The sequence below is a fragment of the Asterias amurensis genome, chromosome 14 (genome assembly GCF_032118995.1).
Source record: "Asterias amurensis chromosome 14, ASM3211899v1".
Taxonomy (NCBI): domain Eukaryota; kingdom Metazoa; phylum Echinodermata; class Asteroidea; order Forcipulatida; family Asteriidae; genus Asterias; species Asterias amurensis.
In genome coordinates, this window is record NC_092661.1 from 10,653,345 (window position 1) to 10,941,702 (window position 288,358).

Below are 288,358 nucleotides of genomic sequence, written 5' to 3' on the forward strand. Positions count from 1 at the left end.
TACAAGAAATTCTTTTGATGTAACAAAAGATCAGGTGCAGTCAATGATCATTGCTGTCAAATAACAAAACATTTGCTTGCTGAAATGGCACCCATTCCAACACTAAACATGTAGATAGTTCCCACATGATGTAAATTTGCCACCTTTATTGACAATTTGGAACAGACAGCCTTGCGTTTTGTGCGAGAAAGGCGTGCAGCACAAGCAGATTTCAGAAAACTCGTTGCCTGATTGGTTAGTAAACAGCGTGGTATAGCGCTTGCTGCGCCTGCAAGCCAAAATGCAACTTGCCCACAAAGATGGCGTCTATAATTGCAACTTATCTATAGACGAGAGCTCCATGCCAATCTAGTGTTCCTTCAGTGCTCAGTCACAGGTTTGACATGGAAGTCAACAAATAAATCAAACACTCAACACACTTTATTCTGTTTAACTTGACAAAGTTTAAGTTTAATGCATTCACATCTCATGTGATTATGATAGTCTTGGGGTATGAAGCCAATCTGGGTTTGTCTCCCAAAGACATTTATTTCAACTTAGGGGCTCTAATTTGACACGAAGCGAAGGCCTGAGGCAAGTGATTTTAGCGTTGGGCCAGTAAACTCAGGACCGAAAAAAAGTCTGATGGTCTTGAGTTTTTTGTTTTGAATAATAAAACCTCACTGTCGATGAGCTTCCCTGTGTCAACCCCGCAATGCTCTCTCAGGTGAGCCCCTGCTAATTATAAAGCGCCAGCAAATTACTATTTACTGTTCTGTGGCGAACTTCAATTATTCAACGTCAAGTTCAAGTTCAAGCTCTCCCGATTAACTTACTACTACTCCGCACGTACGTGAGGAAGAAGGACCCAAACCCAACCAAGAATATTACATGTGTAAAGCACAGAGGGAACCAGTGACACTATAGCAAAACAGAGAAGGCAATTGGGTGTTGAATACCGCGGTACTGATGGTTGTTTAAAGGCACTGGGCACTTGGTACATGTAATTGTCAAAGAGTATTCTTTGTAATCCCAACATTATGCATAAAATAACAAATCTGTGAAAAATTTGACTCAACTGGTCATTGAAGCTGCAAGAGAATAATGAAAGAAAAAAAAACAACCTTGTTGTACAAATTTGTTTGCTTTCAGATGCCTAATGAATGACTTAAGGCCTGAAGTTTTTTTATATTTGAGAGAGAAATTATCTCTTTCTCAAAAACTATGGCACTTCAGAGGGAGCCGTTTCTCACAATGTTTTGTAAAATCAACAGCTCTCCATTGATCTTACCAAGTAAGTTTTTATGCTAACAATTATTCTGAGTAATTACCAACACATTGTAGTGTCCAGTGCCTTTACATGGTTTCATTACCAGACAGGTATAACAATAGCTAAGGGTTGATAAGTGAAAGCTTAAGCTGATTTCAGGATGAGGCCTACAGTCTTTAAGACCTACAGTCTTTGAGACCTACAGTCTTTGCGAGCTACAGTCTTTGAGACCTACATGTAGTCTTTGAGGACTACAGTCTTTGAGACCTACATTCTTTGAGGACTAGTCTTTGAAACCTACAGTCTTTGAGGCCTACAGTCTTTGAGGACTACAGTCTTTGAGGACTACAGTCTTTGAGACCTACAGTCTTTGAGGACTACAGTCTTTGAGGCCTACAGTCTTTGAGGACTACAGTCTTTGAGGCCTACAGTCTTTAAGACCTACAGTCTTTGAGGACCACAGTCTTTGAGACCTACAGTCTTTGAGGACACAGTCTTTGAGACCTACAGTCTTTGAGACCTACAGTCTTTGAGACCTACAGTCTTTGAGGACTACAGTCTTTGACGACTACAGTCTTTGAGACCTACAGTCTTTGACGACTACAGTCTTTGACGACTGCAGTCTTTGAGACCTCTGTCTTTGAGACCTACAGTCTTTGAGGACTACAGTCTTTGAGGCCTACAGTCTTTGAGGACTACAGTCTTTGAGACCTACAGTCTTTGAGGACTACAGTCTTTGAGGACTACAGTCTTTGAGGCCTACAGTCTTTCAGGACTACAGTCTTTGACGACTACAGTCTTTGTTGAATCATGTTAGCAAGTTCTGGATCAGTATCGGCTAAGGTTGCTACATCTACCGTTGCTAGGTTCTGGCGAGAGCTCTGTTGTATCACTCCTTGAACTAGAGCTAGACTTGATTGAAGAAACTCAAAGTTGACGATCTAAATAAAGAAAAGAAAGCATGTCAGTAGAATAAGTTGGTTTCATAAACATCTACAATGGGAGCCTTTTGAGATGTTGGTGGCAGTAGACATAATGCCGCACATGCTCTGTATTGCGCGCGTAAGGCTCTGTATTGCGTGCGTAACGCTCTGTATTGCGCGCGTAAGGCTCTGTGTTGCGCAGTAGGTCTGAGCACGAGCACTACTGGCGAGAACTGTGAAAAAGGACCGTCTAAAAGTCTCCCATTAAAGTTAACCATCTAGAATAGAAGTGCAGGTCTTTTTAGTATAGGTCTCAACCACACAGTACCAAAAGTTTTCCAAACAATAAAACTGGAGAAACTTTTTAAACATAAAATTCTTACTTTTACATTTTCTGCACATGAAATTAAAGAGTTTTTTAAAACTGTTTTGGAACATGTTACAGCTATAGACTGAGAGTACATGCAGGCCACGAAGGACATGGCGTCCGTTGCCCCATGTCTTAGCCTTGGTGCCCCTTCAAAAGTTTCCTATTGATTTTCCAATGAAGTGCCCTTTTCAAATTGAAATCGGCCTTGCCCTTCCAGCTACAGATTGGAAGCACATGCAGGCCACGAAGGACATGGCGTCCGTTGCCCCATGTCTTAGCCTTGGTGCCCCTTCAAAAGTTTCCTATTGATTTTCCAATGAAGTGCCCTTTTCAAATTGAAATCGGCCTTGCCCTTCCAGCTATAGACTGGAAGCACATGCAGGCCACGAAGGACATGACCTCCGTTGCCCCATGTCTTGGCCTTGGTGCCCCTTCAAAAGTTTCCTATTGATTTTCCAATGGAGTACGCACCCTTTTCAAAATGAAGTCTGCCTTGCCCTTTCAAAGATGAAACTCCAGGCCTGTCATGGCTTAAAATGCCTGCTATTTATTCTTGAGCAATGCTAGGGCTAATTATCTATACTATTAAAAGCGTAACCTGCGCCATCTTGGATTGAAAATTAGAAGGTCCAGTGGTATGGCATCCTTGTGGAATCCAACACGGTTGTTTGTGTGGAATTCAATACGTTTGTGTGGTTTCAGACGTCGGGTTGCAAGTCTGCAAAACCCGGATCCAAACTCGCACTTACAAGTCATGTGATTGGAGGAAGTTTGGGCGGCGACCGTGCGTCAACCACTGGTCGATGTTGTTACCAGACTTCCTAGAAATCTTTCTGACAGGTGACTCATTGGACAGTGTTTCGCAGATGGTGCTCCGGATTGGTTCATTCATTGCCCCTTGTCCGCCCACCCGCCATTCGATCCGCCCTTTTTGGTCAGGTTACTTTCGTGTTGTACTAAGCATGGTTCTCCGGATTGGTTCATTCATTGTCGCGCAGGGTCGAAAGGGTCGAAGAGGCTGGGTGCCAGGACAAACCCGAAACAATCTCACGAATTTGACCGAATTTGCATTGAATGGATGAAGTATCGTAGATTGATGTTTCGCAGGCGACCATGTGTCAACCACTGGTCGACGTTGTTATCAGACTTCCTAGAAATCCTTCTGCGGGTGACTCATTTGTTGAAAAGATTAAATGGATAATATTTATAAAAAAGCATTCACTTCCAAACGGCGTGAGAATTATCATGATGAACAAGGTTGGGATCAAACGGAAGCTTAATAATTTGGAAACATGGGGTAGGGCCGGCTATAGGTTGGAAGGTGTCTAAGGGAACTTTACAATTAATAACATTTTGGGGTTGGAGGGGGGCCTTACACAAAGAGCCATTCTGGTCAGTGTATTGTGAGTGGTGTGTTGTCTGGTTTGAGACAGGCCACCTGTTGCTTGGTGAACAAGGTCGCCGTGGGACCACTTTAGGTTGACAGTGGGTGGCGACCTTGGACCTTTTGCCAGTAAACTCAAATGGGTACATGAATACCGTTTTAGAATACGGTCTGTTAATGGAGGTATAATGTTGCAGTTTCAGAGTTTAACCATAGAGGTAGAATTGTGAAACCATTCCTTACTCTATGGTGAAACTTATACACGTACGTCAAAGGCATGTTTTGAAGCTGTAAAAAAAGAACTTTGCTTTGCATTTGGTCAAAGTTGTTAAGCAAAACGACATTAAGTTTCCTTTTGGATAAGTCCATTCACAAAATTGGTTAGAGCAGTGTGTCGGTCAGGTCTCAGAATGTACATTTTGCCAAATCCATTTTGAAGCCTAATTTAGCCATCGGCCCGTCGGGTTGGTTACTCATGGAGATAATATTAACAAAAGAGACCTCGTGCGGCTGAATGGGGTACATTTTTAGGAGTTTGTCTATTGACCCAAACTGGACGTAACAAACCTTAAACATGACTTGACATGCTTTCTGAAAGTGAAATAAGTTAGAGAAAATGGAGTGGGGACGAGTTTATCGTTTTTATTTAGTTTGTACGATATAGGGTTCCAGAGATATGGGATGTATGGAGGTTTGTTCCTAGAGCAGCGTGAACATGAACGCGGTCAGAAATTGTGTCGTTTGTCGTTCAAATTTCGCGAGATACAATAAGCCCAAAGTGACAAAAAAAACAAAAAAAAAACAGACCTCCCAAGTCTCACGCATTAGGAGTGAGACTCACGCATTTGGGCTCTGCCTCACGCTCACACGCACATCAACCATTATTGGGGCGAGATCGGGGAAAAATAAATTAACGACATTTTTTGTACAAAATTTGTACAAACAGAGCGCAAATTTGCAGATTGCGCACGCTTTTGCTCATCCAGTAGGTTCAGCTACAATTCGGCAGAGCGCAAAACGCTTATTGCGCACAAGTTTGTTCCGATTCTTTTAGCAAATTCGTTGAAATGCGCTCCCCTAGCGAAGACACAACAGGCAGAAGAAGTGAGCGATTGATTTTGGACATCATTTTTAGTCTATTTTTTTCAAGTTTGGAAGGATATAATCTGACACAATCGAACCTCCACATTAACCATCAACATCTCCTGTGTACCTCAAGTGAGTTTTAATTATTCTGAGGAGGTTTTTGATGCATTTTGAAACACTTTTTGTCCACATTCACATTGTTTTATTTATTGATAAAAAAAAAAGTTGGGCGGCGATTTAAAAAGGCCTTCTTAAACTGGCAATTTTTTTTTTCCGGGGGGATGGGGGTTGAGCTTTGAAAAATCTCACACATAGCTGGCCTCTGGACTTGGCATCTCTGCCTGCAAAACACTTTTTTGACGTTCACGTTAAGTGCTCCCGTTATACATGCAGCCTATTGACCAGAAAGTTTACAAGACCAATTCAGATGAAAATAAACTAAAAAGAGGCATACGCTCTTACCGCCCCCGCCCCCCCCCCGAAAAAAAACGAGAAAAAAAACAGTAGATAAATTAGATTTGTGGCACACAGCATGTTCCAAAAACTCGCTTTACTTATAGTGCTGTAGCAACGCTATGTATCGTGGGACGTAAAAATGTCATTTTTGACGAAGTTTTTTAAAAAGGAAATCAAGCATTATGAATGTATATTGAGTGTGTGGAGAAAGTTTTGGTGGTGTAGTACAAAAGAAACTTTAGTTATTGCTGGCTAACGGTCAGTTTCACCTATCAACGCTGATTTGAAAAACGTGTAACGTTAGGGAGGCCCAACATATTAGACCCCTATAAGGCTCACGGGGGAGCCTTATAGTTTCTAGATGCATAAGGCACGTCGTCTAACCCAAAACAAGGTGGGCGCAGCCACTGCAAGTAGTGGTGGACGTGCGAAATAGTTTCATTTTGGGTTAGAATTATGACGCCATGCATAAATATTGAGAGAGGCGTATAACACCCTCACCTACATTTCGAAATATTTGTGTACAGGATTTTTATATCCTAGCGGGGTGCCGCGCGAAGCGCGGCATCCCGCTAGTTGTAAATTATGCACATACCTGTTCATCACCTGACGTTAAGTCCAAACGCTGATCTGTTATTGGCTGATGACAGTGAAGCGTCATTAACGATGCGTACATGTGTAATAACACGATCAGTAACTGCGGGTCTGTACGTGCTTGCCGTAACACACGCTGACATTCCCTCTGCAGTAGAATTCTATTGATAAAGGAAACAATATGAGTTAACACAATGTGAATCGATTAATTTGTCGTAGTTTATTTACTTCTAGCATCAGATGACAGTGAAGTGGTTAATGCTTTTTCAGCCCCAGGAGTAAGTGGAAACATGCCTCCCGTGGTCCCCCGTGGTGGCAGTTGATCTGGGCCCAAATTCATAGAGCTGCTAAGCACAAAAATTTGCTAAGCATGAAATTTCTTCCTTGATAAAAACAGGATAACCAGCCAGATTTCCACGTGATTTTCAGGTTAAGCAAACAACAGCTGAATACCAGTAACAAGCAATATGCAACAAATGGAAATTTAGTCGATAATCCTGTTTTTATGAAGGAAGAAAATTTCATGCTAAGCAAATTATGGTGCTTAGCAGCTCTATGAAATTGGGCCCTGGTCGATAGCCAAATCAGCCAAGTGTAGACCTCACCTTGGAATGGCCATCTGTGGTCTTGTGTTGTAGACAATCTTCCTTTTTTATTTAGCAAGAGTTTACCAGTAGTGAATATATATTGGTTTGCGGTAACACCATGTGTGTATCTAATTGCCAGGTAGATTATGTGCTTTTGAAAACTATTCTTGCTTTATATCCTACTACCTCGGAGTAGATTTTCGAAAGTCAGGAGACTTCTTAGTTCTGAAAAAGAACTAGTCCTGCTTTTTAACTAGTCTAGTCAGAGGGTAAAAATTCAGCAGGAACTACTACTGAAGCTTTAGTGGATTTAGGGGACTTCTCGTTATTAGCTTCACTATGGCGGAGTGTTTCTAATTGGTCTCAAGGCTTCGACTAACTTGCTCCAGATTTGTACACTTGCCCCTGAGTTTTGGGGGAATAAACCCACAAGCATATTACTCGAGTGGGATTCAAACCATCGACCTTTGCAATTCTAGAGCAGTAGAATTGCAAAGGTTGTGGGTTTGAATCACATCCAAGATATGCCTGTGATTTTCGTTCACAGAACTCTGAAAAGTACCGAGTATACAATCCTAAAACACATCAGTGTTTATGGGAACATCGTCAGGACGTCTATTATCCACACAACAAAAACGATTAGTGAATACTAGTTGTAATTAGCAATTACCTGAAACAGATGACTGGATAGAGCCTGGTGACTACGCTGGGTAGGATGTCTCTCTCCAACACAGAGTCACCTGCTGAGATTCCAAACAAGACATTGTGTTAAGAGATGCTAACTATTGCATCGAGGGTAAAGAACATCAATTGTTTTTGGTAAGACATCTGTATTATTTTTGGTTTTTACCCATACACCGATGTGTGTTAGCACTGTATACTCGGTACTTTCCCGGGCTCTATGAGAAAAAAAAAATCACAGGCTGATTACCCGCATTCGAACCCACGACCTTTGCAATTCTAGAGCAGTGTCTAAACAACTAGACCACCGAGATTGCCCGGTAGATAGAGGCAGTTCGAATCCTATGTTTTAGCAGCGGGTACTGCAAAGATTTAATAGATGTTAATCAGGGATACTAAATATTCGTTTTGTTTTTTTACCCATATAAACCGATGTGTGTTAGCACTGTATACTCAGTACTTTCCCAAGTTCTGTGAAAAAAAAATCACAGGCATATTACTCTGGAGGTTTTCGAACCCACGACCTTAGCACTTCTAGAGCAGTGTCATACCAACTAGACCAACCCGAATTCCAACTTGCAACGGTAGCTAAGTGTAGAGTCAAAAAGGTCTGACATACCTGTGCATGTCTTGAGACAGCTGGGGGTTTTACTGAGCAGCGATGACGCTACCTTCAAACAATCTTCAATCTCTGTAGAATCTTCAGCATTTGATAATAACAGCCATGCAGCCTTCGCAACGTGATACTCAAACAGACATTGCCGTATCTCAGCCTAAGTAGAAGAAAACATGGCAGTGAATAAGGGAAACAATGTGTAGTGAAGAGGTTTTCAATTAGTGGTTTAAACCCGCGCCGAGGCCTGGACTTGATAATTTTACTGAGACGAAGTCGAGGTAAATTATCAAGAACCAGGCCTAGGCGGGTTTAAACCACTAGTTGAAAACCGATTCAACACACTTTGATTCCCATTCATAAATACCTTTTCGGTCAAAAAACATCAACACTCTTTGGTCAAAAGGTAAAATAAATGCACAATTATAATTGTTCAATGATTTCTCTCAACACAACACCCCTCCAGCTTTGAAATGGTAAGGCCCTCGAGTAAACAACTCCTTATAAGGGAATGCTGTGCGCGTCGCGCATATCGCGTGATGTTGCACAACTGTTTCAGCCATTGCTCTCGACCAATAGGAATGAAGAAAATGTCTTATACGCACAGGTGCAAGCTCGCGTGTCACGCCCATGTTTCAACACTTTTTACTGGTGTTATATCATCCGATCAAACAACCCCTCGTGATGCCCTCTCGACCAATCAGAATGGATAAACTGTCTTAGGTATTTATGAATACACAATCTATGCAATGTAGAATTATCTGAGTAGGAGGGGGGGGGGGGAGTTATGTGGTAACTGCTTTTAAAACGACGAAACAAACATAAGAAATCTGGGTCATGAGGCCGGCCCTGCCTAATATAGCCATGCAGCCTCGATCATGATACTCAAACAGACATTGCCGTATCTCAGCCTAAGTATAAGAAACCATACACTAATAATAAATAACAATAATAATAATATTTGGTTTTAATATAGCGCCTTATACACCATGTCTCAAAGCGCTTCCAACATTATTACCCTGATCACTGGGCTATTTCAGTCCTTAAACCGTCTCAGCTCCCTGTGGAGTATACATTCTGTGCCGCCAAATATGTAGCGCACTAAGCTAAACCAACCACAAGAACCAGAATAATAAAGAGTTTTTATAAAGCGCTTTTCACACCCGAAGGGCTTCTCAAAGCGCTTCCAACATTATTACCCCTGATCACTGGGCCTTAGTTCATTCCTAAAGCTCATCTCAGCTCCCTGGGGAGTATACAGCCTGTGCAACATTAATATGCACTACTCGGCTAAACCAATCACAAAGACCATCTCTGCCTTCACAGGTACCCATTAATAGACCGATCCATTAAGCTCTGCTCCATTGCGTACAGACCAATCACAACCCATTGCGCAACAATGTCTTGAGACAGCTGGGGGTTTTACTGAGCAGCGATGACGCTACCTTCAAACAATCTTCAATCTCTGTAGAATCTTCAGCATTTGATAATAACAGCCATGCAGCCTTCGCAACGTGATACTCAAACAGACATTGCCGTATCTCAGCCTAAGTAGAAGAAAACATGGCAGTGAATAAGGGAAACAATGTGTAGTGAAGAGGTTTTCAATTAGTGGTTTAAACCCGCGCCGAGGCCTGGACTTGATAATTTTACTGAGACGAAGTCGAGGTAAATTATCAAGAACCAGGCCTAGGCGGGTTTAAACCACTAGTTGAAAACCGATTCAACACACTTTGATTCCCATTCATAAATACCTTTTCGGTCAAAAAACATCAACACTCTTTGGTCAAAAGGTAAAATAAATGCACAATTATAATTGTTCAATGATTTCTCTCAACACAACACCCCTCCAGCTTTGAAATGGTAAGGCCCTCGAGTAAACAACTCCTTATAAGGGAATGCTGTGCGCGTCGCGCATATCGCGTGATGTTGCACAACTGTTTCAGCCATTGCTCTCGACCAATAGGAATGAAGAAAATGTCTTATACGCACAGGTGCAAGCTCGCGTGTCACGCCCATGTTTCAACACTTTTTACTGGTGTTATATCATCCGATCAAACAACCCCTCGTGATGCCCTCTCGACCAATCAGAATGGATAAACTGTCTTAGGTATTTATGAATACACAATCTATGCAATGTAGAATTATCTGAGTAGGAGGGGGGGGGGGAGTTATATGGTAACTGCTTTTAAAACGACGAAACAAACATAAGAAATCTGGGTCATGAGGCCGGCCCTGCCTAATATAGCCATGCAGCCTCGATCATGATACTCAAACAGACATTGCCGTATCTCAGCCTAAGTATAAGAAACCATACACTAATAATAAATAACAATAATAATAATATTTGGTTTTAATATAGCGCCTTATACACCATGTCTCAAAGCGCTTCCAACATTATTACCCTGATCACTGGGCCATTTCAGTCCTTAAACCATCTCAGCTCCCTGGGGAGTATACAGCCTGTGCCGCCAAATATGTAGCGCACTAAGCTAAACCAACCACAAGAACCAGAATAATAAAGAGTTTTTATAAAGCGCTTTTCACACCCGAAGGGCTTCTCAAAGCGCTTCCAACATTATTACCCCTGATCACTGGGCCTTAATTCATTCCTAAAGCTCATCTCAGCTCCCTGGGGAGTATACAGCCTGTGCAACATTAATATGCACTACTTGGCTAAACCAATCACAAAGACCATCTCTGCCTTCACAGGTACCCATTAATAGACCGATCCATTAAGCTCTGCTCCATTGCGTACAGACCAATCACAACCCATTGCGCAACAAAAAGTCCAACAAATAAAGTCCGACATACGTGCGTGTATGCTTGGCGCGCACGGCAGAAATGTGCAGAATGGCATTGGAGAGGCTCACGTGTTCTTGCTCACACGTGCGCAGTGGGCGGAGCCTTAAGAATCGGTCTATTACCAATGGGGGGAGAGAAGCAATTATAGTTAAGTGTCTTGCTCAGGGACACAAGTGTCACGACTGGGGGTTTGAACCCACACTCTGCTGAACAAAAGCACCAGAGCTTGAGTTCGGTGCTCTTATCCGCTCGACCACGACACCCAAAAGAGTCCAGAGAACTAAACCGTTCCGCCTTGACACTCAACAAAGACCAATGAATTAAATCGCAATCTCTCGTGGTTTGAAATATTTAAAATGTCGAGCTGTTTACCTCCAGGAAGAATTCTTTGAGTTTACAGATGAGATTTTCCTGCAAGCTGCTCAGGTGATCCGCATTGCGTCCTCTACACTGAAGCAGCTTCATGGAACTGATGATCAAAATCCAAGTGTCTGGCGCAGCTAAAATAAAATAAAAAGACAAACCAATGACTTTTTTTTGAACTGGTTAGTTTAAAGCACTGCCCAATTTCATGGCTCTGCTTACCGCTTGGCGCATACAGTAGGATCAACCATTCTCTGCTTACAGTGCAAGCGCAAAGTTTCTGATTTGCACAACTGCTCATCTGCTTATTCCTAGTCCGTCATGATAATGTTTGAAGATGACAACAGAACTTCGAGAAGAGGAATAATAATGTTACCATGATATAACAAAACAATTGTTGCACGCTGTGACCGGGTCCATGGGTTTTGTACACCCTCGGGGGAAAATAAATGACACCCTCGGCGTCGCCTCGGGTGCAATTTGCACCCTTTTGGTGTACAAAACACCATAGATCCTGTCACAGCGTGTAACAATTGTAGGCACATGCAAGGCACTACAAGGTTTAGCTCCACAAAATCTGTTGACGCCCCAAACAACAAGACAATGCCTGAGATCTATCAGCAGTACACTTCATGTTCCTCGAACTCGCCTGGCCAGTTACGGGGACAGGGCCTTTTCCAACATAGCACCAAGGCTCTGGAATTCACTTTCGGCAGACCTCAGACAAATGCACATTCTCTTCCAACAGAAACTTTAAACACACTTTCTCATTCTTGCTTTCCCAACGAGTTGACAATACTTTATCTTTGTCTTAGACTTCTTCCAGACCGGCACTTTTGAATGTTGTCGGTAAAATGCGCCTTGTAAAATGCTGTAGTTTTATTATACTGAAACCTACCCTGATGTAGAGCGCCATCATCAGCTTGGGGACAGCTCGTCTGTGTCTCACCACCCCATACTTTATGGATGATTGTGTTCAGCTGATTCAGAATCAAGAATGGGTTCGTTTGATGACTCAGTACATCCCAATGACTCTGTCATAAAAAAAAAATTATGGGAAAGTTCCATTAAAGGCATTGGACACTGTTGATAATTACTCTAAATAACTGTTATCATAAAATGACTTGGTAACAAGCAATGGAGAGCTGTTATTATCATTTTATTATTATTATCAAGTATTATTTATACAGGGTAGCCCCTTCAGTGTAAAAACACTGTTCACCCTGGGGGCCCTGTAGAAAAAGCAAAACACGTCCAGAACAAGAGATAAACAAATACACATGTATAAAGAACAACCCCCACAAAAGCAACAACAGCACTTTATACCACCAGGAACAAAATCCAGAGAAAAAAGCCAATTATGCAAAAATAAATCAATGACTCCGTAAACCCCAGTACCTAGAAGTGAATGAAGTCAAGGCTGGCTCATTATGCAATCTCTCAGGCAAACCGTTCCAGCTGTAATGCAGTTTTTGAGAAAGAGGTAATTTATCACTCAAATATCAGAAGACTTCATTAGGCATTTGAAAGCACACACATTTGAGCAGTAACATCCAGCAAACAAAGATACAAATTTTACTTACGAGAAAAGAGACAGTAAACAGCGGGCACTCGACAAGTAAACCCTCTATTGCAGACACCACTTCATTAACTCTACCATCGGATGCACCACTGCGTTGGGCTTGGGTGTAAAGCTGCATTGCACCCTGAAAAAAAATTACATACATGAAACAGCAGTTGTTAACAAACAGCCAGGGGCCAATTTCATAGAGCTGCTTAAGCATATAAAATTGTTTAGCACAATAATGCGATATAGAAAGGTTTGCGGCAACACCATGTAAACTCATTCCAAAAACACACTCATGCAGTCAGAATTACTGTGAACAAGTTCATACCTGAAAAATAACTGTAACCACCTCGAATGGGAAAGAGCAGAAGCCATCTTGTACATATTCCTTCTACAAAAAGAGAATGAACAACAGATTGTTATTTTCCCCTCTGTATTTAATTCAAAATGACGTTTATTCCATACTCGTTTTGGAAAATAGTTCAACATGAGAATTTATCAGTACATAGAAAATGACAAAATCAAACAGTATAAACAATTAATATATTGTTAAAGCAAATAATAAATAAAACTAGGAATTAACTACATGTATGTACAAGAGAGGAGCGAGAGCATGAGGCTGACAGACACACAGACAAACAGACAAACAGACCAACCGACCAACAGACCAACAGACAAACAGACAAACAGACAAACAGACAAACAGACAAACAGACAAACAGACAAACAGACATACAGACCAACAGACCAACAGACCAACAAACCAACAGACCAACAGACAAACAGACAAACAGACAAACAGACACACAGACAACCAGACAAACAGACAAACAGACAAAAAGACAAACAGACAAACAAACAAACAAACAAACAGCGAATCACGAAACAAGAACAAGACAGACCAGATGAAAAATGACATTACCAAATGCCGACGACAATATACAAAGAATTAAAGTAGCAGGCTAACTGAAGACAACTACAAAGTAAACAGATAAGTAGTGAAAGAGAGAAAACACCTAAATCGATAATACCAGATGTGTGTTGATGTAGGAGGTTAGATGTTTGATCGCAGACTGGGATGGAATCTGCCAGAGACAGTCCACAAAGAGAAGATGTGGCTGCAGACTCTGCATCACCCTGTAGGTTAAAAACATCCATGACCAAACATTAGTACTAACAGGGTGAGTCAAAAACGAAGACCGAGATTTATTATATTATTATATAAAAAAATAATAATAATAAACTTAGAAATAAATGATGCTTATTAGAAAAAAAATTAAGAAATTGATCTTTCTTTAGAGGAGTTTAGTCTTCTAAGTAAGCGGAGAATGGTGATCGTAAGCGCATAATTCAGCCGTAAGCAGAGCAATGAAATTGGGTCCAGAAGGTGTCATAGTAGCTGATTACAACGTTTGTTCAGCTTAAAATGTCTTAAAGGAACACGTTGCCTTGGATCGGACGAGTTGGTCAAAACAAAAGCGTTTGTAACCGTCTTTTATAAAATGCATGTGGTTCGAAAGATGTTTTAAAAGTAGAATACAATGATCCACACAAGTTTGCCTCGAAATTGCGTGGTTGTCCTTCTACTGTGCGAACTAACATGGTCGGCCATTTATGGGAGTCAAAATTTTGACCCCCATAAATGGCCGACGTGTTAGTCGACGAGGTAAAAGGAAAACCACGCAATTTCGAGGCATGTTTGTGTGGATCATTGTATTCTACTTTTACAACATCTTTCTACCCATATGCATTTTATAAAAAACGGTTACAAACGCTTTTCAAAGACCAACTCGACCGATCCAAGACAACGTGTTCCTTTAACAAAAACAGGTGAAAAACAGATAGGCTTACATCATTTGGTTAGAAACTTCCAACGCCATCGCTAGGCCAGTCCCCTGACCACTCAGGTTCTTTAGTCTGGTTTCCCACTCTCCGAGTAGCCACGAACAACCTCCATCCTCGCTTGGTGAAGCTGTCCCCTCCTGGAGGATTGTGGACCAGACTAAAAGAAGTTCCTATGAGCAAGAAAACAGCATAATGGAATGGATACAATTTGTTACAAATTAGTTGAATGAAAGCCAGACGTATCATGGTCATATATGTTCAGGCCCGTAGGAAGTTCAAATACATTGGTCAAGCGTATTTGAGTAGCGGAGTAAGGAGTCAGTGCGAGTGCGAAGCCATTACGGCGTGGCGTCTCAGGCCCACTTAAGGGCCCTGTGGAATTCAAATTTGATATCGGGCAAACAAAATAATGCAACAGCTGAGTGAAAAAACCCATAAACATAATGTACCAACATTGATTACTTTGCAAAATACCTGCAAGATTTGTATAAGATCCCTGCCCAGTCCACAACCCATTCTTCCTGACTCTCCGCCGGGCTGGCCTTGTCTGACCCCATGGGGGCACGGTTGTACACTCCTACCGGACGGCTCGCTGTGGTTGTCTAGTACAGCATGCAGGATCTTTGCGCAGGCCGTTCTATAAGCACTGGAGGGATTCTGGCCTTCCGAGGACTGTATGAGTTGAGGGAGGTGGCAGTGATACAACATCCAGTGATGGTAATTCTTCCTGTTGTAGATTGAAGTTTAGATTAAAGGCACTGCCGTCGATGTCACAAAGAGTTAGGACTCGTCTTATCTCGAGTTAGGACGAGTAACTCATCCTAACTTAGGATTAATCTTAAAGGCAGTGGACATTATTGGTAATTACTCAAAACAATTATAAGCATACAACCTTTCTTGGTGACAAGTAATGGGGAGAGGTTGGTGGTATAAAACATTGTGAGAAACGGCTCCCTCTGAAGTGCCATAGTTTTGGAGAAAGAAGTAATTTTCCACGAATTTGATTTAGAGACCTCAAGTTTAGAACTTGAGGTCTCGAAATCAACCATCTAAACGCACACAACTTCGTGTGACAAGGGTGTTTTCTTCTTTCATTATTATCTCGCAACTTTGATGACAGATTGAGCTCAAATTTTCACAGGTTTGTTATTTTATGCATATGTTGAGATACACCAACTGTGAAGGCTAGTCTTTGACAATTACCAATAGTGTCCACTGCCTTTAAGGTCTGCATGCTACAGTGCAGGGTTGGGACTCGTCCTAAGTCATAAGATTAATCCTAAGTTAGGAAGAGTTTTGTGAAATACGACTGGACACTATTGGTAAATACTCAAAACAAAAAAATTTTAGCATAAAAACTTACTTGGTAACGAGCAATGGAGAGCTGTTGATAGTATAAAACATTGTGAGAAACCACTCTCTCTGAAGTAACATAGTTTTGAGAAAGAGGTTATTTCTCACTCCAATAATAAAAGACTTCAGCTGAAGCCTTTTATTAGGCAACTGAAAGCAAACAACTTGTGCAATAATTAATGGACACTATTGGTAATTACACAAAATAATTTTAGCATAAAAACTTACTTGGTTACAAGTAATGGAGAGCTGTTCATAGTATAAAATATTGTGAGAAACTGCTCCCTCTGAAGTTACGTAGTTTTCGAGAAAGAAGTAATTTTCCACAAATTTGATTTTGAGACCTAAGATTTAGAATTTGAGGTCTCAAAATCAAGCATCTGAAAGCACACGAATTTGTGTAACGAGGGTGTTTTTTCTTTCATCATTGTCTCTTAACTTCGATAACCAATTGAGTTTAAATTTTCACAGGTTTGTTATTTTATGCATATGTTGAGATACACCAAGTGAGAAGACTGGTCTTTGAAAATTATCAAAGGTGTCCAGTGTCTTTAAGCAGCTTGGGGTTATAAAGACCTTTATCACGGTGTGGCCATCTTGATTTTACTCCATTCCAACTCATTGTAACTGAACTGAGGCTGGACGAAATAATAGTCTGGTGCCATGCACAAGGAATATTAGCATTCGTTACTGTTATTGGAAACAGGAAACATGACCAAGATGGTGACAGCGTGATAAAGGTGTGTACCCTCCAGGAAAGTGAGAAAGTTAGAGGAACAGTCTAAAGTGTGCCTTGATCTAGCTACTAGGATGTGTGTGCTTCATAAGAACCAGTTATTGTTACTTATTTCTACTTCAAGGCAGTGGACACTATTGATAATTACTCAAAATAATTATTAGCATAAAACCTTATTTGGTAACGAGTAATGGGGAGAGGTTTGGTAGTATAAAACATTGTGAGAAACGGCTCCCTCTGAAGTGGAGTAGTTTTCGAGAAAGAAGTAAGTGACTGGCTTTACCGTTGAGATTCAGTGAGACAATCTTGACAGGAATGAACTCTCAGCTCTACCTTTAGCCACTCATCCAAGTCAAGCTGCAAGAAATCAGAGATTTGATCAATGAAGACACTCACCACTAACAGATCAGTGATAAATTAACTTCAAAGGGTTTTGATACCTTTTGTAGATCAATTTTTTGGCCATAGCATGAATCATTACTCACTGTGAATGAAGATGTATGTAATATAACTTACCTGCAGATTTTTTTGAGAGAAAAAAGGAACAATCACATGGCAATGTTTTCAGAAGGGTCCGGTAAAATACCAGTACTGGTAAATACGTTAAAATACATACTAAAATAACTGTTCGTCTCCAGAGACAAAAATATTTTAAGGGAAGCTTTTGACCATCATTATCTTCAAACTGTGTAAGTTTAAAGGCACTGTACATGTTTGGTAATTGTCAAAGACCAGTGTTCTGACTTTGTGTATCCCATCATAAGGATAAAATAGTTGCAAAAAAATTATGAAAGAAAAAAACACCCTTGTTGCCAAGTTTGTGTGCTTCCAGAAAGGAATAAAAGACTTCTAGCTAGAGCTCTTTTATTATTTTAGTGAGAAATTACCTCTTTCTCAAGAACTACCGTTACTTCAGAGGGAGTCGTTTCCCACAATGTTTTATACTATCAACAGCTCTCCAATGCTCGTTAACAAGTCAGTTTTTAAGTTAATATTTGTTTTTAGTAATTACCAAACATGTACCTTTCCCTTTAATGTAAATCTGTGAAAATTTTATTTTGTGTCCTTCAAAAAGTACCCAGACCCTCTAAGCAGCTCTATGATAATTATTGGAGCGGTACAAACCTGTTGTTTTCTTGGCACACAATCTTTGAAGCCAAATGAACTCCAGCTCTCCGACTGTGAGGAAGACGTCCCGGCATTTTCAGCCATGTTTGTAGGCAAGCTGCCTCTTTGAGGCCCTAACGCCGAGATAAACTCAGTCCGAGTCTCAGGATGAAGCCGAGGCTGCAAGTAACAAAACTGCCCCGAGAAACAGAAAAGGAAAATGTATAGAATGTGACAAATTGCTTACCAAACCAACCAAATTGAACTACTGTCTATAAAAAAAAAGAATCTGACATTTTGGCCACAGCAGAGCCTTTTCTCGGGGGCTAAATTATAATTATTCTTCTTCAAGGAAAGTAGTTAGTTTTGCTGTTTATTGGAAGTGTCGTGGCCGAGCGGTTAAGAGCACCGAATTCAAACTCTGGTGTTTCTGATCAGCAGAGTGTGGGTTCGAATCCCTAGCCATGACACTTGTGTCCTTAAGCAAGACACTTAACCATTGCTTCGTCCTTCGGATGGTATGTAAAGCCTTTGGTCCCATGTGTTGTGTAATGCATGTAAAAGAACCCAGTGCATTTATCGAAAAGAGAAGGGGTTCGCCTCGGTGTTCCTGGCTCTGGCTGCTGTATGCGCCGTAGCATCTTGTAAACCCTTTATAAGGTGCTAAATAACTCGGTCTCAGAATGCATCACTGCAATAACCCATCTTTCTGAAAGTGTGTATATACTCAGTGCCTTGAGTACCTTGTTTGGTAGATACGTGCGCTATATAAGACTTTGATAAGACTTCGATATTATTGTTTGTGATACAACCTTTTTATATTACCTATTCTCACAAATCTTTTAAAACTAGTGTATTTTAAGAGAAATTACCTTTTGCTTCAGAGACAAAGGGACAATGTCATCTCTTTTTGCTTTGAGGTCACCAGGAAAGCTCTCCAATACCGCTGTACAGAACCTAGAGAAATAAGATAATAAAAGCAATAATAGTTTTATTAAAAGACATTTGTAAAGTGCCTAATACAAAAGCATTTAAGCGCTTAAAGAGAACAAACAAATATACAATTGAGTGAACGATACAAATTACAAATAAGCAGATTACAAATAAGCAGCTTCAAACAAATGAGGTTTTAAAAGAGACTTAAAACACTGTAAAGAACTAGGCCCAGGTGCATATGCACAGGAACAGTATTCCACAGAAATGGAGCAGCGTAAGAAAATGAGCTTTGACCATAAAAACGAAAGAAGCTCTTGTAGTCATGGTAAGCAAAGACTGTTGTAGTTATCGTAAAGTTATCGTAAATAGTGACATTCACTATTACTCACATTCGCACCGGCTCTGAGCCACTCAATGTTTGTATAATATTGGTTGTATCAAAATAGAAGCTACACCATGTTAACATGCGTAGAAACATAGCAATAATAATAACCCGTTTTTATACAGCGCTTTTCACACCCGGAGGGCATCCCAAAGCGCTTCACATTATTACCCCTGGTCACTGGGCCTTAAATCACTCCTTAAACCATCTCAGCTCCCTGGTGGGGAGTATACAGTCTTGTGCAACATTAATATGCGCTACTCGGCTAAATCAACACAAGAACCATACCTTCCCTCACAGGGACCCATTTACCCCTGGGTGGAGAGAAGCAATTATAGTTAAGTGTCTTGCTCAGAGACACAAGTGTCACGACCGGGATTCGAACCCACACTCTGCTGAACAGAAGCATCAGAGCTTGAATTCGGTGCTCTTATCCGCTCGGCCACAACACCCCTGACACCCAATGACACCCATTAAAGGCAAAGTTTTAATCCAATTTAAATGTGGATACATACATACAATAACTTTCATTTCAAAAGGTGGTGGCATTTTTGAGATGTCGCCAAAAAATCAGAGCGGTTATGTTTGAACTGGAAGAATAATCTGTATTTGGAAATTTTTATTTTATTGATTATTTTATTTTATTTAAAACTTTTCACAGTTGTTACCTCAAAGTTAACTCCATTGCAGGACCACTGCGGTGCTGCAACTCTCTGGTAATGAGGTTGAGCAGGGTAAAATGGTCTGGTTCCTCTCCCTCCTTAAGCTTGCTATGATGAGTCTGAAGCTTGACATGGGGTAACATCTTGCCCAGGGCACTCATATGTACCAGGAGACTGGCGAGACTTCTGACGTGGCCCTCGGACAAACTATCTCCCTAAGACGGAAACATCATTTGAACAGTTTGAGAATTACAAACGTCTCTCCTCCGTTTAATACAGAATGTCTTGATAATCTCCATTCTCTTAAAGACACTGGACACTATTGGTAATTGTCAAAGACCAGTCTTCTCACTTGAAAGCACACAACTTGTGCAACAAGGGTGCTTTTACTTCCATTATTCTCTCGGGAATTTCGACGACCAATTGAGTTCAAACTTTCACAGGTTTGTTATTTTATGCATACATGTATGTTGAGATACACCAAGTGAGAAGACTGGTCTTTGACAATTACCAAACGTGTCCAGTGCCTTTAACTATGCTTTTGTGTGTGTGCATTTGATAGGAACGTTACAGAATTGGTAAGAAACAAAAATCGTGAAGATCACAGATTTATATAAAACTTACACTGTCTAATGATGTTCATAGTAGAAAACATCCCTTGAAATAATTCTGTCTGAAATTTCGTATTTGATGAGAAATAAATAATATAATTTCGCGTTTTGAGTTTATCGCTCAGTGAGCGTTTTATTCATTTTTGTTTTAGCATCGATGCAATGCAAAATTTGTAATCGGTTTTTCACTATTTTCTCGTGACACAGATGGCCGATTCTGTAATGTTCCTTTAAATGATTTTGGGGGTTGAATAAAGAAAAATTGACTAGAGTGGGATTCAAACCAACGACCACCGGATTAACGTGCCGGCGCTCTACCAACTGAGCTATCTAGCCCTATGTTAGCTCTCCCTATTTTGTCAATATCCTTGTTCGGGGGTGCCAGTCAGAAGCCATACAACCATTAACTGCCGTGTAGCCAGGGATCACACCCAAATTACGATACAACCTGGGAAGCAGCCTTTATTATTGATTAATATTTTCTTGAATGGTGTCAACCTTTTGGTTACTTTTTGATTAATTAATTGACAACGCACCTGGTGACAAATGAGGGTGAACAACCGGTGATACAAGGGGTGATGGAGGCTCCCCTGGGTTGCCAGCAAGGAGCTGAATTGTTCTGTCAGTGCGGTATAGGGACGTTGAGATGAGACCAGCAGTGTGTACGTCTTGCAGTAACAACCGAGTAGCAGATCTGTGACCTGTTAAAGACAGTGGACACTATTGGTAATTGTCAAAGACTAGTCTTCACAGTTGGTGTTTCTCAACATATGCATAAAATAACAAACCTGTGAATATTTGAGCTCAATCGATCGTCGAAGTTACGAGATAATAATGAAAGAAAAACCTACCCTTGTCACACGCAGTTGTGTGCTTTCAGATGCTTGATTTTGAGACCTCAATTTCTAAATCCGAGGTCTCGAAATCAAATCCGTGGAAAATTACTTCTTTCTCAAAAACTACATTATGTTTTTCACAATATTTTATACTATCAACTTCTCCCCATTACTCGTAATCAAGAAAGGTTTTATGATGATAATTATTTTGAGTAAGTACCAATAGTGTCCACTGCCTTTAACAGAAAGGAAAGGACCACCATCAAATGCAGCATTCTTAAAGGCACGGGTCACTATTGGTAATTGTAAACAACCAGTATTCTGACTTGGTGTATCCAAACATATGCATAAAATAACAAACCTGTGGAAATTTTGACTCAATTGGTCATCGAAGTTGCAAGAGAATAAAGCAGGAAAGCTTCCAAGTGTGATTGCTTGTGAGAGCCAAGCCTACTTTATATGTACATACATTTATCTTTGGTTTTAAAAAAACCCTAATCTGCGATCTGGGCGTTCTGTTCGGTTTTGATGAATCTGATTTTAATTCTAGTTTTTGTTTGTTTTGGGTGGGGGAAGGGATAGAACAAAAAAAAGGGTTTCCTGGTTTAAAATGAAGAAATCACATCCCTGCTCAGTGAGTAGCCACCAGTTTTGATTATGGCCTTACCTTCATTAGAATCGGCATTATGGAGTTCATTTCAAGGATGTCTATCACAATGAAGTCCATGCTAGGATTCTGACTGTCTCTAGGTGCTAGGTCCTCCAATACAGCGCTAACCTTTCCTGGTATTAGGGATAATTTCTCTACTATTTCTGCAATAGAACAAACAGAGGAAATTAATGTCAACTTGCTGTGTATTGTAAATATATATTTGGTTTGCAACAACACCATGTGTGTGTCTACTTGCTCTTTAGAGAACTGTCTTGCTAGATTTTCCGTCAAGCTCTGATGTTTGATCAGCAGAGGGTGACTTTGAGTCACTTTATGACACTTCTGTCCTTAAGCAAGACACTTAACCATTGCTTCAACACAGTTGGGGAGGTAATGCTTTCTGCGCAGTCTACCAGCCAGGCTTCTGATGGATGATACCCAAGCCTACATGTACATCCAAATGGACTGTAAAGGGGGTAACCCTGTTTCAGCCCTAGGAGTAGGTGTGGTAACGGCCCCTGTAAAAATAGTTGATTGTAGCCCACACCTTGAAGTGGACATCAGGCCTCGCGTGTCTGGCAACTTGCACAAATTATTATTTTTTTTAATCTACCTGCATAATTACTGGCTTCCGTTACGTCTACTGCCATAAGTTGCTGCGGTAACGCGTCCAAACATTCCGTCAGACGATCCATGGGGTCAAAGGTCATATCATCCATATCCTCAGTTGACACACCTAGATATTGAACAAGTTCACATCACAAACTCAGATGGAGTAAAGACTGGGGCCGATTTCACACAAATCACACAGAAAACGCATGGGATACAAGGTGATGGGGCAGGGGTGGAGGGAAATTATCAGGTCATTATGACCCTGCCTTTTAGAACAATATTCTGGAGAATAAAATCAAAGACCATATATTCTTTATATCTGAAGAAATGCGAAAAGTCTAAATATCTTGGGATACAATGTATTTGTATAAATCAACCAATGGAGAACATTTATTGGGGAGGGAGGGGGGGGGCATTCAATCAAGATTGGTCAAGAAAGACACTGATCCCTGTGCCAAATTTCATAGAGCTGCTTAAGCACAACAAGCTATAAGCATAACAAAATAATGCTTACTAGAATAAGGTTACCAGCAAAACTACCATTTCACAAGTACAATTTGTGACTGGTATCCTGCTCATTTCTGCTTAGCAGAAAACAGTTAAACAATATTTTCTGATTACGCAGCTGGGCCCGATTTCATAGCGCTGCTTAACGATAAGCAAATTTGCGTGCTTACTGTAGCAGAAAAATTTGCTTAAGCCTTAGCGTATTTCACAGGTTAGCAGAAAAATTGCATTGTGACGTCATTTATTTTCGTGTGGTAAGCACCGGAAGCTAAGCATGCCTTTTCGTGTGCTTACGGTTCCAGCGCTATGAAATAAAAATTGCACAGTAAGCACAACATCGGCCGCTAAGCAGCACTATGAAATCGGGCCCTGGTGGTTACTCACCTTCAAGAAGCATATTGAGTTCCTGCTTGCAAGCATCTGTGTACTTCTGGTACATAGGCAAAGGAATTTTACCAGCGCTAAAAAAAAAAGAAACCACTGGAGATAATTTTTTACTTTGAAATTTTAAATGTTCTAAAGCTGTTTTATGGACTTACATGTAGCTTACCGTTTTCTAGAGGTTTCATTAAAAATTGTAATAATGAAAGGTTCTTATATAGCGTACTGAACCAAGGAGGTTAACACAATACTTGTCGTTTCCCTTAAGTACAGTTTTGCCCGGACAGAAAACAATGAACAGTGTACCTTTTCAACGCGTCTATGAGATTCATCTTGCTGTCGGGTATTTCCGGTAGCTGGGGGGGAAAAAAAGACGTGAAGTCACGGTTTCATTAAAGGAACACGTTGCCTTGGATCGGAAGAGTTGGTCTATAAAAAGCGTTTGTAACCGTTTGTTATAAGATGCATATGGATAGAAAGATCTTATAAAAGTAGAATACAATGATCCACACAAATTTGCCTCGAAATTGTGTGGTTTTCCTTTTACTTTGCGAACTAACACGGTCGGCTATTTATGGGAGTCATACATGGCCGACCGTATTGGTCGGCGAGGTAAAAGGAAAACCGTGCAATTTTGAGGCATGTTTGTGTGGATCATTGTATTCTACCTTTTACAACATCTTTCTAATCATATGCATTTTATACCAAACGGTTACAAACGCTTTTCAAAGACCAACTCGACCGATCCAAGGCAACGTGCTCCTTTAACTCCATATAAGGGATTGTAAAGTATTCCTACATTATATGAATCATTATGTTAATGGCAAGTATTATCACCTCATGCTTCGTTATTCAACTGTTATAGACCTTTACATCATGCTGCCTCCATCTTGGTCATGTTCCTCGTATCGAATAGCGATAAAAAATGCTAATAACCATTTTGCAATTAGGAACCAGACTATTTTGTTCTTCCAGCCTCGGTTTGATAACATTGATATCAATGGGAGAAATTCAAGATGGCTGCACCGTGATAAAGGTCTATTAATGTCCAGAACTTTACAGGGACCAAACTCAATAACTACCTCTGATAAAATCTTTCAATCTGGACTCAGAACTGAACCCTCTGTTTATATGATGAGCTTGCCAGCCAGCTGACTTCGAGGTCTGGTCGTATGTGAGTGCCACATGCTGAGAAAAACCAATACTCACACTCCTTTATCCTTCGTGCAATAACACAATCTCACTTTTAAACTTCCAAGTATAAATTGTATTGCCAAGTCACCAGCTGTTCTCTTTTCATAGATACTTATCGCTTTTTTGTGGTTTTTCTTGTACTTGTATATAGCCCTAGAATTGTCTTTAATGCTTTATTTTTTTCAACGCTTTGACTGTGTGTTTTTACTAAGTATTTGGATTACCTTTTATGGGATCTAATCAAAACGAATTGAATATTTACCATTCTTGTAGACAAGAGTGTAGGTAGGAACTGCCTCATGTAATATGGATGTCTAAAGGTTCTGTAATACAACATAGAACCAAGTTTTTACTGACCTCTCACACTAAAACTTCTCCTCCAAAAAAGGGTTACAAACATCAAGCTGGCAGCAGCTAATCTCTCTCATACAAACATTGGTTTAATGTCTATGATTATGAGTTGCAGAAATCAATTGTACCTTGAGCGCTTAGAGACTTTCTTTTGGAGGTGTTATAGGTGCTATCGAAATACAGTTATTATTATTATTACTAATAGATGACAACAGTTTAGCAACTAGATGACAACACTTCGGCCCGGTTCAGTCTTCCTGCGAATCCGATGCAAATTTGTCGTCACAACTCTGTTTGAAAAACCCGTTTGTTTTGTCAGTCTGGTTACAGCGCTTAGAAACATATGTATTAAAGGCTCTATAAATGTTGTAAGTATTATTATCATGACCGAAAAATTTAACATCTATTAAAATCGCTGCAGTACTTCGCTACTAAAACATAGGATTCTACTGTAGCTATCTGGCAATCTCAGTGGTCTAGTTGGTATGACACTGCGCTAGAATTGCAAAGGTCGTGGGTTCGAATCCCACCCGAGTAATATGCCTGTGATTTTGTTTTCACAGAACTCGAGGAAGTACCGAGTATTCAGTGCTAACACACATCGGTGTACATGGGTCAAACCAAAATTAATATTCTTTATCCCCGATGAAAATTTAACATCTATATAGCAGACCGATCCACTAAGCTCCGCCCCATTGCGTATTGACCAATCACAACGCAACGCAGGTCCGACAAATAAGGTCCGACATGCGTGCGCGTATCTTGGCACGCGCGACAGAGTTGTGCAGAAAGGCATCAGAGAGACCCACAATTCCTGCCATTTCTCATGTTTGTGGACCAGTTTTACCTTAGCTGCAGGACCTTCTGAGGTATGAGGCCAGTCTTCTCAAATGCTGTTACCGATCTTTCAACATCCTCGGCTGCCTCCTGATTCTCCGTCTGAAACAAAAATGTGGAGTACAATAAAACTTTTAATGCTTAAAGGAACCTTACAGAATTGGTTTTTGCTATTGAACCAGTTGCTGGCAGTTTAGGCACTTTAAAATCTTTAACAAACATTTAAATACAGGTTTCACAAAGCAATAAGGGGTTAAACGTCTTGCTCATGAGCACAAGTGTCATGACCGGGATTCAAACCAACACTCTGCTGCTGACAACACTCAGAGCCCAATTTCATAGAGCTGCTCAAGCACAAAATTTGCTTTTTAAGCTAAAAAAAATCCTTCCTTAGTAAAATCAGTTTACCGGCCAAGACTCCACTCAATTGTTATGCTAAGTAAACAGCAGCTAAATGCGTCACAAGCAATGTAGATATCCTAAAATTTTGGCCAGTAACATGTATAAAATACGCAAACTATTTGCCTGCTTAAAGGGAAGGTACATAGTTGGTTATTACTCGAAACAAATATTAACTTAAAAACTGACTTGGTAACGAGCAATGGAGAGCTGTTGATAGTATAAAACATTGTGAGAAACGGCTCCCTCTGAAGTAGCATAGATTTTGAAATAGACGTAATTTCTCACTAAACTAATAAAAGACTTTTAGCCAGAAAGCACACATAGTCGTCCAACAAGGGTGTTTTTTTCATTCATCATTTTCTTCAAACTCCGATGACCAATAGAGCTCAAATTTTCACAGGTTTGTTATTTTATGCATATGTTGAGATACACCAAGTGAGAAGACTGGTCTTTGAACTAGGTCCACCAGGACAAACCACCACATAGTACTTGATGACAATCCTCCGATCAAATGACAAGAATGTACTTGGGCGTTATACAAAAACAAACAATTTTGTTGTGTATGCATCAGGATATTAATATTAATTTTCCCCCTTCACATTTCATCCACTGGTAGAGCAGAAGGCACCACCTTCCAAACTTTTTATGAAGCAATATTATGGTTAAACGCCAGGTACACAACACACGGGACCAACAGCTTTACGGCCAAGCCGAAGGATGAAGCAATGGTTAAGTGTCTTGTTTAAGGACACAAGTGTCACGACCGGGACTCGAACCCACACTCTGCTGATCAGAAACACCAACAGCTTTACAGCCAAGCCGAAGGATGAAGCAATGGTTAAGTGTCTTGCTTAAGGACACAAGTGTCACGACCGGGACTCGAACCCACACTCTGCTGATCAGAAACACCACAGTTTGAATTCAGTGCTCATAACCGCTCGGCCACGACACTTCAACGAAGCAAAGACTTAGCTGTGAGACTCTAGGTTTTTCACATTTCACTTTTTCAGAGAAATCACTTCTGGACAGAAAATGGCTAAAACAACAGCAGAAAGTGTTCATACCCCAGCAGAATGGCCTGGCCATATTGGAATGGCCGAAGGCATCATTGGAATAGTTCTTAACACTCTAGCTTGGCTGGTCATCCTCCGCACCAAAAACCTCCACAATATGACAAACTACCTGCTGGCATATCTTGCTGTGATCGATAGCCTGACTTGCTTTTGTCTATTCTTTTATTTTGCAACAACAACCATGATCCCGAACAGTGAAATTGGAAGAGTTATTTATTGCCGTCTTATTAAAACTCAGTTTTTACAGGTAATTACAATTCACACATCAAGTTTCGGTCTGTGTGTGGTAACCTACGAAAGGTACATCGGAATAGTGCATTCTCTGCATTACCCAAGACTTCTGTCCACCAAAAAAGTCTCGGTGATCATTTTTATCACATGGATGGTTGCGTGTCTACTTTCAATCCCTGTCCTTTTCAGGACAGTTGAAAGCAAAGATGCGCAACAAGCATGCACACACCTGTGGCCTGCACTGACGATCGTGGGACAAATCTTTGCGATGCTATTCGCCTACTTGTCGCCCATAACTTTTATGAGTTGGGCCTACTACAAGATCCAAGCCACACTTAAGATAAACGCACGACAACTCCGACAACAAAATGTACAAGCTGCAGCCTATGAGCTTCTACAGGCTCGACAGAAAGTGGTCAACATGCTCATGATTGTCATGGGTGCGTTGTTTGTTCTGTGGACACCACATCTTATCGTGAATGTCTTCATTATTGCACTCAAGGAATCTAAAGATGCTCTCATGATATGGAATGACACCACTAAAATGATCTATTACACAAACTCTGTGATCAATCCCATCATTTACGTCTTCAAATATAAGAAGTTTCGTAGAGGACTTCAAGATATGATTTGCTGCTGCATGCGTCGACCTGTGAGACCTAACGAGATCGCTATGGAATGAGAAAATAGAACAAGCTGTTGCGAACACATTACCAACCTAATGGACCGATGGTATAAATGCAAAAAAATAGTTAACGGCCTGACGTTTCCATCCTAGCAGGGTCTTTCTCGAAGGCTAAATGACAACACAACAAACATGAACAGGGGTCGATTTCACAAAGAGTTAGGACTATAGTCCTAACTTAGGACTAGTCCTAGGAGATATACAAATTGCATGGATAGTCCTAAGTTAGGACGAGTAACTGGTCCTAACTCGAAATAAGACGAGTCCTAACTCTTTGTGAAATCCACCCCAGGTAACTAAGTGTAACATAAGCAGTGAAGTGGAAATACATGAATAGAGAGAGAAAGAGTCAGAAGACTCACACATAAAAAAAGCAAGAGGAATGGAATGAAGTTCATCTGAAACGAGTCTGGCGTAAACAGAGAAAACAAAACTCAACAAACACTTTACGGGTTTGATTATTTGTTTCATACAACGTCCCAAGTAGATTTTTGTCATTAGGAGGAAAAAACGATCAACTAAAAATGTACAAGATTACGTTGTTAACAAAGGACGGTTTGTACTGTGTTTAACGCAAGCACGGATGTGGTGTGGTCTAACAGGCAATACCCCTCCCCCCAAAAAATAAAAATAATAATAATAATAATAATAATGAAACCGATTGACCAACAATCCTCTAATCAAATGATAGGGATTTACTTGGGTGTAAAACTCAAATAATGTTATGGAATTTGAGTAGTTGCACGGTGAGGTATTAATGTAAATTTGGTTTGAGGTAACACCATGTGTATATCTACAGGTAGGTAGACTATGTACTTTAGAGAACTGTCTTGCTCTATATTTCTGAGTTCGAGACTTTTCTAATAACGCAGGGCAGACTTTTGAAATTTAGTAGACTTCTCAGCTCTGAAAAGAACTGCCCTGCTTATTAAGAAATCATTTTGTGTTTGAGTGTTAGAAATCTTAAAGTGTAATTTGTTATGCAGAATGACTAAGCCAATATTCTGGTCTCCTATACTTGGAAATTATGTAAATATAAAAAGGCAATGGGAAACTTTAGACTATCTGCCATTCACCAAGAGAGGGCGCTCTTCACCAGGTAATGTCAACAACTTAGGAATACGAGAAGCATGAGTGACGGTCACTGACAGCAAATACCTTGTGTTTTGCGTGTTTTTGATTTTGTATTTAGATTTAGCAAAACTGTATTTTGTTTTTAATAACACAATGCCAGCATAAACCGCACTGTTCTGGAACAGGACGTACTGGACACGAGTTCCCCAAGGATAAAAGGCTGTATTCATGAGTTTTTGGGAGTGTTTCTTTTAGGGTAATTAGCAAAAATTCCAAAATGCTGACCTACCAAAAACTGAGAAGAAATCTGAAGTTTAGTTGTATGACAATGTATCTGATTTAATTTTCAAGAGGCTGAGAGACTTCTAAATATTTTTTGAGTATTTTTGAATTTTTAGCATTTAACATTGTTTGTTATAGGAGTTGTGCACCCTTACCTGGTAGGTCTGCTGCCCTCTAGTGGCAGAGCTTTCAAAAAGTCTCCCATGTGGTCCACATGATTTGCCCACTGCTTCCGTAGCTGTCATTATCAATTATTGCAACTAAAGCTTAAATAACATATCACTTTGATGAGATTTGAGGTTGAGATACACCAAGTGAGAAGACTGGTCTTTGAACTAGGTCCGCCAGGACACACCACCACATAGTACCTGATGACAATCCTCCGATCAAATGACAAGAATGTACTTGGGCGTTATACAAAAACAAACAATTTTGTTGTATATGCATCAGGATATTAATATTAATTTTCCCCCTTCACATTTCGTAAGGATAGGCAAGGGCATCATCCACTGGTAGAGCAGAAGGCACCACCTTCCAAACTTTCTATGAAGCAATATTATGGTTAAACGCCAAGGGTAAAACACAAATTAAATAAACAATTTTGTACTTGGAGTAATAAATGTCTTTAAATTATTATTTATGCAGAAACTTTCATGATAATAAACACTGTGATCGCATGAAATAATAATCAACCATTTGACACACAATATTCCTTAGTCTAAGGTCCTGGTCAGTAATTTGTGACGAACCAGACAGTGAATTAGACAAAATACAGATTGATAGGGTTAGCTATTTACCGAGCTAAAAGCAATTTAGTCCATTACACTAGAAACTAATATCTATCATCTTGCTCCATTGTACACATTGAACAAGCCTATTAAGTCTGCACACATGTAATTTCCCGCTCCTTCCATAGCTATCAATTTCAATTACTGCAACGATAGCTTTAATGGCCCACTTTTGATGAGTTTTTGAGGCAAGCACTGTAGCAAAGGATTCATAGACCGGTTATATTAGAGCAACTGCAAGGTTTCGAGCCACAACATTGTGTAGTCAACGTTTCACTGTACTAAACACTGCAAATTGCTTACTTTTCACCATTGAAGACTTAAGGAAACAATTGATTACTATGCATGCAGTAAAGAGCAGCAACTAAAGATCATCGAATAAACTCAACGAGTTTACATTTTTGGTTGTAATTGATCGATAGTGTAGGATTTGAAACTTTGCATCGTGGAAATACGATATGGGAAGGTTTGCGGTAACACCATGTAATGACTATCTCTAAATGAGTTTGGGTGGTTAAGAAAAGAACAGTTGGTTTCAAGTTGACGTTTCGATTAGTTTGCTGAAAATTGATACCGGTGGCTTCATATAAAGAGTACATATCCATCACTCAAGGTGCTTTAAAAATACAGCCTTTTCTTCAAACCAGGAACACCGGGGCGAACCTCTTCTCTTTTTGATAAGAGCACTGGGTTCTTTTGCGTGCGTTTTCGGTACACAGCACACGGGACCAACGGCTTTACGTCCAAGCCAAAGGATGAAGCAATGGTTAAGTGTCTTGCTTAATGACACAAGTGTCACACCTTGGACCCGAACCCACACTCTGCTGATCAGAAACACCACAGTTTGAATTCAGTGCTCGTAACCGCTCGGCCACGACACTTCCACAAAGCAAAGAATTAACTGTGAGACTCTAGGTTTTTTAACATTTCACTTTTTCGGAGAAATCACTTCTGGACAGAAAATGGCTAATACAACAGCAGAAAGTGTTCATACCCCAGCAGAATGGACTGTGCTTATTGGAATGACCGAAGGCATCATTGGAATGGTTCTTAACACTCTAGCTTGGCTGGTCATCCTCCGCACCAAAAACCTCCACAACATGACAAACTACCTGCTGGCATATCTTGCTGTGATCGATAGCCTGACTTGCTTTTGTCTATGCTTTAATTTTGCAACAACAACCATGATTCCGGACAGTGAAATTGGAAGAGTTATTTATTGCCGTCTAATTAAAGCTCAGTTTGTACAGGTAATTGCAATTTATACATCAAGTTTTGGTCTGTGCGTGGTGACCTATGAAAGGTACATCGGAATAGTGCATTCTCTGCATTATCCAAGACTTCTTTCCACCAAAAAAGTCTCGGTGATAATTTTTATCACATGGATGGTTGCGTGTTTACTTTCAATCCCTGCCCTTTTCACGCACGTTGCAAGCAAAGATGCGCAACAAGCATGCACGCACCTGTGGCCTGCACTGACGATCGTGGGACAAATCCTTGCGATGCTATTCATGTACTTGTTGCCCATAACTTTTATGAGTTGGGCCTACTACAAGATCCAAGCCACACTTAAAATAAACGCACGACAACTCCGACAACAAAATGTACAAGCTGCAGCCTATGAGCTTCTACAGGCACGACAGAAAGTGGTCCACATGCTCATGATTGTCATGGGTGCGTTGTTTGTTCTGTGGACACCACATCTTATCGTGAATGTCTTCATTATTGCACTCAAGGAATCTAAAGATGCACTCATGATATGGAGCGACACCACACAAATGATCTTTTATACAAACTCTGTGATCAATCCCATCATTTACGTCTTCAAATATAAGAAGTTTCGTAGAGGTTTTCAAGACATGCTGTGCTGCTGCACGGGTCGACCTGTGAGACCCAACCAGATCGCTATGGAATGAGAAAGTAGAACAAGCTGTTGCGAACACATTACCAACCAAATGGACCGATGGTATAAATGAAAAAAATAGTTAATCATGGCCTGACGTTTCTACCCAAGCAGGGTCTTTCTGAAAGGCTAAATGACAACACAACAAACATGAACAGGGGTGGATTTCACAAAGAGTTAGGACTCGTCTTATCTCAAATTAGGACCAGTTACTCGTCCTAACTTAGGACTAGTCCTAGGAGATATACAAATTGCATGGATAATCCTAAGTTAGAACGAGTAACTGGTCCTAACTCGAGATAAGACTAGTCCTAACTCATTGTGAAATCCACCCCAAGTAACTTAAGTGTAACATAAGCAGTGAAGTGGAAATGCATGAATAGAGAGAGAAAGTAGTAGGAGAACCTCGGTAGTCTAGTTGGTAAGACACTGCTCTAGAATTGCAAGGGTCGTGGGTTCGAATCCCACCCGAGTAACATGCCTGTGATGTTTTTTCACAGGACTCGGGAAAGTACTGAGTATACAGTGCTAACACACATCGGTGTATGGGTAAAAACCAAAAATTAATAAAGTATAATTTGTTATGCAGAATGACTAAGCCAAAAGTAATATCTGGTCCCCTATAATTGGAAATTATGTAAATATAAAAAGGCAATTAGGTCCACATAATTTGCCCACTGCTTCCGTAGCTGTCATTATCAATTATTGCAACTAAAGCTTAGATAACATATCACTTTGATGAGATTTGATGCAAAGCACTGCAACAAGTTTAGGTTTCAAGCTTCATCAACGTGTAGTCAATGTTATTCAGTGTCTGATAAAAACCACCAGGCAAACTGTTTATATTTTCACCATTAGAGACAGAATTTCTGCTAGAAGAATGACTACTACATGTAAGCAGTAGTCATTCAAGATACTATCCACTGACTCGACTAGTCTATGGGATTTCAGGCATTGCATGGTGAGATATGAATATAATTTGGTTTGCGGTAACACCATGTGTATCTACTTGCCAGGTAGATGATGTTCTGTAGAGAACTGTCTTGCTTCATAGTCTACTACCACGGAGTAGATTTTCAGGAGTTCGGGAGACTTCTCATTTCTGAAAAGAACTGTCCTGCTTTTTAACTACTACTGGATGAAAGGTAGGAAATCGGGACTACTACTTTAGCTAAAGAGGATCGTTCTTAATTGGTCTCAAGGTTTGACTAGCTTGCTCTAAGTTGGTTTGAGGTAACACCATGTGCGAATCTACTTGCCAGGTAGCGTTTGTTCTTTAGCGAACTGTTTTGCTATATATTCTACTACCGCCGAGTAGATTTTTTGGATTTTCGGGAGACTTCTCTGTTGTGAACAGAACTGTCCTGCTTTTATAACTACTACCTGGGCGGAAGGTAGACAATTTTGAGACTTCATGTACAACTTAAGCTTATAGAGGATCGTTATCAACTTCACTACCACGGGGAGACTTGCCCTAGCTTGCTCTAGTCATCGTCATAGTCTACCTTCATAAATAGTTGTAAGATTCGGCAAAATTGAACATATTGCGAGACTCTAGGCGTTTATGATTCCCTTTTGAGACATCACTTTCACGTGGACAATGGCCAATACAACAGCAGCAAATGATAGCACTCATTACAAGGAACAATGGATTGTAATGACAGAAGGCATCATTGGAATGGTTCTAAACACTCTCGCTTGGCTGGTCATCCTCTGCACCAAAAACCTCCACAATATGACAAACTACCTGCTGGCATATCTTGCTGTGATCGACAGCCTGACTTGCTTTTGTCTATTCCTTTTTTATGCCATGCTGGGCTTTGCTCCTGAAAATTTCATTGCGAGATATATTTACTGTTGGCTAATCTACAGTTTATTTCTACAGCACATCACAATTTACACCTCAAGTTTCGGTCTGTGTGTGGTAACCTACGAAAGGTACATCGGAATAGTGCATTCTCTGCATTATCCAAGACTTCTGTCCGCCAAAAAAGTCTTGGTGATCATTTTCATCACATGGATGATTGCGTGTCTACTCGCTTGTCCGTTGCTTTTCACAAAAGTCGCCAGCAACGATGCACAACAAGCATGCACAGAAACCTCATCGTCACAACTACTGACAACCACAGTATACAGTTTTGCGATTATATTCACCTACTTTTTGCCCGTAACTTTTATGAGTTGGGCCTACTACAAGATCCAAGCCACACTTAAGATCAGCGCACGACAACTCCGACAACAAAATGTACAAGCTGCGGCAAATGAGCTTCTACAGGCACGACAGAAAGTGGTCAACATGCTCATGATTGTCATGGGTGCGTTGTTTGTTCTGTGGACACCACATATTATCCTGATTATCTTCTCCGTGGCTAAAGGACAAAAAGAAATCTACGAATCTCCAGTTGCTCTTACAGTGTATCGGATCACCGAAGGGATATATTACATTAACTCTGTGATCAATCCCATCATTTACGTCTTCAAATCCAAGGCGTTTCGGAAAGGTCTTACAGATATGGTGTGTTGCTGCATCAGTCGATCTACACAACCAAACCAGATTGATTTAGAGTGAAACTTCAGAAAGGTCGTTTCGGAAAGGTCTTAAGGATATGGTGTGTTGCTGCATCAGTCGACCTGCACGACCAAACCACATTGAATACAATGAAATGCTCGACTTTGTAGAAATACAAAATATTTTTAAAACAAATTAAGGGGGAATTGAACCCCTCATCAGATTCAGCACAACAGACAGATTGATCTTTATTTGGCATGATGTGATAAAATGGAATCATATTAAACTATTAATTTGACACAGGACCCAGATAGCCGATCGATCTCAAAATTCTACAGATTCGTCAGTTTATATATCTGGTGGATTACATAAATTGCTTACACTGCCAACTGTTTTGTTAGCAAAAACAAATTCTGTAATGTTCCTTGAAATCTTTACTAAGCTAAGTAATTTCCAGTCCCTTACACTGGAAAATGTAAGGTTTGTCATCTCGCTCCAATGTAACTATCAAAAAAGGCAATTTAAGTATACCTAAGTTCCCGCTCTTTTCGTAGCTGTCAATTTCAATTATTGCAAATAAAGCTTAAATAACATGACTTTGATGAGATTTTGTGCCAAGCACTGCAGCATAGGAGTACACAGGGCTCATGACAAGGTTTTGTATAAACTTCTAAGCACCGACACCTGATGCATTTGTGGAGAACTTAAATTTATGCTGAAGGGGGATAAAAAATAAAAAGCAGAAAAGTTTGAAAAGCAAATACGCCATGATAGCCAAAATACTAGGATGTATTCATTACACATGACTGGTTCGCAACTAAAATCCCTTTTTTAATTGACAATTCAAGAGTTAGGCCGTGTTCGACATTGACGGCTACGACTGTTGCTAGGGGTGTTGCTATGGGCAACCAAGCTCAATGAGGAGAAGACCGAGTTCCTTGTGGTAATCTCTGATCACCTTAAGCACCTGCTGCCTGCAGTGACTCTCCGTATCGGTACCAAGATCATCCAGCCCTCTGAGAGTGTGCGCAATCTCGGTATTGTGTTTGACACTTCCTTGAGTATGAATGCTCAAGTAACATCCCTGTGCAAAGGTCTCAACTACCAGATGCCCAATATCTCTAGAATCAGAAGATTCCTCGATAAGGACACTTGCCATCTTGTTATCCGTGCTCTGATTCTTACTAGGCTTGACTATGGTAATGCCTTGCTGTTTGGCTCCAACTCAACAGACATACAACGACTACAACGGCTACAAAACTGGGCTGCCAAACTTGTCTGTCATGCCCAAAAGCATGACCACGCCACACCTTATTTACAAGATCTTCACTGGCTGCCGATTAGGGAGAGGATAACCTTCAAGATCTTGGTTTATGTGTATAAATGCCTCAACAACACAGCACCTGGCTATTTATCCTCTTGCCTGTCCCTCCATCGGCCTGGCCGCTCAAGTCTACGCTCAGCATCCGACACTACTCGCCTCATGGAACCTAACTGAATCAAGCTTCTAAAGTCAGCTTCAAGTCGCACATTCTCTCATTTTGCTCCACACACCTGGAATGCACTCTCCATCTCAATCAGGAAATCCAACTCTCTTCCAACATTTAAGAAGTGTATCAAACATTATCTGTATCCTATCTAAAGCACTGCCTTCTTGACGTAGTGGCGCTATACAAATGCCCTATATGTACATTGTACAATGTATGTATGTATGTATGTTTGCTTCAATGCATGTTTCGTTTGTGCTCATGTAATCGGGTCAGTACCATTGAGTTATATATATATAAGAAATACACTCTGCTGCTGACAACACCCGGGGCCCAATTTCATAGAGCTGCTCAAGCACAAAATTTGCTTTTTTAGTTTTCCTTCCTTAGTAAAATCAGATTACCGGCCAAGACTCCACTCAATTGTTATGCTAAGTAAACAGCAGCTAAATACCAGTCACAAGCAATGTAGATGTCCTAAAATTTTGGCCAGTAACATGTATAAAATAAGCAAACTATTTTCATGCTTAAAGGGAAGGTTCATAGTTGGTAATTACTCGAAACAAATATTAACTTAAAAACTGACTTGGTAATGAGCAATGGAGAGCTGTTGATAGTATAAATCATTGTGAGAAACGGCTCCCTCTGAAGTAGCATAGATTTTGAAATAGAGGTAATTTCTCACTAAAATAATAAAAGACTTTTAGCCAGAAAGCACACATAGTCGTCCAACAAGGGTGTTTTTTTCATTCATCATTTTCTTCAAACTCCGATGACCAATAGAGCTAAAATTTTCACAGGTTTGTTATTTTATGCATATGTTGAGATACACCAAGTGAGAAGACTGGTCTTTGAACTAGGTCCACCAGGACAAACCACCACATAGTACTTGATGACAATCCTCCGATCAAATGACAAGAATCAACTTGGGCGTTATACAAAAACAAACAATTTTGTTGTGTATGCATCAGGATATTAATATTAATTTTCCCCCTTCACATTTCATCCACTGGTAGAGCAGAAGGCACCACCTTCCAAACTTTTTATGAAGCAATATTATGGTTAAACGCCAAGGGTAAAACTCAAATTAAATAAACAATTTTGTACTTGGAGTAATAAATGTCTTTGAATTATTATTTATGCAGAAACTTTCATGATAATAAACACTGTGATCACATGAAATAATAATCAACCATTTGATACACAATGCTCCTTAGTCTAAGGTCCTGGTCAGTAATTTGTGACAAACCAGACAGTGACTTAGACAAAATACAGATTGATAGGGTTAGCTATTTACCGAGCTAAAAGCAATTTAGTCCATTACACTAGAAACTAATATCTATCATCTTGCTCCATTGTACACATTGAACAAGCCTATTAAGTCTGCATACATGTAATTTCCCGCTCCTTCCATAGCTATCAATTTCAATTACTGCAACGATAGCTTTAATGGCCCACTTTTGATGAGTTTTTGTGGCAAGCACTGTAGCAAAGGATTCATAGACCAGTTATATTAGAGCAACTGCAAGGTTTCGAGCCACAACATTGTGTAGACAACGTTTCACTGTACTAATAACTGCAAATTGCTTACTTTTCACCATGGGAGACTTAAGGAAACAAATGATTACTATGCATGCAGTAAAGAGCAGCAACTAAAGATCAACGAGTTTACATTTTTGGTTGCAATTGATCGATAGTGTAGGATTTGAAACTTTGCATCGTGGAAATACGATATGGGAAGGTTTGCGGTAACACCATGTAATGACTATCTCTAAATGAGTTTGGGTGGTTAAGAAAAGAACAGTTGGTTTCAAGTTGACGTTTCGATTAGTTTGCTGATAATTGATACCGGTGGCTTCATATAAAGAGTACATATCCATCACTCAAGGTGCTTTAAAAATACAGCCTTTTCTTCAAACCAGGAACACCGGGGCGAACCTCTTCTCTTTTTGATAAGAGCACTGGGTTCTTTTGCGTGCGTTTTCGGTACACAGCACACGGGACCAACGGCTTTACGTCCAAGCCAAAGGATGAAGCAATGGTTAAGTGTCTTGCTTAATGACACAAGTGTCACACCTTGGACCCGAACCCACACTCTGCTGATCAGAAACACCAGAGTTTAAATTCAGTGCTCGTGATCGCTCGGCCACGACACTTCCACAAAGCAAAGAATTAACTGTGAGACTCTAGGTTTTTTAACATTTCACTTTTTCGGAGAAATCACTTCTGGACAGAAAATGGCTAATACAACAGCAGAAAGTGTTCATACCCCAGCAGAATGGACTGTCCATATTGGAATGGCCGAAGGCATCATTGGAATGGTTCTAAACACTCTCGCTTGGCTGGTCATCCTCCGCACCAAAAACCTCCACAATATGACAAACTACCTGCTGGCATATCTTGCTGTGATCGATAGCCTGACTTGCTTTTGTCTATTCTTTAATTTTGCAACAACAACCATGATTCCGGACAGTGAAATTGGAAGAGTTATTTATTGCCGTCTAATTAAAGCTCAGTTTGTACAGGTAATTGCAATTTATACATCAAGTTTTGGTCTGTGCGTGGTGACCTACGAAAGGTACATCGGAATAGTGCATTCTCTGCATTATCCAAGACTTCTGTCCGCCAAAAAAGTTTCGGTGATAATTTTTATCACATGGATGGTTGCGTGTTTACTTTCAATCCCTGCCCTTTTCACGCACGTTGCAAGCAAAGATGCGCAACAAGCATGCACGCACCTGTGGCCTGCACTGACGATCGTGGGACAAATCCTTGCGATGCTATTTATGTACTTGTCGCCCATAACTTTTATGAGTTGGGCCTACTACAAGATCCAAGCCACACTTAAAATAAACGCACGACAACTCCGACAAAAAAATGTACAAGCTGCAGCCTATGAGCTTCTACAGGCTCGACAGAAAGTGGTCCACATGCTCATGATTGTCATGGGTGCGTTGTTTGTTCTGTGGACACCACATCTTATCGTGAATGTCTTCATTATTGCACTCAAGGAATCTAAAGATGCACTCATGATATGGAGCGACACCACACAAATGATCTTTTATACAAACTCTGTGATCAATCCCATCATTTACGTCTTCAAATATAAGAAGTTTCGTAGAGGTTTTCAAGACATGCTGTGCTGCTGCACGGGTCGACCTGTGAGACCCAACCAGATCGCTATGGAATGAGAAAGTAGAACAAGCTGTTGCGAACACATTACCAACCAAATGGACCGATGGTATAAATGAAAAAAATAGTTAATCATGGCCTGACGTTTCTACCCAAGCAGGGTCTTTCTGAAAGGCTAAATGACAACACAACAAACATGAACAGGGGTGGATTTCACAAAGAGTTAGGACTCGTCTTATCTCAAATTAGGACCAGTTACTCGTCCTAACTTAGGACTAGTCCTAGGAGATATACAAATTGCATGGATAATCCTAAGTTAGAACGAGTAACTGGTCCTAACTCGAGATAAGACTAGTCCTAACTCATTGTGAAATCCACCCCAAGTAACTAAGTGTAACCTAAGCAGTGAAGTGGAAATGCATGAATAGAGAGAGAAAGTAGTAGGAGAACCTCGGTAGTCTAGTTGGTAAGACATTGCTCTAGAATTGCAAGGGTCGTGGGTTCGAATCCCACCCGAGTAACATGCCTGTGATATTTTTTCACAGGACTCGGGAAAGTACTGAGTATACAGTGCTAACACACATCGGTGTATGGGTAAAAACCAAAAATTAATAAAGTATAATTTGTTATGCAGAATGACTAAGCCAAAAGTAATATCTGGTCCCCTATACTTGGAAATTATGTAAATATAAAAAGGCAATTAGGTCCACATAATTTGCCCACTGCTTCCGTAGCTGTCATTATCAATTATTGCAACTAAAGCTTAAATAACATCACTTTGATGAGATTTGATGCGAAGCACTGCAACAAATTTAGGTTTCAAGCTTCAACAACGTGAAGTCAATGTTATTCACTGTCTGATAAAAACCACCAGGCAAACTGTTTATAATTTCACCATTAGAGACAGAATTTCTGCTAGGAGACTGACTACTACATGTAAGCAGTAGTCATTCAAGATACTATCCACTGACTCGACTAGTCTATGGGATTTCAGGCATTGCATGGTGAGATATGAATATAATTTGGTTTGCGGTAACACCATGTGTATCTACTTGCCAGGTAGATGATGTTCTGTAGAGAACTGTCTTGCTTCATAGTCTACTACCAAGGAGTAGATTTTCAGGAGTTCGGGAGACTTCTCATTTCTGAAAAGAACTGTCCCGCTTTTTAACTACTACCCGGGCGGATGGTATAAAAAATAGACTGGACTACTACTTTAGCTTATTGGATCGTGATTAACTGTACTACCGCGGAGTCAGTTCTTAATTGGTCTCAACATTTCATTTAATTGGTCTACTCGCTTGTCCGTTGCTTTTCACAAAAGTCGCCAGCAACGATGCACAACAAGCATGCACAGAAACCTCATCGTCACAACTACTGACAACCACAGGATACAGTTTTGCGATTATATTCACCTACTTTTTGCCCGTAACTTTTATGAGTTGGGCCTACTACAAGATCCAAGCCACACTTCAGATTAGCGCACGACAACTCCGTCAACAAAATGTACAAGCTGCGGCATACGAGCTTCTACAGGCTCGACAGAAAGTGGTGCACATGCTCATGATTGTCATGGGTGCGTTGTTTGTTCTGTGGACACCACAGTTTATCGTGATTATCTTCTCCTTGGCTAAAGGACAAAAAGAAATCTACGAATCTCCAGTTGCTCTTACAGTGTATCGGATCACCGAAGGGATATATTACATTAACTCTGTGATCAATCCCATCATATACGTCCTTAAATCCAAGGCGTTTCGGAAAGGTCTTACAGATATGGTGTGTTGCTGCATCAGTCAATCTGCACGACCAAACCTGATTGATTTAGAGTGAAACTTCAGAAAGGTCGTTTGGAAAGGTTCTTAAGGATATGGTGTATTGCTGCATCAGATGACCTGCACGACCAAACAAGATTGATAGAGTAAAAATTCAGAAAGGTCGTTTCAGAAAGGTCTTAAGGATATGGTGTGTTGCTGCATCAGACGACCTGCACGACCAAACCACATTGAATACAATGAAATGCTCAACTTTGTAGAAATACAAAATATTTTTTGGACAAATTAAGGGGGAATTGAACCCCTCATCAGATTCAGCACAACAGACAGATTGATCTTTATTTGGCATGATGTGATAAAATGGAATCATATTAAACTATTTATTTGACACATCAACACTCTTTATAGTCATGTTCTTGAGCAGTAATTTTGTGGGGAAAAAAAAACAAATCAATGGGTGCGTTTGATTAGCTTCCCCGGGTCGACCCTGATCTGCCCTTGGTACGTTCGAATAGCTTTGACCTCATTCCAGGGGCTCACTGATTCATTCTTAACAGGCTTGACTATGGTAATGCCTTGTTGTTTGGGTCCAACTCAACAGACACACAACGACTACAACGGCTACAAAACTGGGCTGCTAAACTTGTCTGTCGTGCCCAAAAGCATGACCACGCCACACCATATTTACAAGATCTTCACTGGCTGCAGATTAGGGAGAGGATAACCTTCAAGATCTTGGTTTATGTGTATAAATGCCTCAACAACACAGCACCTGGCTATTTATCCTCTTGCCTGTCCCTCCATCGGCCTGGCTGCTCAAGTCTACGCTCAGCATCCGACACTACTCGCCTCATGGAACCTAACTCAATCAAGCTTCTTAAGTCAGCTTCAAGTCGCACATTCTCTCATTTTGCTCCACACACCTGGAATGCACTCTCCACCTCAATCAGGAAATCCGACTCTCTTTGAACATTTAAGAAGTGTATAAAACATTATCTCTATTCTATCTAAAGCGCTGCTTTCTTGACGTAGTGGCGCTATACAAATGCCCTATATGTATGTATGTATGTATGTATGCTTCAATGCATGTTTCGTTTGTGCTCATGTAATCGGGTCAGTACCATTGAGTTATATATATATAAGAAATACACTCTGCTGCTGACAACACCCGGGGCCCAATTTCATAGAGCTGCTCAAGCACAAAATTTGCTTTTTAAGCTAAAAAAAATCCTTCCTTATTAGTAAAATCAGATTACCGGCCAAGACTCCACTCAATTGTTATGCTAAGTAAACAGCAGCTAAATACCAGTCACAAGCAATGTAGATGTCCTAAAATTTTGGCCAGTAACATGTATAAAATAAGCAAACTGTTTGCCTGCTTAAAGGGAAGGTTCATAGTTGGTAATTACTCAATACAAATATTAACTTAAAAACTGACTTGGTAACGAGCAATGGAGAGCTGTTGATAGTATAAAACATTGTGAGAAACAGCTCCCTCTGTAGTAGCATAGATTTTGAAATAGAGGTAATTTCTCACTAAAATAATAAAAGACTTTTAGCCAGAAAGCACACATAGTCGTCCAACAAGGGTGTTTTTTCTTTCATCATTTTCTTCCAACTCCGATGACCAGTAGAGCTCAAATTTTCACAGGTTTATTTTATGCATATGTTGAGATACACCAAGTGAGAACACTTGTCTTTGAACTAGGTCCGCCAGGCAAACCACCACATAGTACCTGATGACATTATGGGCGTTATACAAAAACAAACAATTTTGTTGTGTATGCATCAGGATATTAATATTAATTTTCCCCCTTCACATTTCATCCACTGCTAGAGCAGAAGACACCACCTTCCAAACTTTCTATGAAGCAATATTATGGTTAAATGCCAAGGGTAAAACCCAAATTAAATAAACATTCATAAATACCTCAGACAGTTTGGCTATTCCTATTGGTGGAGAGCGCGTCACATGGGTGTGTATAAACCTTTGTTTATGACCAGAAAAAAAGTGTTGAAACATGGGCGTGACACGCGAGCTTGCACCTGTTCTTATAAGACAGTTTCTTCATTCCTATTGGTCGAGAGCAATGGCTGAAACAGTTGTGCCACATCACGCACTACGCGCGACGCGCACAGCATTCCCTTGTTTACCCGAGGGCGGTGGAGGGCCTTACCATTTTATAGCTGGAGGGGTGTTGTGTTGAAAGAAATCATTGAACAATTATAATTTTTGCATTTATTTTACTTTTTGACCAAAAAGTGTAATGTTTTTGACCGAAAAGGTATTTATGAATGGGAATCAAAGTGTGTTGAATCGGTTTTCAACTAGTGGTTTAAACCCGCCGAGGCCTGGTTCTTGATAATTTACCTCAACTTCGTCTTGGTAAAATTATCAAGAACCAGGCCTCGTTGGGATTAAACCACTAGTTGAAAACCTCTTCACCACACATTGATTTCCTTAATTTTGTACTTTAAATTATTATTTATGCAGAAACTTGCGTGATAATAAATACTGTGATCACATGAAATAATAATCAACCATTTGACACACAATGCTCCTTATTCTAAGGTCTTGGACAGTAATTTGTGACCAACCAGACAGTGAATTAGACAAAATACAGATTGATAGGGTTAGCTATTTACCAAGCTAAAGACCAAGCTAAAGACTAGAAATTTCTAGTCCATTACACTGGAAACTAATATCTATCATCTTGCTCCAATGTACATATTGAACAAGCCTATTAAGTCTGCATACATGAAATTGCCCGCTCCTTCCATAGCTATCGATTTCAATTACTGCAACAATAGCTTTAATGGCCCAATTTTGATGAGTTTTTGTGGCAAGCACTGTAGCAAAATATTCAATGGTTATTAGAGCAACTGCAAGGTTTCGAGCCAAAACATTGTGTAGTCAACGTTTCACTGTACTAAACACTGCAAATTGCTTACTTTTCACCATGGGAGACTTAAGGAAACAAATGATTACTATGCATGCAGTAAAGAGCAGCAACTAAAGATCATCGAATAACTCAACGAGTTTACATTTTTGGTTGCAATTGATCGATAATGTAGGATTTGAAACTTTGCATTGTTGAAATACGATATGGGAAGGTTTGCGGTAACACCATGTAATGACTATCTCTAAATGAGTTGGGGTGGTTCAGAAAAGAACCGTTGGTTTCAACTCGACGTTTCGATTAGTTTGCTGATAACTGATACCGGTGGCTTCATATAAAGAGTACATATCCATCACTCAACGTGCTTTAAAAATACAGCCTTTTCTTCAAACCAGGAACATCGGGGCGAATCCCTTCTATTTTTGATAAGTGCACTGGGTTCTTTTTCGTGTGTTACCGGTACACAACACACGGGACCAACAGCTTTACGGCCAAGCCGAAGGATGAAGCAATGGTTAAGTGTCTTGCTTAAGGACACAAGTGTCACGACCGCGACTCGAACCCACACTCTGCTGATCAGAAACACCAACAGCTTTACGGCCAAGCCGAAGGATGAATCAATGGTTAAGTGTCTTGCTTAAGGACACAAGTGTCACGACCGGGACTCGAACCCACACTCTGCTGATCAGAAACACCACAGTTTGAATTCAGTGCTCGTAACCGCTCGGCCACGACACTTCAATGAAGCAAAGACTTAGCTGTGAGACTCTAGGTTTTTCACATTTCACTTTTTCAGAGAAATCACATCTGGACAGAAAATGGCTAATACAACAGCAGGAAGTGGTGATATCCCTGCAGAATGGATTGGCCAGATTGGAATGGCCGAAGGCATCATTGGAATAGTTCTTAACACTCTAGCTTGGCTGGTCATCCTCCGCACAAAAAACCTCCACAATATGACAAACTACCTGCTGGCATATCTTGCTGTGATCGATAGCCTGACTTGCTTTTGTCTATTCTTTTATTTTGCAACAGCAACCATGATCCCGAACAGTGAAATTGGAAGAGTTATTTATTGCCATCTAATTAAAACTCAGTTTTTACAGGCAATTACAATTTACACATCAAGTTTTGGTCTGTGCATATTAACCTACGAAAGGTACATTGGGATAGTGCATTCTCTACATTACCCAAGACTTCTGTCGCCCAAAAAGGTCTTGATGATCATTTTTATCACATGGATGATTGCGTGTGTACTTTCAAGCCCTTTCCTTTTCACACAAGTTGCAAGCAAAGATGCGCAACAAGCATGCCAACACCTGTGGCCTGCACTGATGATCATGGGACAAATCCTTGCGATGCTATTCATGTACTTGTTGCCCGTAACTTTTATGAGTTGGGCCTACTACAAGATCCAAGCCACACTTAAAATAAACGCACGACAACTCCGACAACAAAATGTACAAGCTGCAGCCTATGAGCTTCTACAGGCACGACAGAAAGTGGTCCACATGCTCATGATTGTCATGGGTGCGTTGTTTGTTCTGTGGACACCACTTGTTATCGTGAATGTCTTCGTTATTGCACTCAAGGGATCTAAAGATGCACTCATGATATGGTATGACACCACTCAAATTATGTATTACACAAACTTTGTGATCAATCCCATCATTTACGTCTTCAAATATAAGAAGTTTCGTAGAGGTTTTCAAGACATGCTGTGCTGCTGCACGGGTCGACCTGTGAGACCCAACCAGATCGCTATGGAATGAGAAAATAGAATTACATGTAGCTGTTGCAGACAACTTACCAACCTAATGGACCGATGGTATAAATGCAAAAAATAGTTAACGGCCTGACGTTTCTGTTGTGATATGGGACTACTTTATCCTGCTCATGTGTATTGTGCCCAACTGTGTTATCATGCTTCTTATAAAGTGGTATGACAGAATAAAGACCTTGGTCAGGAGCTAGGAAAGCAACCATCGTATATCGCCTCAATTACTTCCTAGACTCATATCACTTCATGGTGGCAGCGGTGAAAAGATCTATAGCATCACTTGCTTTAGCATTGGCCTCGTTACTCACTGTTACGACAGATATTTCAAGCATTGAAATTTCCGAGAGGAACACTGACCACGGCGGTCCGACTGAGAGACTTGTTGCTGCACGTACGTAAATCAGCCAGCATCGTTGCATGCTGCATGTGTACCGCAAACGCTTGTGTACAGTACAGTGGAACGTGACAGTCACCGGCGGTATTTCTCGTCGCCTGTCGGACATAAAACATACCGAAACCCATACCAACGTTGCCAAGACCCGTCCTCTGAATGCATCAGGGACTATCCACCACGGTAGGATCGTGAATTTGCCTTTACATATTTGATTCTTTGTACACTTGGTGTAAAACTAACGAACTACTTTGTTTAGTGTAGTCGTGCAATATCAAAAGCACAGGCACACGCACCATCATATCGATTCAGTGTACATGAGAGTAAACTAGTTCCGACAACGCAAATACATGCTCCACGAAGGCAACCCCTACCGAGTCTACAAGATTGATTGACCTTTGACCGTGTTCATCCGCATCATTGGACTAACGAATTGTTTGGTCTAGCCAAATAACATCAGGATATAGTACTCCGCTCCTATGTTGCAGCCGGAACTATTCAGCACCGTTTTTATGAATGGGAAGAGTGAGCAAGTGTATTTACGTGACTTGTAGCCCAATACCCGGACAGCTACAACCGACGCAACTACCCATCCACACTAGGATCTACCAACGGCGGAGTGGGCGTATCACAGATCACCAACACCGGAGACTGGAATTTCATGCCATTGAACAGTGACCTTGATTCATTGTAGTATCCTGATTATCTGCATTCCAGAACTTTTGTTGATTCGTACCAACTGAACTGTACACACGAACTGGACATTTAATTGACTCTTAGGATTGAAACATTGCCAACATTGTAGAGTTTACTGTACTAATTTCACTGCTATCATAGAATTTTGTGATATTTTACTTCTTTACAATTTTTATGTGTATTTTCCATGGTAACACCCAATCAAACAATGGCCAAATACCCAGAAATGAACTGGGGTGCTACTGATATTTCAGAAGAGTTTGTTCTTTTCCGCCAGCGCATGAACCTTTGTTTACTAGATAATGAGGTAACAGACCCTCGTAAAATTTCTGTGAAATTAAATATCGCGCTGGGCAATCAAGGGTTCAAAAGGCTAAATGCATCAAGCTTAACCGATGAGGACCAACTTGACCCCCCAAAAATTTGGGCATTGTTTGATGATCAGTTACAGGTTAAAGCTAACTTTCGTGTCCATCGCTTAGAATTACTGCGTTATAGGCAGAAGGATGGGGAAAGTATTGACGGTTTTGTGACCAGGTGTTGTGAGAAAGCGAAACATTGCGATTTTGAGACAGCCGAACTGGACGAACACAAAAAAAACACAAATCAATAGGTGCGTTTGATTAGCTTCCCCGGGTTGACCCTGATCTGCACTTGGTACGTTCGAATAGCTTTGACGTCATTCGAGGGGCTCACTGATTCTTACCAGGCTTGACTATGGTAATGCCTTGTTGTTTGGGTCCAACTCAACAGACACACAACGACTACAACGGCTACAAAACTGGGCTGCTAAACTTGTCTGTCGTGCCCAAAAGCATGACCATGCCACACCATTACAAGATCTTCACTGGCTGCAGATTAGGGAGAGGATAACCTTCAAGATCTTGGTTTATGTGTATAAATGCCTCAACAACACAGCACCTGGCTATTTATCCTCTTGCCTGTCCCTCCATCGGCCTGGCCGCTCAAGTCTACGCTCGGCATCCGACACTACTCGCCTCATGGAACCTAACTCAATCAAGCTTCTTAAGTCAGCTTCAAGTCGCACATTCTCTCATTTTGCTCCACACACCTGGAATGCACTCTCCACCTCAATCAGGAAGTCGGACTCTCTCCGAACATTAAGAAGTGTATCAAACATTATCTGTATCCTATCTAAAGCGCTGCTTTCTCGACGTAGTGGCGCTATACAAATGCCCTATATGTATGTATGTATGTATGTATGTATGTATGTATGCTTCAATGCATGTTTCGTTTGTGCTCATGTAATCGGGTCAGTACCATTGAGTTATATATATAAGAAATACACTCTGCTGCTGACAACACCCGGGGCCCAATTTCATAAAGCTGCTCAAGCACAAAATTTGCTTTTTAAGCTAAAAAAAATCCTTCCTTAGAAAAATCAGATTACCGGCCAAGACTCCATTCAATTGTTATGCTAAGTAAACAGCAGCTAAATACCAGTCACAAGCAATGTAGATGTCCTAAAATTTTGGCCAGTAACATGTATAAAATACGCAAACTATTTTCATGCTTAAAGGGAAGGTACATAGTTGGTTATTACTCGAAACAAATATTAACTTAAAAACTGACTTGGTAACGAGCAATGGAGAGCTGTTGATAGTATAAAACATTGTGAGAAACGGCTCCCTCTGAAGTAGCATAGATTTTGAAATAGAGGTAATTTCTCACTAAAATAATAAAAGACTTTTAGCCAGAAAGCACACATAGTCGTCCAACAAGGGTGTTTTTTCTTTCATCATTTTCTTCCAACTCCGATGACCAGTAGAGCTCAAATTTTCACAGGTTTGTTATTTTATGCATATGTTGAGATACACCAAGTGAGAAGACTGGTCTTTGAACTAGGTCCACCAGGCAAACCACCACATAGTACTTGATGACAATCCTCCGATCAAATGACAAGAATGTACTTGGGCGTTATACAAAAACAAACAATTTTGTTGTGTATGCATCAGGATATTAATATTAATTTCCCCCCTTAACATTTCATCCACTGGTAGAGCAGAAGGCACCACCTTCCAAACTTTTTATGAAGCAATATTATGGTTAAATGCCAAGGGTAAAACCCAAATTAAATAAACATTCATAAATACCTCAGACAGTTTGGCTATTCCTATTGGTGGAGAGCGCGTCACATGGGTGTGTATAAACCTTTGTTTATGACCAGTAAAAAGTGTTGAAACATGGGCGTGACACGCGAGCTTGCACCTGTTCTTATAAGACAGTTTCTTCATTCCTATTGGTTGAGAGCAATGGCTGAAACAGTTGTGCCACATCACGCACTACGCGCGACGCGCACAGCATTCCCTTATAAGGAGTCGTTTACCCGAGGGCGGTGGAGGGCCTTACCATTTCATAGCTGGAGGGATGTTGTGTTGAAAGAAATCATTGAACAATTATAATTTTTGCATTTATTTTACTTTTTGACCAAAAAGTGTAATGTTTTTGACCGAAAAGGTATTTATGAATGGGAATCAAAGTGTGTTGAATCGGTTTTCAACTAGTGGTTTAAACCCACCGAGGCCTGGTTCTTGATAGTTTACCTCAACTTCGTCTTGGTAAAATTATCAAGAACCAGGCCTCGTTGGGATTAAACCACTAGTTGAAAACCTCTTCACCACACATTGATTTCCTTAATTTTGTACTTTAAATTATTATTTATGCAGAAACTTGCGTGATAATAAATACTGTGATCACATGAAATAATAATCAACCATTTGACACACAATGCTCCTTAGTCTAAGGTCTTGGACAGTAATTTGTGACCAACCAGACAGTGAATTAGACAAAATACAGATTGATAGGGTTAGCTATTTACCAAGCTAAAGACCAAGCTAAAGACTAGAAATTTCTAGTCCATTACACTGGAAACTAATATCTATCATCTTGCTCCAATGTACATATTGAACAAGCCTATTAAGTCTGCATAATTGCCCGCTCCTTCCATAGCTATCGATTTCAATTACTGCAACAATAGCTTTAATGGCCCAATTTTGATGAGTTTTTGTGGCAAGCACTGTAGCAAAATATTCGATGGTTATTAGAGCAACTGCAAGGTTTTGAGCCAAAACATTGTGTAGTCAACGTTTCACCATGGGAGACTTAAGGAAACAAATGATTACTATGCATGCAGTAAAGAGCAGCAACTAAAGATCATCAGTTTACATTTTTGGTTGCAATTGATCGATAATGTAGGATTTGAAACTCTGCATCGTTGAAATACGATATGGGAAGGTTTGCGGTAACACCATGTAATGACTATCTCTAAATGCGTTGGGGTGGTTCAGAAAAGAACCGTTAGTTTCAACTCGACGTTTCGATCAGTATGCTGATAACTGATACCGGTGGCTTCATATAAAGAGTGCATATCCATCACTCAACGTGCTTTAAAAATACAGCCTTTTCTTCAAACCAGGAACACCGGGGCGATTTCCTTCTATTTTTGATAAGTGCACTGGGTTCTTTTTCGTGTGTTACCGGTACACAGCACACGGGACCAACAGCTTTATGGCCAAGCCGAAGGATGAAGCAATGGTTAAGTGTCTTGCTTAAGGACACAAGTGTCACGACCGCGACTCGAACCCACACTCTGCTGATCAGAAACACCAACAGCTTTACGGCCAAGCCGAAGGATGAAGCAATGGTTAAGTGTCTTGCTTAAGGACAAAAGTGTCACGACCGGGACTCCAACCCACACTCTGCTGATCAGAAACACCACAGTTTGAATTCAGTGCTCGTAACCGCTCGGCCACGACACTTCAACGAAGCAAAGACTTAGCTGTGAGACTCTAGGTTTTTCACATTTCACTTTTTCAGAGAAATCACATCTGGACAGAAAATGGCTAATACAACAGCAGAAAGTGGTGATATCCCTGCAGAATGGATTGGCCAGATTGGAATGGCCGAAGGCATCATTGGAATAGTTCTTAACACTCTAGCTTGGCTGGTCATCCTCCGCACCAAAAACCTCCACAATGTGACAAACTACCTGCTGGCATATCTTGCTGTGATCGATAGCCTGACTTGCTTTTGTCTATTTATTTATTTTGCAACAGCAACGATGATCCCGAACAGTGAAATTGGAAGAGTTATTTATTGCCGTCTAATTAAAACTCAGTTTTTACAGGCAATTACAATTTACACATCAAGTTTTGGTCTGTGCATATTAACCTACCAAAGGTACATTGGGATAGTGCATTCTCTACATTACCCAAGACTTCTGTCGCCCAAAAAGGTCTTGGTGATCATTTTTATCACATGGATGATTGCGTGTGTACTTTCAAGCCCTTTCCTTTTCACACAAGTTGCAAGCAAAGATGCGCAACAAGCATGCCCACACCTGTGGCCTGCACTGATGATCGTGGGACAAATCTTTGGGATGCTATTCGCCTACTTGTCACCCATAACTTTTATGAGTTGGGCCTACTACAAGATCCAAGCCACACTTAAAATAAACGCACGACAACTCCGACAACAAAATGTACAAGCTGCAGCCTATGAGCTTCTACATGCACGACAGAAAGTGGTCCACATGCTCATGATTGTCATGGGTGCGTTGTTTGTTCTGTGGACACCACATCTTATCGTGAATGTCTTCATTATTGCACTCAAGGGATCTAAAGATGCACTCATGATATGGTATGACACCACTAAAATGATCTATTACACAAACTCTGTGATCAATCCCATCATTTACGTCTTCAAATATAAGAAGTTTCGTAGAGGTTTTCAAGACATGCTGTGCTGCTGCACGGGTCGACCTGTGAGACCCAACCAGATCGCTATGGAATGAGAAAATAGAATTAGCTGTTGCAGACAACTTACCAACCTAATGGACCGATGGTATAAATGCAAAAAAATAGTTAACGGCCTGACGTTTCCACCCAAGCAGGGTCTTTCTCGAAGGCTAAATGACAACACAACAAACATCAATAGGGGTGGATTTCACAAAGAGTTAGGACTCGTCTTATCTCAAATTAGGACCAGTTACTCGTCCTAACTTAGGACTAGTCCTAGGAGATATACAAATTGCAAGGATAGTCCTAAGTTAGGACGAGTAACTGGTCCTAATTTGACATAAGACGAGCTCTAACTCTTTGTGAAATCCACCCCAGGTAACTAAGTGTAACATAAGCAGTGAAGTGGAAATACATGAATTTAGAGAGAGAGAGAGAGTCAGAAAGCTCACACATAAAAAAAGCAAGGGGAATGGAATGAAAGTAGATATTTTGGAATTTGGGAGACTTCATTACTACCGCAAAAAAAATAGGGAGTCCTTCTCAGTTCTAAAAAGAACCGTCCTGCTCATTATTAAACAAATTTGTTTTTGAGTGTTAGACATCTTTCATTTGTTTTAATGCAGAAGCTTGCCTTGTGAACCATTTGGCAAAAATAATTAGTCTGAGGTCTTGGGCAGTAATTCTGCATCCTTACAAAAGAGTAATCAGAAAAAAACAACCAGAAAGACTGAATAAATTATTTTCCTAGCCAAAAGTAATTTCTGGTCCCCTATACTTGGAAATTATGTAAATATAAAAAGGCAATTAGGTCCACATAATTTGCCCACTGCTTCCGTAGCTGTCATTATCAATTATTGCAACCAAAGCTTAAATAACATGCCTTTGATGAGATTTTGTGTCAAGCATTGCAGCAAAGGTTTCAAGCTTCAACAACGTGTAGTCAAGGTTATTCAGTGTCTGATAAAAACCACCAGGCAAACTGTTTATATTTTCACCATTAGAGACAGAATTTCTGCTAGTAGACTGACTACTACATGTAAGCAGTAGTCATTCAAGATACTATCCACTGACTCGACTAGTCTACAGGATTTCAGGCATTGCATGATGAGGTATGAATATATATTTAGTTTGCGGTAACACATTATGTGTATATATATATATCTACTTGCCAGATGTTCTTTAGAGTACTGTCTTGCTACTACCACGGAATAGATTTTCAAAAATTCGGGAGACTTCTCATTTCTGAAAGAACTGTTCTGCTTTTTAACTACTACTGGGTGATAGGTAGGAAATCGAGACTACTACTTTAGCTTAAGTGGATCGTTATTAACTTCACTATCGCGTAGTGAGTTGTTATTGGTCTCAAGTTTCAACTAGCTTGCTCTAAGTTTGAGGTAACACCATGTGTGAATCTACTTGCCAGGTAGCGTTTGTTCTTTAGTGAACTGTCTTGCTATAAATTCTACTACCGCGGAGTATTTTTTTTTTGATTTTCGGGAGACTTCTCTGTTGTGAACAGAACTGTCCTGCTTTTATAACTACTACCTGGGCAGAAGGTAGACAATTTTGAGACTTCATGTACAACTTAAGCTTATAGAGGATCGTTATCAACTTCACTACCACGGGGAGACTTGCCCTAGCTTGCTCTAGTCATCGTCATAGTCTACCTTCATAAATATTTGTAAGATTCGGCAAAATTGAACATATTGCGAGATTCTAGGCGTTTATGATTCCCTTTTGAGACATCACTTTCACGTTGCATTGGCCAATACAACAGCAGCAAATGACAGCACTCATTACAAGGAACAATGGATTGTAATGACAGAAGGCATCATTGGAATGGTTCTAAACACTCTCGCTTGGCTGGTCATCCTCCGCACCAAAAACCTCCACAATATGACAAACTACCTGCTGGCATATCTTGCTGTGATCGACAGCCTGACTTGCTTTTGTCTATTCCTTTTTTATGCCATGCTGGGCTTTGCTCCTGAAAATTTCATTGCGAGATATATTTACTGTTGGCTAATCTACAGTTTATTTCTACAGCACATCACAATTTACACCTCAAGTTTCGGTCTGTGTGTGGTAACCTACGAAAGGTACATTGGGATAGTGCATCCTCTGCATTATCCAAGACTTCTGTCTGCCAAAAAGGTCTCGGTGATCATTTTCATCACATGGATGATTGCGTGTCTACTCGCTTGTCCGTTGCTTTTCACAAAAGTCGCCAGCAACGATGCACAACAAGCATGCACAGAAACCTCATCGTCACAACTATTGACAACCACAGGATACAGTTTTGCAATTATATTCACCTACTTTTTGCCTGTAACTTTTATGAGTTGGGCCTACTACAAGATCCAAGCCACACTTCAGATTAGCGCATGACAACTCCGTCAACAAAATGTACAAGCTGCGGCAAATGAGCTTCTACAGGCTCGACAGAAAGTGGTGCACATGCTCATGATTGTCATGGGTGCGTTGTTTGTTCTGTGGACACCACATATTATCCTGATTATCTTCTCCGTGGCTAAAGGACAAAAAGATATCTACGAATCTCCAGTAGCTCTTACAGTGTATCGGATCACCGAAGAGATATATTACATTAACTCTGTGATCAATCCCATCATTTACGTCTTCAAATCCAAGGCGTTTCGGAAAGGTCTTACAGATATGGTGTGTTGCTGCATCAGTCGATCTACACGACCAAACCACATTGATTTAGAGTGAAACTTCAGAAAGGTCGTTTCAGAAAGGTCATAAAGATATGGTGTGTTGCTGCATCAGTCGATCTGCACGAACAAACCAGATTGATTTAGAGTAAAACTTCAGAAAGGTCATTTGGAAAGGTTCTTAAGGATATGGTGTGTTGCTGCATCAGACGACCTACACGACCAAACCAGATTGATTTAGAGTGAAACTTCAGAAAGGTCGTTTCAGAAAGGTCTTAAAGATATGGTGTGTTGCTGCATCAGACGACCTACACGACCAAACCAGATTGATTTAGAGTGAAACTTCAGAAAGGTCGTTTCAGAAAGGTCTTAAAGATATGGTGTGTTGCTGCATCAGACGACCTACACAACCAAACAAAATTGATTTAGAGTGAAACTTCAGAAAGGTCAGTTCGGAAAGGTCTTAAAGATATGGTGTGTTGCTGCATCAGACGACCTACACGACCAAACCAGATTGATTTAGAGTGAAACTTCAGAAAGGTTGTTTTGGAAAGGTCTTAAGGATATGGTGTTGCTGCATCAGTTGACCTACACGACCAAACCACATTGATTTAGAGTAAAACTTCAGAAAGGTTGTTTCGGAAAGGTCTTAAAGATATGGTGTGTTGCTGCATCAGTCAATCTGCACGACCAAACCAGATTGATTTAGAGTGAAACTTCAGAACGGTCGTTTCGGAAAGGTTCTTAAGGATATGGTGTGTCAGACGACCTGCACGACCAAACCAGATTGATTTAGAGTAAAAATTCAGAAAGGTCGTTTCGGAAAGGTCATAAAGATATGGTGTGTTGCTGCATCAGTCGACCTGCACGACCAAACCACATTGAATACAATGAAATGCTCGACTTTGTAGAAATACAAAATATTTTTAAAACAAAATAAGGGGGAATTGAACCCCTCATCAGATTCAGCACAACAGACAGATTGATCTTTATTTGGCATGATATGATAAAATGGAATCATATTAAACTATTTATTTGACACATCAACACTCTTTATAGTTATGCTCTTGAGCAGTAATTTTGTGGGAAAAAAAACAAATCAATGGGTGCGTTTGATTAGCTTCCCCGGTCGACCCTGATCTGCCCTCGGTACCTCCGAATAGCTTTGACGTCATTCCAGGGGCTCACTGATTCTTACCAGGCTTGACTATGGTAATGCCTTGTTGTTTGGGTCCAACTCAACAGACATACAACGACTACAACGGCTACAAAACTGGGCTGCTAAACTTGTCTGTCATGCCCATAAGCATGACCACGCCACACCTTATTTACAAGATCTTCACTGGCTGCCGATTAGGGAGAGGATAACCTTCAAGATCTTGGTTTATGTGTATAAATTCCTCAACAACACAGCACCTGGCTATTTATCCTCTTGCCTGTCCCTCCATCGGCCTGGCTGCTCAAGTCTACGCTCAGCATCCGACACTACTCGCCTCATGGAACCTAACTCAATCAAGCTTCTTAAGTCAGCTTCAAGTCGCACATTCTCTCATTTTGCTCCACACACCTGGAATGCACTCTCCACCTCAATCAGGAAATCCGACTCTCTCCGAACATTAAGAAGTGTATCAAACATTATCTGTATCCTATCTAAAGCGCTGCTTTCTCGACGTAGTGGCGCTATACAAATGCCCTATATGTATGTATGTATGTATGTATGCTTCAATGCATGTTTCGTTTGTGCTCATGTAATCGGGTCAGTACCATTGAGTTATATATATAAGAAATACACTCTGCTGCTGACAACACCCGGGGCCCAATTTCATAGAGCTGCTCAAGCACAAAATTTGCTTTTTAAGCTAAAAAAGATCCTTCCTTTGTAAAATCAGATTACCGGCCAAGACTCCATTCAATTGTTATGCTAAGTAAACAGCAGCAAAATACCAGTCACAAGCAAAGTAGATGTCCTAAAATTTTGGCCAGTAACATGTATAAAATAAGCAAACTATTTGCCTGCTTAAAGGGAAGGTACATGTAACTTAAAAACTGACTTGGTAACGAGCAATGGAGAGCTGTTGATAGTATAAAACACTGTGAGAAACGGCTCCCTCTGAAGTAGCATAGATTTTGAAATAGAGGTAATTTCTCACTAAAATAATAAAAGACTTTTAGCCAGAAAGCACACATAGTCGTCCAACAAGGGTGTTTTTTCTTTCATCATTTTCTTCCAACTCCGATGACCAGTAGAGCTCAAATTTTCACAAGTTTGTTATTTTATGCATATGTTGAGAAACACCAAGTGAGAAGACTGGTCTTTGAACTAGGTCCGCCAGGCAAACCACCACATAGTACTTGATGACAATCCTCCGATCAAATGACAAGAATGTACTTGGGCGTTATACAAAAATAAACAATTTTGTTGTGTATGCATCAGGTACCACCTTCCAAACTTTTTATGAAGCAATATTATGGTTAAATGCCAAGGGTAAAACCCAAATTAAATAAACATTCATAAATACCTCAGACAGTTTGGCTATTCCTATTGGTGGAGAGCGCGTCACATGGGTGTGTATAAACCTTTGTTTATGACCAGTAAAAAGTGTTGAAACATGGGCGTGACACGCGAGCTTGCACCTGTTCTTATAAGACAGTTTCTTCATTCCTATTGGTCGAGAGCAATGGCTGAAACAGTTGTGCCACATCACGCACTACGCGCGACGCGCACAGCATTCCCTTATAAGGAGTTGTTTACCCGAGGGCGGTGGAGGGCCTTACCATTTTATAGCTGGAGGGGTGTTGTGTTGAAAGAAATCATTGAACAATTATAATTTTTGCATTTATTTTACTTTTTGACCAAAAAGTGTAATGTTTTTGACCGAAAAGGTATTTATGAATGGGAATCAAAGTGTGTTGAATCGGTTTTCAACTAGTGGTTTAAACCCGCCGAGGCCTGGTTCTTGATAATTTACCTCAACTTCGTCTTGGTAAAATTATCAAGAACCAGGCCTCGTTGGGATTAAACCACTAGTTGAAAACCTCTTCACCACACATTGATTTCCTTAATTTTGTACTTTAAACAATTATTTATGCAGAAACTTGCGTGATAATAAATACTGTGATCACATGAAATAATAATCAACCATTTGACACACAATGCTCCTTAGTCTAAGGTCTTGGACAGTAATTTGTGACCAACCGGACAGTGAATTAGACAAAATACAGATTGATAGGGTTAGCTATTTACCAAGCTAAAGACCAAGCTAAAGACAAGAAATTTCTAGTCCATTACACTGGAAACTAATATCTATCTTCTTGCTCCAATGTACATATTGAACAAGCCTATTAAGTCTGCATAATTGCCCGCTCCTTCCATAGCTATCAATTACAATTACTGCAACAATAGCTTTAATGACCCAATTTTGATGAGTTTTTGTGGCAAGCACTGTAGCAAAAGATTCAATGGTTATTAGAGCAACTGCAAGGTTTCGAGCCAAAACATTGTGTAGTCAACGTTTCACTGTACTAAAAACTGCAAATTGCTTACTTTTCACCATGGGAGACTTAAGGAAACAAATGATTACTATGCATGCAGTAAAGAGCAGCAACTAAAGATCATCTAATAACTCAACGAGTTTACATTTTTGGTTGCAATTGATCGATAATGTAGGATTTGAAACTTTGCATCGTTGAAATACGATATGGGAAGGTTTGCGGTAACACCATGTAATGACTATCTCTAAATGAGTTGGGGTGGTTCAGAAAAGAACCGTTGGTTTCAACTCGACGTTTCGATTAGTTTGCTGATAATTGATACCGGTGGCTTCATATAAAGAGTGCATATCCATCACTCAGTGACACTCAACGTGCTTTAAAAATACAGCCTTTTCTTCAAACCAGGAACATCGGGGCGAATCCCTTCTATTTTTGATAAGTGCACTGGGTTCTTTTTCGTGTGTTACCGGTACACAACACACGGGACCAACAGCTTTACGGCCAAGCCGAAGGATGAAGCAATGGTTAAGTGTCTTGTTTAAGGACACAAGCGTCACGACCGGGACTCGAACCCACACTCTGCTAATCAGAAACACCAACAGCTTTACGGCCAAGCCGAAGGATGAAGCAATGGTTAAGTGTCTTGCTTAAGGACACAAGTGTCATGACCGGGACTCGAACCCACACTCTGCTGATCAGAAACACCACAGTTTAAATTCAGTGCTCATAACCGCTCGGCCACGACACTTCAACGAAGCAAAGACTTAGCTGTGAGACTCTAGGTTTTCACATTTCACTTTTTCAGAGAAATCACTTCTGGACAGAAAATGGCTAATACAACAGCAGAAAGTGTTCATACCCCAGCAGAATGGCCTGGCCATATTGGAATGGCCGAAGGCATCATTGGAATAGTTCTTAACACTCTAGCTTGGCTGGTCATCCTCCGCACCAAAAACCTCCACAATATGACAAACTACCTGCTGGCATATCTTGCTGTGATCGATAGCCTGACTTGCTTTTGTCTATTCTTTTATTTTGCAACAAAAACCATGATCCCGAACAGTGAAATTGGAAGAGTTATTTATTGCCGTCTAATTAAAACTCAGTTTTTACAGGCAATTACAATTTACACATCAAGTTTCGGTCTGTGTGTGGTAACCTACGAAAGGTACATCGGAATAGTGCATTCTCTGCATTACCCAAGACTTCTGTCCACCAAAAAAGTCTCGGTGATCATTTTTATCACATGGATGGTTGCGTGTCTACTTTCAATCCCTGTCCTTTTCAGGACAGTTGAAAGCAAAGATGCGCAACAAGCATGCACACACCTGTGGCCTGCACTGACGATCGTGGGACAAATCTTTGCGATGCTATTCGCCTACTTGTCGCCCATAACTTTTATGAGTTGGGCCTACTACAAGATCCAAGCCACACTTAAGATAAACGCTCGACAACTCCGACAACAAAATGTACAAGCTGCAGCATACGAGCTTCTACAGGCACGACAGAAAGTGGTCAACATGCTCATGATTGTCATGGGTGCGTTGTTTGTTCTGTGGACACCATATCTTATCGTGAATGTCTTCATTATTGCACTCAAGGAATCTAAAGATGCTGTCATGATATGGAATGACACCACTAAAATGATCTATTACACAAACTCTGTGATCAATCCCATCATTTACGTCTTCAAATATAAGAAGTTTCGTAGAGGACTTCAAGATATGATTTGCTGCTGCATGAGTCGACCTGTGAGACCTAACCAGATCGCTATGGAATGAGAAAATAGAATAAGCTTTTGCGAACAATTACCAACCTAATGGACCGATGGTATAAATGCAAAAAATAGTTAATGGCCTGACGTTTCCACCCTAGCAGGGTCTTTCTCGAAGGCTAAATGACAACACAACAAACATGAACAGGGGTCGATATCACAAAGAGTTAGGACTATAGTCCTAACTTAGGACTAGTCCTAGGAGATATACAAATTGCATGGATAGTCCTAAGTTAGGACGAGTAACTGGTCCTAACTCGAGATAAGACGAGTCCTAACTCTTTGTGAAATCCACCCCAGGTAACTAAGTGTTACATAAGCAGTGAAGTGGAAATACATGAATAGAGAGAGAAAGAGTCAGAAGACTCACACATAAAAAAAGCAAGAGGAATGGAATGAAGTTCATCTGAAACGAGTCTGGCGTAAAGAGAGAAAACAAAACTCAACAAACTCTTTACGGGCTTGATTATTTGTTTCATACAACGTCCCAAGTAGATCTTTGTCATTAGGAGGAAAAAACGATCAACTAAAAATGTCGTGATTACGTTGTTAACAAAGGACGGTTCGTACTGTGTTTAACGCAAGCACGGATGTGGTGTGGTCTAACAGGCAATACCCCTCCCCCCAAAAAATAAAAATAATAATAATAATAATGAAACCGATTGACCAACAATCCTCTAATCAAATGATAGGGATTTACTTGGGTGTAAAACTCAAATAATGTTATGGAATTTGAGTAGTTGCACGGTGAGGTATTAATGTAAATTTGGTTTGAGGTAACACCATGTGTATATCTACAGGTAGGCAGACTATGTACTTTAGAGAACTGTCTTGCTCTATATTTCTGAGTTCGAGACTTTTCTAATAACGCAGGGCAGACTTTTGAAATTTAGTAGACTTCTCAGCTCTGAAAAGAACTGCCCTGCTTATTAAGAAATCATTTTGTGTTTGAGTGTTAGAAATCTTAAAGTGTAATTTGTTATGCAGAATGACTAAGCCAATATTCTGGTCTCCTATACTTGGAAATTATGTAAATATAAAAAGGCAATGGGAAACTTTAGACTATCTGCCATTCACCAAGAGAGGGCGCTCTTCACCAGGTAATGTCAACAACTTAGGAATACGAGAAGCATGAGTGACGGTCACTGACAGCAAATACCTTGTGTTTTGCGTGTTTTTGATTTTGTATTTAGATTTAGGAAAACTGTATTTTGTTTTTAATAACACAATGCCAGCATAAACCGCACTGTTCTGGAACAGGACGTACTGGACACGAGTTCCCCAAGGATAAAAGGCTGTATTCATGAGTTTTTGGGAGTGTTTCTTTTAGGGTAATTAGCAAAAATTCCAAAATGCTGACCTACCAAAAACTGAGAAGAAATCTGAAGTTTAGTTGTATGACAATGTATCTGATTTAATTTTCAAGAGGCTGAGAGACTTCTAAATATTTTTTGAGTATTTTTGAATTTTTAGCATTTAACATTATTTGCCATAGGAGTTGTGCACCCTTACCTGGTAGGTCTGCTGCCCTCTAGTGGCAGAGCTTTCAAAAAGTCTCCCATGTGGTCCACATGATTTGCCCACTGCTTCCGTAGCTGTCATTATCAATTATTGCAAGTAAAGCTTAAATAACATATCACTTTGATGAGATTTGATGTTGAGATACACCAAGTGAGAAGACTGGTCTTTGAACTAGGTCCACCAGGACACACCACCACATAGTACCTGATGACAATCCTCCGATCAAATGACAAGAATGTACTTGGGCGTTATACAAAAACAAACAATTTTGTTGTGTATGCATCAGGATATTAATATTAATTTTCCCCCTTTACATTTCGTAAGGATAGGCAAGGGCATCATCCACTGGTAGAGCAGAAGGCACCACCTTCCAAACTTTCTATGAAGCAATATTATGGTTAAACGCCAAGGGTAAAACACAAATTAAATAAACAATTTTGTACTTGGAGTAATAAATGTCTTTGAATTATTATTTATGCAGAAACTTTCATGATAATAAACACTGTGATCGCATGAAATAATAATCAACCATTTGACACACAATGCTCCTTAGTCTAAGGTCCTGGTCAGTAATTTGTGACGAACCAGACAGTGAATTAGACAAAATACAGATTGATAGGGTTAGCTATTTACCGAGCTAAAAGCAATTTAGTCCATTACACTAGAAACTAATATCTATCATCTTGCTCCATTGTACACATTGAACAAGCCTATTAAGTCTGCATACATGTAATTTCCCGCTCCTTCCATAGCTATCAATTTCAATTACTGCAACGATAGCTTTAATGGCCCACTTTTGATGAGTTTTTGTGGCAAGCACTGTAGCAAAGGATTCATAAACCGGTTATATCAGAGCAACTGCAAGGTTTCGAGCCAAAACATTGTGTAGACAACGTTTCACTGTACTAAACACTGCAAATTGCTTACTTTTCACCATTGAAGACTTAAGGAAACAAATGATTACTATGCATGCAGTAAAGAGCAGCAACTAAAGATCATCTAATAACTCAACGAGTTTACATTTTTGGTTGCAGTTGATCGATAATGTAGGATTTGAAACTTTGCATCGTTGAAATACGATATGGGAAGGTTTGCGGTAACACCATGTAATGACTATCTCTAAATGAGTTGGGGTGGTTCAGAAAAGAACCGTTGGTTTCAACTCGACGTTTCGATTAGTTTGCTGATAACTGATACCGGTGGCTTCATATAAAGAGTGCATATCCATCACTCAACGTGCTTTAAAAATACAGCCTTTTCTTCAAACCAGGAACATCGGGGCGAATCCCTTCTATTTTTGATAAGTGCACTGGGTTCTTTTTCGTGTGTTACCGGTACACAACACACGGGACCAACAGCTTTACGGCCAAGCCGAAGGATGAAGCAATGGTTAAGTGTCTTGCTTAAGGACACAAGTGTAACGACCGGGACTCGAACCCACACTCTGCTGATCAGAAACACCACAGTTTGAATTCAGTGCTCGTAACCGCTCGGCCACGACACTTCAACGAAGCAAAGACTTAGCTGTGAGACTCTAGGTTTTTCACATTTCACTTTTTCAGAGAAATCACATCTGGACAGAAAATGGCTAATACAACAGCAGAAAGTGTTCATACCCCAGCAGAATGGACTGTCCATATTGGAATGGCCGAAGGCATCATTGGAATGGTTCTAAACACTCTCGCTTGGCTGGTCATCCTCCGCACCAAAAACCTCCAAAATATGACAAACTACCTGCTAGCATATCTTGCTGTGATCGATAGCCTGACTTGCTTTTGTCTATTCTTTAATTTTGCAACAACAACCATGATTCCGGACAGTGAAATTGGAAGAGTTATTTATTGCCGTCTAATTAAAGCTCAGTTTGTACAGGTAATTGCAATTTATACATCAAGTTTTGGTCTGTGCGTGGTGACCTACGAAAGGTACATCGGAATAGTGCATTCTCTGCATTATCCAAGACTTCTGTCCGCCAAAAAAGTCTCGGTGATAATTTTTATCACATGGATGGTTGCGTGTCTACTTTCAATCCCTGCCCTTTTCACGCACAATGCAAGCAAAGATGCGCAACAAGCATGCACACACCTGTGGCCTGCACTGATGATCGTGGGACAAATCCTTGCGATGCTATTCATGTACTTGTTGCCCGTAACTTTTATGAGTTGGGCCTACTACAAGATCCAAGCCACACTTAAAATAAACGCACGACAACTCCGACAACAAAATGTACAAGCTGCGGCCTATGAGCTTCTACAGGCACGACAGAAAGTGGTCCACATGCTCATGATTGTCATGGGTGCGTTGTTTGTTCTGTGGACACCACATCTTATCGTGAATGTCTTCATTATTGCACTCAAGGAATCTAAAGATGCACTCATGATATGGAGCGACACCACACAAATGATCTTTTATACAAACTCTGTGATCAATCCCATCATTTACGTCTTCAAATATAAGAAGTTTCGTAGAGGTTTTCAAGACATGCTGTGCTGCTGCACGGGTCGACCTGTGAGACCCAACCAGATCGCTATGGAATGAGAAAGTAGAACAAGCTGTTGCGAACACATTACCAACCAAATGGACCGATGGTATAAATGCAAAAAATAGTTAATCATGGCCTGACGTTTCTACCCAAGCAGGGTCTTTCTGAAAGGCTAAATGACAACACAACAAACATGAACAGGGGTGGATTTCACAAAGAGTTAGGACTCGTCTTATCTCAAATTAGGACCAGTTACTCGTCCTAACTTAGGACTAGTCCTAGGAGATATACAAATTGCATGGATAATCCTAAGTTAGAACGAGTAACTGGTCCTAACTCGAGATAAGACTAGTCCTAACTCGTTGTGAAACCCACCCCAAGTAACTAAGTGTAACATAAGCAGTGAAGTGGAAATGCATGAATAGAGAGAGAAAGAGTCAGACGACTCACACATAAAAAAAGCAAAAGGAATGGAATGAAGTTCATCTGAAACGAGTCTGGCGTACAGAGAGAAAACAAAACTCAACAAACTCTTTACGGGCTTGATTATTTGTTTCATACAACGTCCCAAGTAGAACTTTGTCATTAGGAGGAAGAAACGATCAACTAAAAACGTACAAGATTACGTCGTTAACAAAGGACGGTTTGTACTGATGTGTTTAACGCAAGCAAGGATGTGATGTGGTGTAACAGGCAATACCTCCCCCCCTCCAAAAAAAAATAATAATAATAATAATAATGAAACCGGTTGACCAACAATCCTCTAATCAAATGATAGGGATTTACTTGGGTGTAAAACTCAAATAATGTTATGGAATTTGAGTAGTTGCACGGTGAGGTATAAATGTAAATTTGAGGTAACACCATGGGTATATCTACAGGTAGGTAGACTACATGTATATACTTTAGAGAACTGTCTTGCTCTATATTTCTGAGTTCGAGACTTTTCTAATAACGCAGGGCAGACTTTTGAAATTTAGTAGACTACTCAGCTCTGAAAAGAACTGCCCTGCTTATTAAGAAATCATTTTGTGTTTGAGTGTTAGAAATCTTAAAGTGTAATTTGTTATGCAGAATGACTAAGCCAATATTCTGGTCTCCTATACTTGGAAATTATGTAAATATAAAAAGGCAATGGGAAACTTTAGACTATCTGCCATTCACCAAGAGAGGGCGCTCTTCACCAGGTAATGTCAACAACTTAGGAATACGAGAAGCATGAGTGACGGTCACTGACAGCAAATACCTTGTGTTTTGCGTGTTTTTGATTTTGTATTTAGATTCAGGAAAACTGTATTTTGTTTTTAATAACACAATGCCAGCATAAACCGCACTGTTCTGGAACAGGACGTACTGGACACGAGTTCCCCAAGGATAAAAGGCTGTATTCATGAGTTTTTGGGAGTGTTTCTTTTAGGGTAATTAGCAAAAATTCCAAAATGCTGACCTACCAAAAACTGAGAAGAAATCTGAAGTTTAGTTGTATGACAATGTATCTGATTTAATTTTCAAGAGGCTGAGAGACTTCTAAATATTTTTTGAGTATTTTTGAATTTTTAGCATTTAACATTATTTGCCATAGGAGTTGTGCACCCTTACCTGGTAGGTCTGCTGCCCTCTAGTGGCAGAGCTTTCAAAAAGTCTCCCATGTGGTCCACATGATTTGCCCACTGCTTCCGTAGCTGTCATTATCAATTATTGCAAGTAAAGCTTAAATAACATATCACTTTGATGAGATTTGATGTTGAGATACACCAAGTGAGAAGACTGGTCTTTGAACTAGGTCCACCAGGACACACCACCACATAGTACCTGATGACAATCCTCCGATCAAATGACAAGAATGTACTTGGGCGTTATACAAAAACAAACAATTTTGTTGTGTATGCATCAGGATATTAATATTAATTTCCCCCCCTTCACATTTCGTAAGGATAGGCAAGGGCATCATCCACTGGTAGAGCAGAAGGCACCACCTCCCAAACTTTCTATGAAGCAATATTATGGTTAAACGCCAAGGGTAAAACACAAATTAAATAAACAATTTTGTACTTGGAGTAATAAATGTCTTTGAATTATTATTTATGCAGAAACTTTCATGATAATAAACACTGTGATCGCATGAAATAATAATCAACCATTTGACACACAATATTCCTTAGTCTAAGGTCCTGGTCAGTAATTTGTGACGAACCAGACAGTGAACTAGACAAAATACAGATTGATAGGGTTAGCTATTTACCGAGCTAAAAGCAATTTAGTCCATTACACTAGAAACTAATATCTATCATCTTGCTCCATTGTACACATTGAACAAGCCTATTAAGTCTGCACACATGTAATTTCCCGCTCCTTCCATAGCTATCAATTTCAATTACTGCAACGATAGCTTTAATGGCCCACTTTTGATGAGTTTTTGAGGCAAGCACTGTAGCAAAGGATTCATAGACCGGTTATATTAGAGCAACTGCAAGGTTTCGAGCCACAACATTGTGTAGTCAACGTTTCACTGTACTAAACACTGCAAATTGCTTACTTTTCACCATTGAAGACTTAAGGAAACAATTGATTACTATGCATGCAGTAAAGAGCAGCAACTAAAGATCATCGAATAAACTCAACGAGTTTACATTTTTGGTTGTAATTGATCGATAGTGTAGGATTTGAAACTTTGCATCGTGGAAATACGATATGGGAAGGTTTGCGGTAACACCATGTAATGACTATCTCTAAATGAGTTTGGGTGGTTAAGAAAAGAACAGTTGGTTTCAAGTTGACGTTTCGATTAGTTTGCTGAAAATTGATACCGGTGGCTTCATATAAAGAGTACATATCCATCACTCAAGGTGCTTTAAAAATACAGCCTTTTCTTCAAACCAGGAACACCGGGGCGAACCTCTTCTCTTTTTGATAAGAGCACTGGGTTCTTTTGCGTGCGTTTTCGGTACACAGCACACGGGACCAATGGCTTTACGTCCAAGCCAAAGGATGAAGCAATGGTTAAGTGTCTTGCTTAATGACACAAGTGTCACACCTTGGACCCGAACCCACACTCTGCTGATCAGAAACACCAGAGTTTAAATTCAGTGCTCGTAACCGCTCGGCCACGACACTTCCACAAAGCAAAGAATTAACTGTGAGACTCTAGGTTTTTTAACATTTCACTTTTTCGGAGAAATCACTTCTGGACAGAAAATGGCTAATACAACAGCAGAAAGTGTTCATACCCCAGCAGAATGGACTGTGCTTATTGGAATGACCGAAGGCATCATTGGAATGGTTCTTAACACTCTAGCTTGGCTGGTCATCCTCCGCACCAAAAACCTCCACAACATGACAAACTACCTGCTGGCATATCTTGCTGTGATCGATAGCCTGACTTGCTTTTGTCTATTCTTTAATTTTGCAACAACAACCATGATTCCGGACAGTGAAATTGGAAGAGTTATTTATTGCCGTCTAATTAAAGCTCAGTTTGTACAGGTAATTGCAATTTATACATCAAGTTTTGGTCTGTGCGTGGTGACCTACGAAAGGTACATCGGAATAGTGCATTCTCTGCATTATCCAAGACTTCTGTCCGCCAAAAAAGTTTCGGTGATAATTTTTATCACATGGATGGTTGCGTGTTTACTTTCAATCCCTGCCCTTTTCACGCACGTTGCAAGCAAAGATGCGCAACAAGCATGCACACACCTGTGGCCTGCACTGACGATCGTGGGACAAATCCTTGCGATGCTATTCATGTACTTGTTGCCCATAACTTTTATGAGTTGGGCCTACTACAAGATCCAAGCCACACTTAAAATAAACGCACGACAACTCCGACAACAAAATGTACAAGCTGCAGCCTATGAGCTTCTACAGGCACGACAGAAAGTGGTCCACATGCTCATGATTGTCATGGGTGCGTTGTTTGTTCTGTGGACACCACATCTTATCGTGAATGTCTTCATTATTGCACTCAAGGAATCTAAAGATGCACTCATGATATGGAGCGACACCACACAAATGATCTTTTATACAAACTCTGTGATCAATCCCATCATTTACGTCTTCAAATATAAGAAGTTTCGTAGAGGTTTTCAAGACATGCTGTGCTGCTGCACGGGTCGACCTGTGAGACCCAACCAGATCGCTATGGAATGAGAAAGTAGAACAAGCTGTTGCGAACACATTACCAACCAAATGGACCGATGGTATAAATGAAAAAAATAGTTAATCATGGCCTGACGTTTCTACCCAAGCAGGGTCTTTCTGAAAGGCTAAATGACAACACAACAAACATGAACAGGGGTGGATTTCACAAAGAGTTAGGACTCGTCTTATCTCAAATTAGGACCAGTTACTCGTCCTAACTTAGGACTAGTCCTAGGAGATATACAAATTGCATGGATAATCCTAAGTTAGAACGAGTAACTGGTCCTAACTCGAGATAAGACTAGTCCCACCCCAAGTAACTTAAGTGTAACAAAAGCAGTGAAGTGGAAATGCATGAATAGAGAGAGAAAGTAGTAGGAGAACCTCGGTAGTCTAGTTGGTAAGACACTGCTCTAGAATTGCAAGGGTCGTGGGTTCGAATCCCACCCGAGTAACATGCCTGTGATGTTTTTTCACAGGACTCGGGAAAGTACTGAGTATACAGTGCTAACACACATCGGTGTATGGGTAAAAACCAAAATTAATAAAGTATAATTTGCTATGCAGAATGACTAAGCCAAAAGTAATATCTGGTCCCCTATAATTGGAAATTATGTAAATATAAAAAGGCAATTAGGTCCACATAATTTGCCCACTGCTTCCGTAGCTGTCATTATCAATTATTGCAACCAAAGCTTAAATAACATGACTTTGATGAGATTTTGTGTCAAGCATTGCAGCAAAGGTTTCAAGCTTCAACAACGTGAAGTCTATGTTATTCACTGTCTGATAAAAACCACCAGGCAAACTGTTTATATTTTCACCATTAGAGACAGAATTTCTACATGTAGACTGACTACTACATGTAAGCAGTAGTCATTCAAGATACTATCCACTGACTCGACTAGTCTATGGGATTTCAGGCATTGCATGGTGAGATATGAATATAATTTGGTTTGCGGTAACACCATGTGTATCTACTTGCCAGGTAGATGATGTTCTGTAGAGAACTGTCTTGCTTTATAGTCTACTACCACGGAGTAGATTTTCAGGAGTTCGGGAGACTTCTCATTTCTGAAAAGAACTGTCCTGCTTTTTAACTACTACTGGATGAAAGGTAGGAAATCGGGACTACTACTTTAGCTAAAGAGGAACGTTCTTAATTGGTCTCAAGGTTTGACTAGCTTGCTCTAAGTTGGTTTGAGGTAACACCATGTGCGAATCTACTTGCCAGGTAGCGTTTGTTCTTTAGCGAACTGTTTTGCTATATATTCTACTACCGCCGAGTAGATTTTTTGGATTTTCGGGAGACTTCTCTGTTGTGAACAGAACTGTCCTGCTTTTATAACTACTACCTGGGCGGAAGGTAGACAATTTTGAGACTTCATGTACAACTTAAGCTTATAGAGGATCGTTATCAACTTCACTACCACGGGGAGACTTGCCCTAGCTTGCTCTAGTCATCGTCATAGTCTACCTTCATAAATATTTGTTAGATTTGGCTAAATTGAACATATTGCGAGATTCTAGGCGTTTATGATTCCCTTTTGAGACATCACTTTCACGTTGACAATGGCCAATACAACAGCAGCAAATGACAGCACTCATTACAAGGAACAATGGATTGTAATGACAGAAGGCATCATTGGAATGGTTCTAAACACTCTCGCTTGGCTGGTCATCCCCCGCACCAAAAACCTCCACAATATGACAAACTACCTGCTGGCATATCTTGCTGTGATCGATAGCCTGACTTGCTTTCGTCTATTCCTTTTTTATGCCATGCTGGGCTTTGCTCCTGAAAATTTCATTGCGGGATATATTTACTGTTGGCTAATCTACAGTTTATTTCTACAGCACATCACAATTTACACCTCAAGTTTCGGTCTGTGTATGGTAACCTACGAAAGTTACATCGGAATAGTGCATCCTCTGCATTATCCAAGACTTCTGTCCGCCAAAAAGGTCTTGGTGATCATTTTCATCACATGGATGATTGCGTGTCTACTCGCTTGTCCGTTGCTTTTCACAAAAGTCACCAGCAACGATGCACAACAAGCATGCACAGAAACCTCATCGTCACAACTATTGACAACCACAGGATACAGTTTTGCAATTATATTCACCTACTTTTTGCCTGTAACTTTTATGAGTTGGGCCTACTACAAGATCCAAGCCACACTTCAGATTAGCGCACGACAACTCCGTCAACAAAATGTACAAGCTGCGGCAAATGAGCTTCTACAGGCTCGACAGAAAGTGGTGCACATGCTCATGATTGTCATGGGTGCGTTGTTTGTTCTGTGGACACCACATATTATCCTGATTATCTTCTCCGTGGCTAAAGGACAAAAAGAAATCTACGAATCTCCAGTTGCTCTTACAGTGTATCGGATCACCGAAGGGATATATTACATTAACTCTGTGATCAATCCCATCATTTACGTCTTCAAATCCAAGGCGTTTCGGAAAGGTCTTACAGATATGGTGTGTTGCTGCATCAGTCGATCTACACGACCAAACCAGATTGATTTAGAGTGAAACTTCAGAAAGGTCGTTTCGGAAAGGTCATAAAGATATGGTGTGTTGCTGCATCAGTCGATCTGCACGAACAAACCAGATTGATTTAGAGTAAAACTTCAGAAAGGTCATTTGGAAAGGTTCTTAAGGATATGGTGTGTTGCTGCATCAGACGACCTACACGACCAAACCAGATTGATTTAGAGTGAAACTTCAGAAAGGTCGTTTCAGAAAGGTCTTAAAGATATGGTGTGTTGCTGCATCAGACGACCTACACGACCAAACCAGATTGATTTAGAGTGAAACTTCAGAAAGGTCGTTTCAGAAAGGTCTTAAAGATATGGTGTGTTGCTGCATCAGACGACCTACACGACCAAACCAAATTGATTTAGAGTGAAACTTCAGAAAGGTCAGTTCGGAAAGGTCTTAAAGATATGGTGTGTTGCTGCATCAGACGACCTACACGACCAAACCAGATTGATTTAGAGTGAAACTTCAGAAAGGTTGTTTTGGAAAGGTCTTAAGGATATGGTGTTGCTGCATCAGTTGACCTACACGACCAAACCACATTGATTTAGAGTAAAACTTCAGAAAGGTTGTTTCGGAAAGGTCTTAAAGATATGGTGTGTTGCTGCATCAGTCAATCTGCACGACCAAACCAGATTGATTTAGAGTGAAACTTCAGAACGGTCGTTTCGGAAAGGTTCTTAAGGATATGGTGTGTCAGACGACCTGCACGACCAAACCAGATTGATTTAGAGTAAAAATTCAGAAAGGTCGTTTCGGAAAGGTCATAAAGATATGGTGTGTTGCTGCATCAGTCGACCTGCACGACCAAACCACATTGAATACAATGAAATGCTCGACTTTGTAGAAATACAAAATATTTTTAAAACAAAATAAGGGGGAATTGAACCCCTCATCAGATTCAGCACAACAGACAGATTGATCTTTATTTGGCATGATGTGATAAAATGGAATCATATTAAACTATTTATTTGACACATCAACACTCTTTATAGTCATGCTCTTGAGCAGTAATTTTGTGGGAAAAAAACAAATCAATGGGTGCGTTTGATTAGCTTCCCCAGTCGACCCTGATCTGCCCTCGGTACCTCCGAATAGCTTTGACGTCATTCCAGGGGCTCACTGATTCTTACCAGGCTTGACTATGGTAATGCCTTGTTGTTTGGGTCCAACTCAACAGACATACAACGACTACAACGGCTACAAAACTGGGCTGCTAAACTTGTCTGTCATGCCCAAAAGCATGACCACGCCACACCTTATTTACAAGATCTTCACTGGCTGCCGATTAGGGAGAGGATAACCTTCAAGATCTTGGTTTATGTGTATAAATGCCTCAACAACACAGCACCTGGCTATTTATCCTCTTGCCTGTCCCTCCATCGGCCTGGCCGCTCAAGTCTACGCTCAGCATCCGACACTACTCGCCTCATGGAACCTAACTCAATCCAGCTTCTTAAGTCAGCTTCAAGTCGCACATTCTCTCATTTTGCTCCACACACCTGGAATGCACTCTCCACCTCAATCAGGAAATCCGACTCTCTCCGAACATTTAAGAAGTGTATCAAACATTATCTGTATCCTATCTAAAGCGCTGCTTTCTTGACGTAATGGCGCTATACAAATGCCCTATATGTATGTATGTATGTATGTATGCTTCAATGCATGTTTCGTTTGTGCTCATGTAATCGGGTCAGTACCATTGAGTTATATATATAAGAAATACACTCTGCTGCTGACAACACCCGGGGCCCAATTTCATAGAGCTGCTCAAGCACAAAATTTGCTTTTTAAGCTAAAAAAAATCCTTCCTTATTAGTAAAATCAGATTACCGGCCAAGACTCCACTCAATTGTTATGCTAAGTAAACAGCAGCTAAATACCAGTCACAAGCAATGTAGATGTCCTAAAATTTTGGCCAGTAACATGTATAAAATAAGCAAACTATTTGCCTGCTTAAGAGAAGGTACATGTACATAGTTGGTTATTACTCGAAACAAATATTAACTTAAAAACTGACTTGGTAACGAGCAATGGAGAGCTGTGGATAGTATAAATCATTGTGAGAAACGGCTCCCTCTGAAGTAGCATAGATTTTGAAATAGAGGTAATTTCTCACTAAAATAATAAAAGACTTTTAGCCAGAAAGCACACATAGTCGTCCAACAAGGGTGTTTTTTTCATTCATCATTTTCTTCAAACTCCGATGACCAATAGAGCTCAAATTTTCACAGGTTTGTTATTTTATGCATATGTTGAGATACACCAAGTGAGAAGACTGGTCTTTGAACTAGGTCCACCAGGCAAACCACCACATAGTACTTGATGACAATCCTCCGATCAAATGACAAGAATGTACTTGGGCGTTATACAAAAACAAACAATTTTGTTGTGTATGCATCAGGATATTAATATTAATTTCCCCCCTTAACATTTCATCCACTGGTAGAGCAGAAGGCACCACCTTCCAAACTTTTTATGAAGCAATATTATGGTTAAATGCCAAGGGTAAAACCCAAATTAAATAAACATTCATAAATACCTCAGACAGTTTGGCTAATCCTATTGGTGGAGAGCGCGTCACATGGGTGTGTATAAACCTTTGTTTATGACCAGTAAAAAGTGTTGAAACATGGGCGTGACACGCGAGCTTGCACCTGTTCTTATAAGACAGTTTCTTCATTCCTATTGGTCGAGAGCAATGGCTGAAACAGTTGTGCCACATCACGTACTACGCGCGACGTGCACAGCATTCCCTTATAAGGAGTTGTTTACCCGAGGGCGATGGAGGCCCTTACCATTTCATAGCTGGAGGGGTGTTGTGTTGAAAGAAATCATTGAACAATTATAATTTTTGCATTTATTTTACTTTTTGACCAAAAAGTGTAATGTTTTTGACCGAAAAGGTATTTATGAATGGGAATCAAAGTGTGTTGAATCGGTTTTCAACAAGTGGTTTAAACCCGCCGAGGCCTGGTTCTTGATGATTTACCTCAACTTCGTCTTGGTAAAATTATCAAGAACCAGGCCTCGTTGGGATTAAACCACTAGTTGAAAACCTCTTCACCACAAATTGATTTCCTTAATTTTGTACTTTAAATTATTATTTATGCAGAAACTTGCCTGATAATAAATATTGTGATCATATGAAATAATAATCAACCATTTGACACACAATGCTCCTCAGTCTAAGGCCTTGGACAGTAATTTGTGACCAACCAGACAGTGAATTAGACAAAATACAGATCCATAGGATTAGATATTTACCAAGCTAAAAGCAACTTCTAGTCCATTAATACACTGGAAACTATAAAATATCTATCATCTTGCTCCAATGTACATATTGAACAAGCCTATTAAAGGAACACGTTGCCTTGGATCGGACGAGTTGGTCAAAACAAAAGCGTTTGTAACCGTTTTTTATAAAATGCATATGGTTGGAAAGATGTTTTAAAAGTAGAATACAATGATCCACACAAGTTTGTCTCGAAATTGCGTGGTTTTCCTTCTACTGTGCGAACTAACATGGTCGGCCATTTATGGGAGTCAAAATTTTGACCCCCATAAATGGCCGACGTGTTAGTCGACGAGGTAAAAGGAAAACCACTCAATTTCGAGGCATGTTTGTGTGGATCATTGTATTCTACTTTTACAACATCTTTCTACCCATATGCATTTTATGAAAAACGGTTACAAACGCTTTTCAAAGACCAACTCGACCGATCCAAGGCAACGTGTTCCTTTAAGTCTGCATAATTGCCCGCTCCTTCCATATTTTAATTACTGCAACGATAGCTTTAAAGGCAGTGGACACTATTGGTAATTACTCAAAATAATTATTAGCATTAAACCTCACTTGGTAAAGAGTAATGGGGAGAGGTTGATGGTATAAAACATTGTGAGAAACGGCTCCCTCTGAAGTGGAGTAGTTTTCGAGAACAAAGTAATTTTCCACGAATTTGATTTTGAGACCTCAAGTTTAGAACTTGAGGTCTCGAAATCAACCATCTTAACGCACACAACTTCGTGTGACAAGGGTGTTTTCTTCTTTCATTATTATCTCGCAACTTCGATGACCGATTGAGCTCAAATTTTCACAGGTTAGTTATTTTATGCATATGTTGAGATAAACCAACTGTGAAGGCTATTCTTTGACAATTACCAATAGTGTCCACTGCCTTTAATGGCCCAATTTTGATGAGTTTTTGTGTCAAGCACTGCAGCAAAGGATTCATAAAATGGTTACCAGAGCAACTGCAAGGTTTCGAGCCAAAACATCGTGTAGTCAACGTTTCACTGTACTAAAAACTGCAAATTGCTTACTTTTCACCATGGGAGACTTAAGGAAACAAATGATTACTATGCATGCAGTAAAGAGCAGCAACTAAAGATCATCGAATAACTCAACGAGTTTACATTTTTGGTTGCAGTTGATCGATAATGGAGGATTTGAAACTTTGCATGGTGAAAATACAATATGGGAAGGTTTGCGGTAACACCATGTAATGACTATCTCTAAATGAGTTGGGGTGGTTCTGCAAAGAACCGTTGGTTTCAACACGGCGTTTAGATCAGTATGCTAATAATTGATACCGGTGGCTTTATATAAAGTGTGCATATCGATCACTCAGTGACACTCAAGGTTGCTTTAGAAATACAGTATTTTCTTCAAACCAGGAACACCGGGGCGGACCCCTTCTCTTTTTGATAAGTGCACTGGGTTCTTTTTTATGCATTACCGGTACACAACACACGGGACCAACGCCTTTACGTCCAAGCCGAAGGATGAAGCAATGGTTAAGTGTCTTGCTTTAAAAGGACACAAGTGTCACGACTGGGACTCGAACCCACACTCTGCTGATCAGAAACACCACAGTTTGAATTCAGTGCTCGTAACCGCTCGGCCAAGACACTTCAACGAAGCAAAGAATTCACTGTGAGACTGTAGGTTTTTCACATTTCACTTTTTCAGAGAAATCACTTCTGGACAGAAAATGGCTAATACAACAGCAGAAAGTGTTCATACCCCAGCTAAATGGACTGTCCATATTGGAATGGCCGAAGGCATCATTGGAATGGTTCTTAACACTCTAGCTTGGCTGGTCATCCTTCGCACCAAAAACCTCCACAATATGACAAACTACCTGCTGGCATATCTTGCTGTGATCGATAGCCTGACTTGCTTTTGTCTATTCTTTTACTTTGCAACAACAACCATGATTCCGGACAGTGAAATTGGAAGAGTTATTTATTGCCGTCTAATTAAAACTAAGTTTGTACAGGTAATTACAATTTACACCTCAAGTTTTGGTCTGTGTGTGGTAACCTACGAAAGGTACATCGGAATAGTGCATTCTCTACATTACCCAAGACTTCTGTCCACCAAAAAAGTCTCGGTGATCATTTTTATCACATGGATGGTTGCGTGTCTACTTTCAATCCCTGTCCTTTTCACGCAAGTTGCAAGCAAAGATGCGCAACAAGCATGTACACACCTGTGGCCTGCACTGATGATCGTGGGACAAATCTTTGCGATGCTATTCGCCTACTTGTCACCCATAACTTTTATGAGCTGGGCCTACTACAAGATCCAAGCCACACTTAAAATAAACGCACGACAACTCCGACAACAAAATGTACAAGCTGCAGCCTATGAGCTTCTACAGGCTCGACAGAAAGTGGTCCACATGCTCATGATTGTCATGGGTGCGTTGTTTGTTCTGTGGACACCACATGTTATCGTGCATGTCTTCATTATTGCACTCAAGGGATCTAAAGATGCACTCATGATATGGTATGACACCACTCAAATTATGTATTACACAAACTCTGTGATCAATCCCATCATTTATGTCTTCAAATTTAAGAAGTTTCGTAGAGGTTTTCAAGACATGCTGTGCTGCTGCACGGGTCGACCTGTGAGACCCAACCAGATCGCTATGGAATGAGAATATAGAATTAGCTGTTGCAGACAACTTACCAACCTAATGGACCGATGGTATAAATGCAAAAAATAGTTAACGGCCTGACGTTTCCACCCAAGCAGGGTCTTTCTCGAAGGCTAAATGACAACACAACAAACATCAATAGGGGTGGATTTCACAAAGAGTTAGGACTCGTCTTATCTCAAATTAGGACCAGTTACTCGTCCTAACTTAGGACTAGTCCTAGGAGATATACAAATTGCAAAGATAGTCCTAAGTTAGGACGAGTAACTGGTCCTAATTTGACATAAGACGAGCCCTAACTCTTTGTGAAATCCACCCCAGGTAACTAAGTGTAACATAAGCAGTGAAGTGGAAATACATGAATTTAGAGAGAGAGAGAGAGTCAGAAAGCTCACACATAAAAAAAGCAAGGGGAATGGAATGAAAGTAGATATTTTGGAATTCGGGAGACTTCATTACTACCGCAAAAAAAATTGGGAGTCCTTCTCAGTTCTAAAAAGAACCGTCCTGCTCATTATTAAACAAATTTGTGTTTGAGTGTTAGACATCTTTCATTTGTTTTAATGCAGAAGCTTGCCTTGTGAACCATTTGACAAAAATAATTAGTCTGAGGTCTTGGGCAGTGATTCTGCATCCTTACAAAAGAGGAATCAGAAAAAACAACCAGAAAGACTGAATAAATTATTTTCCTGGCCAAAAGTAATTTCTGGTCCCCTATATTTGGAAATTATGTAAATATAAAAAGGCAATTAGGTCCACATAATTTGCCCACTGCTTCCGTAGCTGTCATTATCAATTATTGCAACCAAAGCTTAGATAACATGACTTTGATGAAATTTTGTGTCAAGCATTGCAGCAAAGGTTTCAAGCTTCAACAACGTGTAGTCAAGGTTATTCAGTGTCTGATAAAAACCACCAGGCAAACTGTTTATATTTTCACCATTAGAGACAGAATTTCTGCTAGTAGACTGACTACTACATGTAAGCAGTAGTCATTCAAGATACTATCCACTGACTCGACTAGTCAACAGGATTTCAGGCATTGCATGATGAGGTATGAATATATATTTAGTTTGCGGTAACACATTATGTGTATATATATATATACTCGCCAGATGTTCTTTAGAGTACTGTCTTGCTACTACCACGGAATAGATTTTCAGAAGTTCGGGAGACTTCTCATTTCTGAAAGAACTGTCCTGCTTTTTAACTACTACTGGGTGATAGGTAGGAAATCGAGACTACTACTTTAGCTTAAGTGGATCGTTATTAACTTCACTTTCGCGTAGTGAGTTGTTATTGGTCTCAAGTTTCAACTAACTTGCTCTAAGTTTGAGGTAACACCATGTGTGAATCTACTTGCCAGGTAGCGTTTGTTCTTTGGTGAACTGTCTTGCTATAAATTCTACTACCGCCGAGTAGATTTTTTGGATTTTCGGGAGACTTCTCTGTTGTGAACAGAACTGTCCTGCTTTTATAACTACTACCTGGGCGGAAGGTAGACAATTTTGAGACTTCATGCACAACTTAAGCTTATAGAGGATCGTTATCAACTTCACTACCACGGGGAGACTTGCCCTAGCTTGCTCTAGTCATCGTCATAGTCTACCTTCATAAATATTTGTTAGATTTGGCTAAATTGAACATATTGCGAGATTCTAGGCGTTTATGATTCCCTTTTGAGACATCACTTTCACGTTGACAATGGCCAATACAACAGCAGCAAATGACAGCACTCATTACAAGGAACAATGGATTGTAATGACAGAAGGCATCATTGGAATGGTTCTAAACACTCTCGCTTGGCTGGTCATCCTCCGCACCAAAAACCTCCACAATATGACAAACTACCTGCTGGCATATCTTGCTGTGATCGACAGCCTGACTTGCTTTTGTCTATTCCTTTTTTATGCCATGCTGGGCTTTGCTCCTGAACATTTCATTGCGAGATATATTTACTGTTGGCTAATCTACAGTTTATTTCTACAGCACATCACAATTTACACCTCAAGTTTCGGTCTGTGTATGGTAACCTACGAAAGGTACATTGGGATAGTGCATCCTCTACATTAACCAAGACTTCTGTCGGCCAAAAAAGTCTTGGTGATCATTTTCATCACATGGATGATTGCGTGTCTACTCGCTTGTCCGTTGCTTTTCACAAAAGTCGCCAGAAACGATGCACAACAAGCATGCACAGAAACCTCATCGTCACAACTACTGACAACCACAGGATACAGTTTTGCGATTATATTCACCTACTTTTTGCCCGTAACTTTTATGAGTTGGGCCTACTACAAGATCCAAGCCACACTTAAGATCAGCGCACGACAACTCCGACAACAACATGTACAAGCTGCGGCAAATGAGCTTCTACAGGCTCGACAGAAAGTGGTCAACATGCTCATGATTGTCATGGGTGCGTTGTTTGTTCTGTGGACACCACATATTATCGTGATTATCTTCTCCGTGGCTAAAGGACAAAAAGATATCTACGAATCTCCAGTTGCTCTTACAGTGTATCGGATCACCGAAGGGATATATTACATTAAATCTGTGATCAATCCCATCATTTACGTCTTCAAATCCAAGGCGTTTCGGAAAGGTCTTACAGATATGGTGTGTTGCTGCATCAGTCGATCTACACAACCAAACCAGATTGATTTAGAGTGAAACTTCAGAAAGGTCGTTTTGGAAAGGTCTTAAAGATATGGTGTGTTGCTGCACTGTTGATCTGCACGACCAAACCACATTGATTTAGAGTGAAACTTCAGAAAGGTCGTTTCGGAAAGGTCATAAAGATATGGTGTGTTGCTGCATCAGACGACCTACGAGACCAAACCAGATTGATTTAGAGTGAACCTTCAGAAAGGTCGTTTCGGAAAGGTCTTAAGGATATGGTGTGTTGCTGCATCAGTCGACCTGCACGACCAAACCAGATTGATTTAGAGTGAAACTTCAGAAAGGTCGTTTCAGAAAGGTCTTAAGGATATGGTGTGTTGCTGCATCGGTCGACCTACACGACCAAACCACATTGATTTAGAGTGAAACTTCAGAAAGGTCAGTTCGGAAAGGTCTTAAAGATATGGTGTGTTGCTGCATCAGACGACCTACACGACCAAACCAGATTGATTTAGAGTGAAACTTCAGAAAGGTTGTTTCGGAAAGGTCTTAAGGATATGGTGTTGCTGCATCGGTCGACCTACGCGACCAAACCACATTGATTTAGAGTAAAACTTCAGAAAGGTTGTTTCGGAAAGGTCTTAAAGATATGGTGTGTTGCTGCATCAGTCAATCTGCACGACCAAATCAGATTGATTTAGAGTGAAACTTCAGAAAGGTCGTTTGGAAAGGTTCTTAAGGATATGGTGTATTGCTGCATCAGACGACCTGCACGACCAAATCAGATTGATAGAGTAAAAATTCAGAAAGGTCGTTTCAGAAAGGTCTTAAGGATATGGTGTGTTGCTGCATCAGTCGACCTGCACGACCAAACCACATTGAATACAATGAAATGCTCGACTTTGTAGAAATACAACATATTTTTTAGACAAATTAAGGGGGAATTGAACCCCTCATCAGATTCAGCACAACAGACAGATTGATCTTTATTTGGCATGATGTGATAAAATGGAATCATATTAAACTATTTATTTGACACATCAACACTCTTTATAGTCATGCTCTTGATCTTGAGCAGTAATTTTGTGGGGAAAAAAACCCAAATCAATAGGTGCGTTTGATTAGCTTCCCCGGGTCGACCCTGATCTGCCCTTGGTACGTTCGAATAGCTTTGACGTCATTCCAGGGGCTCACTGATTCTTACCAGGCTTGACTATGGTAATGCCTTGTTGCTTGGGTCCAACTCAACAGACACACAACGACTACAACAGCTACAAAACTGAGCTGCTAAACTTGTCTGTCGTGCCCAAAAGCATGACCACGCCACACCATATTTACAAGATCTTCACTGGCTGCAGATTAGGGAGAGGATAACCTTCAAGATCTTGGTTTATGTGTATAAATTCCTCAACAACACAGCACCTGGCTATTTATCCTCTTGCCTGTCCCTCCATCGGCATGGCTGCTCAAGTCTACGCTCAGCATCCGACACTACTCGCCTCATGGAACCTAACTCAATCAAGCTTCTTAAGTCAGCTTCAAGTCGCACATTCTCTCATTTTGCTCCACACACCTGGAATGCACTCTCCACCTCAATCAGGAAATCCGACTCTCTCTGAACATTTAAGAAGTGTATCAAACATTATCTGTATCCTATCTAAAGCGCTGCTTTCTTGACGTAGTGGCGCTATACAAATGCCCTATATGTACATTGTACAATGTATGTATGTATGTATGTTTGCTTCAATGCATGTTTCGTTTGTGCTCATGTAATCGGGTCAGTACCATTGAGTTATGTATATATAAGAAATACACTCTGCTGCTGACAACACCCGGGGCCCAATTTCATAGAGCTGCTCAAGCACAAAATTTGCTTTTTTAGTTTTCCTTCCTTAGTAAAATCAGATTACCGGCCAAGACTCCACTCAATTGTTATGCTAAGTAAACAGCAGCTAAATACCAGTCACAAGCAATGTAGATGTCCTAAAATTTTGGCCAGTAACATGTATAAAATAAGCAAACTATTTGCCTGCTTAAAGGGAAGGTACATGTACATAGTTGGTTATTACTCAAAACAAATATTAACTTAAAAACTGACTTGGTAACGAGCAATGGAGAGCTGTTGATAGTATAAAACACTGTGAGAAACGGCTCCCTCTGAAGTAGCATAGATTTTGAAATAGAGGTAATTTCTCACTAAAATAATAAAAGACTTTTAGCCAGAAAGCACACATAGTCGTCCAACAAGGGTGTTTTTTCTTTCATCATTTTCTTCCAACTCCGATGACCAGTAGAGCTCAAATTTTCACAGGTTTGTTATTTTATGCATATGTTGAGAAACACCAAGTGAGAAGACTGGTCTTTGAACTAGGTCCGCCAGGCAAACCACCACATAGTACTTGATGACAATCCTCCGATCAAATGACAAGAATGTACTTGGGCGTTATACAAAAATAAACAATTTTGTTGTGTATGCATCAGGTACCACCTTCCAAACTTTTTATGAAGCAATATTATGGTTAAATGCCAAGGGTAAAACCCAAATTAAATAAACATTCATAAATACCTCAGACAGTTTGGCTATTCCTATTGGTGGAGAGCGCGTCACATGGGTGTGTATAAACCTTTGTTTATGACCAGTAAAAAGTGTTGAAACATGGGCGTGACACGCGAGCTTGCACCTGTTCTTATAAGACAGTTTCTTCATTCCTATTGGTCGAGAGCAATGGCTGAAACAGTTGTGCCACATCACGCACTACGCGCGACGCGCACAGCATTCCCTTATAAGGAGTTGTTTACCCGAGGGCGGTGGAGGGCCTTACCATTTTATAGCTGGAGGGGTGTTGTGTTGAAAGAAATCATTGAACAATTATAATTTTTGCATTTATTTTACTTTTTGACCAAAAAGTGTAATGTTTTTGACCGAAAAGGTATTTATGAATGGGAATCAAAGTGTGTTGAATCGGTTTTCAACTAGTGGTTTAAACCCGCCGAGGCCTGGTTCTTGATAATTTACCTCAACTTCGTCTTGGTAAAATTATCAAGAACCAGGCCTCGTTGGGATTAAACCACTAGTTGAAAACCTCTTCACCACACATTGATTTCCTTAATTTTGTACTTTAAATTATTATTTATGCAGAAACTTGCGTGATAATAAATACTGTGATCACATGAAATAATAATCAACCTTTTGACACACAATGCTCCTTAGTCTAAGGTCTTGGACAGTAATTTGTGACCAACCGGACAGTGAATTAGACTAAATACAGATTGATAGGGTTAGCTATTTACCAAGCTAAAGACCAAGCTAAAGACTAGAAATTTCTAGTCCATTACACTGGAAACTAATATCTATCATCTTGCTCCAATGTACATATTGAACAAGCCTATTAAGTCTGCATAATTGCCCGCTCCTTCCATAGCTACATTGTACCAATTTCAATTACTGCAACAATAGCTTTAATGGCCCAATTTTGATGAGTTTTTGTGGCAAGCACTGTAGCAAAATATTCAATGGTTATTAGAGCAACTGCAAGGTTTCGAGCCAAAACATTGTGTAGTCAACGTTTCACTGTACTAATAACTGCAAATTGCTTACTTTTCACCATGGGAGACTTAAGGAAACAAATGATTACTATGCATGCAATTGATCTAATGTAGGATTTGAAACTTTGCATCGTTGAAATACGATATGGGAAGGTTTGCGGTAACACCATGTAATGACTATCTCTAAATGAGTTGGGGTGGTTCTGAAAAGAACCGTTAGTTTCAACTCGACGTTTCGATTAGTTTGCTGATAACTGATACCGGTGGCTTCATATCAAGAGTACATATCCATCACTCAACGTGCTTTAAAAATACAGCCTTTTCTTCAAACCAGGAACATCGGGGCGAATCCCTTCTATTTTTGATAAGTGCACTGGGTTCTTTTTCGTGTGTTACCGGTACACAACACACGGGACCAACAGCTTTACGGCCAAGCTGAAGGATAAAGCAATGGTTAAGTGTCTTACTTAAGGACACAAGTGTCACGACCGGGACTCAAACCCACACTCTGCTGATCAGAAACACCAACAGCTTTACGGCCAAGCCAAAGAATGAAGCAATGGTTAAGTGTCTTGCTTAAGGACAAAAGTGTCACGACCGGGACTCCAACCCACACTCTGCTGATCAGAAACACCACAGTTTGAATTCAGTGCTCGTAACCGCTCGGCCACGACACTTCAACGAAGCAAAGACTTAGCTGTGAGACTCTAGGTTTTTCACATTTCACTTTTTCAGAGAAATCACATCTGGACAGAAAATGGCTAATACAACAGCAGAAAGTGTTCATACCCCAGCAGAATGGACTGGCCATATTGGAATGGCCGAAGGCGTCATTGGAATAGTTCTTAACACTTTAGCTTGGCTGGTTATCCTCCGCACCAAAAACCTCCACAATATGACAAACTACCTGCTGGCATATCTTGCTGTGATCGATAGCCTGACTTGCTTTTGTCTATTCTTTTATTTTGCAACAACAACAACCATGATCCCGAACAGTGACATTGAAAGAGTTATTTATTGCCGTCTAATTAAAACTCAGTTTTTACAGTTAATTACAACTTACACATCATGTTTCGGTCTGTGTGTGGTAACCTACGAAAGGTACATTGGGATAGTGCATTCTCTACATTACCCAAGACTTCTGTCCACCAAAAAGGTCTTGGTGATCATTTTTATCACATGGATGGTTGCGTGTCTACTTTCAAGCCCTGTCTTTTTCACGCAAGTTGAAAGCAAAGGTGCGCAACAAGCATGTACACACCTGTGGCCTGCACTGACGATCGTGGGAAACATCTTTGCGATGCTATTCGCCTACTTGTCGCCCATAACTTTTATAAGTTGGGCCTACTACAAGATCCAAGCCACACTTAAAATAAACGCACGGCAACTCCGACAACAAAATGTACAAGCTGCAGCCTATGAGCTTCTACAGGCTCGACAGAAAGTGGTCCACATGCTCATGATTGTCATGGGTGCGTTGTTTGTTCTGTGGACACCATATCTTATCGTGAATGTCTTCATTATTGCACTCAAGGAATCTAAAGATGCTCTCATGATATGGAACGACACCACACAAATGATCTATTATACAAACTCTGTGATTAATCCAATCATTTACGTCTTCAAATATAAGAAGTTTCGTAGAGGACTTCAAGATATGATTTGCTGCTGCATGAGTCGACCTGTGAGACCTAACCAGATCGCTATGGAATGAGAAAATAGGATAAGCTTTTTCGAACAAATTACCAACCTAATGGACCGATGGCATAAATGCAAAAAATAGTTAACGGCCTGACGTTTCCACCCTAGCAGGGTCTTTCTCGAAGGCTAAATGACAACACAACAAACATGAACAGGGGTCGATTTCACAAAGAGTTAGGACTATAGTCCTAACTTAGGACTAGTCCTAGGAGATAAACAAATTGCATGGATAGTCCTAAGTTAGGACGAGTAACTGGTCCTAACTCGAAATAAGACGAGTCCTAACTTTTTGTGAAATCCACCCCAGGTAACTAAGTGTAACATAAGCAGTGAAGTGGAAATACATGAATAGAGAGAGAAAGAGTCAGACGACTCACACATAAAAAAAGCAAGAGGAATGGAATGAAGTTCATCTGAAACGAGTCTGGCATAAAGAGAGAAAACAAAACTCAACAAACTCTTTACGGGCTTAATTATTTGTTTCATACAACGTCCCAAGTAGATCTTTGTCATTAGGAGGAAAAAACGATCAACTAAAAATGTACAAGATTACGTTGTTAACAAAGGACGGTTTGTACTGTGTTTAACGCAAGCACGGATGTGGTGTGGTCTAACAGGCAATACCCCTCCCCCCCTCCAAACAAAAATTACCAATAATAATAATGAAACCGATTGACCAACAATCCTCTAATCAAATGATAGGGATTTACTTGGGTTTAAAACTCAAATAATGTTATGGAATTTGAGTAGTTGCACAGTGAGGTATTAATGTAAATTTGGTTTGAGGTAACACCATGTGTATATCTACAGGTAGGTAGACTATATACTTTAGAGAACTGTCTTGCTCTATATTTCTGAGTTCGGGAGACTTTTCTAATAACGCAGGGCAGACTTTTGAAATTTAGGAGACTTCTCAGTTCTGAAAAGAACTGCCCTGCTTATTAAGAAATCATTTTGTGTTTGAGTGTTAGAAATCTTAAAGTATAATTTGTTATGCAGAATGACTAAGCCAATAAATCCGACTCTCTTCGAACATTTAAGAAGTGTATCAAACATTATCTGTATCCTATCTAAAGCGCTGCTTTCTTGACGTAGTGGCGCTATACAAATACCCTATCTGTATGTATGTATGTATGTATGTATGCTTCAATGCATGTTTCGTTTGTGCTCATGTAATCGGGTTAGTAATATTGAGTTATATTTATAAGAAATACATGAAGAGGGCGTACCAGTTGGTGATGCTGTGTTCATGAACGCGAAGGGGCCACAAGGAGACACGCGCATTATTTTGTAAGATGAACGTTGTACGTTGAATAACGAAGTACACATCAGTGTGTGTGTGTTATAAATGATTTTTTTTGAGAAAGACTTGTTTATTTTGTCTAATACAGAATCTTGAAAAAGCTCAAAAATCTGTTCTCTGCTTGTTGGTTACTTCTTAAAAAATTATTGTTCTGGCGTTGTACTGTTTTCATGAAGTACAGTATGTGAAAATAAATATGAGTTTGAATTGAATCAGATTTTTTTTACAATAAAATAGAAGATGAATTTAGAAATGGCCTGAGCCAATAAAACCAACCTGAGAAGTCTGCCCCATGCTTGGTCCTCCGCAACTGCCAGCCTGAGGAATGTCCTACAAGGAAAACCAATGTCTATCATTAGCCGTTAGTCAGATGGCAGGCTGAAATTCAGGTTTCCGGTATATTTCCATACCAGGCAGTATTATACATAGGTGGTACAATATAAGGAAAAACTACTTATCAGAACTTAATAATATAGGTTTTCTCGGTCAAATTCGGCAAATGAGCAGTCAATTTAATTTTCATGCGTTCGAATTAAAGCTGTTTTGCTTTTCCGGTTGTTACTGCGTTTCAAATTCAGAATTCGGCCATTCAATTTCGTTTTGGGTCGAGTCAACCTCCTTAAGCACTCTGTTCAATTTAGCGTAGCGTCATTCTTTTTCGTGACACACACGCCTCAAGAAGCGTCCTGCGAATTTGAGTGCTGCTTTGATGAATTGAATGATTATTTTGTTAATTCGAATGACGCAACATTACATTTGACTAATCCCAAAACGAAATCGAATGACCCTTTGTAGTAGTATTCGATTTTGCGCAAAATAGAATAGCTTGGTGGTTAAATTGGCTGCTCTTTTTCCGAAATTGACCGAGAAAACCTATAGTATGGGAGAGGTCAGACAAGTAGTCAAGCTTGTACAAGGTCTGGCCTCTTAAAAAAAAAATACATATAAATATAAAGTTACAATCATGAAATAGAACCAAGTAAAGAAATTAAACTTCATCACCACCATCTTGAGCCCAAATTTTCACAGATGTGCACATTTTTTGCATATGTTGGGATAATCATAACCCAATTTTATATAGCGCTTTTCACACCCGGAGGGCGTCCCAAAGCGCTTCACATTATTACCCCTGGTCACTGGGCCTTAATTCACTCCTTAAACCATCTCAGCTCCCTGGTGGGGAGTATACAGCCTTGTGCAACATTAATATGCGCTACTCGGCTAAATCAATCACAAGAACCATCTCTGCCCTCGCAGGTACCCATTTACCCCTGGGTGGAGAGAAGCAGTTATAGTTAAGTGTCTTGCTCAGGGACGCAAGTTTCACGACCGGGATTCAAACCCACACTCTGCTGAACAGAAGCACCAGAGCTTGAGTTCGGTGTTCTTATCCACTCGGCCACGACACCCACGATACACAAAGTGAGAATACTGGTCTTTGAAAGTTATTACCAATTGTGCCCAGTGCCTTCAATTAAGTCATTGAGACACCATGCTGTAAACAGACAAGAAAACAATTATCTTGTCAGACAAAAATCAAAAAGTGACCCCACGGCATGAGCCGTGCATTGTTCTAAAGGAAAACTTTTCGGGGGAATTTTAAAATAGACTAAAGCCCTGTTCGCACTGGACTTAACTTGGGTACACTAACCGAGCCAGTGGGTAACTTACCCATTTTAAATCCAGTGCGAACAGCCCAGGTAACTTTCCTCACAGGTAACTTAACCATGCCTCGAAAAAGGTGTTCAAGAAGATTGACCATGTCAGTTTAGCCGAGCCAGAAAATCCAGTGACCTTTCACCGGCCTAGACTATGTGCGTAAAACTGGCATCTTATGTACACGGTTTAGTGCCTTGGTACATCCACCCGCGTCAATTAAATCCAGATGCAGACGGTGCGAAGATTAACCATCAGAAAGTTACCCGGCTTCATGGTAAAGTTACCCAAAATGTTGATCCAGTGCAAAAACACGGCTTAAGAAGTGAATTGTGCTCTAAATCAGCGAAACATTACGTACCCCGAAGTCTGCAATGCGAGTCCTGGCAAGAGCTACGTAGTCCGTGATAAGTTCTTGACATTTTGGAGGAACAGACGGGCGATGTTGATAATGTGTCTGTCAGTGGGAAATCAATTCGATTAAAATCAAATCAGTTATATTTATTACAGGCCTGATACTTCACAGAGGCAACGAAGGCCTCCATGCCTCCATGCCCTCAGGCCTTGTTGCCCTTGAAATGCTCCTGTAGAAATTTACAATTTCCTCGTATAGGGTGCCCCTTTATCAAGGAGAAAATTCCTTGGTGCCCTTGCCCTTTAAAATATAAAGCGTACAGGCCTGTATTTATCATGTGAAAACACATGACTGGGCTAAACTGGACCTTAAAAAAGGTGGATTAGTTGCCTATTTCTCGTGTTATAATAACCGTTTCTGTAAATGTATAGTTTTTGCAATTTTGTTGTTGGAACTCAAACATCCATCGAGTAAATGTACAGAATAACTTATATCAAAAATTAAATAATTAAAAGAATTATATGTACCTTCAAGTAATGCACAGGCTCATGTGGTACCAGACTATTTAAAAAGTCCATGAAGAAAGTAACCGTTTTGGTTGAAACGAGGTAGGGACTTGACCCTGTAGCAAACTGGTTCTAAAGGTGCAGTAATAAAAGAAATGCAATTTAGAAAATTGAAGACATTTGACACTATTGGTAATTGTCAAAGACCAATCTTCTCACTTGGTGTATCTCAACATACATGTATGCACAAAATAACAAGCCTGTGAAAATATGAACTCAATTGGTCGTCAAAGTTGCCAGATAATAATGGAAGAAAAAACACGTTTGTCACACGAAGTTGTGTGCTTTCAGATGCTTGAGGTCTCAAAATCAAATTCAAAGCACAGTCTTTAATTCTTAGTTAAGAATGAAAAGTTATGATATATTTACCAGATGATGTTTTGTCTTTGTACCCATATATATTGTGATAGTCTGTGTTTGTTTGTTTGTTCGTTTTTTGTCTGTCCGTAGGTACGGGAACAAAAGCCTTGCTTCACCCTATGCCTAGATGTTGTCCTGTTTGTGATTATTTACTCAACTTCCGTGTAGATTGTTATTGTCTTGACTACACCTGTGGTTTGCCATTATTTATTCATTATCATGTATATTAACTTTAATGATGTACACAAATGTAACTTTATGGCAACATTGAAATAAATGTATTGAAATCAAATCAAAATCAACAAGTAAATTTTTATGCAAACAATTATTTTTAGTAAAGAGCACTGAACTATTTAAACATTAGAGTGAAAACCTCCATAATATTCCAAAGAGTCTTGTAGTAGTAGACATATGCCTGGTTTATATTTCCTGCGATTCCAAATGCGGCGCAACTTTTGACTTCACAAATTTGCAACTTCATTCGCAGCGAAAACAGAGCTGTGACGACAAACTCACTTCGTACGAAGCATTCACAAGACCTATATGAACCAGACTTCATAGTCTCATTTATTGTGAAACTTGTTTTTATTGTAAGCTTAATGGTTCAAGTCACCTTCAGTAACCCTCGCTTGTCTATTATCGCTTAGGTTTTCATGAGGTTGATTATCAAAGGTTTAAAAATCTTCTTCTTTTTCATTTTTAAGGTTTTTGCCATTTCTCTGTAAGGACCCCAATGGAATTAAGTCTAAGTTATTGGCTTGTTTTGGGCTATCCTTGGATAATCTTTGTGGCAGTTTTGTCTCTCTTGTTTTCTATTTTGGTTTATTTTATTTCTTTGTATCACCTCCTGTTGGCACTCTTGCTGTACTTTATCAGAATGAATTAAAATCAAACTAAATCAAATGTCACTGACCTTAAACCACTGATTGTATGATGGAAAATCACATGACCTCTCAGCCGAGGCTTGTCTAGCCAATAGGAATGCAGTATAGAGATAAGAAACCCGACAGCTCTCAAACGACTCGCTGAGTAGAGACGAAACCAGACCTGTGAAATTCAAAGAGAAATTGAGTATGTTACCCGGGCCCTTTTCGGAACAACGGCTTAGCAAGTTTTTGTGCCTACAGGCTTTACGAAAGTGGGCCGGTGTCTCTGATCAGCAGAGTGTGGGTTCAGCTTCTCAACCATAAATGGACCCACTGTCTTAATGGAGACAGTATTACTCAACAACCACAGTTAGCCAATGAGGACAAACTATACCTTTGGCTAGGCGGGGATTTCCAACCCCCCCCCCCCCCCACCCCCCACCTTCCCCAAGTCCCCAAGTCCCCAACAATTCTCACCATTGATTAATGAAGATCCTTCCTTACAACACAAGCAGAAAACAGACACAAGAACTAGAGTGTGGTGCCAGTTGACCTGAATGAGAGAAGAGAAACAGAATTTGAAACTTTGCATGGTGGAAGTATAATCAGGGGAGGTTAAAGGCAGTGGACACTATTGGTAATTACTCAAAATAACTATTAGCATGAAAACTTACTTGGTGACGAGTAATGGGGAGAGGTTGATAGTATAAAACATTGTAAGATAGGGGTCCTCTGAAGTGACGTAGTTTTCAAAAAAAGAAGTATTTTTCTGCGAATTTGATTAGAGACCTCAGATTTAAAAATTGAGGTCTCAAAATCAAGCATCTGAAAGCACACAACTTCGTGTGACAGGGTGTTTTATTCTTTCATTATTATCTTGCAACTTCAACGACCAATTTACCCCAATTTTTACAGGTTTGTTATTTTATGCATATGTTGAGATACACCAAGTAAGAAGCCTGGTCTTGGACAATTACCAATAGTGTCCACTGTCTTCAAGAGGTAACGCCATGTGTTGGTTCTGAAAAGAACCAGTAGTGACAACCGATGCTTATTTTAGAACCACACTACTCAAAAGCCATGTCTTAAAGGAACACGTTGCCTTGAATCGGACGAGTTGGTCTATAAAAGTCGTTTGTAACCGTTTGTTATAAAATTCATATGGTTAGAAAGATGTTGTAAAAGTAGAATAAAATGATCTACACAAATATGCCTCGAAATTGCGTGGTTTTCCTTTTACCTCGTCGACTAACACGGTCGGCCATTTAATTTTTGACTCCCATAAATGGCCGACCATGTTTCTTCGCGACGTAAAAGGGAAACCGTGAAATTCCGAGGCATGTTTGTGTGGATCATTATATTTTACTTTTAAGTTATCTTTCTAACCATATGCATTTTGTAACAAACGGTTTCAAGCACTTTTCAAAGCTCAACTCGACCGATCCAAGGCAACGTGTTCCTTTAACCTCTTTTGATGAGTGTTGGTTAAAAACAAAACAACAAAGAACACAACAACATAACTCAAATGAGATTTATACGGGGTGCTATGGCAAACCTCACCTGAGAACCAGAACTGTTATATATGATTTGAGGCATGATTTGAGGCATATATATTTGGTTCGCGGTAACACCATGTGTGTATCTACTTGCCAGGTAGAGTTTGTTCTTTAGAGAACTGTCTTTCTTTATTCTACTACCGCAGAGTGGATTTATCGGATGTTCGGGAGACTTCTCAGTTCTGCAAAGAACTGTCCTGCTTTTTAAACTACAACCCGTGCGGAAGGTATAGAATTGTTATCTTCAGTACCCCGTTTTATCATTGTTATTATTTTTTTACTTATCAATACAAAAAACCTCAAGGGAAACTGACTGGGTAAATTTTGAAACGATTTTTGGGGTTGAACAAAGAATTGACTAGAGTGGGATTCGAACCAACGACCTCCGGATTAACGTGCTGGCGCTCTACCAACTGAGCTATCTAGCCCTATATTGGCGGTGTCCCTATTTTGTCAATATCCTTGTTCGGGGGTGCCAGTCAGAAGCCATACAACCGTTAACTGCCGTGTAGCCAGGGATCACACCCAAATTAAGATACAACCTGGGAAGCGGCAGCTAGGGGATCACCCTAAGGGGATGCGACTTTTTGTTTCAGATATCAATATAAACCACAAGGGAAACTGACTGGGTAAATTTGTAAATGATTTTTAGGGTTGAACAAAAGATTGACTAGAGTGGGACTCAAACCAACGACCTCCGGATTAACGTGCCGGCGCCCTTCATAAAAAGTATAATTCAAATTTACCTTTGCCGCATCATCTTGTAGTGCTTGTTGGAGCACAGTATATATCTGTTTATCTGTATTGGCCAGCAGTAACTGGGTAAACATGCTTGTCATGCTTTGTGGTGCCTTGCTGTATGTCCACTCACCATGTTGCTTAGCAATGGCTTCTGTCACTGTAAGGTTGGAAGTTTAAAAAAAAAAAATTATGAGGAAAAGAGTTTTTTGGTAAAGATTTAAAGCCATTGGACCCTTTCGGTAAACAGTTTTGTCCAAGGCCCACACTTCATGTATCACAATTTCTATATCAAATAACAAACCTGTGAAAATTTAGGCTCAATCGGTCATCAGAGTCGGGAGAAAATAACGAGAAAACCCACCCTTGTATCCGCGCGTTTCGCCGTGTCATGACAAGTGTTTAAAATAAATCCGTAATTCTCGCTATCGAGAATTGATAGTGTTTTACTGTTTTCTCAAAAAGTGAAGCATTTCATGGAATAATATTTCAAGAGAAGTCTTTCACGACTACCTCCTGTAAACCCTGTAAGCTATTTGTAAATCTGTGAACTTTTATTATTTTCTTCTGTACCGAAAGGGTCCAATGGCTTTAAAAAGATCACTTGATAAAAAAAAAAAGGCTAATCTTTTTCAAAAAGGATTGTTTCTTGTCGATATTGCTTTTTGTACTATGGTCCTAGTTTGAATCCAACCATGCACCAAAGTATTGTATGTCCATTTAGTGTTCAGTCCCTACCTGGGCCCAATTTCATAGAGCTGCTAAGCACAAAAGTTTGCTTAGCATGAAATGTATTCCTTGATAAAAACAGGATTACCAACATTTCCATTTGTTGCATATTGCTTGTTACTGGTATTCAGCTGATGTTTGCTCATCCTGAAAATCATGTGGAAATTTTGTTGGTAATCCTGTTTTTATCGAGGGAGAAATTTCATGCTAAGCAAGTTTTGGTGCTAAGCAGCTCTATGAAATTGGGCCCTGATTGCAAGGGTTTTCTCCGTTGGGGGATTTCCTCCCAAAACTGAACATTACTTCTTGTTTCCTAATCCTCCTGTCATTTGCGCTAATTGTGCTGATGGGTGTGTAATCAAGTATTTACGACTTATTTATTATTATTATTATTATTTATTCAGCCAAGATTTCAACAAACAGTACAAGATACAATATTACCACACTAAAGAAATATAACAGTATAAGAAACAATGAGTGTAAACTTATGACACCTAGAAGAATTGTAAACCAATGATTGAATGAGACAGAGCACTGGCAATCAAGCAAGACAATAATAAAAACAGACAGGACAAGCCCATTCTAAGATGGCCAGGATTAATAAAAGTGAACCTACCCACAGTGACTCGAAACTTCTTGTAATGATGTCACAAAAGGAAACAATGGTCTTCCATTTCTCTGAGTCAAAATGCGCAAGTCTTGCGTGTAAACAATGGAACATGGTGATCGCAAGAACAGAGTTTCGCATTAAGCAGAGCCATGAGATTGCGACAAGGGGTGCTTATTTGCAGCTGTAACTAATAACTGTTGATGGCCAGAGATTTACCAATTGCCAATTCAACCAAAACAGTTACACTTGGTCATGACCGCAAAAACGCACCCCATGTAAATTGGGACAACAACCAACCGTCAGGAAAAAAAAATCTGCTCAGGGCAGCAAAAAGTCAGCAAATCATCTCACCCTGAAACTCCTCAGGGTGACTGCAGAGTATATTCCTGAGCTGCCTCAGGGTGAATCTTGAGATGATGTCCTTGTCCAGGAAAGGATGGCATCTGACTGCCTGACACAGCTCTGCTACAGGATGAGCGATGGGCGATTGCTCATCATCTCTCTTGGTAATGCACTGCTTTTGCAACTTCAACAAATCTGTAAGAGAAAAAAATAACATTGTGGACGTGTCCTGGCTGAGCGGTTAAGAGCACCAAATTCAAACTCTGGTGTGTCTTATCAGCAGAGTGTGGGTTCGAATCCCAGTTGTGACACTTTAGTCCTTAAGCAAGACACTTCAGAGTTGAAACCAACGGTTCTTTTCAGAACCACCCCAACTCATTAGAGATAGTCATTACATGGTGTTACCGCAAACCTTTCTATATCGTATTTCCACCATGCAAAGTTTCAAATCCTACTTAAGACACTTCTTCGGTCATGTCGCTTGCCTAGCTGACAACATCCCAGCTAAAAAAGGCTCTAAGCATCGCCATCAACTCCAGGGCAGGTCTAGCACCAGCTCCTGGCTGGAAGAGACCTAGAGGCCGCCCTCCATCATCCTGGGCCCAACAACTTAGCCGGCCTAGCTAAATGGACCACATGTGGCGTGAGGCTGTAAGACGTGGACACAGGAGATCGGCGCGACGGAACCTTGCTGTCTCTGCGGTTGATTGATTGAGTGAAGACACTTACCCATTGCTTTGCCTTCGGATGGGACATAAACCCGCTGGTTCTGTGTGTTGTGTAACGCATGTAAAAGAGCCCAGTGCACTTTTGGAAAAGAAAAGGGTTTCGCCCCGTTGTTCCTGGTTTGATTGGCAGCTTATTGCGCCACAGCACCTTGTAAACCATTACATGGTGCTATTTAAAAGGAGTAGATCTCATAATTCAAGCGTAGTCCCACATACCTTATGAAAGTAAAATACTGAATGTTAAGCGCCTTCAGTGTCACTGAGTGACGGATATGCGCGCTATATAAGAAGCCACTATTATTACTATTTTTATTATTGTTGTGTTGCCCGACAGAGGGACAAAATAAAAGTGTACACAGTAGTCACTGTACAAAGCAGCAAACTTGGGCCATATATATAAAATAGCGGCTACAGCTACGGCTACGACTGTTTCTAAGAGTATTGCTAAGGACATCCTATACTACAACGCATGATGTAGCAACGATCCAGCTGTAGCTGCAACCACCAATTCAGACACTGCTTTATACTGTTGAATTGGACTGAAAATACATGTCTTCGAACTTGGGGTCTTGTCCAACAAACATCTACCCAGCTTATAATAAATAAAACGGACATTTATATTGCGCAGTTACCTATATAAATTTACTCTACTGCGCATAAAAGGTATACAAAAAATGAAGAGAAAAAAAAGAATTAAAAAAATATAAAAATATACATATATATTGAAAGTGGAGCACTGAGGGAGCTGCATCCATGTGCTCACTCCACTATATCCCTAGCTTAAAGACAGTGGACACTATTGTCAAAGACTAGCCTTCACAGTTTTGAGCTCAATTGGTCGTCGAAGTTGCGAGATAATAATGAATAAAAAAAACACCCTTGTCATACGAAGTTGTGTGCTTTCTGATATTTGATTTTGAGACCTCAAATTCTAAACTTGAGGTCTCGAAATCAAATTCGCGGAACATAACTTCTTTCTTGAAAACTACATCACTTCAGAGGGAGCTGTTTCTCACAATGTTTTATACCATCAGCCTCTCCCCATTACTCGTCACCAAGAAAGGTTTTACGCTAATAATAATTTTGAGTAATTACCAATAGTGGGCACTGCCTTTAACTACTTTTATAATTAGGACCTTTGAAGCCATGGCTATCAAAAGCGAATGTTTTTGAAATAACTGTTAGGGTTGCACAATTACTTCTTTCTCGAAAACTACGTCACTTCAGAGGGAGCTGTTTCTCACAATGTTTTATACTATCAACCTCTCCCCATTACTTGTAATCAAGAAAGGTTTTATTGTGATAATTATTTTGAGTGATACCAATAGTGTCCACTGCCTTCAATGACTCTGTCAATTGCTGCTGTGATTGGTCAATGCAGAGTGGGATGGATCTTCATGGGTAGCTGCTATGTTGTGATTGGTCAATTTACCAGAAAGTCTAATGGATCAGTCCATTAATGACAAAGGGAAAACACAAAGAAAACAAAATAATAGGAAAACAGGAGTTTCACAGCTTACCCAACACTGTGTCGTCTAGAATCATCTGTGATGCCTGCGAAGGAAATAAAATGTTTCTATATTAGAAATACATTAATTACAAAGTGGACTGCCACATGAACAACAAAATAACTAAAAGGAAAATGTGTAGTGGATGAGTTTTTCAGCCCAAAGTTTTGACTTGATGACAAAATCATCTAAACTATTGGCTGATATTGAGTGGTCAAAGAGTAGGAGGGTTAACTGTGTACTGTGCCGAAGAATTACCCACATGATATCATTATGCAGGTTGGTATAGTTTATTATAGTCATGTACATGTAAATCAATTGACTGATATTGAGTGGTCAAACAGTGGGAGGGTTGACTGTGTACTGTGCCGATGAATTCCTTCCCCACATGATATGATATACCCACATAATAGTTTATTAGTCATTTAAAACCTTTGGATGATATTGAAAGGTCAAATAGTAGGAGGGTTGACTGTGTACTACCTCGGCCAGTCGCTGATTCAGTTCCAGTGTGTTGACAGGTCTGGAATATCCACACCTCACCAAGACTTCAAGGACATCTGTAGATAAAACAAAAACTCAATGAGGCAAAAATTCAGTTTAGTTACTTTAAGATTACGATTTGTTTAAAGGCAACACACAGAACCAACGGCTTTACGTCCCATCCGAAGGACGAAGCATCATGGTTTACCATCTTGCTTAAGGATGCAAGTGTCATGAGTCTTGAACCCACACCCTGCTGATCGGGACATTAGAGTTTGAATCCGGTGCTCTTAATCACTAGGCGATGACACGCCATGAAAAATGCAATTTTCTTGATGACGACATAAATATACCATCCTATCATGTAACAACATGGATTACTTCCCAAATACACTTTAATGCTCGTTTATCAATATCTTTATTTTAAAAAGGCACAACAAAACGTATTGACAGAAAAACACAGCTTTATAGAACACATTTTAAAAGATTGAAACATATATCGTCATTCCATAAAGAACAAGGCAACATTTAATCATACCCCTTTTAATCGTTTTTCTTTCGTTATGTCCTTCATCGGGTCTTGAACAGATTTCTGAAAAGTTCTTGGCGAACTTCTTCAACACCATCGGACGATCCAAGATGCATTCAATGTACTGATCCAATCGGATCGCAGAACAGGCGTGCAGCTGCCATAGCAACTCCAATGGTAAATCTTGCACCTACATGTAGAGTTTCAAAACATATCGGGTTCAGGATTTATCTCCTAGCCGAACATATGCATATTCTAAAATAATACAAGTAATTGTTATAATGATGGTAGCCTGTTTCTGCTAAGCGAAACTATTCTCTGCTTAGCAAGTTGTTGTGCTTGGTCCGACTTTCATAAGTCTGTCAAGCAGACAATTTCATAAAGCTGTTAAGCAGACAATAACAGAAAATACTGCTCAAACAATTTCTTGGCTAAGCAGAAATTGAGTTGGGCACCAGCCAAAACAATGCAAACTTAATGTAAATTTGGATGGTAACCTGTTTCTGCTAAGCAAAACTATACTGTGCTCAGCAAGTGTTTGTGCTTACAGGCTTTATGAAATTAGGCCCTTGTGGTTTCCGAGCCCTGGCCTCAGCAGGACCCAATTTCAGAGTGCTGCTTAAGGGTAAGCACATTTTCGTGCTTACTGTAGCAGAAAAATTTGCTAAGGTGTAAGCGTATTTCACAGGTTAGCAAGAAAATTAGTCGGCCATCTTGCACGTTCACCATGGATTTGCATTGTGACATCGTTCATTTTCATGCAGTAAGCACCAAACGGCTAGCATGCCTTTTCGTGTGCTTACAGTTTAGCATCGCTATGAAATGGAAATTGCACAGTAAGCACAAAATCAGCCGTTAAGCAGCTCTATGAAATTGGCTCCAGATGTATAATTACCTTAGAGCTGAGTTGTTCTATGAAGTACGTCCTACTGAGAGTCTGCTCTGAGACCAACTTGTTTAAGAGCAGGACCAGGAACGCAAACCTCTTCTGGACAAAATGAAGAGTAAACTCAATATCAGTATAGAAAGGTCGCCCAGTCATAAATGTTGGGGTTGAACAAAGAATTGACTAGAGTGGGATTCGAACCAACGACCTCCGGATTAACGTGCCGGCGCCCTAACCAACTGAGCTATCTAGCCCTATGTTGGCGGTGTCCCTATTTTGTCAATATCTTTGTTCAGGGTGCCAGTCAGAAGCCATACAACCATTAACTGCCGTGTAGCCAGGGATCACAACCAAATCACGATACAACCTGGGAAGCGGCAGCTAGGGGATCACCTTAAGGGGATGCAACTTTTTGTTTCAGATATCAGTATAAACCACAAGGGAAACTGACTGGGTAAATTTTGAAATGATTTTAGGGGTTGAACAAAGAATTCAAGAATTGACTAGAGTGGGATTTGGACCAACGACCTCCGGATTAATGTGCCGGCACTCAGATACCAACTGAACTATCAGAGATTTCAGACCTGTATGCTTTGTTTTTGAAAAAGCAAGGGGACCAAGGCATTTTCTTCTTGGTGAAGAGCACCCTATGAGGGAGCATTTCAAGGGCACCAAGGCAATAACCAGGGGGCATGGAGGCAATCGCCTCTGTTGCCTCCATGAAGTATCAGGCCTGAGATTTATTTTGGCACTGTAATTCACTCCTCTCCAACATTCCAGCATGTCAAGACTTCACAAACTGTAATATTTTTCGGTTAAGACCATTCTCTTCAGAAAACGGTTACAGCACACTGACCGAAATGTTGAGCAGTACAAACCGGCTCTTCTAAGGGCCACCAACACTCACAAAGAGATCTACACGGTGTCACCGCAACTTACTTTCTAAAAGGCTTCTAAGAAATTACCAACTTTCTATGATGACCACATGAATTGCACTGGCTCCCCGTTCAACAGCGAATCAAATTCAAAAATCCTTCTGATCATCTGGAAATCATTCAACTCCAGCGAAGTGCCTCTGATATTGAACCCACCAACTGGAACGTTCTACCCTAAAACATTTGGGCCTCTACCTCAGCTGCTACATTCAAGAAATTGCTCAAAACAGAACTCCAGCCTATCGATTCTGTCTCAAGTTTCATCTTCAAAGCGCCTCCGATCTAGCACCTAGGATTTGTGCCCTATAGGGCCTATAAGAACCTATTACTATTATTTATAATTTTATACGCCCTATAAGTACCTGTTGCTCATTGTCATTTCTTTGGTGATCTTGTAATAAATGGCTCAACTCTTTCACACACTCATTTGCAGCAACCGTTGACATCGGCAATCCAGTGATGTGGGACTGGGCTTGGATACATGATAGGCAAGCTTCAACTGAAAAGATCAATAACGCAATGAAGTAAAGCAGTAGGCTAATCATAAGAGTATCTTCAAGTTTTGCAATATCTTGAAAAAGAGATTTTTTCCATATTGAATGACAGAAAATTTGTGACAAAAAAATTTGAAGATAATGATCGTAGAAAACTGGAAATACGATGTACATGCTAGAAAAGATTGTATTTCAGGAGACAAAAAATATTTTTGTGACATTGTTTTAATCATTTCTCAAAAACTACAGCATCTCCGCAAATAATATTTTTTAGTGGGAAACTTTCTACTATCATTATCTTAAAACCATGTAAGTTTAAAGTAAATCTGTGGACATTGTGTTTTGTGCCCTACAAAAAGTACCCTAACCCTAGTTTAAACAATGAGGTAAAATTACTTGATAAATGCTGCAAACTTGTCTGGGTTGTCACTGGAGATGAAGGATGCGTTGAGTGCGGTATGAGCTGGTTGTCTGCGATGCTGCCATTATCAAAATCAACTCCTTCAGTGGCCTTGAGTTAATACAAGGACAAGCAAAAAATGTTTAACAATTAAACAAAGGTGTAATAATAATATCAAAGTCTTATATAGCGCACGTATCTAACATGGTACTCAAGGTGCTGAGGTTTTTTTTTATACAAACTTTCAGAAAGATAGGTTTTCAGGCGTCTGGGAACACACTCTTGTGGTTCCCAGACGCGTGTCCATATGTTTTGTACACAAAGCACAGATCGGATATTTTTTCTTTCCAGGACGAACGTGTGCAGATAATTCGCAACGTTTGACCTGGGAAAAGATAAGCGCGCGGTCGGGGACAGTCGGCATTTTAGTGAAGTGTAGTGGTAAAACAATGGAGGAAGAAATAAAACGGAGTAGTTGGGGACTGAATTACGGTAAGAATTTATCATTTTAAACAATTTTTGAGATTGCGGAGCAGATTTTCTGTCGCCCCCAGGGCCAATGAGAGTTCAAAGGACACATAGAGCCTAATTTTGGCAAGGTAAAAAAACAACAGAGATTTGCGTTGCCAAAATTAAAACTTTATAAAAGAACCAGAGAAAACAGACTCGTTATTGTCGTGAGAGATGTATGTCTACACACTTTATATGAGGTTAGTACCAGTGTAGATGTAGACATGGTAGATGTAGAAAGAACACAATCTCTTATCAATCAAGTTCAAGTTATCATAATTTTTTCATACTACATCAATATCATTATCATCATTCATAAGGTTTATCGCGAATAGCAAAATATCAAGAGAGGGCGCTGTTGAACCCACACAAAGGTATAGGCGTTGCGTTCGCGAGTTGTACAAACTGCATAGTAACCGCCCCATATTCCTTCCCACAATGCAGTGCGTTTCTGAATCGCAATAAACCTTATACATTTACATGCCATAGAATATAGATCATTCATTAGCATACACTTATAAATACAGCTAACTAAATACAAATCAAACGTTGTTCTTAATCTTATTTAAAAAAATTACCTCTCTCAAAAGTTCTTCGAAATTCTGATTTCGATCGATGAGGTTGAAGACTGCCTGCTCCATCATGATCTTCAAAACACCAAGCGAGTTGACGGCAAGTTGACGGACCGGTTTTTATAAAAAAACACATGTTCTTATTTATTTCCTGGTTACAGAAATAGCGCCCCCAATTGTTTGAAGGAACAAAATAATGCAAAGGGTGAGCCCCAACCCTAAACTAGCCCCCAGTCTTTATCCGTCATATGTTCATGGTACCACCACGCACCGCCACCCCCCACCCCCCACCCATTATGCTCACATAAAGAGTAAACATTGTAACATCTCCTCCACATTTTTCCTGCGTGAAAAAGCAAGTTTAGCCCTTTAAAACTACGGTGTGATTAAGACCATTGCTCCATGGCTAGACGAGGCAGTTAGTTTTCTGTGACCTCACGACAGGTGTTTCCTTATGTGACGTCATAAATTGTTTCAACAAGGTCACATTCAGTATGGTACCAGACCATACTGCGTGTGTAAAGTAACAACACTTGAAAAGGATACAAGAGCAGCTGATCATTTAGCAAAAAGTGGCGGATCACTGAACATGAACTATTCTATTGTTCCGCTAAATCCGTAAAGAGCTTCCTCTTTTTTAATTCTTGGAAAAATTTAAGGAATCAGGCAGTTTTTGGTATTCGTATGGTATTTTCGGCATTAAAAATTATTCATTATTCGATCTCAACTGCAGTTTAGGGTTTATTTTTTATAAGTGGATTGTAACTTTGAAGTATAGGGTTGTGATTGGATTTTGCCGGTGTCAATCGTGTGTGCAATGGGAGTGTACGCCTGAGCTGAGCTGCACAATTTCACGCAAAATTATTCGATATTTTATAAAGTTTTAGTTGACAGACATCGACGCGTTCTGGAGGCATAATAAAGGTATGATGTTATATTTTGGATATGGTTTAGTTATGAATAGTAGATTTGTTTTGTTGTATTTTGGCTCGGTGTGTCACGTAACTTGTGTCACATCTTTCTGAATTCAGCAGATACGGACATTCATTTACTTCACTTCAGTCACCAGCAAACAGCAGTCCCATCATTATTTCTCACACAAAAGTAATAGGCATATGGATGCCTAACAAATGAGTGTTTGTGGCGTGGGAGTGATACAAAAACCTTTCCGTGAAGTGCACAAATCAATAAAATTTCACTCAGGTTAATTTGCCTACCGTGTGTGTGTGTTTGTATTGTTTTTTGTACAGTTGTGAACTTACAAACTGACACAGCCAGGGCTCAAATTTGTATCTATTTATTTATTTATGTATTTACTTTAAATTGTTTATCCATTTATTTCTATTTATTTTATTTGGGGGGATCAACGAGACCTAAGTATTGTTGTAAATGACATAAAATGTTTTTATTTGTTTTTTTGTGGGAGCAAATCAATCAAGAAGAGGGGATAGTCACTTTGCGATCCTACTACTTGCCGTCAACTCGCCGACTTGCCGTCAACTCATTTTCGTGCCGTCAACTCATTAAATTTACATGAACAATTTATAAATGGGGCACGGAAGTGTTAAGTCTGGGCTAAACTACATATTTCTCATGGTTTTTGGTAAAAATTCATTCACAAAATTGACTTTGAGTTGATAAAAAAAAGTACCAATCATTGACATCTTGGGCCAAGACTAATCCATGTGAAAAAGCAAGATGATTTTTTCACGAGAAAAAAACTAAATTTTTATTCCGAAATATGACCTAAAATACCCTCACTTTGCCCCCTTTGGTCCGCTTACCAAATTCTGGTTAAAACACCTGAGTGCAAGTTAAAATTCTTTCCAAGTGATCAATATAGAGAACAATCTTAACCCTCAAATCTTCCAAAGTAGATACAGCCACAACTAAAAAAACATCAACAGTGCAAAAGCGAATAAAACAACGCTCTAGTGACCTCCTTGTCAAGTCCCCCCGCAGAAGTTTCAGGAGGATAACTACCAAGTACCAGGAACCAAGTAAAACAACGGATAACTTTCCGCATGGTGCCACCACTTTTTCACTCATTTTTACAAAAAGGGGTATCTCATTGAGGTAAATTAGATACTATTATTTCATATTGCCTGAAAAAGTGGTGGCGCCATACGGAAATTTTTCCAAAACAACAAGCTACAGACATGTGTCCTGCTCATAAAGAAATAGAACCCCGAAAACGCTGAGCTCGGCCACCCTCTGTGTCGTCTGTGGACGCGGCGTATTAATACCGCGCGATACGCCCGATGTCAAAATGATCATCGCGTGACACACGTGTATGGCAAAATGAGCATCACGTGACACGCGAAAATGGCAAGATGTCAGCGCACATAGACCGTTTCTTGTGTGTTCATTGGTCAATGATGACGTCACTGTATGGCAAAATATTTTGGCATACCTGTGTAAAAAATGGCGTACGCGCATCCATGAAAATGGTCTCACAATGAAACCGCATGCACAATTAGACACTCGGCGTTCTCTGGGTTCTACTTCTATGGTCCTGCTGGATAGTTACCCCCCCCCCCCAAAAAAAGGGCAAACTCTGCTTTTACTTCTAGGGACTTGGGCTAGACTTGGTCTTTTCCTCTTTCTTCTTGTTTGGATTGGGGGGGAGGTGAGTTCTCTGAAGTTTCTCTTCTTGGTATTCCCACTGCCTGTGGATCCAAGGGCTTATTATTTTGACACCCAGTAATCCCGTTATTCTCGGGGCCCACTTGTCCGACGATTCATAAGTCTGATACACGTACATGGCTTGTTAGCTCCAGCTTGATTTTCCGCCGTCAGACTAATAATATGCCATCGAATTACCAAGCAAAAAGGAATAACATTAGGGTGTTTGAGCATGAAACCAGACTTTCTGCTTTATACACTCTTGATTTATATTCTGGTTGATTTATTTACCGCACTGGCGGCCAAGCAGGCCGAAAAAAGTACATTTACAAGTAAAAATAGTTCATGTTGAGATTTGTTGAGATCTGTAGAACAAAGAGTCATTCCAACACTCGGCTTTATTTCACATATTGCATCTCTTTTGAACTCCTTGCCTGGTGGATGTTTCACCCCATCCTACACAATCCGGACTGTTTTAAGAGGAATATCAATTTCTGCCTCACGCTCTCCCGAGTTATTTTCATGTTTAATCATTTTCTTCTTACCTAGGGTGGCTTTTAGCCTTGTTTGGGGGAACTTGCATATTTTTTTTTTAAATAAAACACAGTAAACTGTTAATTTCAATGGGTCTTTAGTTTGACAGCCCATGATCGACTAATTACATGTATAGTTGGTTTAACAGATTTGAATATAATTTTGTTCTCCTTTCAGATTAGTCTGGCGCCTTGTTTGGCAAGGCTAACATAACATAATCAGTCATGTTTGACGAGAACAAGAAGGTGTGGGTGCCAGATATAGCTGAGGGATTCCAGCTTGGGCGCATCGAGGATATTGGTGCCGAGTCCATCACAGTAGCACCCCTACACAAACCTGGAAAGGTAAAATAATAATCCTTTAAAGAATTACTGTGACAAAACTTCTGACACGCAGGCAACCACTTTGATTGGCAAAAACATATTAATGTTACAGTTACATATACTTTCATTTGCTACTTCTATTGCAACAAAGCATGACGCAGAAAGCCAGCAATGAGTTTGGGACACTATGCAGCATAGGGAAAACAATAAACTAATTGCCTGCAAAAGATCGCAAAGCAGAGTTTGCGACACTATGCAGTAGATGCACTTAGGGAAAACAACAAATTAATTGCTTGCAAAAGAACGCAATGCCCAGTGGATAGCCCTGAACATGCTGTGTACAATGTAATGTTACGCTGAGTATCGGACCTTTCATCCTTATGGTGGTACAAGGAATTGGATAATGTTCATAGTTCAACCAAGCAACTGTCGTGTCGTGTCGTGTCGTGTCGTGTCCAGTTCGCCGAGCCCAAGTTTGGTCCGGTCAGCAGCGAAGTATGCATTTGAGTCATGGTCATGACACTTGTGCGCTTTAACCATAATTGCTTCATAAAAAGTTGGGAAGGTAGTGCATTCTGCTCTAACAGCCAGGTTTCTAGAGGATGATACCCATGCCTACCTCCATGACATCCTTACGGACCCTATTTCAGCCCCAAGAGAAGGTGGTAACATTCCTCCCATTGGCAGTTGATTTGGGTCGACAGCCAAAATCAGTCGTGTGTAGCCCTCACCTTGAAGTGGTCATCCATCAACATGATGCCCCAGTTATTAGAAAAAAATAGAGCATTCAATTTTTAATTTGTTTCCTTCTAAAAACATTTCAAAAGGAAGGGAGAATCAATTGCTCTTGACCTAAATTGTTTAAAATTGTACAAACTTTGTACTGTATCTTCTCTATAGACAGATTCAGGCCTGGGATTTCGTCTTTGAGCCTCTTTAATTTTGCACCTTAGGGCCTTTCCATTGGAAAAGTCTACAAGAAACTTTTGAAGGGCACCAGGGCCAACACCATGGGGCAACAGAGGCCATAAAAGGGACACATTGCCTTGGATCGGTCGAGTTGGTCTTTGAAAAGCGTTTGTAACCGTTTTTCATAAAATGCATATGGGTAGAAAGATGTTGTAAAAGTAGAATACAATGATCCACACAAACATGCCTCGAAATTGCGTGGTTTTCCTTTTACCTCGTCGACTAACACGTTGGCAATTTATGGGGGTCAAAATTATGACTCCCATAAATGGCTGACCGTGTTAGTTCGCACAGTAGAAGAAAAACCACGCAATTTCGAGGCAAACTTGTGTGGATCATTGTATTCTACTTTTAAAACATCTTTCCAACCATATGCATTATATAAAAAACGGTTACAAACGCTTTTGTTTTGACCAACTCGTCCGTTCCAAGGCAATGTGTTCCTTTAAGCTCCGCCCCATTGCGTATTGACCAATCACAACCCTGATTGCGCAACCAAAAGTCCAACAAAAGTCTGACATGCGTGCACGTAGGCTTGGGGCTCGCGACAGACTTGTGCAGAATGGCATCACGTGTTCTTGCTCACGCGTGTGCCGTGGGCGGAGCCTAATGGATCGGTCTTTTCCATGAGGCCTGTCCTCATATTTTGTTTGCATTTTCAAAGTTGCCTGCATAGTGATTGACTGATGGAGTGATTGGTTTATTGATTGAATTATTGACTTGATTGATTGATTGATATATTGATTAGTTGAATGATTGATTGATTTGTTTGACTTTGATTTGTCAGCCTGTGATTGCTCCTTATGATCGAGTCTTTCCAGCGGAGGAAGATGAGGAGAAGACGGTGGAGGACAACTGTAAGTACATCCAAGGTTTAAGCCAAGATTTGTTAAAAGGGTGTCCAAAATAATCCTGGGTGACTTTTGAAATTTACTGCGCAACTAGTCGCGCCTCAAATAGTTGCGACTTTGACACTAGTTGCGACTAATTTTTAACTCCCAAGATGCATTGTGTGATGTCTGATTGTGTTTCGTAAATAAATTCTGTTGTTGTGAATAGTTGTTAGCAACATAATTGGTACACCAAGCAGGAAGTTGTGACTATTTTTGTCGTAGTCATGGCGCACGATTAATCGAGTAGATGAATTCAACAGAAATCAAAATACTGGATTCAAATAATGACTAAAATAAAATCGAGAACAAACAAATACAAAATTTTGCAAACTAGAAATCCTTTAAAGTTTGGCAATAAAGTCCATCATCACTGATTGATTTCAAGCAGTGGTTGGCATCATCACTGAGCGGTAGACTCTTGGTCAGCTTCCCTTAAAGGAACACGTTGCCTTGGATCGGTCGAGTTGGTCTTTGAAAAGCGTTTGTAACCGTTTTTTATAAAATGCATATGGGTAGAAAGATGTTGTAAAAGTAGAATACAATGATCCACACAAACATACCTCGAAATTGCGTGGTTTTCCTTTTACCTCGTCGACTAATACGTCGGCCATTTATGGGGGTCAAAATTTTGACTCCCATAATTGGCCGACCATGTTAGTTCGCACAGTAGAAGGAAAACCACGCAATTTGGAGGCAAACTTGTGTGGATCATTGTATTCTACTTTTAAAACATCTTTCCAACCATATGCATTTTATAAAAAAACGGTTACAAACGCTTTTGTTTTGACCAACTCGTCCGATCCAAGGCAACGTGTTCCTTTAAAGGAACGTTACAGAATTGGTAAGAAACAAAAATCGTGACGATCACAGATTTACATAAAACTTACACAGTCAAATGATGATGATAGTTTAAAACATCCCTTGAAATATTCTGTCTGAAATTTCATATTTGATGTGAAACAAATAGTCTAATTACGCGTTTGGAGTTTATCGCTCAGGGAGCGTTTTGTTCATTTTTGTTTTGGCATTGATACAATGCAAAATTTGTAATCGTTTTTTCACTATTCTCTCGTGACCCAGATGGTCGATCAATCTCAAACTTCTACAGGTTTTTCAGTTTATAATGGTGGATAATACATAAAGTACTTACACTGCCAGCAATATGTTTGCAAGCAAAACCAATTCTGTAATGTTCCTTTAATATGCTAAGCTATGCAAGGCACTGGGATCCAAACGACAGTGCCATGAACTGTGCTGGTATCCAGCCATCTAAGCACAAATTATATAGAATCTGGGAACCGTACCCGCGCTCACTCAATGTCGGTTTCAATGCGTCACAATGGCAACTAAACGAGGGTAGTTGTGTCATATTTTCTTTTCTTTTTTTGTATCTTGAGTTAACACCGTTGTTATCACCAAACGGTTACAAAAATAAAACAGTAGGGCCCTAAATGGAATTTTTCAATTGAAGAAACACATTGATAAGGAATTTACTTGGAACGCTGACTAAAAAAAGCCAAGCGTTAATGAGTTATAATATCCTGGACACAATTGGGGCTGTCCATCATGATATTAGACAAGAACATCTGGTTTCTAATATAGTCGGGAAGTGCAGCATTAATCATTTATAATGTGTAGCTAAATATAGTGCACAGCCAAATATGTAGGCTCGCATGTTTTTTTATCATTAATATTTTTTTCACAGTGCACAAAGTTGAGGTTGAATATAAATGCAACTGTACTATGTAAATATGCATACAATTCAAGAAATGTGATATTTTTTCACAAACATTATAGGCCTACATGAACAGTGGTTTTAGTTAACTTTTATTTTTGTAGACACAATGTATTTTGACACTGTTTAGTGTACAATTCCTGTTTTTCAATTGAAGTTGGTTGGGTGTTCTTCTTCGTAAACCAAATCATCCAGGGACTATTTTTCATGCAAAATTTGGTGAATATAAACTATTTATCTTGAGTAATGTAGTATGTATTGCAAAATCTTGTAAAATTATTTTGTTAACATTTATTTTAAAAATGAAAATGGCTCTACAGTTGACCCATGTTGCAACAAGATCGCTGGGACTACTTAAAATTACCCCTGAAGATGTCAGCGAAGCAAAGAAACGTACACAGTAAAATGAGATTCTGCAAGTCAAAATGTACTCAATACAAGCAGAACCTCAGTTTTAAAATAACTAGCGTTGAGTGTATGATACATTGCACAACATACAAAAACAATCAAGCATAAACAACTCCTGTGTCTTCCTGAATCCTAATTAAGCTCTATTCCCAAGATACAGTCTTCATCAGGGACTCGATCTTCCTCTGACTCAGCAATTTGAAGAAAACACTCTGCACTAAGGAGAAAATGCAATTTACATCAAACTCACCGGTTACCATAGTGACGAGATCCTTTTGCTAAATGGAATAGATTGTAATCTGTTTTTGCTGATTGCCTCTGACTGCGAAAGGAAGAGTTTTAACAAAAACATAGGGGGGAGGGATGTAAGTTGAATCATAACATAGGGGGGAGGGATGTAAGTTGAATCATAACATAGGGGGGGAGGGATGTAAGTTGAATCATAACATAGGGGGGAGGGGTGTAAATTGAATCATAACATAGGGGGGAGGGGTGTAAATTGAATCATAACATAGGGGGGACGGGTGTAAATTGAATCATAACATAGGGGGGAGGGATGTAAGTTGAATCATAACATAGGGGGGAGGGATGTAAGTTGAATCATAACATAGGGGGGAGGGATGTAAATTGAATCATAACATAGGGGGGAGGGATGTAAGTTGAATCATAACATAGGGGGAAGGGATGTAAGTTGAATCATAACATAGGGGGGAGGGATGTAAGTTGAATCATAACATAGGGGGGAGGGGTGTAAATTGAATCATAACATAGGGGGGAGGGGTGTAAATTGAATCATAACATAGGGGGGAGGGATGTAAGTTGAATCATAACATAGGGGGGAGGGATGTAAGTTGAATCATAACATAGGGGGGAGGGATGTAAGTTGAATCATAACATAGGGGGGAGGGATGTAAGTTGAATCATAACAGGGGGGAGGGATGTAAGTTGAATCATAACATAGGGGGGAGGGGTGTAAATTGAATCATAACATAGGGGGGAGGGGTGTAAATTGAATCATAACATAGGGGGGAGGGATGTAAATTGAATCATCCAAGGAAACCTGCTATTTATTCATTTATTTCCAAGCAAACAGTCACAAAGAAATAACACTATAAATAACACTACGGCTGCAAATAACCCACAAAAAAACCTACAAAGGCACTATACAAGTGCAGGAGAAAACAAGTCATAAAAAGTTAAAAATTACATAGAAAATATAAGTTACAACTATAAAATCTTTAGAAAATACATTTAAATGCACAAATTTAAGAATATTGCACCTGATATCATGGTACTGTCATGTATGAAAAGCAGCACATTGTGAAACTTAGCCCTTTCACACATACAATCACATTGTCAAATTAATCAATAACAGACACAGTCTGTAATAAATGGGACAATTATTTCCAAACCACGCCTCCCCTTGTAGACTACATGTATACAGTATCTGGGATTTTATTGTCTGCTTCTTTTAAATGGAAGGTATACGTAAAATGAAGTACATGTGTGTAGGCCTACAGCGGGTTTCGATAAAAGCATTTTGAGAATGCATGATCTAAAATGAAAATGATGGATATCATATAAATTAAACCTGAAGTCTAAGTAAACAAGTGTGTATTTAGTTACCTCTTGAAGTTGTAGAGTGATGTTACAATTATGCAAAATGTGACGGGGAGGCTTTTCCCACGGGGAAGGGGCAGCCTTGGTCTTGCAGTAATAACACTTAAGCCCGGTTCATACTTTCTGCGAATGCGATACGAATGTTGAAGTCACAAATTCAAAACAAATAATTCTGCCAAAAACATAGGATTCGAACTGCCTCTAGCTGCCGGGCAACCTCGGTGGTCTAGTTGGTAAGACACTGCTCTAGAATTGCAAGGGTCTTGGGTTCGAATCCCACCCGAGTAACATGCTTGTGATATTTTTTTCACAGGACTCGGGGAAAGTACTGAGTATACAGTGCTATAACACACATCGGTGTATGGGTAAAAACCAAAATTAATATTTTGAGAATCGTTTCTCTTTTAACATGTTCAAAGTTATTTTATGGAAACATCAAATTTTATTCGCATATTGTGTATACATTCCATATACAAATTATTCTTCCTGCGTGAACAAAATTGCTCGACTGACTTTCAACGATATCTCTAAAACGCGACCACCTTCTGAAATGAAACTTTGACAGGATGATTCTATTGTACATGTATACTTACTGAAAGATTAAAACAATGGAAAGATTTTGAAAACTAAAAGTATGTTCCCTTTGAACTTTAGGCCCTCTTATTTCAGGTTGCCACTTTTGGTACTCAATGACCAGTCAGTATTTCATTAGTCTTGGTTCAAGACTCTCCTGGATTTGTCACAAGAGGTCGCGCTATCACACCCAGCCCCCAACCACGAACCGCTATCACCCGAGAACCGCTATCACAGGAGAGTCTTGGCACATTCGTTAAATCTCCCCCCAAAATCGGGGGGGAAACATAATGCGCATGCGTACGTTTTCCGCAGAGCCCGCCCCTTCATTTGGGGGGGAGATTTAACGAATGTGCCAAGACTCTCCTGTGATAGCGGTTCTCGGGTGATAGCGGTGCGTGGTTGATAGCGCATTGGAGGTGATAGCGTGCCCTTTTGTGACAAATCCAGGAGAGTCTTGCAAACCAAGACTAGTATTTCATCCACATGTACAATACAGATGTAAAATATAATTTGTATGTGTGTATACAATATTGCATGATGACTAGTAATGTGTGATGCATTAAATTTACACTGTCATGCTTGTTTACCTACATGTAGCAGTGATGACTGTTGACATCTCCATTGCCAGATTTGATTGATTTTCTGTTCTTGTAGATTTATAAGTGAGGGATTGCATTTCCTGAACCGATTTTGACCTTGAGTTTCTCTAGGGACGATTTCAATTGTACATGAACCAGTGTAGTCCATGTAGATTTTAATTTTTGTTTAGCCTTCGAGAAAGACTCGAAACCAACGACCAACGATTTTTTTTGTATTTGATATGTAGGTTGGTCAGTAGGTTGGTTTATTATACTATTAATAGGTTTTATATGACTAGAAACAAATGTAATGCATTTTTGTGGGTGACGCCTTGTTTTTGTTTTAGCACATGAAAGAATTCAACAATTTTCTCTGAAGGGCCTTTATTGAAACTTCCATAAGGCATGTTGAATAATAAAAGATACAAAAGCCATATTGCATGCTGTGTGTAAGCCTTGAAATATTGTGCAATCTTACAATCTTGATAACATGCATAAAATGTGAACATGCAGCAAAAACATGATCTGTAGGCCTAACATGCAGGATTTAAAAGTTTGCATGGAAATATACATACATTAACTTTAATAATATGGATTTATTATGCGCACTTCTCCAGAAAACCGATCAAAAAGAAAACAAGATCTAAAATGAAAATGATGGATATCATATAAATTAAACCTGAAGTCTAAATAAACAAGTGTGTATTTAGTTACCTCTTGAAGTTGTAGAGTGATGTTACAATTATGCAAAATGTGACAGGGAGGCTTTTCCCACGGGGAAGGGGCAGCTTTGGTCTCGCAGTAATAACACTTAAGCCCGGTTCATACTTTCTGCGAATGCGATACGAATGTTGAAGTCACAAATTCGAAACAAATAATTCGCAGCTTTTGAGTTGTGCCAAACTCTCTTGAGAATATCGCAGCGTAAACAGAGTTGTGACGTCAAATTCACGTCAAATAAGCTTGGGCAATACAACGATATTATGGAATATCGCGATACTAATTTGGAAACGATTTTGATATCAGATCGATTTAGTTTTAATCGAAATATATATCGCGGGGTATATCGCGATGTATCGCTATATCGATTAATATTGCAATATCGCGATGTATTTCCTAGCTGAGACATCTTGCACCCCATAGGTTTGGAGTAAAACCAGAAGAATAGGTCATTAGAACACCTCTCTTATGCTATGACTGTCTCTTCTACAACTTTCACTTGGAGTTTGAAGACTGACGATGTCAAATTTAATTAATCACGTTTATATCGAATATCGCGATTAGTGTCTGCTATATATCGTGAAAAAAAAAAATCGATATCGCCCAAGCTTAATGTGAAATTCTCATCGCATTCGCATTCGCAGGAGGTATGAGCCGTGCTGTACAGTTTGTACAATATGTTTGTAGATGTTGTATATTTGGCTTGACTTCTTCTTTACGTTTCAAGGCCATTGTTCTTGTGTATCCTGCAGGTGCTTTGATGTATCTGAATGAGGCTACATTGCTGAATAACCTGAGGTTGAGCTACAAGAAAGGAAAGATTTATGTAAGTCCATTCTTCACAGTCATTAATAAACAAAAACCTTCCCACAGGCCTAGATTCTGAGGGTCAAGATGCACTTATCAACCCCTTTCACAATGCACAGCCCAATACACGCACACCTATCTTATCTCCCATTTCGGGAAACGTTAAAAAATGTCCATTAAAGCCATTGGAAAAAAAAGTTCACAGATTTACAAATAACCTACATGGTTTACAGAAGGTAATGGTGAAAGACTTCTCTTGAAATATTGTTCCATGAAATGCTTTACTTTTTGAGAAAACATTAAACCAAAATCAATTCTCGATAGCGAGAATTACGGATTAATTATAAACACATGTCATGACACGGCGAAACGCGCAAAAAAAGGAGTGGGTTTTCCCGTTATTTTCTCCCGACTCCGATGACTGATTGAGCCTAAAATTTCACAGATTTGTTATTTTATATAATTTGTGATACACGAAGTGCGGGCCTTTGGAAAATACTGTTTACCGAAAGTGTCCAATGGCTTTAAGGAACTGACTCCCAAAATGGTGGAACTGTCAACATTTTCTGAAAAAGAAATTCAAACCAAGATGTCGAACTTGTGGACTTCAAATAAAAGATGGTTCAAAAATTGAGAGAAGGTTAAAATACCAAGGAGGAGAAATGTTGGGTTTGTCTGCCTGGTAAAAAAAACTACCGATGTATGTTATAATTTTATAACTTAACATAAATGAAAAAATCCTACTTTTTGATCTTCATGTACTTCTCTATCCTCTACAAATGGTCTTGGCCTTGGTGCCCCATCATTGGTGCCCTAAAATTACCTGAGAATTCAACTTAGAAGTGCCCTTTGCTACACATATGCTTTTCATTATGTACATGTACATATGTAATATGGCATTGTCCTCTTAAAGATAGAATTCCTGGCCTGACAAATCTGATTTCTTAATGGGTTTTTTTTGTAGGCATGCCATGTTGACATGTCATGAACATCATTCATTTAAAGGCAGTGGACACTATTGGTAATTATCAAAGACTAGCCTTCACAGTTGGTGTATTTTAACATACACGTATGCATAGAATAACAAACCTGTGAAAATATGAGCTCCATCGGTCATCGAACTTGCAAGATAATAATGAAAGAAAAAACACCCTTTTCACACGAAGTTGTGTGCATTTAGATGGTTGATTTTGAGACCTCAAGTTCTAAATCTGAGGTCTCAAAATCAAATTCGCGGAAAATTACTTCTTTCTCAAAAACTATGGCACTTCAGAGGGAGCCGTTTCTCACAATGTTTTATACCATCAACCTCTCCCCATTACTCGTCACCAAGAAAGGTTTTATGGTAATAATTATTTTGAGTAATTACCATTAGTGTCCACTGCCTTTAAAGATAGAATTCCTGGCCTGACAAATCTGATTTCTGAATGGTTTTTTTTGTAGGCATGCCATGTTGACATGTCATGAACATCATTAAGCGAGATTCATAAAACATTAAGTACATAAAGTAACTGTGAATTACCAAAAGGCAAACACATTGTTTGCACAGCAATAGCAACATTCTTATTCTTATTCTTTATTTGGCCAATAAACAAATACAAATACAAGCAGACAATATGTCAAATAGATAATTATAAGTACATGTTCAAAAGTAAATACAAAGCAAGAAAAACAATAAGGGCACAGGAAATTAACATGCCAAACAACGTACAGGGCTATTTTCCTTTTGTAAATACTAGCTGTTCTAGTGTTGGTTTCATATTATCAGTTGAAATAAGAATGCGCCAGCAATGTTGGAACAGTCAATCAATGTTTACATAGCCCACATTCAGGGCTATAAATGCAATATCTCTCTCAAGCTTATGTCTGCAAACCCTTTTAAGATAAGGCAATGTAATAATATTGGCAATGTTTGCAAAACTTCTTTTGTGGTTGTGTTAAGACCCTCTCTCTCTCTGGAGCTAGTGGGTGCATTCGTTTAGCTTCCCCAGGTTGACCCCTCTGTGTGGCAGGGTTTTTTTTCCAGGACGAATGTGGGTAATTATCTGCACACGCTCGTCCTGGGAAAAAAAAAACGCCACACACCGGGGTCGACCCGGGGAAGATTATCGAACGCACCCAGTCAAGGCCAATCTGGACAACATTTCCTTAAAGCAATTGGAGCCATTCGGTACAGAAAAAGAAAAAAAAAAGCTCACAGATTTAGAAATACTTTACAGGGTTTACAGAAGGTATTGGTGAAAGACCTCCCTTGAAATATTATTCCATGAAATGCTTTACTTTTTGAGAAAACCGTTAAACAATATCAATTCTTGTTAGCGAGAATTACGGATTTATTTTAAACACATGTCATGACACGGCGAAACGCGCGGATACACGGGTGGGTTTTCACGTTATTTTCTCCAGACTCCGATGACCGATTGAGCCTAAATTTTCACAGGTTTGTTATTTGATATAGAAATTGTGATACACGAAGTGTGGGCCTTGGACAATAGTGTTTACCGAAAGGGTCCAATGGCTTTAATCCAAATTATAATTTGAATTTTGTACAAATACATTCGGGTACAATTTTTACTTTGGGGAGCATTATTGGCATATTTCTAAATGATTTCTTTCATTATAAGAATGTGTGCCGAGAGGCAGGAGTGAAGCCAACAATATATTGTTTTTGTCGTTTTCTAATAACAAAGCACTTTCTCAGTGCACCAGCAATTTTCTTATTTTTTTGCCATAGAAAACTGAAAAACACTACAAATACATGTAGTTGTATGCAAGTTTTGCCTCTTTTTTCCCCTTATTAATAAGGTCAGCCCTTGTTCTCAATCAAATGTTTCTACTTTTTTCCCCAAGTGCAATATCATGCTTGATTATTTGAATGATGGCAAAACAAGGTGTTGTACCATAAAAAAAAAGGTCCATTTTGTAATTTTCTTCATTACAGGAAGATGCCACAAAGTGTCAGAAACTACAATTGTACAATATAGTACTGAGGTCTCAATGTATGTGTTTTTTGTCAATCTTGTACCACAAAGTTGCCCGAAAACAAATTGTGTTACTTTTGGAGCCTTGGTTTGTTTTGTTCTGTTCTGTTTTGTGTATGGGCCTTGTCACAGCCAATTTCCACAAAACTTTACGCAACTGCGTAAGTGAAAGATTTCTTGTGTTTGTTGTGCACAACGTTTGAGCCCTTTTCACACTATGATCGCAGTGTGAAAAGGGCTGTATGCAGTATACAGCAGGCAATTTCTACAGTCAACTTAGCAGCAGCCAGCCTCACTCCCTGGTGGAATGCTTCAGTAGCACAAGAGACATTTTTCCCAACCAGTGTCTTTCCATCAATAAGACTGTTGAACTGTGGAGCTGCTCTTTCAGCTTATGGAGAATGCCTGGAACTAGTCGACTCTAAATTTACCTGGTGTGACATGGCCCTTTAAAAACTAACAACATTTTCTTCTGCACGAAGAGTTTCATTTTGAGTTTTGTGAGCTAACCGCGCTTGAAATTTGATTGAAAAGTTCTTGTTTACATGTATGTTAATCCTTAACACTGAGGCAGTTTGTACATGTATATATACATGTTTGATACTTTAAATGGGCTTCAAAGACATCCATGCCCATAGACCTTTTGGCAAATACTCGGGCGCACGTGTAAAGCTAGGAATTAGGTGCATTGTGGTCTAGCTGGTGATCAAATTTGATCCATAGCTATCCCACTATGCACCCCATTCAACAGTTCGCGCTTGCGCAATGGTATTTGCGAAAAGGTCTATGGTCACTGTAAATTTCAGTTCTTGCGGTAATCTAAACTAAAAGAGAAAACAACTGAAACAAAGACTGTGTATCTTCACACCAGACTTTGTGCGACCATTTACGCAGATTTAATGTTAATACGCACATCATTTAGGCAAAACTATTTCTTTTTGTGTTTACAAGTTACTGGAAGCAGAGGTCAAGTGTCATTCTCAAGTTTTAGTTGTTGATTTGTTACATTTGTTTTACTTTTACATATTCCTCCCCCCCCCCCTCTTTAATTAATAACAGACTGACCCAAACAAAGCATGTACAATATTGACTGGCAAGCTAAAAATATATATTGTATCATATCATTTTAAACCATTTATAAACATGTCATTTAATTTATTAGTGGAGATTTGCATCAGGGCTAAAGAATATTTATTTTGGTTTTTACCCATTACACCGATGTGTGTCAGCACTGTATACTCAGTACTTTCACGAGTTCTGTGAAAAAAATGTATTACTCAGATAAGACACTGCTAAAAATCTGCTACGGTCGTGGGTTCGAATCCAATCTGAATTATATGCCTATGATTTTTTTCAAAGAGCTCTGGAAAGTACCGAGTATACAGTGCTAACACACGTCGGTGTATATGGGTGAAACCAAAATTAATGTCATAATATTTTGTAAACATAAATATTGGGCGTACATACACAGCCTGTATGATGTGTTATTGTTTTGGAGTTAAATATTGTTCACCAATGTTATTTATTATAATTTTTTGTTATCAGAGCTATGTTGCCAATATTCTGATTGCGGTAAACCCATACAAAGAGATGACTAATTTGTACACAAAGGATGTCATCAAACGCTACAATGGGAAGTCACTCGGTGTGCTACCGCCCCATGTGTTTGCTATCGGTAAGTTTACTAGTTGCCAATTCGATCTACATGTATGTACTTGGCTACATTTTCTGAGCCATGAAATGCAGAAAGTAAAGCCCGGTTCACACTTTATGCAAATGCAAATGCGAAGCGAATTAGACGTGAATTTGAAGTCACAACTCTTGTTTTTGCAGCGAATGTTTCGCAAGAGTTGAGCACAGCTCATCTGCTGCGAATAATTTGTTGTGTGAATTTGTGGCGTCTGCATTCGCTTTGCATTCGCAGGAAGTATGAAGTGGACTTAACACAGTAAGAAGAAGACAAAAATATGGCTTTTGACCCCTTGCATGACATGCAGCCCACTTTCACACACCTATCCTGTACACCAAATGTTGAGACACACCAAGTGAGAAGACTGATCTTTGACAATTACCAAAGGTGCCCAGTGTCTTTTAAACTTACTGTTTTTTTTATTTTAGCAAGCACTAATACATACACTATATGAGAAAATATCTCTTTTTGTCTTTATAAATAGAATTGAAAAACACAAGACTGCTGGTTCAGCCCGAAACCCAAATCACTGACCTCGGTCAAGTGTTAAAATCAAGCCCCTGTTTTCAATAATGTGATGGTGTTTGCATTGTTTCTTTCAGCTGACAAGTCATTCCGTGATATGAGAGTGACCAAACAGAGCCAGGCAATCATCGTGAGTGGGGAATCGGGAGCAGGAAAGACGGAGTCCACCAAGTATATCTTAAGGTAAGTGCTCACTGCTAGATTGGTGCAGCAGGTAGAGATAGATAGATATACTGACTGACTGATTGAAAGAGACCACTATAACAGTAATATTTGTAGTGGTGGCTTCTTATATAGCGCTCATATCTGCCCCTCAGTGGCGCTCAAGGTGCTCCAGCACTCGGGTAATTGTCCCAGTCTTCTCACTTGGTGTATCTCAACATATGCACAAAATAACAAACCTGTGAAAATTTGAACTCAATTGGTCATCAAAGTTGCAAGATAATCATGGAAGAAAAAAACACCCTTACAAGTCACACAAAGTTGTGTGGTTCCAGATGCTTGATTTTAGAAATGTCCAAGTGTAATTTTTACTTTGCAAAATAAAACTCAAATATTTTAGTTGAAAATTGCTGTCTTATTATTGAAACCTATGTTACTTCAGGGGGAGCCGTTTCTCACAATGTTTTATACTATCAACAGCTCTCCATTGATCGTTCACAAGTAAGTCTCCAGACGATGACTAGAGCAAGCTAGTCGAATTGTTGAGACCAAATGAAGAACTGACTCCGCGGTAGTACAGTTAATCACGATCCTAAAAGCTAAATTAGTAGCCCAGCCTATTGTCTATAACATCCGCCCGGGTAATAGTTAAAAAAAAGCAGGACAGTTCTTTTCAGAACTGAGAAGTCTCCCAAACCCTCGAACATCTACTCCTCGGTAGTAGAATAAAGCAAGACAGTTCTCTAAGAACAAACTATACCTGGCAAGTAGATACAGACATGGCGTTACCGCAAAGCACATATATATTGATACCTCACCATGCAATGCCTCAAATCCTATAAACAAGTGTTAATGCTAACAATTATTTTGAGCAATCACCATTAGTGTCCAGAACCTCCCTCAATCTTTCCTGTCCCTGTTGACCCCTAGGTACCTGACTGAGAGTCACGGGCAGGGAGCAGGGACGATAGAGCAGCGCATCGTTGAGGCAAACCCTCTCCTGGAGGCCTTCGGTAATGCCAAGACCATGAGGAACAACAACAGTAGCCGCTTTGGAAAGTTTGTGGAGATGCACTTCAGTGACAAGGTTTGAATCTAATAGATGTTATTTTTTGTTTGTTTTTTGTGCATCGGGATTAAGAATATAATTTGATTTCACCCTAACAGCGATGTGTGTTATGCACTGTATAGTCAGTACTTGTCCGGAGTCCTGTGAAAAAAAAAAAACACTTAGGAAAGTTCTGACTATACAGTGCTTACTACACACCAGCAAAAGGGTAAAAACAAATTATAAGTTACGAATCATGGTGTGGGTGCAAAAACATTGTGAATTTATTTAAATGTTTGAAAAAAAACAAGATTAATCAACACAATTATTAATCAAACATGCCCGTCTCTTTGAGAAAGTGCGAAACTGTGATGACTTAAATTTGTGCACCTATCGTCACCGTTTTCACGAAGGGACAATTTGTCCCCTGCAGCCCAAAATGTATGTTTGGAGAACATCGCGTTTGAAGTTAAGCTAATTTTGAAATCACTGGTTCGTAGACTTTTCGATGTTAAATCTTTGAAATTTTTACATATCAGGAAAGTAGAGATCCTAAATCATACAAATCTGTTTCCAATTTTGTTTATAATGGTTTAATTAATGAGTAATTATTCAATTAACAAAAGTGCCTCTTCGTGAAAACTGTACAAAATGTGGTCTGTGTGCAGCGCGTCGTGTTGCTGTTCGTGAAAACGCAAAAGCCGGATCTCCTACTTTTTTGCTGTGCACGGGGACATTTCCACGCGTTAGAGCAATACACAAAGTGGCTGTTCGTGAAAACGAAAAAACAAGTTGAGGCCATTTGTGCCCGTTTGGGGCGCGCGCGCGTAAAACAATGTAGGTCACAGGTATAAACCGGAGCACTCGTTTTTGGCGCTGTGCCAGCCGTGTCTTTAACGCACAGAAAGGAAACTGTCTGTTCGTGAAAACGCAAATCAAGGATCTTGAGGTTTTTGTCCTTCACCATCTTAGCATATCTAAGAAACTAGACGACTTTTAGGTCTATAAATTAGAGAATTGTTAGATACCGTTAAACTAATTCGAAACCACCCAAAAAAATCAAAATGAGTTTTTATTGATTTTTTACAATATTGTCCCTTGGTGACGATATGTAGTGTATGTTTTTACATAGTGAAGACACGATTTTTGACATCCCTATCCCCTTGTGAAAACAGTGACGATAAAATTCAGCAACCCTCCAGTCAAGCTTGAATTTGTTACTTTTGTAGATACGATGGAGTAATAATAATAAATAATATAATAAAGGTATTTATAACGCGCCTTTTCCAAAGGATACAAAGCGCCGATTATTTTTTACTGCAAGGGGATCGAGTGGGATGAAGATTTTGAAATTAAGAAACCTAATCCTTAGCACAACATGTAACTTTGCCTTTGGATATGTTTTTCCCCTTTTTTAGTTTTCTGTGGTCGGTGGCTACGTCTCCCATTATCTCCTAGAGAAGCCTCGAGTCATCTGGCAGAACATTGAAGAGCGTAACTATCACATCTTCTACTATCTCTGTGCGGGGGCGCCAGACAATGTGCGCAAGGAGCTGGGCATCAAGACCCCAGATGACTTTCAGGTACGTTGAGTGGTTGCGACAGTTTGATTAGTGTTGGCTGATTCTTGGTTAGTGGTGTGTTGTGGCCGAGCAGTTATAAACACTGGAGTGAAGCTCTGGGCCCAATTTTGTAAAGCTGCTTAACCACTAAAAAGAGCTAAGCATAACAAAATTATGCTTACCAGAATAAGGTTACCAGCTTGTGTGCCATGTCACATGTACAATTTGTGACTGGTATCCTGATCATTTCTGCTTAGCAGACAATTGTTAAGCATTATGTTTTGCTTGAGCAGCTCTATGAATATTAATATTTGGATTTTATCCATATACCGATGTGTGTTAGCACTGTATAGTCAGTACTTTCCCGAGTTCTGTGAAAAAATATCACAGGCATATTACTCGGTTGGGATTCGAACCCACGACCCGTAAATTCTGGAGCATTGTTTTACCAACTAGACTACCGAGGATGCCCGGTAGCTATAGGTAGCTTTATTAAAATGGGGTTCTGGTGTTTCTGAGCAGCAGAGTATGGGGTTAAGTCCCAGTCTTGACACTTATGTTCTTACGCAATACACTTAACTATTATTGCTTTGTCCTTCGAATGAGACATAAAGCAGTAGGTCCCCCTTAATAGGATTGGTAGTGTACAAAACAGAACCCTGAACATTTATTTTGGAAGAGTAGGGGTCTTATGAATCTGATAATAGTATACTTTATTAATTTTGTCTATTAATTTACCCATACACCGATGGGTGTTAGCACTGTATACTCAGTACTTTCCCGAGTCCTGTGAAAAAATATCACAGGCATGTTACTCGGGTGGGATTCAAACCCACAACCCTTGCAATTTTAGAGCAGTGTCTTACCAACTAGACTACCGAGGTTGCCCGGTAGCTAGAGGCAGTATGGTGTATGGGTAAAAACCAAAATTAATATTCTTTATCCCCGATGCAAATTTAACATCTATTATACCAGCATACTTCATTATTTTGTTGAATTGCGCCTTTTGTCTGACTGAAATAATCAATACTGTCCAAGAAGCTTTTGTAAAAGTTTCGGTATTACCTGACTATTATTCGATTGTTTTGTCAAATCTGCATAAACTTGTTCCCATTGCTAATGTGCATTTTGGTTTGTTCCTGCAGTATTTGAAGAATGGCAACACAATGTACTTTACCAACAAAGAAACACAGAAGAACGTACCGGATAACAGGAAAAGCAAACTGGTATGTACAATGTAATTGTCATAGTTAACTTTTGTTTTGTGCATGGAGAATCAACGACTTTTGCGTATTTTACCATTGAATCTTGGACTGCAAGTAAAGCCCTGCTCATATTTCCTGCGAATGCGAATCCAATATGAATTTTGACGTCACATGGCTGTTTCGCTGTGAATGTTATGCAGGAGTTGAGCACATTTCAACTGATACGAATTATCCATTGGGAATTTGTGGCGTCAAAATTTGTATCGCATTTGCATTTGCAGGAAGTATCAACTTGATTACATTGGGCTATTACGCTAATGTTTGTTTCACAAGGTCTGTATAGTGGATCATAATTGCTTTCTTTAAATCTGACTACTAAATGTGTCTATATTTTCCTCTTCTTTGGACGGTTTCTGTATTCTGATTCTATTTTGGGTAAGAGGCTCTTAGTTTGTCTCACCGATTGCATGGCTGTGATTGGTTATTGTGGAGCATGTCATCAAATTTCCACGACTCATAACCTGCAAGTTATTTTTTTTAAATGGTTTGGCTTTCTGTCTTTGTATCAGCATTTTTATGTATTGTTTTAGGCATTGGGTATGTTGTTAAAGAACACATTTACCAATAGACCGATCCACTAAGCTCCGCCCCATTGCGTACTGACCAATCACAACGCAACAAAGGGCGTGCGTGGCAGAGTTGTGCAGAACTCACGTGTTCTTGCTCACAAGTGCGTCGTGGGCGGAGCCTACTGGATCGGTGTATTGTACCACCAATGGAGCACATTGGTGACCCTGGATTGACCCTGAATCCACTAGGAATATTCTTTAGAGAATTATCACACTCTACTGCAGCACCATGGTAACTCATCAGCACGTAAACAATTGAAATAGTTCAATCGACAATATTTGTTTGTTTGTTTGTATGATACATGCACACACACAGTCATGCACTACCCAATGCAGCAAACTACCCTGGATACACCAGTGTCTGTGTGTAATGCACTCAATGTATAATACGTATCATGTATTGTGCTTCGATATTACCGCACTGCGTTTAAGGACAGGTTTGGGTGATACCAGCCAATCAGGCTAGTCCAGCAATACTTGTATTGAAGACCCTGGACACTTTTGGTAATTGTCAAAGACTAGTCTTCTCACTTGGTGTATCTCAACATTTGCATAAAATAACAAACCTGTGAAAATTTGAGCTCAATCGGTCATCAAAGTTGGGAGATAATAATGAAAGAAAAAACACCCTTGTCACCGGAAGTTGTGTGCGTTTAGATGGTTGATTTCGAGATTTCAAATTCTAAATCTCAAAATCAAATTCGTGGAAAATTACTTTTTTCTTGAAAACTACATTACTTCAGAGGGAGCCGTTTCTCACAACAATTTATACTTATCAATTTATCAACCTCTCCCCATTACTCGTTACCAAGTGAGGTTTTATGCTAATAATTATTTTGAGTAATTACCAATAGTGTCCACTGCCTTTAAGCGTCAGTTTGTACACATGTGAAAACGTTGATAATTGTGAACGGCCCCTTACCAAATAGAGTATCTCTGACACGCAATGTGCACCATCCCATAAACATGGTTTTCCCATCAAGAGATTCACATTCTTTGACGTATTTTCCTCCCTCTTGCCGTACAGTACAAGAAGCACGGAAGTCTGTATGACATACACCTGGATGACTATGCAGGTTATTCACGCGTTGAGGGCGCTATGAAGAAGATCGGCTTGGAAGACAAAGAGAAGATGAATATATTCCGCGTCGTTGCCGGAGTGATGCATCTTGGGAATGTCAAATTCGAAGCCTCGGAGGGAACTCAAGGTAAAAGATTGAAGACAATTGTTGCTGGACTTTCATTCTGGCTGAGGTTAATGTCACACATACCATTAGAAACAATAATATAAAAAAATTATTTTTCCTTGTAGTTTATTACTTTGATGTTTTTACACACATCTATTAAAGGATTCGGGTACTTTTTCAAAATGTCCACAGATTTACATTAAACTTGTAACAGGGTTTGAAGATAATGATAGTGGAATGTTTTCCTTCAAATATTACTAACTAAGGTTTTGTATTTTTTGAGAAATGAGTAAAACAAGTCACCAAATAATTTTGGTTTCATGAGACCAAAATTATTTTAGTATGTAAAATCCCCTGAACCAGTTATGATATTATACCAAAACCATAGCATAACTGGTTGATACGTTTTTACATGATAAAACTGAGACAAAAATTATTACTTTTACTCATTTCTCAAAAACTACAGCACCTCAGTAAGTAAAATTTCAAGGGAATCATATCATAGTCTTCAAATTGTGTAAGTTTAATGTAAATCTGTGGACATTGTGTTTTTTGTTAGGAAAAAGTACATATACCCTTTAACCTAAAACCACCAATGTTGTCTTTCCCTGTAATAGTTTTGTGTGCTTCCTTATGGTCTTCATTAGGGTAGTCTACCAATCAGTGTAGTGCGAGAGGCATTTTGTTGTGAGGCGTTAGATCCTGCGTTGTTTGCGCACCCTAAAATCTATAAAAGACGAGCCAAAGGGGAGCTTGAGGTTCAGATTGTGACTTGTTCTAACCCGGTTAGCAGCAGCTAGACTGTACTAGGAGCAAGTCTTTCAACCAGCGTGTGTACGATTACAATGCACACCTATGGTTTACGCAGTAATTAACGACGATCTCCGAGACTAAATACAACTAATCTGAGTCTACGATTCTTATGTTCTTGAGACTGTAATTGAAAAGACAATTTTAAGCCTGTTACAATATGTTTAGTTAACTTAAATTTGTTTGTACTTCTAAAAGTTGAAGCAAATCAAACAAATCCATCAATATCTGATTCGACTCCTGCAACCAGTTGGATGTTTCGTACCGGAGGAAGCTGAAGCCAACCTAGCCAAGACTAGTTTTATTTTTGTTTGTTTGTGTTTTATAATCCTACATTTATGTATTTTGATCTTTCACATCATATTATCATTAACAGTTACATTTTTGTTTTACTTCTATAAATTTGAATCAGTTGCAACACTTCAAAAAGACCCTGTAATGTCTGATTTGTTTGATCTATTTATTACATACATTTTGTAAAACGCCTAGAGATAACTTTATAATACAATAATATAGAGAAATTTATAAAGCGCAAAATCAATAGCAGAAAGAATCTGCCTTAAGGCAGTAGAAAAGAACAAACAATAAAAGTCTGGACCAGACAAAATTCTTACTCCTGCAACCATATATTTTTATTCTTACTCCTGCAACCAGGTGGATGTTTTGTACCGGAGGAAGCTGAAGCTAGCCTAGCCAAGACTGCCGATCTATTCTCAGTACCTATCAATGAGTTGAAGGAATCATTGACCAGTAGGATTATGCAGACGTCCAAAGGAGGACATCGAGGGTCCCTAATCAAGTAAGTACATGGAATTTGAGGCAATGCATGGTGAGGTATCATTATATATTTGGTTGGCGGTAACACCATGTGTGTATCTACTTTGTTCTTAGGTGAACTGTCTTGCTTTATGTTCTTGGAATTTTTAGAATAAGAGAGACTTCTCAGTTCTGAAAATAACTGTTCTGCTTGTTAACTACTACCTGGGCCCAACTTCATAGCGCTGATAAGTGGCCGATTTTGTGCTTACCGTAAGCACACAAACAGCCATGCTAACCTTACTGTACGACATAAATGACGCCACAATGCAAATCCAAGGTAAACACGCAACATGGTCGCCCAATTTTTCTGCTAACCTGTGAAATACGCTAAGGCTTAAGCTAATTTTTCTGCTACAGTAAGCACGCAAATTTGCTTACCGTTAAGCAGCGCTATGAAGTTGGGCCCTGGGCAGAATGTGGACCATTCTTAAGCTTTTGTGCTGAGCCACTTTTCGTGCTTAAGCAGCTCTATGAAATTGGTCCCTTGTTCCATGTACCAAATTTTTTGCTTTTCCAGTCTTAATCATGTCAGTGGTTTAATTTTTGTAGAGTGATTATTATAGTTGAACTAAACCTTATTTTCCACAATTCTGCTGCTGCTGCTGGCCATATAAAATGTAGTGAAAGTCGAGGACATACTAAGAGAGACTTACAGAGGAGATTACGAACTTGATGATACTTTTGGATGAGGTGTTGGAGATAAGTTGGGCCTAAATCTTGCAAACATGGCAATGTTTTAAAATGAAAGTATCTTATACTGAATACAGCTCCTACATGTAGAGGTGAAGGAAGAAATATCCTGTAATCGCAGAAAGATCTGTTTCTTTAGATATCATCCAATCATTTTTTTCTTTCTTCACTCCATCAGGGTACCGTTGAACGTGGACCAGGCCGGCAATGCGCGGGACGCCCTCGCCAAGGCAGTCTACTCCCGCCTCTTTGATCGCATCGTGCAGCGTGTGAACGAGTGTTTCCCGTTCAAGACGTCGGCCTCTTTCATCGGTGTCCTGGACATCGCCGGTTTTGAGTTCTTCACCTTGAACAGCTACGAGCAGTTCTGCATCAATTACTGCAACGAGAAACTGCAACAGTTCTTCAACAAACGTGTCCTCAAAGAGGTAAGAAAAAAAAACTCTCATTTTAGAAAAGACTCGATAGAGAGATTAGTGTACATGATGTTCCTCTGCACACCTTACTAGAAAACTAATTCCATGATTATTATTATAATTTCTGGGAATGAGACCAAGAATGCCTCATAAGTGAACTTAATCACTGTAGCTGGCAAGCCTGAGGAAACCTGTTAACAAGGGTGCTTGCTATGTGAACCATAAACACAGAGACTAACCCCTACTCTTTCTTGATAAATGTTTTGGGTTATTTTATGTGCACTACAAATCCTAGTACGCTGGACCTACAGCTTAATGTCACATCAGATGGACAAAGCAGTTATGGTCAGGTATCTTGCTCAAGGGCACAAGTGCCATGACTGGGACTCGAACCCAACACCCCGATGACCGTAGAACCTGAGTTTGGTGCACTAATTCACTCGGCCATGACGCTCTATGAAAAGACTGAAGGAAAATGTCTCCACTCTGAACCTCTGAAACATTTGTTTGAATTGTTCTATAGGAGCAAGAACTGTACCAGAAGGAAGGTCTTGGGGTCAATGCAGTGCAGTATGTAGACAACCAAGATGCCATTGGTGAGTGATATTCAATGTTTGTCTCTTTCATTTTAGTTTGATGTTATTGACAGGCATACAACTCTTCTGCATTTCCGCGGAATTCCGCGTTTTTGTTTTGTTTTTTACGTGAAAAAAACAAAACAAAAACATTAAAAAAAAAAAAAAAATAGAGAAAACTTTTTTTTTCTTTCTTTTTTTTTGTAAAATAAGCCTAGTGCATGCTAAAAATGCACCTAAGAGCATAATAAACCTCAACATTTTCTATGGTACCATTGTGGGTATCATGTCCCGTGGCGTTTCGGCTGCCTCGCTCGGCACTTGCGTTGTGCCTTTGAAAATTTTCCTCTTTTTTTTTTTCAACGGGCAGTTGCATGCCTGTATTTAGACGGCTGCTGCAAAGTGGTGCTGTACGTCTATTGGTGGTTTTAAGTGTTGTACCACTGCATGGTTTACTTTTGTATCAGTCAAGCTGCTGTTGTTGTTTTATCTTTTCATCCTAGATCAAAGCACAGTACTGCATGTAACATGATCAATGCTGTGAAGTCATTGGTTATTTGAAAGAGTATAAGTTCATTTAAGATTTATTACTTTATTATCCCACACTGCTGAAAATTAAAAGTGGCTTGGAAACAATCAGTAAAAAAAAAAAAAAAAAAAATATGCATCTGAAGGACAAATCAATTAGGGTCATGTATCTTGGTGAAGATGTTCAGCATCCTAACTAGCCAGACTGGTATTCAAATCCACGGTCTGTGAGTGACAGAATTTGAATACAGTGTATTAGACTGCTTGTCCACAACCCTCAACAAGCAATGTCTTTCTAAAACTGACAAATAATTGATTCAGTCTATCAGTGATGGTAGGTACAGTTGGCATATTGCCACATACGATGTTGGTGTATTTGGCTGACCAGCCAGAATGTTACAAAGTAATAATAATAAACAAACTACAGCATTTATAAGGCGTACTCTACTGAAAAAAAAGGAACATTCAAAGGCGCCGGTCAAGTTTTGTCAAGATGTTGAAAAGCAAGCAAGAACAAGTGTGTTTTGAGTTTCTGCTGGAAGAGAGTGATGTTGTGTATTTGTCTGAGGTATTCCGGAAGTGAGTTCCAGAGTCTAACTGGCCAGGCGAGTTTGAGGAACATGGAGCGTATTGTTAATAGATCTTTGTTACCTTTTAAGGGTTATAATTTGTGTTTTAGTAAGTACAGAGTACCAGACAGGACAGGCATATTGATTGTGGGTTGGACATACATAGTATACATTGTTAACAGATCTTTGACAGAAATAAAACAACGATTAAGCTGAAGTAAAAAGAATAGTATTCGATTAAAATTACCACACATTCTGTTCACTTGGAAATCCCACTTCAAAATACTCCTGTATAAAAACACCCACTTCAAATTACTTTGTATATAAATAAGGGAATAAAAGGGTAGCGACGAGTTCTTAAATGGCCAATTAAAACCGGCAGGATCGTTGCCGTGTGATAAAGGCCCGAGCTGGCAATGACCCTGCAACGTTTTAAACGACCGTTTAAGAACGAGTCACTACTCTTTTATTCCCATTCATAAATGCCTTTTTGGTTAAAAGGCAGAATAAAGGAAGAAACTCTGTCAAACTTATCTGTTTCCGACATGCTTGAGCTCTGAATGTTTGGTGTTGCATTGTTATGACTGAGACGAGAGTTTCTGGGTCCGTTCGTGCGCGTATAGTCTTGGTGCAAGACGTTCTCGTTTTCCTTTCACACACAGCGCGGCCAACTCACCGACAGCGCCCGCATCGCCCGTAACAAGAAACGTCTTGCACCAAGACTAGCGCATAGTATTCGAAAACAACCGGTTATAAACAGAGCTCCAGCTGGTCATTATCAACTGTTTAAACATCCCCATGTGACGCGCTCTCCACCAATAGGAATAGCGAAACTGTCTGAGGTATTTATGAAAACCTAGAATTTCTAATAAATCATAATGATGTTTTGTGTTGCAGACCTGATTGAAGGGAAGCCGTCGGGTATCCTTGAACTACTAGATGAAGAGAGTAAACTACCCAGAGCTAGTCCTAATAACTTCACTCATACAGTGCATCAAAAACACAAGCAACACTTCCGTCTAGAGGTAGGTTTTAATGCTTAGTATGGACTAATTTAGATAATCTATAGTAGTTACCCATAGAGTTTTATACAAGAACTAGAGGGCGCACTGGCCTATATACGCAGCCCGGCATGTGCGCATGCGGCCATTTTGTAAGTTGACAAAACAGCATCGCATACTGCTTGTGTTTCGCGGCCTGTTGTGTGGCCGTTTTGTAAGTTGACAAAACAGCATCGCGTAGCGTAAATAAACACAAACTCCAACGTGTAGTTCCTATTCAACACGCGTACAAAATGGCGCGCGTGTCTCCTTGCGGTCCCTTCGGGTTTGTGCAAGTAGCATCACCAGTGCGCCTTCTAGTTCTTATATATAACTCTATGTGGTTGCCTCATCATGCATTTTACCATTACTGAAGGATTAGTGTAAATGCTGATTTATAGGCAAGATTATCAGTAAAGATAAAATACAGGTCACATGTGAAAGCCTTCACTAAATGCAGTGTCTGCTTGTTGAGAAAAACAGCAAAAGGTTGTCATGGTATTTTGACCAAGAACGTCGAATCCATTCCTGTTTAGCGAGGTGACAGCGGGTACCAACCCATCTATAATCACAGCATTCACCAACGGACACCACGCATATTTGAATCGCCAAAGTGAAGGCGCTTTTTAAAGAGTTAAGCGCAAAATTCCCTGATTCCGTAAGCACTGATTCTTTGCTTACAGTAAGCAGAGCCGTGAAATTGGGCCCAGTTTAGACAGCCAGGTGGATATGGGTTTGATCATGAATGTTGAGAGTGGGTGTGTTGGTGTCAATATTATTTGAAATCTTGTTTCAGATTCCTCGCAAGTCCAAGCTGACGAGTCATCGTAATCTACGTGACGATGAGGGTTTCCTTATCAGGCATTTTGCTGGTGCTGTGTGCTATCAAACTGTAAGTTTCTTTCTATTTAGATTTTACTTCTTTTTTTAAGGAGACTTTTGAATCTTCCCTTTTTTTTTAGGATTTGCATTTTGTTACTTTTACAGACTTGTTATTGTCTCCACATTTGAAATAACTTGGCCCCAGTTTCATAAAGCTGATTGGCAGACAGAAAATTGTGCTTAACAAACTTTCTGCTAAGCGAAAACAAACGGGGAACCAGAGTCAATCATTATACATCACATGGCATTTTGGCTGGTAACCTGTTTCTGCTGAGCAAGATTTTTCCGTGCTTAGCTATTTTTTAAACAGGTTTATGAAATTGGGCCCCGGGGTACCACATAGGGTTTTAGAGCGACAGAGGCCTTTGCCTGCATGACCTCCGTGCAAATCCGGGCATGAAATTAGTGGAGTAATCTTTCCGAACCTACCTTTTTACACCCCCCTCCTTCAATTGTCCCTCCTGCCCATTTCTACAGAGTGAATTCATAGAGAAGAACAACGATGCTCTGCATTCCTCCTTGGAGCATCTGATCCAGGAAGGCAAGGACGAGTACGTCAAGAGTCTCTTCCCAGGCCCTCCTGCCCTCCCATTCATCTCTAAGCTGGCCTTTGAGAGTATCGGCATGAAATTCAAGGTAGTTCCCTTTCCCCCTCCAATACCATCTTGAAGTTATAGAGATCATGGCTCATTTAAGTTTCTTGGATAAAATCTCTCTGATAGTAAGATGTAAATGTTGGCTGCTCTGAACCCAATCAAGGCAGATTTTTACCTGAAATCTTACCATCAATCTTTTTCCACCCACATTCAAGCAACACTTTCTTTCATTGGCTACTTTTAAATCATTACTTCTGTATTATCTGTATTATCAATCTCATTTTAGAAAAATCGGCTTAGAAACATACATATTTGGTGCTCTTTAAAAAATACATATTATCATTATCAGTTTAATTATTCTTGATTAACTTGTATCTCAGACTCAGCTAAACCTCTTGATGGACAAGCTGAACAGCACTGGTAGCTCCTTTATCCGTTGCATCAAACCCAATGGCAAGATGGTGCAGGACCTGTTTGAAGGAGGGCAGATCCTCAGTCAGCTCCAATGCTCAGGTAAAAGAAGAGTTAATATAAATATATTTTTCATGACGATGACTAGAGCAAACCTGTCAAAATGATGAGACCAATTAAGAATTCACTCTGTTGTAGTTAAGTTTATATCAAGAAGTCCCCTCGATTGTTGTCCTTCTGATGGGACGTAAATCTTTAGGTCCTGTGTGTTGTGTAATGCATGTAAAAGGAACCCAGATACACTTATTTTAAAGAGGAGTCTTGATTGGCTTACCTAACAAAAACTATTCTCTTTGTGGTTTTTGTGAATAGTTTCCAGTCACCTGGAAGTGGTATTTTGTCAAAATTAAGCTTTTGTCACTTAAATATGTGTTTTGATGACTATATGAACAAACAGTTAACTGAGGTTCTAAAAGTTTAGTTTCCATTTTATTAACAAATTTAAAAGAAGGCCTGCAGCAGCAATAAACCAGTAGCAATACACCTGGTCGACATTGCCGAAAAAATGCAAGGAATAAACCTTTTTTCGAAACGTACAAACTCACGACTAGGACTTGCATGTACTTGCACGTACGTGTGTTCAATGTTCGATCGAGGCAAATTCTGCCTCGATTAAGGTCACAAAAGGGGTAGGCGGAGTCACCCCCAAAACCACTTTATCTGTTTTTTAAACAAATAAATCGTTACAAACAATTACTCAACAAATTTTTTTTATTGTTCATTAACATATACTCCAATGTTTGAAGAAAAACAAAATTCTATTTCCAGGTGACTTTAAATGAAATGAATCTCTGTAACACTGAAAACACCTGAGGGGTTCACATCATTTCTGCATATTGATCATTCACATTACCCTCTTTATGTTCAGGCATGGTAACCGTACTCGGTTTGATGCAAGGTGGCTTCCCATCCAGGACACAGTTCTCAGATCTCTATGATATGTACAAGAAATATATGCCCTCCGAGCTGGTGCGTCTAGATCCTAGACTCTTCTGCAAGGTATGGTATAGTAAAAAATAGTATAGTAAGGTAGCAGACTGCTCGCTGAGCAATGGTACTATGGTCCTTGTTTTAAAACATGAGCCATATCCGAATTGACGGATCCAGTTACGGCTATGTCTAAGGGGTGTTGCTAAGGATGTCCTATATTTCAATGGTCCTTCCTTTGATGATGCTGAAATCTAGCCGCAGCCTTAGTTGCAGACACTCCCTTTAAACTCCATCTGGCTGCAGCCCTAACAGTTATTTCAAAAACATTCACTTTTGATAGCCATGGCTTCAAAAGGTCCTAATTATAAAAGTAGTTAAAGGCAGTGCACACTATTGGTATGTACTCAAAATTAGTGTTAGCATAAAACCTTTCTTGGTGACGAGTAATGGGGAGAGGTTGATGGTATAAAACATTGTGAGGAACAGCTCCCTCTGAAGTGCCATAGTTTTCGAGAAAGAAGTAATGTTCTGCGAATTTGATTTCGAGACCTCAAGTTTAGAACTTGAGGCCTCGAAATCAAGATCAGAAAGCACACAACTTCGTGTGACAAGGGTGTTTTTTCTTTCATTATTATCTCGCAACTTTGACGTTATTTTATGCATATGTTGAGATACACCAAGAGAGAAGACTGGTCTTTGACAATTACCAATAGTGTCCACTGCCTTTAATCAAATGATGACAGAATTCCCCAGAGTTAGATCTACTTTCTGATTAATCATCATCGTGATTCTTCATACGTATAAACCCAGGCTCTCTTCCATGCCCTTGGCCTGAATGACCAGGACTACAAGTTTGGCATCACCAAGGTGTTCTTCCGACCGGGGAAGTTTGCCGAGTTTGATAGGATGATGAAGGGTGATCCGGACACCCTACGAGAGCTGATCAAGAAGGTACGACGCTGGCTGATCTGCACACGCTGGAAGAAGGCTCAGTGGGGAACACTCATGGTCTTAAAATGTAAGCTTTGTACAAAATAAATACAGGTTTTTATTTTGCTTAAATAGTGAATGAACTGACGGTTTTCATTTCATAATTGCTAACCCTTCCCTCATTGGTTATCTAGTGTGTCGTGACCGAGAGGCCAAGCAACTGGACATAAATTTTTGATGCTTCTTATCAGCAGAGTGTAGGTTTGAGTCATGGTCAAGATTCTTTGCCATAATTGATTTGTCCTTCAGATGGGACTGTAAGCTGTACATGTAGGTCCTAGTGTACTGGAATTGGAAGTGAAAGTAAAAGAACCCGAAACACTTTATTGTGGAAGAGAAGGGCTTATTCCCAGTGTTTCTGGTTAACATGGCAAGCACCCATGACACTTTAACCATTATTGGACATTCATAAATACCTCACAATTTCGCTATTGGTGGAGAGCGTGTCACGTGGGTGTGTATAAACCTTTGTTTATGACCGGTAAAAAGTGTTAATTCATGGGCGTGACACACAAGCTTGCACCTGTTCTTATAAGACAGTTCCTTCATTCCTATTGGTCGAGAGCAACGGCTGAAACAGTTGTGCCACATCATGCAATACGAGCGACGCACACAGCATTCCCTTAAAAGGAGTTGTTTACCCGAGGGCGGCGGAGGGCTTTACCATTTCATAGCTGGAGGGGTGTTGTGTTGAAAGAAATCATTTAACAATTATAGTTTTTGCATTTATTTTACTTTTTGACCAAAAAGTGATGATGGTTTGACCAAAAAGGTATTTATAAATGGAAATCAAAGTGTGTTGAATCCGTTTTCAATTAGGGGTTTAAACCCGCTAAGGCCTGGTTCTTTATAATTTACCTCGACTTCATCTCGGTAAAATTATCAATAACCAGGCGTCGTTGGGATTAAACCACTTGTTGAAAACCTCTTCACCACACATTGATTCCCTTATTCCATTAAACCATAGGTACTGTATAGTGCACAATTAAACAGACAGAATGGTTTCCTCAGGCTTGCGAGCTACATTGATTGAGTTCACTTGAAGCATCCTTGCTTTCATTACCAGAAATGTAATAATAATATTAATATTATTAGAAGTGCTTTGATTGAATTGAATTGATTAAAAACCCTTTTGTTGTTTCATCATAATTTGTTTTCGGTTACCAGTGAAGAACAAGATCCTGTACAGGCGTCACGCCCTGGTCATGATCCAGAGTACCGTGCGAATGTTCCTGGCCGTTAGGAAACACCGACCAAGATACAAGGGCCTGGCTCGGGTCAAGCTACTCCAGGATGAACTCAAACAGATGATGGAAATTGGTACGTAGTATTACACTAACTTGCTGGCAGTTTCTGTAAGCACAGAAGAATCATGCTTAGCAGAATATTTACACTTCTACGACTGGCTCACGATTTTGAGTTGAAACCAACGGTTCTTTTCAGAACCACCCCAACTCATAAGAGATAGACATTGCATGATGTTACCGCAAACCTTTCTATTGTATTTCCACCTTGCAAATCCTACTTGGTTCACCATTCATTCTATGCACAGCAAAGAAATCTGCTAAGCAGTACTTTCTGCCGAACAGCTTTATAGGATCGGACTGAGGGGGAACAAGATAGTGTGTCGTTTACTTATGGTTGGCAGTGTTTGTAAAATAGAACTTCTAATGGCCGCTTCGTAAGCAGAAAAGATCTGCTCACAAGCTTTTGTGAAAATGGGCCCTGTCAGGAGTTGAGTCGTTCATCTTTATAGAGCTGCTTCAGCACAGATAATTGCTAAGCAAAACAAAATTGTGCTTACCAGAATATGGCTTACAGCCAAATATACTTTGTCACTTGTACAATTTGTAATTAATCTTTTCTGCTTTAAGCAGCTCTAGGAAATATGGCCCAGGACACTTAGTCACTATGTCTTAATGCCACATGTATGTCGCCAATGTAGGGAGGTCTTTTAAATTTGTTGATGTTATCTGATCACAGCCAAGGGTGTGGAAGATGTTCAATCTCGTAAGCAAGCTGATGAAGTCGCCAAGGGCCTGACTAGTCTCATGCACAAGATTAAGGTGAGATACATGTTCACTCTTCAAGAAACTGTAGGCTATCAAAACAATGTCTGGACTTTTAAAATGTACACAAATGAATAGATTCCCAAAATGGTGGAAACGGTAGAAGCGCATTGTGCAGAGGTACGTTCTGAAGTGGTACGTTCTGCAGCGGTACGATGACAGTTATGTAATCTATGGATGGATCTATCTATCTACTTATATCAGACCACCCCGATGAAGAGGCGCGACATCGAGGACGCCCACCTGATCCTGGCGGAGAAGCTCCGTCGACAGATCCAGCTGCTGATGCAGAAGAAAGCGGCTGAGACGGCCGAGAAGGAACGACTTAGACGCATCCAGGAGGAGATGGAGAGAGAGAGGAAGAAGCGAGAAGAGGAGGAGAGAATCAGGAAGGAGGAGGAGGCCGAGAGAGAACGCAAACGCAAACTGGAGGAGGAAGAACGCAAAAGGTCAGCAAGCTTTTTTGTCCCTCTTTTTTTGGTTATAATGATGTGCACTTCTTATATTATTTTGTATCTACACCTGAGGGGCAATGCAAAGTGCTCATTGTTTTTCAACAGCCATGCAGAGCTTTGTTTGCATTTTGCGACCCATATATAGCACCCTGTAAGAGTTTGCAAGGGGTACAGGTCACTTCGACACCTGCAAACTCGGCACTACAAACTCGGCACTACAAACTCGGCACCTTGCAAACTCAGCACCCACAAACGCGGCACATGCACAAATACAAGCTTGGCACCCAGTTTTCACACTGTGGTTAGTTTTCCACCAACAAAGCCCAAATACATCAAAAAGTGGTCCCGCGCGGCACTCACTTCATCGACATGGACGCAAGTAGTTTTAAAAACTTGGACTGTGAACACATGGTACGGACGGTAAATTTCCTGCGAGGGACAACAAATCTCTGACCCATCAGCTACCATATAATTATACTAGTGATTTTTCCATTAACAGCATTTACAAAGCTACTTACTAGGTTCAAACCATTTTTTATTATGTAAGTTATTTTATTTTTAACCACTTGACTCTTCGAGAGATATTGCTTGGTGCTGAGGTTGCTTGGTGCTGAGGTTGCAGATGCCGAGTTTGCGAGGTGCCCGAGTTTGCGAGGTGCCGAGTTTGCGAGGTGCCGAAGTGTCCGGTATTCTTTGCAAGTTGCAAGATGCTGCAGGCAACCATGCAAAAATTCACCACGACAAACCCATCATCTTAACAAAGTGTACTGGGTTGATTTAGGTGCATTACTCAACACAGGATTTATTGTCCTGTCTGAAGGATGGGGCCATTATGATTATTGCTTATGCTCAAGGACACAAAAGACCAGAACCCACACTCTGACAATACCACTAGTCAAAGGTATATTTAAGTTGGTACTGTCAGTTCTTGTCAGAAATGTCAGCTCTTTAGAGGTGTCACTTTGGTGTCACTACGGTGAAATCCCCAAAACATTAGTTTCTCCTTTCTTCATTCGATATTTTTGATTTTGTTCATTTTCCCATTTAGGAAAGAGGAGATGGAGAGGAAGCGCCTTGAGGAGGAGGCTAGTCTCCAGAAGAAACTTGAGGCAGAGAGGAAGAGACTAGAGAAGGAGCGAAAACAGTTTGAGCTAGATAAGAAGATGCAGGCTGAGGAGACGGCTAGACTGCAAGCGGAGCTCCGCAGGTACAGTTCACTTTCATTTGGAAGTGTCGTGGCCGAGCGGTTAGGAGCACCGAATTCAAACTCTGGTGTTTCTGATCAGCAGAGCGTGGGTTTCAATCCTCAGCCGTGACACTTGTGTCCTTAAGCAAGACAATTAACCATTGCTTGGTCCTTCGGATGGGACGTTAAGCCGTTGGTCCCATGTGTTATGTAGCGCTTGTAAAAGAACCCAGTGCACTTATCGAAAAAGAGAAGGGGTTCGCCCCGGTGTTCCTGGTCCGATCGGCAGCAAATTGCGCCACAGCATCTGGTAAAGCATTACATGGTGCTATCAGAATTAGGTCTCATAATTCAAATGTGAACCCACAATCTGGCAGGAAATACTGTATGTTACAGCGCCAGGAGTGTCACTGGGTGACGGACATGTGCGCGTTATAAGAAGCCACAATTATTATTATTATTATTTCATTGTAGGCTCAAGCCTGGTTCATACTTGTTGCGAATACGATTCGAATGTTTATATCACAGCCCTGTTTTCGCTGCGAATGTTTCGCAGGAGTTGAGCTCATTTCATGTGATGCGAATTATTCGGTGGAAAATTCATATCGCATTGGCAATTTGACAATACAATTTTTGAACGAATAATTTGCGTCACTTGAAATGTGGGTTAATTATGAATGTTGAATCAAAGATAAGTTTGATACAACACTTACGATTGGATCGAGGCTGAATTTTTTGTTTTGTGATTACAGGCAAGCACAGCTGGAGCAGGAACGTCGTGATCATGAGCTGGCTCTACGCCTGGCCCAGGAGGCAGAGTCTCAGGTAGTCCCTATGGAGGAACCAGTCAGGTAAGACGACTCAATCATCCTCCGAAATTTCCCTTCTGAGTAGTCCCTCCAGAAACTAAGGCCATGTCTGAACAAGTGGCTGCTGGGCTGCAAGTTGGAGTGTGCACCATGGTTAACTAAAGGTTGACTATTTTGACTCAAACCCAAGCTGGTCGACCATTGGTTGACTACTTTGGTCGACCATTTGGAACCAGCCATATGACCATAGTTTCTCCACTGGTCCCAATAGCTTGTTCTACCCTGTAAAGCGCAGAAGGGAACCAGTGACACTTCAGCAACAAGGCGGAAGGCAATGGAGTGTCGGTACCGTGGTTGACTAGGCTTCCAATTGAGTTGTTCGAGTGAGTGCGTCGTTCGAGTGAGTGCGCCATTGGGCATGTCGTTGCTGGTCAGTAGTCGACTAAATGTGTGCGCTCTAACCCTAACTTGCTCGATGTGATGCACTCATTTTTCAATGTGATGGAGTCCTCAAGTGATGTGCATCAGAAATTTTGAAATGCAAGGTGGCAGCAGACTTATCAGATAACTTTCCATTGTTTACCCAGTTCTGAGCATGCGCACATTACCGAGAATAAGGGAACTACCTGGGGTGTGTTCCACTCGGGGAAAACGACTCGCAACTGTTCGTGCAAACGTTTATTATCTTTTGAATGATTGGTGCGTATACGCGATGTCAATATGGCGGCGCCCTGAAATGAAGATGGTGCGCACCATACATAGTTTTTTTTTTTACTTTGTTTTTGCTGCAATAGTCTTCTTTTTGACATCATTACATCAACTAATTGACTTTGTTATTCCAAATCTGCATTATCATCCACCGAAAATACAATGTGATTATGTTTGTGACAAAGAAAAAATATCGTATGCTTGTCCGCCATTTTAAAAACCACTCGCGAACACCTAAGAAGTATGTTCGCCTAAAGTTGCCAACGTTTGCCAACGGTGGCGGCGAACAACTCGTTCCAATTGAAATTGTTGGTGAACATGCTCAACTGTCGGCAATGTTTTCACGAGTGGAATGCACCCTTGGTAAGTAAGTCTGCTGCCCCTAGCATCCCAAACGCCCCATTGTAAGCTTCACCGCATAATGAAACGCCATCTTTCTAAATGAGTTGTTTGTTGCCACTTGTTTACCCAGGATGGATGTTGCTTCAGTTGTGACAGCCGCTGTGGCCGCTGCAGCACCGCAGCCAACCTACGATCTAGCCAAATGGAAGTATGCTGAGCTACGAGATACCATCAACACATCCACAGGTAAAGCACACTTCAAGTGTATGAGAACCGGTGAAGGAAAAGTGGGCAGTCACAGACCATTTTTTGTCTGATCAAAAATTACTTGGTAATGAGCAATGGAGAGCTGTTGATAGTATAAAACATTGTGAGAAAAGACTCCCTCTCTTAAGTAATGTAGTTTTTGAGAAAGAGTTTGTTTCTCACTGAAATACTTCAATCTGAGAAAGACTTCAGGCCTAATTCTAGAGCAATTCTAGAGCAGTATCTTATCACCTAGACTTACCCAGATTGCCCACCGAGATTGCCCGGTAGCTAGAGGCAGTTCAAATCCTATAGTTTAGCAGCGGTACCACAACGATTTAAAGAGATGTTAAATATTCTTTATCTTCAGTGGAAATTTAACATCTCTTTAATACCCTTGTTGTTTTAGATGTTGATCTACTGGCAGCCTGTAAGGAGGAGTTTCATCGTCGTCTGAAGGTCTACCACGCCTGGAAGACCAAGCACAAGAAACAGAATGCTGCTAAGGAAGAACGGGCACCACAGGCCGTCATGCAAACCAGTAAGTAAAAACAACAAACTACACCCATCCACGCGACCTTTCAGAATCATTCCACAGTCAACTTGTGGGATCAGGGTCCAATTTGATAGAGCTGCTTAAAGGCACTGGACACTATTGGTAATTACTCAACAAATTATTATCATAAAACCTTTTTTGATTAGAGTAATGGGGAACTGTTGATACATGTAGTATAAAACATTGTGCGAAACAATCCCCTCTGAAGTGACGTAGTTTTCGAGAAAGAAGTCATTTTCCATGAGTGGGATGAAGATTTGTGAAATTATGAGACCTACATGTAATATTTATATCGCCCCTTTTCCAAAGTATACAAAGCGCCAATTATTTTTACTGCAAGGTGAGTGGGACGAAGATTTGTGAAATTATCAGACCTACATGTAATCCTTAGCACACCAAGTAATGGTTTACATGGTGCTACGGCGCATGCAGCAGCCACAGCCAGGAACACCGGGGCAAACCCCAGTGCATGCACTGGGTTCTTTTACATGCGTTTCACAACACATGGGACCAATGGCTTTTAATACGTCCCATCGGTAGGACGAAGCAATGGTTAAGTGTCTTGCTTAAGGACACAAGTGTTAATTGGCTGGGGATTCGAACCCACACTCTGCTGATCAGAAACACCAGAGTTTGAACTCGGTGCTCTTAACCGCTCGGCCACGACACTTTGTATAATTTTGTCTGTCTGCCTGTCTGTTTATCTGTCTGTTTAGATATGCAAGTACCCTTGATTCCTGCCCCTCCCGCCCCAGTCAAGGCGACCACCAACAACCTGCAGCGCTATTTCAAGGTGGCCTTCACCCGCCCCTCAGCCACCAATGCTAATGTACGTCAGCGCAGCGTCTGGTACGCTCACTTCGACGGAGAGTGGATCGCTAGACAGATGGAGATCCACGCCGATCGGGAGCCACTACTTCTCATTGCAGGTAAGAATATTATTTTATTTTATTTTGTTTTATTTTATTTTGTTTTATTTTATATTATTTATTTATTTATTTTTTAATGCAAGTTTGTCCCAAACAAGGCTAAAAGCATGAAGAAAACTTATTTAAAGGGAAGGTACACGTTAGGTAATTACTCAAAACAAATATTAACTTAAAAACTGACTTGGTAACGAGCATTGAAGAGCTGTTGATAGTTTAAAACACTGTGGGAAACAACTCCCTCTGAACATGGAGGAAGGAATAGAAGGAGCTCGAACGAAGGGACTTCAAAAGTCGAACCTGCAGTGCCGCGGTCGTTTAACAACACCTCGTAATCACCGACATACCTTATACAGACAATGGGCGACCTGGCGTGTGTGAGTTTGCGCGTGCGCACTTGGTTCTTCACTCAACCATGGTGTCGTATGTCGTATGGATATAATACAGAAAAACAACTTTTTTGAGACCTGATAAAAATTGTGTACACTTGTGCTCACCAAATCAAAAAACACAATTGAATACCAACCACCCTCGTGTGCTAATACCCAAATTTTGAACCACCGCTAGTATATAAATATGCCATGATGTTTCAGTGAAACACCACAAATGGTAAATGAAAACGTGTATATTCACAATTCTTGTCTCCAATGATTCAACTTTACACAAGGCAACGGTGCAGAGCGGCGGTACCGCACGTTCTGTACAAAGAAATCTAATCCTGCTCGTTAATCGGCCGTCCAGCTGGAGGTCTCCTATCTTTTTCCACTGGTTATAGACGGGGGCACTGTCATGGTATTCTTTTGTTACTCTGCGGTTTTGCGGGTCGTTCGAGCTCCTTCTATTCCTTCCTCCATGCTCTGAAGTAGCATAGATTTTGAGAAAGAGGTAATTTCTCACCAAAATATGAAAAGACTTCTAGCTAAAGTCTGTTATTCCTACCTGAAAGCTCACAAATTCGTCCAACAAGGGTGTTTTTTCTTTCATCATTTTCTCGCAACTTCGATGACCAAGTGAGCCCAAATTTTCTCAGGCTTGTTATTATATGGTTATGATGGGATACACCAAGTGACATTCAGTTGAGAAATTTGAAAATGTTATTAACGAAACAGCTGTGCATTTGTGCACAAATGCAATCATGTCTAGTTGTTTATTGCAATTCAATTAGTTTTTGGCTTCATTAATTTACATCTGGGTTTTTTTCCCGTTTTTTTTTCTTCATGCAAAACAGTACCTTTTTTACTGCATTGTAATTTTTTCTTTCTAGGTTAGTTTAGTGTTTTGAAAGATTACTGTTAAATTTTCAATTAATAAATTAATTAATTAATTTAATTATTTATTTTTACTTCATGCAATTTTAATCGCTTGTAATTACTTTCTATTGAAACGGTATTTTCTGTACTTGTACAGGGTGGGCAAATATATATAGTTTTGTTCGTGGGCAATTCCCATGCAAAATCTACCATGAATAAACAGTCACACAGGTGTGGGAAATTCTTTGAAACAGAGATTTTTCTGTTTTGTTCAAGAGTCTCCCATTGACCAACATTTTTGCATGAAGGCCCACAGGAGTTGGTCCATAGTATAAATATTGGGCTGTTCATTTGGAATATTGGCTAACAGGAGTAACGTTTCTAGACTGTTTTGAGAGGACTATCAATTCCAACCTTAAGCTCCCCCAAGTTCTTTTTATATTAAAGGCACTGTACATGAAGACCAGTCTTCTCACTTGGTGTAGCCCATCATAACCATAAAACAACAAGCCTGTGAAAATTTGGGCTCAATTGGTCCTCGAAGTTGCGAGAAAATGATGAAAGAAAAAACACCCTTGTTGGACGAATTTGTTTGCTTTCAGATAGGAATAAAAGACTTCTAGCTAGAAGTCTTTTATTTTTCTAGTGAGAAATTACCTCTTTCTCAAAAACTACATTACTTCAGAGGGAGTCGTTTCCCACAATGTTTTATACTATCAACAGCTCACCAATGTTCGTTACCAAGTCAGTTTTTAAGTTAATTTTTGTTTTGAGTAACTACCAAACGTGTACCTTCCCTTTAACTTAACTAAAAGGAAATTACCTGCTGCCAAAACATATGATTTCGAATTACCTCTAGCTATCAGGCAATCTCGGTAGTCTAGTTGGTATGACACTGCTCTAGAATTGCAAGGGTTGTGGGTTCGAATCCCACCCGAGTAACATGCCTGTGATATTTTTTCACAGGACTCGGGAAAGTACTGAGTATACAGTGCTAACACACATCGGTGTATGGAAAAAAAAAAATTAGTATTCTTTATCCCCGATGCAAGTTTAACATCTAATATAAAAAGGAAATTACTTTGCAATAAAAAAAATACATAAAAATAAAATTCAGTTTTGCATGCTGCCAAACTACTAATTAAATAGGTAATAATACCAGTAAAAAAAAAAATTATTAACCAACCTACAAAAATGTAATAAAAGAAAATTTATCAGAACAAAAAAAGAAAATTTATTAGAACAAAAAAAACTCATGCAACTTCGATGACCATTGAGCCAAAATTTTGACAGGTTTGTTATTTTATGCATGACTTTGGATACACCAAGTGAGAATCCTGATCTTTAACAATTACCAACTACGGATTTGAATTACATCTGTGGCTTCACAGTGGGATCCTCATATCCGCATTCATATTTTGTGAAGAAATTTGTTCCGGTAGATCTTAAAGGTTGTCTCCGGGCCCCATAGTTGTCTAAATGCGTATCCATCCGGTGGAGATTAAACTTTAAAAGGTGAAGTCATTCCCTGCGTTGGCCAGGTTAATCCCTGTGCAGCTGTTGGATATTTAATAATCCTGATCTTCAATCCTCAATCTTCTTATGGTGGAGTGGCTTGAGTGATATTCTTTCTGACCGCCCCCCCCCCCCCCTTCCACATAGTGAGCTTCTCAGTATGCAGTTGTGGAGACTAGTATACAAATCTTGACTGCTTCGAGTGCCGTAGTTAAAACTGTGACACCTGAGGTCTGCTCCGGGAAAATAGAACGCTCAGGGGATCACCAAACGTGTTTTAGTTTTAACCGTAGTTTTAACTGTAATGGTATATTACGTTGCCATTAGTGCGCCTTTCTAGCAAAACTAAGTCTTGATGCGCTATAAACCAATCACAATGCGGAATCTATGTATGAGGTGTTATAATAGTTATTTATAAGTGCTGTGTGTTTTTTTTATATGTGCAGGTAAAGACGATCTGAGCATGTGCGAGATGAGTTTGGAGCAGACCGGCTTGACGCGCAAACCCGGTGCCGAGATCCTGGAGCGTGAATTCGAGGAGGAGTGGAACCGTCACCGAGGGCGAGAGCTCCTAGCCGAGGCTATACGCAACGGCCAGGCGCGCAAGACTTACGCCACCGCGCTGCTGGGTATGTAGAACGGACTCCTCAACGCCCAGACCTAGGTAAACTCCATCCACAGATAGATTTCTAGAATTAGGTGCGACTTTGTATGGAGTCATGTTCAACTCATAGTGATAATAATAATAATTTAAAAATTACAGGATAGTTTCATCTTGGGCATCGTGGCCTACTTTTCACAAAGCAATTCTGTTCCGGGTCATGACAGTTGTGCCCTCGAGCAAGGCACTGTACCACAACTGCATTCTGCTATTACCAGCCAGGCTCCTTGTGAATTTTATCCATGCGTACATCCTTACGGACTGTGAAGGGGTAATCCTGTTTCAGCCCAAAGAGTAACCCTATTTCAGCCCAAGGAAGGGTAAAGGGCGGCAACGTGCCCCTGTGGCAGTTTGTTTGTGTCGATAGCCAAAATTAGTTATTTAGTGTAGCCCTTACCTTGAAGTAGCCGCCCTCCCTTGTGATGTTGGGTAATCTCTCATAAAAAATATACATAAAAGAAAAAAGAAAGAAAAAAAAATACTTTGCCTCTGTATTGTTTCTGCCTACCAGACTATGCCACTGACATGAAGTGTTACTAGCAGGTGTAAACGGTCTGTGTTTGGTTCCGAGACAATGAACAAAAACCTTGCAAAGGTGTTTGCCGAATGACATAATTGGTTGAAAACAAAAGAAAAAGTGTAGCCATCACCTTGAGGTGGCCGTCCAGCCTTGTGATGTGAGGCAATATTTCATGAACAAATATTTTTTTAAACAATACACACAAAAAAACACTTTGCCATTGTACTGTTTCTGACTACCAGATTATTCCACTGACACATTAAAGGCACTTGACACTATTGGTAATTACTCAAAATAATTATTAGCATAAAAACTCACTTGGTAACAAGTAATGGGGAGAGGTTGATAGTATAAAACATTGTGAGAAACGGCTCCCTTTGAAGTGAAGTAGTTTTCGAGAAAGAGGTAATTTTCCACAAATTTGATTTCAAGACCTCAAGTTTAGAATTTGAGGTCTCGAAATCAAGCATCTGAAAGCACACAACTTCGTGTGACAAGGGTGTTTTTTTCTTTCATAGTTATCTCGCAACTCCGACGACCAATCGAGTTCAAATGTTCACAGGTTTATTATTTTATGCATATATTGAGATACACTAAGTGAAAAGACTGGATTTTGACTATTACCAATAGTGTCCACTGTCTTTAAGTGTGACTTGCTGTTTTAAACAGTCTGTATCCTGTTCCCAAGACCAAATGAACCAAATTGGTGCAAATTTTTGTTGAAAACTAAATTAAAAACAAAGGAAGAAAAGTGAAAGAGTACATCTGAACCAGTAGAACATTCAGTAGCCCATAATTGGTAATTGTCAATGCACATGTGGTATTTAGTTCCGCTTGGTCTAATAAAACCACATACATAAATGTTGTTTACTTGTTTCGAAGTATATGGTCTTTCGTGCCTAGTGAAGCAGGACAAAAGATGTGCATGCACAACATGTTGTTGTTGTTGTTGTTCTTTTTTGTTGTTATTTGTAGCAAACATTGCAACTGGTTTGCAGATTTATTGGATGATATTTTTTTGTGGCATTATATTTTGGAAGATACCGTAACCTTGCTCATGGAAAGCAGCGATTAGGAAAACAAAGTCCTTCAAAGCCCGTGGGGTCCTGACCCCTACCCTGAACACTATCAAACCCTTTTGGAAAAAAATACATGAGTAGACTTAATCAACACAATCCCATCTCGACCCTCATTTTTTACACCTGGATGAGGAGAAGCAATTCATGGTTTTACGTGTTTCATTAAAGGTCACCTGCACTATGCAGATTGGTTTGGCAGAGGTTCAAACACATGCATGTAGCCACCCGTCCATAGTTATGCCCATTTTTTTCTGGTCTCTTTTTTCAGCCCTATTTATCAAGATGTGACGGTATAAAACATACACACATGATAATCCGTAATCAACAATGTATTGAAAAACTACCTAAACCTATTATCTCCAATATATAATAGTTATCAAACATTTCTTCTTCGACGTATAGCTCTGTGTGTTAATGAATTTTATCCAAACATTTAAGCACTTTTTTTTTATTGTGCGGTAAAAATAAATTCTGTATCGAAAAAGTTACTGAAATGGGGAGTGGAAAAAACCCAAAAGCTGATGATATAATTTATCATGTCGTGATTTGTGTGAAACCAAAGATTAATGATATTTCCTATAAAACACTTGTAGCAAGTTTTTATAAACAGTATCAATGTATTCAAAGTGCTATTTAAGAAATACCATGAAGACCAATTTGTTATTTTGTTTTTTACTAAACGTAGTATAACTTTTGTTATTCCTAAAAGTAGCTAGTACGTTGTAGATTTGGGTTAATCTATTAGTATTATTTTTTAGATATTGACGGTTTTTTTGCAAGCCATCTGTTTATGAGTACCAATGACTATTTTTGTTGTTTGAATACAACACGCATCACTGGCCTTCGTCACCAATGTTATTTGAAGGAATTTGTTATGAACAAAAACTAACCTTACTTGAATAAAAGGGCAGTGGTTCAAGCCACAATAGAAAATGTTCCGCCCGATGTTCTGACATATGGGAGATTACATTTCAAAAGCATGCTCTGAAGTTTGATAAACCATTTAATCATGTTTTTTTCACAAAGGTGTGTCACGTACACACCCATGAACAGGGCCCAATTTCAAGTACCGCTGGACAAATTTCTTTGCTAAGCAAAATTTGAGTGGGACGCCGGTTTCAATAATACAAACTTAATGTAACCTGCTTCTCCTAAGCAAGACTCTTTTGTGCTTAGCAAGTTATTGTGGTTAGTTCTTGAGAGTTTTCCCAAGCTCAGAATTAAGTGAAGAATGGAAATTTACATGGTTGATCTAATGCTACGTACTGTCTTACAATATCCTATTACCTCAAGTTGCTGCCATCTTGAATATACACCATGTTTTTGCAATGACAGAACGATAATGTTGTGTCGATAACAAATGCACAGATTTATTTCCACCCAGCTATCTGTGATATCTCTTGCCTAAAGCCTCAAAGCATAATTGAATGATATAAAAAGTCTTGTTTGTCGATGCTGTTGTTTGTTTGTACGGGAGATTAGACTGTTACAGCAGAAGAGACTCTGCCTAATTAATTCATTGCGCCGGGTATTTTGTTCGGTTGGATTTGTTTTCAAGCATAAACTGAAATGTTTGTACTTCATGGGGAGGTGTTTCAACTGAGGACCCCCTTGAGAGGACACTCAGGCCTGAATGCTTTGTTTTTGAAAGGGCAAGGGCACCAAGGGTCGACTTAACAAAGAGTTAGGACTCGTCTTATCTCGAGTTAGGACGAGTAACTCGTCGTAACTTAGGATTAATCTTAAGGTCTGCATGCTACAGTGCATGGTTGGGACTCGTCCTAAGTCCTAAGATAAGTCTTAAGTTAGGAAGAGTTTTGTGAAATCGACGGCAAGGCATTTTCTTTTTGATTAAGGACACCCTATAAGGAAATTGTGAATTCCTATTGGAGCATTTCAAGGGCAACAAGGCAACAGGGGGCATGGAGGCAATTGCCTTCATTGCCTCTTTGAAGTATGAGGCCTGCAAACGATTTCACAAAGAGTTAGGACATGTCTTAACTTCGGACTAGTCCTGAGAGATATCAAAAAACGTATGGCTAGTCCTAAGTTAGGATGAGTAACTCGTCCTAACACGAGATAAAACTAGTCTTAACTCTTTGTGAAATCGACCCCTGCTGTCGATTTCACAAAGAGTTAGGACTCATCTTATCTTGAGTTAGGACGAGTTACTCGTCCTAACATAGGATTAATCTTAAGGTCTGCATGCTACAGTGCCGGGTTGGGACTCGTCCTAAGTCATAAGATTAATCCTAAGCTAAGAAGAGTTTTGTGAAATCGACGGCTGGACACTTATAAACCCAAGCACACAATTTTGCTAAGCAGTCTTTTTGGGCTGAGCAGTAGCAAATCACACAAGTCAAAATACAGTTCGCATGTAAATCTTTGTGTGAAATGAAACTATTTGTTCCTCAATGTTTACAATTTGGCCTTGGGTGATGGAGGGGCTGTGTAATATTACAATATAAACGTGTGATAATAACTCCTTCTAGATTGTCAAACAATCACCATAGCTTTCAAGTAAAGTAGTGTATATTTTTATGACAGCTTCTAATTCACAGTCCTTGGTTGACGCTGAGCTGATGTAGGCGGAAAAATAGATTGGTCCCTGAAGACCTAGCAGCTCATTAATCACAGAAGAACAGCAGGGGCTCATTTCAAAAGGAATAGACTGGTCCCTTGAAAACCAGCATTTCATTAATTACATGAAACATGAAAGCAGGCAGGGAGTCAATCAAGGGTAGTTGCCAGTGTATGCAGAGAATTGGACTGTTCCCTTGAGAACCAGCAGTTCATTAATTGCATAAGCAGGCATGGAATCATTCAAAGATGGCTGCCAAAGTAGGCGGCAAAATAGACTGGTCCCTTGAGAATCAGCAGTTCATTAATTGCATAAGCAGGCAGGGAGTTATTCAAAGATGGCTGCCATTGGAGGTGGCAAAATAGACTGGTCCCTTGAGACTTGGCGGTTGCGGTTATCATACAAGCGAGCAGGGAATCCGACATAGATGGCTGCAGATAGAGGCATCTGCTCCTCTTGATCAGCCATGATGAGGACCCAGAGGACCCTACTTTATTACATTATGGTTTTCAAGGCGTCTTACTTTCTGGTTTGGGAAAAACTCTCTTGTGGTTTAAAGGCTACTTTGTACTGAGTGGGCGTTCTAATCTGGATATCATTGTCTTTTAACTTAGAAGATAAAGCATGCGGCTAACATCAGTAATTTTCAAAGGTAGTATCAACCGTTTATGTGGCCCAACATATTTTCATTAAATAACACTCGTGAAAGTTGAAGCTCGATCACTGGTGTCTCAAGAAAAGCTTGGTAAGCTTGGTGTTGGTTCAGAACCTGATGTCCAATCACCGACGAAATGTCGGTGCCTTCGACTAAATGTCGTAGCAGTGTTGGACAAGACTTTACGAGGGGGGACCTTTGACACTACAAAAATGGTTGTCTTTTTATACAAGGTACATTTTGTAAAATTGTACAACCTTGCTACGATTTATGGCTAATCACGATCAATTTCAGGTGGACAGTTCAACTACTGTTGCTTATCTTCTCTCATGTCTACTCTCATGTGAAATTGCAATGTAAACAACTTTTTCAATGAACGTTTAATGTTTTTTATTGGACAGGTTGATCGATTGATCGCACTCTCCAGAAATATTGTACCTGTCCCCTTTAAATGTTCCATGTGTTACATTTCCCAGCAAACTGTGAACGAGATAACGAGATCTGTGACGTTAATTGATCCACCATGTGCTGAATGTTATTCTGTCGTCCCCTTTTCTCTGAGCGAGTGTCTCCTGATAGTATGCAATGACGTTGTTTGGACTATTTAATATTTGCCTCTCTCGGGATCCTAGATTAGGATCAGATGATGAGAACGTTGATCGAGAACGTTGATTCTCTCTGTACATGGGTGACTATGTCGCAGCCTTAATTTAATAACATGAAAATCTTGCAGAGATGCATTGAGTTTCTTTGTCTATTCATAAGTGATCTGTTTTTCCACACTAAGGAACATAATTCAACAGATCAGGTGTGGTTTTGTTTGCTCATCGTTCAGACACTAATTGCATTGTATATAGGGATCTCGTATAAACAGATGGATGTAACTAAAACAGTGACAGTATTCATATCAAATTAATCAAATTCAACTTAAATTTATAGATGTTATATGTCCAAATCAATTCGATTCAGATTCATCAAATCAATTCAACTTAGATTTCTGAAATCCATTCAAATCAGATTCCTCAAATTTATTCAGTTCAGATTTTTAAAGTGTTGTTTCGATTTATCATATAAATTTATATCGGATTTATCAAATCAATTTAAATCAGATTTATCTGATCAGTTCAATTTCAGATGTGTTGAATAAATGTAGTTAAGATTTCTCTGTGCTTAGCAGGGTTCGTGTGCTCAAACAACTCTTTGCAGTAGCCTGTAGTGGTAGGGCGCAAAGTCTTACTCAAGATTACTCATTTTTAACAATAACCCTAATTAAGCCTGGTTGATACTTCCTGCGAAGGCAAATAGGTGCGCACTGCCTGGGCAATAGACCCTTCCCATGAAATATGTAAATTGCACATAGCGCTTGCGCACTAACGTTTTGGTTGGCAAAATGAGGGAACATCGCACTGTTTTGTACACGGCTAATGGGTGCGTGACGCAGACGCGATTGCGCGTCTGCTTAGTGCACAACTCTATGGCGTTTGCCAACCAACAGGGTCTGTACGCATGCGTGAATGTAATTAGCATATTTCATGGGAAGGGTCCATTGTGATACAAACTTGTTCACACGAAGCACTGGCAGGAAATATAAACCTTCGCTGGAAGTATGAACTGAGCTTTATGTGTTATACCAAATAAATTTAGTTAATTACAACTCTTCACAAGAAATGTCTTTCTTAAATGTAAAAGAAAATGTGTGTGTGTAATCTGAGGGAATAAACCTCTGTTATGTCAAAGCCATTATGTTCCATCTCCAATTAAAAAGCAACGTAACCGAACCGAGGCTGGGAGGTAGTTAGTCTGGCCCCCCAGGGTAGAATGAGAACCAGCATTTCGTATCACAAGCGCACACTGGAAACATGACATAGATATGATGGCCACCTGATGAAGATTTATTGGACTATTTTTATCGGAGTGTTTTAGCAGAATGTTCTTTAGTTTGTATCAATGTTAGGATAGATGTGTCGTATTGTGTTTACTGTTGGACATTGTTGGTGGCAATATGTTTTAATTACAGTGGATGGAAATAGAACTTCTTGTTTTTCTCTGAATCAGAGTGAAACATGTGAGCTGTTATCACGCTAGTAGATAAAAATATTCATATTAAAATTGATTTATTCCTTTGGAAATGTCAAAAGGAGTTTGCTAAGAAAAGAATTCCCAAATTTTACTGTTGTTATTTTTTACTTTTTAATTTTATGCGTGTACTTTCATTTGACCACATATTCAGTGGTCTTGGTCATCGTACAATATAAAATAATGTAAACAAAACAAAAATTACTAGAAAGGGTCAAATAGTCTGACCCCCATATTGGTGTATGATGAAGTTGTATTCATTAGTTCAAAGATTATCCAGTGTTTTTTATAGCCCTTTTCACACTGCAGGTGCAATTTCCATGAGATGAAATCCCAGGAAATTCCTGGGGAAGTTTTACCCCACGACTACCCCATATTTGTTTCACTCTGTGCAATTTTCCTGGGGGAAATGAGCACTCAGTAAATGCTAACACTGGGGTTACCTCGCTTAAAACAGGAGTAGATATTTCCCGGAAGTTTGCTGGGGTTAGTTGTTCAAGTGTGAACAGGTCAACCAAAAATCTCATGGGAAATGATTTTAGTTTGAAAGTGGCTGAGGCATTGTAAACTTTGGAATAAAAACTAATAGGAAGTTCAGCATTTGTAAGTTTTTTTGTTTGCGATCTTTCTCTGATTGATAAACAAATAAAGCCAGGGATATTTCTCTTTACGCAAGCCATGCTGTGCAGAAGAAGCAAAAAAATAATAGTAAATAATTAAATAAAATATTTAAAAAATGTGTGTTACATTTCCGGTGCACTTATGTAAAAAAGCGAATGAAATGTGTATTTTGAAATCAGACCTTTCACATCAAATATTTTACTTATTAAAATAGAAAATAGTACATTGACAGCTTAGATTTATACTAATTTAAAGTGAACTCTTCGATGCTTATTAGCCTAAACAATGTGCCTGATTATTCGGTGATTATATTTATAGTAATTGTATGTATATTTTCGTACACTTTTTGCAATACACAGTCAAATTTCTTAGTAGATTTTAGCACCTGCTGTTTGCAGCTGCTAACATAGATAATATTTATATTAATTATTCACTGATTTGTATAAAATTTCTTGTTTCAAACCCCTCTAGTGCTTTTCCTTATTTTATTCTAAAGTAATCAAAAGAGATAGATTTTTTTCTTAATTTGTATTTTACATGCAATTCAGAAATATTGTGCAAATAGATTTTTATGTTTTTCTTTCTCCATAACATCTGTTGGATTTTGATAGACTGGATCTTTATCACATTATAAGATATTAGTTTGCATTGTCCAATCAAATCGATGATACCATAATGAGGCTTGAGGTGAAAATAGTATGGTACCTTCTTTTAAATTATGTTTGTTTCTCATTACAGTCAACAGGGGTTCTGACAGCAATCAAATGTGGCTGTTGATGTATGATGATATCAGAATCAAATGCCAGTTTCCCTTATTAAAACATCAATGGACATGAAGAAGCCATGTTGTTTTCATCCAAGCCTCGGTTTCAAAAACATTTATTTCCAGAAATGACTTATAAACTGTCGTGCCTTTGTTGGTGGCGCACTATGCACATGCAATGTTAATCAGCAACCATGAGTAATAAACTAATGTGGTATAACCCAAGTCAGAATAATAATGTGTTCAAGAATGTTTATTGATTCCTTTATCAACTCGTCCCTCAATCTTCAAGTAGTTTTTGAACTGCCTCTAGCTACCGGACAATCTCGTAAGTCAGAATAATAATGTGTCCAGAATGTTAATTGATTCCTTTACCAACTCGTCCCTCAATCTTCAAGTAGTTTTTTGAACTGCCTCTTGCTACCGGACAATCTCGTTGGTCTACTTGGTAAGACACTGCTCTAGAATTGCAAAGGTCGTGGGTTCGAATCCCACCCAAGTAATATGGATGGGTTTTTTCACAGAGCTTGGGGAAGTACTGAGCACTACTAACAATCGATGTGTATGGGGTAAACAAAAATTAATATAGTTTTGATGGATTCAGTATTCTTCAAAGTGCTGGAAATCGTTTTTTGCATTTTAAAACAAAATGGCAGAATTTAAAGCACTGAAGTTGCATTTCAAAACGAAATAGCAGAATTTATCCAAACTTCTATCCAAATACTTTTTAGAAGTACTTTCACTTCAACTCATCAGCACAATTAATTTTGTTTGTAACAGCTGTACTTAAAAACTTAAGTTGTGGCACAAGATTTTATGGAACTTTTAAAAATTGAAATTACGGAACCATCAGCCCAAAATGTTAAAGCAACAACCAAAGTTATTTAATTGAAAATCTGTTTTTAATCAAATTTGTAATACAATGGTTTTGTAATATTTTGATGACCTACTCCGAAGGCTTTTAAGTTTTAAACGCCTTCGCAACAAAAAATATTGACATTTTATTGTGGTTATTACCGCATCTTATTCATCCCGATAGGTGGTAATTCCGCGCGCATCGGGGAGTTTTTCCAGTTATTGGCGATCATGAAGGACCAATTATATAAACCGTCAAGCGAGAAATTTTGTCGAGTTGAGTGACTTTTTCATTTATTAAGCGTGGGCACTGCTCATAGAGTGAGTCGATTGATATTGTTTATTTGTTAGTATTTTTTAATGAAAGAATTTTCTCGGCTAATTGTTGTTCTTGAAGAGATTCGTGACATTCGTGTTTACGGAACCACGCCCATGCAGTTACAACTGAACAATGGACAAAATAAACGCCAACGCACAGCATAATATTATGAACACAGTGCTAGGAGCTAGCTCTATGTTATGAATAAGTAAAATTATTTAATATAAAAACAAACCCACCTTACGAATCCGCCCGCACATTAGTTCACAATGCTGTGTCTTTTTGTTCAATGATACAGATATGGTACGTACTATTATGGCTTTGTCAGCCTACCGGGATACTAGTACACAAACTTCAAATAAAACAGGCTTGTGAGACTTCTTATTTAGGAGAACACAATAGCTTTATTTAATAACTTAACTTACGTAACTTTTAAAGTCACCTGGAAGTGGTATTTTTTCAAAATAAAGCTTTTGTCACTAATATATGTATTTTGATGAGTGGAATGTGAATAAACAGTTAACTAAGGTTTTATAAAATCAGTTCTTATGTTATTTACAAATTTAAGAGTAGACCCCGACCCGAGAGGGCGTTGTTCGTGACGTCAATCGAGGCAGACTTTGCCTGTAATGCGTAGAGTTAACAAAATTGCAAAAAAACATACACGGACCATGTCGTGAGTTTGTACGTTTCAAAAAAAAAAAATGTTTTTTCCGGCAATGCCGACCAGGTGTATTGCTGCTGAATGCAGAAAAACACTTTTTGAAATGTACCAACTCACGACTTGGACGTACATGTACTTTGCACGTGTGTTTACTATACGCATTGCAGGCAAAGTCTGCCTCGACTGACGTCACAAAAGGGGTAGGCGGAGTCAGCCCCCCAAACAAATTTATATATTTTTTAAACATATAAATCGTGACAAACAATTACTAAAAAAAATGTTTTATTGTTCGTAAGCATATACTCTTATGTTTGAAAGAAAAGAAATTCTATTTCCAGGTGACTTTAAGGACGGAGACTCCAACCTCCCAGACCAGGCTAACGGCTACTCGCGATCATAGGCCGTAACTATGACACCCAATGTGTTGATACTCTGGAAAAAAAACTATTTTTTTCTAAATAAAAAAATACCCGAAAAAGTCTATGGAGTGACCCGTGAAACTTTTTATTTATGTATACTTTAACAACAATCATTCTTCGGGATTATTTAAGATTTTATTTCGAAGTTCTCAATGAAAATACCGGGACATTTTTTGTCTTCTCTTTCTCTCTCCCTCAATAGGCTTGTGCAGTTACCTTTTTCACAATTTTGGCTGAAAACATTATCTTGAGAATATCTTGAGAATATATTTCTAACACTACATACCACAACGAACAGTAACTTGATGTTCTGACCGCAAACATTTTTCTCAAGGGCAAAATGACATTCGATCAGAGTATTGTAAACATACTGGGTTATTTGAGCTGTCTTTTGACAGTTGATAACGGTGATAAATTAATGGACAATTAGAAAAAGATCCAATTTGCCAAGTGTGTTTTACATTTTAATGTGTGCTGTAAATGAAATGCACAGCATGCAAGATGCTCTATAATTCAAAAGTCGTGTATATAAGTAAGGTTCTATAAAAACACTTTGTTTTTCTCAGCTGAAAATATTTAGCTTTTTTAGACACTGGACACTATTGGTAATTGTCAAAGACTAGCCTTCACAGTTGGTGTATCTCAACATCCATAAAATAACAAACCTGTGACAATTTGAGCTCAATCGGTCGTCGAAGTTGCGAGATAATAATGAAAGAAAAAACACCCTTGGCACACGAAGCGAAGCTGTGTGCTTTCATCAGATGCTTGATTTCGAGACCTCAAATTCTAAATCTGAGGTCTCGAAATCAAATTAGTGGAAAATAACTTCTTTCTCGAAAACTACATCACTTCAGAGGGAGCTGTTTCTCACAATGTTTTATACTATCAACCTCTCCCCATTACTCGTAATCAAGAAATGTATTTATGGTAATATTAATTTGAGTAATTACCACTAGTGTCCACTACGAGTGTTTCAGCCGAAACTTTCACATCTTGTTGACGATTTATACAAATTAAATCAGCATACACACTGACAAAACAACAATCTATGACCCTATACCTTTTAAAATCGCCTTTAAATTATAATGTATCCTCTCCCCGCTTCAGGGTATTTCGATGGGGGAAACAAAACAATCTTCAATTAGTCGTAATGAAGCGACATACCCCGGCTTCCGCTCAATTATCAATGGATTGGTAATTCAGCCGGGAAAACAAGATTGATTCCTACCCCACCTACGCATCATCCTCGGTGTGTATTACTTCTCATCAAGAAAAGGCCTTAAAGGAACACGTTGCCTTGAATCGGTCGAGTTGGTCTTTGAAAAGCGTTTGTAACCGTTTGTTATAAAATGCATATGGGTAGAAAGATGTTGTAAAAGTAGAATACAATGATCCACACAAACATGCCTCGAAATTGCGTGGTTTTCCTTTTACCTCGTCGACTAACACGTCGGCCATTTATGGGGGTCAAAATTTTGACTCCCATAAATGGCCGACCATGTTAGTTCGCACAGTAGAAGGAAAACCACGCAATTTCGAGGCAAACTTGTGTGGATCATTGTATTCTACTTTTAAAACATCTTTCCAACCATATGCATTTTATAAAAAACGGTTACAAACGCTTTTATTATGACCAACTCGTCCGATCCAAGGCAACGTGTTCCTTTAAAGAAGAAGAGCGTCGACGCATTAGACGTTTAAAGGCAGTGGACACTATTGGTAATTACTCAAAATAATTATTAGCATAAAACCTTACATGGTAACGAGTAAATGGGAGAGGTTGATAGTATAAAACATTGTGAGAGACGGCTCCCTCTGAAGTGACGTAGTTTTAGAGAAAGAAGTAATTTTCCACGAATTTGATTTCGAGACCTCAAGTTTAGAATTTGAGGTTTCGAAATCAACCATCTGAAAGCACACAACTTCGTGTGACCATGGTGCGACAAGGGTATTTTTTTCTTTCATTAATATCTCACAACTTCGATCGATTGACCGATTGAACTCAAATTTTCACAGGTTTGTTATTTTATGCAAAACAACACTTGGTCATACATGTATGAGACATGATTTTGAGTAACTTTACATCAAAATCATGTCCCATAGCTAATTAGTTTAGTTTTGATTAATATAAAAATTATTTCAAGAGTGTACGGATCTTCGTTCTATCAAAACAAATAATCGCACTGGATAGAATGAGCCGAGATTGCAGCGATTTTGTTATTAAAGCCTACTAAAAAATGTTTGGCCAAGTGGCTGAGAATAATTAACTAACAAAATCACCAAGTAACTAAAAATAAAACTAATTTGTTAGGCCCTCCAAACAAATGAAAACACGAACGACCGAATAATTTATGACAAAATAATATGTTAATTAAATGGCAGACTAACTGTTTGAAAATATAAAAGAATGATAAAATTTGTGTCTAAATAAAATTAAATCATTCTTAAATAGATAACTTAGATATGATTGAAAGGGTACTCTTTTGGTTAGCTTCAAGTTGGGTCATGCTAATTTTAATTTTAAAACGGAGTAGTGAAACTCAACATCAAGATAATTAAATAAATAATAATTAAAATACTTGATAACGCAAATGCACAAGTACAGTACACATTCACATTTACCTACTCGTTAAAGTTGTTCTAATGTAGGCCTACAATTTTTTTAATCGGATTTACAACTCAGGGTGAATGGTGGAGGTGCCATTTTATGGGGTGCGGAAAAATAAAAGAACTAGAGGGCGCAATCAACTCCATATCCCCAGCCAGCAACCCCCCCCCCCCCCCCCAACCAAATCCCCGACCCCCCACTGAATGTTTATCCCCATCTTTTGTCCTTGCTTGTAAACATTTCAATTTTGTATTGATCCATGCACGTCTCTATAATGTCCGGCCCGTGAATATTGCATCATTCCTCTACCACATAAACGTGCACTTCATGAATGAACGTCGTTCCCAACATCTAGCTGATGAAATTGCACAGTGATGAGAGTTCAGAGGTTGTGAGGTCAAACCAATACTACACGCCGATTGGTCAATTTTGGAGGTGTGTTATCGAAAGGTTGCATAAATTATGTTAATTCATCGCTAGGTCAAAATTTACTGCTGGTTGTCGGCTGCTCTTCCTTGCCGGCCATGCGCGCAATAACGTGCGTGAACTACACGACGAAAAAATCAGTGGCGAGAGCCAATGGAATTTTCCGTTGTCACTCACCAGAGTTCGATAATCAATGTCTTACCGGCACAATTTCAATGTGTTTTTGAACAATAAAACCGGATTTCCCCGACTCGTCTTCTGTTTAGGACACCCAAGGTAAGTTGAGATGATTGTCTGTTATTGAAACCGTACCAGTGAGGGTTTTTCTATCAACATTTTGGGGTGATAAATTGTGCAAAACTGCCAGGCTCTGGTGTTACCGCTAAATTTAAACCGGCGGGCTACTGGCAGATGACATGACCGGCCGTCGTGCGCGTGGTTGGGCGGGCTCGCCTGGCGACGACCGTACGACCCACGACAGAGTTCTTGGTAACATTTCAGTCGCTTAAGTATTTTATTCCAGCCTGGAATCCAGGCCATACGATTAATACCCCCTTCGTAACCGACTAAGATAGCATGTGCTCGATTTGAGTGTTGACTTGAGTTGCATAGTGTTTTTGTTGTATTAGGATCGATAATATACTTGCCAACTTGGGCTTGGCCCCTCTTTTCTCATCAAATTATTTATGGCAATGCGGGAATATTTGTTTTGTTTTGTAAAGTTGCCTTTTGTTTTGTGATATTGGAATTTGTGTTACAATCCCACTGTATAGAAGTTCCTCTTTAGAGAAGTGCTTGTTGAATAAAACCTTTGGTAGAGCTGCTGTTTTTGATTATTATATTATAAATTACCAAGTTGTGCAGGTTTGTTATGTTTCAAAAAACTATTGAAATGCTGCATGAAATTTGTCATAATTTCTAAAACGCAGGCCTAAAAAAATATACAGTACAACACTTGGAGAGTCAGTTGAGTTAGTGTATAAATTATAGGGCTCCAATTATAGTTTTATAGAGAATAGGCAAGCCCAGGTTGGAATACATTGTTTTTGTAGGCTACCTAATTTTGTTTGCATTTATAATTATAGCAGCAAAGGAGACAATAAAGGCAATACTGTACAGCCAGGGGGCAATAGTGTTCTTAGTTGCGATAACGTAACCCTTCTCCCGACGGCCGGAAGGAGGGTTACGTTATCGCAACTATAGTGTTCTAAAAGGCCTAAACTTGTATTGCATTCAGACCAAGTAGAAAAAATACAAGTCATCAGTTGATCTCTGGGTTTCCAAGAAGAGGAGGATGAGGGCCTTTTTATTAAAAATTTGTTAATTCCAAGGAGAAACAACAAAATTTGCTGGCTTTGTATTAAAAACAAAGAAGTTTGAAATAATTAACTTCAAACAAGATGAAGCGACATGAAATTTTTATTTAAAGCCAATGTACACTTTCGGTAAACAGATTGTCCAAGGCCCACGCTGCGTGTATCAAAACTTATAAAACAACAAACCTGTGAAAATTTGGGCTCAACCGGTCATCAGAGTCGGGAGAAAATAACGGGAAAACCCATCCTTGTTTCTGCACGTTTCGCTGTGTCATGGCATGTGTTTAAAATAAATCCGTAATTCTCGGCATCGAGAATTGATATTGTTTTAATGTTTTCTCAAAAAGTAAAGCATTTCATGGAATAATATTTCAAGAGAAGTCTTTCACCATTACCGTTACCTTCTGTAAACCCTGTAAATTATTTAACTTTAAAAAAAAAATTCTGTACCGAAAGTGTCCAATGGCTTTAAAACATTATTCTAGTCCAGTAACAAAATTTAGCTACAATCCCTTCAGTCTTGTGGTTAATACCAATTTGAGGCCTGACTGTTTTTATCCTGTTTTCCCCATGGCAAAATGTGTTTTACTGTGCATGAAACATGCACAGTGGTAAACAACCAAACAAACGGCAACAAAAAAATGATACAAAAATTGTCATGTTGTTTGTTGGTTGGGAAGTTGGCCAAAAAATCTGCTCCCTTCATGCTGTTCAATGCACTTTAACTTTAGTTATGGCTTTTAGCCATGTTTTTACAGTGGAAAAAACAAATCTAAATACTACTTGACAGTGCTTCAAACTTCTGATTTTTGTATGCATCGGGTAGCCTACAGGTTATACACAGACTGTAGGCCTCTGTTAGTAAAAAAGAATACAAAAAATTTGCTGGTTTAAAGACACTGGACACCTTTGGTAATTGTCAAAGACCAGTCTTCTCACTTCCTTGGTGTATCTCAACATGCACAAAACAACAAACCTATGAAAATTTGAACTCAATTGATCGTCAAAGTTGTGAGATAATAATGGAAGAAAAAACACCCTGGTTAAGTAGCCCCTTTTCCCCTTTGAGATGCATCTCAGCATCTCAGCTAAGAGCAAAGCAAAAACAACATTCCTCAGCACAAGTGTAAAGTACACTCACTGTCTCAATGGTATGGTCTAATGAGGAATAAAACATTGTGTATTTATGAGCTCATCCTCTTTGACACCCCCCCCCCCTCGCACCCCCCCCCCCCCTCCTCCAGCCCAGCCGCCCAATGCAAACCATGCTCCCATTCCCATCATCCTTTGTGAGAAATATGGAAATACGTTTGTAATATTAGCTGACACTCACAGGTCACACAGTACAAAGTGTTTGAACTGTACTATACTTTATAAATAAACTGACAGCCCTCTAGCCAGCCTCTACACACAATTACATGTAACTTGTTAGCTAGCTTGTGAAGTTTGTACATGTAGGTGATGACAAGACTTGTGTGGTAACCAATGGGATACAGTCTTGTATTCATCATTGCATGATTTAACACTTTCCTTGTGATTTTATTGTGTTTGGCCCGCATTATCATAATACATGGCTCACTTTTGGGATGGAAAATCTCCAAGACTGCAGGGCTCGTAGCTTAAAAGGATTCTGTACTTTTTCAAAATGTTCACAGATTTACACTACATGTAAACTTTAATTTTGAAGATAATGATAGTGGAAAGCTTCCCTTCAAATATTACTAACTGAGGTTGTGTAGTTTTTGAGAAATGAGTAAAACAAGTCACAAAGTAATTTTCGTCTCAGGAAGCATAAAATTATTTTAGAATATAAAATCCCATAAAACCAGTTATGATATTATACTAAACCATAGCATAACTGGTTAACGTTTTTACATGCTAAAACTGAGACGGAAAATATTTGTTTTACTCATTTAAAAAAATTACAGCACCTCAGTAAAGTAACATTTAGAGGGAAGCTTTCTACTATCATAATCTTCAATTAGTTTTTAATGTAAATCTGTGGACATTTTGTTTTGTGTTAGGAAAAAAGTACGTAGACCCTCTAAGTTTTTACTGAACCAGAATTTATTTAGAAAAAGAAACAAGACCAGATGAGAAGAACAAAATGCCTGCACAGTGTATTACGCATTAACATAGGCCTATAAATATCTTTTCCATAAATAGGTAAATATTTTGATTCTTAACCTATTTGAAATTCATATCGAGGTCAAAACTCCAAAGTCAACATTTGTAGAAACATGTAATTTGTACAAAATAAAATAAAATGTTACACTTGAATGGGCAAATATGATTTAATTGAAAAACATTAAGACTGCTGGACTTGCATGTCCTGTCGTGAGTTGGCAGACACTAAATTCACTGTCCTCGGGCCTGATGTACAGTGTATCCCTGCTTTCCAGCATCTACCTCGGAAAATCGATTGATATCCTATTTGTTTTCCTCACCAAGGATCTCGATCTGAGAGAGAGGCATTGCGTCAACCCCCCTCCCTCCCCATCTTTTGGAAATGATTATCTGATTCAATTTCATTCAAGCATGACCTGTTTCCATAATTATTCAATGTTTTTGTGTCCTCGTTTTTGTATTTTGATTGACTTTGCGTAGGTGTTCTGAAATATTTTTTCTTTGAAAAACTGTTGCCTACCCAGTAAAATATGCCACACATGTAGGGCCACATCAAAAATGTTTCTGGTTCATGATAGAAATGCATGTAACTTCAAAAATTTTTGAACAAGTTTCAGCAAAAAGTAGTGCCCAAATAATTAAATTGTGTACACATACATGTTGCTCTCATACAACATGAGTCATATATAGCCTACTGTTTGTGGTTTACCTATTTTGTCATCTTTGTTCAGGGTACAGGCAGTCAGAAACCACTCAACCTGTAACTGTTATAGCCAGGGATCACAACCAAGTTTATGACACAACCTGGGTTCGGCAGGGTTAAATTTGGAGTTGTTAAAAGTATTTACTACAGCGGGATTTGAACCTGAAAACCTCCAAATTAAATTTGTATTATTTACGTCATCTTGATGCATCACAGGAACCCGTATCCTTGAAGGAAACGCGACTTAAAACCAAATCCAAAGACTCCAAACCTAAATGGCTGTCCAGGAGGGGTCGGCAGCACAGGCACGCTGGCTTCTACAGAGGCTCTCCACCCGAGAAAGTACCTCCCGTCTCAACACACTCGAACAACTCTCATCTTGCCTCGTAGCCATCCACGAAAGCATCCTCGAGCAGCTCCCGGAATCTCAGCAGAACAGCCTCGAAGGCAGCAAGGGGTTCATCGAGGGATGCCTCTCAGGCAACTGTCGAGACGGTATAACTGAGAGCCTGCTGCAGCCGTTGACGATCATCTTGCGCTTGGCTCATCAGTGTCCCTTCAGCGATGTACGGGAGAAATGCAACAGTCTACTAACTTTCTATAAGGTGAGTGGAATGAGAGATCAGGAATTTTACACTTTTGTCTGAATTCAGACTTTTTGGCTCCTGCTTTTGTGAAATTTTAGTACTTGAAAAGAAGAAAGAAATTAATGGTGTTTTGCATACCAGCCCAAATGTACGCAAATCAGCCCTATTACACATGGTTGTGCATAGGTAGAACCCTGAAGAGGACCCATGTACTTTAAAGCATCCCCTGTACTTGTTCAATCGACATCTTGCAATGTTTTATTTCAAACAAAGTCGGAGTGAAAAGTTGTGGTTTGTGCTGTAATATATTAACAGCGAAGACTTGACCGGGCAATGAACCGTACTTGCTAATGCCATGAAACCCTTTCACGCTGGGTTCCATAGTTTGATGACTTGTTGTTCACCTCAACTTCATGTTTTCATACGTGTACCATCATCTGTTAATAATGATTTTAATGTTACTTGGTTCCAACAATCCCAGTCCTGGCTGGAGTTCAGTGAGAATGTGGGTTTGTAGAACAAGCTTCCTTTTTAATCTTGGAATGGGTTTGGTTTAAGAAGTGTAGGACCGCTGATTTTCTGTTTCAGAAAAGACTCACTCAATAAATAATGTTTCTTACTTGCACAATATATTTGAAATAATAAAAGTTGCACCCCCTCAATGTGATCCCTCTACTGCTGCTTCTCAGGTTGTTCTCAACCACACACCATGGGTACCATAATTGATGCCTGCCCTTGCCTATAGATTGAAGTCATGATCAGACAACTATACTGCCCTCAATGTTGACTTATGTCAGTTACGTCTCCATTAAATCTGCTTACTGTACATTCTTGCACTGCAAAGTGGTGCAATGATCATTGCAGTTGCTTGTAGTATCATTTGCTTTAACAGTTAGTACGCACATCTGGTTCAGGCACTCTATATATGAGGAAATTGTAAATTTCTACTAGGGCATCGAGGCAATGGCCTTCATTGCCTTCGTGAAGTATCAGGTCTGCAAGACTTGTGCAGTTCCCTTTTTCATAATCCATTTTGGCTGAAAACATTATCGTGAGAATATCAATATATTTCTAACACTATATACCACAACGTACAGACGTACTTTAATGTTCTGACCGCAAACATTTTTCTCAAGGGCAAAATGACATTCGATAGGAGTATTGTAAACATACTGTGGTTATTTGAGCTGGGTATTTGACAGTTGATGGTTGATAACGGTGATAAATGGACAATTAGAAACAGATCCAATTTGCCTAGTGTGTTATACATTTTTATGTGTGCTGTGGTGCACCCAAAATGACATGCACAAAATTCCAACTTTAGGTAAGAAGTTCTACTATTAAATTCAAAAGTCAATCATGTATGTAAATAAGGTTCTATAAAACATTATGTCTTTCTCAGCTAAAAATATTAGCTTTTAGTATAAATAAATCATAAATTTCATGTTTTACAGCCCATGGGAAATTTTACATTCTGTTTAGTTCCACATACCGTAATTTGTGGCTTAAACCATGGTTTATTTGTTGAAAATACAAGCCAAAAATAATGGTTCATTCAAGACTTTTGAAGAGTTATTAAAATTACAGCGGACCAAGTTTTGAGATGTGCCTCTTTCTTGATATCAAAAGTTTTTCCATGAAAGAAAAGCTTTGAAATTTTACTTTTAAAAATGGGGGCGTGTACAAATTTTGCCAGCTAGGAAGTCCAGGCTCTGTGGCTATTTTGTACAAGTTTGTTGTCACTTATCCTATACCATCTTTAGAATGTTTTTTTCTTTTCTGGAGGAGATTGGTGTGATATGGATTCTAAATCATAGTACACTGTTCAAGCTATTAAGCAGTTTGGGGTAATTTGTATCATATAGACACCCTGTCACCTAACTATTTGTTGTTTCATCTTAGTTCTTGTTAGGTCAGGATAGTTCAGGGTATTGATTCTGTTAAGGGCAGCCAGTAAGCTAGGGGTCAACCATCATGTGTACATGTAGGCTTTACACACTGAGGTCGCTATCAATTAATCAATCAGAGCAAGTGACATCAGAGCACTGCTGACAGGTCCTACAGTGATCTTGTGTATATACATGGACTGCATTCACCAGCAGTCAACACAAGTCCAACACTCAATATGTTTTTGTATCAGCAAACTTCAATTGGTGCAAATTATTTAGCAGGGCACTGCCGCCTGGTTCTAAGGCTGGTATAAAACAGAATCCCCTGATTCACCATGGATCTATGGTTTGTACCTTACTGCATGTTGTACTTGTATCAAGGTACAGTACAACACTCTGGTGGCAAAATTCTGAGATGAGCTTCATTTCTGGTTTTCTTAGTTGATTTGTTTAAAAATTAATTTTACTAAATATTTCATGGCAAAGTATTACTTTTCCAACAATAATATGACATAAAATAGCCATAAACGATGTTTTAAAAACTAATTTATGAAGTTTGAAAATGTGCAAGACTAGCACAGTGTCTTTGTACAGACATTCTTAACGTTAGCATGATGGGCAAGTTTGCAAGTGTGTCTTCTTTGGTAGGAATTTATCACATGAATGGATGGAATTTGGCATCACTATCAGTAATAATACCAAGATAATGTCTCTTCAGCCATGACCGGCCTTACAAGTTCAGTACGAGTTGGCTAACGAGGTTCCATCTTTACAACCAATCAACATTCCTAATTAGAGTATGATATTTTAGTAGTGCAGAGTTCTGCCCAGGATTTCTTGATTGTCAACATTTCCTTTTTCCTGGTGTGATATTATGCAGAATCTACTTTGTGCATTCGTCGTACGTGTAGGTTGTTTTCACTCTTGTCCTCATTCCTAGTATGTGTAAGTGGGTTCTGATATTAACCTGGAGAAACAGGCTAATTATTTGAAACTCGATCATCTTTCTTGAGAATAATAATGGTGAATAAAATGGAAGTTTTATCCATAACTGCACTTCAGAGCACAATTACATTATACCATATAATACAGTGTATGATTATACCATGATATGTTGGTAGCTCTTAGATTGCACCGCTGGGTTGTACCTCCATGATGCTTCCATATTTGTACTGTTAGACTTACTCCATGGTTAGACATGCAATTTCATACAGCTCCTTTCCAAAGCACAACAAGTAGCTAAGCACAACAATATCATGCTAACCAGAATTTGGTTACCAAACAAAATACTATCTCACAATGTTCAATTTGTGACTCTTTGTATTTGCTAAGCAGGAACAAATAGGGCCCAGATGTGTGATAACCAGATGGATAACAGATCAAGGTGAGTTCATTTGGATGTCACGTAATACACATGTGTAGGTACCTGTATGAATATTTTTAAAGTTATTAAACGACAGAGAGGTCAGCCTTTTGGTTTCACTTTACAATGCTAGCCAGCACCACACTGACCAATCCCCCACTGACCTGGTCACGGTAAACTGCTTTGTCTGTTATCACCACACAGGAAAACTTGTTATTGCATATTATACCTTTCAATAAATTTAGACTTGACTCATTTGCATATAATGCATCTCGTGTTGCCATGCAATCATTCTAATTGCGGCTCTGTCGACCGGGTCATGTGACTTCACTTTCCTTTGTTCTGCCCGTATTTAAATATTTTTTGTTTGCCTCGAATCCTTTTGAGGGCACTTCCCTTCTCGGATAATTTGGGTGAAGTGGAAATTCAGGAAAATTTTTAAGCCTTGGATGTACATACTGTATACCAAGTGTTCAAGTTGCATCTTGCACTACATGTATCTTTACAGGCCTGCATAGCTCTGGGCTTGATTCGAATGGCAATTTCATAAAGCACTAACAGGCCTGATACTTCACGGAGGCAACGAAGGCGATTGCCTCCGTGTCCCCTGGTCATTGCCTTGGTGCCCTTGAAATGCTCCAGTACAAATTTGCAATTTCATCATAGGGTGCCCTATACCAAGACGAAAATGCCTTGGTGCCCTTGCCCTTTCAAAAACGAAGCATACAGCCCTGCACTAAGTTTCATCTTTGTTGTGGGACATCAAAGCAATTAGGATAGATACGCAGAATAAAATCCAAAATCCGCCCCTGGTCCAGTAAAACTTTTCATCTACCAGCCTACAAGCTCTACTGTCCTGTGGAAGCTTGAGCCCTGGGACACTCATTGAACATTCAAACAATAGAATAATTTTTCACAAACCATGGAAATTCACCTCTTTTTGTACATGAAAAAAATTAATAATTTAGGGGTTCAACAAAAACAAAATGGACTACGACAGGATTTGAACCAAAGACATCCAGGTTTAAGTGTAGGCATTCTACCAACTGAGCTATCAAACCTAATGTTGGCTGTCTCCTTATTTTGTCAATGTCTTTATTCAGGGTGCCAGCCAGAAGCCATAATAACCGTTGGCTGCCGAAAAACATTTCCCTGTAATTTGACAAATCAAAATGGCCGACGAAAAAAGGTAGCCGGGAAACAAAATCCAACCAAAACAAAATCCGAAATCTGAACACCGACTGCTTTCAACATAGAGTATCTCTATGATGTTTGCTTGGTTTACTGCAGAAGCAGGAAAATTACTTTGCCTGTAATGAAAACTGCTTGCAAACAATCCCTGTCTACTCGTTTTATGGCCGCAAGCTTCAATTTGGTTGTTTTCAGGTGCATCATTTAGGAGAGCTATAACTTAAAAAAAGTACAGGCCCCCCCCCCCCCCCCCCCCCCCCGAGGATGTTTCACTTTTTTAATATCGGTGGCTGACATTTAATCTCAGCTGAAAGTCAATATCCCCTCCAAGAGACGCAGACACTTGTTATTTCTTTCACTTGCATTTTTTTTGTTCTTCTTCTACAACGCTGTCTTTTGGCATTTTATTGTTTTTCATTTTAGTATGTTCTCGATCCAAGGGAGTTGATTTCTTTCTTATGTAACGGGAAAGACAAAAACCAAACACTTGTTTGTGTAGTAGCTTTTTCTGAGAAGGGATGTACCGGTAATTTATGAAAGGAGTGATTGCATTTCAGAGTGAGTTGTGAAACAATGAATAGGGTTTGCCTTTGTGTTTCTGGCATTATGGTTTGGCTGTGTGAAAGTATAGTGTAGATTACAGTGTTTGTTTGGGTCTGTGAAACTACTAGTGGGAAACTTGCGCTAAGCGCAGGTCCCGCTACATGTACATAATATTAATAATGATGTCTTCTATAGCGCCAGTATCCACACAAAAAAGTGCTCATGGCGCTTGCTTCAACCAAAAAAGTTCCCTCTTGGTCGTCCTCCAGCGATGCAAAAGATCAAGAAAATAAAAAAGTCCAATGTGTATTGAATGTAATACTGAAATGTTTTCGAAGAAAGATAGGTCTTCAGGGTTGTTTTGAAATTGTAGTTGCCCTAGTAGTACATAGGGCAGTTAGTACACCACCAAGGTATTTCCCAAGAAGAAATGCCTTTCTTCTTGAGGAGGTACCTTGATGGTCTCATCCTAGGAAAGATCACCAAGGCTCTGTTCTCAATAGCTTAACCATAGTTAAAGTAAGGAGGTCTTATCTACTTCAACTGCTCAGAGGAAAAGGAGTAAATTACAAAGTGCATCCTCTCTCCAACCTGGATCATTCCAAACTTTCTTGTTGTCTCTTTAAATGTTTCCATTCATCTTACTTTCACACTCAAGGCACAGGGTGTGGGGGGACCAACTGAAAGTGAAAGTTTGATCTCTTTCTCAAGAAATCTGTTTTCTTGCATTGTATTCTGATGGTGCTTGAGCAGTGTTAGAAAGATTTAATTACAGTGCAGAGGTCCACTTAGCGGGGAAAAGTCTCTTCTTAGGAGAGAAAATTGCCACATGTTGTGCAGGATTCTGTCCCAATAAAGCACCAATTGCATGTTTGTGACCTAAACTGTGCTGGGATCTTTATTATTGGAAGAGACTATGTGAAATGCCCCAAGTGTCATAAATCTCATCATACGTGTCCAGACTTGCATGAAGTAAATGGTTACAGTATAGGCCTACTGTACACAGAACTGCTAAAGATGGTCATGATTTGGGAAAGAATAAATTTGTAATTTACACAACACACCGTGTATTGACATTAAACTACACACTTACTTCAGTTGCCCATAGTTTTCTTCTTTGTACTCGAGGGCTATTTTTAGCAATGGGACACAATGGGGCTGTTGAACAGTTTCTGGGATAATAGACCATGCAAGTCTGGCACATGTTCAAAATTCATGTAAAGGTACATGTACTGTACATGTATGTATGGTGCCCTTCTACTAGCATACAGTGGACTTGCGTCGCATTGATGTAAATGTGCACTACACAGAACACAAAGGGGAACCTGACTGCAGAAATGGGGCGGGAAAAAGTTTTTCTGTGAAGCTGCTGTCGAAAGAATTGGGTCAAATTATCATGCAACGAGAATTCTTATACCAAATCCGAATTGGCGGCTTTGGCTACAACTGCGGCTAGTGCTAAGGGCCTGAAACATTGCTCTTGAAGAAGGGGCACAGCAATTTTCCTTTGTAAGGGGCACTTTTTGGGGAAAGTTTGCATTGGAATCTTGCTAAGGACACAAAAGCACAGGGCACCAGGGCAAGTGCTGTGGGTGCCATGGATTATTTCAAGGCCTTTATGAAGGGTTTTGCTTAGGACGCCCCGAAACATAAAATGCATTGTGATACAGTGATCCACTTTGTAGGCATAAATGTTGCCCTACATGTACATGTAGCTGCCAATTTGGACAGTGTCTTAATTGTCATTTCATAAAAGGAATCGGCCTATTTTACAGGCCTTCAAACTGTTAGTTTGAAATGGCAAGGCCATTTCTGCTTAGCAATTGGGCAACTATAACTTGTAATAGGGATAGGTTGTGGACAATACTGGGGCAACACTTGCCTAATTTTGTTTTTCTTGCCTCAGATTAGTTGCTGATTAGATTTGAATTAAAACAAAACCACAACAAAAGCCAAGATGACCACACTACAATATATATTACTTAACTTCCCCTGCCAAGCCCCATCTGTTGACCTAAATCTACGACATGATTCAAATACCACTTCCTTCATGTCCTTTGATTTTTGCCATTTGGCAATAACACTTCCTGTAAAGTTGTCCCAGGTTATCATTGTAGAGAAGCTAGTTAAAAACAAATGATAAGAGTTTATTTTTTTCTGGTTCAGCTTCTTCTTGATTTTAGATTGTTATGATTTCAATGCATATGAGGAAGTCACAATTTTTTTTTGAAATTTAGAAAGTATAGAAAGTGTTAGGACAGTGATATTACATTTTGTAATGTACAGGCCTGATTATATACATAGTACTTCACAGCGGCAACGAAGGCCAAAAACCGTGGTTCCCCATGCCCCTTGGTCACTGCCGGCCTTGGTGCCCTTGAATTGCTATCAGTAGAAATTTATAATTTCCTCATAGGGTGCCCGTTACCTATGAGAAAATGCCTTGGTGCCCCGGCCCTTTCAACAATGATGCAGACAGACGTGAATGTTGTTGAGCGGACAATAGAAGTGACATTAGAATATGCAGTAGTGGCATAGCCAAGGAACAGGAATGATACGGAATGACAGTAATGGGACAGCATTCTACCTTAATAGTGGTCCCCTGGCGGGAAAACACCCTTAGGGCATGAAGGACCAGTCTCTCCAAGTGGTCTGGCTAGGGCTAGTTCAGTGGTCCTAGCTCTGGAGTTTAACAGAGGCCAAAAAAAGGGTTGCCCGTTGCTTTTTGTTTTACAACTGGTCAGCAAGACCAAGACCCAATTTCATAGACCTGCTAAGCACAAATATTTGCTTAGTGTGAAATTTTTGACTTGATAAAAAATGGATCACCAACCAAATTTCCACTTGATTTTTAGGATAAGCAAACAGCAACTGAATACTAGTAACACTAACAAGCAACATGCAACACATGGAAATTTGGTTGGTAACCCTTTTTTTATCAAGGAAGAAATTTCATGCTAAGCATTTTGTTGTGCTTAGCAGCTCTATGAAATTTGGCCCAGTTGGCTTGACTTTTAACTGGTCCGCCAGGTTGTTGATTGGTCCGCCATTTTTTTCTAAAACATACTGTTGTATACCAATTGATACAATATCCTTGCCTGGGACATAAAGCCAATGGTCCAGTGTGTTGTGTAACACACATCAAAGAACCACAGTGCACTTATCGAAAAGAAAAGAACTTCTATAGAAGTGTTCCTGGTTTGATTGGCTGCGTATTGCACCACAGCACCTGTAAACCACATGGTGCTATGTAGAAGGAGTAACATAATTAAAACCATAGAGATGTTCAAACGTAGTCCCACATGTACCTTGCAGGAAAAATACTGAATGTTGGAACGCCTTGAGCGTCACTGAGTGACGGATACGAGAGCTATGTAATATTATTATAGCATTCATGTAAGTGATCATAATAAATGTACATGTACCAATGGGTACCTGGGGGATTTTCCAAGAAAATCTTATTAGCAAACTTACTCAAATGTACAGGTCTGACAGTCACCATGGTTTCCATCTCCAAGAGGGAAAATTTGTGTCAAAATTGTTGTCATTTGAAGAAAGAATTGTTTACAATTCACCAAGTAATTTGCTATCATTCTTGGCACTTCTCAAGGTTGTATCTTCACAGACATACATGTAGACTGTGCACCCACCTATTATGAAAACAATCCTGCCTGCTGTGACCTTGACAGCTGCCCTCTGTTGGCCAATTGTTTTTAGTTTTTTATTATAATCGTTTGAAGGATTATGTGTCATCTTATTATGTACACATTGTACAGTATCCATAAAGGTGCATTTTAAATGTGAGTTCATTGTGTGCGTTCAGGTTTTATAGCGACATCTGTTGCCACAGGTAAATTGGTGAAAGTTAATAGTTTATTAGAATCCTGGGCACAACAAGGGAAAGGGGCCTGGGGAAACTTTCAAGTTCAACAACAATGGAGACTTGTTTGTTTTTTTCAATGTAAGAATTAATAAACCAGGGACAAAGAATGTTTGTGTGGCCTGTAGATTTGGAACCTCATACTTGCTTGCAGGGTAAGTTAGAAAAAAATCAACAAAAAAAACAATGGAGACGTTAGGAAGGCAATGAAACCTTTTCGTTATCAAAAATAAATACATGAACATAAAAGAGAACAGTGTAATATTTTATAACTCAGGGAAAAAGGATGTTTGTGTCTATAGATTTTTACCCTCATGCCCTGCTTGAGGATAATTTTTTTTAAACAAATAAAAAGAATAGTGGGGATAAGAGGCAATAAAACCTTTGATTATTAAAATAAATGGAAATGTAGAAGAAGAGAACAATCAATGCTTCATTTTCAAAAGGGCAAGGGTACAACTCCATGGTAAAGGGCACCCTATGAGAAAATTTTAAATATTGACTAGAGCATTCTCAGGGCACCAACGTAATTACCATGAGGCACAGGGGCAATTGCCTTGCTGCCTCCTTGAAGTATGTGTATCAGACCTGATGAATATTCAATTTATTTTGTTAAGAGGTCCAATTGCATTACATTTTTTTTGTATTGAAAACAATTTTTATAAGCTTTCCCTTCCATAACAGCACTTGATTGACATAAGACAGGTTTTGGTTCGTATACAAAAATAACCGAAGCTAGTGTCTCTCCTCCCCTGCAGTAGTTTTCCACTTGTCTCAGTACTTTTCCACTGCCGCTGTATACTGCACCCTGACCCTGGCTGTGCAGAGGGGAATGCTGGCTTTCATGCAGGGGCTCTGGCAAGTGTACTGGGACAGATCTGAACAGATCCTGACCTGAAGTCATAAATTTCGATCTTGGACTTTGAGAGCCTGGGCCCAATTTCATAAACCCTTCAAGCACAAATAACTTGCTAAGCACAGAAAACTCTTGCTTAGTAACATGCAAAAATGAAATAGGTTACCAGCCAAAATTTACATTTACCAATGCTGTGACTGGTACCCTGCTCATTTCTTGCTAAGCATGTTTGCAAAGCAGTGTTTTCTGCTTAACAGTTTTATGAAAGTGGGCCCTGGAGGGGGTTCTTTGGGCATGACCTTCTAATGTATTAGAATTACGTCCCAATGGGGCTGACCTTCAGGGGCAAGGGAATGTTCTGTTCATGTATTCTTTGAGGTTATAAAATATGTATTTCGTTGGCTGTACTGTTGACGACGCTAAAAAAGTTGCTTTGAGAATTTATTTGAGGAAATTTAAGGGCCCAGAGGTGGGGATTCAATGTAACTGACATATTAAATTTATATTTTGGCAATTAGCAATTATCAAAATTCAATATTGCAGCCCATCTCCTGGCAGCTTCATTTTTTCATTCTTCACTGTGTAGGGCCAACCTGGTACTTGTCCTTAGTTTCCTAACCCAAGATGCAATGTGCATAAAAACGTGGGCTATTGTACTTTAGCCCATGGTCTTTCTCGACCATTATAATTCTTCGATCTCTCCTTTGTTTTTCATTCAAACTGTAGAAATGTGGTTGGAGCTATTGCTGGTCTTAGTTGTTGTAGAATCTTGCCAAGTCCAAGACTAAAGAGACCCAAGAAAGTGTACTGTGTTCCAAAGTGTAGGGCTACTCTGTATTAAATGTGACAGTACCGAAGTGCCATTTCACTCCAGAAAGTTGTTTACACCAGGGAGCCCAGAGCCACACAATGTATAGAAGTTTGTTCAACCTTGCTATTTAATATCAAGGGTCCAAACTCTGCCTGCCTGGCCTCAATTCTTTTCAGAGGGGAATACAGCGTGTTCCACTTTCAGTGGTACCCTGGAATACACTGGACTTGTTGTGAATGGACACATGGTTAACCCATGATATACCCATGGATTCAAGCTAGCAGGGCAAAATTTCATAGAGCTGCTAAGCACACAAATTTGCTGTGCTTAGCATGGAAGTTCTTCTTAGTAATAAAAACAGAATTACCAACCAAAATTTCACATGATATTTAGGATTTCGGCAAAAAACAGCTGAATACCAGTATCAAGCAATATGCAACAAATGGAAATTTGGTTGGTTATCCTGTTTTTATCAAGAGAGAGATTTCATGCTAAGCAAATTTGTGTGCTTAGCAGCTCTATGAAATTGGGCCCTAGACCCTGCTTGTCACTGGTGCCTCTGAATCCATGTATGACCATGCTGGGGGTCCTTTGTTAACCAACCATACACAGAAAGGACCAACGGGATAAACAACTATTGTTGTGCTTTTATCAATTCATGAATATTCATTCTGCTGACTGACCAATCAGGTTCTCTGGTCATTGTTAAGGCCCTTATTAGTTGTGCAATGAATATTCATTCTCAGTTTCCTGTTGTTATTGTAGATCAGAAAATAGATCTTTAAAGTTCACTCTTCTAAAAGTGTGTTGTCTTGCACAATAGTGACAGATCAGCTCATGAATATTCAACTGGTTTTATTTTAGGGCTGGGGTCTGGTTGTATGGTGAAGTGGTAGTGTACCTTTCCTTGCCTTCTGCCTCTCTGGAACCCGGTTCGAATCCCGCCGGGGGTGTCTTTGTGGTTTGGGTTTTCAGTCCCTACCTCTGCTTTGGTTTTCTGTTTTTTTTTCCCCCACATCTGAAACTAAAAGTTCCGCCTTTCCTTTTGCTATAAAGTAGGCCTACTAAATACTAATTAAGTTCATTTTTTCTTAGAACTCTTGGCTTCACATCCCCCCCAAAAAAATTAAATGAATTGAAAAATGAAAGTGAAATGAAATGTCGCCTACCGACCAACCGACTTCTTCCCTGCTCTTGTTGTTGAAGACGCATTATTTTTTTACTCATATTTATTTTGTGTTTTCGCTTCATCTTGGCGAAATATTATACTTCTAAGTTCTACAAAGCCAGCAAATTTTAAGTCGGCTCTTCAATTCAATTGTTTATTGTCACACATGTAAATACATATAGTGACATTCACTTCGGCTTGTGAGTCTAAAAATATTAACAATTACAAAAATGTCTCCTTGAGAAAATTATTGAAAGTGTAAAGGCCCTCATTCTTCTTCTTGCTAATTACTGTACATTGAACATACAATTATTTTTTTTTCTTTCTACTTAACCTTACCTAGTACTGTCGCTTCCTGTTCTAATTACATGTAGTAACCACACGTACTATGCATATTTTGTATACATTATGTATTTGAAACAATCTGGAAGGATGAAGAGGTGTTTGTTGTTTAAGCTTGTAGATATTCCGACAGCAATAAGTTGAAACGCAAGAGTGAAACCAGAATAACAAATTCCTTCGCTGCTTAATAATTTTCAATTAAAATTCTTTTGTAAAATTTCGCTGTGCTAAACATGTTGTGAATTTCTTTGATGGCAAATACATGTCTGGACTTAATTTCAAACAAAGAGACTGCAACCTTGAAAAGTTTTATGGCAGAGCCCTCTTGCAACCCCCCCCCCCCCCCCAATGTTGTGAACATAATGAATTCTTATCAGATTTTTAACTGTACACTTCCCTGTTTTCTAATGTAAAGCAAGGACGCATTTAAACAGCATCAAAATAAACCAGCTTTATCTCATGAATTATGCAGCATCACTCGACCAATCAAAGCTAAGTAGGCTAAGCCCTCCCCCTATTGCATCATCACAGCCTCGCTGTATCTATGCACACAATAACATCAGCTGATGGTGTTCATTATGAATTATTCATGAGCAAGGTCAGCTGTCAACAGTGCAGAGGGAGAAGGACAGAATCAGCTGATGTTAGTGTATTGCCTGGGTATTGGTGGACGTGCACAACAACCTGCTGCTAGTGGTTCACATGTGTGTAGACCGTGTGGAGTGATGCAATAGAGGATCCGTATTGCTACACTGCATGCCAGCTAGCAATAAACTGTCAGGTGAAACGAGTAGAGTGGGATGGTTGAGGTTTACAAGAGCGGAGACAGTGTTTTACTTGGATTGAAGGATCCCACTGCTACATCCTCCCTGAAGAAGAGCAGCCGACGGGAAGCTAAAGTTGGAATAATGGGCAAGAGAGTGAGGGCCGAGAGCCCGTACAATGAGGTGCAGAAGTTGTTTTTGGAAGACGGACAGTTGAAGTCCAGACCTACGTTGTGTTTGAGATGTTTACAGGTAAGTAAGACAATGGGAATGGCAACATCATCAATGGTTGGCAAGATCGAATGAATTAGGGTTGTACTCTGGAGACCGTTGGTTCAAATCTCACCCTTTTTAATGTTTTTGTCTACCTTAAATTGTTAAAAATTTGGTTTATTTATTGAATCAAATATCATGGTTTCTGTGGATCCATAAAAAGTATTATATTAAATGTCTTAAATTTTCCTATCGTCTTATATTGTAAACAACCAAATAGTGCAGCGTGATGTTATAAAACATTAAGTGTGAGTGACTCAAGCGTTTTCTACCCTGCTATATTCACTTATTCTGGGTATTAAATTTGGTTAAAATGTAACTTTTCAAAGGGTCTTAACAAGCCTTAATTTTGTCTTTTAATTTTAAAGATAGGTGAAATGGTTGGGGTTGTTGCCTGTTGTCTCAACTCTGAAGAATTTTTATTGAACCAAAATCAATAACCATTTTTTATTTGATTGCATCAAAACAAAAGACAAACCATCAAACTTCAAATCAAATTGCATTTCAAACATTCAAAGTTCATGAAACACTCAACTTTACAATTCTGAAACGTTTTCAACTTACTGTGCAGTTGGAGTAAGAAACTTCGGTCATTAGTAAAAAATAACTTTTCAAACCGAGCTTTCCAGAAGCTGTTTGCGTGTTAATTAATGGTGTGGCCTTGTATAGGGTAAGGTTTCCATTTGTTTCCCCTTAGGAGAGAGAGAGTGTGTGGTTAATTGGAGATCAAAATCAAATGTAATTCTGTTTTAAAGCCAGTGGAGACTTTCGGTAAACATTAATGTATCACAACTTCTTTATAAAATAACAAACCTGTGAAAATTTAGGCTCAATCGGTCATCGGAGTCGGGCGAAACCCACTCTTGTTTCCGCACGTTTCGCCGTGTCATGACATGTGTATAAAACAAATTCGTCATTCTCGATATCGAGAATTGATATTGTTTTAATGTTTTCTCAAAAAGTAAAGCATTTCATGGAATAATATTTCAAGAGAAGTCTGTCACCATTACCTTCTGTAAACCCTGTAAGTTATTTGTTAATCTGTTTTTACTTTAACAGTGAAATTGAGTTGGTGCAACATGAGCATTATGCCTGACTTGTGTAAATGTCATTTCACTTACGGAAGACATTCAAGTATTTAGATTTGCATGTTTTCCTTTCGTTTGTTTTGAGTTGCCACATTGTACCAGTGTATTTGTTTTTGTCGTATCATGTTCATCTTGATTCTCTTTCCGGAATTTCGGGTAACCGAGTTAGTTGTCAACTTTCTAGTCATTAAATCTGAGTAGCGTTGCAAATTTTCTGTCTGCATTCTGAGAAAAGGTGAATTTGGTTGAAGAAGTTGAAAGGTTTTTACAGTGAACAGGATGACTGGTTGATCTGAAACCACCAGGATATCCTTGTTTCCTGTTTATTACACAATCGGTAATAGAGTCAATTCATGTGGGCTGACACACTCGTGTACAAATCTTTCAACCTATTATTTTAAGGCTTTATGTTTGGTTCTGCACTGGTAGAAAACCCCCCTATTGCATTGCGACAGTTGTTTACTGTTAGGTTATTTCCCTTGTTGGAAACAGGTTATTTCCCACTTTGGAAATGGTAGAATGCCATCGCTCAAGGCAGTATATATCCCTGTAATTAAACATGTAGGTGTCATGTAAAGATTATGAAGTGTGATGTAGGCTACGCAGTATGTATTATGTGGTAGGATTATTGCTGTTTTGAGGTCGTCTTTTGTCTAGCATTACATCAGAGGACAATAACTGTCTGGGGAGCCCATCAATCATCACATCCAGCCATCTCTTTGTTGTGGCTCATTGTGTTTATTTCCAAGTCCCTTGTTGCGATCTACTGCCCCCCCCCCCTCCCCTCTGTAGTACCTTGACATCCAGCCAGGGTCTGATATTCTGGCCCCCCTTGTACAGCATTCGGTCCAAAACACCCAAATGACCAGTCTGGGCTGGCTAGTTCACTTTTTTTTTTTAAAGGGTGTATGTACTTTTTGTAGGACAAAAAACACAATGTCCACAGATTTACACTAAACTTACACAGTTTAAAGATAATGATAGTAGAAAGCTTCCCTGAAAATATTACGTGCTGAGGTGCTGTAGTTTGGGGGAAATGAGAAAAACAATGTCATGAAAATAATTTTCGGTCTCATGAGACGAAAAATTATTTAAAGCATTTACAAACGTATTTTCATGACTTTGTTTTACTCATTTCTTAAAAACTACAGCACCTCAGAAAGTAATATTTGAAGGGAAGCTTTCCACTTTCATTATCTTCAAACCCTGTAAGTTTAATGTAAATCTATGGACATTTTGAAAAAGTACCCAAATCCTTTAAAGGCACTGGACACTATTGGTAATGACTCAAAATAATGTATAGCATCAAAAAATCACTTGGGAACGAGCAATGGGGAGCTGTTGATGGTATAAACCATTGGTAGAAAAAGGCTCTCTCTCTCTGAAATAACATAGAGAAAGAGGTAATTTCTCACTAACAAAACTGAAGTCGTTTTTAGGCATCTTAAAGCACACAAGTTTATGTGAACAGGGGTGTTTTTTATGTTACTATTCTCTTGCAACTTCAGTGACCAAATGAGTCAAAATGTTGTTATTGTAGATGTTACGATACATCAAGTGAGGAAAGACCAGTATCCAATACTGGTCTTTGACAATTCCAAAGGTGTCCAGGGGTCGATTTCACAAAGAGTTAAGACTAGTCATAACTTAGGACCAGTCCTAGGAGATATACAAATTGCATGGATAGTCCTAAGTTAGGACGAGTAACTGGTCCTAACTCGACTAAGACTAGTCCTAAACTCTTTGTGAAATCCACCCCAGTGCCTTTAAAGCCAGTGGAACCAGCTGGTGGATCGGTGAAATGACAAGCTAGCTGGTCTTGCCGGTCAGTCACTCAAAAAGTTAATGGGCAAACCCTGGTTGATGCCAAAATTAACAATTATCGTTGTTGTTTTCATTTTTCTAAAAATCTACTTTTTTTTGTGTTTTATTTTTTTTCTAGGAAAAAGGAGTGAAGGTACCGAGGCAATGTGCTAATGGGCCGAGTGGGTTTATCAGACGGTCAGAGGTGAGTCAACACACCCTAACAATCCTGTGGGATATTTATTATATTTTATTTTAAGGAGATACATCTGGTGATTCTTTGCCAATTCAACTACTCTTACTCGTAGCATGGTCTGCTTACAGAGACAGTATCGGAACCAAACAAGTCGCCCAAACGAGTCCAGACAATATGTTGTTCCCCCATTTTGTCCAGTAATTTTGTTGTTGTCGAGTACTTTTCCCCTGTTTTCCGTAAATTTCATTGGGTTAGATGGAAAGTTGATGCTACAAATTCATTGTGATCTATAAATGTTTTGTCAAAGTTGAATCATTACATTCTCAAGATGATTGTGAAGATCTTCAACGACGTATCATGTGATGACAACCTGCATGTAAAACATGTGAAAGTGCCCACTTATTTGCACAGGAAAGTTGACTCCAAATACAACTTTTTAAAAAGGAGGCGACATTTCAAACTTGAGTCTTCCAAACTTGAGAGCAAAACTGAACTAAAATTTCCTGGTTGGTGTGAAAGCATTGTCCATATTTTCCCTTACTACATGTATGGCCATTCAAAACAACGAGAGGACCAGCCAAAATTCCTTTGTGCGATCCTGCTCGCTAGTTCAGTGTTGAAATGCTTCCCAATTTAATATTAAGTATAAACTTGTGAAATATCTCACAGATTGAAGACTAATGAAACGACCAGCTCACTAGTGCTGAGTTCAGCAAAAACCCTACTTTCCTGGTTTTAATATTGATTTTCATCACTCTCTCATCAACTTTTCACTTTTACTTTTTATGTTGACCACAACTTTTGTAGCGCTTTTGTTTTGTTTTACCCGGTTGTATGTTGTCTGTAAATCTGGTGAAGGCTGTGTACAGGCTAACCCCTGATCCTTATCTGTACCAGTCCTGGTTGACTCGAGGGATTAAAAAGAAATTGTCCATTCAGGAATCAAATATTTTGTGGAGATTATTTAATCAAACCCTAATCCCTGATCCCTGTAAATATATGTACAATCGCTGTAAATATTTGTACAGCTTTTTGAAAAAAGGAACCTCTAAACACACCTTGATTTTTTTGTTGGAGTTTATGCCTCACCCTGGGATGAATTTTAAAACGAAATCAAAGGACAGGAATTACTTGTCGGCAATGAAAATAACTAATGGTCTTGCATCAATAATTGATTAATTGAAGTATTGCATCAATAATTGATTAATTAAGATATTCACCGAGCACACAAGGCTAAAAAGATGATCATTTGAGAATAATTACAACAAATTTTCAGTGGCCTGATGTTTTGACCCTAGTACATGTAGAGTCTTTCTCGAAGGCTAAAATGAATAATTACTGGTGAAATGTTGCTGATAAATTTATTGCAAAACCTTTTGAAAGCAGCTTCATGTACTGAAACTTTAAACAAAAAGTTGTGTCATCAAATGACATTCCTTCTACATTAGTCTCAATAGACAATTAGTCATTTATAACAAAAAATTATCAGCTGTTGCTCCAGTATCAGAACCTCCCGATACTTTTCCAAAAGAATTTCCTTGAACACTTGCAGAATTCCTTCTTTTTAAACTGAGAAGCATTCCAATGGTCGCACTGTCAACCTGGAAAGTGAAACTCAGTTATTTTTCATTAGTGCAAGCTTTAAAATAGATGATTCAGCGTGCGGTTTGTACAGAGGGTTTTCCGAGCCTTTGTTGGACGAGTTCATTGTGTGGCTGTTTTCCTAGTGGTTGATCGGGCTGGAGCCAGAGTTGAGTGTACGGACGGTACATGTAAAGACATGACACACTCACACATCACGCCACCCAGCTCAATGTAAATAGGCTAATCATTTGACATCAAGGGGTCGTCAACTGTCATATACAACTATATTTAAATCGCGGTGGTTCCCTCATTGTGTTGTTTCCACCTGATCTGTGTTTGAGTTGAGAATCGTATTTTTTAAAGTATGAATAGATTCCTCTCGTAATCTGTAAAGGGGGGGGGGGGGATGGTCTGTACTAGAAGATTTGTATATGTGCTTGGAATCACGTAGGCCTGTTTAATCAATTGCATTGCATTAGATAGGTATTAGACTGTCTGTAGAGCGCTTCCACTTGGTCTGTGTTTTCGAGTTGAAATTGTTTTTTTTTTAATTTTTATAAATAGATCCATCTTTTAACTCAGCAAGCTTTCTCAAAGCAGAAAGAAACAATAAATATTTTTTTTGAAAATTTTCATTTTATTACTTACTTGTTCATTTATTTTGTATTTATTAACCTTTTTTATAATTGGTTATTTTGTTATTTTTCTGTTCTCTCTCTCTCTATTTATTTATTTATTTATTTATTCATTTATTTTTTACATATATTATACAGTTTTTTTTTTGGGGGGGGTTTTTTGGGGGGGGGGGTGGGGTTCAGATAAGTTTTCTCTTTGTTGGTAAAAAGTTTGCCAACGGCACAATTTGTAGAAACTAACCCGTTATATTAAGGTATGTTGAAAGACTTTGCCCTCCCAGTGCAGGTGTAGATATCAGAATATTTATCATTTTGAATGGCCTTCTCCATAGGGCTGATTTGATAAGTAACTAGAAGGTCATTGTATTCTAATTGAGCAAATGTGTCAAAATGAAGAAAGGAGAAGAAAAAACAGGGGGGAAGGACCTTACTGACACAAAGCTAATATGATTATTATGTGGGTATGCTGTGGTCTGCATAGCTCCCTATGACAGTGCAGTTTACAAGGTCAAAAGGTAGGCTTAGAAAGGGGGTTGTTTTGAAAGATCAGCGGGTACTTGCCCAATAGTCTTTTGAACTGTTGATGTCACAACTCATCGGATGATTGGACCTAAGTTTAGCTGGACCACTGACCTGTATGTGTATGGAATTATTAGTATCAGAACATTTTGTTTGAGTGCAACAAGTTATTATGCCCTACAAATAAAATAAATGGTAAAATGATAAAGTAGGAATCTGTAGGCTCGTCACAAAATGCACGTATGCAAAGTAGGATTTGATGACAATGGGTTTGGGGATGAACCAGAGCGGAACTATTTTCATCCAGCACTTTTGCATTGGCAATTTTTTTTTTATCAGAACAGACTTTGTGCACACAGAATGCCAATATTGAGTAGCCAATTATGATTTTTTTAACTATTGTGTAGCGTTTTGCTTGGCTATGCAAGAGAAATCGTTCACTGTGAATACGTTTACTTTTAAGCGGTACAACTGCTAAGCGCCATCTGGACTACATTGTAAGTACCCCCAAAAAACAGCTCGGATGCAGTGACATTGGCGAACCTGCTTCAGCAGCTAACCAAGGCATGTCTCCTGTGCTTTGAAATTGGCCTGAAGAGTTTTCCCAAGAATGGTAACAAGCAAACACACTTGACAAGCACCTTAGACAGTAGTTTTCTTGAAGAAGGGATTGTATACAGTCATTACTTGGGCTCAATCAATAGTCCAAAACAACTGCAACCAGAAAATGATAGTTGGGGGCTCTTTTTCAAAAGAATGATTGCAACTGGCCTTATTATAACTGAAAATTTGAATAAAGATTGCTGGTATGCAGATTGCACATCCAGCACCTAGTCCTAAGAAAAGTCAAGGGATTGCACAATCTTTCCTTAGGCTCAGTTAATTGTCCCAAACAACTGCAACCGGAAATTGATATTTAGAAAAATAATTGCAACTGGCCTTATTATTTTTACTCAAAATTCAAACAAGAGATGCTGGTGCCCAGATTATCCAGTTTTCCAGCTGTCAATCATTCCTAGCCAGCCTCTTTCTTCTCTCTCTGTCAAGCAGGGTGGCTCCCTATGCTTATTATCCGCACTGTAATTGTACACACCCGATGCTCTGTTGTAATTTTCCATGACGTTTCCACTGAGGGGAGCCACCCAGGGACGTCTATACGTTGACCTTTGTGCAGTCATTGTTCAGTGTGTACATATACTGATATATGCTGTATATGATACTGTGGTGAACGTGACTGATTAAGGGTTGGGGTTTTCAGAGTTTTATTTTTTGTTTTTCAAATTTTGTTGCGTGTTGCACAGCCAAGTGGTATCTTGAATAATTAGTTTTTCTGTTAGATAGGGTAGATTGATTAGGCCCAATAATTGATTTTTCTGTTGGACTGTTTTGATAATTGGTTTTTCTGTTTGAGGGAATGGATTCAGCAGGCCTGTATGCTTCGTTTTTGAAAGGGCAAGGGCACCAAGGCATTTTCTTCTTGGTTAAAGGGGACCCTACATGAGGAAACTGTAAGTTTCTACAGCATGAGCATTTCCAGGGCACCAAGGCAATGACCAGGAGGCATAGAGTTAAAGGCAATCACCTTTGTTGCCTTGTATCTGACCTGGATTTGATTCTTTGTTTGCGGTGTGGTCATGTCCAGACTTGTGTCCTTGTTTGCTTTGGGATCAATCGTAATCGATGATAAAGTTTGAAAGTTTGTAGATTGTTAACCTTCGCGATTAAACGGTTGCGCATACTGATTCAAACCGACCCAGTGGCAGACTAAAAAAGGTGTGGGGTAATCTCTTTAATTTGATGATGAAACAAATGGACCCTGCTGAATATTTCTGACTATTGGCCAATCAAAAAGATTGACTGGGAATGTCATTCCAGAAGACGTATTGCCTCTTCTTTTTTATTAGGTCAACAAAATTAGGAGCAGTGGTACAAGTGTCAATGTGTATATCAGCGATGTGAAAAGGCGTGGGACCGGATAATCCATTTAATTTGGTAAATGAAGGGTTGTTGTCCATGTCATTTCAATAAATGCACCCTGCTGAACATTTCTTACCATTGCCCAATCAAAAAAGATTGACTGGAAATGTCATTGCAGAAGAGGTATTGCCTCTTCTTATTTTTAGGTCAACTAAGTTAGGAGCTGTGGTACATGTGTCTTTATGTGTCTAAGAAAAGACCCCCTGCTATAGTCATTCAGACCACCTGGAGAATTATCCAGCTCCTTTCAAATGTTGTCAAGTGGCATTTAGCCAACAGAGCACTGTTGAAAGGAGAACACTGGATCAGCAAAACTGAATGAAATCCAAGAATGCAAGATGTAAAGACAGAAAATTTCATGGCTCTGCTTACCTGCCAAATTCTGCACTTGCAATCACCATTCCCTGCTTACTGTGCAAGCGCGGATTTTCTGCGCTTGCTGTGTAAGCGAAGAAAGCCTAAGAACATCGAGTATGCACTCGCACAAGCGAAAATTTCCTGGTATCCTGTGAAACAGGCTTGACATAAGCACGAAATACCTTGATTCCTTAAGCGTTTATTCTTTTTTTACGTTAAGCAAAGCCATACGATTTGACTCTGCTCTTTTTCAGAGCTAGCTCCCCTTCCAAAAGAGATTTAGTTGTACAAGTTTCTGATAGTCATTCTTATCTTCCACACCATGCAAAGCTTCAAACATCACTTACGAGATGAGATACACGTCTGTACTTAAAAACATTGATGCACTTTACATTGAGCAGGCACATCATTGAAGATTAAACTTCAATCAATATCTTTATTTTTGTTTCAATCTGGGCGTAATCCGTTTTACTTTTGAACAAGTGAGACATCCCCCCAGGGATGTATTGATTTAAGTGTATCCCAATCGTCTCAGAGGTGCACACTGGCATCCTGAAAGCTTTTCCCGCAAATATCAAAGTTTGTTCATGTTCAACACACCTACGAGATTGCATCAAATTTAGTCGTTGAAAACAACTGTTGCGTCGGCTCAAGGAGTATACTTACATTGTAACCTTTTTCAGTCCATCAAAATCGCATTTTTTGTTCTGTAGTTAGTATTTTGATTGATTGACATGAGGGGCAGGCTTACTATCATTGTCAAAGTTCAGCAGTTGGGGAGTTGATTTTCAATTTTGGGGTTGGATTTTATTAGAGCGATGAAGGATCACTCTGAAGTAGTCAGGGTTTTGAAAAAAAATTGAGTTAGCGAAATAAGTTGATTTCCGACTTGTCAAAGTATTGTCCATAGTACACATAGCAAACTGAGGGCGAGTGGGAAATAGAGTAGTCCCTTGTTAATTATTTGCAATAATTCACTAAGATTGAGCAGTGGGAGCATGACCAAGGTAGAGGCAGCGTGTGCTGTTACCAAACAGAAGTCGCTGTAATTCTTAAAGAATTGGCTTTCAATTCTTCGTTTCTGGCAAGGAAAGCACTATTGATTCAAGATAGTCGACATTTAAAGATTGAAGCAATGACGTACAACTGTACAAATCTCTGGATCGTCTGGTACAGATGTGGCGATAACCTTTTTTAGAGTTTTTTTCATTTGATAGATAACCCTTCCAAAAACCAGTTCACGATTGTTGGGCTAATCTGAGGTTGATCGAGTCGGCATTGGGAACCGTTGCGTCAATTGAGTTTATGGCTTTAAAAAAGAAACGTGTGACGTGCAGAGCGGATTAAGAGCTCTAATTAGGATTGAGGTCATTTCTTCTCGTTAACTAATTGCCTGCTTTGTTTTAATTGCTTCATCTTGCATTCGTTGCTTCTAGTTGTTGTTGATACATGTGGGGGTGGGGGAGGGGGCTCTTTCTCTCTTCACAATCGTTGAGACACCCCACAGGCCGCAAAGCTCTACTGAAATAAAACCATCATAAGAGGTTTAGCTGAATGTTATGCACTCTACTTATCATTCCATTTACTGACGTATGTTGCAATTACTGACTGAATGCCATACAAGCAGCTTTGTAGAGTCCCCCATGGTTGGGCTTGTATTTTCATAGCCTCAGCTTTGTGAACTGGAGCATGGGATACTGCTATAAACAGGGCCTGGCGGGCAGCGCTGGCTGGCATTGCTCCACAGTGGTGCGCCAGTTTGATGCCATGGTGATAAGTGGCTATAGTGTGATCTTATAATTCATTTGGCCTGTTTTTCATTGAGGGGAGGTGACGTTTTGTACATAACTTGTAATTTCACATACTTGTACATTACGTACGTAGGTAAGTAAACGTAGGGTCGAGAAGCTGTGGTCTTTGTTGTGCTGCCCTCTCTGGCGGTGGCTTGCCATCCAGACAACCTTGCCCTTACGTACGAGAGCGTTCCCATGTGGATCGATTTCACCAAGCACTTTCCATGACGTCACAATGTTAAGGTGGATTCAGTGTCTCATTTCTTCTTTAGCCCCCTTTGATGAAATTGTGTCCTGTGCTGATGCCCAGACTAGATACTTTCATTGAAGTTATGGAGGCATTTGCCTCAAGGGTCGAGGTTGTTGCCTTGGTGGCCTTTGAGGTGGGCAAGTAAAAAATTGCCCTGTACTGACAAGATTGTGGTCTCAGGCCTGTGTGCCATTGAAAGAAGGAAGTTGACGACAGCGATCAAACTTTTTGCACTAGCTGTTAAATATTTATTGTTTGTTCCTGAGCATCCAAGTGTATATTGGCTGACAAATGCTATTTTTAGTGATCACTAAAAAAACAAATCTTTGTGGAAGATAAAATTGACAATGGGTTTATATTTTTTTCAAATGATGTTTTTATCAGATCTTGAAATGGGAACTTTGTGTGGTACGGTACGTAGGTTTCTCGTATTGCATTTGATAGGATGCAGGGTTAGAAAAACAAATTGTTTTCAGGCGATTAATGAGTACTAAACCTACCATGTAGGGCTGAACCCCGACCTATCAAACCTTAATACCACACATGGCGATTGTGTGTTCCTGTGAGTCGGACTGCTTGTGTCGCTGCCCTGCCGCTTAGAGCTTGTGTATAGTGGATCTGGATCATTGACACATAAATCCCGGGCCCTGCATCAATACAGGATGTTGCCTTTATCCTTGACCAACTTCAAACGTCCTTGGCCCAAATGTCAACAAATGAAGTGGAGCTCGGAGCAAGAGCTTGGTTGATACGCAGATTTACTAATGGCACCCCCTACTGATACTGACGTAAAGTTTTGATTCGGAGTTGGATGGTTTCCAATCGTGACACCTTCTTGAGGGTTCATTCAACTGGTGCCAAATGGCCACTTAATCTCTTTTTTTTCTCTAAAGAACGAACTTTACAAGTGAAAGCATCCAAGCTCTCATTGAGTGTTTACTTCGAAAGAGAATTTGTGTCAACTGTCAATCAGAGAGTTGGATTTGTGTTGAAATAAATAATGTATATCCCAGCTTTTGATCTGTTTGTTTTGTTCTTCCTTTATTAATTGTTTGTGTGTTTCTGTTGTTGATTGTGTGAAGCCTTTTGTTTTTTGTAGAGTGCTATATATTAAAGTCCTTTATTATAACTGTAGGGCTCCCTACTGTGTTTTGGATTATGTAATCATCTTACGCTGTCCCCCAATTCACACCAGCAAGATCTCTGGTGGTACATGTAAATCCCTGCAGCCTTTGTCTGCTACAGGATGTAAACATGACCCTATTAAAATCGAACGCCTTGTATGACGTACAAAGGTGGGAGGGAAGTAGGGGGAGGGACGAAGCTCTGCCGTATGTAAATGTAAATAAATCCCCTTGCACAATTATACCCAATGATTGCAGCATAAGTACACCTCCCACGTCCCCTCTCTACCTGCTGAAACACCTGCCTGGTGGTGGTGGGGGGGGGGGGGGCTTTGACAAGGACGTCAGAGCCAGAGGAATGCACATTGGCAGTTGACCAAGATATAGAAATTATCAACCGCCACGACCCTAGGGGAAATGGAGGAATTTTTGTAAAGGGAGCCTTGGTGATTGGAAATTGATTTGGTTACATGTACTAACTTGAGTGTATACAAATTTGATGGGTTGCATTGTATGAAGGGAGGTTTAGTGTCAAGGGATGGATGGATCACCATTGCAGCAAATGTTGGCACAACATTTGTTTGGGGAAAGCTCCCCATGGATGGAGTTTTCTATTGGGAAATTATGTCACAACTTACACTATTTTTGAAGAGTTTTGTAGTAGCTTGCCAAGAAGTCAAATTCCAAGAATTTCTATTAAAGCATGAATAGACATTTTAGAGGTAAAACAACTTTTTTTGAGCAATTCCTTTGGAGAACAAACCTAGAGGATTGGTTTTATTTTTAGGTGCATTGTGGCTAGGGTAACTGAGGCTACGATGAGCCATGCAGCCAGATATTTGTTAAAATTCTAATGTTATGAGTTTTATAGCTTGTAAGAAGAAGTCACATTCCCAGAATTGGTATTTCAGGCCTTGCAGAGGTAAAAACTTTATCTTTTTTGAGCAATTCCTTTGGAGAACAAATCAAGGAGAACTTGGGGTTTTTTTGGGGGGGGGGGGGAGCATTGAGGCTAAGACATGTTACTGAGGCTATGAGCCCTGTTGCCAGATGTTTGCTTTCTAATATCACTTATAAAGGAAACTTGATCATGATTATTACACTGTAAAAGTAGCACTGCGTGGATGTCCAACTCGTCTTGCCCCCTTATTGCATCGGTAGCCACTGGGACTGTCACAGTTTTCGGTCTATAGAAAGATGTTGTAAAAGTAGAATACAACGATTTACACAAATATCCATCGAAATTGCGTGGTTTTCCTTTTACGTCGTCGACTAACACAGTCGGCCATTTATGGAAATCAAATTTGTGTCCGTGTTTCTTCGCATAAAAAGAAAAACTGAAATTGCGAGATAGTTTGTGTGGATAATTATATTCTTTTTTACAACATCTTTCTACCCATATGCATTTGATAACAAACGGTTACAAACGCTTTTCAAAGACCAACTGTAAAAGTAGCACTGCATGGATGTCCAACTCGTCTTGCCCCCCTTATTGCATCGGTAGCCACGTGGATTGTCACAGTTTTCGAGCAGGGTCTCTGACTAACGTGACTGCAGCTGGTGATAGTACAAAAAGTTAACCTTTTGGATGACAACGTTTATATAAATCCATATCAGCTGTCAAACTTTGAAAATGTCATTCACGCAGATTTCCAAATTACCCACATCCTCGTCAAGGTCACCCCCTTCAAGGCCAAACAAACAACAAACCCGGGAGGGTCCGCGCCCCCCTCTCCTTCGCCCTCTGTTTTGGTATTTCTCTACTTTTTTGAATAAGTTACGGATATCTGCTTGTCTTGATCAAATCAACCTTCAATTAAGAAGCAAGCCCCAAGGGAATGCCCACTTTCCTGTGGAGTTGACAGGTCCTGCAGGTATTAGTCATGATACGCGAGAAATCCCACGTCCCCAGATATTAAAAGAAAAAAAACGTTTGTTTCTCCTTGATCACAAGTTTCCCCTTCCCTACGCGCCTCTAGTGGTTTCTTGACAATATGTATTGTATTTAAAATAGCCGTGATCCAGCAGTTCTCCCAGCACTTGTTGCTGATCAGCTGATGTTCAAGGCAGGGGTTTTTTCGCGTTGTTGTTTTTTCTTCTCCTTCTTAAACCAAAACTATTTAAAAAAACGAAAACAAGTTTCCGTTGTCTTTGTGATGAAGCAAGGCATCACGGAACGGTTTGTCGCCCTCTGCTTTGTTGACTCTGGACAAAGATTTGTGTGGCTGCTGTGGATTAAGAATATTAATTAAACCAAAGCGTATTCCATCAGCAACATGTACAAGATATCCGGTGGCAAAAAGTTCAAAGCGGTGAGTTTTTCCTCGACGGTGGATAAAGGGTTTTACTTAGGGTCTGTGTATGTACATGTAGGGTGGACATTTGTCATTTATGATTTTTACGTAGTAACAATTTAAAAACAAATTCTCCTCTTGTTTCTTTTTCGTTTGCAGTTTGCCGCAGCACAGAATGGACGAGATGAAAAGGTGAGACATTACATTCATTGAATTGATGCATTCAGTAAACTGTCTGACATGTAGGCTATGATCTCGTAATAAATTTTTAAAAAGGACACGCAGGTTCGGCACACTTTCAATGTAAAAGTCTTTAAATTCCTTACAAAAATGTGTGGTGATGTCAGGTGATTGGTCACTGTGAGCAAGGATAGGTTAGATAGAACAAGGACAAAGGAGAATTGACAATTGGCCATCATGAAGGCTATGGCACTCCTTAGACATTGTGATTTTACGATGGAAGTGCCTTTTGCAAAATGAAAACGTCCTTGCCCTCTCAAAGATGAAATTCTTGGCATGCCTTTGTGGGTTTTATAGGCTGGGATTGGAAATAGCAACCGTGAATAGTGGGGATTATTAGGCAATGTCAAATCAATTAGTATGCAATCCTCCTCTGACAGTTCTGACCCAAAGGGGTAGAGCCTGGGAGGGTTATGGGTTCGTCAGTCCTGGACTTGAACAAATATTGTCGGACCCTACACACTGCTAAATAAAGCAAGATAAGAGCTAATAGGTTGCCGATTAGCTGTTTCACCCTAAGTAATATGACAATGCAAAATTGAAACAAACTTTTTAACAACGTGCAAACCTCATCTAAAATCCTACTGGAACTGACGACACCACGAACTGAGTCATCCCTCATTAAGAAGGGTCCCCCATGTGGTTGTTTTTTAAACACGCTTGTCAGTAGTTTAATTTTTTTTTAATCTGAAAACCTACAGACCAAAGTTCAAGTTGACCAAAATGCAGTGTTCCACCAAAATACAATGACAAATTGACATCGAGGGGTGCTTAAGAAATTAGAAGATTGCAAAAGTCTGACTGTCATTGTCAAAGTTCATTTACTATTACCTGGACTTGAGGACTATTCAATGACCCCAAAGCTGCCAACTCCTAAAGTCAAATAAGAATTTGGTTACAGGAAAAACTTACAAGCAAGGAGTCTTATAGGCACTGTACACGTTTGGTAATTGTCAAAGACGAGTATTCACACTTGGTGTACCCCAACATACTGCATAAAATATAAAATCTTTGAACATTTTGGCTCAAATGGTAATCATAGTTCCAAGAGAATAATGAAAGAAGAAAACAAACTTAATGCACAAATTTGTGTGCTTTTATAGATGCCTAATAACAGTCTTCAGGCCTGAAGTCTTTTCTTATTCGAGGGAGAAGTTACCTCTTTCTCAAAAACTATGTTACCTCGGAGGGAGCCGTTTCTCACAATCTTTTATACTATCAACAGCTTTCCATTGCTTGTTACTAAGTAAGTTTTCATGCTAACAAAAAAAAAAACACATTTTGGGTATTATTACCAATAGTGTCCAGTGCCTTTAACACAAGTGTGACAATGCGAAATGTCAAATCAATGAACATTTTTACAGTTATTGCATACCCCAAAGAGGATTTTGCTAGACGGGACCGGGGGTTTGATTACAAACCAAGAATAAAGCACTCCCGAGCCGCTTAAGTACAATGTTTCTCTCACACTCTACCTGCAAAGTGCAGGAAATCTGCGGCTTTTTGAAACGTCTTTTGTTTTGTTTGTTATTTCTTTGTGGGAAGCTTTCAGCCAAATTGATGTAAGGTGCATTCCTGCTAAAAATAGCTGACATTCCGGACACTGTTTCACATTAAATTCTCCCTCAACACTCTCCTGGGGATCAGAAAATTTGTTAGGAGTGATGAAGCTTTGTAAAATGGAGGCAACCCAATTTGCACTGTACACGTTACAGGAAACCTGTATGTGTTAAATGTTGTTAAATATTTACAGTTGACAATGTTCAGTATCAGGAGGCTGTTTTTGTGTGAAATGATGTTAAAAGAACACGTTGCATTGGATCGGTTGAGTTGGTCTATAAAAAGCAGTTTGTAACCGTTTAATATAAAATGCATATTATGGTTAGAAAGATGTTGTAAAAGTAGAATACAATGATCTACACAAATATCCATCGAAATTGCGTGGTTTCCTTTTACATCGTCGACTAACACGGTCGGCCATTTATGGAAATCAAATTTTTGACCGTGTTTCTTCGCATAAAAAGGAAAACTGTGAAATTCCGAGGTAGTTTGTGTGGATCATTATTATATATTCTACTTTTACAACATCTTTCTACCCATGCATTTTATAACAAACGTTTACAAACGCTTTTCAAAGACCAACCCGACCGATCCAAGGCAACGTGTTCCTTTAAATTGCTTCCACAAGATTGTGAAAATTGTAATTGATAGAAAAAAAAATTTACGACTGAAAAGAGGATAATTGCCTTTTGATTGCATGTGTTCAAACCTCAGATACCTGGATAGCCAATTATTTATTTTAGCTACAAGGACTCGATCATGAACAGCAGAGAAATATAGAGTAGCATTTTATACTAGATCTCGTATCTGACAACCTAAAGTACTTTTGATTCTGCAATGACAAAGATTTGAAAATATTGCTGGGAAATAAATTGGGACATAACACAGGTGGCTTAAAGGGAAGGTACACATTTGGTAATTACTCAAAACAAAGATTAACTTAAAAATGACTTGGTAACGAGCATTGGAGAGCTGTTGATAGTATTTAACATTGTGAGGAACGGCTCCCTCTGGAGTAGCATAGATTTTGAGAAAGAGGTAATTTCTCATTAAAATAATAAAAGACTTCTAGCAAAAAGGCTCTTATTCCTATCTGAAAGCACACAAATTCGCCCAACTTTTGGGTAGCTATACACATTCAAAAATAACGCAACAAAACAGATTTGATAAATTTTTAAACAATTTTTCCTTTTCTCTTTTTTCTCTCGATTCAGGCCAAAGAGTTATTCATCGATGTCTTCCTGCAGAGTAACCGGTTAGACCACTTAACGACGGTGATGGGCTTGCACCCCAGCTATCTAGAGGCATTCCTACGCACGCAAGACTTTCTGCTGCGCGGAGACGGAGCGTTACCGTTCGACTACAGACACTTCATCGCAATAATGGTGGGTGCTGCAAAAAAAAAAATAATAATAATAATTCTCTCCCAAGTACTTAAGCCAGGTTCATACAGATTGGCGTCACAAATTTGCAATGAACAACATTCGCTACGAGAACAGCAATGTGATGTCAAAATTGGTATCGCATTTGCGTTCGCAGGAAGTATGAAACAGGCCTCAGTGCGAAAACAGCCATGTGACGTCAACATTTGTATTGCAGTTCCTGCGAATGTGATACAGATTTTTGACGTCACAAATTCGGATTGAATATTATTTGCTGCGAAAACAGCCATGTGAAGTCAAAATTTGTATCGCAGTTCCTGCGAATTCGACGACCGATTGAGCTCAAATTTTCACAGGTTTGTTATTTTACGCATATACGTTGAGATACACCGAGTGAGAAGACTGGTCTTTGATAATTACCAATAGTGTACTGTCCATCGCTTTAAATATGTTTTTGAAAAAACAAAAATAGTCTCAACTGTTCTGAGATGAACATGGATCTCTCCCCGTCACTCTCGGCAGTCCAGACTGCTGTGAAAATATTCACAAGTACAGACAGACGGAAAAATAATTCCAGCGTTAATTAATGTACCATTCCTCTGTCCATAGAGGATGACAGTACATGACAGATGACTATGTCAAAAAAATCTCAGACATTCGGATGGCTGACTATTTAAGTGTGTACTGTAAAGTGCACACTCACTTTACATGTTAATGGTTCTGTAATGATGTAATGATGGGGGGGGGGGGGTATGTATTTAGCATCACATGAATGGGCTCGCTCTTCGCTCATCGCTTGAAAAGATACTGTGAGGACGGTGAACCGAACTGGCAAGGCTTTTTTGGTTGAGTTTAAAAAACAATTGCTTTATGCATGGAGTTGTTAATTGCACACAGCACCCGGCTGACAAATAAATTGATGTGAAGGGATGAATTACTTCACAGTTATTATAGACAAGATTGTCGTGTTTTCATCATCCTCTGGGTGGATACGAAGATAAACCATTCCCAAGGCTTAACTTGATAGGGATTGTTGAAATGGCTTTCCTGTTTCACTCAAGGGAAAAACACAGCAGTTCCAATAGGGGGCTTTCGGGGCGCTTGGTGGCAGCAGACTTGCCAGGTAAAATACACTGTTCTCGGTAATGTGCGCATGATCAGAACTACGTAAACAATGGGAATTTACCTGGTAAGTCTGCTGCCACCTAGCATTCAAAAGTCTTCTATTGGATTTTTCACAGGTTAACTATTGTAAAGTAATTCGCAGAACATTCTGAAACCCCCTTCCCAAGAACTTTGATTGGTTTGTTGATGGGGATGGTTGAAATACTCCTGTTTCACTCGAGTAAAAGGAACACACAGCATGGATTTTTCACAGGTTGGAAATTTAAAAGAAATTCCCAGAAACCTCCTCCGAAAACCCCTTTCCTTTTTAGTTTTCCCAAATTTGATTGATTCAGAACTGTACACGCTTACATGTAGAGCTGGGTGAGACATTGGGATCCTAACCAGTGAAGAACTACGGGATTGTGATGGATTTTCAGGCCTGATACTTCATGGAGGCAGCGAAGGCGATTGCCCCCATGCCCCTTGGTTATTGCCTTGGTGCCCTTGAAATGCGCAGTAGAAATTCACAATTTTCTCATAGGGTGCCCTTAACCGAGAAGAAAATGCCTTGGTGCCTTTGCCCTTTCAAAAACGAAGCATACAGGCCTGGGTTTTGATAGGGCCCAAGCTAAACTGCCAAAGGGGGCCAAATCGATAATGTCTAATGTCGGAAGAAGTTACAGATAAAAGTTTATCCCCAGCAATCTTGCAGCTGTATCTACTTGCCTAATAGCAGTCCTCACTGACCTTTATATTATCTGGTAATATTCTTGGGGCAGTAAATAGAAAACAACCCCTGTGTAGTAGAGGAGGGCTGGAGACCCTAATGCCAGCGGTGAATTCCTCACCCGCCCTGGCAAGAATTCTAATCATTAAGACGTTAGGAGAGAGATATGAGGCGAGGAGAGCGGCTAGGTTGAGGGTGGGGGTGGGGAGGCTGGATGTAGAAGTTGTTCTTGTATTGATCGGATGGCCTCCTGTGCCCCTTAGCCTGTCGGCTTGTTGATGAAGGGAAATTAAAACCTTTGTGGTTTATAATAATTGTCTGGTTTTCAAGATACTGCTAGACTTTCTGAAGGTTTTTAATCATCACTGGAGATGCTGATGATTTCAAAGTAAACTGAACGTCTTGTCTGTGATATGGACACTTTCTTATGGTAATTTCTTGGGAAGGGCAAACGATGAAGAGACTTTTCGAAATCAAGCATCTGAAAGCACACAACGTCGGGTGACAAGGTGTTTTTTTTCTTTCATTATTATCTCGCAACTTCGACGACCAATTGAGCTCAAATTTTCACAGGTTTGTTATTTTGTGCATATGTTGAGATACACCAAGTGAGAAGACTGGTCTTTGACAATTACCAATAGTGTCCAGGGTCTTCAAGGTGTGATATCATGGAGGTATACATGTAGCATGTTGATACTATGGACTATACCTGCACTTGGCTTATCATTAGATTAGACACTAATTTATGAAATATGATAATCTGCGTTTTAAAAGTTTATGACTTCTTGATTTGCTCTCAGTACCAGGCCTGCAAACCATTTTGTTTTACAACGACCATATTCCCAAAACAAATTCCCAGGTATAGCTAAAAAACAAGTTATTGGGGAGCTGGATAGAGCTATAAAGAGCTCTGCGTTATCATGTGTGGGCTTGCACTGCTCGGCTGCCTGGAGTGCATGGCGGCCGCTGATTGGATGATGGAGGTGGGCTTGGTAGTGGGCTGATCAAGTGGTGATGTAATGCCAGCTGGGAGTTTGTTCACGTCCACCGGCTCCCCATTGGAGATCATGTTGTATAGAGTACGTGCATTGTGGCACTCTAGTGTATTGCAAGCAGGATGGCTTGTTGCAACATTGTGCATTATGTAGAGCAAGGCCTGTAAAACACAGATGTTGTCTGTGTTCGTTGAACCTGAATGTTTCCTCCTATTTGTGTACATAGTTTTAATCATAATAATATAATATAATATCAAAGTCTTATATAGCGCACGTACATGTATCTACCAAACAAGGTACTCCAGGCCTGAATGTTTACTCCTACTTGTGTACATAGTTTTGTACCTGTTTTTTTTTTTAATTCATGCTCCTCAGACCGTACTCTCCAGCTTAATAGTGGGCTTGCAACTTTCTTTTTGTTTCAGTTCCACTGAAAACTAGAAAGCACTGCTCAAAATATTGTGTCCTAAACATTCTGTTTGAAAATTATAGATTATAGATACATAATTCCTACAGTTAACCCCTGCTCCAGAAACTTTGAACTCTGAGAGTACATGTAGTTCAGTGTATTTCTGTCTCTGTGCCAAACATGTTTGTCGGGGGGGGGGGGGGGCTTATAAAACAGGAATATGCACATTGAATGATTCTAAAAGGCCCTTTTATGTTTTGTAAAAATTCATGCCAGGCTTCAAATCATCAGTCATCAAAATTTTCAGTTAAAAAAAACATGACTGTTTTCCTTCAGTATTATCACTTAATTAATGTTGGTTTTACCCATAATACACTGAATGTGTGTTAGCACTGAATACTCAGTACTTTCCTGAGCTCTTTGGAAGAAAATCGCAGGTTTATTAATCGGATGGGATTTGAACCCACGACCTTTGCAATTCTAGAGCAGTGTGTCACCAACAAGACCACCAAGATTGCCCGGTAGCTAATATAGAGGCAGGTCGAATCTTATTAATTTTTTGGAATGTATACATCTTTAATTATGATATATGAATAATTGAGTTTATTTTATTGTCCTTTCTTCCGTAGGCCACATCTCGACACCAATGCAGCTACATTGTGAGGTTACAGGAGAATGAGTTCCTAGCGCAGGGCGGGGACCCCGAGTGGCTACGGGGGCTGTCGTTCATCCCGAACAAGCTCAGACGGCTCGCCACACTCATCAAACTACTTGTCCATCAACCATGGCTACTCACCAAAGAACACATAGAGGTATGTTCTAGTCTCGATATTATAAGCTATCACACAAGCGCTGTATTTTTCCGTATTCCACGAGTGCGCGTGTGATAACAAATTTATCTTCAAGCAAACTTGGCGTGCAGTTAGAACACACAAGACGCAGGGTGTGATATGGGCTGTGCAATATGGGTTTATATCACCCTCCTTGTTGCTACGGATCAACCAATCAGAAATCAAGGATTCAAGCCTACTTGAAGATAATATAAGTTATCACGCAAGCGCGAGTGGAATTCGGACAAATATATAGCGCTTCTGCGTCCCATATCCAACAAGGCCAAGCATTTGATGCAAATGCGCCACTTTTGAATTTACATATTACTTCTTGTTTAGAAGTGCAATACGCGGAATAGAACACACAATATGCAGGGTGCGATATAAGTTTATATTGCTATGTATTGACCAATCAGAATCAAGGAATCAAGGCTGCTTGAAGATAAAGAGTCATGCCGGAAATCTCAACGTGTTCTGGCATATATTTAATTGTCACCCAGGCAGAATTGAAATGGAATATCGGATTCGCAGCAGTTAGCCATGAGCTAAAAAAACATTGTTTGAATTTTTTTAAAGCAGAATTCATGAATTCATAATTGCTAGACCTAGATGCATACTTTACTTTTAATATGCCTCTAGCCAATTTGAATAAATGTGATAGCATTGTGATATGACGGTCATAACTCTTTTTTTTTTTTTTTACTTCATCCAGTAATTGCCATACATGTATGTTGGTTGTTTAATTGCTTGTTTTATAGGTGCCTGTGGATTTCTTCTTTTAACATTGAGTTGCATTGCTCAGGAAGTTGTTAACTTTTGGAGCTAATGTTTTACAAGGGCCCATAACAGTACCCTGAAAATAAATTTTACGAGCGTGGAATGATTACCCGCGCCCAATTTTAACATTGGTGCTTTAGGTACTTAAGCAGAAAATATTGCTTAAAAATTCCCTACTAAGTGAAAATGAGCAGGATACCAGTCACAAATTAAACACGAGACCTGGTATTTTGGCTGGTAACCTTAGACTGTTAAGCATAATTTGTATGTACTGAGCTACTGTTTGTGCTTTAAGAGTAGCTCTATGAAATGCGGCCACGTTTATGGTTTTCTGGCAGGCAACTTATTGATTTTGTTTTGATCTTCCCTACCAGGATTTACTGAAGGGACCGCACAGTTGGGCGCTATCAGAGCTAGTCCAAGCCATCGTTCTTACCACTCACTTCAGCTCCATGACCGGCATGGTCTTTGGGTGCGGCATCAACCCGGAGATTGACATGGAAGGAGGGCACACCTGTAGGCTGCCCTCTGTTGGCGAGGACCCGGGGAGCCCGTCCAACAACAACTACTCATCAGAAGTGAGTATTATACTAGATGACAATTAATGTTACAGGAACATTACAGAATTGGTAAGAAAAAACAATCGTCTAAGATCACAGATTTACACACAACTTACACGATCTAATGATAGTAGAAAACATCCCTTGAAATATATCTGGTTGAAATGTCATATTTGATGAGAAACAAAAAAAGCTTTTTTTTTTATTTGAAGTTTATCGCTCAGTGAGCGTTTTATTCTTCTTCTTTTTTGTAATTGATGTCATGCAAAATGGATTGACCATCAACAAATAACTTTATCCACATTTTTTTTTCTTTTCTCTTTCTTGAAGGAGATGGAAGGAGCCAGTAGTAATGTAGAGACGTTGATGCAGAAGCTACGGGAGCTGGAGGAGCAATCGGAGCCAGACGAGACCCAGGAGGAGAAGCTCAAGAAGTTTGAGAAAGTGGAGAAGCAGAACGTGGAATGTGAGTACATGAACAGTGATGGCTGTTGTCATCTAGGCCCACTTTCAAGGCTATGGCGAATTCTGCGCTTACTATCACCATTCTCCGCTTACGTGCAAGCGCCGAAGGGCGAATTTCTACGCTAGCTGTGTAACCGTAGATTGCCTAGTAACGTGAATTCATACTTTCTGTATAAATGTATATATACTAAGCGCCTTGAGTACCTTGGTGGTAGATACGTGCGCTACATGTATGTAAGACTTTTATATTATTAATATTATTGTCAGTTAATAATGAACTTCACACTTTTCTCTTCCCCCACTCCCCAGTGTCCCCACCAAGCGACGAGACTTGCCAAGACAGATCGGATCTCTCACATTACATCACAGAGCCAGACTTTAAGTACATGGACTTTGCCAAAAGGGGGGAGATCTCAACGATACCCACATTCAGAGCGCAGGTAGGTACAACGTCCGCTTTGCAGGTCTTTCTCCTCAGCCGCACCACGCATCTGGAACTCTCTTTACCTCTTTTAGATCAATTCTTTGTACCACAAAATTCAAATCTCTTCTCAAAAACTTATCTTATGTCACAGGTTTTTCATGGACTTATTTTGTTGTGTTTGTTTGTTATTTTTTTTTACTGTGCCTTGAACACCCTGCAGGGTGGATATGTGTCCTCAATACTGCTTGAGAAATCCGCCTTGCAAGGGTTCACAAATCTTAGTATTCTGGTGATTTGTATAACGTCTTTGGTAAAGTTTGTCATAGATTTATTATTATTAAAATTTAAAGGCACTGTACACGTTTGGTTATTACTCAAAATATATATTAGCATGTAATACTTACTTGGTATTGAGCAGCGGAGAGCTGTTGATAAGTATAAAACATTGTGCGAAACGAGTTTTTGAGAGAGAGGTAATTTCTCATCGAAATAATAAGACTTCTATCCAGAAGCCTTTTATTCCTATCTGAAAGCGCACTAATTTGTACAACAAGGGTGTTTTTGATTTCATCATTTTCTCATCAACTTCGACTACCAATTGAGCCCAATTGTTCCATAGGCTTGTTATTTTATGCATATGTTAGGATACACCAAGTGAGAAGACTGGTCTTTAATAGATGTTAAAATTTGCATCGGGGATAAAGAATATTAATTGTTGGTTTTTACCCATATACACCGATGTATGTAGCACTGTATACTCAGTACTTTTTCGCGAGTCCTGTGAAAAATACTGGTGGGTCAGTGTCTTGAACACACATGTGTATCAAGTCAGGAAGATCATTCAGAAAACTTCAGAACAACAGTTCAATTGCAGGTGTGTCATCTCTCAGGTCTAAAAATGTATCGTTGTGGTTTCTTGCAGGATTACACCTGGGAAGACCAAGGTTTCTCGTTACTGAATCGTTACTACCCTGACATTGCGCCGATGTTGGATGACAAGTTTAGATTAGCGTACAACCTGACATACAATACGTAAGTATACAGTTGGGTGACCGCCCAAGTAGAGCCTGTTCAAGATTTCGCTTAAGACCCATCTCCTTAGAATGTGACTTAAAACATTTTCCCACATCATCTGGGGAATTTCGTCAAGCTTTGTTTTGTATAAAGTGGGTATTTTTTTTTTTTTTGAGTAGCTGATGACAACAATTTAGACACAGCTTAGAGCGAACAGCATGGAATGGTTGTGTTATTTGGTACCTAGGCTTCCAGCTAGCATTCCAAAGTCTGTCCCACATTGTGGATGGGGTTATTGTAACATCAAACATCCCTGGAATTTCACGGAGGCCATGGTCTCCGTTGCCCTGGTCTTGGCCTCGGTGCCCCTTCAAGATTTTCCAATGGAAGTGCCCTTTTTATGATAAAAGTAGCTTTGCCCTCTCACAGATGACATTCCAGGCCTGGTCAAACAAACATAACCCCTTCGGTTCTGGTTTTTTTTTAGGTTTTTTTTATAAAGTGCAAGGTTACCAAGGCATTTTCTCCTTGGTAAAGGGCACCCTATGAAGAAATTGTTAATTCTAATTAGTGTTTTAAGGGCACCAAGGCAATAATCAGGGGACATGGAGGCAATCGCCTCAGTTGCCTCCGTGAAGTATCAGACATAAGATATCAAGGATTCCCAAAGCTTACTCTCCTTTCGTTTTCTTCCGTCCCTCCTCTCGTCCCCCGACCCACCAGTATGGGCCAGAAGGAGCAGGTGAATACGTCGTTGCTGAGGCGTGCCATCTGGAACTACATCCACTCGCTGTACGGCATCCGCCACGATGACTACGACTACGGCGGTGTCAACTCGCTGATGGACCGCGCCCTCAAGACGTATATTAAGACCGTCTGCTGCTACCCGGAGAAGGTCACCATGAAGGATTACGAATCATTCTGGAGGGATTTCAAACACTCGGAAAAGGTACGTCTTCATTAAAGGAAGTTAAAAACAGCATTCCTCTGTTCTTGACTGACTTATATGAAAGGTTATATGAAAGCCAAGCTAGCAGTATTTGGTGCAAAGTTTTGGCTGGTGAATTATGAAGTGTAGTCTTCTCTACAGCCTGCCTTCTTCTCTCATGACAATGTAGGCGCTTGTAAGCCTGATGAAGCTGGAGGCTAAGGGGTAGACTTTTGTGTAGTCTCCTCTAAAGCCTGCCTTCTCCACACCAACCAATAAGTATTTACACTCTGTGCTCATTACAATGAATGGGCTTATCAACCTGATGGAGCTGGAGGCTAAGGGGTAACTATTTGTGTCGTCTCCTACCAACCAATAACTAGTTAAACTCTGGGCTCGTTACAAGGGCCAAGGGTCAGGCCTGCCTTCTCTTTTCAACAACCAGTAACTTCTCTTTATTGATTCCCCATTACAGGTGCATGTGAACCTGATGGTAATGGAAGCCAAGATGCAAGCGTGTCTTCTCTACAGTCTTCGAGGCATCATGTGGCTCTACACAACATGACGATGCTAGCCTTATAGGAGTAGCATTGTAAACGCCACCTTGAGAGAGAGAGGAGTTTCCATGCTCCGTGAAAATGAAAACTGCCTCTCCGCATCCAGAGGAGGGAACGGAGAGATGGAGTACGAAAAAAACAAAAATGCTCTAAAAAAAAGAAAATTAAAAAAAGAAAAAAGATAGCAATACTGTGTTCAATAGTTCAATGTTCACGAGGTGCTCTGGTGATTCGACGGCTGCTTCACAATGGCATGAGTTTAGAAGAGAGAAAAACCTAACAGGTATGAAACGTATGGCGGGGATGATTTAAGGGGAAGGGCGACCAGGTCGTCATCGTAACAGATTCTTTACTCTGAACGGCACCCCTCAGGTTGTCCCCTCCATACCTCCTGAAGCCTAGCATTGAAAATGAGGGCGGTTTTAAACCGAGGTTTTTAGCGATAACATGTAGAGGGTTTGCGGAGTCTGCGGTTGTGGTACTTTGCCAGGACTAGGAGTTTTGAACACTTGCATCTCTTGTTGTCAGTGAGTAACATTTTTGTCTTTACGGAATCCTAATGCTTATAAAGCTGTAAGGCAGATAATACTGCTTGACAAAATTTGTTTCAAAGCAGTGAAAAAGCAATTGGGAACCAGTCTGGGGTAATGTTTATTACATGGTGTTGGGACTGGTAACTGGTTGCTAGATTCTGCTTAGCAAAGTGTGCAGAGACAGCTTTATGAAATGGGTTTCATTGTTTGAAGTGGGTATAATGGACCAAACTGCAGACTCTGATTGCACTATGCACACTTCAGTCTGTTACCAGTGAAAAGGGAACACCCCTGCCGTGCATGCACGTCACAAACAATGATAAATTTGCTGTTCCGATGTAGCGTATCTCACTGTACTAGGTCCCTATGCTCTTATATAAATAACTACCCAAAAAGTAAAACTAGTGCATTTGTCACCACAAAGTACGCAGAGTGCTCTGTTAATTGCATGAAGGGCTCCCTCATAAGGTTGTGCATAGCGCAGATCCGCAAACCCATCTACATATGTGCGTGTGTGACTAATCTCTCCTGTTAAGCATACGTTGTAGTGTAACGCTGACTATTATACTATATTATGCGTGTGCTCTGGTCGTTGCGATTCCTTGGTACGGTCAAACCGGTGGGAGTCGCATGTTGTACACCAGTGTTATATTTGTTTTTAAAGTACAGTGGCACTATAATAATTAATGATAAGAAGTTAATCCAAAAAAACAGTTAAATATTATGGTTGTCTGTTTTAGATTTTAGCAACTTGAACCCCTTTCGAACCCCTTTCGATGTTACCGTTGTGGTATATCTGTACTTGAGAAAACACAGTAACAGCTTACTTGGATGTAGTAGTTCAACGCTAAACCGTAGCAAGGTCTGGGGTCAGTTTCACAAAGAGCTAAGATTGATCTTAACTGCGAAAAGAAGCACATGATGCATTTGAGTAGGACGCCCTCGCCCTAGAGGCTGTTCATTGGCCAATCTTGTGTGCCTGGCGTACAAATCTGTACAATTGTTTCTTCATTGTTGTACCTATAAGATGGCGGCTGTTCGATGTCAATGCATAAAGGTCCATCAATCTTAACTGCTAAGCAGAGTGTTACGTCACAATACAAATCATTATAGTTGTGTCGACAACTCATCTTAAGACGAGTCTTTGTGCTTTGTAAAATCGACCCCTGAGACCCATGCTTATCCATAAATAGGTTAAGTTTGATTCTGCACAGCCTGATAAGTTAAGCACTGCTTAAACCAAACCATGCTTAGCATGAAGCTAGGCCTAGGCAGGAAAGAAATGGTCTCTGGGATAGCCTAGCCAATCTCAATTTTGCTAAGCAGAATTAAAGGTTGGATTTCATGGAGCTGCTTTAGCACAATAATTAGCTTAGCTCAAAACAATTGTGCTTGGCAGATTAAGGCTACCAGCCAAATAACATATCACACGTACTGTCTGTGACTGGTTTCCTGCGACTAGTTTTGCTTAACAGAACATTGTTAAGCAAAACTATGATGGGTTCAAGATTGGGTTTTTTTTTTCTTCAAGAAAGGAGTGTTGAATAGTCCCAAACAAGAAAAGAATTAGATAAATTTATTAAATTAACCTGTTCATGTGTACATTTGAAAAAATTATAACCGTTAATTACCTATATTTATTATATCAGCATTAAAGTAAAAACTGCTCCTGTTTTTGTGTGAGCATGTTGAGTATATTCGTTATCACAGTGCCATTGTTATGTGTGTAAAACAATATCAGATCAAGTTAAAAGAGTGGGTTTTTAGTATGGTTTGTTTGGGTTTTTTTCCCCCACAAAATTCAATTTTGCTTTTTTTTTCATGGACCTTTAAGTTGAAATTGGTTTTCAAAGCGTCACATCAGGCAGTGTCTGAAATTGGCTGGTTTTGGTTGTTGCCAATTCCAGATGATGGTTTTATCCTCTCTTTTAAAAGTTGATTCAACACAAGTTGTATACCTTGTTTTGAGTTGAAAAACAAAACCTTTGCCAACATGATCAGTGCTTAACCTACAAATCATCTACTGATTATCACGTTTTTAGATGATGTTAAATTTTTTCTTGGTGCTGAAAGTGAATTTTTTTCTCCTTTTTTTGTATGACAGTTGACAACTATTCTGATCAAAATGGAAATAGAGAAGGTCGTTTGTATATATTTAAAAATTACATAATGTATAGAACACATTGTTATGCATGATTTCTGTTGAATTGGGGAAGTCCAGAATATATCCACTTAGACCATAGTTTGTTTTTTCCCCTAAGAAGCAAATCTTCAACCTCTCAGTTTCCTCTGTCAAAATTGGTACCCATTCCTTCATTCTGAATCCTGTGCCCAGTTGTATAGAGCTGCCAAGCACAGAAAAAAAGTAGCTAAGCACAACATAATTTTGCTCACCAGAATAAGGTTACCAGCCAACCTACCATGTCACATGTACAATTTGTGATTGGTATCCTGCTCAGTTGTGCTTAGAAGAAAATTGTTAAGCAATATTTTCTGCTGAAGTATAAAAGCAGCTCTATGAAATTGGGCCTTGTAAAACCATCAGAACCCGGCTTTCAGCTATACAAAACTAGCTAAGCGAAACAAAATATTACTTCAGGTTACCGGCCAAAATACCATGTCGCCTGTACCAATTGTGACTGGTATCCTGTGTACATTTGCTACGAAGAAAATTGTTGAGAAATATTGTCAAGTTCAGCAGTTCCATGAAATGGAGCCCAGGCAACGAAGACTGGAATGTAATGTTCAGTAATATTGGACACGAAGAATGGTATATTTTTTCCCATACCCATAAAAACGACATATTTGGTAGAATTTTACATAGGTTGTATAATAATATGTGTGCTGGTTTGATAGTCACACATTTGCTGTTCGTTCACATTTTACTTGGACCTCGGCATTCTAAATGTAAAAAATTAAGACAAAAAAGGTTACTAATTGTTAAAAGTGTTCCCAATTAAACATTATAAGATACCGTATAACTTGTATTTATCAACCCTAAATGATTGCAATACCAAAGATACATTAACTCATGAAGTGGAGTGGTTTATTACATAAGAAAGATAAATCTGCTGTTTTTTTGTTTTTTTTCGTTTAATTTATTTTGCTTTGTTTACACTTACCAATGTACATGTACCAAAGCTGTGTTGGTTTTTCCCCCCACTGTGTGGCAGGGGATTTGGTTTATTTTATGTCCGTACTTGATGACTGTACATTTGTAAGGAGTAGTATCCCTACAGGTTGAGTACAACGAGATGTTGAATTGTTGATAGCTGTTGGAAATTGAATGGAAATACTTTTTGGATTGGGAAGGCACGACTGCGTTCTTTCCTCCAAAATCTTTTATCAAAACTGAATCACTATCGACACTTTCATGAAGTAGTTTCATGTCCATGCTAGTTCTTAATTTTTTTTTTGCGGAGACCTCTTGTAAATGATGTAGCAAGCAATTATTGACTAGAACTCCACCATCTTTAAAGCATCACCTTTCTGCTGTTTTACATTTCCAACAAAGTTCTTTGCAGTTCTGACAAACTGTCGAGTAAGCTGTTGTACCAACAGTCTCTCTCGGTTTGTCAAATCTGCGACAACTATTTATATTGCCCATTTTTGGAGTGACTAGACCCTAAGACTGAACATTAGAGCCGCTTGCCAACTGTCTACAGAAAAATGTACAATGCACATGCTTAATACTTAAACATTGTCTCGCAAACTAAACAACCTGGGTTATTTTCCTTTTCGTTTTGTATGTTGACTTTTATATAAATATATATATATTGTTTTGGGTTTTTTACAAGACGTGAGTCCGATGATAATGAGGTCAGGTTTGAACGAGATTTCCATCTCAGAAGAAAATGGTGAAAAAGTTGCATTTAACATGCGTTATATTTTATTGAATCTCTAAATCTACATGAGATACATGAATGGCAGGACATGTTTTTTTTGTTCGTTTTTATAGAAGTTGTTTTTTATTGCCGGATGTGTTTTTGTGTTCCCTTGGTTTTTTTTTTTTTTTACACGTTTAAATCTATTTGGCTTGAAACATTCAAACTAGATTGAGGTCAATCAGTATTTGCACTGTACTGTGTTTTGAATATTTGTATTCATCTGAGTTGCACTTGAGAAGTCGGGATGCCTTGATTTTGGTTTCCCAATTTTTCTTGAAATTAAACATTTTTTGGGGCGATAGAAAAGCAGTCAGTTGATGGAAGTGATGTATTGGGTAGAAAAAAAGGAAAAAACCTTAAGTTTTGAGGTTTCTTTTGATTTTTCGTTGACTTATAGGGTGCGTTGGTTTAGCTTCCTTGGGTCGACCCCGGTCTGCCCCGGTAGGTTCGAATAGCTTTGACGGGGCTCACCTGGTCAGCCCCCAGTGCCCTGCTTGTGGAGTGGGTCACTTTGGGGTGACCTGAGGTGCATGCCGTCACCGCGAGAGGGCGAGTGTGATGGTTCGTTTAGCTCTTGTCAGGGGCTCACCCAGGAGAGCACCGCGGGGTAGACCCAGGGAAGCTAAGCGAACGCGCCCATTAAGCTAATCTCATGGTTCTTGTTTTTCAATTCTGGTGTATATATTCATTGTTGAGTTTATTTTCATTGCTAACCTGCCAAAGTAGGTGGATGATTGGTGACTGACACATTAATATACACATTCAGTACACACTACTTTGCGAACACGTGTGCACATTTTTCAGCACATCCATGTACCCCACATTTGGGCACATTCATGGGGCACCTTCATAAAAAACACACATGTGCAATTGTTCCACATTTGTGATGAAAGTGTTCCACATTTGACTTCTAAATGTATCAGTGATACATTCGTGAACTTTCAGTGTTTGCATTTATGACACATGAGTACAAACACTTGGGTCACATCTTGTGTTCACATACGCATCGCCATAATTTGGTTGCACATGTTTGCCTTCATTTTTAACGCAGGTGTAAACACATTAATGACACATGAATGTGCACATAAGGAACACATTTGTGTTGACCCATGATTGCATTTGTAGGTGTACTGATAACATGTACAGAATGTGTCGTCGTATGCGAATACATTAAAGGCAGTGGATACTATTGGTAATTACTCAAAATAATTATTCGCATGAAACCTTTCTTGGTGACAAGTAATGGGGAGAGGTTGGTGGTATAAACCATTGTGAGAAACAGCTCCCTCTGAAGTGCCATAGTTTTGGAGAAAGAAGTAATTTTCCACGAATTTGATTTCGAGACCTCAAGTTTAGAACTTGAGGTCTCGAAATCAACCATCTAAACGCACACAACTTCGTGTGACAAGGGTGTTTTCTTCTTTCATTATTATCTCGCAACTTTGATGACCAATTTAGTTCAAATTTTCACAGTTTGTTATTTTATTCATATGTTGAGATACACCAACTGTGAAGGCTAGTCTTTGACAATTACCAATAGTGTCCACTGCCTTTAATTAGATTGAGAAAGAACATTTCTATGATAATTTTTCCTACCTCACAATAATTCATAAGGCCAGTTTTGTTGATTATAAACAAGACACAGAACTTAAGCACATCTTCAACTGATTGTGAATGTTTGCTTTTGAATATCATTGAACAGAGTATCTAGTGGGATACATGTATATTATAATGTTCATACAACTTAATAATTTCTCGCATAAGTATGTTATGTTCTTCTGTCATTTGCATCATTTGATCTGATCTTATCATTTGTAAGTGTAGAAGTCTAAATGAATACAGCCGTTGATTTCACTAAACTCTTCCTAACTTAATTCATCTCAGGACTAAGAACGAGTAAAGTTCCGTATCCAAAGATGTCGGACGCATTGAACCCAAGGAGGGGTTAGGAGGAGTAAACTCGTCCTTACTCGAGATAGGATTAATCCGAGGGTTTTTTGAAATCGGCTGCAGAAAACACAAACGCTTTGTAACTAAACAATTAACTAAATTATTCTCTATTAAACAGAACCCAAAACTGTGAAGCATACAAATTTTGCTTACGGGTGTAAAAAGTCTGCTTAGCAGAAACAGGTTACCATTTAAAATGCTGTATAAAGATGTTTTGCACTATTTATGACTGGTTCTCTGTTTGCTAAGCAACTTCATCTGTTTAAGCAAAATTTTCTGCTTACCATCCATTAAGCCAGTATTCCTTCTATGTTTTGCATAGGTCATTTGCATAACAACCATTGACCCCTATGGAGTTTATACTATTGTATTTAATTACAATTGCTTAGGTGATTATCGATGATTGGTTGCAGCTGTTAATTTTTTTCTCATAATGCTTGTTGAGTTTGTCTTTATAATTCCTGTGTACTGCCATGCATTGTGGATGAAACAATAAAATGAAGAATAAAATAAAAACATTTTATGGTATGATTTATTTTGTTTTATAATTTTTTTTTATATGTAGCATGGTTTTTATGGTAGATGGAAATATACATCCGGGATAAAGCATATTAATGTCAACATATTTGAAATAGAATAAAGAATAATGGACGTTGCAGTAAGCTGCAATCTTGGCAAACTTTTCTGCTTAGCAGCTCTGTGATATTCGGCCCTTGATAGGCAAGATGGGCTGGGGGCACTGTTGCATAATCTAGTATGCCTAATTAACTTATCAGACCTGGAAATCTTTACCAAAGAAATCAGTAAGAGACCTTTCTTTTGCAACATTAAGTTCTGTTAAGCAAACTTTTCTGCTTAGCAGCTTTTGTGATATTGGGCCATGGAGAGGCGAGATGGGTTGGGGTGCTGTTGCATAATGAAGCAATTAGCTAATCCTGTTTGAAATATCTACCAAAGAAAACAGTGATAGACCTAGCTTGCTTTCGCAACATCAAATTCTGTCAAGCGAGTGTTTCTGCTTAGCAGCACTGAGCTCTGGTATATTGGGCATTTTAGAAGCATGAAGGGTTGGGGCAATGTTGCATTACTGAGTGAACAGCTAGAAACTCGATTGAAATCTTTACCAAAGAAAAAAGTAAGACCTTTCTTTAGCAACATCAAATTCTGTTAAGCAAACTTTTTTGCTAAGCAGCTCTGTGCCATTGTTCACTAGAAAGCGAGATGGGTTGGGGGCACTGTTGCATAATCAAGTAATAATTAGCTTATCCTGGAAATCTTTACCTACCAAAGAAAATAGTAACAGACTTTTTTTTTGCAACATCGAAACCTGCTAAGCAAGTAAACTTTTCTGCTTAGCAGCTCTGTGATTGGGCACTGGAGAAGCAAGATGGGTTTGGGCGTTGTGCTCCTAGAAACCTTAACAAATGAAAATAGAAATATACCTTTCTTTTGCAACATCAAAATCCCATATAAATAAGCATATTTTCTGCTTTTAGCAGCTCTGATATTTGGCCCTGATGATATTTGGCCCTGATGCATCGAAGGGTGGGGCGCTTTTGCATATTCATGTCACCACCTGGAAATATTTTCCACAGAAAATAAAACTTTTCTTTGCAAATATCGATATTCATTGAGACATTTTCGCTGCTTGGGAACAATATTATTGTTCCACTTTTTATTTAATCAAAAATGATTTGAGAAGACATGGAAGTTGGATGTAGTTTTTTGAGTAGACGATATTTTTGTATGGCGGTTTTGTGAATGGACTTCGAGTGTCGTCACGCAAGACGTGAACACGCGCCTGCGCCCTGAGGCCAAGGTATTGTACAAGATGGCGACTGAATCATTACAAAAAGTGGAAAGGTGAGAAAATATTTCTTGAAAATTTGTAGATATTTTTAGCAGTTTATATTGCATGAAAACATGTTAAACTCGGACTTGCTGTATTCAAGCTGCAATTGTGACATGTTTTATCCATAAAAGTTGGTTACAAAAGTAGAAAACTTCCAATTTCTGACACATTCTCCATGTTCTTCTCCGCAAGCATGGCTGCATCATGGCGGAAAAGTAGAGGGAATAGTGTTGAAAAATTGAATTGAATGTGATGAGCATATGAGAAGTATTCCCGTGTCGATAAAAATAAGAGGAGTTGAATCCCTAAGAAAGTAGCAGTCATTATGGAAATTCGGGGTGAAAATAGTTTAAAAGCTTCTTAATGTTGTTTAGGGGTGGTGATTGGTGGGCGTGGAAGTGGGGGGGCGGGGTTCCCTTAAGTTAGTGGTGTTACCTTAATAATCAGATGCCTTTTTCTTTGGGGGGGGGGGGTTTAAAACCAGTGGCAAAATACATCATTTGGCTGAAAATTAAATATTGCTTTTGATATCAGCGAGTGAAATTGGGATTACTTTCCGCATATACATATTTATTTTGTTCTTAATATTTGTTATATTTTCCAAAGTTTATCTTTTCTGTTTTTAAATGTTTGTTAAAGATTCTATTCCTATTTTAAGATTGGATTGATAGGCTTTCGAGTCACAGTGGTTAGGTTCAGTTTTATTAATCCTGGCCATCTTAGAATGGGTTGTCCTGTCTGTTTTTATAATTGTCTTGCTTGATTGCCAGTGCTCTGTCTCATTCAATCATTGGTTTACAATTGTTCTAGGCGTTATAAGTTTACACTCATTGTTTCTTATACTGTTATATTTCTTTAGTACGGTAATATTGTATCTTGTACTGTTTGTTGAAATCTTGGCCGAATAAATAATAATAATAATAATAATAACCACGTTTTCACTCATTTTTACAAAAAGGGATATATCAATCAGGTAAATTAGATACTATATTATTTTATTTCGAATGAAAAAGTGGTGGCGCCATACGGAAACTTTTCCTGAAATTGTTGTGGCTGGGTATATAATTGTTTGTTTTATTTTTCTTAAAAGGTTAAGCAGGCTTGTGTTTTTTTTTTTTTTTAACCTTTCAATTGTTTAAATTGTCACATTTTTGAGAGTCTGGAGAATTTGGGGAAAAGTTTCCGCATGGCGCCACCACTTTTTCATTCGAAATGAAATAATATAGTATCTAATTTACCTCAATGAGATATCCCTTTTTGTAAAAATGGGTGAAAAAATGGTGGCGCCATACGGAAAGTTATCCGAATTTGGAGTGGCCATGTCCACACAAGAGGAATTATCCCTAGGCAAAATGTTTTATATATCAAGCACTGCGTGCCATTAATTGTAAAGGCACTGGACACTATTGGTAAATGTCAAAGACCAGTCTTCTCTGGTTGTCGAAGTTGCGAGATAATAATGAAAGAAAATACACCCTTGTCATACGAAGTTGTGTGCTTTCAGATGCTTGATTTCTAGACCTAAACATCTAATTCTGAGGTCTTAAAATCAAGTTCGTGGAAAACTACTTCTTTCTCGAAAACTATGTTACTTCAGATAGAGGGGGCCATTTCGCATAATGTTTTATACTATCAACAGCTCTCCATAACTCTCTACCAAGTAAGGTTTTGTGCTAATAGTTATTTTGAGTACCGGTAATTACCATAGTGTCCATTGCCTTTAAGAGTGACTTCCAAACGTATTCCTTCAACTTATTTGAACAATTTTTTTTTCAATCTGGGGGCTGGGCGAGGGGGTGCGGGGGGTTGTGAGACTTTGCTTGCATCAGGTTGGGGTGGCTGTTTTAGGAGGGGAACGGTGGCTAAAACTAAGAAGGCAAGGGTGTTCTTCTGCTGTTGAAAATAATGAAGGTGTACTGTTGAGTGTAACCAAGGCTTTGTATTTAGGCAGTTTTTTTTTTCAGTGATTGGTTTACGTAGTAATTGATTTAAAATTTCTCTAATTATCTAAGCTCTTAAGGGTGTGGCAACACCCCCCTGACTTTGTCCCTCCGAATGAATGGCCAATGTTTACTATCACACCAGTCAAGATATAATTTGAAAAAATCGTGTGAACAAATAATCTATGGGAATTGTTGATTGTGATTGTATGATTTTTGGCTTTAGGCAAAGTACAGGGTGAAAGCCTAGTTGTCTGGTTTGATCACCCAACTCTACTTTTTCCCCCTTTTTTTTCAATATATGTAAAAGCTATGCAATAAAATTGTCCATTTACGAAAGAATTACTTTTTTTCTCTTTGTGCTCAGATGTGGTAAAACATCATCCATCGGCTTCAATTCTTGTCTGACATCTTGTCTGAGAAACATAAGATGATTATGGAGGAAAGGACGACCTCAAAGAATGGACTGCTGCAGTCTTAACTGTCATATACTTTGACATGTTGAAAGACACAAAATCTTCACTCTTTGATTCCTAAAGGAATGTACTGACTATGCACTCTTAAGTTGTCATAGTTTCGACTGGATGAAACACACAAGATAACCCACTCTAAGGTAGGTCCATGAAATATGTAGAACAATTAATTTACAGAGCCAAACAACAGTGCGTTTTCAATTTGGACATCTCCATGTAGACTCCAACCGCAAGATGTTTTGGAAACGGCACTATTATTATTATTATTATTAAAAACATTCAAACTTGGCAGAGGCTGAATTGCGTTTAAAATACATACAGAGCATAAGAAAATATGTATACTATTTCTTTTTAATACAGAAAAACAATGAGAAATATAAAAATATGTATTTAAACACAATTTCAATATGCAAAATATCCAAAGACTAAAATACACAAAATGTCCACTGGGAAGGCATAACATACTTCTTGCTTCATTTATACTCTGATAAGTGCTTCTAATAATTTATTATCTTTTTAAAGTGTCCTGTAAATTATCCTTGGAAATGTTAATATTAAGGATGACAAATAATGCTTGCTCAACCAATCAAATAACTACAAATCATATTGACAAAGATATTTGAGCGAGTGTGGTGTATAAAGGGAAATATATGTTGCCCCTCGCCAACATTGGGTCAATGACTGCAGTGCCTGTCTGTTCCCTTTCCCAACAATGGACCGTTCCGGCTTTCCACTAAGCTCCGCCCACCGCGCACATGAGAAAGACACGTGTATGGACACTCCTAATGACATTCTGCACGTTCTGCCGCGCCTGCCAAATATATACGCGCACGCATGACCGAGTTTGTCCGACCACAATCATTGCTGTGATTGGTCAAATGGGTGAACGCGCACAGTTTGATTAATAGGCCGGATCGGTCCATTACAAGAAGAAGGATAGTCATTGCACTGTCACCAAACAAAATATTATCAACTGTACTCAAAACTTAAAGGCAGTGTACACTATTGGTAATTACTCAAAATAATTATTATCCTAAAACCGTTCTTGATTACGAGTAATGGGGAGAGGTTGATAGTATAACACATTGTGAGAAACAGCTCCCTCTGAAGTGAGGTAGTTTTTGAGAAAGAAGAAATTTGATTTCGAGACGAATTTGATTTTGAGACCTCAGATTTAGAATTTGAGGTCTCGAAATCAAGCATCTGAGAGCACACAACTTCGTGTGACAGAAGGGTGGTTTTTCTTTCATTAATATCTCGCAATTTCGACGACCGATTGAGCTCAAATTTTCACAGGTTGGTTATTTTATGCATATGTTGAGATACACCAAGTGAGAAGACTGGTCTTTGACAATTACCAATAGTGTCCACTGTCTTTAAAGCAAACTAAATTAAGAACACAATCCCAGTCAGCTGCAATGTACACGAATTTGATTTCGAGACCTCAGATTTAGAATTTGAGGTCTCGAAATCAAGCATCTGAAAGCTCACAACTTCGTGTGACCATGATGCGACAACTTGACAAGGGTGTTTTTTTCTTTCATTAATATCTCGCAACTTCGACGACCGAATATGCATATGTTGAGATACACCAACTGTGAAGACTGGTCTTTGACAATTACCAATAGTGTCCAGTGTCTTTAAGAAGTTTTTAACTTGAAACCATTGTGATACAATGATCTCAAGTAGCTCAGTCCCATATCTGTTACCTGAAGAATCACATGTAGTTGACAATAGTCATAATTTGCGTATCTGTTTTATTTAGTGAACCTGATGAGCTATTGGGAGAAAGCAACTTCACTTCTCATTGATGTTAAAAGGATTGAGTTTATATCAACACTATACCAGGCCAGTGATTGACTAGATCATGGGACTGGAGGCCCTGTATGATGTCATCAAAGACCTTCCTAATGCGACATCAATCTTTATTATGAATCTGAGCAGGTGAGTTCACAATCTAATGCATGTTATGTATGTATTCCATGGAGACATACCAGCAAATATATATTTCAAGAATTGTTAAGGTCAGGCAAATCTTTTTTGATGTGGACAGACAAAAATTGTTTGTACCAAGAAAAGTCTCAAATGGATGATTCCCATTTCATGTGATGATTATACAAGCTCAGGACTTCAGATCCCTTTTGTTTCTTGGTATTTTTAATAAAATAAGGAAACTCAGTAGCTGGTAAAACTTGAATAAATATCAAATTCTTGCATGCATTTTAACAAAAATGTTGTTTCCTTCAGTCTTCCTAATAAGTCCTCAGACGATCTTGGAACCAAGTCAGATGATTGCTTAATCATTTTGTTTCATTACAACAGAGGGTCAAAATACAACAATTTTAATACTCTCTCAAAAGCTTTAGTGCAACAGTTTTTTGTAACCTGCTGCTCATATTAGGAGAAAATCAGAATATATGCAACTATAACATTTGTTGCAGTAGTACAAAACAAACATTTAATTCCTTCTTTGAGAGAATTGAGTACTGCATTTAAAAAAAAACAGTATACTGTTTAATAATTTGAGTTAAACAAAGCAAAAGTAACTATAGTAGCATTTGAAGCTATGACCTCTGGGTTAACATACCAGCGCTTTACCAACTGAACTATCTAGCCCTATGTTGGAAGACTCTATTTTTGTTAAATTTGTTTGTTATTGTGCAAGTTTGTCAATTAACATGTTTATTACAGCCAGTGTTCTACCATCTGGGTAATGGGTGAGTTTTTGTTAGGACTTGTTTAAGATGGAGGACACAAATTATATTGCAAAACTTTTGCTTAGTCCACTATGAGGTAAATTGACAGTGCTCTGCTTACTATTAGCTGCTGACTTAAGTCGTTTCACAGAACATTTGACTTCCATGAGTTGCTGTCTAATAAGTACTGAAGCTATAAAAAAATGTATAGGCCTATTTGATACCTGTGTAGAACTTAGATCAATCTTAGCTGAACTAAAAGTATCAAGACTCATTGATCCAAGTTGAGGCCAGCTTATTTGAATTGAATATTTTAGCAATTGGAACGATTTTAGGCATCATGGCTTAATCTATGATTTACCTGCGTCCCTCATAACTTTTTTTTTCTTCGTTTTCACCCTTTTGAGCCATATTGTAACGTAACAGGATACATGACTAATTACTAGGCATATGAGTGTCGAGTTAACTGAGTATTTGAGTACCATTGGTTGGTAAACAAGTTTGTACAGAGAACTGATAGAGTTGAGGATGGATTATGACACTGTGTACTCTCAATTAGTTTAGCATCCAAAGAAAACAGCCATGTTTTTCTGTAGACCTAGACAGACATAAAGTTTAAATGATGATTCATAAATACCACAGACAGTTTCTCTACTCCTATTGGTGGAGAGCGCGGGGGTGTTTAAACGGTTGATAATGACCAGCTGGAGCTGTTTATCACCGGCTGGCTTCCGCGTGTCGGGCGCACAAGATTATCACCTGGAACGCAATTCATAGCTATTAGTAACAGTGCGTAGGCTATTTCTATTTCTAAGCGCGCGCGTGTACACACAACCCATGCGCAACAGACTCTTCACAAAGTTTCTGAAAAAAATATTTCAACTGTCAAAATGTCTATAATTGTATTTTTTTAACATTTTTTAACAAAAGAGCATTTATGAATGGGAATAAAAGAGTAGTGACTCGTTCCTAAACGTCCGTTTAAAACCTTGCAGGGTCGTTTCCGTGCGATAAATGCCTTCGGCTCGGGCTTTTATAACACGGCAAGGACCCTGCTGGTTTTAAACGACCGTGTAAGAACTCGTTACTACCTTTTTATTCCCTTACTTGTATGCTCCACAACCAAAATTTCATGTTTTGAGGCGAAAGCAGTTAAAGTCAAACTAGTTTTGTTTGAAAAAATATTCCAAAATAAGAGGTGTTCCCCTAAAGCCTAAACACCCATAAAGCTGACTTCTTCATCCAAACCGAACTTGACAAGATAATTAATTCATGATTATTGGTTGAACACAACTGAACCTACGAGAGAGGATTTTAACCAATGACTTCCGGATTAACATGGTGGTGCTCAACCAACTGAGCTATCTAGCCCTTTTTTGGTGATCTCCTTATTTTATCAAATCTTTGTTCTGGGTGGCAGACAGAAGCCAGGCAACTGTTAAATGCCATTTAACCAGGGATCACATCCAAGTTTACACATGAAAAAAACCATGAAAAAAACAAGATGCATGCAGGAGTGTACCACTGTGCACAACCAATGCATATTGAGATTCACTGCTCTGTATAAATGGCAAATTTAAATCGTAAACATATACTTTAATTCGTAAAAACACCAAAGTCATACCTGTTTTACTCTGAATGCTTGTGCTATGTAAGTTTTTTCAATTGACGAAGTGGCAAATCCTGATATGTCACTTGGAAACGCAAAATGGCACCTTTAGTGATGCATTGGTCATGCTACATAACTACTGCAATTAGAAAGTTTTGTTTTCGTGTTGGGTCATGAAACTTGATCAACTGTAAAGGGTGTATCAATAATTCCCAAGATTTTGTGATTTTTCATTGCTCTGTGAAACTTGTGAAGAGTTGGTCGATAAGGTCTTGTCCAGTTAGAGAAGACATACTCTCTTTCACCTGTTGCTCCTACCTTACAAACAGAATCAAGCACTGACCTCCTTCATCTTAACTTCCGTCTGAATCTTTGTAAGAATAAACTCATTTGCAACAATGTCTGACCATACCTGAAGTTGGAGGTATACACCCCTAATGCTCTTAGTGTGTTTATCTTATCTTAAAAAAACTCAATGAGTATTCTGAAACTATTGATTTGAAAAACCCTTCTCTAAAGAAATGTTTTCATATAAACAATTTGCTTATCAAAAAATAATAAAAAAATAAATTTTGTTAGTGCTGAAATCCCCTAAAACGTTATACTACTGCTTTTGTAAAAAAAAATTAATGGGGCTGTAAGCACAGAAAGCAATGTCCGCTGGTATACACACAACTCCTATATCTCCTCCGTCATCAAAGACATTTTTTATGCAATCCTCCTCTTTGATCTGTTAAGAATGTTTAGACATAATTCTTCATTCAACCTTCATCTAAAATTGAAGCCAAATCTCTTTTCCTTTTCCCTCTTTTTCCCCTTTGAGTCAAATTGTTTTTTTATGCAAGTCGCCAAACACACAAGGCCTGAAGGCCACTTCAAGGTGTGGGCTACAATTATTTTTGTCCAGAGGCCGTTGCCACCTACTCCTTTTGCTGAAACAAGGTTACCCCCTTTTACAGTCCATACGAATGTAGGCTTGGGTATCATCAATCCGAGGCCTGGCCTGTAGAGCAGAAAGCACTACCTCCCCAATTTTACGTAGCAAGTGTCACGACCGGGATTCAAACCACACTCTGATGATCAAACACCAGAGCTTGAATCCGGTGCCCTTAACCGCTCGGCCATAACATGCCACGAAGGGGTCAGGGGTTAGACTGTAGGACTTGCAATCACAATGTTGTGGGTTCGAATAAAAAATATTAGTCACTTTTTATATCACGGCCCGAAGGGCTTCTCAAAGCGCTTCCAACATTATTACCCAGGGTCAATGGGTCTTAAGTCATTCCTTAAACCATCTCAGCTCCCTGGGGAGTATACAGCTGGTGCTGCGAGTTACCGCGCTCCAAGCTAATCATTCACATAAACCATCTCTGCCCTCACAGGTACCTATTCTACCCCTGGCTGGCAGCACTGCTGGGTGGAGAGAAACAATTATAGTGAAGTGTCTTGCTCAGGGACACTAGTGTCATGACCGGGATTCGAACCCACACTCTGCTGAACAGAATCAGCAGAGCTTGAATTCGGTGCTCTTAACCGCTCGGCCACGACACCATGTTTAACCATCCTGATCTGATGTACAGTTCAAAGACAATGGAAATTACAAGTCCTCTTATTTATCCCAACTATTATCTGTTTCAAATCTTAATCACAGATTCATGAAGGGTATCCTCATCACAGAGAAACTGGTTAAATTGATTAGCACTGATAGTAAACATTCTTTTGAAACCCGGGCTACATCAGCTCACTAACAAAACAATCAAAGGAAAATGCAACAAAAACATGATTGCTTACCATTGACTGGCCTATAGTAACAGTGATTCAATTAGCCAACAAATTATTTCTTATTTCCAAACGTTTGGTATCTCACTGTCATGAAGTAATTAGAAACATATTCCCTGTTTTAAATAACGTTGGTAATTTTGGCTTTTGGTCTCTGTCATGCTAAGACTTTGGACAAGGACTTGTTCAAGTTTGCTTCTTTTAGACTTCACAAGAGTTAGCACAATATTTTGCCTCGGAGTTACTTCCATTTATTGCCAGGTAGTAACAAACAAAACTCCTAGGAAATATCTTGTTCCTATTATGTATTGCACTTTGATAGTGTTAATGTGATTTTGTCTTGTCAACTCATTATTCAGTCTAACTGTGATCATCAAGTAGAAGGCAGAAACTGGAAAGTTAAACTAATTCTCTTGGTAACAACACTATGTTAACTTCAACAATGATGTGCAATGGGGATAATTAAAGACACTGGACACTAATGATAATTGTCAAAGTCTAGCCTTCACAGTTGGTGTATCTTAACATATGCATAAAATAACAAACCTGTGAATTTTTTTAGCTCAATCGGTCATCAAACTTGCGAGATAATAATGAAAGAAAAACACCCTTGTCACACGAAGTTGTGTGCGTTTAGATGGTTGATTCCGAGACCTCAAGTTTTAAATCTGAGGTCTCGAAATCAAATTCGTGGAAAATTACTTCTTTCTGGAAAACTATGTCACTTCAGAGGGAGCCGTTTCTCACAATGTTTTATACCATCAACCTCTCCCCATTACTCATAACCAAGTAAGGTTTTATGCTAATAATTATTTTGAATAATTACCAATAGTGTCCACTGCCTTTAACACCAGTGTAATCCCATATATATACCAAGATAATCAGTTTAACACCCCAGTTGTTGTCAAATTAGTAAAGACATGGTAAAGTTTTAGTGGGGTTCAAAAGGAAACAAAAAAGTAAGTTGTGTGAAAGACTTTTCTCTTTCATGGCAAGGAAAAAAGAGGTGGGCTTGAAGTAGTATAAAAGACATGTACCACAGTTATTTCTTTGTAAAAAAAAATAAAAAAAATCAGTGTGCTTTTCACAGGTTAATTTATCATTTATTTCCTTGGAAACTAGAGGATTGGAATAAATGCAATCCAACGATTTACCATCTCTTTAATATAATGTTTACTTTATTATTATCATCTCATGGCTTTAGGCCAATTTGGTTGCTAAAAGAAAAGTTCAGATCCTAGAAAAACATTTATTCATTATTCTATCAGAATCCCTGACCTGAATGTATCTATCCTTGACCAAAACTATCAGAAATTTTAAAAACAAGAAGAAGTTAATTTCATCTGGTACAAAATAATGGGACATGTTATTATAAGGGTACTCTCTTAATGTAAAGAGTGAAAAGCACTCTTTGAAGAGCCATATGAATGACAACTCTTTTTCGAGTGGTCTTCCACTCTTTTAGATTGAATTGGGCATCTTTTTGAGTGATTTTTCACTCTGTCCTGGAGTGAAACCCCTCTAAAAGAGTGAAATAACCACCACTCTTTTTGAAGAGCCATATGGAGGACAGCCCGAAATGTAAAGAGTGGTGTTTTTCACTCTTTTACATTTAGAGAGTAAGGGCTGGTTCAAAACATCTTGTTCAATATGTCAAGGACTAGGAATTATTTTACCATTTAGTTTTAATTAAATCTCCAATAGTAAAATTAATTACGCAGTTTCATTTCAAACTAAAACCTGAGAAATCAGGTTGTATGTAGTAGAAGGCAGTTAGTTACTGGATTCAGGTTCTTGCGATGATGGTCGTCAGAATAGTGAGTCCATTAATCCCAACTGCTGTAAACAAAAGTGAATCAAAAACAGCATGTGCTTTTCATGTGCAGGGATGAGAAATTCAGACCTTAAAGACATTGGACACTATTGGTAATTGTCAAAGTCCAGTCTTCTCACTTGGTGTATCTCATCATATGCATAAAATAACAAACCTGTGAAAATTTGAGCTCAATTGGTCATCGAAGTTGCGAGATAATAATGAAAAAAAAAACACCCTTGTCACACGAAGTTGTGCGCTTTCAGATGCTTGATTTCGAGACCTCAAATTCTAAATGTGAGGTCTCGAAATCAAATTTGTGGAAATTTACTTCGTTCTCGAAAACTACGTCACTTCAGAGGGAGCCGTTTCTCACAATGTTTTATACCATCAACCTCTCCCCATTACTCGTTACCAAGTAAGGTTTTATGCTAATAATTATTTTGAGTAATTACCAATAGCGTCCACTACCTTTAATTTCAACATACTGTCTGAAATGTGTAATTTTAGTTTCAGACCGTTTTTGTCAGCATTGACTCTAAAAGCAGTATTGTAAATATTTAATGACCTAGAATGAACAAGTAAACGTTCAATTTGGTGGTTTTTTTTAACAAATAGACCTTTTGAATGTCAGAAATGAATTAATTACTTCAATGCTAAACCAAAATAAAACAGTTCTGATTTCTCAAAAAGCTGAATTGCTAGTACTTTTAAACTGATTAACTCAAGTGAAAGTTGGTTGCATTATTATTATTTTTTTTTGCATCATCTGGAAATAAAACATCAAATTCTTAGTGAGATTTTAAAATAAAATGTGCAGTTAGAGAACAAATATAATGAGAACAAACTGAAAGGTGGCAGACACATTGACATGTATACATCTCACTATTTCAATCAAGTCAATAATTAAAAAAGTTTGAGTTGGGTTAAAAATTAATACTTAGAATGAGCAGAATGGCAAACTTTCCTCAAACCTAGACCTTTTAGTATCTTAAACCTTTAAGAAAGTGAAGACATCAAAATGCTCAGTTCAATGCATATTTATTGATTGAACAGTCACAGATTGAAAGATGACTGAAACATTGACATTGTATACATCTCAAGTTGCAATCAAGTGAATTATTCTGAAAGTTGGAGTTGGTGTCAACTTCAGTGTTTAGGATAACCAGAAGGGAAAACTTTCCACCGGTCATTAAATGCATCAATCTTGCAGATCTCAGTAGTTGTCATTCATAGTATGATAGTTTATTTTGCTGAGGACTTCTCATGGTGTTTTCAGTATAATGGGAAAACTGTACAGTCGTTCGGGATATGACATGTCATCAAATATTGCATTTGATTTGATCAGCTTAAGTGACCTTTGACACAATGTTAATGAAATGAAATTCGTTTAAACTGATTTTTCTTTTTTAAAGGAGAACCATAGTTTTACATGAATCAAAATACTTGTGGATGTGTTCAATATCTTAGACAAGCAACCTACTTAAGAGTCTTCCATGTTGTTGACCTGTGGGTGGCAGTGATCATTCCTCAAGTAATGAGGAATCATGTTGGTGATGTACAACACTTATTGCCATAGTTTAAAACAAACTTGTTTTTTTTGTTGTGACCGTAATCTTGACTTACTTTATCAACATCATGAAATACATGTTGAATGTGGTTGGTAGAATGACTGTCATGAAAATAACAGGTCTGACTCTTGATTGCAAGTAATCAATGTCATGAAGCAATAATGGGGTTAGTCCGTAAGTGGACTTAGATTCTTGCGGTAAAGATCATGAGAATAATTAGTCCGACTTTGGACTACCAAAATCTACATCAAATAGAAACTTTAAGAGCTGTCAGAACTGGACTTAGATTCTTCTGGTGAAGATCAGGAGAATAATTAGTTTAGCTTCTGCATGCAAGAGATCTACATAAAACACAAGATAAATATTACAAGTGGTTGGTAACTGGACCCAAGTTCTTTTGGTGATGATCATGAGGATGGTGGGTTCGAATCCTGACTGCAGACAGTTAACTTGAAAAGGAAATCATTATTAACAGCAGACAGTGTTACTGAACTTGGATTTGTTTATCAGATCCTGACTGCTATAATCAACAGCAAGGGTTACTTGTGTGTAAGACACATTGGTGCAGTAAGTACCCTTTATTAGTCAGAAATACTACAGCCTGGATACTATGTTCTCCTTTAAAAAATGGATCATTTCTGAAAATGCTCATACACACTTAGAAGTAGCCTGTTTGTTACATAATTTTTGTAATGCAGGGATGTAGCAAATGATGTCAAAATGAAGAGTTGAAAAGTACACCTGTTTTTATCCCTTTATGTGTGGGTGGGTAGGGGGGATGTAGATAAGTTTCATGAACAAGATGGAATATTTAACTAAATTATCAAATTGTACGGTTCGCTGTACTGTACATGCCATGAGATTTTCTAGCAGTTATAATTGAAATAACAGGTTGGATAGTATAAATGATTCCAAATGCAAAACCGAAAGGTAGGGTCATAGATAGGTAAATACTCAAAAAATGTTTGACCATAAAATCACAGCAGCTGGTCATAGTAGGCCTATAAAAAAAAATTGAGAAATGAATCCCCTTGAAGAAGTGTTTGGACGATTTTCACAACCCCCCCCCCCCCCCCAATTTTTCAAATTTTTATGGTTGGTTTCCGCTTGTGAGTTTTGTGACTATGCTGTCACTTTGCTGAAAGTGGATGATTCAGCGTTTGTGCGAAAAATGCAGTGACAGTATTTTTGTTTTCTCACCAAATAGACACTGTTTTCACATGTGACTTTTATTTTATCATTCTTTACAATTTGGCCTATAAATCAGCAAAACTTTGAAGAAAAAAAAAACAATCTATGACCCTACCCTGAAAGCAATGTAGGCCTATCTCATATGTTAATTTGCGTAGAAAAACCAATCAAAATCCAGCCTACCACAAATGGGTTTTTGAAATCTTTGAAGTAATACACTGTACTGTAGGGCCTATCCCTTTACAAATTTGAAAGTTCAGTCAAACATAATACTTCCTTATGATTACTCAAAATATTATGAACTTAGTTTCTTAGGTTTTTGTGAATGGATTTATCTGACATGCTGTGTGGTTAACATTCTAGCTAGCAAAGTTGTTAAAGATAGTACAAGGAAAGAAAATACATACAATCTCATAGCCAAGTTAAGAGTCTTATATACTTTAAAAAACAAAATAAGCTGACAAATGTTTAGTTGATTGTTAACTTTCCTTGTGGATTGAAGTAGTTACCCCACAGCAAATTCATTGATACTTTTTTTAGTGCTATCCTGGTCACATGTAACTTTAGGAACTTTGTAAGGGTAGCGGGTAGCAGGAGCTACTTCAGGATTGACACTCCTGCCCACGCAATGTTACAGGTCCACTTTCCCTCAGTGGTTCCACCTGGTTGGGCCCTATACCCGGGGTTAAGGGTCGTTTGCGGTAACTAAGAACTGAACAGTGAAAACTCCTGGCTTCTTCGAATAAGGAGATGTTAAATTATTGTTGAAATGACAATCTGGGTCTACATCAACCATTTTGTATAGACTTGCCGAGACAAGAAGAACGCGATAAGAACCCAAGCTGCCATCTATATCCCTCCACTATTGCAAAGACACACATTAAAATGTGAGACGGCTAACATTGCCTGCAGAATAAAGAAAATTGTCAAACCCAGAAAAGACTAGCCAACATCGTTACAGTACGGAGGACATGTGTGCGGGAGTTACAATGAAAAGTGCTTTAACCAACGGAGGATGTATGTATCCATTGATAAACACCAAATTGATGACATCAAGATTCTTACAGACTATGTATCTGTCCTGCCCTGACTGCAATGCACTGACTGAAAGAGAGTTAACCAAGAAGAGAACTCAAAATATGAAGACTGATATGTGATGATTTAATGGAAAGGAATCACATTCAACAACATCAACAGAACTGCTCTCATTAAATAAGCACATGAGGTCTGGAAGAATGCGAAACTGCAAGTAGATTCTATTCAAGGAATGGAATTACGTTCAACGTCAACAGAACTGTCAGGAGATCGTTCAAACTGTGAGACAGCAATTATGGTTCCATTCAACGAGTTGTCACTACAAAATGCTTCAACCAATGGAGGATGTATGTATCCATTGATAACAGCAGATTGATGGCAGCAAGATCCTTACACAGGTTTTGCTATTACTTCTCTGCCCTCAATGCATAGACTAAAGTGATAGGAGATTCGTCAATATTTGAAACTGAAAGTGTATTCTATTCAAGGAATGGAATCGCATTCAACATCGACAGAACTGTTATCACAAACTACAGGAGACCTTTAAGAATGTAAGACTGCAATTTGATGTCAAGGTATGGAATGATATTAAACAACATCAACAGTTCTATGACAACAGCAGACCCTTCACAATGAGTCTGTTATGTGATGATATCACATGGAATGGAGTCATACATTCAAAAACATTGGCAGACCTGATGGCGTCCAGATTCTTATAAACGTTTTGCCAGAACTGTTATCAATAGTGAATGGAGATGAAGGAATGCTCAACATCACACACAAGACAGCGTTGCATTCCATCCATCCATTCCAATTAAATATTGTAATTAACTATTGCATATGACCGGGATAGCTGTAAAAGATGTTGTAGCCCACCTTAACCCTTTGGTGCACAGATTAATTTTTTAAAAGCAAAAATAAAAAAGAATGTTCAAAATTGGTTAATAGCACCCCCTTTTGATCATCACACCAAGCAAAAGCTAATTGCTCTAAACATCCAAATGAAGGCGAGATATCTGGGGGTTGCAGTTTTTAATTTATGACTGTTTATAAAAGTCTAATTTGACGTGGTTTTCGTGGTCGCTTGCGACCTCCTTGTGCACCAAAGGGTTAAATTTATGTAATAATTCTAAAATTTAAAATTAATAGTTTTAAACGTTTTTAAAATTTCATTTAAGGGGAAAGTACAAAATAAATAGATTGTTCCAAATTATAAACATGAAGACTTGCTATTAAATTTCATAACATTTTAGTCAAAATCCTCACAAGAATTTGGTATTGTTTTTCTGAGTTCTCCACCTTTATAACTTGAATTTCCACTTAGATATTTCCCTTTGAAATGACATTACTAAACAAGATCTACAGGATAACATACATGAATGGGTCTTTGCATCCCATTATTTGTACATTCCCTTTAAATGAATATTTTATATAGCAAGGACCTTTCAGGTTCTTCTTTGTGGATTCACAGGTTGACTGAATAATATGGTATTTGACGAGGCATTGCCATTTGATAGATTAACGATTTTTCACCTTCAGAATTTCATGAGAATTTCATCACTTAAAAATTAATTGTTGCATTTAGATTTAGAAATACATGTACATGGGTTCCTTCTCTGAAGAAACTCTTCATGGAACTGATTTAAATTCAATCCATCCTGATGTTCATTGTGCTTTTCGTGACAGAGAGCAAAAAGTCAAAAAGTGCATTTTTGCCTATAATATACATGGTACCATTAGGAATAATCATACAAGTGCGTTTCATTTTAAGATATCTGATCATAACAAACATATTTCTTGTATATATATTTTTTTTCTCCAAATATTTCTTTTGTCCTGATGCCTTTTAACTATTTTACTCACAGATTGTCTTTGTGAAAAATTGTAAGTGGCTTGACATTTCAACCCTAGCAGAGTCATTTGGGTTCGATTCCCGGTCGTGACACTTGTGTCCTTGAGCAAGATACTTTACTATAATTTCTTTTTTTCACCCAGGGGTATAAATGGGTACCTGCGAGGGTAGAGGTTGATATAGTGAATGAAAAAGCCTTTGGAGCGATATAAACTGTTGCCCAGGTTGTATACTCCCAAGGGAGCTGAGAAACATTAAAAGGGGATGTTATTGGCCCTATGACCAGGGCACTAATGTAAAGCGCTTAGAGAATTAAGTGTTAGTTATTAGGCGCTATATAAATCGAAAGTTATTATTATTATTATTATTTTTGAAGAGCTAAAAATCTTTGTTTTTCTCAACTGCTTCTTGTGCCCCTCGTGCCTTTCACTTGTGAATGACCCAGTTTGATAACTACTTGACCATGACAATTGTCAATCTCTTCCCAAAGATCTTGATTTTCCTGTCCATTCATCAACTTTAACTTTCATTTTCTCTTCTTTATTTCTTTATTAAACTGCAACTTTTATTTATATTCTAAGCCATTATGTATCATGTATACCAGTCTGGACTTAAAGCTTTGAAGTGAAGTCGTGAAGAATATATGAACTTGTTCTGTGTAATGGGTCATAAATGCCTCAGCCCATTTCCCAAACCACAAAACAGAGGGGCATAACACAGTCATTTCTGATTTACAGCTCTACACAAAATCGATCCCAAACAAGTTATAAAGTATTGGAAAGATTAGAAGATTTCATAATTGAAATATGCAGGAATAGCAATGCATGAAAATAGTGGCAAAAAAGTGTAGTTTCGTAGTTTGACCAATGCTATTATAAGAGCACAATATTGAGATTGGTGTACAGATTGTCCTGTAATATGAAGCAGCTTACCAATATGAGACCCTTCAAAGTTTTTTAAAGTTAAAAATAATTGACATTTGATTAGAATTTTAGAAAGTGTCAGGAAAACACCCTCTATACCAGGCAATCACACGCAACATCCGTAACATCCGCAGCAACATTTCTCTAATTTAACTTCATGGGTTCAATACAAGCCATAATGTCGTTGATACGAAAAATGTAAACGTGTACAAAGATAGTTGCTGTCTGTTTCACACATTTTTATATATCAAAATCTGCATCAAAGAATCTTTATTCTAAGCTTCATTTTCGGAGTGTGACGTTGAGCTGTTTACTAGAATTCGTTCTTGCGGTAAAGCCTAAAACTCTTGAAATTGTGCCTCTGAAAAGTAAAAAAATGTATGGCATGTCAAGTCTGATGCAGAAAAACATGGCTGACAAACACAGCATGACAATGCTGCTGGGATACTATACAACCATATAAGGGCAATCAGGATATTATCAATGGTGCAATGTTTTTGCATTAAAATAGTTATTATCTTCGTTTTGAAGCGATCATGTGTGCTGCAAATAAACTCGTAATTCGACATGTATGGGTTAAGAAATCATGTGGGAGCTTTTAATTTCAGATTCTGTGTGGAAAATAAAATGAAGAAAAATGATGGAAATCATGCTAAATTGCATACAGTTGTGCCATCCATCCTCAATTCCCATCCAACTCTCTCTTGGTACCTTAGATATTCTAGAATATCACAATCACAATAAACTGCCTCAACTGGGTCAATGTTCAGAGTAATTTAATAGTTCATGTTGTACATGTATGCTTAATGTGGAGGTTTAAGTTGTTTGTGCTTCAAATTTTTCGGATTCGAATCGGTCAAGGCAGGGTACAGGATTCAAAATATTTACATAGAACCAAGGTGTCAAATGTCACTCAAATATCAACTATTTACATGAGTTTACTGGTTGGCGCCATGAGCAACGACTGTTGGACTGGCACCGTATAAATTTTGCGATTGTTTGATTGATTGTTCATGTACTGAACTTCAATTTCACCAAAGACAAATCATTTTGATCTAAAGAAAGAAGTGAAACCATGTTTTCACAAACTGCATTGCAAAACGTCCTGTTTGCAAAAAGTAGATTACTCAAAAAGAACACCAGCAGAAACTGTGAAATTTGCTCAAAGAAATTTGTCAAAGCTCATACATTACAAGCGGTTGTTTCTGAAACTGGACAACCTCATCTTGAAAAGGAACATCACGCGACTACATCCTGTACCCTGTCTTTCAAAACTTCATCAACTTGAAATCTAACTTGTTCATCTAATTTTGTTTGCAGTATAGCTTTTGATGCCAGGAGATGGATCAGCTGTGGATGGAACATGATTGATGATGTCACTGGATCTCACTGGATCCTCAGGAGTGATGATGTCTCATCTCACTGGATCCTCATCAGTGTTGTCTGCAACAGCGTCTTCTAGTCTACACTAAAGCATCAAGGCAATGGGATCAGGTTGATGTACTAGAATTGGTTAAAGAAATAGCAAATCCATGTCAATGGGAGGAGACTTAGAACTTGTTGCAAATCTAAGCTTTAAATTCGATCATTTTCAGTTCTATGTGCAGTGGACTTGTAGGCGCCGTTTAAGATTTATTTGGTAATCACCAGTAGAACTTATGAACAACAGTATGCTCTGTCCATTTAAAACATGTAGTTGAAGACTGTTTGGTTTTTTTGAGGTACTCACCAGTCCAACTTGTGAACAACAATGCTATCTCAACAAGGCTCTCTCTGTGAACAACCAGTAGTTGAAGGACTGTTTGAGCTTTGTGAGTTACTCTCCAGTCAAACTCTTGAACAACAATGCTATCTCCATTTAAAAAAAACAGTCATTGAAGACTGTATGAGTGTTATGAGTTACTCACCAGTCAAAACAATAAGGCCTGGAAACAAGGCTCATGAAGTGTTTCCATCCTAGATCATGTGATGTCCACACTTTGAAAACAATGAATAATTTTAAGGCAGAATTATCAGCTTCACTCATGTACTTTTTACTAAATTCTCATTGACATGGATTTGCTTATAGTTGGTTCTGATTACAAAAGTAAAATATCAAATTCATAGAAATATCACATTATGCCAGGCACATGGTAGGAAAGGCCTTTTGTTTGTCTAATACCAGATTCACTATTAGTAATGTGAAGTCACTTTCGGACTAATTGAAAAGACGATAATCTTTCTTGAAACATTAACTAAATGTTTGACGTTATCATCTTACAAACAAACTGGAATTTTGTAGTTTCTGTTCTGGCCAAACAGAAGTTACATACATAATGGTTATCCAAGCACGTAAAACAGACTCTTTGGTTTGAGCTGATGGTTAAATGTGAGCAGGAAACTCATGTGGGTAACTTTTCTCCATGTGCCTGGTCTTAAAGCCAAAGCGCAGCATCCTTAAAAACAAATATACATTATAAGTCCCTCCATTAAAGCAGTAGTTGAAGACTGTCTTGAAGAAACACACAGCAGTGTGAATATATGCATAATTCAGTTTCAAGGGTAGGAATAACCCTTTAACAAATGCAAATCAGATTGCATGATGGATCAAATCATGCATCATAACAGTCTTATTATTCCAATCAAATGTTTGGAATGAACTTGTCCTGGTGCTACAAGTGTTTTAATGCACAAAAACACTTACAAAAATCTCTATACAAGATATGTGGATTGTCTGACACAGTCAGTTTTTTTCACAGGACTCGGGAAAGTACTGAGTATACAGTGCTACACATATCGGTGTATATGGGTAAAAAAAAAAAAAAAACCCAAATTAGCAGTCAGTTTTCTTAGTTGGTGCTCAATACTTGGCTTGGTGTGCCCCCCCCACCATTTTGTTTTCATTGTGTTCTAGTAATCTTAGGAATACATTCAGTAAGGATGCTGTGCTTTGGCTTATTGTAAATGCTGTTGATTATTTGAGATTGATGCCCTAATTATCATTAAGTGAATATTAGTTTGCCTGATTTAATATTGCGTAGAACTGGATTGAGTTATGCTTAGAGATATTCTTATTTGACAAAGAAATGTACACTGGCACATCATATTAATTTTGTCACTCTAAATTAGATCTTTTCTGGTGAACCTTTGAGTATGAAAGATGCAGTCTGGTATAGCAACAACTCAATGAGTTTTCAATCATCCTGGATCACACTCATGTTACTGCAGTTGTGAAGGAATCCAAAGTAATGTGCAAAAACCACAAGAACATTAAACCTCAAGTTCATGAAGTATATGGAACCAGAGTGTAACAGTTGTTCATAAACCACGAACAGGGCACAACAGTTTGTGGATGCAAAGCGTAACACTCGGCCTAGCGCTTGAGTGGGAAGCACTACAAGCAAGCAAGAGTCACTGTATTACAGGACTCAAGTCTCAACAAAACTTGTGCTTAGCTAATTGCTTACGAGCAGCTTTCATGAAGCACTGATATGTGCTTAGCTAATTGCTTACAAGCAGCTATCATAAAGCACTGATATGTGCTTAGCTAATTGCTTACAAGCAGCTATCATAAAGCACTGATATGTGCTTAGCTAATTGCTTACAAGCAGCTATCATAAAGCACTGATATGTGCTTAGCTAATTGCTTACAAGCAGCTATCATAAAGCACTGATATGTGCTTAGCTAATTGCTTACAAGCAGCTATCATAAAGCACTGATATGTGCTTAGCTAATTGCTTACAAGCAGCTATCATAAAGCACTGATATGTGCTTAGCTAATTGCTAATACGAGCAGCTATCATGAAGCACTGATATTGATCACTCTAACCTAAAGAGTGTAGGAATTGTTCTCAAGAAGCATCTGATTGCAATGTTACAGAATCGACACAACTCTGATTTCTGTTATTTTACAAATGCTGCAAACCTGCAGTGACTGCAATTATACTCTACTGTAATACTCCCTCCCCCTGCTGTCATGTATCAAGCATTGTGCTGACAACTTTATACTTACATGTAAATAGGTGACTTTTATCAATATACGGTACACACACTTCCCATTGGTCATTAGTAGAAAAAAACTTTGCAAGAGGAAAGAAATTGTACATGTCAATAAAACGATTTGTATTGCATAAGACTTTTTTTTTTTTAATGTAGATTAGTCTGGTACCAAGACTTGAATAAAGCAGGAGAACTTCTTGAAATAATCAACTCACTTTTCAGTTATAAAGTCATTAAGGAACCAATGGTGGTGTGTGTACCTGTAGTGCTAAGGAATATGATGTGCCAGTGTACATAGTGTTTATGAAATAATTAAAACAACTCTATCGTTGTGTTTTTATTTTGTTGTCTGTTATGTGTTGGGAAGCATCTGCTTTCTATTTCAATCTTGTTGCAGCACTGGACCTTTATCACGCAAATGCCATCTTGTTTTTACTATTGATTTTTTTGTGGTAAACAAACCAAGACTTGAAAACAGAGTCTATCCATTTACATTCTTGTTGGTTGATCTGTCATGAAGGATCAAGGAATGTTATCCGATAGCATTGAAATATTGCTTGTCCTGTTACAGCGATATTGCTATCAAAACTTACATCTGTGGCCAATTAAACTCACTAGCTGTTTCTAATCACAAACGTGATTGGCAGAGCAGCATTGCCGTTGGCATGTAGAGACTGCTCTTGATGTTGATAAAGTCAATTAATTTCTGAGGCCAAGTTGTTTCAAATACAAGGCACAGTTGAACAGTTTGAACTGTTTGTACACAGAAACATTGCCACATCAGAACACCTGAGCATTGAACAGAAAGTTCAATATCATATCAGCAAAAATAATAGGTTATTTTTTTAAGGGCAAAGCAACGACAACAAAGATAAGATACTACTGAAGCAGAAGGCATCAGTAAAGTGTTCAATCTGTGCACAGATAATGAAACAATGTCAAATCAAGTCACTCGAGCAATGACCTGACAGTTTAACATCAGATCATTAATGAAATAATGTCAATTAGACAGTTGTTTCACTTACAGGCATAACCAGTGCCCTTGCAATGGATACAGCATACTGTCTGACATGTTGAGTCGACTGGTTCCATCGGAACCACACATACTCAAAAGACCGATTTTTACCACTTGGTGATCTCATAAGTATCCTTACTTTATTTAGTGTCATCTGTTTGTACTCAGATGATGCCAAATCTAGTCGCCTGAGCAAGAAACAAATGCAAAGTTTTAGTGTCACTTAGTAGTACGCAATAACAGACTTTTTTTTACCATAAACAAGTTGCTTTGCCCAACAAGATGGCGTGATAAAGGTCTGAAATACTTCTGGTAATGTGGTGAGTTCAAGGGAAGGTACAATGTTAGAAACAATTTATCAAACTACGACCAAAAAGGTCACAAGGTTCAATAACCTTAATTGAAGGAAACAATTCTCCGCTAAAAGTACAAAGAGTTGTTGGACAACATCTTTTTGTAACACATGAAAACCAGCATGTGTGTTTTCTCACGAAATGGAAACTTCAAGGAGACTAACATTTTAAACCAAATTGGTATGCTGTTTGAGCATTTTAACGCAAGAAAAACTTGCGCTTTTGATCTCTTAAAGTTGTCTAACAGTTTCAACCAAATTAGTTATGCTGTTTGAGCATTTTAACGCAAGAAAAACTTGTGCTTTTGATCTCTTAAAGTTGTCTAACAGTTTCAACCAAATTAGTTATGCTGTTTGGGCATTTTAACGCAAGAAAAACTTGCGTTTTTGATCTGTTAAAGTTGTCTAACAGTTTCAACCAAATTTGTTATGCTGTTTGAGCATTTAAACGTATTTTAACGCAAGAAAAACTTGCGTTTTTCATCTCTAAAAAGAGTTGCACAATTTCAACCAAAATTCAAACTGTTTGAGCGTTTTAACACAAGCAAAACTTGCGTTTTTCATCTCTAAAAAGAGCCACACAATTTGTCTACCTTAATTCACACAGTTTGAGCATTTTAATGTGAGAAAAACTTACATGTGTGAAAAGGTCAGAAGAAACTGTTACAATTTCTATGAAACTTGTTAGACAACTTAAACCCCTTGAACAAAGTACCTTCCCTTTAAGTCCACATAACCAAATAGTGCTGCAACTTGTATTGAAATAGGAAGCAGATGCTTTATGGGGGGGGGGGCCTAGGGACTTTATATATGGGGAGGGTAAAGATATAGAGGGCAGTACCACTTAGAGGGTAACAGAGTCTGAAATAAAGACTAAGTATACACCAGAGTTCATGTCTCTTGTTATTTATTCACATGTGTTCATAAATATTCATATTAAAATTTAAATTTGACCTTTGAACTTTGACCTTTAAAAAAAAATTAAAAAGGGGGAGTAGCACCCCAGTGAATGCAAGCCCCCCCTGATGCTCACACAAGTGTTCCCCGCCCACAGGTGTCAGCAGACTTGGTCAGTGAGTGCCCTCTAATCAACACCAACCAGTGAGTTGCTTACAGCAATGTGTTCAGCAAGTCCCAAGACTAAGTCTGTGTGGCCAAGGCGCCCTGTGTTGACCATAACAGGGAAGGATCTAATGAACTCTAATAATCAGTTTACTTAACCATAGAGTCGGATGTAGTCTATCTGCGACTCCCGACATTGCCCATGGAGAGAACGCCCTCAACTCCCTACTCTGAAATCCTCCACTGTAACATTAAAGGAGTTGCGTCATGGGTTTAGATCAAATCATGTGAAATATAAACAAATAGGCATCATTTTTGCGAGTTTTCTCTAAGCAACTTGCGATTTTTAGAACACTATCCTACAGCAATACCAATCATGTTCCAAATGTCTCTATTTAAATTCTCTGCTTGCATTTTGATATTAGACTTGAAGGTGGGGGGGGGGGGTTGCGATAGACGTACATGTAAGCTACCATTTTATGCAGTGAAAGTACATGTAAACAAATTTTCAAATAAGGTAAGCGACCTACGAATGGTTGTGCATGATACGTAATTAAAAGAGATTGTCGACTAAAAGTTCTTATTGCAGTAGTTTTAAAGGCATGCTTTTAAGCCAATGTGGTTTCTGTGCATGTCAAATATTCACTTGGGGTTGAAAAGCGCACAAGTATTTCCTGTGCATAATAATTAGATTTGTTTTCAAGTTGACACTTCATGAGCACAAACAGCATCTATTACATATGTATGTGTTAAATTAATGTAACTAATTAGGTGTAAGATTTGTTCTCAATTTATTTGCAACTGTAAACAAGTTGCGGAGAAAGAGTTCATAAAAGTGAAATGTATTTTGTACTCTTCTACAAGGCGTATTAAACTTCTTCAAAAGTAGGCTAACTTTTGTAGGAAGTCATCGAATCTATTACAATTTTAGTTTTGTGACGAGTTCAACTAGAAGTTGAGAGGTAATTGTGGTTATCTACAGTTCAGAAGATAGTTTCTTAAAATATGACTAAGTATTTGGTACTTATCGTCAATGTATATTGAACTCCTTGAAAAGTATGCTTACGATGTAGGGAGTCGTGTATCTATTACATTTTTACATTCATAGCGAGTTCCACTAGAAGTTTAGAGGTATTCTTAATCTACATTTCAAAAATAGGCATTTGCCGTTCGTTAGATTTAAGTTCATTAGACAATGGTCTATTTTCAAGCTAGTAAGATGTTCTGTTAAGTCAAATTGTTGCCATTTAGATATAAACATTATTACAAAGTTTGAAGTCTTATATTTTACGCATCCTGTTTGAGGCAACTATTTAGATTGTTAACGGAATAGTCTTGGAGATTTTGCATTTAAAAGTTGTGCTAAAGTCTTTTCACTTATATTTCAACTGATAATTTGTGTGTGTGTGTAAAACGCAAGAGTTAAATACCTGTACTGATTTAACTTGTAGCTAGATTGGGGTCCCACATAATATCATTAGAGTTTGGGGCGATGCCAAACTCTTCTGCTACTCAAAAACAATGTAAGGCACTTAAATCTATTTGTGTTCAATGTGTTTACTGCAAACACACAAACGTCCAAAGTGTTTATCTCAAATAAGTATTTTGTTCGCAGTTATTTGCGTCAGTTTATGAATCTTGACAGTTCTAAGGTAGAACAAGAAGCTTTTCACACAAACCTTTTTTGAACAACTTTGTATGTGAACGAACATACTTATTACACTGTTGTGTAACGTATGTTACGAACATTAAACATAGTACACACATGTTCCTTGTTCATTCATACAGCAGCATGATGATCAACGTACCAAGATTAAGGCTTGCTGTTTAGTAAATGATTAACTCGAATTCTACAACAGATCACAATTTACGCTTTGATTTATACCTTATCACAAATTGTCTCCATTTGGACGTCGATCACTCGGTTTAATTTTCTATTTCATGCCCTTACATGTTTATGAGTAGCACATCTGTAATATTTTCCTGGTGTGCCAGTATTTGGCACCATACTCTATTTGTGGCTGTATTGATTGGCGACATGGTGGCAATCTTATGGCGGATCCAATGGAGATTCAACACCTCAGTTGAATCTCCCCCTATTCAATATCCGGGGCACTACATGCCGGAAAGTCCTGCCTCTTTCAAATAGGCCTGTACCTATCTTTTATAAGTATGGAAGGGGGGGGGTATAATTTTTTCCCACAACATTCTCACAATTTTCCTTTCAGATTGCGTTTCCAGTTTTTTTAAAACTAGAACAACTGATTACAAAATGCTTGTTTCGTTTTGCAACTACTTCCACATGCCGATATTTTTTCTCTGGGCAATATTTGCAGCCCTGGTTTTATTATCGCAATCTGTACTGTGTATTGCAATACATCATACAGATAACCAAGATGACAGGCTTGTGTCTTGCACATTTTCGAAACATTGTGCATTAACCACTGTTAAGTAGTTTGGTGTACTCCTATATCATCACATCAGTGCAAAAACGTTGCATCTCCTAATCTAGTCATTAACTTTTAATGCAAGTTTGAAAGTTTCAAACTATTTTATGTCTATTTTAGAAACCGTGACACATGGTGTTACCGCAAACCCAATATATATTTTATGTCACTTTAACTATTTTGGATGTACCAACAAAACGGATATGCGCAAAGATGCAACAAATTTTTCAAGTATTTTTTGAGCGAGATGTGAATTTTTACTTTTAAGAAAAGACGTTGTTGCACCGACAGAGATATTTGACTACTTCTTTACTTGGTAAATTTCATTTAGACTTTTGGACAATACGAATATTAGTTGAGTTCAACCATTTGTTTACATCAACGTTACAACATGCATTAGTAGTTGCATCACTATTTCCCTTTTCAGATCTACTCAAAACCAACCCCCCCCCTCTTAATTATGACAGGACCTCCGGCCAATTTAACCCCCTCTGATTTCCAGATCCTGGATCCGCCCCATTTTAGTCTGCCCCTCGGTAGCCAGGGATACTAATGGTGCCTTTGATCGATACAGGGTTTGCCAGTCCTGCCTCTTTTCGTCTATGGTAAGGTTAATTGACGTTTGATGAATTCATGCACTGTACACATTACTATACATCCTCATGTGTATCGGAGTATGCTGTATGCATAACCACTATACACTAAGCTCACATGCAAACCTATTAAGCAGGCCCTGGGGAAAAGCTACACTACAACAAAGTTTCTACACTATTTGTTGATCTATGTTCAACAAAAAGACCTATTATCCTACATTAGAAATAAAGGCTTCTTCTTTGATTTGTTTCTTCCTGAATTCATAATTTATGTAACTGGGTACAAGTTGGGGCCAATGGTCGTAAAGCAGGTATGGTGATTGCCCCTCTGGTGGAGAGGTAACTGTTTTCAGCAAAATGGCTGACCTAAATGGTATAGACTTTTCATGCTACTTAGTACAAACTTTGCTGATTATTCCGAGGCCAAGAAATTCGAAATCAGATTAAAGTAGAATGTCTGTACAATTTCTTTTGAGCCATTTTCCAGAATTATGTAAACTACTCACAGGATCACTGTAACATTATTAAATACAATTTCTATCTTTCCATTCATCTAGCTAACTAATTGATTCCTGCCTAAAACTAATTGTAGAATTCCCCAGGACCTGCTCTAGTTCCAATGGTACGCTACTCTACATCTACTTGGTTTTATTCTACAGCAAAGCAACTAAAACTGCATCTCGCTACTGAACCATAGACTTTGACTGCTTCCTACATGCTCATTACAAAGGATGGTCTGCCTATCCTAAACTACTCATTTAAATTGCAGTCTTTTGGGATCGCTGTGTTTACGATCATTGTGTCTCACTGTGTTTACGAGAAGATTGTTTACTACTTCTACTCTTTAATACTCTTCTACTTTTGTGTCCCAGGCACACTTGAAACACATCGACCCTTTTGTTGTTGTGACGTTTGCCTACCTAGAACGACGATAGAATAACTGACACTTTGAAATATCTTGGTATGGCGAGGATAGTATGCTTCATTATTTTCTTTTTGGAAAAAGAACTACTAATGTTTATTGGTGCCTGTAGTCAGGGAAAATTTTCCTGATTTGTGCTTTAAATTATGCAACATATTGGAAGTACTCTGAACATGTACAATATCTTAACCTCTAATGCATCAAACTTGGTAACAGCCAATCTCTCTCATACAAACATTGGCTTAATGTATATGATTATGAGTTGATAAATTTTTGATGCAGTAAATACATGTTAAAGACGGCACTCTACTAATTCTAGTCATTGTGAAGTCAGAGGTTAGCTGGTAGGATTCGAACCTACAACCGGATTTCAAGTCCACCAGTCTAACTAACTGACATTGGTGACCTAATGTTTTCAATAATTAACAAGTATCAAGTTGTAAATCCTAAGAATTGGACCCAACCCGATGAATGTCTCCAAGTGAGCTATACTTCTACATCTGTTAACTTCAAAACTACCATCCACAACCTGCTTGATGACAGCTTCTGCCATAATGTGCAGAACTAACAGAGAGTCGGAGGCTACATGTTACTGAAGGTGAGTCCTACACAGAAAGTATTCAGTACCATTATCTACCATGTTTAACTGGCTGTTACTTTCCTATTTTCAACATCGAATCTAATTATTACTGGCCTGACAAAAAGCACTGTCTGTCCTATTACTAAATTATGACAAGTGGATAGTTATAGATATTACTGTATGTTTAAAGGCTGTATACACCATTGGTATTTGAGTCGCCATCAACATCCCCTAATCCCTGTTTGCATATTAGTTCGATTTTTATAGGATTTTTATATTTGTGCGCAACATTGCTCAGTATCCAAAGTTATTTATGTGTTTGAAATGTTGCAACTCCAACAACAAGGACATATTTTCCCAGTTGAGTTTGAGAAACTACTATAAAAACCCAACATCTTTCAAGATTGTTTTCCAGTATTACACACTGGTTATACTGAAGCTTTTGCAGGCTGCCTTGCTGATGTTTTTTTTATACTATTTCTATTTGATCGAGTAATTTGGCTATGATATCAAATACTTCACCTTCAAAAAAAATGTACGATGATTAATTTTTCCTTTTGCAGGCTGCCTTCTTAATGAGTGGGTGGATTATTTCTATTTGATCAAGCAATATGGCTTGGATGATTATTCATTTTCCTTAAAAATCATTTAACAGATACTATTTTATCAGAAATCTTTCTTTCTTAAAAAAACTGGTTTGGCAAAGACCAATGGTGTATACAGCCCTTAAATGCATGGAGCTTAGTTGATAGTCTTCAATCAAAGGATATTGACCTATCGCCATTTATCTATGCGTCTTCATTATGACCAACCTGATCTAAGACAGAGGGACATTCCCAAGTCTAGACCATGTGACTCAAGTTTACATTTCAGAGGCCCTCTATTACAACTCTTGTTATAGACCTTATGCACAAGATGTCAAATGAGTAGGGCACCTTCGGCTCGTTCTGTGTGCCGCACATACATAGATTTGCGTTTTCCATTGTTTACCTCTAAGATGTGATGTCATTAATGCATAAGGTCGTTGCTGAGCAAGAGTTGTTTTCTTACAAAGAAGTTGCACAATTTGAGCTTTTCGCGTCAGTTACAAACACTTTGATACAGAGGTATGATTACCTTTTGCTGTTTCCAGTTGGTTGAAAGATTTTAGTCAAAACTCTGACATGGTGCGGCCACTATAGCCGGGATTCTTTTGTGGACCAGTCCAAATCTACACTTGCACCAGTAGTGTGGTGGCATAAGAAAGTAGATTGACTCACACACACATAGAGGAAATCCAACCATCATTTCTGTGCAAACCACTCTAGTTAAGATGGGCTGTTTGAGGGAACAAGGTTGGAACAATACCAAGCAGGGCTTTATGATGTCCTGAAAGTCCTTCACCTCTAAAGGCTTTGTTGGGAGAGTTAACCCTAGCAGTGTCTCAGCCAAATAATATTGATACAATTTTGAGTATTGGTGGGGCAGATAAAGTCATTTGTTTTGGTTACAACAACAATATCACCTTTGTGAAAGTTCAAGCTGTGATAAAGTTTTAAAAGTCAACATTGCAATGTCTTTAGAATTTTGATTTGGCATTTAAAAAAGGTGGTAATTTGCATGCTTCACACAGGTCACTGCTAGGGTTAAACGGTAAATAGTAGTTTGACAATTTGTACACATACATACATGTACAATTTAGGATTAAAAATTGTGTTTTTTTTTATCATTGATCACTTGAAACTCAATGTGGTCTACTCAATGGAATTATGTTATTTCTACAGCATTTTGTTCCATGCCTGGATAAAAGTGATTTTTTTTCCCAAAAAATAAATTGAAGCCGTGAATGTTGTACTTTAAGTGCATCACTTCATCACATCTTATTTTGTCATTGTGGCTACTAAGAATTCTGCCTACTAAGAATAACTGCAGTTCCAGGATGCAAATGAAAAGTTCAGACAGAATTGAGAACTCATGAGATTCAAGAATTGATGTTGCTGCGATGACCAGGGGGGTAAGGCGCCTTTGAATGTTCCTCTTTTTCAGTAAAGGGCGCCTTATAAATGTTGTAGTTTATATTATAAGGCACTTACAGCATCACATCATAAAGGTGACATTTTGAGTCTTGTCTTAGATACTCAAGGAAACGTGAAGGGTGACAATTTCGTTTAAATCTTTGATTGACTCTGCGTTGGTAGTGAACAAACAGATTGAGTTCTGAGAAAAAAATGAGATAAAATGCTCATGTCAACTGTAAATGAAATTGGTGAAGGACTTTCAGGACATCTTTATCAAAATGACTGTGTCATTTTTTAGGTCCATCATTTTTCATTTGGGAAAACATGAGGCCTTGGTTTAATCCTAAATTTAGACCAAATACATCATTTCAGATAGTGTACTATTGGCCACTGAGTTTGTACTCCATCTAACGACCGCAAAAATTGAGCCGAACACTCAACCAGGCCTCGTCAGAAACTTTGAGAAAGTTTGTGACCCTTCATGAGAATTTCAAGGCATGGCAGGATAGGGTTGATAGTACATGTAGGTGAGTACAAGTACTCCAGAGAGACTCTATACTGAAGTTGAACAGTTTCCCTGAGAGTGAGTGATGTAGCTGTTCATGGTTTGACTTCACTGGTAAGATACAAGGATTTTATTTGCATAACTTTGAGCTTGATTTAGTATTTAAAAACTTCAGAAAAAATGATTTGCATGTTTAAAAAAGCTCTTTCTACTCACACAGTGTGATTTCACAATGGTTGTGCCTGCTGCAGCACATGACTTCTGTCTTCTTGTTGGGACCAATCTCCCTCAATAACAAAACAGCATCTGCCATGATGGCTTTTATTTCATCATTTTTCTTAGTGCAAGATTCCTTTCATTAAATGGTATATTCACTGCAGTAAGCAAGTGTTACTTTTGAACTTGTGCTTAGAGGCAGTAGCATCTTAAAGATAGCCGTTTCCTATGGCAGCCATTTTGGCTTCCCCAGAACACAACTTCATGTGATTCAAAAGCAGGCTTTTGCCCGATGCCTAAAAGATTTTATTTCTAACCTTCACATACGGCCATGCCTTGATTCCATCTTAAAGGTTGTTACATTCTGGCTGTAACAATCCAGTTTTTTGTCATACAATCTTGTTTTCCTACGACCCTTAATGCTTGGTATTGCCTTTGATTGAAGACTATCAGCTATGCATACTACTCCTAGATACACATTATTGAGGATGTATAGTTACACTACATGAATTCTAACTTCAATTAAAGTTACCATGGACCTATCTAACAGGACTGGGCTCCCTGTATCGGACACCACAGTTTCCATGACTACGGGGGGACAGACCTCCACCACATCGCCCCATTTACAGCCCTAGTTATAGTATGGTGCTCTCAATCTACACACCAGGTCATTTTTTGTTACAGATGTTTGAAGAGTTTGGCATCCTATTTTATCCCCTATGTGGGACCCTGTGTTGCAGTCTAGCCGGAAAGGTCAATATTCAAATCCAGCACTGGTAATTTATTACTTTCCAATTTTAAAGTAATATCGCTGTTTAAAACTTAATTGTTTTATGACTGCAACACTCTAATGAAACAAGTTTGTTTTTTATATAGCTACAAGTTAAATACAGTTTAAAAGGCCACTGAAAAAAGATCTCTTTCTAAAGATTGGTTCTTACTCTTGGTTTTCTAACACACAACTTCATGACAACCAAAATGAGGCTGATGTCTTACATAGACTGGTGCCTCATAAACTGGTGTCCTCTATACTGATCAATTTTGAGTCTGGATGTCAGACATGTTTGACCTTTTCAAATCTGTTCAGTGGAACAGTGTAGGAAACCTTCATCAGGTATTTTGCATTTACAAGCTGATGCTTTTGGCAAAAGCTTTTTGAGTGAAAAGATTTAGCACAAGGTAGTCGGTTTTCAAATTAAACTTGTTTTGGTCTAATCTCCTGTGAATGTTGATAGTCACAATAATGTGCACAAAATGCCCATTTTTACTTGAAATTTTTTCATATCCCTGATAATTTTAGATTTATTTGAACATCATCAAGATGTTCAGAATCCATTTGGTTTGTTTATAATTGCCTCCTCTTAGGATTTGTTTTTGAAGTTATAAGTTTAGATATTTAAATGGTGACACCTTTAGTGTGTAGCGTGGTTAAAATGGCAACAATTTTGACCTATTTAGATTGGATTAGCGCTCTAGAATTCCAGAGACATTATTTTTGTGAGTTCAATCTTCAAGTTGCAATTTTGTTCATCAAATTGTCTTATTCAATATTTATAACGTTTGTTTTTTTAAGTGAGTTTTTTTTGTGACTGACTGGCAAGTGCCTATTTCTTTCAATGATCATTACATGATCAAAAGCGATTCCTAAGAATTGATTTTTTTCCCCAGCAGGTATTGTGATTGTCTGGTTTTAATTTATGTAATGGTTATTTAAATTGCCTATTTATATAATCAAGATTTAAACTAAATAACATTTCTAGGTAGTTTAGTACGGTTTGTGCTCATGAAGTAGTTTTTTGTGTTTTTAACTAGAGAAACATTTTCATGGACTAGTTTCTATGGGATTTTTAAGATTTTCAGAACTAAAAAGGGTAAAAGTTGGAATCTCACTTTCAGAGATCAAAATTGATTTGGGGGTTGAATTAATAATGCAGAGCAGAGAGATATAAGATTGAGACATTATCTACATGATTGGCAAGCTGAGGTAGTGACTGTTATCACACAGATGTCAGATGAACTCTAAATGTGCACCATAGGTTCATATTTCACCATCATTGATCGTAGACTCATGAGACAACTCCGAGTCCAGAAATCACAGTGAGAATTTCAGAGTAGGTGTTGAAGGTGTTCTGTCCATGTACAATGCCTGGAGTTGAAGATAGAAGACATCGTCCGCTATGGAAAGAAACTGATTATTAGATTCAAAAGACCCTACCATGTTGTAGCCAACTTTGGGTCCTTGATTCATCCAGACTACAGGATCGGGAAAGATGACACATCACAAACAGCCAAACGCCAGTTAAATGCAGATAGAGGGCAACTCACCGACCAGCCTGCCGACACCTGCGGGCGGAGAACACTCGTGTGAGCACCAGGATGGCTTGCATGCACCGGGGTGCCAAAAGGGGAGGGGATACATTCATGAGCTGTTGGTAGAACACATTTAAATGTTTCATTAGTAACACTGCATTGGATTTCATTGAACAATTTCTAAAAAGTTGAATATTTTGCATGAGGAATTTGGAGAGTAAAAGGAAGATCCAGAATGAAAAAAAAAAGTTTTGGCAATCATTTTGGAGAGTAAAAGGAAGATCCAGAATGAAAAAAAAAAGTTTTGGCAATCATTTTGGAGAGTAAAAGGAAGATCCAGAATGAAAAAAAAAGTTTTGGCAATCATTTTGAAATGCAGCAAATATGAAACACTATTAGGGTACAAGACTGGTTGACACAAGAACTGCCACAATAGGAAAACATAATTTAACAAACTTGTTAAAAGTATAACTTGGTGTCTCCCCTGCCTGGTCAAATGTTTTAGTGACCATCTCATTGCATTTTACCAATATCCCAACCTTACTGCAAAGATTGGCCATATTGGAAATACAAATCAAAAGTGTGTTTCATTCGTTGACCACTAGGCCCTACGCATAAAAAGTACAAATTTGGATTTGTAGATGGAATAATCATGTATTTGCGTGAGCGTTGCGTTCTTGTCAATTGACAACCAACGCCTGTTTTCCAGCTGGAATCGGCGTCAATTATCGTTAATGTAAACAGCCTATCTTAACACAGTTAGTAATTTAAGGTTTTTAGCTTTTCAAAAAATAAATAAATTGTGTTTTACTAACATACGCCTGTTTGTGTTTAAAAAATCTTTTCATAAAAAACTGAAGGTTTCTGTCTAATCCTCATTCTGACTGTCATCTGAAAAAAGTCAGCAGAGTAATTGAAGTGTATAATTTGTACATTGGTTATGAGCTTGAAGGAACACTGTCACATCAGCAGATATAACTAGTGTGCCTGAGTTTAACTAATTTGTTGTTTTAGAAATGTGGAAGGAGTTCATGTATCACCAATCTTGTACCCAGCTACCAACATGCGTTCTGTGTGTTTCCCCTATGGGTTATTATTCTAAACACATTAACCGTTAACTACAGGTACAGCATTGGTTACGATAATAATATTAAATCTTAATTAAAAAAATACTTTGATATGAGAGATCTCAACTAGAAATGGAAATACTTTGGTTTCATGGAATAATTATTTCAGACATTTTCTGAAAATGGCAAAATTGTCAAACCCTCGTGTTGAAGGGAATGATGTTTCAAAGTTTTGGGCTTGATATTGAAAATGATCTATTTTATCTTGTAAAAGAGTCAGTTTAAGACAAGATTTTCAAAAACGGCGAATTTGTCAATATTAAATTGGTTTTCCAAAGTTTTTGGCTTGTATTGAAAAGGATCTGTGTTATCTGGCAAGCGTCAGTTTTAAAGATACATCTAAAAAGGGTTGAACTGGTAAAAAAAACCTGCTCTTCAAATTTGTACTGAACAAACAAATATTTAAAAGTTTGTTTATAAAATTAACTTATTGAAATGTTTTTAATAACTTTGCTAACAGTGTTACTATGGCTTTAGATCGAAGCAAAAAACAACAAAAAAAGTTCTAAAATTTGTGTAATTGAAAATGGGTTTTGGTAACTTTTCATTTTGGAGAATATCATAATCAATTACAGACTGAGCGTTATGCTAGTTCAATAAAAAAGAAATAATCCTATGTACCTAAAGTAACCAATGCTGTACCATTAATCTTACCGACCACATGCTTACAAATAGAATGATCTCAAGCAATGCAACGCGATTCCTGTTTTTTTGCATTTTGTGCCAGATTTTCTACATACCCGTAAAAGCAAGAATTCTACAAAAATCAATAGCTGCAAAAAAATTGAATTGCTCCCCTTTTACCCACTATTTTTATAAATTTAATATCTTAATTTTTCCTGTTAAGCTGTGTACACTTTTTGTATCTGCAGGAATCGTATGCTCAGAGCTCATTTGTAAACATGTGGTCACAAGTCTTATAATTATAAGCCAGCCCCTCACACTAATTGCTTGTATAAATTTACTTTCTTTTGTTCAATCAGCTTTCAAATCTATCACTTTCTGGAAAAGTGGTATTGTTTGAAGTGTATTGCTCAGAATACTTCAGTATAAATTGAATTTTGGTCAATCGCTTTACTTTTGAGGTACCTTTAAAAAAAAAAGTTGTACAAGTAAACATGTTGCTAATTATTAGTACTTTGCTATTGTATTGACTTTTTGTCAACCATCGCAGTTTGTGCTAACTTTTTTAAGGAGTAGAATTGTTCCAGCATATGTATTGCTTATTTTTTATACTTCATGGTTGATAACTTGAATTTTCAATTTTGTTGAAAATCTCATTTTAGGAGATTGCAGCAAAACTGCCAAAATCATCTCCCTACAACTTCTATCACTTGATTGTATATTCATAAATCAGGATAATTTTTCCTGCATTGCATCTTCTTCAACTTAACCTTTTAGTATTTTTTGTGAGGGGCTGTTTAAATTCATACAAAGTAAATAATTCAAAATGATCCTGTTCAATTCCTCCAGATGAATGTCCATATTCCACCTCACTATGACCCCAGGTGACCTCATGTCACACTGGGGTCATAAGGTTATCGATGAATGTTCTCCATTTCCGCACAAGAGCAAAGTCTATCATATCATGTCATCATGATGTCACTTAAGTGTTCAAGATGACTTTATACTTAGCCTCAAGAAAGTCAAGCAGTCATTTACTGATTGTTATTATACATGGTATAGATTAAGAAACGTTCCATGCTTTTAACACTGTTCGCTGAAAAAATGATGAACACACGCTGGATTTCCAAGAGTCTTAGCAGAAACCACCTCCTCCTCTGTCAAGTGCAATCTCAGTTTGATTACCAAAATCCACAGTTCAGTGTTTGTCTGCAGTGTCAAGAAATGTTCCAGCATGGAAGGTGTTAAACGCAGGTCTAAAGTCCATCAACAAATTGTCATGAACAGCATTGTGTCTCAAAGTCTTTTATCCATGGCTTCATAGAAGTCCAATTTTTTCACAGTCTCTGTAGAAGTGGTGTATCTGTAGAAGTGGTGTCTCTGTAGAAGTGGTGTCTCTGTAGAAGTGGTGTCTCTGTAGAAGTGGTGTCTCTGTAGAAGTGGTGTCTCTGTAGAAGTGGTGTCTCTGTAGAAGTGGTGTCTCTGTAGAAGTGGTGTCTCTGTAGAAGTGGTGTCTCTGTAGAAGTGGTGTCTCTGTAGAAGTGGTGTCTCTGTAGAAGTGGTGTCTCTGTAGAAGTGGTGTCTCTGTAGAAGTGGTGTCTCTGTAGAAGTGGTGTCTCTGTAGAAGTGGTGTCTCTGTAGAAGTGGTGTCTCTGTAGAAGTGGTGTCTCTGTAGAAGTGGTGTCTCTGTAGAAGTGGTGTCTCTGTAGAAGTGGTGTCTCTGTAGAAGTGGTGTCTCTGTAGAAGTGGTGTCTCTGTAGAAGTGGTGTCTCTGTAGAAGTGGTGTCTCTGTAGAAGTGGTGTCTCTGTAGAAATGGTGTCTCTGTAGCATTGCATCTCAATTGTTTGTTGACATAATGGGTAGGTCACTCATGCCTCATGACACCCTGTAGTCACCCATTTTCCTGGGTTGTAACAAAGTGCAGTAGTTCATGGCGAGTATTAAACAACGCTGGATGAATAGACATCGAAGAGCTCCAGTTAGTCGCCTTGCAGTCACCCATTTCCCCGGGTTGTAACAACGTGCAATAGTTCATGGCGAACGTTAACAACGCTCGGCGAAAAATACATCGGAGATCTCCAGTTGAGGTTGTCTTGGAATCTTCACACTAAACATAAGAAAGGAGATGTCATAAGTTTTAAAATTTTGTGTGATGTTCATGTAACAAACTTTGTATGACTTTATATGAAAAAAAAAGCTCTTTTAATTGGACGAAACCCCTTGCCAGTTTCCATGGTCCTATGCTATGTGCAATACAGTATTGTAAAAGTACTAACTCTGTTTTTTTTCTCGATTTTTTTGCTGCTTGAGAATAAATTCAATAAATTTGCTGCGAGAGAATAATGGAAGAAAAAACACCCTTGTCGCACAAGTTGTGTGCTTTCAGATGCTTGATTTCAAAACCTCAGCTGAGGTCTCGAATTCAATTCAAATATTTTAGTGAGAAAATACTTCTGTCTCAAAAACTATGTTATTTCAGAGGGAGCCGTTTCTCACAATGTTTTATACTATCAACTGCTCTCCATTGCCCGTTACCAAGTAAGTTTTTATGCTAACAACTATTTTGAGTTATTACCAATAATATCCATTGCCTTTAAAACTCTCTTGTGTACAGAAAGGGATCTTTTAGGAGATACAAAGTTTTTGCTCTGACAGCCATAAATTCATTAAAGCCATTGGACACTATCGGCAAGCAGTATTTTCCAAAGGCCCACACTTCGTGTATCACAACTTATAATATAAGAACGAACCTGTGAAAAATTTAGGCTCAATCGGTCATCGGAGTCGGGAGAAAATAACGGGAAAACCCACCCTTGTTTCCGCATCTTTCGCCGTGTCATGACATGTGTTTACAACAAATCCGTAACTCCCGATGTCGAGAATTGGTAATTGTTTTAATGTTTTCTCAAAAAGTAAAGCATTTCATGGAATAATATTTCATGAGAAGTCTTTTATCATTACCTTATGTAAACCCTTTAAGTTATTTGTAAATCTGTGAACTTTTTTTTTTCTGTTCCGAAAGTGTATAATGGCTTTAACAATTTCAAAAAATCATTCAATACAACCCACCCGATAAAGTCATCAAATAAGATGGTCACATTTCAGGCAAATAATAAGGGTACCTTTCCAAAAATCAATGATTGAAAAATCAGTGACACAATTCCTCTCCTAAAATAATATGAGACTACAGGAACACAATGCCTTGGATCGGTCGAGTTGGTCTTTGAAAAGCGTTTGTTATAAAATAAACATGGGTAGAAAGATGTTGTAAAAGTAGAACACAATGATCCACACAAACATGCCTCGAAATTTCACGGTTTTCCTTTTACCTCGTTGACCAACACGGTCGGCCATATGGCCGACCGTGTTAGTTCGTACAGTAAAAGGAAAACCACGCAATTTCGAGGCAAACTTGTGTGGATCATTGTATTCTAACGTGTTCCTTTAAACTGTTTGCCACTTACCGTTCTTGTGTTGAAAGTGTCTGCATCCTAGAGATGGTGAACCACATCAGGGAGGGTTGTACCAATCAGCCAATGTGTAGACTGTACATTGTAGGCCTAGAAGGAACGGCATGTGACGTCTATCGAAGGAAGATACAAAAAAAAATATGTTTGAAATGGACTGTGTAGTCTCCCACAAATTAAAATATTTTGGGACCAGTTATGTCAGGAAACACAATGTTAAAGACACTGGACACCATTGGTAATTGTCAAAGACCAGTCTTCTCACTTGGTGTATCTTAACATAAATATGCACAAAAAAATAAACCTGTGAAAATTTTAGCTCAATTGGTTGTCGAAGTTGCGAGATAAGAAGGGAAGAAAAAACACCCTTGTCACTTGAAGTTGTGTGCTTTCAGAAGCTTGATTTCAGGACCTCACAATCAAATTCTGAAATCTCAAAATCAAATTTGTGGAAAATTACTTCTTTCTTGAAAACCACGTTACTTCAGATGGAGCCGTTTCTCACAGTGTTTTAAATACTATCAACAGCTCTTCATTGCTTATTACCAAGTAAGTTTTTATGCTAACAATTATTTTGAGTAATTACCAAATTTAATGTCCAGTGCCATTAAAGGGTCACTGAGCATTATAGCACAGTGGCTGTATGTAGTATTGACTGATCAAAACAACTAGCCTGATGATCGTTGGTTATTCAGTCAAAGAAAAACAAACCAAAATTCTCCACTTTAAAGCCGTTGGACCCTTTCGGTAAACAGTATTGTCCAAGGCCCACACTTAGTTTACCACAACACCAACATCAAATTACAAACCTGTGAAAATTTACGCTCAATCGATCATCGTAGTCGGGTGAAAACAACGGAAAAACTCGCCCTTCCGCGCGTTTCGCCGTGTCATGACATGTGTTTAAATAAATCTGTAATTCTCGTTAACGAGAATTTATATTGTTTTGCTGTTTTCTCAAAAAGTAAAGCATTTCATGGAATAATATTTAAAGAGAAGTCTTTCACCATTGCCTTCTGTAAACCCTGTAAGGTAAATCTGTGAACTTTTTTTTTTTTTCTGAACCGAAAGGGTCCAATGGCTTTAAGTTTATGAAATCAATTCTCATAAACGTTTTAATTTTGACTTTTCCAAAATTAGATACGGGTACTTCAACAACAGGGTGTTTCAATGCTTTGTGTTGTGTATTTTATATTTTAAATTATTTGTCTAATGTGCAAACTGAGGAAATGTTTTTCATGCTGGCATGACGAATAAATATTGAATTCAATTCTGTCAATTCAATTCGAAACTGGACACAATGTAAACACAGCTGCTGCTGGTAATGTCAGCATTAAAGATGCAATGTCAGATTTTTGGCCCCTGCCTAACATTAAAAAATATATTTTTTTGAGTGAATGGTATTTCAAAGAGTATCACCCGCTCTAACGAAAACAAGTTTAACTTTTACTTTTAATGGTCAGGAACCATGACAAAAATTTTAAACGTTTCTTATAAAACACATAAGAATTGGTCACGTGATATATTGCCGGGATCCCGACAAAAACAAATTTTGAGCACTTTATTTCACTGCTACTAATAATTGGCGGATTTTTTCGAGCAATGGGTCAAATGAAAGCTTGTAACTTTCTCGACCCCCATCAAAATACCTATTGAGTTTTAAATCAAAAGTTTGGGGTCAAATCGGCCAATAATCTGACATAGCATCTATAAGCAGTTTTCACAACAAGAAATTCAGCTACGAACTGTCACAGGGTATACACCTTTCTCTATGCCTCACCTAGCTACAGCTTTGACACAGAAACATGCTTATATACAAGGGAAGGGTGGTTGTTTTTCAAATGTTACAAATGGCATAACATTTAATAAAAGTACAATTTTTACTTCCCTTACCAATGGCAATGGAAGGACATGTTTAAATAAATTATAATAAACAAAAAGGATTTAGATGCCAGTTATAATTCTAATAGAATTTTAATAACAATGAAACATAGGTCATCCATAGGCCTAACATTTTAACAATCAATTTACAGAATTAATTTAAATTTGACAGTGAATAGTTTATTTGAATTTATTGTGAAATAATTTGATAAACATTTCCATCGAGGCCAAGTTTGTGCAGGTGCTGTGAACATTTGTTGACAACACTGCTGTACATCTGTACGGACCGTGCTGTACTTGTACTTACATATAATGTGTGTAAGTGCATTCCATTGGTGTACACGAGTGCTGCACTCGTGAACATTGCCGACGGAATTCAAATCAAAAGAGCACCACTTTTACGCAATTTACTGACTTTAAATTCACCAAATCAAATCTTACCTGTTTATGTTTGCAATGCATGGTTCTAAAATTCCATTCATCTGGCGAAAACCCGAAGAAATCAGCAAATCTAAAATCCTGCCGGGAAAATTCATAAAAACACACTTCCCATGAGCATTAGACTGGCTACTTTTTTCAACCTTTCATTTCTATGCAATGTTCCATGTTGACATTGGGACCCATACAGTTTTACCATCACCGAAAGCGCCCTCTCCGGTATAATGTTTATACATGAGCCGCTTCACATTCACCGACTCCAATTACAATTCACGCTAATTATGATAGTTGGTGCTAAATTATTTAATTAGGTATGAAACTAACTTGACTCCTATAACCCTATAAAAACAGTAATTCTACATAGCTACTGACGCTACGTCTGCTACGATAGTTGAAAATTTCAAAAAGAGCAACTTTTAAACCAGCTAAATCTGTTCTTTCTAGATCATTGACCAGCACAGTAGAAATAATTGGGGTTATTTTATTTTAAACGTTGCAATCAAGTACTGGCAGAATATTTGTATACAAAGGTATTCTTCGATATAACGTTTATCTTAGTACTATTTTTACTACACATGATGTGTTCATTTCGGTAAACCCTACACCAAAGTAACCTGGGGAACTAGTAATTATTTTGCCAGAGGGCGGTATACTATTAGTGGACCAACAACTGTTGAACAAAAATATTAATTCTCAAAATAATTGCCTCCTCGGCCATACTAAAGAAAATGACTTCCCGTTCCTATCCCCGTGGCTCTAGGTAAGAGTAAACTCTGCGGTTTAATTGCCAGAGGTTAAAATTTCAGAAGTTCTCCACAAAAACGGCAGACAACATTTTGAGCAATAAGCGAACGATGACTAAACATAAAGCTACACTTACTGATGGGCGGGGGGGGGGGGGGGCGATAGAAACGAGTATAGAAAGACATGAACAACATGTAACCCAAAAGTTGCCATGGAAGCAGTTGTCATGTTTCACAGTAGGCTGTTACTAACGTTTTGGGCTTGTTCCTTCGGGCGTCCTACTCCTTTGCCGTCCTCCAGGAAGGAGGTAGGTTCACGCCCTGCATGTTATTTTACCCCCCCCCCCCCACCGACGCACCCCCCCCCCCCACCGACGCACCCCCACCCCCTTGGGTTCGGAACCGTATTTGCCGGGCCAGGTATTTACCGTTAAAAGTGACGGCACCAACGTATGGCAATGTGGTATGGGATGGAGGTGAGGGTGTCTTGATTGGCTACCCTGTTTGTATTAGCTGGTATTAGTCACCAGTAGAGGGCGCTAAATCGACCGTTTTAGAGCCTGACTCGGAAGGGCAGATATAGATATATACATCTTCGTTCTCCATTTATTTGTGTTGCGGACAGTATATCGATAACTACTGAATAAGTCAATATAGAGAGAGGGGTGGGGGGGAGCGGTTTTGTGGCGGGTTGTTTCTGGTTCTGATATGGTTTACCCACAAGAGGGCGCTATTTGTCATGCTGTTTAAAAAAAATCCACTGGATCGCAGATGGAATAGAAACCTGAATTTGTTTTGTATACAGTTTCCGTTATTTTATTTTTTTACAAAGTGACAATGAAATTGTTTTATTCTAATGACTTATTATACAACATGAATCATTATAGTTCTGGAACAAGTGCGATTTATAATATGATGTATTATTGTGCTAATTGTTTAACATAACTTAGTATAATTTCAGTGATTTAAACGAGAGATTATTCGCATCTCAGTTGGTATATATCCTATTTTTTCTTTAGCGGGTTTAGTTTGTATCTGTCTTTAGATTTTTTAGGGGGCCATTTTGTGATTCGTGGCTCCCAGAACTGAATATTTCAGTTAAACATTCCCCATGGAATATTTGCTCTGGCATTGAGACTGTAAATAATGCAAAGAACTGATGTAATTCTTACCAAAATTTGGCAAGGGGGTATTTTGGGTACGTAGTTGAAGTCATGGTGGGCAAGCAGTTTGCACAAATCGGACGTGAAGTAAACGTTTTAAATTAATTATTCACAAAAAGATTTGCATAAAGTGAATAATTATTTTAAAACGATTACTTCACGTCTGATTTCTGCAAACTACTTAGGCACCATGACTTCAACTACAACCCCAAATCACCACTTGCCAAATTTAGGTACAAGTCAGTCATTTAACAATAAAGTCAATGCTGTGACCAAGCACAACACTATGATGGGATGTTACTGAAATATCCAGCCCGGGAGCCACGAAGCACAAAGTGGCCCCCTAAAGAAGCTAAAGACAGATGAAAGAAATGATTAAGGTGTTGAAACTGTTAACAAGCGAATGAATAATTATCTGTCGTTATGTCACTTCGGCACTTGACTATGTGATAACGCCCTCTATATAAAGAAATATTTTAATTTTCGCACAGTCACTGATCCACTTTGACCAACCGAGGCTGGACAGTAACAATTGCAAAACAAAAATAGATAGCCACCCAGTATGTAACAATGTCAAAACTATTTAAAAAATAGTAGTGTTCATTGTTTTGGTAGGCCAACCAATCATAGGAGATGTTTTTAATTTAACATGTGGAGTTTGGTCAAAACTTCTGATAAAGACGTTTTGTAAGTTGGTAATGACTTTGAAAATTTAATGGCAACTAAAATATACGTGGTAAGTACAGTACCAGGAGTTTTCGATGGTAAAACAAGTTTAACCAAAAAAATCTCTTAAAAGAACTGCAGTTATTTGTAAAGATATCACTTTTTATCCCACAAAATTTGTGTAAATAAGGAGAGCGTTACCGCCGTAACGCTTCTGAGCATTCCTATTAGAGATTAGTCTTCAACAATAAGTTTAGTGAAATATCACTGAATGTATGTTAAAAACCGTGGCTGGGGAGGGGCATGATTAAATAGCGCCCTCTCGTTGGTTACCCATTTATCTTATTTGGTTTTAAACAGTACGTTTTTGGTACTGTGACAAAATAGGTACTGCATGATAAATAGCGCCCTCTCGTGGGTTACTCATTAATCCTATTAATTTTCTCAAACACAGCGAGGGGTTTTGGACCGACACTGCCTATTCCCGTCTTTATAAGAGACTACGTATAAAATAGCGCCCTCTCGTAGGCTACCCGTTATTTCTATTTTTCTCCAACACAGTTTTGTGAAGCCCGTCTTGAAAACTACGCAACTATAACAGTGCCCTCTTGTGAGTTACCCGTTAATCCTATTTGTTCTTTACACAGCAGCGAGGGGTTGCGTACTGCGACACCTGTCTTGATTGGAGACTATGTTGCAACGCTTTTTGAAATAATCCTCCAATGGGGAGGTCCGCATAATGGCGTTAATATGATCAGTACACACATCTATAATCACCCTAGACCTTGCATTAATTATTTTACCTCGACGGTTCTGGAGATTCGCTGTTAAATCCAACGAACATCATGTACACAATCAAATACCTATCATTATCCCAGTCTACCCGAGCCCCCCCCCCCCAAACTTTGTGCCGGCAACTGCACCAGAACCTCCAAACTTGCCCCAAAGCCGACTGCAATTATGTACATTTATTTGGACATACTTCAAATACATGTATGTATACACCCCCATAGCACTTCGCCTCCAACCTCAATTTCATAGAAAATGGTACTACACTAAGATGGCTGCGGTCACAAGAGGGCGCCAGACAGACTTACTTGGTTGTTGGCGCTTGCGTAGATCAAAGCCTCCGAGAGTTGAAGGGGATTCCCCGCATTTCTCCATTGGTCAATCCTGGCTATATGCTTGCGTGTGATGGGCTACTAAGGTCAAACAAGAATCAAATTTAACCAACAAACAAAGCAAAGGTGCATTATTTAGACATAGTTATATACAATAACTACTTCACACACTTAAACCCCCCCCCCCCAAAAAAAAAAAAAAACACCAATAGTTGCCTCTCTATTTTGCTGCAAAGTTAAGCACAGTTAAACTAAAGGGAAGGTACACTCATTGATTCAGTAATTTTGTTTGTGGATAATTTTATCAATCTGTGTGAACTTGACCTTTATAAATAACATCCATAAAATAGAATATTTGTTGAAAAATAAGATAACTGCTCTTTAAGTACGTTTCGGTGTAACATTATACCATTACTCACAAACTTTGATGAGCTAATTTGATTTGTTTTTAACGAGGCTTTCAATAATACGTTTATTCCATACTCTTGTGAAAGAAAAAGAACAATTGTGAGAATTAAACAGTACATAGAAATGTAACATAATCTAATGCGCATTGAATTCAATATTAGTACATTCCATTTGTTTTATTCCCAAACCTTCATCTCAATTCAACCATTAGTCTTAATAGTATACTTGTTCAGTAAACACAATATTTTGTTTACTGTCAACAACTTTTTAAAATTCATCAATTTCCTTATTGACTCACTTTAACTGTTCAATTTTCAACAGCTGCGCTTAGTGAAGACACTGTTTTTGACATAAAAGTTTGAATAAATCATTGACTTTTTTGCTTTGACACAAACTGTGCGGTACACTTTGCTTCAGGTCACATACCTTTGAAAATACAAGATGGCTGCTTTGTGATAAAGGTCTTTGCTCCAAACTTTTTTATAGAAAGTAAATCTTGCCTACAGAAAAAAAACACCAAGACACATTGTTTCTTCTTTTATTTACAGTAAAAACAAAAACAGGACACAACTTTCTTTTCTTTTATTGCAATACAAACAAGACAAAATGAAACAGTTTATATCAGGCACAAATTGAAATGAACATAAAATAATACAGGTACAGAAACCCCATATGCTGTAACTATTAAACCTCATCAAACTGTTTGTAACAATTTGATTGGACCCTCCATGATGCAAAGATGCAACCCTATAACTGTTGTGGTTATCTCATAAATTACTTTCCAGCAAGAGAGAGACTTTAACATCAGCAAAATTATTTCTTTTTTCCTGATGCTGGAGACATCAGATAATAATTTGAAGCAAGATCTATTAATATATGTCAGTGTATTCATATATCTAACTTTTTGAACAACCAAAAAAGAACATCTGAAATCATTTGACTCTTACTAAGATCTCAAATTCATTTCCGATTCGAAATTTTGTTTTACAAAATCAACTCACACCCAGAGTAAAATAGTTTTTTTTTTTTATTACACATAGGTGAACAAAGAGATCATTTTATATAATGTGCACTAAGTACATGATTTGTTCCAAACTTTTATAACCAGATTTTGAGATTTGAAATGGAGGTCTTTGTTTGCCCATATCCTCTTCTGACTTTGGACTGACACTGGACACTATTGGTAATTGTCAAAGACCAGTCTTCTCACTTGGTGTATCTCAACATATGCACAAAAAACAAACCGGTGAAAATTTGAACTCAAGTGGTCGTCGAAGTTGCGAGATAATAAAAAATAAATAAAAAACACTCTTGTCACACGAAGTTGTGTGATTTCAGATGCTTGATTTGGAGACCACAAATTCTAATTCTGAGGTCTCAAAATCAAATTCGTGGAAAATTACTTCTTTCACGAAAATTATGAGATGTTTCTCACAATGTTTTATACTACCAACAGCTCCCCATAACTCGTTACCACGTAATGTTTTATGCTAATAATTATTTTGAGTGATTACCAATAGTGTCCACTGCCTTTAACTGAATGCTATCTTCTTTGTCACGTTCCCTATGTGCAATAGAAGTAACCAACATTGAATCTCTTCGTACCAAAATAGAATCAGACTAATATTTTCTGCGCACCGAGTTGAATGAGGGATAGAGCTGTCCGAGTTGACCAATATCTTGAATATTGCTTTCTTGGTGTGAACTGAAACGCCAGTTATCAGGTTGACCTGTCCCTTCAGCTTGCAGTCACTTCCAGAACAGTTTACTCACGGCTAAAAATGCAATAAACACAAAGAACTCATTATCCATTTGTCTATACATTTTGAAAACGCAGGGACATTGACAGAATTAGAAAATGACATATAAAAGGTGTTTTCCATTTCAAGGAATGTATTTTCACCAAAATAAAACACAAAGTGGTTTATGGCGTGAAATTTGAACCATAGCAGAGTCTTTCTCGAAGGCAAGTTTGTATTGGTTCTTTGGGCTTGTAAGCACTTTGATATATTTTCTCAAAGGTAAACTGTAGATATCTTTTTAACTTGACATTCATTTAGTGTGATGAGAGGAACAGAAATTTGTTTGTGTTTTAAAGTTTTTAGTGAGATCACCTGATATTCATATACACAATCTGGCTTTAGAGTTCTACAATCCGTTTCGCCATACACTATACTGTTCGTAAGCGTGATGAGTCGCAACTCAAAACTATTTTCAATCTCAATTAAACAACCTTTTGGATGAGGATGACATGTTCTTCCACATTGTCAAGGAATTTGCAACTTATTTGACCCATCGTAACTTAATTGATGAAATTGTTTATATATGCACAAAAACTTAAGACGTGTAACCGGTCATATCTTGTGTTTGCGACCCGTCTCAGCGCTTTGTGAAATCGGGGGCAGGGGTGGATTTCACAAAGGTAGTCCTAACTTAGGACTAGTCCTAGGCAATGCTAAGAGATATGACCAGTCCTAAGTTAGGATGAGTTACTGGTCCTAACTTAGGACTGGTCCTATTTCACAAAGGTAGTCCTAACTTAGGACTAGTCCTAAGCAATGCTAAGAGATAGGACCAGTCCTAAGTTAGGACGAGTTACTGGTCCTAACTTAGAACTGGTCCTATATCTTAGCATTGCCTAGGACTAGTCCTAAGTTAGGACTACCGTCCTAAGTTAGGACTACCTTTGTGAAATCTACCCCTATTCCCTTAAAAGTAATGATCTATCAGATTACTCTAGTTGATGCAATGAATAAGTCATCTGAATAATGGAATCTGAGTGCTTTGTCAACTGGAATTGAGTTGAAAGATGACAAGTAGTCTCTGGGATTCCTGTTTTGTTGCTCACTGTGTGGAGGGTGTTGAAGAATCAGCAGAATAACAAAGCAAAGTTGTACACTCCTCACAGCTGATCAGTATCTTCTGTACCTACAAATTGACTGGGAGGAAAAACAAAAGTATTACTTTCAGATCATTTTTTCCAATGTAATGGATAAAGGCAGGGTTATGTATGATAAGTAGAAAGAGTTGCGAGTCGACCTAATGGAAAGTAAAGCAAAGGTACAAATTGCCTGGGCACAATTTCATGGAGCTACTGTAACACAAGTATTTAAAACAGTTTTGCAGACAAGAATCATAAGGTTCTGTGTAGCAGGAAAAAATAGATTTGGCTTAAAGGAACAAATTGCCTTGGATCGGACGAGTTGGTCGTTGAAAAGCGTTTGAAACCGTTTGTTATGAAATGCATATGGTTAGATAGATAATTTAAAAGTAGAATATAATGATCCACACAAATTTGCCTTGAAATAGCATGGTTTTCCTTTAACTTTGCGAACTAACACGGTCGGCCATTTATGATAAATGGCCGACCAGGTTAGTCGACGAGGTAAAAGGAACACCGTGCAATTTCGAGGCATATTTGTGTAGATCATTGTATTCTACTTTTACAACATCTTTCTAACCATATACATTTTTAACAAACGGTTAAAAATGCTTTTTATAGACCAACTTGTCCGATCCGAGGCAACGTGTTCCTTTAAGCAGCTCATTGTTCGCGCCTTGGTGAAACTACGCAACAACCAAAATGTGAACTCCTTGAAGAGAGAACAATTTACCCCTTAATTTTATGAACATAGAATTGGAAGATAAGGCAAGAGTATTGCCTTGTGATGAGTAGGCAGTAAAGACAGCCAATTGACGCCATTAAAGATGCTATGTCAGATTTTTGGCCCCAAACATTAAAAACAGATTTTTTTCGAGTGAATGGTATTTCAAAGAGTATCACCTGCTCTAACGAAAAAAAATTATTATTATTATTATTATTATTATATAATTGGCGGACTTTTTCGAGCAATGGCTCAAATGAAAGCTTGTAACTTTCTCGACCCCCATCAAAATACCTATTAAATTTTAAGTAAACATTTTTGGGTCAAATCGGCCCAAAATCTGACATAGCATCTTTAATGCCTCATCAATCAACAAGTTCAAATCAGAACTTGAAAATCATTGGAAGCACCACCCACTGAAACACTGCCCTTATCAACGCGAACCCAACGCAGTAAAGAGGGGCACAAGCTGAAGCTTCAAGCCTCAACACCAAAGTAAACCAAAGTAAGTAAGCAAGATTTGCGGTCAAGATCAGCGGTCCCAGCAGACGTGATGGTTGCAGCCCATTGTCTTGACCATGAGTTGCATAGTTTTGTACCAGTTCGCAAAGGTATTTGACCCTGGAAACAGCGGGGAAAGACTTGATGGCGGATAATAAATTTCAGGAGTCCATGGAGGCCGAGGCTAAATGCCTCAAGGCTACAGACAAGATCAACCTGAAAAAGCCACAGGTCACCAAGCCAAAGTCAAAGATGCTCACAGAAATCTTCACGCAGTGGATTGGGGGGGGGGGCATAAGAATAAGGTTAGGATAAAAGGGAAGGGTAGACTGATGAGCTTGACTAAATTTTTGTAAATAAATGGCCTGAATGGCTTATTTTGACAAATAAACCATTGTAAAATTAGTAAAAATATGAGAAGAAAATAAAGATAATGTATTGATCAAGATGCAGTGACTGGTGGGAGACAAGGGTCTTAAAAAAAACTGAAGAGCAGGAAGAATGAGAGAAAAAAAGAGGAAGATTAAGAACTTGAATAAGGTGAGAAGATGCAGAAGGAAATTCTTGAACAAGTAAGATGCAGTAAAACAAAAAAAGGTTTAAATCAGCTGATCAGCTGAGAAGTTGCATGCAGTTGAAGTGGAGGGAGACTTGGGTCTAGAAGACCAGTCTTCTCACTTGGTGTACCTCAACATGTATGTATAAAATATCAAACCTGTGAAAATTTAGCTCAAATGGTCATAAAACTTGCTAGAGCATAATGAAAGAAAAAAACCACCCTTGTTGCATTACTTTGTGTGCTTTGAGATGCGTAGTAAAAGGCTTCAGAATTTTTTTTCTGAACTACATTACTTCAGAGGGAGCTGTTTCCGACAATGTTTTATACTATCAACAGCTCTCCGTTGCTTGTTACCAAGTAAGTTTTGATGCTATCAACTATTGTGAGTAATTACCAATAGTGTCCAGTGCCTTTAAATAATGAGATAAATAAATGGTATATATAAATTAAACTCTTTAAGAAGACTCAAAATGTTTTAAATGCATTTGAAAAATAAAGGCTTTTACCGTCAGCCCTGAGCTGCTTTATAGCGCTAGTGGCTTTTTCATACACAATATCAAACCTAGGAGGTACCCACTTTTACCCATGGGTGAAGAGAAGCAATTATAGTAAAGCATCTTGCTCAATGACACCAGCGTCAAGACCAGGATTCGAACCCACACTCAGATGACTTAACCACCAGAACTTGGATTCGATGCTCTTAACCACTCGGCCGTGACACCTCATGAAGTTTTTACCATCACAACTTTTTACGAAGCAATTTTGGTTAACTGCCTTGCTCAGGGGCACAAGTGTCATGAGTGGGATTCGAACCCACACTCTGCTGCTGACAATACCAGAGCATGGGTTCAGTGATCTGCCATGAAACACACTCCGATGACTTAACCACCAGAACTTGAATTCGACGCTCTTAACCACTCGGCCTTGACACCTCATGAAGTTTTTACCATCACAACTTTTTACGAAGCAATTTTGGTTAACTGCCTTGCTCAGGGGCACAAGTGTCATGACTGGGATTCGAACCCACACTCTGCTGCTGACAATACCAGAGCATGGGTTTAGTGATCTGCCATGAAACACAACATTGTTTCAATGTTTGCAATAATTTCGTTCAACAGAGAGAGTAATTCGGTTACACCCCATGTTCCGACACCCCAGCATATTTCCTTATCCCTAACCCAAACACCCAGCCCCAACCATAATCCTAGTGTGTAAATCATCATGAGATTTTTAGAGCATAGTGGTATCAGAACATAGAGCAGTCACCAATTAAAACTCAACCTTTGGATTAATGTTCCGGCACTCTGCCAACTGAGCTAATTAGCCCTATGGAGGTCTCCCTATTTTGTCATTTTTTTCCAGGATGCCAGTCAGAAGCCATACAACCATTAACTGCCGTATATCAGATATCACACCCAACTTTAGGATATACCAGCTGTTAATCCGGAGGTCATTGGTTCAACCCCAAATTATCTCAAATTTACCCAGTCATTTTTCCCTTGTGATTAATTACTTAATATCAATCCAAATATGTTAAACATGGAATTGTTGTTGAGAACCTTGTCTTACACAGACATTAATTTTTTTAATATTTAAAAAAAAACTATCATAACAGTCCAAGCTTAGTTCAACAGTCCAAAAGAGTAATAACTATTTTTTATATAAGCATTTTAGAATAATGTGTCCAAAAAGCTTTACAAATGCCCTGTTCCGTGCACTCTTAAAGCTTTTCCAAACACAATATCAAACTCTACCCTTGCAGGTGCACATTTATACCCTTGGCTGGGTGAAGAGAAGCAAAAGCATATCAAAGACTACAGTGTCATGACCAGGATTTGAACTCACACTCCGATGACATAACCACCAGAACTTGAACTCATTTCCCTAAACTGCTTGGCTATGACACCCTTTCTTTCAGATTAACTTCAGTTGTTGGGCTGTTCTTTAAATGTGTATTCCATGTTACTATAAAGGCACACTATTTTGACCATAACATAATAGGCAATTATTTATCTTACCTCTACTTATTAAGGTGAGGATAGTCTACATGTAATACACATGGGTGTACAGACACGTGTGTGATTAGAGCGAAGTCATTAATAGTGCATGCTATGTTTAAACTAGTGTGTCTCAGAGCATTAAATGCATAATTCTGATTTTATAACAACAACTACTTGTTACTTGTTTCACACAAATGACCTCGCAAATTAAGGATCCACTCATTAAATCAGGGTCTGACCAAATCACTGTGCATACCCCGCCGTCGAGTCAGCAATTTAAGGGTTCTGGACCCAGCCAACCCTGGGTTCGCAGGCAGCATAGTACCACAGCGCAGGGAGGCCATTCCACAACTTGGTGTGCAAGAACTACATTTGGCAAAAGGAATATGAGAATGGTATATTGATAATGTTGATTACACTATCCAATCATCATCCAGTTGCATGTTACCATTAATCCTCTGATCTACACAAGTTGAAAACATCTTAAAGATTGCTGGTACTTTTTGTACGGCACAAAACAAACTGTCCACAGATTTAAACTTACAAGACAATGATGGTAGAAAGTTTCCCGTTAAAATAATACTTGCTGAGGTGCTGTACTTTTTGAGAAATGATTTTTAAAAAATCACAAAAATAATTTTCATCTCCTGAGACGAAAAATTATTTTAACATATATACATATGTTAAACATATTTTAGTATGCCAGTACATTCCCCTTAATATGAAAACCAATGAAATCAATTTTTAAGTGTTCAAATAACTTTGTCAATGATTTTGTCATAAACTTTATAACAGCTACATGTACTAGTCGCATGTATTAAAACAAATATAAGCCAATGCATTGACACTACAACTTCATCCCATTCTCCATTATACTTATTTTTCCACAACACTGCACATGCTACAAAGAAACCATGTACAGAAAACTTGAACTTTTGATTAAAACGTCAAAGTGCATTGGAAAATGACTGAGAACAATGTTGGGAAAATGACTGAGAACAATGTTGGGAAAATGACTGAGAACAATGTTGATGCATTTAGCAATCATAAGGAAAGTTTACCATTCTGTTTATCCTAAATATTGAAGCTGACTGCAACCCCAACTTTTAGAATAATTCACTTAGTTGCACTTATTTATAATTTCAAATTGTAATACAGGGCGAGTCAAAAAGAAGTTGACCAAGATTGATGATTTAATAGCAAAGCAACAACTGACACTCAAAACCCCAAATATTAAAAAAAACATTCTTTCCTGCTTATCTGAAAAAAAGAATGAAACAAATGTATTATTTCTAAGAGAAGTTTTGCCTGTTTTACTGAAAGCACTCATGTTTGTAGCTGTCCATGGTTGTAGTGCTACACTGAATCTAAACATCATAGAAAAGTCATTCATTTGTTTTGTCAAGTATTCCGTGGACAGCTTGCAAAATGAGTATCTTTATTAAAACAGACATAACTCCTCTTAAAAAAATTATAAATTTCTTTTCTTTTCTTCTTCTTCTTCTTATAGGCAGGAGATTGCATGTTAAATATGTTTTACTAAACTTTTGAGTGTCATTTGTTTGTTTTGAAAAAAAAACACCAATCCCGGTCAACTTCTTTTTGACTCACCCTTCTGTAGAACACGACCGAGATCAAGATTGAAAGTTTAACATTCTGTTTATCCCAAACATTGAAGTTGACTCCAACTCCAACTTTTAGAATAATTCACTTCAAAATCTGATGTGCAATTAATGATATTAGCCGGCAATACTATGACTAATTACTAAAATCAAGATTGTTGCATTTTGCAATCACGAGGAAAGTTTGCCTTTCTGTTTATCCTAAACATTGAAGTTGACTCCAACTCCAACTTTTAGAATAATTCACATGATTGCAATGATCTGAGGTTTGTTTGAACATGTCTATGACCACTAGGTCAATAAAGAAACACATACAGTAGCATACTATATCATATCGAGACTTCTACTTATAATATCAAATTTTAATAGAGAGTAATAGAGAGTATTTGGCAATCATGAAATAAGTTTCCCAATCTGCTTATTCTAAATATTAAAGTTGACACCAACTTTAACTTTTTAGAACAATTCACTTCAAGATCTGATGTGCAATTCATGATAGCGGGAAATACTATGAATAATTATTAATAAGATCAGTATTGATGGATTAAGCAATCATGAATAAAGTTCACCATCTTGTTTATCCTAAACATTGAAGTTGACTCCAACTCCAACTTTCAGAATAATTCACCTGATTGTAATGATCTGGGCCCAATTTCATGGCTCTGCTTACCGCTGAATTCTGCGCATACAATCACCATTCTGCACTTACTGTGTGAAAGCACCATGTTTTTTTGCTACATGTAGCTGTGTAAGTGAAGAATGTCTAGAGTATGCACGCGCACAAACAAAAATTTACCTGCTAATAACCCATGAAACCCCATGCTAAAAACCCATGCTTGTAGTAAGCACTGAAATCCTGCTTATAAGCACTGATTCTTTGCTTAAGGTAAGCAGAGCAATGAAATTGGGCCCAGATGCATTCATTATGACCATTAAGTCAATGAAGAAGCATCTTGGACACTCATTCTCCTTTACACTATACAACGTGTTCAGAAAATTGATGACTTAAAGGTAGTGGACACTATTGGTAATTGTCAAAGACTAGCCTTCACAGTTGGTGTATCTCAACATAAACATAAAATGACAAACCTGTGAAAATTTGAGCTCAATCGGTCATCGAACTTGCGAGATAATAATGAAAGAAAAAGCACCCTTGTCACACATAATTGTGTGCTTTCAGATGCTTGATTTCGAGACCTTGAAATCAAGTTCGTGGAAAATTACGTCTTATTCGAAAGCTTTGTCACTTCAGAGGGATCCGTTTCTCACAATGTTTTATACTATCAACCTCTACCCATTACTCGTTAATAAGTAAGGTTGTATGCTGATAATTATTTTGAGTAACTACCAATAGTGTCCACTGCCTTTAACTTTAACAAAAGTGTAATTTTCATTTAGCTAACATTTAGTGTCACCACATAATCTTTTTCGACAGGATTGCTGCATTTTACCATCATTGAGAAAAGCCACCATTCTGTTTATCCTAAACGTTGAAATTGATTTCAACTCCAACTTTTAGAATAACTCACTTCAAGATCTGATGTGCAATTAGTGACCCTATATAGCCAGCAATACTATAACTACTTAGTAGGATAATTGTTGATGCAGTTTGTTACCATGTACAAAAGTTCAGCATTCTTTTTTTCCTAAACATTGAAGTTTATTCCAACTCCAACTTTTAGAATAATTCACTTCAAAAGTTCAGCATTCTGTTTATCCTAAACATTGAAGTTTATTCCAACTCCAACTTTTAGAATATTTCACTTCAAAAGTTCAGCATTCTGTTTATCCTAAACATTGAAGTTTATTCCAACTCCAACTTTTAGAATAATTCACTTCAAAAGTTCAGCATTCTGTTTATCCTAAACATTGAAGTTTATTCCAACTCCATCTTTTAGAATAATTCACTTCAAGATCTGATGTGCAATTAATCACCCTATAAAGCCGGCAATACTTTGACTAAGTACTAAGATCAAGATTGATGCATCTAGCAATCATGGAGAATGTTCACCATTCTGTTTATCCTAAACATTGAAGTTGACTCCAACTCCAACTTTCAGAATTATTCACTTGATTGCAATGATCTGGGCCCAATTTCATGGTGCTGCTTACCGCTGAATTCTGCGCCTACAATCACCATTCTCCACTTACTGGGCAAGCACAATTTTTTGCGCTACATGTAGCTGTGTAATTGAAGAATGCCTAGAATATGCCCGTGCGCAAACAAAATTCACCTGCTAATAAAGCCCGGTTCATACTTCCTGCGAATGCTAATGTGAAACGAATTTGACATAAATGTGACGTCACAACCCTCCCTTCGCAGCCATATTTGCGAGTGAGTTGAGCAAAGTTAAACTGCTGTGGTTGCGAATTTGTGACGTAAACATTCGTATCGTATTCGCATTCGCAGGAAGTATGAACCGGGCTTAACCCATGAAACACACATTTGTAGTAAGCACTGAAATCCTGCTTATAAGCACTGATTCTTTGCTTACAGTAAGCAGAGCCATGATATTTGGCCCTGATGCATTAAGAATTATGACCATTACATAACAAGAACACATTAATTCATCAACATGGACACTCTATCTATTATGTTGTCCTTATACAATGTGTTCAGAAAATTGATGACATAGGATTAGGGTAAGCCTACTTTTTGTAACACAAAGTGCACAGATACATCGTTTGAAGATAATAACAGTAGAAAGCTAACCTTAAAATATTACTTGCCGAGGTGCTGTAGTTTTTTAGAAATGAATTATACAATTTCATGGAAATAGGCTTTACATGCTAAATTAATAATTTTCATCTCCTGAGACGAAAATTAATTTTGTGATTTGTTGTATTCATTTCTCAAAAACTACAGCACCTCAGCAAGGGAAGCTTTCTACCAACCTTACCTGCAAACTGTGTGAGTTTGATATAAATTGGTGGACATTGTATTTTGTGTCCTTCAAAAAGTACCCAGACCCTACAACAAGAGGATAATTTTCATTCAGCTAACTTTCAGAATGTTACCACATATCTTATTTGTCAAGATTGATGCATTTAGCAATCATGAATAAAGTTCCACCATTCTGTTTATCCTAAACATTGAAGATCATCCAACTCCAACTTCAGAATAATTCACTTCAAGATCTCATGTGTAATTAATGACCTTTATATAATCAAGCAATAACTATGACTCATATCAAGGTTGATATAATAGATGTTAAATTTGCATCGGGGATAAAGAATGTTAATTCTGGTTTTTACCCATACACCGACGTGTGTTAGCACTGTATACTCAGTACTTTCCCCGAGTCCTGTGAAAAAATATCACAGGCTTGTTACTCGGGTGGGATTCAAACCCACCACGACCCTTGCAATTGGTTGATGTATTTAGCAATCATGGACAAAGTTCACCATTCTGTTTATCCTGAACATTGAAGTTGACTCCAACTCCAACTTTTAAAATAATTCACTTCAATATCTGATCTGCAATTAATCACCCCATAAAGCCGGCAATACTTTGACTAATTATTAAGATCAAGATTGATGCACTTAGCAATCATGGAGAACGTCCACAATTCTGTTTATCCTAAACATTGAAGTTGACTCCAACTCCAACTTTCAGAATAATTCACATGATTGTAATGATCTGGGCCCAATTTCATGGCTCTGCTTACCGCTGAAGTCTATGCTAACAACAATCATTCTCCACTTACTGGGTAAACACATGTTTTGCATGCACACAAGTAAAAGTTCCCTGCTAACCTGTGATATATACTTGATATAAGCGCAGAACTCCCTGCTGATGAAGCGCAAAATCTGTGCATCGGGTAAGCAGAGCAAGAAAATTGGGCCAGATGTGTATATTTGTACATTTCTATGACCATTACATGTAGGTCAATAAAGATCCACTGACATGAGCATACTGTATCAACCCAGACACTTCTACCTAAGGTGTCCTTTATGAATGTATTTGAGAATGTGAAGACTTAAGTTTGACCTAAAGTGTAGCTTTCATTCAGCTAATGCTCAGAATGTCATCACATAAACTTATTGGTGCTTTAATTGCACAGTTTAATGAAAGCTTTGATTCCCAGGTGCAGGATCGATGCTTCATTCTTGAGTTTTGTTTTATTTTTTATTTTTTTTATTGGTATATAATATCAGGGGTCGAAATTGCCGGTAGCCCGCTAGCCCGGGACTACCAGTTTGACAGCCGGGCTACCGTTTCCCCCAGTTTTAGTAGCCCGGCGGGCTAGTGGAAAAATAAAGCAAATTCACATCTTAACAAACATAAATATTTCTGTGTTAACAATAAGTTGTAGAATTTTCTCTTGTTTTTATTTCGTTATCGGGCGATAATAAATATTTTGATATCAGATCACCCTCCCGCTAGCGCTGTCATATAACAAGAAGGGTAAGTCCTGAGTCTCATCATGTTGCCTGCAGTAAATAACTATACTTACATTACGTACAGTACACTCACGCACACACAAAAACGACGCATCGCCTGGTTAACCGGTTGATTGTACTAACGTAACGTTCGCGACACGAACGGACAATTTTGTTCTCAATTTCTTCAAATGTCATTCGTTCGACCCCAAGTGCAAAAACAACCAAACAAAGACACCCTGCATCTGAGTGATCATTATGCGCTTCGATAAAAAAGAGGTTGTGCTTAGAATTATATTTTAAATTCTAACTCCCGCTGGAAAACGAATAAACCAATGCGTAACAGAGGGAGTGGGAATGGCGCAATCCAGTTTTGGTCAATCTGGTACAGTACATAAAATATAGCCGTATGCATGGATGTATGTGCACACAACGCACGTGTTCGGCATCGCCGTATTTTTCTTGAGGAATGTTTTGCTCTGAACAGTGTTGGCCCTAGTCTGGTTCCCTGACCAAAGATTCCTTGACGTCTCTCGTTAAAAATCTTAGGTCAGGTATCACCCACGGTTAAAAATAGAGCATGACGCAACTTGTCAGGGTCGGGGGTCATCTCCAGGGAAACCATGTCTGCACCTGATCGGAAGGGTCGCACTAAATACCGACAACTCACGACACAATTAAATATATGTACAAGAGTCATATGAATCTAAATCACCTTCAAACTGTTGAAAAATTGTATTTTTAACTGTAAAAAAATGTGTTTTTTACCCCGAATTATAAACGAACGGTAGCATCCGCCATGTTGTCTTTCGACGTACCTGGACGATATAGATACCATTATACCGCAGGGGTAATACAAAATGCAAGATGATCAGGGTGTGTGCCCTCTCATGGAGTTGAAAATTTTTTTTTTTTTAATCTCCCCTTGTTACTTCAAAAAATTATTTACAATAACAAAAAACCAGCAGCAGAAAAGAAAACAATACAACTGAGGCTGAGCCCTTAGAACTTACCCCTGCAGTGTAATGGTATCGTCCTTAGACGTCGAAAGACAACAAGCCGGATACCACCGCTTATTACTATTTCGCGGTAAAAAAACCCTTTTTTTTCAAAAACTCCTGGATCTACGGCCGACAGAAACAGGACTGACATTATGACTGACATTATGATTCCATGGATTCTGTTTACAATGCAACCATAGACACCCGGAAATGTCCGACCATCAACGATACTGTCCGAATGTTGACGACAACACGTTCGGAACATTTCGGATAACTTCGAAAAAGGAGGAATTCCTCCTTTTTGGTCACGTGATTTTGGGTGATACCGGACCCTAAATTCGACAGAGCCTAGTCGGAGATTTTTGGGTCTGGGAACCAGACTATGTTGGCCCAACATTGGGATAAAGTCTGAGGAATTTCGGGGGCGTGCCTCACAGGGATTTTTTTTCCCTGCCCACTATACATTTTGTCTGAGGAATATTTTTGCCGGAAAATATTTTTATAGTTTTTTTTTTTTTCAAAGTCCAATTTTTTTATATTTGTTTTCCCCTCCGATTTGTTCTTCTTTTTCCCGGTTTTCGGACTGACTGTTAGCATTGTGCCGACAACAGTACAAGTAGTTGGGCTTCTGGGTTATGCCGCTGTGCACTGGGCTTCTGATTTATGCGGCTGCGCTATGTGGTACTCAAACAATAAAAGACAAGGTTGGCAGGTCTGATGTCGGCATTATGTGGCGTTTTTTGGAAGGAGTTAAACCTCCTTCAAAAAAAAAAAATTTTGTGAGTATAGACTGTTTTTTAAAATTATTTTATTCTAATCTTTTCTACAATGAAAGGGTATGGTCATTGTTTGTTTTTTGTCAACATAATGTTAGCTCGGCGCCTAGTATATGAAAACAATTAAATCAATGCAATAAAGAAGGAAACAAAAATCCAGCCAGGGCTACTGAAATTTATTCAGGGCTAGTAAAAATTCAGGGTTACTAGCCCTGTGGGCTACCTTGAAAATGTAGTTAATTTCGACCCCTGTAATATACACCAAAATGACCAGCAGCATAAGCTGAAAAGGTCAAAGTACATCTTAAAAATAGCAACAATCACATAATTGTGTCAAAAGTACAAAATTTACAAAACGCTACTTCTGATGTCAAGATGTTATATTTTAGTCTAGTACCACAGTAGCTGATTCGCTTATGTGTTGACATTCAGCAAAGTACATTACATGTAGGCCTACGTATCATCTGGGGTTGAACAAAGCAAAATTTACTAGAGCAATAGTTGAACGAACGAGCTACAGATTATTGTGTCTGTGCTCTACCAACTGAGCTGTCTAGCCCTTTGTTTGCGGTCTCCCCATTTTGTCAATATCTTTGTTTTGGAGTGCAAGTCAAAAGCCATACATACAGCTGTGTTGCCGGTACGTATATATCCGGAGGTCTTTGGTTCAAATCCCGTTCTTCGTTCACACTGAAAGCCCTTCATGACATTAAGAAGCAAGCACCAGCAATGCCAGATTTATGAATTTAAAATTAAAGACACTGGACACTATTGGTAATTGTCAAAGACCAGTCTACATTACAGCCGTACTTAGACGGGCCGTTCAAAAGTAACGTGACAACAAACTTTACCCAAATGAAGCAAATTTAAAGTTTTAGCAGGGGTTCTTTTTTGTATTTAATCAGTCAAAAATAAAGGGGGCAAAATTTTCACGACTTCTCGGCTCGAAAGCTGACGATGTGCTGGGATTTTCAACTCTTTGTCAACACCATTACATCACACAGGCATGTTCCAGAGGTTTTTTTTTCTCATTTGAGATGACCAAGCTTGCCGCCAGTCAAGTGTTACAACATACCAAAAGAGGGTGCGATTCAGCAATTTAAAACTGAGTGTAGTACACTATCCAATATCCAGCACTAACATATTGAGCCTAGACTAGTATGTGTGTGCAAGTGGAATGTTGGTAGACTCACCTGTTCACTGTGGGTTTCTGCCTTAAGTTAACCTGTGCAGCACATCTTCAGTAGATCATCCTTTCAGCTAACCATCTCATAATCTGGTGTTTCTACTCACTCATATTGCGTCATCCACTAGAGCTGCCGTCCTTGGTGTGTCTGATGCATGATGGCAGGCAGGCCAAACCCTTTCTCTCAGGGTAGTACGAGTTTCTTAAAACACTGTGCATGGGAAGTAAAAATCAGATTTTAGGATCCACAATTGAAATTGATGAATGTAAAAAAATACTGAACCACACAAAGCTTGAAAAGTAAGCTTTGCATCATTTTCTCAAGGGGTGAGATTTTAAGTGAATTGGGAAGTGAACAAATAAGAGGGATAAAAAGACTGTTTCAAAAATTGAGATAGTGATTTACAAAATGAATCAGTTAACCATATCAAAGCGCTTCTGACATTATAACCCCTGGTCCCCTGGTCACTTGGCCATATTATTTCATTCCTTAAACCATCTCAGCTCCTTGGGGAGTATACAGCTGGTGCTGCGAGTTACCGAGCTCCAACCTAATCATTCACATAAACCATCTCTGCCCTCTCAGGTACCCATTTTACCGTCTCTACACTGCTTTGGATTACTTTTTAGCGACCCATAAAAAAGAAAACATTTACAGCGAACATTTTTGGGTTTCAGCTTAAATTCTTCGTAAGATATAGGAGACATCCATTTTCTTAACGAATATCCTTCAAAGTCACAATTCCCTCCAAGACCCATGACTTGTACAATACACATACTATCAACTTTTGTATTGGAATTAAACCATAAAACCTCAGAATCTGAGATGAAATGTTTCTTTTAAGAGATTGGCCTTCTTCCAACTTGGTTTGGTGCTTAAACTCCAACCATCAATCAAAGGAACATCAAAGGAAATCTTTAGGGGAGACATAAGATATCTCTGAGAGCAAAATAAACCAAAATTAAAATATTATTTATCACCGATGCATCGACATCTATTATAGACATCTTTATTGACTGCATATATTTCGAAACTGACTCAGTTAATTCATCCAAAGCGCGTATTCGCAAGCAATCCAAATAATATAAATGAGTAACGAATTAGATAATTATTTAATTAATTGAATTAATTGAGTTAAATAAAACTCTAAGTAATTAATTGAAATCAATTTATTAGTTAATGAGTTAAGTAATTGTTATGAGTTTAAATTAATTAATCAATTGGACAATACTGTTTACCGAAACTGATGTAGAGGTCGGTAGCTAAACAAATGACTAACCTAAAAAAGAAGACGTGCCTGTGAGACTCTAATTTATTCCTCCATGGTGAGACCATAGAGTAAGGACAGTAGGTGAGACTGTCCACTTACGGCTGCACGTGCCGATGATCTACCAACTGTCAACACGACTGTCAGTCTGACCATGGAGTCAGACGGTACGAACCGCAGCGTCATTGTGCTGCATTAACGTGCATGGTATGGTAATGGAAGTAAACGTTTTAAAAAGGTCCCACTTTACCACTAACTTACCAAATACTGAGAGTTGTACTTCATCAATGTGATCATTACCGTCTACCTCATCCCTCATCCATTGCATTAGTCTAAAATGTCACACTGACACACATAGAGTGGTACGCGCGCGAGTGGTACAGTACTACTTCTCCTCAAGGAGTACAGGGACCACACACACAAAATAAGATGCAAATATTAGCGCCCTCTTTTGAAATTCGTAATACTTTACACAAGAATTAACACTCTGACGTCACACTTAGTGAATGACGCCAAATCTTAGGCCGTGTCCGAATTGGCGACTTCGGCTACAGCTACGGCGCGCGTGTCTGCTGACCTTCAACACTGACAGACGCGCTGATCTAGCCGTAGCCGCAGCCGAAACATTCGGACACGGCCCTACATAATATGATGTAATATAATTGTTCAATTGTTCAACACCCCTCCGGCTATGAAATGGTAGAGCCCTCCGCCGCCCTAGGGTAAACAACGCTTTATAAGGGAATGCTGTGCGCGTCGTATCGCGTGATGTGGCACAACTGTTTCAGCCGTTGCTCTCGACCAGTAGGAATGAAGAAACTGTTTTGTAAGAACAGGTGCAAGATCGCGGGTCACGCCCATGTTTCAACACGTTTTACTGGTTATAAACAAAGGTTTATACACGCCCACGTGTCGCGCTCTCCACCAATAGGAACAGCGAAACTGTCTGAAGTATTTATGAATACAGCATTATGGACACTGCATGCGTCTGCGCAGAACACCGAAATAAAGGTGTGTTACGAAATTAAGGTGTGTGTTTTGATTGGTCCGAGGTGATGTTTGTCAGCTGCATCACCCGGACCAATCAAAATACAGATTGTAAAGGAACGTCCACCGCATGTTCATCCATGACATTGCATCCAATGAGTACAACAAATTATGAATTTTCAAAATTTGTTATTTTACGCATTATCTTTGGTCTTTGACAACTACCGAAGTAGTTGTCCAGTGCATACAAAAATCCCAGTTCTTTACCTCGAATGGGAAAGTAACATGTGCCTCTCATTGATCGAGGGTATGTGTGTGGGAATGCGTAAACACAGACATTTCCACAGTCCCCCGATAAAAAAAAACCCATCAAAAAATTCAAATAGTTCAATAAATTGTGTTTGTTTGGGGTTACACGCCGCGCGTATGTATCCGAGTCTCGATCTCTCGCAATTTAGACCATTATCATGGTGCGGCCATCTTGACTTTCTCCCATAAACCAATGTTAAGTTTGAAAGCAAGTGCATTCTGCCGGCCAGCCAGGCTCCTTTAGTGGATGACCCATGCCTTACGATCTATGTTGGAGATAACCCTGTTTCAGCCCCAAAGATCCTAAAACTTATTGAGCTTTACGCTTAATATTTTGCCTGACCAATGATTAAAGGAACACGTTGCCTTGGATCGGTCGAGTTGGTCTTTGAAAAGCGTTTGTAACCGTTTATTATAAAATGCATATGGGTAGAAAGATGTTGTAAAAGTAGAATACAATGATCCACACAAACATACCTCGAAATTGCGTGGTTTTCCTTTTACCTCGTCGACTAACACGTCGGCCATTTATGGGGGTCAAAATTTTGACTCCCATAAATGACCGACCATGTTAGTTCGCACAGTAGAAGGAAAACCACGCAATTTCGAGGCAAACTTGTGTGGATCATTGTATTCTACTTTTAAAACATCTTTCTAACCATATGCATTTTATAAAAAACGGTTACAAACGCTTTTGTTTTGACCAACTCGTCCGATCCAAGGCAACGTGTTCCTTTAATGATACCACATGTTGCACTTAATTAAATTGTGCATGTCATTAAGGTAGTGCATTCAGTTCGACCACCAATCGGGCTCTTAACTAGTGAATGATACCCATTCCTACATCCTTACGGACTATAAAGTGGATAACATATGTTCTTGCCCCAGTGTTAAGTGGCAACATGCCCCTGGTGACAGTTGATTTGGGTCGATGGCCCTATTTTGGGTCGATAGCCCAAATCAGTAAAGAGTAGCCCTCACCTTGGAATGGCCGTGGCCTATTATGTTTTTTAATAGGAAATCTACCCTAAAAAATATATATACAACAAAAATAATAAGCCAAGGCTGGAGGGAGAAATAGTCTGGTTCCTATTTATACAATGAATGTCTAGCATTCATTTCTGTTGTTTGTTACAAGGAATAAGACCAAGATGGTGGCAGCATCTTAAAGGCAGTGGACACTATTGGTAACTACTCAAAATAATTTTTAGCATAAAACCTTTCTTGGTTACGAGTATAATGGGGAGAGGTTGATGGTATAAAACATTGTGACAAACGGCTCCCTCTGAAGTGCCATAGTTTTCGAGAAAGAAGTAATTTTCCACGAATTTGATTTCGAGACCTCAGATTTAGAACTTGAGGTCTCGAAATAAACCATCTAAATGCACACAACTTAGTGTGACATGGGTGTATTTTTTTTTTATCTCGCAAGTTCGAAGACCGATTGAGCTCAAATTTTCACAGGTTTGTTATTTTATGCATATGTTGAGATACACCAACTGTGAAGGCTAGTCTTTGACAATTACCAACAGTGAGCCAAGGGCCAGATACATGTTGTGTATTAGGCCAACTGATTTACACAAGACCGACTCTTAATGGTTTTGCACTTTTAAAGCCTTTGCTCGTATCGACCAAGAAAGTCGATGGTTTTCCTCAAAGATCCAAATGTTGATTTTTAATTGGTATATTTTTGCGGAAATCGAGCACGGTCCAGCGATAGGTTTCAGTTAATATATTTATTAATGTTTAACTTACTGTAGGCCAATTCAGGTTATCAATCACTCGTTTCCTTCGATATAAAGAAGAAGAAAACAGGGTAATGCTCTAGCACTAAAACCTAATACTCGTCGTCGGCTGTGGTGGTCCCTATAACTTTAAAAAGGTTACTTTGAGAGCCATTTATAACAATCATTTGACAAAAAATTGTTTTCTGCACTTCATCACCACCATGAAGTTCTACATGATTTTGATGATGTTGATGTTGCCGTCTTCAGGGCATGCAAAGTGTGTTTGTCCCAAAGGCTGGTCCGCCTACGGCAGGCACTGCTATCTTTACGTGTCCCAACGGGAATTATTCTACAATGCCGAAGCAATCTGTCTTAGCAAGAGCCTCAACGGTCGCGAATCCCACCTCGTTTCGGTACTAGATGATGGGGAATCGGATTTCATCGCGGAGTTAGCCGAGGGGACAGCGACCCATTTCTGGATAGGTCTTAAAGGCTACTATGCCTACCACTCGTGGCAATGGATCGACGGAGAACCATACTTGTTCACCAATTGGGGTGCAACCTTCCCATCCAGTTCATACTCATCTGATGAGAACTGTATTCTGATGTACCCAACTTTTCCTAATCGAAAGTGGTCTAATTATTTGTGTTCAAACACTCCGTATCCCTACGTGTGCAAGATGGTACAGCGATACCAATATCGACCAAGTGACTAACAATGTTCGGGGATGGATACTCCTAAAACGCCAATGAAAACGCCAGCCAGCAACGTGTGGGACTTGTTCTTGAAACATAGTACCCCTGCCCAACGTTCATATTCATCTGATGAGAACTGTATTCTAATGTGCCTAACTGTTTCTACTCGAAAGTGGTCTAATTATTTGTGTTCAAACACTGTGTATCCCTAAATATTGTGCAAAATGCTTCAAAATACCAACACCGACCAGTGACTAACAATAGAAACCTTTGAAGGAACCATGGAGTAGAAATAGGAGGAGGACCGTGTAGCAATCTCTAGGTTAACACTCCTGTGTGAATCTGCTCATCATAACACTGCTTTCGACACTACCAACTATAACCACAGGGAAGTCATACTCTCACTAGGAAGTCAGCATCAATCTCGTTCACCCACCCTTCAACCTTCGACCAATAAGGACTATTACAAATGTTCCTTGGCGCCAAGAACACCCCCGTTGAATGGAACCGACTACCAGTATCTATAAGAGAAGCACCATCAATATTCGTTGTATTTGCAGTTGCTGGACACCTCTAAAACGGTGTTACACTGAGTGAGAGGTTTCCCCAGGGTAAATAAGAAATAAATAAATACTCATTCAAGACTAGGCTAGATACAATCCAAATGACCACTTTCATTAGGGGAGCTTCACCACTCAATTGTGTATACTTGCCACACCACACCACACAACTTACATGTCCCTTGGGGAGTTTGTTGCAGTAATCGACAGATACAGATAACAATGTTCGGGGAAAGATACTCATAACCGCAAACAAAAAACGCCAGCAAAATGTGACAGTTGTTCTTGAAGCATTGGGTGCGTTCATTTAGCTTCCCTGGGTCGACCCCGGTGTGTGGCGTTGTTTTTTTCACCAGGACGAACGTGGGTAATTATCTGCACACTTTCGTCCTGGAAAAAGAAAACGCCACAAACCGAGGTCGACCCGGGAAGCTAAACGAACGCACCCAGCCCAGTCCCGCCACACCTAGCCTGAACATTCTGACGTCACACTTCGAGGCTCGTGAATAACGCCCGAGAGTGACCTTTAGCGTAGGTCATGACCTACGCTAGTCCCCGACCATAATCACCTTCAGTGCAGCTGCAAACGTCACCTCGGACCAGTCAAAACGCAGATAGAAAGTTTACGTCACTGCACTTTTATCCAATGAATTCACTGGCTTTGAAAAGCAAGCACGTGTCTTGAAAGAAACTTTGAATCAACACTTTTTGTACAACAAAGTTATTCAACCACTTTTACATTTAACATCTTCCGAATTTTAACCACGGTCCAGTTCGCCAGTGTTTTCACTTTCCAGAGGTTTGCAAAGTAAACCACTGTTTTTTAACCGTTCAATTGTTTTAATCCAATGAGGTGTATACCGTCAGACGAACCTTATTAACTGTGGTCTCATTTATGACAGTCAACGCAGGAAGAATAATTACTGACAACGCTTCTCAGATTCAAATTATGGGGCATGTATTTTTACATAACGGACTTAAGCCCGGTTCATACTTCTTCAATGCGAATGCGAAGCGAATCTTGACGTCACAAATTCGCAACGAACAATTCGCAGCAGTTGCCCTCACACCCTCCTTTCACAGCGATTTTTCGCAAGGGGGTAGAGCAGAGGGCAAGTTCACGTCAAATTCGCTTCGCATGAAGTATGAACCGGGCTTTGCTTCGAAGTATTATTCGCAAAATGTTCCAAACTATCGAAAGCTGCTGTAAAGGCTTCTAACCAAATGGCTTTATTGCCATTATTTTTAAGAGTGATTATAATATCAAACGTAATACCTTCATTTTGACCATTAAAGGACAATCTAATATTCTGTCCAGCTGATCAGTTTATGGAGCTCCACTGCTGTACATGTAAATCACTGATTGCTATTGCTTCGTATTGTTAGTATTAAAAGTCCCAACGAGTCGAGAACACAAGTGAAGAAACAGCCGAGTGACTACTGTCGTTATTATTGTTGTTTATAGCATTGAATAAAATACCACAGACAAAACTGACTGAGTAAATTTTAAATGATTTGTGGTTGAACCATGGAGGTAGAAATAGAGAGAAATATTTACCAGAGCGGGATTTCAACCTACGCCTTTACACGCAAGTGACATTGTAATGTTGTGGTTTGTTGTTGTTGTTTTGTTTTGTTTTGTGTGTTTTTTGGTGGGTTTGTGGGTTTTTTTGGTGGGGAGTTTGGGTATGTTCAGACCCATTTCTTGCTAATTTTTTTTATTAACAAAGGAACTTGCTTGGCAGAATTTTCAGCTAAACGGCTTTATGAAATTGGCCCCTGGTCACACCATCTCAGCAATGGGAAGTCTACAGCCTGTGCAACAAATAATGTGCTACTAAGCTAAATCAATCGCGAGACTTATCTCTGTCCTCACAGGTACCCATTTTACCCCTGGGTGTGGAGAAGCAATTCTGTTGAAATGTCTCGCTCAGGGACACAACTTTCACGACAGGGATTTGAACCCACACTATACTGAACAGAAACACCAGGGTACAATGTCATAGGGCTGCTTAAAGGAACACGATGCCTTGGGTCGGACGAGTTGGTCTTTGAAAAGCGTTTGTAACCGTTTGTTTTAAAATGCCTATGATTAGAAAGATATTTTAAAAGTAGAATATAATGATCCGCACAAGTATCACTCGAAATTGCGTGGTTTTCCTTTTACCTCGTCGACTAACAAAGTCGGCCATTTATGGGAGTCCATGGCTGACCGTGTTAGTTCGTAAAGTAAAAGGAAAACCACGCAATTTCGAGGCAAACTTGTGTTGATCATTGTATTCTACTTTTAAAACATCTTTCTACCAGTATGCATTTTATAACAAACGGTTATAACGCTTTTCATCGACCAACTCGTCCGATCCAAGGCAACATGTTCCTTTAAACAAAACATATCAGGCACATTTTGTACATGTGACGTATAGTAGTTTGGCTGGTAACCTTAATCTGGTAAGCATGTTTTTGCTGTGCTTAGCTGCTTTTTGTGCTAAAGCAGATCTATGAATCTGGGCCTAGAGCTGTGGGTGATCTTATCCGCTCGGCGCACGACACCCCATAAAACCCGCCAAGTATCACTTCGGATGTCGTTGTTTAAAGCATGGCTAGGACCCAATGCAGTCAATGTTGGCATACTATGGATTACACGCCTATTTGCACAGTCACTCACTTCCCAACCAGTTCAATATTATGAATTATGAATGATTTCCAAGGCAATTTATTTCACACATAATTACTCTAGGGTTGTCACTGTTGACATTTCAGTCAATTAGGAACCATCAAATGAAGGGCGGGATTAATTATTCAAGATATTGCGGCAGTTTCAACTAAACAAAGATAACTAAAAACTGTCCCACAAAGCTGCCAATCAATTTTTTGTATTTTATATATACACAATACACAATTATATATATTAAACACGCACAATAATGATCCCTAAATATTTATAAACTTTTTGAACTGTCATCGTCTCCCTCTCTTGACTTTGTTCTTTTATCAATTTTGTATGATTGCTTGCACAACAAATTCAACATTATAAATTAATGTTTGCAGTTTCTCATCTCTTCTCTATATAAGGCGAGTATGATGCAATTCTAACGTCTGTCGTGTCATGGAACTAAACTGATTTTTTGCAAAAAAAACACCACAACGAAACAAAAATTCTGATTACAGAAACCAAAGACTACTAGAGATAGAAGAATGCATTTCCTCTTCGACTTCAAGTTGTTACTTCTACTAGCAGCTATCGTGCACTACGGGCACGCAGGCTGTCTCTGCCCGCTGGGATGGGATGCTCATAGACGGCATTGCTATCTGTACGTGGAACAACCAGAGACTTTCAACACCGCCGAGAGCAACTGCAACGCCCAGGCGCAAGGCGGCAGAGAGTCCCATGTCACCTCGGTACTGGACACGGACGAAGCTGCGTTCCTCGCTGGGTACATTCAGCACGGTAGTGCCTGGATCGGGTTAACTGACATCGCTATAGAAGGGAACTGGGTGTGGCAGGACGGGCAACCCACCGGATCCCAGGACTGGTGGTATCCCAACCAACCTGATAATGCAGCTGGTATCGAGGATTGTGTCCAAATGGGGGCTAATAGGGGTTGGAATGATTACCCTTGTCATTATAAGTTACCTTATATCTGCAAGATGCTTCAACGATACCAGTACCGACCTCACTGATAATAATACTGCAACTACCCACTTCAGCTTAGTTGAACACTCCCTGAAATTATGTTGATACATGTTCAACTTAAAGGTAAAGTCATAGATTGGCGAGTAGGCCTACTCCATAACATGAGTGACTATAAAAAAAATATAACAAAATTACTTGGAAAAGCACTGCAGCTGTTGAAAGTATAATCTTTTTTGAGACAGAATTCTCTTCAAAATAATACGGTCGCTGGATATATTTTTTACTCCAGAAACAATAAATCTGAAGAAGAAAGAAACCCGGTTCATACATGAATCGTTCCTACCCTTTCCGAGAGTTGGTGTCCATTCAGCAATGCTGCGGCCAGAGATGCAGTTGGTATCTCCTGCCACCTCGCTAAACGTGGATGGATTGGTTCGTGTGAAAATACCGGGACAGTGATTTTGATATTTTCTCAGCAGGTAGACGCTATGTTCAGCTGAAACTTACACACGCAACTTTTATTGGATTTTTCTTGATAAATTTCATCATAAATCAGGATTACGTAGAGACAAAAACAAGGACCACACCTTTTGAAGCTAACCGTTTCTGAGCTACGGATAAAGCAGACAGCTAAAGCATTGAAATTTGTAGGCGCCCACACCGTCTTTGGTGTTACCAAGAGAAACAACTATCTCTAAAATTATCGAATAAAAACTGTGTTGAGTATTACACACTTTTAAACTTGTGTGTATTATTTTCCCCAACAAGAGAGCTCATCACTTTTAGTAAAATGCATCTCATTTAATAATTCATTTATTTACATATATTATTGTTGAGTTTGATGCTAGTACTTTCTAGAATGGCTTACTTTCAACATGGAGCTATAAAAAGTAGCTCCATGCTTTCAAAGACAAAAACTTTGCAACAGACTTGACTCATTTGTAATTTATTTTAAAAACATATCTAATTTATTTCACAAGTACATTGTGATATATACATGTACGTCTTGTTTACAAACAAACCTTTCTTGGGCTGTACATTTCTTTACGAAATATTTGTTTAAATAAAAGAAAGCACTAAATAACCATTTGTATACCATGGGTCGTTTAAACAAAGATATAGGTTAGGACTAGTTTTAGGATATATTACAAACTTAAGGCTAGTCCTAAGTAGGTCGAGTAACTCGTCCTAACTCGAGATGAGACTAGTCTCCATGGTTTGTGAAATCCACCCCAGTTCATACAACTGTACAGTACGAATACAACTGGACAGTACAAATGCTTCACTCAATTGCTTCCGAGAACATTTCAATTCACAGTTAAAGACACTGGACACTATTGGTAATTGTCAAAGACCAGTGTTCTCACTTGGTGTATCTCAACATATGTATAAAATAACAAACCTGTGAAAATTTGAGCTCAATTGGTAATCGACGTTGCGAGATTATAATGAAAGAAAAAACACACTTGTCACACGAAGTTGTGTGCGTTTAGATGCTTGATTTCGAGACCTCAAATTCAAAGTTTGCGGTCTCGAAATCAAATTCGTGGAAAATGACTTCTTTCTCGAAAAATATGTCAATTCAGAGGGAGCCGTTTCTCACAATGTTTTATACCATCAACCTCTCCCCATTACTCGTTACCAAGTAAGGTTTTATGCTAATAAATATTTTGAGCAATAGTGTCCATTGCCTTTAAAGGGCACCGGACACTATTGCTAGTTACTCAAAATAATTGCTAGCATTAAAAAATTACTTGGTAACGAGCAATGGAGAGCTGTTGATAGTATTAACTTTGTGAGAAACGGCTCCCTCTGAAGTAACTTAGTTCTTGTGAAAGAAGAAATTTCTCACTAAATTAATTGAATTTATTTCGAGACCTCAGCTGTGATCCTGAAAAGTCAGTCGCCGACTGTTTTTTGTTGACGCAAGGTCGATCTGAGGCCGGCTTTAAGTTCAAATGGCAGAAGATGCTGCAATGGATGTTCTGTGTTCGGGTTTGTCTTTGACTTCTTCGACTTTCCATGCTGAGCTACAAAAATGAAAAGCAGAAGTGGGGATGTTTTGATCATTTTGTTTTGGGCACTTTGTTTCCACCTATGACCTATCCCATTTCAATCCAAGTCTTTCAAATAGGTGTCTAAGGCTACTTTCGGGAGACAAAATTAAAGGAACCATAAATGGCATATGTACGGGTTGTTGTTGTTGTTGTTTAGATGATCTTCCTGTCAAGGGAACTTGGCAAACTCCCTCAAGGGGACAGAAACACCAAGTTGGGAACAGCCAATCTCTCTCATACAAATATTGGTTTAATGTCATGAATTGCAAAAATAAAGAAACTGTGATTCAGTAAATAAACAACACTCATTCTAGTCATTGTGAAATTGGGGATTTTTTTTTCTTTCTTTTTTTGTGGTGGGGGGGGGGGGGGAGGAGGGGGGAATTCCCATCTTTGCCCACCTCCACCCCGAAATCAGTATTGGATGTTTCAATGAAATCTATACATGCAGAGCAATAAATTTTATTGTGATATTATTACAGCCTCCTTAAAGACTGAACCATACTTTTGTTGTCTTTTTTTTGGGGGGTAGCCATTTTTCGTTGTGCAAATTGAGGAACATTGAATTGGACTGAACTGATCACTCACCGTAGCGTTGAGTCTATCCTTGACAGCAGCCCCCCATTTGGCAGGGTCAAAGTTGAAAGGTCATTTAGTCCAGAGTTATTCTCCTCTGGTGTTGAAGTCTTACACTGGTCAAGTTCTGTAGCCGCTGCAGCTGTAACCACACAAGGAAATAATGGCTTTAGGATACAAAAATCCCACCTACAATCCTGGCCAAAATGCTCAGGTCATGTAACAATAAACATACATTTCTTTTCAACGCATCCAATCGGGGCCCAAATTCATAGAGATGCTTACAGGCACTGGACACAAGTGGTAATTACTCAAAATAACTGTAGCATAAAAACTTACCTTGTAACAAGCAATGGGGAGCTGTTGATAGTAGGTGTATAAAACATTGTGAGAAAAAGCTCCCTCTGAAGTAATTTGGTTTTTGAGAAAGAAGTAATTTCCACTAAAATATTTGAATTTGGTTTTGAGACCTCAGAATTAGATTTTGAGGTCCCGAAATCAAGCATCTGAAAGCACACAACTTTGTGTGACAAGGGTGTTTTTTCTTCCATAAGTATCTCGCAACTTGGACAACCAATTCAGTTCAAATTTTCACAGGTTTTTTATTATGTGCATACATGTATGTTGAGATACAACAAGAGAAGACTGGTCTTAGACAATAACCAAAGGTGTCCAGTGTCTTTGAGCAGAAAATATTGCTGAACAATCGTCTGCTAAGCAGAAACAAGTAGGATACTAGGAAGAAACTATAAATAAATAGTAAACTTGCGGGTACAACCATGTGTAATTCTCTTTTGTGAATGTGTGAGTGTTGGCTCTGAGAAGAGCCGGTTTGGTCTCGACCTTTCAAACAGTATACTGAAGAGCCGGTTTGGTCTCGACCTTTCAAACAGTATACTGAAGAGCCGGTTTGGTCTCGACCTTTCAAACAGTATACTGAAGAGCCGGTTTGGTCTCGACCTTTCAAACAGTATACTGAAGAGCCGGTTTGGTCTTGACGTTTCAAACAGTATACTGAAGAGCCGGTTTGGTCTTGACGTTTCAAACAGTATACTGAAGAGCCGGTTTGGTCTTGACGTTTCAAACAGTATACTGAAGAGCCGGTTTGGTCTTGACGTTTTGAACAGTATACTCTGCTCGTCTTCAGGAGAAGGAAAATTACTACTGAAGGGCTGTAGTTTTTTAAGAAATGGGTAAAACAAGTCACAAAAATTATTTTAGCAAGTAAATTTCTTTTCGTGACATTGTTTTACTCATTTCTCAAAAACTGCACCACCTTAGCAACTAATAATTTAAGGTACGCTTTCTACTATCATTATCTTCAAACGGTGTAAGTTTAATGTATATCTGCAGGCATTGTGTTTTGTGTTACAAAAAGTACCCCATTATCTTTTAATAGCTTTATGAAATTGGGCCATGGACTCACCATAATTCAACTTGACCTTCCGCAGCTTCAGCTGGTACTCGGACGACCTAGACAATGGAAGAAATGTGATGTCCGCAGCTCTGGATTGTTCACCGGTTAACAGAAGAAGATCCTTGGAGTTTGATAATGTGCATAGACCAAGGGGTCTCTCGTGGTTCGATAAATTGAAATCCTGAAGAGAAAATAATAATAAAAGAATCACACATCTTTATCTGAGGAAAGTAATGTTTTTGTCTTTAGGGATTGTATACGTTTGATAAATGGAACCCACTGTTTGTTTTGATCCTATGTAGTCTCAGATACCATAAAACTAACCTATAAAAATTTCATTTTAAAAGATGGTTGCGTTTTTTAGTTTTCGCCGAACATCCAGAGCGGTTATATCCATGAAGGAAGAATAATCCTGAATTGGAATACACAAGCTGAGAAGCGTTACTGTCCGTAAAGCTTCTCGGATTAAAATTTTATGAAATAAAAAGGGATCTCTTTTTCCATAACTACATATCTTCGAAGTGAAAAAGTAATTACGATACATTGTCTGCCCGTGGTCAGCCATTTTGGGAATCAAAATGCATTTAAAGATGGTTTGCGTCTCACTACACATGCATCGCTTAAACTGCGCACTGCACAGCAACACTAAGGGAAACTATCACAACCAATATTTGAATTGTGTCAACAGATAATACTTACAAGTATTTGTCTTCCTCTTAGTTGTTTCCCCTGATCCACTGATGCCTGATATGATTTCGTCTGAGTGTTACTGCCGACAACAAGAACACCACTCATTCTCTATCAGATAAAAAAGAGAACACACTAGCTATCACATCAATGCAAAAAGGGAGGTGTGTCGTGGCCGAGTTCACCAGACCCAAGCTCTGGGCCCAATTTCATAGAGCTGCTTAAGCACAAAATTTTGCTTAAGCGAAAAAATCCTTGCTTTGTAAAATCAGATTACCAGCCGAGACTCCACTCAATTGTTAAGCTAAGTAAACGACAGCTAAATACCAGACACAAGCATGTATATGGCATGACATTTTGACCAGTAACATGTGTAAAATAAGTGAGCTATTTTCGCTTAAGCAGCAAATTTTTTGCTTAAGCAGCTCTATGAAATTGGCCCCTGGTGTTGTCAGCAGCAGAGTGTGGTTTTAATACCCGGTCATGACCCTTGTGCCCGTAAGTAATAAGTTGGAAAGGTAGGGCATTCTGCTCTACCAACCAGGCTCCTAGTGGATGATACCCATGCCTACATATGTATCATCATTACAGACTGTGAAAAGGGTAACCCTGTTTCAGCCTCATGAGCAGGGCCCAATTTCATAGAGCTGCTAAGCACAACAATTTGCTCAGCATGAAATTTCCTCCTGGATAAAAACAGGATTACCAACAAAATTTCCATTTGTTGCATATTTCTTGTTACTGGTATTCAGCTGTTGTTTGCTTATCCTGAAAATCACGTGGTAATTTGGTTGGTAATCCTGTTTTTATCAAGGAAGAAATTTCATGCTAAGCAAATTTTTGTGCTTAGCAGCTCTATGAAATTGGGCCCAGGTGGCAATGTGGTGACAGTTGATTTGACAGCCAATAAGTGTAGCCCTCACCTGACCGTAGGGCCTTGTGATGTTAGATATTCTCTCACAAAAAAAAACATTTTTCACAGTGCAAAAAGGTAATTTCTTAAAATAAAACTCATTCTTATTATCTGAAAAATAATCGTTGCAATTTCTTTGCTCTACCAATCCTTTCTAACACACTTAAACCAAGTTAATTTCTTACCTGATAAACTAGAAGGTCAGGATTAAGAATACAAGGCAGACTCAAGGAAGAGATGATGCTTTCTTCGGCGTCTTCAGAGATTAAATTTCTGTTTCTTCCGAGATGGACTAATACAAGTTGAGAGGATTCTGATATGGGCTCCTGGAATGGACAAAAACAAACATTAATTTATTATGTTAACAGGTGTTTAAAGGCAGTGGACACTATTGGTAATTACTCAAAATAATTATTATCATAAAACCTTTCTTGATTACGAGTAATGGGGAGAGGTTGATAGTGAGAAACGGCTCCCTCTGAAGTAACGTAGTTTTCGAGAAAGAAGTAATTTTTCACGAATTTGATTTCGAGCCCTCAGATTTAGAATTTGAGGTCTCAAAATCAAGCATCCGAAGCATTTTTCGTGCGACAGAGGCATTTGTTTCTTTCATTATTATCTCGCAACTTCGACGATCGATTGAGCTCAAATTTTCACAGGTTTATTATTTTATGCGTATGTTGAGATACACCAACTGTGAAGACACAAGTAGTCTTTGACAATTACCAATAGTGTCCAGTGTCTTTAAACTATCTCAGGGCTGGAACAAAAAATAAACCACAAGGGAAACTTCTATTGTAGTTACCTGTTGCTTTTGTCTTAATTTCAACTCCGGCCTGGCTCCAAGTGCCATTGGATTCACTCTTAGGTTTGTTAGATCTATAGTCTCTGCTGCTTCAGGCTGATTGGCGAGGTCCACCTCACCGGACCTCCCATCAGCCAATCTCAAATCACCATTCCTACTTGTCGCTTTGTCTCCAGCAGATCTCAAGTCTGATTCTTGCTCCTTGTAAGAATCTCCGCCTGACTTGGATGACTCTTCTTGAGTCCGCAGGCAGTCTGAGTCTGACTTCTTATCAGATGTCTGGTTTCCGCCTCCTCTTCTGCGGAACAAAGCAGTGACATCAATGGGGCCAGATCGTTTCAGAATCTCTTTCGTGAGTGCACTATCTACACCACTGATAGTATCCACGCACTTCAGCTCACTTTGACCTTTCAACTCTGACCTGTTTTCCTCTGACCTGTTCGCCTCTGACCTGCTTTCAAGCAAGACATTTGATTGATGTTGACAATCCTCTGTTGTGCTTTGAATCATGAATTCTGCAAACGGCGTTGCTTCGAACATGTCCTCTTTGGATTGGTTCAACAAACGCGCCAATGGCAGGTCAAGGGTCACTGCTACAATGTCAGGTGTCACCGACACTATTTTCCTGATTGGTCCGGAGAAACTGTGAAGAAAGACAGTTTGAAATATATGTTTTAAGAGGAGTTCTATTCAAAATCAACTGTAAGTCATACATTTAATTGTAGTATCTTTCAGAATAGCCCTAAATGTTAGTCCTAGATGGAATTTTGTTCTCAGATTACAAAATGAAATGAGGAATCTATAATTCCACACTCTTTGTATGAGAGCACATTGTTTTCATTGCCAGAAAGATGGAAACCAAAAACTTACAACAGTTTTGGGTTGAACAAAAACAAATTGACGAGAGTGGGACTTGAACCCAAGATCTCCGGATTAAAGTGCCGGCGCTCTACCAGCTAAGCTATCTAGCCCTAATATAGCTGGTCTCTCTATGTTGTCAATACTTTTGTTTGGGGGTGCCAGTCAGTAGTCATTTTGAGGAACAAATCGATTTATTACTCACTTCTGTATTGTTTTATCTACCACCAACTGATTGTTTCCATCTAACTCACACACCTATAGTTTGAGAAAAACAGAAAAACATTAATTAAAATACATATTGTGCAATTGCAGTTATTGATCCTAAACACTTCATCCTTACAATAAATTTGGGGTGTTTTTTGGCAACCATGACCGGAAACAAGTTTTCGACGTAAAGTTCACTGGCTGAAACAATTTCCGAGAGCTACGCAAAAACGGGTCGGTAGCGCTAAACAGTTTATGATGTAGGTACATCTCTTGAAAATTTATGTTTCTTAAAATATACACCCTTCATTTTATTTTCAAGTGATGGAACTTAATTTACATTATTTAATTGTTATGCTCTGCTTATCCTGTTAAAACACAGAAATATACCCCTAGGGATGAGAACTGAGTATTATAATTAGAATACAATGAATAAAATTGTCTAATTGAATCTGTGACCGTTTAAAGCTGACTTCATATGATCATGATAATAATTCACTCACAATAAGTTTTGATCCAAGAGCAACAATGACCTTTGACCCATCCAGGGACCATGTTCCTGCTGTGATTCTTTGATGTGTGTTTAAAGGTAGAGTCTTGACTGAATCTTTCTCTGGGTCGACTAATAGAAGCTGGTCCCTGCCTAGGATAACAAGAAGTGGTATGGTGGGATGCCACATACAACCTGGATGTGAAATTAGAAGAATTTTTTTGGGGAGTTAATGAATTGCATCTTTGAGAGGGCAAGGCTATTTTTATTTTGCAAAGAGTACTTCCAATGAAAGTTTTGAAGTCTATGGAAAACTTTGGGAGGCCAAGTCGAGAATCAGAACAATCTGAAAATCTACAGGCTCGTAGCTAAAAAAGTTTACTGCACCAAAAATTGTTGTAGAACAGAATCGGGAAAGTACCAAGTATACAGTGCTAACACACATCGGTGTATGGGTAAAAACCAAAATTAATATTCTTTATCCCCGATGCAAATTTAACATCTATTATATCGTTGCGGTACCCGCTGCCAAAACATAGGATTCGAACTGCCTCTAGCTGCTGGGCAACCTCGGTAGTCTAGTTGGTAAGACACTGCTCTAGAACTGCAAGGGTCGCGGGTTCGAATCCCACCCGAGTAACATGCCTGTGATATTTTTTTCACAGGACTCGGGAAAGTACTGAGTATACAGTGCTAACACACATTGGTGTATGGGTAAAAACCAAAATTAACAGAATCAAAACTCAAAATCAAGATATGTACACAATTTGTTTATTGTTCAGATATTAAATGTTGAGGTATTGTTATTAAATTGAAAAAAAAAAACAAGAACGCCAGACTTGTCCGTTCATAAGTTTACTGGCCCGACACTACAACCACTGGCCTTAGGCCTCCGGTCCAGTGTAAAGTTCAAACCCTGTAAATGACCCTGAATGTATTCAACCCCGTCAAGTGAAAGAGTGAAACAACATGATTGCATTTACATTACTTGTTGAATTTACTGATTACATTGAATAGATATGATATTTTGGCTCTAGGAAAAAAAGTAGTAATATTGTATTGAGTACAGGGGCTGACTTAGATACACATGGTGTACGCATAAACATTTAATAAAAATTTCAACACAATGTTTTTAAGTTTTCACAGAAACTAGACTTTAGTAGGAAGGATATCATGACTAATTGGAGCAGTGTTTTTCAGGCCCTCCAAAAAAATGGTTGAAGCTCTTATTTGCACATACCTTGGGGAATTGCTTCTTCATGAATTTCTTTCACTCTGCTGAGTTTCAGTTTCTGGGATTTGCTGGAAAGTAAAATGAGTATCTCTTTTTAGAAATTTGTTAAACATGTTTTTAATCAAACTGGTCATACAAGCTGCCATGGATGTCAACAATTGTCCAAAAAATAAGAAATGGATTTTCAGACAAATACTTGGACAATATAAAGTTGCATTCACTCAAATTCCAAATGTATAAATATTCACAAATAATTCCAAATTAATTACCCAGTCGGGTCATCCCTTTGTTCTCGGGAACATTACTAGATTGTATCTCCACCATGCAAAGTTTCCACTCCTAGTTATACTTACTCAAGTTGCACTTTCCATAAAGTGATAGACCTTGTGTGTTGCACACTCAAAAAGCATTGAGTTGAGTCTCCACTCCATGCCACCTGCTCCACTGAGCTACGGAAACAGAAGAAGAAATTGTTGAGATGCATAGATTTGACAGGGGTATAATAATTACAACTTGTTCTTTATTATAAGAACTTATAACTAGTTCCTCTTGTGTATTGCAATTTGCATACATGTATGCAAGACAATTTTCCTCTACGGTGTAGGACCAATAAACTTAATTGCATTGAATTGAATATAAAGCGCATTTTACAATAACCATATCCATGCGCTTTACATTAGTGCCATGCCGTCAATTTCACCAAACTCTTCCTGACTTACTGGGCCAATAACATTCATTCTTTCTCAGCTCGGGTAGGAGTGCTGTTGTGTATGAGATCTGAGATGTACATGGGAGCAGCGTCGTGAAGTGCCTTTAAGGTGAGCAGAAGTATTTTGAACTGAATGCGTCTATCAATGGATAACCAGTGGAGTGAGGATAAGATGGGTGATATGTCTTCATTTCGACGGCGTGCTCTCTTGGTTATTCTTGCTTTTATGTTTTGTGTTCTTTGAAATAACAGCAACCAAGTGATCATAATGTCCACAAAACCTCTCAGATAATACCAAAGATTATATAGCGCCGCAAGGCCCAAGATGCGGAACTCGGGCTGGAATGTGAAATCCCACTGGACGCCATTTCGGCAAGTAACTCTCTTGATACAACAATAGATCAGTGCAGATCAGTGCAGACAATGACCATTCCTATCAATGGGAAACAAAACATTCACTTGCTGAAATGGCGCCCATGCATATTTCACGTTCCAACAATAGATAAAGCTTCAGTTCCACATCTTGTGCCTTGCGGCGCTCTATAATCTTTGATAATACTCACTTGAATTGCCCCAGGGTAGTAGGTGGGCATGCTGTGATTCCATCTTGATTCACGGAGATACTAGACAGGTTTACATGTTCACCATCGGACCAGACTAAACCGTGAACTGGATGAACGGCTGCAGTGAGAAACAAAACAATATTGTTGTAAAGTTTAAACAAGATTAAGATAACTTGGTTGTGGTTGTCTATTGTGTATTAAGTCAACTGCTGCAGCAATCTCTCTTTGAAAACACGAATCGAACACCAGTCAAAACTTTTTCCAAACGCCCAGCTGGCAAATTCATTGTTGCTTTAATTCATTTTTTATTTATAATCCCACTTGACACTGGGCTGGCAAAACAACTACAACACAAGTCAGTTAGATTTTTAGAAATAC

General features: G+C 38.9%; 8 protein-coding genes, 1 long non-coding RNA gene and 1 other non-coding gene across 14 annotated transcripts in view; 7 read left to right on the forward strand and 3 right to left on the reverse strand.

The window, feature by feature from the left end:
• Positions 1-452: 452 nt before the first annotated feature.
• Positions 453-100,260, reverse strand: LOC139947243 (Fanconi anemia group A protein homolog). Of its 2 annotated transcripts, none has more exons than XM_071945126.1 (37): positions 100,123-100,260; positions 99,031-99,145; positions 98,503-98,639; positions 97,215-97,307; positions 96,329-96,509; positions 95,791-95,867; positions 95,320-95,353; positions 93,081-93,266; positions 91,399-91,550; positions 89,574-89,649; positions 89,144-89,277; positions 87,832-87,942; positions 87,311-87,406; positions 85,570-85,623; positions 25,691-25,782; positions 24,755-24,815; positions 23,605-23,654; positions 23,302-23,378; positions 22,412-22,534; positions 21,814-21,959; positions 20,847-21,011; positions 19,706-19,914; positions 18,592-18,676; positions 17,738-17,914; positions 16,896-16,969; positions 14,998-15,250; positions 14,530-14,693; positions 13,710-13,815; positions 13,007-13,069; positions 12,695-12,817; positions 12,010-12,145; positions 11,121-11,248; positions 9,389-9,490; positions 7,950-8,103; positions 7,320-7,389; positions 6,064-6,223; positions 453-2,190 (listed from the first exon to the last, which is right to left on the reverse strand). In XM_071945126.1, exons 1-37 carry the CDS (start codon positions 100,186-100,188, stop codon positions 2,041-2,043), a joined length of 4,380 nt encoding a protein of 1,459 aa, XP_071801227.1. In that variant the 5' UTR covers positions 100,189-100,260; the 3' UTR covers positions 453-2,040. The 2 variants fall into 2 exon arrangements, with proteins under 2 accessions (XP_071801227.1, XP_071801226.1); XM_071945125.1 differs by having other exon boundaries at positions 7,320-7,392.
• On the forward strand, positions 39,695-39,767 carry Trnas-aga (transfer RNA serine (anticodon AGA)). The gene has a single exon. It is a non-coding gene; the product is annotated as a tRNA-Ser (tRNA).
• LOC139947304 (somatostatin receptor type 4-like) lies at positions 44,737-45,690 on the forward strand. Its single transcript, XM_071945198.1, has one exon. It carries the CDS (start codon positions 44,737-44,739, stop codon positions 45,688-45,690), a length of 954 nt encoding a protein of 317 aa, XP_071801299.1.
• LOC139947305 (tachykinin-like peptides receptor 86C) lies at positions 66,682-67,635 on the forward strand. Its single transcript, XM_071945199.1, has one exon. It carries the CDS (start codon positions 66,682-66,684, stop codon positions 67,633-67,635), a length of 954 nt encoding a protein of 317 aa, XP_071801300.1.
• Positions 100,261-100,811: 551 nt separating the features above from the next.
• LOC139946835 (unconventional myosin-VI-like) lies at positions 100,812-151,482 on the forward strand. Of its 2 annotated transcripts, XM_071944556.1 has the most exons (28): positions 100,812-101,040; positions 103,453-103,619; positions 105,355-105,424; positions 111,850-111,923; positions 116,431-116,560; positions 117,178-117,283; positions 118,193-118,349; positions 119,729-119,893; positions 121,018-121,098; positions 122,734-122,914; positions 124,358-124,502; positions 125,391-125,640; positions 126,152-126,224; positions 128,198-128,325; positions 129,137-129,232; positions 129,700-129,858; positions 130,199-130,331; positions 131,158-131,288; positions 132,030-132,237; positions 133,377-133,529; positions 134,193-134,275; positions 134,483-134,727; positions 135,782-135,940; positions 136,672-136,770; positions 137,909-138,024; positions 138,434-138,565; positions 139,297-139,509; positions 142,718-151,482. In XM_071944556.1, the coding sequence occupies exons 2-28, from the start codon at positions 103,500-103,502 to the stop codon at positions 142,906-142,908; spliced, it is 3,798 nt and encodes a 1,265-aa protein (XP_071800657.1). In that variant the 5' UTR covers positions 100,812-101,040; positions 103,453-103,499; the 3' UTR covers positions 142,909-151,482. The 2 variants fall into 2 exon arrangements, with proteins under 2 accessions (XP_071800657.1, XP_071800658.1); XM_071944557.1 differs by lacking the exons at positions 100,812-101,040; positions 103,453-103,619 and adding an exon at positions 114,846-114,903 and having other exon boundaries at positions 105,386-105,424.
• Positions 151,483-156,376: 4,894 nt separating this feature from the next.
• Positions 156,377-206,803, forward strand: LOC139946838 (sestrin-1-like). 2 transcript variants are annotated; one of them, XM_071944564.1, is made up of 12 exons: positions 156,377-156,797; positions 160,884-161,272; positions 177,365-177,430; positions 188,114-188,146; positions 190,969-191,139; positions 195,004-195,186; positions 196,356-196,559; positions 196,872-197,007; positions 197,316-197,446; positions 198,353-198,462; positions 199,168-199,393; positions 199,848-206,803. In XM_071944564.1, exons 2-12 carry the CDS (start codon positions 160,943-160,945, stop codon positions 199,935-199,937), a joined length of 1,680 nt encoding a protein of 559 aa, XP_071800665.1. In that variant the 5' UTR covers positions 156,377-156,797; positions 160,884-160,942; the 3' UTR covers positions 199,938-206,803. The 2 variants fall into 2 exon arrangements, with proteins under 2 accessions (XP_071800665.1, XP_071800666.1); XM_071944565.1 differs by lacking the exons at positions 156,377-156,797; positions 160,884-161,272 and adding an exon at positions 173,961-174,313.
• Positions 206,804-254,174: 47,371 nt separating this feature from the next.
• LOC139947522 (uncharacterized) lies at positions 254,175-269,914 on the reverse strand. 2 transcript variants are annotated; one of them, XR_011787362.1, is made up of 4 exons: positions 269,813-269,914; positions 268,291-268,494; positions 255,499-255,589; positions 254,175-254,425 (listed from the first exon to the last, which is right to left on the reverse strand). It is a non-coding gene; the product is annotated as an uncharacterized lncRNA (long non-coding RNA). The 2 variants fall into 2 exon arrangements; XR_011787361.1 differs by lacking the exon at positions 254,175-254,425 and having other exon boundaries at positions 255,365-255,589.
• Positions 269,915-272,795: 2,881 nt separating this feature from the next.
• LOC139947395 (snaclec coagulation factor IX-binding protein subunit A-like) lies at positions 272,796-273,797 on the forward strand. The gene is made up of 2 exons (XM_071945299.1): positions 272,796-273,181; positions 273,659-273,797. Exons 1-2 carry the CDS (start codon positions 272,796-272,798, stop codon positions 273,795-273,797), a joined length of 525 nt encoding a protein of 174 aa, XP_071801400.1.
• Positions 273,798-277,025: 3,228 nt separating this feature from the next.
• On the forward strand, positions 277,026-277,511 carry LOC139947397 (perlucin-like). The gene has a single exon (XM_071945300.1). It carries the CDS (start codon positions 277,026-277,028, stop codon positions 277,509-277,511), a length of 486 nt encoding a protein of 161 aa, XP_071801401.1.
• An 898-nt stretch (positions 277,512-278,409) lies between these two features.
• LOC139947032 (WD repeat and coiled-coil-containing protein-like) overlaps positions 278,410-288,358 on the reverse strand; it is a 10,899-nt gene continuing 950 nt past the window's right edge. The window contains exons 2-12 of the mRNA XM_071944853.1: positions 287,981-288,098; positions 287,062-287,157; positions 286,715-286,776; positions 285,488-285,669; positions 284,983-285,035; positions 283,920-284,562; positions 283,300-283,440; positions 282,214-282,312; positions 281,524-281,695; positions 280,110-280,239; positions 278,410-279,494 (exon numbers count right to left, since the gene is read on the reverse strand). Coding sequence (XP_071800954.1) covers positions 279,419-279,494; positions 280,110-280,239; positions 281,524-281,695; positions 282,214-282,312; positions 283,300-283,440; positions 283,920-284,562; positions 284,983-285,035; positions 285,488-285,669; positions 286,715-286,776; positions 287,062-287,157; positions 287,981-288,098 — 1,772 coding nt within the window. The 3' untranslated portion in view covers positions 278,410-279,418. The remainder of the gene's footprint in view (positions 279,495-280,109; positions 280,240-281,523; positions 281,696-282,213; positions 282,313-283,299; positions 283,441-283,919; positions 284,563-284,982; positions 285,036-285,487; positions 285,670-286,714; positions 286,777-287,061; positions 287,158-287,980; positions 288,099-288,358) is intronic.

Bases quoted from the DNA above. Each gene is read 5' to 3' on its own strand.
- LOC139947304 (XM_071945198.1), top strand. From the start codon at position 44,737: ATGGCTAATACAACAGCAGGAAGTGGTGATATCCCTGCAGAATGGATT.
- LOC139947305 (XM_071945199.1), top strand. From the start codon at position 66,682: ATGGCTAATACAACAGCAGAAAGTGTTCATACCCCAGCAGAATGGACT.
- LOC139947243 (XM_071945125.1), bottom strand. From the start codon at position 100,188: ATGATGGAGCAGGCAGTCTTCAACCTCATCGATCGAAATCAGAATTTC. The intron at 23,379-23,604 runs GTACACTGTTCA...TTTTTTTTTTAG, and splicing joins CTCATAGACGCGTTGAAAAG to CGCTGGTAAAATTCCTTTGC. The intron at 15,251-16,895 runs GTAAAGCCAGTC...AATCTACAACAG, and splicing joins TGTCTCACTGAATCTCAACG to GAAGAATTACCATCACTGGA.
- LOC139946835 (XM_071944556.1), top strand. From the start codon at position 103,500: ATGTTTGACGAGAACAAGAAGGTGTGGGTGCCAGATATAGCTGAGGGA. The intron at 103,620-105,354 runs GTAAAATAATAA...TTGATTTGTCAG, and splicing joins CCCTACACAAACCTGGAAAG to CCTGTGATTGCTCCTTATGA. The intron at 134,728-135,781 runs GTCAGCAAGCTT...TTTCCCATTTAG, and splicing joins GAGGAGGAAGAACGCAAAAG to GAAAGAGGAGATGGAGAGGA.
- LOC139946838 (XM_071944564.1), top strand. From the start codon at position 160,943: ATGGCTGTCCAGGAGGGGTCGGCAGCACAGGCACGCTGGCTTCTACAG. The intron at 188,147-190,968 runs GTGAGACATTAC...CTCTCGATTCAG, and splicing joins AGAATGGACGAGATGAAAAG to GCCAAAGAGTTATTCATCGA. The intron at 196,560-196,871 runs GTGAGTATTATA...TCTTTCTTGAAG, and splicing joins ACAACAACTACTCATCAGAA to GAGATGGAAGGAGCCAGTAG.
- LOC139947395 (XM_071945299.1), top strand. From the start codon at position 272,796: ATGAAGTTCTACATGATTTTGATGATGTTGATGTTGCCGTCTTCAGGG. The intron at 273,182-273,658 runs GTACCCAACTTT...CTATAACCACAG, and splicing joins GATGAGAACTGTATTCTGAT to GGAAGTCATACTCTCACTAG.
- LOC139947397 (XM_071945300.1), top strand. From the start codon at position 277,026: ATGCATTTCCTCTTCGACTTCAAGTTGTTACTTCTACTAGCAGCTATC.